Source organism: Pinus tabuliformis, chromosome 3_2 (assembly GCF_031772625.1).
Source record: "Pinus tabuliformis cultivar Carrire ecotype Pingquan chromosome 3_2, CPIR1, whole genome shotgun sequence".
NCBI lineage: Eukaryota > Viridiplantae > Streptophyta > Pinopsida > Pinales > Pinaceae > Pinus > Pinus tabuliformis.
The window spans coordinates 1,251,156,935-1,251,441,945 of NC_142302.1; the positions used below are offsets into that span (position 1 = coordinate 1,251,156,935).

General features: G+C 40.1%; 3 protein-coding genes across 3 annotated transcripts; 1 reads left to right on the forward strand and 2 right to left on the reverse strand.

The window, feature by feature from the left end:
- Positions 1-30,033: 30,033 nt before the first annotated feature.
- On the reverse strand, positions 30,034-216,213 carry LOC149185272 (Polynucleotidyl transferase, ribonuclease H-like superfamily protein). Its single transcript, XM_089419076.1, has 6 exons — positions 215,793-216,213; positions 215,581-215,640; positions 215,340-215,452; positions 164,644-164,712; positions 30,928-30,979; positions 30,034-30,789 (listed from the first exon to the last, which is right to left on the reverse strand). Exons 1-6 carry the CDS (start codon positions 216,099-216,101, stop codon positions 30,670-30,672), a joined length of 723 nt encoding a protein of 240 aa, XP_089275202.1. The 5' UTR covers positions 216,102-216,213; the 3' UTR covers positions 30,034-30,669.
- On the forward strand, positions 151,449-153,028 carry LOC149185273 (uncharacterized). Its single transcript, XM_089417999.1, has 3 exons — positions 151,449-151,953; positions 152,068-152,209; positions 152,334-153,028. The coding sequence occupies exons 1-3, from the start codon at positions 151,449-151,451 to the stop codon at positions 152,836-152,838; spliced, it is 1,152 nt and encodes a 383-aa protein (XP_089274125.1). The 3' UTR covers positions 152,839-153,028.
- Positions 216,214-270,625: 54,412 nt separating the features above from the next.
- LOC149185274 (uncharacterized) lies at positions 270,626-271,231 on the reverse strand. Its single transcript, XM_089415604.1, has one exon. The coding sequence runs from the start codon at positions 271,229-271,231 to the stop codon at positions 270,626-270,628; it is 606 nt and encodes a 201-aa protein (XP_089271730.1).
- Between the last annotated feature and the right edge of the window lie 13,780 nt (positions 271,232-285,011).

The window sequence follows — 285,011 nt, forward strand, 5'->3', positions numbered from 1 at the left end:
TGAAAGCAACCATATAATCCTTGAAATCCGCGTACATTGAGTTAAGCGGTTTTTATGCTAGTTCTGTGTATTGATATTATATGGTTGCATATGGCCATGAGGGGTTTTATGGTAATTCCATATATGTCTATAAGTGTGGCGGGTTGATTAAAGCGTTTGGTGATGGTTGATTAAAGGCTCGGTTGGTGGCTTCCGATGGTTGATTATAAAGCACCGATAAAAGGTGGCTTCGATTCCTAGTAAGTCCATGGTTATAAAAGGCTTTCGGCCTAAAGAACGCTTCCGATAAAAGCCTGTAAGACAGAAGAAGCAAAGGAATGGAAGCCGAAGTGTCAAGCGATCAAGTGAGGAGGAAGCCAAAGAGTCAGCATGTAAGAGGAAACGAATGGACAGGGGAATGGAGCATATAAAAGCAGCAAAAACAGAGAACTGAATGTGTTGTTGGTGGATGGCATAACTTGAGCATGAGATAATGCAAGCAGCAGAAGAAAAGGGGGCAGCAGAAGCAGTGGAAGCTGAAAAGAGCGCAGCAGCAGCACACCAGTGTATACCAAAGAGGTTGGAGCCTCAGAATTGAAAAGGATTGAAGTCCTTGGGAGTTGGTGAACCTAAGTCCAAGATTGGTGTCTTGGCAAAATAGAGTTGGTGCTCAGGAGGTTGGATCCTCACCAAAGTCGAAGTTGGAGCTTGGCAACCAATTGTGACATTCTCTTTATTGTATTTATTTTACTGCACAGTTATATTAATAAAAGGATTTATTCCTGTTGTTCATTTTGTGTTCTGAACATACATGTTTTAACTAGTAAAACAATAGTGAGAAAAAAAAATACTGATTCACCCCCCTCTCAGTGTTTCCAACAATTGGTATCAGAGCAGGCTTCTTCATTCTAGCCTAACAGCTTGAAGAAGGATCAGCAACCATGATGAGAAATCATGAAGCATCAGGAAAACCTCCTCTGCTCGATGGCACTAACTTTGGTTTTTGGAAGAAAAGAATGACTTACTATTTAATGTCCCTTGGACCTGAAGTCTAGCATTTTTGTCAAACTGAATACCAAGCGACTTCCTCTCTTCCAACAGACCAAGACGAGAGGAAAGCCTACATTGCAAATGCAAAGGCCATGAACTCCATCACTAGTGGAATCACTGATTCCGAGTTTACAAAAATCATGCACTGTAACTCTGCCAAAGAAATGTGGGAGAAGCTAGTTAGCTTGTACGATGGAGACTCAAAAGTCAAAAAGGCAAAGCTTCAAACTCACAGAAGACAATTTGAAAGTTTGAAGATGGAAGAGGAAGAAGATATTGCAGCATACCTCCTCCGAGTAGCTGAAGTGGTAAATTCCCTGAAAGGATTGGACGAAAAGGTTGAAGAAAGTACTATTGTACAAAAGGTATTAAGGTCCCTTCCAGACAGATTTGACTCCAAAATAAGTGCTATAGAAGAATCAAAGGATCTTGACACCCTCAAAATGGATGAACTCCATGGAATTCTCACTGCCTATGAAATGAGGAAAGGTGGACCTAGCTCCAAAGATGCAGCATTCAAGGTCTCAAAGTCAAAGAAAGGGAAAGAAAGGAATGACTATAGTGATGAGTCAGATGTGGAATCCGAATTGGCTCAATATGTACGAAAGCTGAAGAGAGGATCTAAGCTTAAAGGCAAGTATCCTCTTATCTGTTTTAAATGTGGTAAAATAGGTCATTATGCAGCAAAATGTCCTCATAAACATGACAGTGATGATGAAAGAAATTCTAAAAGAATGACATACAAAAAGAAAGGGTTCAATAAGAAAAACCTTCTCTCCAAGCAAGATGAGTCTGATGAGGATGAGTTTATGGTCATCAAAAAGAAATCAGATGAGGAAAGCGATCATGATGAAAGCCAAGAAGCATTATTCATGGCACTCACAAATGATGATGACTCAGGGCAAGAAGGAAATGTGGATGAACTGTTAATAAGTGCCATTGAAGAGAACAAGAAACTACGGAACAAAATTATCTCTCTCAAAGTGGAAAACGAGGAAATAAGAAGGAGAGAAGATCTCTTGGAAACAAAGCTTAAGGAAAAAGAAGAGACTTGTGAAGAACATGAGGCCGAAGTAGTATCTCTGAGAAAGGAGTTGGAGCAAATTCAAAAGGGCTGTAAAAGCTCTCAAATACTTGATACTATTCTGAAAAATCAAAAACCTCAACATGATAAGTCTGGAATAGGTTTCAAGGGAGAATCCTCAAGCACTAAGAATAGTGCGAAAAGCTATGCCGATGCACTTTCCTGCAACCCAAAAGATGAAAAAGTATCTTATCAAAAGTGCATCCCAGATTCCAAGAATCAAGAAAGAGTTATTCCAAAGAAGAATGTGGAGTCGAATCATGGACACTACAGCAAATACAAACCTGTACTCCACCAAGGGCCCATCAAAAATCCAAAGGACGAGGGAGGAGTAATTCTCAGAAAGGAAGGCGAATTAAACCGTGGTTGCTTCAAAACCATATTTCTTGGACATTGTTTTCACTGTAAAAACTTCGGTCACCAAGCTAGACATTGCATGGCTCGCATAAGTGAAAAGACAACACAAAAGGACCGAGTAATCAACTCATATGCTCCCAAAAGACAGGGACAAATCAAAACCTTCAATTCATTCGATCCCTTGACTAAATTTGATTTGGCTTGCTCTTTTTGCTACAATAATGGACACTATGAACAAAACTGCCCACTCAAAGGAAGAAAGATGAGTAGCAATATCTCTGCAATGGACAAATGTGGCCTGGCTTTATTTGCGCAAAATAATGGAAACCAATGGTTTGTGGATAGTGGATGCTCCAGAAACATGACAGGAGACAGAAGGAAATTTATCTCACTGAGCAAAAAGGAAGGGAATGTGTCCTTTGGAAGCGGAACTGGCAAAATTGCAGGAAGAGGAACAGTTACTCTGATCAATGGAAAAGGAAAAGCTCAAGATGCTCTGTTGGATGACGGACTCAAACACAACCTTCTGAGTGTCAGCCAAATTTGTGATCAAGGACATAAGGTTGTCTTCAGCACCAAAGACTGTGAAATAAGGAACTCTGTCTCTGGAAAACTTGTGGCAAAAGGAGTAAGAACACTAGACAATATTTACGTTCTGAACAAGATTCAGGAGAACAAATGCTACTTGAGTCAGGCAGATGAGAGTTGGTTGTGGCACAAGAGACTTGGACATACCAGCTTCGAAAATCTGGTCAATATCAGCAAAATCAAAGCTGTACAAGACATCCCAAGGTTGTCCAAACCAAAGCAAGCAGTGTGTGGTCCATGTCAACATGGAAAACAGACCAGAACCAGCCACAAGACAAAGGAACACTGTACATCAAAGCCCTTGGAGATCATCCATGCTGATGTGTGTGGGCCAACTAGAAATCAAGCACTCCAAGGAGAAAGGTACTTTGTGTTATTTGTTGATGATTATACTAGAATGATGTGGATATATTTCATAAAGTATAAATCTGAAACTTTTGAGTGTTTTAAGAATATAAAAGCCCTTATAGAAAACGAAAAAAATTCAAAAATTAAGTGTCTCAGAACAGACAAAGGAGGAGAATTCACATCAAACGAGTTCAGTGAGTTCTACAATATTCATGGAATTAAAAGGGAATTCTCGGCTGCCAGAACACCTCAGCAAAATGGGGTAGTTGAAAGACGAAACCGAACTGTCCAAGAAATGGCAAGAACCATGCTGTTAGCAGCAGACCTACAACCTAAATTCTGGAGGGAAGCAGTAGGGACAGCTGTCTATACATTGAATCGGACTCAATTAAGACCAAATTGTGACAAAACTCCTTATGAGCTATGGAAAGGAAGACCTGCTTCGGTGAAGTACTTCAAAATATTTGGAAGCAAGTGCTTCATAAAAATAAATGATGGTTCACCTGGAAAATTTGATTCTCGGGTTGATGAGGGGATATTTCTTGGATACTCTCCACGGAGCAAGGCTTACAAGTGCTACAATTTTCGACTGAAGAAAATAGTGGAAAGCATCGATGTTAAGGTTGACGAAGATCTTCCAGAAAAGGAAATTGAAGAACAGGAAGATGACTTTCTCATTGAAGAAGAAGAATCTAAAGAAGAAGAGATAGATGATGAAGAAGAAGAAGGGGAAAGAGAACAGTCTCATACTCCTTCAAAGATGAAGTATGTAGAAAGATACCATCCAGAAGAACAGATCATTGGCGATAAAGATGAAGGTCTGCAGACCAGAAGAAGGATAACAACCTCACCCAAGAGAAAAGCCATTGCCCTCCTATCTATGATAGAACCAGAAACATTCACAGAAGCAAGTAAGGATCCTCATTGGGTTAAAGCAATGGAAGAAGAAATGTCCCAAATTGAGAAGAACAAGACATGGGAGCTGGTACCTCGTCCGAAGGACAAAAACATAATAGGAACCAAATGGGTGTTCAAAAATAAAATGAATGAGGAAGGACAGGTTATCAGAAACAAGGCAAGACTTGTTTGCAAAGGCTATTCGCAAATTGAAGGAGTTGACTTTGAAGAGACGTTTGCACCAGTGGCACGTATGGAAGCTATCAGGATGTTTTTAGCATTTGCTTGCTCGAAAGGATTCAAAATCTATCAAATGGACGTGAAATCAGTGTTTCTAAATGGGGAACTCAAGGAAGAAGTCTACATGGAGCAGCCAGAAGGTTTTGATCTGACAGCAGGAAAGGACCTAGTCTGTAAGTTGAAAAAGGCTTTGTATGGGCTGAAACAAGCTCCTAGAGCTTGGTATGCAAGACTGGATAACTATCTCCAACAACAAGGCTTCAAAAAGGGAGTGGCTGGAAGCAATCTATACATAAAGACAGATCAAGGTAAGTTACTAGTTGCTCTTGTTTATGTCGATGATCTGATTTTTGCTAGTAATAATGATGAAATGAGCCATGAATTTTCTCAAAGCATGGCAAAAGAATTTGAGATGTCAATGATAGGTGAACTATCCCACTTCCTTGGACTTCAAGTATCTCAAACCAGAGCAGGATTGTATATATCTCAAGCCAAATATCTAAAAGACATGCTCAAAAAATATGGAATGGAGGACTGTGCACCCATGAGCACCCCCATGACCACAAACTGCAAACTGAGCAAAGATGATGACTCCCCTCTAGTAGATGCAACTCATTACAGGTCAATGATTAGAGCCCTCCTATACTTAACAGCTACACGACCTGACATAATGCAAGCAGTAGGAATGGTGGGAAGATTTCAATCGGCTCCCAAACAATCTCATTTATTAGCTGTAAAAAGAATTCTCAGATATTTGAAGGGAACTTCTGATTTTGGTATCTAGTACCCAAAGAGTTCAACATTGACTGTAACTGCATACACTGATGCTGATTGGGCTGGAAATATAGATGATCGGAAAAGTACTAGTGGAAATGCATTCTTCCTAGGACACTGTTTGGTATCCTGGCTCAGCAAAAAACAGTCATCCATATCATTATCCACAACCGAAGCCGAGTATATTGTTGCAGCAGACTGTTGTACTCAGATACTATGGATGAAGGAAGCGCTAAAGGGTGTAAACATATGTAAGATCAACCAATTAATGTTTATTGTGACAACACTAGTGCTATCAGTCTCAGTAAAAATCCAGTGATGCACTCAAGAACCAAACATATACCAATCAAGTATCATTTCCTCCGTGAGCAAGTAGCTGAACAAAACATCGCTCTGGAATATATAAGTACTAAGGAGCAGATAGTTGATATTTTCACTAAACCTCTTCCTCGGGAAGCATTCGAACACCTGCGACAAAAGATGGGGGTTATTTCTTTATCATTACTCAAGTCTATTCATAAAGATGCAGCAGGACAGGGGGAGCAACTTGACAAGGGGAGTTCGTATGCATTCCTTTGCCATTGATGTCAAAGGGGGAGAAAGTAGAAGAATATTGCCATCAATAACAAAGGGGGAGATTGTTGGACACAGATTGTCATTGATGTCAATATGGCAATATTCAAGAGGAGGAGACAGAGCATATCGGAGCCAAGAGGAGCAGACCATATCGGAGGAGCCACATATATCAGAGCAAGAGGAGCCATATCGGAGGAGTGCCAGAGCAAGAGGAGCCATCGGAGGAGCTATCGGAGCATATCAGAGCAAGAGGAGCCATCGGAGCAAGAGGAGCCATCGGAGGAGCAAATGAAGCAAACAGAGCCATATATGCCTCAGATAACATTATCGGGAGCTGTTCGGGCGATCAAAACCCATATATGCCTTCATTAATACTATCGGGAGTTGTTCGGGCAATGGAAACCCACATATGCATGTATTAATGCTATCGGGAGTGTTTGAGTGCCCAAAATCTACATATATGCATTTATAATAATCAAAGGCCTTTTCCTTTTTGGCGGAAACAACACAAGTTAAATGTGTTTCAGCACATATGGACCCGATGGCATATATATATATCTATATATATATATATATATATATATATATTTCGCCAAATCGGCGATCGGGGAATGGAGAATGGAGGATGTGAACCTGCCGAAAAGCCGGACCCGAAATCATTATAGAACGGGTCATTAAAGGTTATCGGGTCCGCAAGAGCTTAGGACTGTACGCCCATAAACGGAGCCGAAATAATATACAGAACAATTGAATGGGCCGTCGGGTCCGCAGAACTATCGCATCGCAAGAGGCCGCGATAACCCCGATATCCCGGACCCGAAGTCATTTTAGAAAGAAATGTAAGGAGGCATCGGGTCCGCGTTACATCGGAGGAATGGGTCTATTCTTTATAGCGATCGCCGAAATCATATTAGAGAGCAGCCTAAAGGGAGATCGGGTCCGCTAAACCTTCGCGTTAAAAATCCGCCGAAGCGAACCTGCCGATATCCCGGACCCGAATTCAATATAGAGACAGGAGTATAAGAAGGCGTCAGGTCTGCGTTCCGTCGGAGGATTGGGACTATTGTTTACAGCAAGTGCCAATATACATCGGACCCGAAACCAGTATAGAAGGGAGTCTAAAAGAGCATCGGGTCCGCTCCTCATCGGAGGTCAGGCCTTAAGAGTTTTGTTATGGTTGCGAAATCCGGACCCGCCGAATTTATTAAAGCAGCCATATAATCCTTGAGATCCGCGTACATTGAGTTAAGCGGTTTTTATGCTAGTTCTGTGTATTGATATTATATGGTTGCATATGGCCATGAGGGGTTTTATGGTAATTCCATATATGTCTATAAGTGTGGCGGGTTGATTAAAGCACTTGGTGATGGTTGATTAAAGGCTCGGTTGGTGGCTTCCGATGGTTGATTATAAAGCACCGATAAAAGGTGGCTTCGATTAATAGTAAGTCCATGGTTATAAAAGGCTTTCGGCCTAAAGAACGTTTCCGATAAAAGCCTATAAGACAGAAGAAGCAAAGGAATGGAAGCCGAAGTGTCAAGCGATCAAGTGAGGAGGAAGCCAAAGAGTCAGCATGTAAGAGGAAACGAATGGACAGGGGGATGGAGCATATAAAAGCAGCAAAAACAGAGAACTGAATGTGTTGTTGGTGGATGGCATAACTTGAGCATGAGATAGTGGAAGCAGCAGAAGAAAAGGGGGCAGCAGAAGCAGTGGAAGCTGAAAAGAGCGCAGCAGCACACCAGTGTATACCAAAGAGGTTGGAGCCTCAGAATTGAAAAGGATTGAAGTCCTTGGGAGTTGGTGCTCCTAAGTCCAAGATTGGTGTCTTGGCAAAATAGAGTTGGTGCTCAGGAGGTTGGAGCCTCACCAAAGTCCAAGTTGGAGCTTGGCAACCAATTGTGACATTCTATTTATTGTATTTATTTTACTGCACAGTTATATTAATAAAAGCATTTATTCCTGCTGTTCATTTTGTGTTCTGAACATACATGTTTTAACTAGTAAAACAATAGTGAGAAAAAGAAACACTGATTCACCCCCCTCTCAGTATTTCCAACATCTCTACTGACCCAAAGTCAATTTCATCTGAAGAGAGTGTGTCACATCACTCTTACTGACCCAAAGTCAGTTTTATTGATCCCAGATCAATATCACAAGAGAGTGTCTCAAACCACTCATACTTATCCCAGATCAGTTCATTGATCCCAGATCAATGGAGGTCATCCTAGCATAGGGAGTACGGTAGATACATCGATGCATCCATTGATAGTACTATGATGGTCCCTAACCCCATTTCCCTGCTCATTGATAAGATGCGAGGTACTTCCCATGAGTCCCAGACTACATGGATAGGATGCCTCGACAGGAGAACTAATCATCCTGTCCACAGGAGAACGAATCATCCTACCCCAAAGTCGCCATGGGAGAACTAATCATCCCGGCCCACAGGAGAACTAATCATCATATTTCATGGTTTCCACGAGAGAACTAATCATCCCGGCCCACAGGAGAACTAATCACCCTGTTTCACAGTTTCCACAGGAGAACTAATCATCCCGGCCCACAAGAGAACTAATCATCCTGTTTCACAGTGTCCACGGAAGAACTAATCATCCCGATCCACAGGAGAACTAATCATCCTATTACACAGTCGCTACGGGGTATCACAGGGGAAGGTCGAACCTGTCATCCTGTACATAGTGCACCACCAGGGGAGGGTGAGTCGCCCTGTGGTCGTATGTTGCTCCAGTAAGTACCCCAAGCCCCCCAGAGCTCCTAGAGCTCAATGCAAGCAAAAAGCAGGACCCTTATAAGAAGGTCTCTCAACAACTCCAATTCGTTCGGGAAAGTCACAGATTTGACCTTTCCTCGAGGCTTTGACAAAATGTCTGCAACCTGTACATCAGTCTCAATGCGATGGAGCCTCCTTGCTCATCAACTTACCATATCCCAGATAAGGTAGTATCTGATGTCTATTTGTTGGAGCAATCATCGAATATGGGATTCCTCAATAATCGAATGCCCCCTCTGGTTGTCACAGAGAATCACAGTGGTATTCATCATGTATACAAACAGCTCACTGAAGAGTTTCCACAACTACGCAGCTTCATACGAGATCATACTCGTAGTTATGTATTCAGTCTCGGCGGTGCTTATAGTAATCGACTTCTGCTTCCTGCTTATCCATGATATCGAAGCAGAACCCAAAGAGAACCAGTGCTGAGAAGTACTCTAGTGATCCTCCACACTGCCTGCTCAGTCAGCATTCGAATAATCATGCAGCTTCATATTTCCGGCATTGTATCTCAATCCATGAGATATTGTGCCCTGAAGATATCTCATAAGATTCTTGGCACCAATCCAGTGAGGCTCAACTAAATATGAGCTAACCATGCTAACTGCAAAACATATGTTCGGACAAAATTTCACCAAGAACATCAATGCAAATGAGTTTATGAAACTCAGAGGCATTTCCCAAATCTGGTCCGGCATCATCACCATATAACTTCTGAAAGTTAAGATCCTTGAGGTAGTCACGGGCTTGCAGTTTACCATTCCACATCCGGAATCCAACTCCCTCTTACTTCTGCAAGTGAGAGGGGGTCTGCACTTTTTTGAAATAGGTCGTCCTCATAAGGTGCTGGTATGAGAGGTCTATCATCCACAACCTTCAAACAATGGTTTGGATCGGCTTCACTCTTAGTGAATCTCAGCTTCATCTGACAGCTATCAATCCTCTCATACTACACCCGGGGAATTTTCTTCAAGCCATAGAGGGCTTTCTTCCACCTGCATACGTGAGATTCCTGATCATGAATCTCAAACCCCTCAGGTTGTACCAACCCTGTGGACTTGCTACATGAGGGGAATGATCCCCTTATAAGATTTTCCTTCGGTACATCTCAGACATGTACTTTCATGCTCTTTTTTAATTCAGGCATCCCTATCACCATCTGACTCACAAACCTCCGGTGCTATGTGTCAATGGACATCGTCCCCAGTGGACTTCCTACAACTTGATACAACCCTGAACTCAAAAACATCTTTGAAAATTATATTTTCAAACACGTACCTTTCCATCGATGAGTGCCACCCTGTAACCTTTGACTTCCATTGCCGAAATGGACACCAGGTTCTTCTTGCGATTAGGTACATAAAAGAGATTCTATAAATGAATCGAGTTACCCTCATTCAATTGAGGGGTAACATTCCCTACACCCTTTCTAGGATAGGTGGCATCGGCTCCAAGTATAATCCCACGATTGTTTCCAACTCTACCAAATTAGAGAGTGCACCCTACTATCCGATGAAGTGCCTTAAAGCACTACAATCAATAAGCCAGATTCCCAAAGAATCTGAAGGAGAGGGCCAATACAAGATAACGCTTCTTTATCTTATTAAAAACAACATTTGATTCTTCATACCTGGGGTTCCTTGCTTTCTTTAACGAGTAAGTCATTTCCTTGATGACCTGCATTACCTGTCATTCGTTTGATCATTGAAGATGTCCCTGAAATGATTGTTATCTTCATCAAGAGATGTGTCTCTACCATTCGGACACTCCTTCGCATAATGGCCGAACTTATTGAAACCAAGGCATTTGCCTTTCCTTCCACCCTTAGATCCGGACTTCCCAATGAAGTGATCTTTAGGTAGGCCATCAAAAACTTCCGCTACGCCATTCTAATAATATTCTCTACTTCGACTTCACCCTAGGTGAATTTGAAGAGGGATGAGGAATCCACAGATCCTTTTGTCCTTTCCCAACTGTCTTCGGTGATTGCTCTTTCACTCTTGCTTGGGCATTGTCTTCACCTCAGCTGTGATACCATGTTAATTTTAGGTATGTTCTATGCTTAGAGCAATTTATTTCAATTTTCACAGTTAGCTCAATATCTTTTCCAGATTAGCAATCACATCAGCATTAAAGTAAACTGCAGATAGAACATAAACATAAATAGCAGAAGACAAGCCAAGACAAGAGGACACAAGATGTGGCGCTAGCCAGGGACAAACCCCAATGTGGGGAAACCCTTGACCAATTCTTCTTATATGTTCTCCAATAGTTCAACAGAGAGAGAGAGATAGTACATTTACAACAAAATTCAACACTTCGACTTATCTAGATAAGAGCATAGATCATCTCTAAGAAGATGATACATGAGATCAGTTGAAGACATGCTACTTCCACTGATTCTCCAAGGTGACTCCTTCACCTATCGTTGTGCTGCATTTCCTCATCATGCAGCACCTCACCGTGCTGCACCATGTTTCACCCATCATCACTATGCTACATCTCATCATGCTTCATTAATCATGACTGTACTCATCACTATATTGCATTATGTGCCATTGCTGCACCATGTTGCCATATTGACCTATGTGATGGCTGCATCTTGCTTGCTCGTTGTCCTTTGCATGCTTGTTGTTTCATGCTAGCTGTCCCTTGCATGCTCGCTGTAACATTGCATACTTGGTGTATTTGGTGCTAAGTACCATACAATTGTCCCAATGTTAGTTAGTTGTCCCTTGCATGCTGCTCTCCTTCTGAAACAGATGCTCTTGTTGTTCCGGCAGTTCCGACAGTTCCGGTAATTCTGGTTGTCCCCGGCAGTTCCGGCTTCTGCCCTCTGCTTCAGCTTTCCCGCCTGTTTTGACGATTCCCAGCAGTTGCGACAATTTCGGCAATTCCGGTTGTTCCCCGTTGTTCCGGCAGTTTCGGCAATTCCAGCTATTCCAGGCAGTTCCAGCAGTTCCAGCTTTTCTCGGCAGTTCCGGCTTCTACCCTTTGTGTCAACTTTCCTTGTTGTTCCGGTAGTTCTGGTTGTTCCTGACAGTTCCGGCTATTCCCGACAATTCTGACAGTTTCGGCAGTTCCGGCTATTCCCGGCAATTCCGAAAGTTTCGGCAGTTCCAGCGATTCCCGACAATTCTGGCAGTTTCCGACAATTTCGGCAGTTCCAGCAATTCCGGCTATTCCCGGTAGTTTCGACTATTCCCGACAGTTCCAGCAATTCCGGCTATTCCTGATAGTTCTGGCAGTTCCGACTTTTCCCAGCAGTTCTGGCTATTCCCGACAGTTCCAGAATTTTGGCTATTCCCGATAGTTCCGGCAATTCCGACAATCCCGACTATTCCCGACAGTTCCGGCAGTTCTCGACAGTTCCAGCAATTTTGGCGATTCCCGACAGTTCTAGCAGTTCTAGCTTTTCCCGACAGTTTCGGCGGTTCCCGACAGTTCCAGCAGTTCCGGTAATTCCAGATGTTCCCGGGAGTTCCGACTTCTGCCCTCCATGTCAGCTTTCCTGCCAGTTCTGGCAGTTCCCGGTAGTTCCGACAGTTTCAGCAATTCTGGCTAGTCCCGGCAGTTCCGACAATTCCGACAATTCCGGCTATTCCCGGCAGTTTTAGCAGTTCCGGCTTCGGCCCTCTAGGTTAGGGCAGTGTTATCCCTTAGGATCTCTCCTCCTAATAAAACCCAAAGACAAGTAGAGAGGAAGAGATCCCAAGTGTGTTGAAAATGACTTGAAGGCCACCTCTATTTATACTAAAATGTTGAGCACAAGTGGGGTTTATTTGGTCGTTGGCCGACCTTGATGAATTGTCCCATAACACAAATAAATTCATATCTCCATGAATACTTATCGGAATCAGATGATCTTTAGATCAATCCTACACCTCTCGACGAGAGGGATCCAAGAAAAATATCAGCTTCCACTAATAAGATGACCCACCTGGAGTTTGGCCCTAGTTGCCAATTTTAACACTTATGGTAGTCTTGTTTCAACCTAACCAGATGCTTGCTTTCAAAATCAAAAGTGAATCATTAAATCAAAAATTACCTCTTTATGATGGCCCTTCATCATAACATCTGCTTCTACAACATCAATATAATGCATATCGTACAAATCCATCTCTAAGGCATTTACTATCAAGGTTCTCCTTCATTATACATATGAGGGTCTTCATACCTTTTCCATGGAGATGTCATAACTAATCCCTTTTTAACATCATATGTTTATTACTCATATTATCTCATCTTTACAAACTCTTCTTCCAATGTCATCATATTCTGGTTCCTTGGGATCTTAATACACAGTTCCTTCATCATAGGAACAATGGTTTCCAACCACCTCATATTTTTCATGAGGTCATGTAATGTTGATTCTATCTTGTCATCATGTAGAAGAGTTCAAGGAATATTATATTCATGTATCCATGTATCAATCATAAGGAAGAGTCCCTTCTTCAATCATGCTCATGAGATATATCATTCTAACTATTCTATCTGCAATCAAGTGATGACATGACTTTATCCATCTATCAATGTTAACAAATATATGCATACCTCTTCCTTCATGTGATCATCTAGGCTTCCTTTAGCAACTTATCTTTTCCTTGCTTGAAGATGAAAATGCTTCAACTAACTTGTCATGTTGCACTTTTTTTGTATCATACCTTCATCCTTCTACATTGTGGATTCCACACTATGTGGAATGTAGACCATCTATGTGACACTTGATTCTTCTAATTAGAGGTGAATCTTTTACCAAATACTCCAATGGAGGATCTTGATGATCTTTATTCTGCAAATTCTTCTTTCTAGTTATGATGATGTATGATGATCTATCTTTCTATCCTGCTAGATGACTTACTTCAACCATACAAACTACTACTTTGGTTATCCTTCTATGCTTCTAATGATGATGTCATGAGCTACTTCCTTTCTATCATGTAAGATGACTGCTTCAACCATATCCTTTTTATGCTTCTAGAATGTTGTCATCTCAATTCTACTATGTTGTATCTTATCATGACTATAATGCTTCCTTCCGTGACTTGCTAACTTTTATATAATAAAAAATAAATTAGATGTATGTGAGAGACATTTTAACAGTAGAGTTCTTTAACTTCTTCCTTCTTCGACTTCTTGTCTTCCGATTCTTCTACTTCTTTAGTCACATGGGCTTCACTTCTTTCCTTCCTTTTCTTGTTGCCCTTTTTGAGTTTAGGACAATTCCTCTTGAAGTGTATATACTCATTATATTTGTAGAACTAAATCTTAGACATGTCAATTTTCTTTTGAAATTTCTTTCGAGGTTCAAACTTTCCAAACATCCCTTTCTTCCTTGTCATATCTACATATACTTGTTTGCTCATTTGATCCAACATCATTCTTCGCCTTCAATCTAGTTTCTTCAATCTTACATAATGACCACAGATCACTAAATGGAGTGGCTTCCTTCTTTCCATAGATGCTTGATACAAAGTTGTCCCATTCATTTGGTAATGCATTGAATACGAGAGTGGTCATTTATGGATTTGACATAGTTTCTCCTATCTCTTGTAGTTGATTTCTTATTTGAGATACCTTCATCAGATATGAAGATACCCCTTCTTCTCTTAATACTTTCATCTTGTATAATTCGGTTCTTAAAGATATTATTTCTCCTACAATACTCACAGAGAACAATTCCACCAGCTTGTCATAGATTTCTTTTGACATCTTCAACTTTGCTAAATAGGGGATGAGAGAATCCTTGATCGATTCAATGAGGATTATTTGAGCCATTATTTCTCTTTCATATACTTTGATAGTTCTTGAGATTTCTCTTGCAATGGTTTGGAGATTGAGCCCTTCACATATTCAATAACTTCATTTTCCATGAGAATTAAATCTATTCTCTTCTTCCATGCAAGATAGTTCAATTTCCCAACAAGTTTATTGTTCTCCTTGCATAAAGAAGTCATTTGGTTTGTAGATTGAGACATAAAATATAAAGTACTTACTTGTCAAATGAAGATACCTCCTTGATGGTGTCTTCCACTAGATGCTTCTTTGATAATGATGTCTTTCTTGATGATGATCTTCCTTCTTCAAGAATGACAATTCTTCTTCTTCAATCTATGGAGAGATGTTTGAGTTGTGATCCTTTCTTCAATGAGATGGAGATCACTTTGATTTATTTGATGATGAAGTGCCATTCTTGCTTCCTTTGGATGATGATTGTAGAGTGTGGACACTTCCAAGAATACTTCAAGTGTAGAGTCCTTCTTTCTTTAAATGGAGGTATGGTCCTTGAGGTCTTCTTCTTCTTTCAAGAGTTGTTTTTTTAAGATGATATGATCCTTGTGATGGGTAGTCCTCCTTGATGCTCTTTTTCTTGTATTTTGGTCCTTATGTATATTTCTTCAATTGAATGATCTTCAAGTTGCCTTTCCTTGCCATCTTAGCTTTGATACCATGTTCAGAAATCAAGGGCAACGAGATAAGGGGTATTTCTCTTACTTTGATAATTGCTTGTGATGTTCTTTTAATTAACTTGATGTACTTGTAATTAACCTTTTCTTCACTTGAATATTATTGTGTTCTTATCAGTGTTGCGAAAATCACGATAAAACTAGAAATCAAGATTTTTCAAATCAACAACTTTTTTCACCTTGAAAAAATTGCGATTTTTTCCAAGAAATCACGATCCGACCTCAAAAAACTGTCAGGTTGCGCCACAACAAGTTTCTAAAGGCTTTTTTGTTTTTTTTTTTTTTTAATTCATTTTGCAAGCAAAGGGAATGGGTGAGAGCTATGGAGGAGGAGAACTCATCTACAAGGGCAAGAGAGGAGAAAAGTGAAGTAATTTAACATCTCAAGCAAAAAAAAAAAGAGTTTGAACCAAGTTTCTTCAACAGAGCATGGTTTTCAAGTATGGAATCAAATTTGGCCCTATTTTTTTGTTTTTTTCTTGTTTTTTCCTTGGGTTTCAGTCACCCATTTATTTCCATGATTTTTGCTTGGATTTGAGTGTATTTTTTTTGTCATTTTGTTGCATTTAGTGTAGAGAGATTTTTTTGTCAAAAATGCAAAATCTTTAATGTTAGTTTTACTTGTTTAAATTTTTCTTATGCCGTAGTTTTTTTCCATGATTTTTGCTTGGGATTGAATGTGTTTTTCTGGTCATTATTGTTGCATTGAGTTGGAAAAAAATTATGTCAAAAATTCAAAATGTTGTATGTTAAATTTAATTTCATTTGTTTAACTTGCAATTTTTCTTGTGCCCTAGGTTCAAAATTCAATCTTACATTAAAACTCAAGAGTTCAACAAAGTTATAAACATGCCAAAGAAATTGGACCCTATGTGGGAATTTAGTGAATCTCATGGGGGGTTTGACACATCAAATTTGACTTGCAAGTTATGTGGGCACCATATGACAGGGGGAGTATACCAATTGAAATACCACCTTAGATAAATTCTTGGACATGAAGTAGGGCTTTGCACAAAAACAAATCCAAAAATCATTTGTAAAGCCCCCGAATCATTAGAAAAAATAGAGACAACCAAAGTGACCAAGGCAGCTCTGAAGAGTCAAATGACAGGGGGTGCAGTGGTGGGATTAGGAGGTGACCGTGAGAGTGGTATTAGTTCTTCTTTAGCATCAATCTCTGCATTCATCCCCACAGCTGCCTCATCATTTTTTGTTTATAGAACCACACCTATTACACAACCATCTTTCATGTCATCTCTTAAAAAAAGGAAGAAGGAAGATGCTAACAAGCTATTGGGCAGGTGTCTTCTTTGGAGTTACGTTCCTTTCAACATTGCCAGGAACAATCCATTTTTCTAGCCCACGATTGATGTTATTGCTATTGATGTCCCGGGGTACAAATCCCCTTCCAATGATGACTTTAGAGGGCATATTCTTTACAATGAAAAGGCCAAATGCACTAAGAGATTGGAGGAGTTTAGGGGTTCATGGGAACACACAAGATGCCCTGTGATGTCAGAGGGTTGAACCGGTCAAAAGGGTAGAACCCTTATTATCTTCTTGGTTAATTGTCCCAAGGGGATAATGTTTATGAAATCTGTTGATGCATCTACACATATCAAAGATACATGGTTATTATGTGATTTGTTAGACATGTTCATTCAGGAGGTGGGTCCACAACATGTTGTCCAAGTCATAACGGACAATGCTGCAAATTATGTTGTTGCTGGCAGGATGCTTATGGAGAGGCATCCTAACTTACTCTGGATACCTTGTGTTGCACACTGCATTGACTTGATGTTGGAAAACATAGGAAAAATTCCTTTTGTCAATGTTGAACCATCAAAAAGCATTACAAAAGTTATATATAATCATGCATCAGTACTTCATTTGATGAAAACATTCACCAACAACCAGGAGTTGGTGCGCCTTGTGATTAAATGGTTTGCCACTAGCTTCATATCTCTTCAATCCCTCTTGAATTATGTGGGATGTGAAGAGAATGATTCTTTCATAGGAATGGCGTGCTTTGTCATATAGCCGCAAACCAAAGGGAGAGGCTATATGCAGGCTAGTTTCATACCAAGAAAGCTTCTGGGTGGGAGTGCAGGAGGTGTGTAGCATTACTGAGCCTTTGGTAAAGGTTCTTCGATTAGTTGATGGAAACAAGTCTGCAATGGGCTACTTGTATGAGGGCATGGATAGGGCCAAAGAATCCATTCACTGGTATTATGATGATAAGGGGGATGAAGGCTTTGAGAAACAACAATTGATATGGGAAGTGATTGATGAGTGATGGAACAATACACTCCATCGTCCCATTCATGCTACAAGGATCTACTTGAATCTTGCATTTTCTTACTCTTGTTGTTTTATATTTGATGCTAAGGTCATAGATGGTTTCTTCACTCGTGTTCAAAAGATGATGTCCTCTCTAGAGGAACGTGCAAAAATTTCCAAAAAAATGGAGATACACAGGATGGCAAGTGACACATTTAGCTCTGACATGGCTATTGTGGATAGGAAGACAAAAATGCCAGATAAGATTTAGTTTGTTTCAAATTTCATTGTCTCTTCATAGTTTGCTTCAACTTTCAAATTTCATTTTTTTTCTTATGTTTATCTTATTTGTTATAGATGCATGGTGGAGAAGTTATGTTAGTAGAGTACCTAATCTCCAAAGCCTTGCCATTTGAGTGCTCATTCAAACATGTAATTCATCCGGATGCGAGTGCAACTAGAGTGTATTTGAAAAAATACACACCAAGAAGCACAACTGGTTAAAAAATTTCTAATTAATTTTTTGAATTCATTAAATAATAAACAATATATTTTTTATTTTTTTTTATTTTTTAATTATTAATTTTGTATTTATAATTTATTAATTTTTGACCCTTGCACAAGTTGGAGTCCCAACGCCTTAATGACATGTTTTGCATCTACTACAATCTATGATTATGGGTGAGGCAACTTGAGAGGACACATGATGTGCAGGCCATCTCATTAGATGGGATAGACACCACTGTTGCATGGAGGGTTGAGGTCGAGCGACCTATCATGGAGTCGACCCTTGATTGGTTAGAGGAGGAGGTAGTGGAGAGGGTAGCAGTTGTAGAGGAGGAGGATGAGATACAAGAGGAGGTGAAACCACCTACCATGGTCACCAATAGAGGATACGATATACCTCCTATAGCTCTTAGTTCTTCAACTTCTAGAGCACAACAGAGTCCACTGCCAGCCCCAGAGCCTTCTTCACCTAGAGGGAAAGTTGTTATATTTTCTCGCAAGAGGGGCAGAGGAAATAAGTAGTACTAGTTACTTGGTTCATTTCATTGTATATGATATTATGGCTCATGATAAGAGATACATTATTATATTTTTGTTAATATTTTGAGGTTGAGTCAGGACTCAAGACTCTATATTCAAGGCATGATGCACTGTTATGTGTGATGTAGCACTAGACATATTACATGTCTTATATATTAGTTCTCTTTTCATATTTATGTGTCAATTCATTTATTTTATGTTATGGATGCTTTAGATATTAAAAGGATTGAAAACAATTTTATTTAGTTTTTTGGTATTTTCCGAATTTTACAATTTTTTTGTGATTTCAAACCTTCGTCGATTTAATCCCGTGCGCGATATCACAACACTGGTTTTTATCATTAAACAACTACCAAACTATGAAGATCAATAGAACAAGAGGACATAAGATATAGGCTGCTAGACATGGCCAAAAACTCTCCTTTCAAAGGAAAACCCACAAGAATTCTTCTCTTCTTATAGAATCTTCAAATGACGAATTTCAAGACCTAGGACCTAAGACAAAGGCCCCTCCAAGACCAAGTCAGCTTCTCCTTTGGATGAGCTTGTCCTTCACAAAGTCAACACAAGTCACACTGTTACAACTTCACAAGTTAAGAACTGCAACTTCTTGACTGTAATTTTCGACCGTACTGCAGAAACCCTAGCTTACATGTGTAAGGAAAAGATGGTGAAATAGGCCTTCTCTCTCCTTCACATGAATTACTTCTTCTTCCTTAAATATTTGGCTTCCAAAGTTGATCTTTTTGACACCTAAATTCAGCTCCTTGTGATGACTGTAATTCAGTCTTGCTGCAACACAAAGATGCCCTAATTCCTTCGTACGTGTGAGAGAATTTGACCCAAAATTCAGATTTTCAAACTTCGATTTTTTTCTTCTTTAGATCTCCTTCTTCGCTCTTTTTAGGTCTCTTTTTTATCCTTGATCAAACGTGTTGGATTCTCCTCAAATGAGGTCGAGTGCCATCTTATATATAGGCTTCTAGGTAGCCCTAATGAGGTTGACTTCATCATTGTAGGCTAATTTCTTCTCTTGCAGGCTGACTTGGTCTTGGAGGGAGACTTTTAACCCTTTTGACTTATAATAAATTATTTTTACATCATACAAAATGCCCAATAGGGTGTTTTACATATGACAGTGATTCTTTGACTTATTTGACTCTATGAGAAATCACTAGAAGCACACAATGGGTGCTTGACCTATAATAAAATGACCTTGAGCATGAAACCCGTGCTATAAAAATAACAATAATAATTTTCTTCTCTTTTACATCAAATACATAAAATCAATAGTACATAAGACATTATGAAGACCAAACCTAGTTACATATTTCCACATTGGACAGGTATCCAAGACAAGAGTGGTCGAAGAGGACTGATATTTTTTTAGGATTGGGGGTCGAAGATAAGAAGAGCCCTAAAAGGACATACCTAGTGAACATTCGGATGGGGTATGTAACTTGAAGAGGTTGTGTGGTATCTCATGTAAAGTCTCCCAGCAATATGCTCTTGTATAAGAACGAGCTTGTCAAGTTAAGGCATTACTATGTTGACAATGTTGGTCATAATGTTGATGCTTAAAGATGGCTTACCAATCCGACTCTTCTTATGAGAACTCTTCAGTTTGAGAATAACCTTGTACCAAGAGTACAAATATGAATATCTCCCCAGTTAAGAGGGAGTACAAGAAATGTAACTAGTTTCGGTCATCATAATCGTCAATGTTCTCAAGTCATTATGTATATCTTATGTTACAAGAAAAAAAGAAAGAAAAATATTAATTTTAAGCATGGGTTTCATGCTTAATTTTAATAGTCATCTAGGTCAAGCATGTTCTTCATGCTTCTAGGGTTTTTCATATCAAAAGAATATTTTTCTCAAGTCAAAGACACTATTGGGCAAGATGTAACATGTAAAAGATATGATTTCGAGTCTAGAAAGTCCTTATGAACCTCCAAGCGCAAGTCGGCCCTAGCAGTGACAAGTCGGCCTAGAGAGAGGTTATCAACCTCGTGGAAAAGTTATATATACAAGCATCTTCGACCTACTTCATCACCAATTCGATCACACAATAATACAAGTTCGATATGAAGCTAGAAGGAAGAAGAAAGGAAGGGTGAAGGTTTGATGAAAGGAGATCTTGGGGGTATAACCAATCTCCCCTTTCATATTAATTTTCTATCCTCAGGCCTGTGGGTTATGGCCCACAAACCTATCGGGAGCGTATTTGAGGTCTGAAGCCTTTAAAACCCGACCACAACACTTTATCGGGTTTTTTTTTTAAACCCGGGACCGTTCATTATATCGGAACACACATGAAATGCAGTAAAAAACCCAACCCCAACACTTTAGTCGGATCTCAAAAATTATACATCCGGGTTCATAATTATCGGCGGGTCTGCACCTTCCAACCCTTCCACAGCGCTACGTCATTCCTTTGCCGATCACCGATCAAACTGATCTCGGTCGTCCATAAAACTTTATTAAAGCCTTTCATTAGGTCCTTCCTATCGGGACTTTAAAACCCCTCATAACCTTCATTATCGTTAATATCGGGACTTATTCCCCTTCTAAACCTTCGTTACCCCTTAACCACATATATATAACCTTTTCCCTCTTTAACATTGGTTATATAATACTTATCGCATAAAACCTTCCATCGCCGCTATTTTTCTTGATAAACCATTTACAAAGGAAAAACCCGCAAAACATACCTTTTTGCCTTTTCCCTAGGTCCTTGTCAGACTTCAAATATTTATATACCCGTGTTCATATGTCGTCGAGTCCGCACTCCCGGTCCATCGCTTTCCCACTGAACTTTCCATTCACCGATCACCGATCAAACCGATCTCCACCGTCCATTTCTTTCTCCGATCCAGTGTCTATCGGCGCATCGCTTCATCGCATGTTGGCCCTGTTAGTGTCGGTCTTGAAAGCCCTCCATCAGTGATCAAAGCTCTTTGCATTTGCATTAGTAGGTGTCTCATCAGTGTCAAAGTTTGCATCCCGTTAGGCATGCCATAACCCTGATGGAGGAGCTGGTCAATTCATACCCCTCTTGGCTTTGCTGGATCAGGTCATATCAGTCATTGAGTTTTTTAAGCTTGTCTTGATGTGTCTTAATGTCAAAATTCTAGGTCTAGGGTTTTGGTCATTTGTCTCTGCAAGGTCATGTCTCTGAAAATCCTTGAGTCCCCAGCAAGCCAGAGGGAGGATGGTAAACATGTTCCTTTGATATTTTCATCATATACAGTTCATTTCTAACCTTGGATTTAAAAACTCTGTTTTTAAAGCCAAGGTCATGATAATTTTTTGTAAAAAGAATAAATTTCCAAAAAGATTTCAAAAAGGCAGCAACAACCCTGGTCCCCTTGCCACAGTCCTTCAGATGATCTACCTGCAAAAAGAATCAGGTCAAAGCACTCAAAAAGTCAACTTCAGGATAAAGGAAACCAAAAAATCAGTGTTTTAAAAAAGTGTCAAAATAGACTTTATAAAGTGGGTTTATGGATGAAATTTTTTCAAATGAAGATTATAAAAGGTAATATTCCCTCCTTTCACTCTCATTGTGCATTTCAAAGCTTGCAAGAGAGATTGTGAGAGAGTGATAGGCGAAAGAGGCAAAAACACAGTGATTTCGGGCAGTTAGTAGGTGCGCGACCCGTTCAAGCCTGTGCGCGACCTGGACCTGTTGGGCGGTGCGCGACCCGTCCAGGGCACTCCGGCAGTGTAAATTTACTACGGGCGCGACCCGTTGGGCTGTGCGCGACCCGTTGGGGAGCCTGCGCGACCCATTCAGCTGTCTGCAATCAAACTTCAACCAAATTTCCTCAACCTCCCTTCAACTCATCTACATTGCTCGAGGTAGGATCTTACTCATTGTTTTGGAGGTTGATGATGAAAATAAGCTTGTATGCTATGATTATAACCTCATATCAAGCGAATGAAAAGACTTATATGGCTGCTTGTTAATGTTTGTAAAATGCTAGGGTTTAGTGACTGTTTCAAGTGATTTTGTCCCATTTGGTCCCTTCCCTCTTTTCTCCTTTCATTCACAGTCATGCTTTCATCTCTGTCCCATATTATTTGTACATAAAATGTAGACTTTTTCCCCATACCTAAACTATAAACCCTACCCCTCTCCCAAGCACACAAAAACCTAATTCCCTCTACCATACACATGCAAAAATAGAACAAAAAGAAAAGATACATTTGCAAATAAAGAAAAGAGTCATGTGAAAATAAATGTTGCTGTATATCTAGAGTCATGTACATAACCCCTACATACCCTTGACATCCCCTTGTACATGAAAACTTTCCCTCTATGTTAAAACAATGTACATGTACTCCTTAAAAAAAAAAAAAACAAAAATCTGCCTTATGACACACATGAACTCCTATAAGTAAATTTGGTGTATGGTTTCCCTATGTCCCTATTGATACATGTATGCCCCTTCCATGTTCACTATCATACATGTTTTTGTCCCATATGAGATGTTCTTTGCAAATGATTTCCCAATGTTAAAATGTGTTCCTATATGCATGACAATTTGTAAAGTTTCCCTTGAAATTCCCTGTTATTTTCATATATTCCCATTCCTCGTTAAGAAGTTCCCTCCCCTAACATTCCCCTCATGTTTTTTCCCCTTGAAACAGCATAGAGTTCAGCACTTTTGCAGGCAGAGGCAACAGTTCAATTTGTCCTTCAGTTTGTCCACTTTGCTCCAAAACCATGTCAGATACCGAAACTTATGAGCAAAGTGATGACCATTCATCATCTACAGAGGTTGAGGAATAGAGGTAAGGGAGGACATCTTAAGCGGGAAGAGCCCACTTCTTTAGCAGAATTACAGGCTTGTCCTTTGGCAGTGAATTGCTTTCGGTACATGTCTTGCTATCAGTTTTGTGAGAGGATCTCTCAGATTCAGCATCATAGAGAGTTGGCCCGCTTGTTTGTCTTACACCTCCATGATGGACATGTCACTCTTGCAGGGGTGAACTTCATATTGACACCTGAGGTGATTTCAGAGGCTACAGGGATACCGAATGTGGGTGAGGTGTGGCCTAAGCGCAGATTACTTGATTTTGTTCACTTTGAGCCCTATGTCCGGCCATCATTTGTGAGACTGTTAAAGGGTGTTTTCCCATTCAGATTTCTCCAGAGCGAGTATGCTCCCCTCATGAGACTTATCATGCATTACTTTACCTGTGAGGGCAGATTTTCACAGGTGTATTCATATCACATTCGCTTGTTGATGCATTTCACCCGGGTGAGGATGATGAACCTCCCGGTCTTCTTGTTTCATAACATTCAGAGGATGGTGCCCATGTTGCAGAGGAAAACCCCGGCTCTGCAGTTCAGGAGCCTTTGTCACTATGGTTTGATCCAGCTCATAGTCTCCCATCAGTTGACTCAGCAGGGCATCTCATGGGAGGAGTTCATCTCCCGTGAGTTTTTCACAGTGCCACCTCAGCCACATCAGGAGGCAATTCATGAGGAGGGAGGACCATCTCAGCAGCCTGATGCTCCCATCACCCGACATGTCAGCTCCACTCCTTTGGTCACCTATCAGAAAGGCCCAAGGGCCTTATTTGCAACAGCTAGGCGAGTACTATCTCCACAGCAGGTGGAAGGGGTCTCGCCTTCATCTTCGGATCAGCGAGTGTTATCTCCACAGCAGGTGGAAGGGGCCTCGCTTTCTTCACCAGCACAGGTATTGCAGAGGGGCAAAGAGCCCATGATTCATGAGGATCCAGTGATTGATCTCGAGGTCAGTTCTCCTAGCCAAGAGGCAAAGGAGATCATTCAGCAGCTCAGGGCCGAGAATGATGTTTTGCAGCGGAGACTTGAGGGTGCCCAATGGACCATCACTTATCTAGAGCAGCGGAACACACAGCTAGAGGAGGAGAAGGCACTTGATGAGCTTTGGAGGATTCGTAGTGACCGAGTCCTAAACCGTAGGAGGCCCGGTCATCCATTGCCTGCTGACCAGGAGTCATTTCTCATTCAGGAGAATGCCCACTTGGAGAGGCTGTTGGCTAAGGCCAACCAAGAGAAAAAGCTGCTAAGGAACATGAAAAATCACTATTGGGCGAGGATGCATGTTTGCAAGGCAAAAATGAAAATGTTCCAAAGGAGGTTGACCGAGGCACTAAAACGGAGAAAAAGGCCAAATCCACTCCTTATCTTCGCTGAGGCATCCCTTAAGGATCATGGCACTCACTAGCATCATCTACAGCACAAATCCCAAAAATTTTGGAGAATTTTGGGTAATTTTGGTATTTTTGGGAAATTTACAGGTTTTGGCTTCTCAACGGGTCTCACCCCCGGTGAGACCCTTTGTCATCATAGCTCCGTTTTGCGAAAACTCAACATTGCTAGATTTGTCATGCAAAGTTACACATGCCTATGGATGGACTTGAGTTTTCATGGAGTTTTGGGCCTCCAAAAGGTCAAAATACAGCCAAATTTTGACATTCTGCCCCCTTTTTGAGCTGCAGAAGTAGTCTTGGGAGAATTGACTTTTGACTGGGCAAATGACCTCCAAATCCAACGAGCTATCCTGCACCTCATTCTGACACCGGGAAGGCCTCCAAACAGGGCTCCAAAGTGCGCGACCCGTTGAGGAGGATGTGCACGACCCGTTGAGGGAACTTTGCCAGATTTGACCAGTTCAGCCCAGAATTTGCATTTTAGCTCCAGTTTGACTTTCTGAGGTCGATGGTGGTCCTCTTGACTGTACTTGTGGCACTTTTTGCATACTTTTACTCTTGTTTAACTCTTCTAGAAGATTCTTGCATGTAAAAGGGTAAAATTGACTGTATGAACTGGTTTCCAAGTTTATAGAGGCAAGTTGTTTTGACTGCCTATTTTGTAGTGCTTAGTTTAGAAGTTGTTCAAACAGCTCCTAGGATAGTGAGCTCGACCCATGGAGGCAGGGAAAGAGGTTAGATCATCTATATTATGTACTTTCTTGCTCATTTTCATGGTTGGACTCTTGAGGGAGAAGCTATCATTGTATATTTTCATTATATCTCTGCAATTTTTGGCTAAGGAAGACCAGGGTTTTGCAGTCATCTTTGGGATTCTTGTGGACTCATGTGTTGATGGTGTGTTTCTTCATGTTCTTGTAAGCTTTGTTATGTGATTCATTTCCTTTCTTTACTGCTGCACATTAAACAAATGAAGTGTTAAAGTATGAATTCATGCTAGCCATGCTCTGCTTTTAAATTTGTTTAATTTCAATGTTTTCTTCTGTCTAAAGAGAATTCAAAGTGATTGTTTGCTCTCTTTAGCTCCTCATCTTTCATTCCTCACCATTCATCTCAGTTAAAGGCATCAATACAGGCTCCTACCTCGCCCCAAAGACCCCCTGCAGAAACTGTGTCAAATCCCCGCACCCTAAATTGCAGCTCCTCAATTTGCCACCAAAAACCCAAAAAACCCCCAAATCAACCTTCAAATCAGTTTACTAGCCTAATATCAGTGTTACCTTGATTGGTCATCTCTTCCTATTGAAAATTTACCGAGATTGACCGGAGAGAGCCTTCTCCTGCCCCGTAGGGCTAGCTACGAGGCTGAATGGTTTGATGTAGCTTTGAGATTTGCCTTTTCAGCCTGAGGTGAAATTTCAAGTGCTAATAGGCCCATCAGCATATCGCTACTCCATTAACCGCTGGCGCTTGACCTTTGCGATATGCGATTAGCGACTAAATCACAACCGTCGATCCTACAGTTGATCCGACGGTTGATGCTAAATCGCATATTGGCCTATCCACTATCTGCCAGTCCTTCACCTCGGCCTAATGCGATAAGCGATCAAATTATGACCATCGATCTAGACTCGATCCGACGGTAGGACTTTCACCCAATTAACAAAACAGAACGACGAACCTCCGTCGTCGATCTTCCTCCTTCAAATCTAACGGTTGCTATTTATTTCAGGCAGACAATGAGCACGGGGAGTTTTCCCTCATTCCTCTGTTCCTACTTGTCCTCCGATTAGTGGAATCGGAGCCAAATGGAAGAATACCGCTTACGGTCCTTCTTCCACCCGAAATCCACTTTCCTATATAAAAATCGCTTCTTCGCGAGTTATCTTCTACACGCTCTTTCATGCGATGACCATTGATCTTTGAGATCTAACGGTTCCTATGCACTACCTCTTCACTTCTCCGCTCGTTCCTTTTCTTTAACTTTAATTCGTCATTCAGTGTTTTTCCTTGTGGTTTTGGGTTTTTCTTTAGTGTTTTGACTTCCGCTCTCCCACTGCTCAACCTTTTCTCTGAGCTTAACTTTTGCAAATTCTCCCTTCGCTACTTCTCCAGAGCTCCACTCTGATCTTCAACTGGATTCAAAGATCCCTTTATGATTCCTCTGAATCATTCTACTCCTCTGCGTGTCCTTCAGAATTCTGCCTGCAACCCTTGTTACAGAACCTACGAATTCACATATAATTCATTCATAAATACTCGTTTCACACAATTACACAGTTAGGGAATAAACCTCTGTATATATAAGTATAAACAAATGATTACATTCGAGACTCTTTGTCTCTCACAGGCCTGATCTTCAATATCAATGGCCTCCTTCTACTCTGCCCGTAGGCTTACATTTATACCAAAAAGGTTCTATTGAACTAATTCTGGTTCAAATCCTAGATCTATTGAACTGACTCCTAAATGTCCTCTATGTCCACTTCTAACTTCAATTAATTCCTAAGAACTCTCTCTAGTTCCTCGAATCATGAAACTACCTTTAGAGTTATAATTGACTTCTAACTCTCTTGTCATTATTAACCACTCATGTTCTCCTTTATTCGAGAGCATTTACAAACATCCTCACACATCTAATTAATTCCTATTCTAATCACTTAAAAGCCTAAATATTACATTAATTTGAGACTTAGGAAACCAACTTCCTTAAAACACATGACCCCCCTATGTCTACTAAAATACAATGATTTTCCTTGGGTTGAATGCTCCTGCATCAGACTCCCAAAGTAGAAAATATTCATGATCTCCTGATCATGTGTCTTCATGTGTTGATAGAAAACCTCCAGGGTCCCAAACTTTAGTTTGTAACTGTCTGAAAGCTCTGCACCTTTGTTGTTGTTGTATGTCTGCTATTTTTTGTTTCATCTTCCTCTCCTTGTCAATCAGGTTCAAATTCTGATTGATCATGTTTCCTGCTGCTATCATTTTCCTCCCTATGGCTTGTTTCATCATTAGCTGCCATAATTCTTCAATCTCCATCTCCAGTACATCCTTGGACTGGTCTATACTTTGCCACTTACTTCTGCCTCTTTCTCTTTGTTTCAGGTTGTCGATGTCCACCAACTCTTCAATCTGTTGTTCTTCTTGGAGTTTTTGAATGTTATCACTTACTCTTAGTCTTCCTCTCATTCTTACTTGTTCTGTTATTCTTGCTGCCTCCCTTTCATCCTTACCCTCTTTCATGATTATTTATGTCTGCACTGAATCATGACTTTCCAGCATTCTCTCTAGCAATTGAGCATCTCTGTTCCATGGATTGAATTCTTCCATAGAATCTTCTTCTTTCATCTTTATTTGGTTGCTCATCTGTGCCAAATTTCCTTTAGCATCTGCAACAAAACTTGCACTCACAAAACACTTGTTAAAATAAAAAAACATAAGGCTTCTGTGCCTTATCTTCCTTTGGCAACAATTCAGTTTGCTGCTATGTTCCTTTCTCCTCTGTCAACACATCAATATGTTGTTTTGAATTCTCAAAAGAATTCATGAGACTGTCAACTAGTCTCTCTTCCACACCATCTGCTCTAATGATGTCTTCCTACTCTTGTCCACTGTAGTGAACTCCTCCTTTAGCGATCACACTGTCATACTCTGAATTTTACAACAAATATTCCAGCAATGCAATTTCTCCGTGATACTTCATAAGTACTTCATCATCACATAGAATTCCTGCATTTATAAACAAATTATCAATTTGAAAATCACAAGGTACAACACTCTCAACTGTTGCTTCACATATCATCTCTTCAGACTGAATTTCATCTCCTTCTTTCACAAGAAATTCTTCCTGTGTTGTCATAATTTCAAATATCAATGCATTATTAAGTTCTTTCTGCTGCAATAAATCACTGCTTCTCTCATTTAAGAGACATTCTCCATCCTCCTTTACTTCAGAGTTTTTATCTTCTGAAAGATACTCTTCCATACTTCTGACAGTTTCAAAAGATTGCTCATCCTCTGCAAAACACTCCTTTGTTAGTGTTCCTTCTCCCAAGGTTAAATCCTTTGCATAGGGTTCTTCCTTCTTAACATCTTTCAGTAGATGTCCTTCTTTCTTACTGACTGTCTCAACAGTTTCCATGGCTATTTCCATTGTGCCTATCATCATAGTGAACTGATGATCCTTTACTATGTTTTCAGCTAACATAGTCTCTTCTTCAAGTTTGCCTTTAATCTCTTGTTGTTTACCTTCTCCAAGAGCTATCCTTGTCTCACCATCTGCATTAATATTCTCCTTCATTTGTTCTGCATCCACAGACAAACTATCAGTCTTAAAAACATAAGACCCTATGGTCCCACTTGATGTTTCAACCATCATATCTCCTTGTTGTTCTAAATCCTTCATATGATTCAGAAATTCTTTGATGGTCTCCTCTTCAATCTCCTCAAGCCCTTCACTTGGTTGCTTGATATCTTTCCCCAACTATATATGAGACCTATCTATCTCATCTTCTTCCAGAACAGAATTTAGATTATGCTTGTCTTCTTCCTCCTTTATGACAATATCAGCAAATTGTCTTTCTTTACATGTTTCACCTGCAAACATACACAAATTGTCAGATTTAAAACCATGTGACCCTTTGGCCTCACTTGAAGTTTCAGTCTTCAAGTCTTCATCTTCACTCAGATCTTCAAGGAAGACTTCTTGAAGAGTTGACACATGTCAAAATTAGGATTTCTATAGCTACTACAGGGCTGAACATTGCATGTCAAAGTTGCAGGGTCGAAGTTGAAGCTGGACGCTGGTTGAAGCAAAATTTATCTTTGTTAATTTGGTTGATCTCTAACCTAATTGGAAGGTTTTCTTGGAGGGTTGACTTGGTGTTTGGAGGAGGGCTTGGTCTAGGGTTTTGGGTCTTGGTTTTCTCATTTGAAGCAGATTATGTAAAAAGAGGAGATTCTTTCTGGGTTTTCCCCTTGGAAGGGTTTTTCCTTGGCTTGAAGCCTAATACTTGCGTCCATTGTCTTTATTGTTTTTGCTCTTGATAATTGTTTAATGAAAAGATCCAATAAAGAAACACAAGAAGATAAATGAAGTTCACAAACAATTATTAAGATTAAGGAGAGATTGAATTAATAGCTTCACTATTGTATTCTCCAACAGGAGGTTCTGTGGTGATTCGTGTGAGCTATAAATCCCAAATATATGGATTCCCCATAGAAACAGTTCACCTGAAATATCTTCTCCAATGTGTTAGCATATTTTAGTATGGAAATTAGGAACGCTATGTAAATTAGCTTTGTTATAAAAATATCAGACTCCATAACGAATCTTCTGCAGTGAAATGCTCTTTTATCTTATGAAAATCAATGTAATGTAATCACTACCCATAGAGTCAGTTACATGAAATATCTCTGATGTGATAGCATACTTCAGTATCGAAATAAGGGACGTACATAAATTACCCTTGCTATAAAATGTCAGATTCCATAATGAATCTTCTGCGGTGAAATGCTCTTTTATCTTATAAAATCTTACCTGTTGCAGTTCTGAGATTTCAATCACTGATTTCTTACCAGAAAAGACTCGGTTCGCTAAGTCCCAATCTATTAGAATGCCAATTGTACGGGACAGCAAAGACCAATTTCAGATCTTCAATGATTCACTGCTGCTTTGCGGGATTTTCTACAGTTGATATGGCATTGATGCTCGATGCTACCTTTTTCAGCCCAAAATGCAGCCATACTATATAGTTGCTCCATTTGATACTTTCTATGAAGGTGTATGTACAACCCTCTTGTTGCATAATTCTTGGAGAAAACAATACATTTATGAGCACTCAGGTTAATGATTCAATAAAATCCACATGAATTACCAGGCTGTTTTGTAGTGCCATTGCAACTAATAGCTTGCACCAAATGGAAGGTTCCATTAAACAAAATCAGAGAACAAATCGAGTTCTTGACTGTCAATCATCAAAGAATGATTCAGAAGTGCCTTTCCAAAGCCTTTCCTGGAGTGAAATGTCTTTTGGCCAGATTAGCTCCGTCTCACATCCAGCCATAGAGAAATATCGTTCCAACAACATCTGAAGGAAACATAACTTTATTGGTATCAGCTCAAGCTTTTGTTTAAATAATATACTAGAAAGAAACAAAAATGTTCAGAGAAAATTACAATCAGAATATATTTATGCAATGTTATAAATTAAAGAAAAAGAACGCACCACAGCAGCATATGCGTCACTCTGTTCTTGACGAGCATGCTTTTTCAAGCCTCTGAAAACCATGCAAAGGTTTCTGTTATTAGTAATTATATAATTACATGAATTCCGTGCATCTATAAGGGTACACCATTTGGACATAAAACAAGATAGACTACGCTTCCAATTTTATATATAAGAAAGAAACGTGACAATCCTCTTTTTATAAATTGCTGATATAACCGCATCACATTTTCAAGTTTTTCCTGTTTGCTAGTTTGTGTGAGACTTACGGCACTAGCCTTTGGCTAAGAAATTGCAACTCAAGGGCATCTAAGCCATCAAAATCACCCCGGATCACACTTGACCTGGGCCAAACCAACCCGTAACATGGCTGGATTTTTTGTACCCATGGGGTTTCCAACCAGCGACCTTTACTCCTAACAGAACACCATGTCACTGATGTTCTACATCTCATGGGTATCACATTTTTCAAGTTAAAAGGATATTCTCAACATGTATTTCCTTGGTAATTCTAATATTTGTCTTTGCTACATATTAACTCCATCCATCATTGGGACCGATCTGTATTAAGAAACTGTGATTCATTTCCTTGGTAAACAACCCATTGGTTTGAGTTGGAGAGCTACTTCAACGGCTCAGTGTGTTCTGAAAATACCTATGGAAGTTTATCTCTAGTGTCTATCATGAAGGGGGAGCTCTATCATTGCACCGTCCTCATTTATGGGAATATATATCAGATGATTATGCATATATCACCTTGACAGAGTACTTCGTAATCCTATATCATTCTCTAAGAACTGGGTGCAATACTGATTGGAATTGTATGGATGAAAATTTCTTTCCCTCGGATTTCAAACAGAACAGTTTTTCGCGAGTGTTTGAAATGGCAAAAACTTAAAGCTAAAACTCAGACTAAACCAGAGAACCTTGAATGTCTCATTAAAAAATTAAAATACTGCCATTTTCAGTCGTGGGTCCATATATTCTCTGCTTGGAAAACTACAGCCACCTAATTCAAGCATTGATTGAAATTCTTAAACAGGACATGCCACCTAATTCAAGCATTGATTGAAATTCTTAAACAGGACATGCCACATTCAGACTTTACAGGAGATCTTGTAGCATTAGTAGGCCAGTGGCCACCCTCAACTAGGACACTAACCAAGGACATATCCTTAGATCCATTTTCCTATTTCTGCCTGTGATGATCTTTCTAAATAAAACACTAGATCAAGGTGCAATTTGTTTCCAGGTTCTTCAAGCAAGACGAGGGCAAACAGTGACTCACACAAACACACCCAATATATGTTTTGAAGTGTAATAACATTGATAAGGACCTTTCCCTTTCGGTCAAGATGATCACAAATAGGATAGTATATTTCAAGTGCCAACGCTGATGAGAAACTTTCCTTATAGCTCAAGATGATCACAAAAAAAATAGGGATGCCCCTAATGGTATGGTGTCAGTTCAATCCTCAGACGAAATCTATGATGAAATTCCACAAGTAGCTAGAAAAATAGCAAGGCCAATAAGGTCTTTCAAGGTAACATATAGTGTACTAGTAAAGCTTCATATAGTCATGGCCAAGCAAAACCCAACCACCAGCACCTCTTCCCTATTTTTTGGCAAATGCATCTTGTATTTCATTACATCATGGTGTCAGAGGTCAAGTACACAGGCTACCTCTACATACATAGGTGAATAGAGCTAGCATATCCACCTTGTCTCCAATCTCAAGAGCATCTACATTTTTCCTGAAAAACGCACGCATCAAAGACATCTAATGAAGCATCTTGAGATTAATTACTTCAGAAGACTTCGAATATAAAGATATCCATGAGAATACAAATATTATATATTAGATGTGTGAATAAAAATGATGATACAATGAGAGTGAGAAGCTTGATAATATACCAAGCAGGTGTCTCTTCATGGAGAGTCGTGTCTCATTTAGACATGACTCTTCAACCTAATTACTAATTAACTAATCATTATTTATGGTTATTATCATTTATATTATTTTACATTATTTCCTATATATTTATTCATAACATTTCCTTTCTCCTCAAAAAGCTTTGTCCTCAAAGCTTGTCAATGAAAAAGGCTTGATCTCTTTTTCGGTTTCGAATGTCTTCTCATCTCGGAACAATCATCTTCATCAATACAAGTTGATATGATCTTCTAAGTGACAAACAAAATTGTCGCACTGAGAAGGGATCGGACCATCCTAGATTAATCTTTTGTGGAATATTTTGATTGCTGGAATTTTGTAACGACTTGTCATCATGAGACTGGATTGAGGTAGCATCACTATTCTCTGAAACATTAGTTTGTTGTTTCTGATCTGAATGGTCCCAATACATAGCATGGTTGAGTTGTCTACTCTTATGATTCGAATGTCGATAGGGAACTTTTTTGGTTTGACTTTCCCTTATTAAGTGTGGAAATTTTTTTATTTACTTCAGGTGACGACGTTGTTGAGTTGGTTACAGAACCTTCACTTGGGGTGTTTATCATCTGAACTGAAACATCTAAGTGTGTCCTTTTTTCAACTAGTTTGCATTCTTCTTGAGTTATGATATTCACTAGATCAGTATTCGTTTCCTTATCTTCAACTTGGACTGTTACGACGGGAGATTTCAATATTTCTTCTTGGGTAAATTGTTCTAACTTGTCTTTTAATGCTTTCTTATCATCCTTAAGTTTCTTAATTTGAGTGAGTATATTTTGATTATGGTTTCTCAGACGTAAAAGTTCTTTGGTTTCTGATTCATCAACCTTATTTTCAATGTTTTGACTTTTGAGTTTTTCATCTTTTAAATCTTTGATTTGTTCTAATAAATTTTTATTAAAGTTCCTTAAACACAAGGTTTCCTCTTTTTGTTCTGATAAGGCTTTTTGAGTTCTTTCTTTGTGACCTTAGTCTTCTTCACTTGTGCAAATAATTTTTCAACGTGGTCCTTGAGACAAGAGATTTCTTCATCCTTTTCCATTACTTCCTTGTAATGCATATCTACAAGATTTTTATGTTCGTGTTGTAGCGCTTTCTTGTTTTGCTGAAGTTTGGCTATCTTTCCATTCTCTTGATCTTCTAGCTACAATTTCTTGGTACACTGGCTTACATCGTTTTGTTAGAGTGATGATGGGTTTTCAACTTGTAATGTGGATTCTGTTTTCTTCATTTCCTTCTTAAAATCAGCGTTTCGTTGCTTATATATGCCATTAATTGTTTCATATCTCTTGCTAATGATTGTTTTTCTGTATCACTTAGACGTTCGACTAAGGTAAAAATTTTGTAACATTTTATGCAAACAACGTTTTGATTTTTGAATGACTCTTGACAATTAAGGTATCCTTCTGAACAAAAAGGACATCTTGAAAAGAAACCCATATTTTTTCTTCAAAACCTTCAAAACTTTATTATTCCTTCGGACTTTAGTATTAATCCTTAACGAATTCTCCTTTTATGTTTTTTGACTTGGAATTTCCCTTTGCTCTTCTTACTTCAACTTTCTTTTTGCTTCAAAACTTCTTCGTTCAATAATCCTCTTTACAATATATTTTTCCTTTTTATAATGTATCTTCTTACAAAAAACCCCTTTTTTTAGTTATTACTTCTTTTCAATTTCAAGAAATTCCCTTTATGAATCTTCTCCTTTACTTTTTAATAGCTTATACCTTTTAATAAAAAACTTCAATTTTTTTTTTTGGCTTCACTTAATTTAATTAACACTCACAAAAAAAAAACTCTCAATCCGATTTTTGACTCGTCTTGAAACTTAGTCTTAATAAAGGATTATACACTTAGAATAGTATTCCAAAGTTGCAAATCACTTGCAAATCACTTAATTATTTGTTAACTGTTATGTGCTTAAGCCAACCAACACGTACCGTACAGACGTAATTGTAACTATTATGTGCTTAAACCAAACAACGCGTATTGTACCGTACCACTGTTATGTGCTCTCAGTGGTCAAATGACTACTCGATTGTGCAGAGATTGATGGAAACAATTCCGTATAGCGATGGCAATCATGAGCGGAGTAGGCGATAAGGTGGCGAAGGCTTGATTTGAGCGGATGGAATGACAGCTAGCCAACAATGGCCGATAGTGATCGTTGTTGGGCATATTGTGCATGGATGCTGGCAAACGGATAATGTGGTGGTGGCGAATGTGGCTATGGCTTCCACTGCGAAGATGGTGGCTTCCTACTGCAGAATCGACCTAACACAGGATTTAGCCCCTGAAATTGGGTGTTCGAAGATGACACGACCTTGGCAAACCTCGACCTCCACCTGTACTTAATTCAGCGTCCCTGTATGGCTGCACTGGCAGCTATGGTGGTTCCAAAACTGGTGGCGACACGTTTTCGTGAAGTTTTGCAGAAGCCCGTCTATTGTGTTGTCTGATGTGTATGGTAGCGGCTGGAGGAGCGAGCCGCAACACGGTTTTTCGTGAAGTTTTGATCCAAATGGATCCAAGAACACTCTCTAAGTCTTAAAATCTCTCAAAAACATGCCAAAGATCAAAACCATTGCATGCCAAGAGCGCTTCGAATGGCTGAAAAACACTATCGGGAGGTAAAAACCAGAGAAAACCGTAAATAAAACAGAGTTTGGAGGCATGGAACAATGGATGCACAGCAGCCATCAGATCTGGGCGATCAACGGTCCATATCTGACCGGCAATTGCAATCGGCATAAGCAGACAGCGGGTATCGGCACGGACCACATGACACTTGCAACATCGATTGGCGGAGTTAATCGGGATCGTCGATCAAGTGCACAGATCGACGACCCATATTACATCGCAGGATCGCTATCGTGAAAGGCAAGAGCGCTTAGAACCGCCTGGGGGTTATTGCAATGAGCGATTGCAATATCGCAATCGGAGCAACCATGGTGTGCGATCTGATGAACCGGACCCGACGGGTTTATCAGTAATATTTCATAAGATTTGAGGTCCGCGGAAAAAGCCAATTTTAATGTATTTTCGCAGTTTGGGTTATTAAACGAAATGCGAAGGATGAGGGCTGATGCGATGAGTCGGACCCAAAAGGGTCCCTCAAGGCTATTATATATTGTTTCAAGTCCGGAGAAAAACCATTTCTAATGCATTTTCACGATTTTAACACATTTCAAAAATACAAAGGGGAACTTTGGAGCAGGGCCATTGCAACATGCGATGGCGACTTACAGGTGGACCCGATAGGAGAATAGGGTGGATTTAAGGACTTTTGAAGTCCGAAATGAATTATGTTTGGCGACATTTCATAGTTATGCATGCATTTTCCTGTGTTAAACAGAAAACGACTGCGTTTGGGATTTTGAAGAATCTCAATGGACCGAGGCACTCTTATGTTGCGAATAGGTGGCCACCTCCCCTTTTGGCGTTATGCCATGATTGTAAGAGGGATTCGAGTGGACAGAGGCCCGGGAGACAGAAATTCAGGAAGGAGAAACGCAACCCAGATTGGCTTTAAAGCCACAGACAGAGAGCAAACAGGGCAGGCAGTATTGAAGGCAGTGCCAAGACAGAGTTGAGACAAAGACAGAGAGTGACTTAGAGAATCTGTGTGCTCAGAGAAAGCTTGAGAGGTTAAGCAAACTCTTACTATTCCATCTGTTGTGTATTGAGTCTCAAACTGAACTCATACTATTGTAAAAACTCTGCTTGAAGACATAATAGAGAGGCCACCATTGAAGGCTGGACCAAGAGATGTAGCCCAGGAGTATTGGGTGAACTCCTTATTAAATTTGTTATGTTATGCGTTGTCTATTATGTTCTGTTTATTACTTCATTGTCTGTGTGTTTCGCAATCTTATCGATCCATTGCATAAAATAACATAGACAAATCCATGCACATGAGTCTGTAAAACCTTATTAGTTGTCTTAGATCTCATTACCAGATCAAATAGTATCAAAGCTTTAGGTTTACTAAGGTTAGACAAGCTTGCGCTGGATTGGTGAATGATAACTAGGTCAAAGCTCAAATTAGGAGAAGGAGAATTGGTTGAAACTAACCCAAAAATTGGTAGAGTCTATCCTAGGAGGGAAATGGTAAAAGAAAATCCCTTGGAATCAGACTCTCAGTTCATGGACAGTTTCATGACCATGAGAGCCATGGTAGAAGAAATGTATCGAGAATTTAAGAAAACTCTAAGTGAAGACTCTTCAACCTCCAAACATGACAAAGGAATAGAAGAATCTCTTATAGATAGCCATTCTGAAGGCAAAGGGAAAGGAAAAGAGGTTCCTCTGTCCACACCTCCTGACAACCCTAAAAATAAAAAGAAGAAAACATCTCTAATTAAATTAGATGTTAAATTTGATTTTCCAATATATGATGGAGAATTAAATGCAGAGAAGCTAGATAACTGGATTAGACAGATTGATGTGTATTGCAGGGTGCAGAGCATTGATTCAGATAGGAGTAAAATTCAGCAGGCTAGCCTACGCCTTGGAGGAGTTGCCTTGGTATGGTGGGAAGGCAAGACACAAGCTGACTTGAAGAAGCATGGTAAAATTCTTTGTCTGGAGTGAATTTATTTCTACAATTAAAAAGCAATTCTATCCACTAGCTTATATGCAGCAAGCTATGATGAGTTGGCAAACTCTTCGCCAATTAAAAGGGCAAAGTATACAAATCTACACCCAAGAATTTAGAAAAATAGCTTTGATTTTAGGCATTCTTTAGACTCACCTGAAACTTTGCTGAAGTATATAAGTGGTCTACACAGCTATTTGAGGCACACCATTCTCATGTTTAACCCTACTAGCATAGATGAGGTATCTGTTCAGACTACCCATCTAGAGGCTAGAGGCAAGAAAGTGAACCCAGAGATTGGGGGATCATCAAAATCTACTACAAGCAAGAACAAGGAGAAAAGGAAGCAGAAATGGAAAGAGAGGAAGGCAAATGTTGTACAGAAGGCCAAACCTTCATGCACTCACTACAAGAAGGATGGACATGATGATGAACATCATTGGTCTTTGCATCCGGAACTGAAACCCAAGAAGTTCGATGGCAAGAAGAAGAAGACTGTTGCTGCTATACAGAAAGATTTAGGGTCAGACTCAGGTGATGAAACAAAAATCATAGCCACAGGTATAAAAGGTAAAAATTCGGAAGCATCTACTAGTAATTCTGCACAAACTATTGATAGTGAAGAAAATGAGACGAAAAGACATGAGCTTTTTCATATTAGAGTTATTTCCAAGCATCAAAAGATTGATACTTCGTTTGATAGTGGCTCACAAGTAAACTTAATTTCTGAAGCAATTGTAAAGAAACTAGGATTACTAACCACACTTCACAAGAAGCCATATCCATTAGGTTGGGTATGTGATAAAGAAAAGCTACAAGTGACTAGACAATGTAAACTTAGGTTTTCTTTTGGGTCAGCATTTGTGGATGAGGTTGAGTTAGATATCGTTCCTTTTGATATATGTGGAATTGTTTTAGGAAGTCCTTACTTGTATGATAGAAAAGCCATTTTCTATAGAGCTGAAAACAAGTATCAATTCATTAAAGATGGAATCGAATATATTGTAAGAGCTCATAAACTCAAGAATAATTATACTCCCATAAACTCGGAGCAGATGAAAAGAATTGTAAATTCATGTAAGCAATTTTTATTGATGGTTGTAAAGGAAAAGGAACCTGATAAAACCAATGTATTTGAAAGCTGTAATGCTAAGCAGCAAGCTGATTTAGAAAAAGTTGTTTCAGAATATGATATCCTATTTCATGAACCTAAAGGTCTGCCACCCAAAAGGGAAACTGTACATGATATTAATTTGCAGCAAAATGCTCCATTGCCTAACATCGGAATGTACAGGTTATCTGCTTTAGAGAATGCAAAGATCAAGAAGCAAATAGAAGCGATGCTCGAGAAAGGGTTCATAAAACCAAGCACATCACCATGCGGATCTCCAATTGTGTTGGTGAGGAAGAAAGATGGTTCGTGGAGGATGTGCATTGATTACAGAGCACTGAATAAAATAACGATCAAGAATCGTTATCCCCTTCCTCGCATTGATGATCTATTGGATCAGCTGAAAGAAGCTGTTTACTTTTCCAAGTTGGACTTGCGTAGTGGTTACCACCAGGTCAGAGTAGCAGAGCAAGATGCATGGAAGACTGCTTTCAAAACAAAGCAAGGGCTGTATGAATGGCTAGTTATGCCTTTTGGCTTAACTAATGCTCCTGCCACTTTCATGAGAGTTATGAATGATGTACTCAGGCCTTTTATTGATGATTTTGTAATTGTATATTTGGATGACATTCTTGTTTTCAGTAAAACATGGGAAGAACATTTGAAGCATGTAAAGCAGACTCTAGATGTTTTGAAGAAAGAAAATCTCTATGTTAAATTATCAAAATGTGAATTTGGTAAAACATCTTTGAATTATTTGGGTCATATTGTAGGGGGTGGTGAATTGAAGATAGATCCCTCTAAGGTTGTAGTCATTGTAAACTGGCCTAAACCCAAATCTGCTACAGAAGTTAGAAGCTTCCTAGGAGCAGCATAGTATTGGAGAAATTTTATTGCTAACTTTTCCTTAATTGCAGCTCCCTTACATGCTTTAATAGGATTGAACAAGGTGTTTCAGTGGGGAGGCAAACAGCAGAAAGCCTTCGACACCTTGAAAGAAAAAATTAATACAGCAACAGTACTAGCATTGCCAAATCTTCAACAACCATTTGAGATTGAAACCGATGCCAATGACTATGCCATGGGAACAGTGTTGATGCAACATGGTAAACCCATATGCTACCATTCTGAGACTTTTAATTCTGCAGAAGTTAATTATCCTGCATATGATAAAGAATTGTATGCATTAGTCCAGAGTGTGAAAAAGTGGAAACATTACTTAATGGGCAAAGAAACAATTATACATACTGATCATCAGCCACTTCAGTATTTGCACTCACAAACTAAATTGCAACAATCAAGACACTATAGGTGGATGGGTTTCCTACAGCAGTTCCATTTAGTCATTAGATATAAAAAGGGCATACACAATAAAGTTGCAGATATGTTGTCTAGACCAATCATAAATGCATCTACTATACTTAAGCATAACTCAGTCATGCATGAAAGCTACATTGAACAATATGCTCAAGATATAGACTTTAAAGATGTATATGCAGCTTTAAGTAATGGCAAAAAGGTAGAAGAATTGGATTATTATGTTAAAGACCAACTCTTGTATCATTTGGGAAAGCTATGCATTCCACAAACTGAAAGAGTCAACATAATTAGGGAAGCACATACTTCTCTGATATCAGGTCATTTTGGTGTAAGTAAAACAGTTGCACAGCTGCAAAGATACTGCTATTGGCCAAGAATGCATGAAACAGTTTCTAGATATGTAAGAGGGTGTACCATGTGTGCTAAAAGTAAGCCCAACAATAGAAAACTAGGCTTGTACACTCCACTACTAGTTCCTTCCCGTCCTTGGGAAAATATCTCCATGGACTTTGTTGGGGGATTGCCAAAATCTAGAAAGGGACATGACTATTTATATGTTATTGTGGGCAGGTTCAGCAAAATGTGTATTTTAATACCTTGTAATAAGCAGATTACAGCTGAACAGGTAGTGAAGTTGTTCTTTCAGCATGTCTGGGTGCATTTTGGGTTACCCACTTCCATAGTATCTGATCGAGACTCTCGATTTGCTGGAAAGTTTTGGTCAAGTCTGTCGGAATTGATGGACACCAGACTGAAGAAAAGCACAGCCTTTCACCCACAAACCGATGGCCAAACAAAGGTAGTCAACAGGACAGTGATCCAGTTGCTCAGGGGTTATTGCAGCAAGCATCCCAAGCTTTGGGATGAACATTTATGTTATGTGCAACATGCTTACAACCGTGCTAAACATTCTTCTACACAGAGATCTCCTTTTGAGACCTGTTTTGGTTTTATACCATGGTTTCCCTTGGATTTTGTCTTTGGAAAAGATATAGCAGTTGTTGGACACAGTGATGTGGACAAAGCAACCAGATTCATTGAACAGATCCAAAAAATTCACCAGGCAGTGCAGGAATAGCTAGAAAAGAGCCAAGCCAAGTACAAGGCAAGGCATGATAAACATCGAGTGGAGCACAGCTTCCAAGTTGGTGATCAAGTCTAGCTGTATATCAGCAAGGATAGAATGCAAGGTGAAGGAAAGAAGCTGAAGCCAATAAGGTATGGGCCTTTTAAGGTACTTGAGAAAATTGGTGAGAACGCTTTCCGCCTTGATCTGCCAGCATACATGCACATCTATTCAGTGGTAAATGCAGAAAACTTAAGACTGTTTGAACCTTCTTTAATTGAAGATCCCGAAGAGCAAAGTCAATTGCCTTCCATTGATGATCTATTGCCTGAATACCTCAATGAGCTACAAGAAGATACAGTTCTGGACAGGAAGGTGAGGACTACGCGCAGAGGGGACGTGGAGTACCTTAGGATCGGGCTCAAAGGTTCAAAACCCAGCAGTGCCAAATGGATAGAGATTGGGCAAGTGAGGCAGCGGTATCCTCACTTAAGCGATGCTTGAAAACCAACTTTTGGTGGTCCAAAAGCCTTTTTCAGTGGGAAGGCGTGATCCAAATGGATCCAAGAACACTCTCTAAGTCTTGAAATCTCTCAAAAACATGCCAAAGATCAAAACCATCGCATGCCAAGAGCCCTTCGAATGGCTGAAAAACACTATCAGGAGGTAAAAACCAGAGAAAACTGTGAATAAAACAGAGTTTGGAGGCGTGGAACAATGGATGCACAACAGCTGTCAGATCTGGCCGATCAACGGTACAGATCTAACCGGCAATCGCAACCGGCATAAGCAGATAGCAGGTATCGGCGCAAACCACGTGACACTTGCAACGGTGATTCGCAGAGTTAATTGGGACTATCGATCAAGCGCACAGATCGACGACCCATATTACATCGCAGGATCGCTATCGCGGAAGGTAGGAGCGCTTACAACGGCCCAGGGGTTATTGCGATGAGCAATTGCAATATCGCAATTGGAGCAACCATGATGTGCGATCCAATGAACCGGACATGATGGGTTTATTGGTAATATTTCATAAGATTTGAGGTCCGCGGAAAAAGCCAATTTTAATGTATTTTCGCAGTTTCAGTTATTAAATGAAATGCGAAGGATGAGGGCCGATGCGATAAGCCGGACCCGAAAGGGTCCCTCAAGGCTATTATATATTGTTTCAAGTCTGGAGAAAAACCATTTCTAATGCATTTTCACGATTTTAACACATTTCAAACATACAAAGGGGAACTTTGGAGCAAGGCCGTTGCGACATGCGATGGCAACTTACAAGTGGACCTGATAGGAGAATAGGGCGGATTTAAGGACTTTTGAAGTCCGAAATGAATTATGTTTGGTGGCATTTCATAGTTATGCATGCATTTTCCTGTGTTAAACAGAAAACGACTACGTTTGGGATTCTGAAGGATCTCAAGGGACCGAGGCACTCTTACCTTGCGAATAGGTGGCCACCTCCCCTTTTGGCATTATGCCATGATTGTTTCGCAATCTTATCAATCCATTACATAAAATAACATAGACAAATCCATGCACATGAGTTTGTAAAACCTTATTAATTGTCTTAGATCTCATTACCAGATCAAGTTTTGTTTTGATATGTATATATTTTTTTTAATACATAACTTCTTTTTTATATAAATTGTGATTTATTTTATTCTACTTTTATTTTTATATAAACTTTTGTTTTTTATAACTTTTTTTATTTTATTTTTATTATATTTTTTTCTAATATATATAAAATATATATATATATATATATTATGGCCAAGGGCCTAGTAGCAAAACTAGCTAAATGGAGAACCTCCTACTTCGTAGTGAAATGCTTGATTCTTGACGCGAACAATGTTGACAGAGTTTGATGGCTAAAAGTCAAGATCAAACATGGCTCTGATACCAAATGAAGCGAACAAAGTTCCTTCTTTAGATTAATTACTCCAAAAGACTTGGAATATAAGATATCCATGAGGATACAAATATTATATATTAAATGTGTGAATAAGAATGATGATACAATAAGAGTGAGCGGCTTGCTTATATACCAAGCAGGTGTCTCTTCATGGAGAGTCATGTCTCATTTAGACATGACTCTTCAACCTAATTACTAATTAACTAATCATTATTTATGGTTATTATCATTTACATTATTTTACATTATTTCCTATATATTTATTCATAACATCTAACTACCTACAACTCAATTTTCCACCTAGTAAGAATTTGCTCCTACTATCTCTGACCCAGAAGAACAAGTTACTGATAGATGCATGCCTACTCTTTAAACGCCACTTAAAAGAAAATACTACACTGAATTCATATTGTTGACAACTCAGGTGTCAACTACCCTGTAGCAGAGTACATTTCAGAGCAGTCAACTTTTTTTTTCAGATTTCATCATCATCATGCAATTTCTGGTCTTCAATTGTAATCCAAATTCTGCAGCCCTATGGGCCATTATGTAAAAATGATTCTAGTATGCCTATGAAGTCATGTAACACACTTATGTAAGCTTATGATTTTTGCTAGAGTTTCACTCTAGGGAGTTTTTTTTCCTCAGCTAATTATTTGTGTTTTTCAACTGCAAATAATTGGTTGAGTTTTTCTCCCAAACATACCCCAAAGCTAGAGTGGGGCTCGATGGTGAAGTCTTAAGTGAGTCCTAGTGTATAGAGTCGATGTAAAATACCATACTAGATCATGTCTAAAGTCTCGCAGAATTTGGTTGTGTCTAGAGGTCAGTTTTTAATTGTCAAATTTCCCCTTCTAAATGAGATTTTTATGTAATATTTGATGTAAAAGATGTAAAATGTGTTGTCTATAGAAGTTATAGGTGGTATGAGTAATCATAATTAGACCTCATCGCCTAAACTTTCTATTTAGACACACTTTGAGGGTGGAAAAAGTGTTTAAACCCCTCTAGAATCATTAATTTTATTTTCCGGCAAAAATGGCAAAATAATTAGCCGGAAATTGGTCAAAAAATAAAAATGAGAGAAATATTAAGAAAGGTTGTGCATTTTGAAATTTTCCTAAGGAAGGAATCCCCCATAAAAATAAAAAATAAAAAATAAAAAAAAAATAAAAAAATCATTTTGGTCCAAAAGGCATTTATTCCCAAGAAAATTTGTGGACCAGAGTGGTTAAGTGAATGGGGAATTTTCTAAGAGAAAAATTCGAATAAAAATATATAAAAAAGATAAAAAATTGGACCGTGATCAAAGCCATCATCAAGGAATTCCAATTTTTCTTTCCAGGTCAAGGGATGAGATTATTTTGACATTTATCAACCTTTCAACTAGTCGTTTTTCTCTAGGATCAAGTCAACTTTGCGCACCAGGGCATTTTCACTCAGAGAGGGATCTAGATCTCTCATGTTTTCTATAAATTGAACTCAAGGCTCCTCATTGTAACACATTGTGATCAAGCTCTTGGCTTAGAAGCTCTGCTACATTTTGTAATATTTTCTTCAGTGATAAAAGAAAGTCTTTGGGGGCAAAGCTATGGTGTTATTCTTCAATCTATTATGGTAATATCATTCTGATCTATTGTGCTTATATATTCTACTGGTGTTTTTTTAATCGTTATTTCCATTGCTCTTGTAGATTTATTGATGTAGAGTTACCTTGCATCATTATTTGAATTGGAAAAACACTTTAGATTAGGCAGATCTAGTGGGTTCTTGTTTGAATCACTAAACTCCCTTCTCACTGTGTCATCCAATTCCTTTGGATCTAACAAAAACGAAATCTGAAGGGAACTTCTTGCCATTTGCTCCATATGATTAATTATTTTCAAAATCTCTCTTACTTTAAGGTGCTTAATTGAATAGATCTGCTAAATTTGAGCTATTATTTGCTAATCATGGAATCGAGTTGTACTCATATTCCATCGATTTAGCCTTTGTAGATTTGTAAATATTATTTTGGTGAATATTCTCAAAACCCTTGTATCTATAAATTTTTCTATATATTTGTGAGGTTTTTATTGAGCTTTCACTGCAAATCTGAACAGCATCTTGGAGTTTGGTTTGGATCTGTTATTCACATCTCTTTTGCAGGTTGATCCCATTGAATCTGAAGGAAAAATCATAAAATTTTGAAGACATTCTCCTCCTGCTTGGACGGCTAGGGTTTTGAAGCAAAATCAAAAAACTTTGAAGGTTTGTCCATCATTCTAAGTTCTTCCTTGAGGCAGCAAGGGTTTGGAATCCTCCAGATCGAATTCTTTCAAAGGGCTTACATTCATAAAAAAAATTACAAAAAAGTTCTAAAATTTCTCCAAAGTTTTATTTGCAAAATCTAACTGGTGGTTTCAATTTGCAGATTTCATCACAAATTTGTCAAGGATTATTTCTTGAGAGCATTGGATTAATTCTTGAAGAGAGACGCATACATTTAAAAGGCTCTTTTTCTCCTAGTCATAACCTCAAAGGACACTTTCCTATTCACTTATTTGAAGCCTCTTTAGGTCTTGGACGTTTTGGCATAATAATCAGAGATTTCAAGGATTTCGAGAATAAGAATTTGTGTTAATCAATCATAAACTTTTATGCCTATTTTCCTTGCAGAGCCGTGGGTAAATTGAGTCTTTTTCTCAAGGCCGAGAGGTCCACAGGAGCCTCCTTCCACTGGTGTGAAAGTCAGTCTGGAAGAGGTTTTTCAGTGAAATTTTGAAGAAGTTGCAGACCTTGAACTTTAAGAAATTCCCCCTAAAAATTTAATTGGATTTTTTTGATTAAATGCTTGGTTGGCTGAGTTTTGTAGCCTTCTTTTCATCTAAGGCTGTGAGCATTTTAGGACTGCTGTTCATTCTTGTTGAAGGCCGAGAGCCTTTTTCTTACCTAGTGTGAGCTTTCTTGAGGTTAACATTGTGATTTTGCAGGAGGGCAATCATCAAGTTTCAAGACTTTGTTTTGCAGGGATATTTCATACTATTTGGAAATTGAAAATCGAAGATTTTGTTTGAGGTCCTTTGTCCCTTAACCTGAGAGCAAGGAGGCTCTTTTCCTTCTTGAGAAAATCATATTTGGTTAAGGATCTGGAGCTAGTTTCTTGTATCATCTATTTGTTGCTCCTTATTTCTTTGTTGTAACTTGAAGAGGATCCTTCTTGTTGTCTAGAGATCCATCAATTGTAAGCCCTCTTCAAAGTTTAAAGAGCCCTTCTCTCTGTTAAAAGGGTCTCTCTTTGTAACTTTCATTAATAAAAATTTTGTTGTCTTGAGGGAGCTTGGGAATTCATCCCATGGTATCCCTCCTCCTTATTTAAAAGGGAGGACATTCTAACTCACTAACCTAGATTAGATCTAACTACTAACTTGTATCTAATCTTTTGCATCTCTTCATCTATTGCTATTGTGAGCTATTGCTACTTGGTTTAGTTGCACTTGGGTATTCTTGTCTAAACTCATTTGAATTCTAGACTAAAGTAATAATTTGCATTAGCAATCTCATCTGCCATTTTTCAATTATCTTGTGCTCTTAAAGTTGTCTATCATTTGTAATTGAGGCATTTGAGTTCTTTTTTTATTCTAACATTGTTATCTTGTCATCTCTTGTTTCATTGAGTAATCATTATATGCTTCATTGGTTATTTGTGTAAGCTGAGCTAATCTTGTTCTAAGTGTTTATCATTATCTTGTGGATTAGTATCTCTTTCTTTGAAGCATCTCTGGTTATAATTGCATCTCATTGAAGCATTTCATTAACATCTCATCTTGCATATTAGAGCTAGATTTGCATTCTTAAAATCTACCTCCAAGCATAAGCTTGGTTGAATAGAAAGTTAGGACAACCTTCTCCACCATTCAACTTAAGGAGCTTGACCCTTAAACAATGGTTAAAACTTGCAGTTTTCTTGCGGCCAAGAACCTTGTAGAAACAGAGGCATTTGGGTTGTTCGAAGTCCTGGGTAGGTATCGTTAATGAGCCCATAGCCTCCTTCCCCAACACTTTTTTCTACAACCTTGTTCTAAGACAAGCTTTGACAATTGAGGAGAAGGCATTCACCTTTAGTTTAGGCATTTAATTAAAATCAACCAAGATCCTTGCATCATACATAGATAGATCTTGCATTCATTCATTTAGCATTATCTCTCATTTGATTATTGTAACTAGAACTGTGGGCCAATTTATTCACTTGCAAGTTTTACTTTACATTCTTGTACTCATTATTTTCATGCTATATCATTGTTGAGCATATTTTACTTGAAGTACAAGTTTACATTTTCTTGCAAGTTTTATCTCAAATCTCATTGCTCATATTTTTAGTTGCTTATAATATCTTGGTTTCTTATACCAACATTTATCTTCAGTATTGCCTACTCTATAACTTGAAATATCTTTTGTTGTTGTGCAAGTATTTTAATCTATATTTGAGCACTGTAATTAAGGCACTGGTCTTTTACTTTTCATTTCATTGAGTGTCATTTTGAATTCGATTTGAATCTATCATTAACATTCACATTGCTCAATAATAATCTTACTTGCCAATTCATCTTAATTCAAGTTATCTAGAGAGGTAATTGTCTTTCCTTAGATCTCCTAGACTTGTTTCAACAAGTTTTCCAACCTCTATGGACTACCCCCTTAGTTTGCCTAGGAGAAAACTTAAACGGAGTGAGTAGGGAATAGGCGACAGCCCCTACTCTGAGCATTGCACCTTAAAGACTATACCTTGTGGGGTTGGAAACTTTTCCCACACTTAGGTGTACATCTTAGGCAACAACACATATAAAAGCAAAGCCACCATGATATATTTGTTAAAAATTTTAAAGACAAGCATAAGAGGATTGGTTGTCATTGTGATCCTTCCCTTTTACGGAGCCTAACTACATTCATGACTTTCACTCTCACCAATATCAAACTCCATTACAAAATAATAATAGAAAGAAACAAAGCAATGAACACGCTCTTAAAGATGAAAATGTTCAGCTCTTCAGAACACACATTTGCTTTCCATGGTCTTAAAGACCAAAAACAACAAAAGCAAAAGATATATTTTATTTTCTTGTGAATTTAGGCCTATGACACCTAAAACAAGGAAGCGGGTGTTAGTTTCATAAGGTCTAGGTTCCAATATGCACTTTTTAAAATTTCAACAGTACATTCGTCTTAGTACTTCCCGATGGACAATAGCAGCAGCTCCAACACCAAAGAAATATGGAATATGGCAAAGATGAGTTTTGACTATAGAACACTAAATATGATCATAATCCAGAATCGACACCTGATACCAAATATCAAACATTTTGGCCGACCATTTCTATGGAGGAAATATATCTTCACATTCAACCCAAAGTCAAGATATCACCAGATTTGAGGAAGCAAAAAAACACTTGGAAGACAACCTTTAAAACTCAGCAACAGTTGTAAAATTAGATAGTAATACTATTTGGATTCTTGATGGATCACTAGCATTCCAAAGGCTAATGAACGGAGTACTCAGACAACTTGTATAACTTTGTCACTTTCGGTTTCAAATGACATCCTCAATTACAACAAGGTGTGGACAGAGCATCAACAACTTGATGAAGTTGTATTGTCCATGCTGAGCAATGAAAAGCTTCAGGGGAATTCAAAGAAGAGTTCATTATGCACCAACTTGACAGGTTATTTGAGCTACATTGTTAACGCAGATGAATTTCATATCTCAGTTACCTACAGATGATTTACCACCTTGTTGACAATCCAAAATGTTCTGCAACAATAGGGGGTCTCCCTGGTGTGAAGTCCCAATTAGACCTCACACCGTTTGGGATAGGAGGCCCATCCGGTTTGTGGGCCTGACTGCCACCATATGTGTGTGTTACTCTTGGCTTTCAAATGCAAAGAAATAAATGTGAGACCAAGTGTAAAATGCCTAAAGAATGAGGATGAAATCAACCCTCAATTGATAGCTTGCAGAACATAATACAAGAAAGTAATAGCAAAATAATGAGAAAGAGTATGCCTTAAGAGAGAATCAGATAGTTAAGACTAACTAAGACATACACAAGCAGGAAAGTGTTAGAAACCAATTGCAAATTAGTTCACAATTAATTACTAACATTTGCATGGAATGAAATAGCAGAGATCCAAAGAAAACATACCAATTGCATGCAACAAATTAGTTCATTAACATGTAACCAATATGTAAACACATGCATAAACAACAAAAGCATTGGATAGCCATTACAAATGCCATTAACATGCATGGGAATCAATGAAGTGAGTGGAAAGTTTCTCATTAAATGTTGATAAATCCAAGCACATGCACTGCAAGCCTCTCAAAATCCAATAGTGGAATGAGAGCAGTTCATATCATCTCTAAAACACAAACCCTAGCCTCACAATCACTCAGCCTATAATCTACCAAGAGCAGAAGCGCTCAAAGCCTAGAATGCTATAGCTATGCTAAAGTATTCAAGTGCCAAAAGCCCCCTTCGAATGAGGCATGAGGGACCTTTTATGCAAAGGGGTGGGTGACCTTTCACCTCTCCCATGACCTTTTAGATTCTATCATTACCCATTCGACATACATAACTCTTTTCATTCCAAGTGACTCTTGGATGACTCCTATTATTTACTATTGACATAAACATTACAATATAATAAAAGAAATGAAAAAGGATTTGAGGCTCCAGCATGCAATTCATTATGATCAGCAACCCTCCCAATGGCTTTGACTTTCAAATGGTACAAAGTTCATCTTGCTGAAGATTTATAGCATCAATAAGCACAAGATCTTGATGATATTCCTCATTATTCTCTAAAAACTTTCAACAGAATGATAAGCTTCTAAAACCTCCTCATTATCTCTCTACACATTCCTATGACTATAGTTTTAAATCAGCTTCAGGATTAATGGCATTTCATACTTCAATTAGCTACTAGAAAACAATAATATTCTAATGGGACAACTTAAACAAAATGGATTAATGCTATAGTGTGTAAATTCATATGTTGTAGCGACCCTCAAAATGCTCCTTTCCTGCATGCATGCAACCAACAATTAGGGAAGCATGTGCAAACATTACAAATGTTACATATATTTCTTCAATTACTTATTTAAATGCAATGATACATAAAACTAATACCAAGGGTTCAAAGGAATTCATGACCCCGAAATATCAACTTTGTTCTGAGGCCGAAGTGACTTCAATCTTTTCATCAATTGGTAAGAAGAGTTGTGACGAAGAGTCTTCATCTTTCCCTTTCAATGGCATTCTTGAACCATTCACCTTTAGAAGAAATTGTCTTTGTCATACTTGCAGTGTCCATTGAAGAGCTAGGTCTCTCAATATATAGATTATAAATTGTTTATCTATGTTGTTGGTCCTTGTGGATAGGCACTCATACAAAAGAGGATGGATCTCTTTTCTTTTCTCTGGCTTGGCCTAGGCAAATTTCTGTGAGAATAGCGCTTTCAAAGCCATCACTACTTAGAAATGCTTTCTTCCCTTTATTATGAATAAAATGGTTGTTGGTGTTGTTTAGGCCACAGACCATTTCTTTTGCCTTCGAACTTGCAATTGGAGATTTAATAACTCCATTAAGCAATAACCTCAGTATCATCATCCTATGGCGATATGCTTTCTGTTTTAAACCTTCAATTTTGCAATGGTGCACTTTATATGCCTTCAGCATGACCATCAATTAATGGAGTCTCGATAGGAGTTTTATTAGTGGAACTCTGTTCAAATCCCAAAAGAACACTTTGAAGCTATTATTGAAGAATAATTGGTAACGCTGTGCTTCCATTCAAGTTTTCTCTATGAAAACAAAACCTTCACATCACTGGTACAGGTATTGAAATGCATTTTGGGTTACTGCATAGTTGATTAATGCTTGGATCGATGAATTGCATTGATGTAGAGTAGGTGAATCATTGTGAAGAGAAAGCAAGGGAAACGTTTTGAAGAATCCGAGGCACGCATATTAAGGTGATTCTTCTTTTAACATGATAACAATTTGTGAAGTGTTAATGCAGTTTTATCTTAGCTTGATTGTTTACTTCACTATTAGCATGTGTAAGTTAACTTCATCAAACTACTATCAAACAAAAGAGACAAGAACACAAATGGTTGGCTAGCTACCAAGACCAAAAGCTCTCCCTCTTGGAGAGGAAAACCCATGCGTAAATTCTTCTTATAGAGATTCCATTGACGAATACCAAGACCATGACCCTTGACACACTCTGCCTCTCCAAGACCAAGCCATCAATCCTCTTCATGTCAATGTTGAGATCATTATCTTCGCTACACCATAGAGATCATCACCATCATGTTCTGCAATACCATGACCTTCATCACTGCTACAACACCATGATCTTCATCACTGCTACAACATAGATGCCTTTACAATAGTATCACCAGGATCACTTGCTGCACTGAGATCCTCCGAGTCAATGAGATCACTGATATATATATATATATATATATATATATATATATGATCATGATCTATAATTACTGTGATTGCAATTAAGTCAGGATCAAGACTATGATCCTTGTCACTATTCCTCGAAGCATGTTGAGACTACCTTATTCTAGATCTGAATACTGTGATGACACGTATGCCAAGGATCTCTTCATCGAACCCTTATCTCATCATCAAGTCATGGCAAGACTGTAATATATATAGAGGAGATAACGTTTGACATAATATTCATTGATCCGAGAGAATAGATCTATCTCTGTTGTCCAATGACTAGTCTGCTACAGGAGTGCCACCGAGATCAAGACTGCTCCTTGTCATACCGAGATTGCCATGTCGAGAATGGATAGGCTTTAGTTCTGTTGTTCCTTAACCCATCTGAGGAGACAGTTGAACCCTTAGACCTCATCCTCCTTACTACAGCTCCATGACCTTGACTGCGTCTCCCTTGACTACGGCTACCTTGACTGCGGCTTCACTTGACTGTGGCTCCTCTTGATTGCGGCTCCTTTTCTTGACTGCGGCTCTCTGCGGCTTCATGCCTTGACTGCGGCTCCTCCTCTATGCGAGTTCTGTCCTACTCATTTGTGGATACCCCAACAGGGTATTTATAGTGGTTGTGCACATATAATTGAGCCGACATTACCTTATGAACCGACGTGACTTCTTGCTTCAAGCCGACATAACATAATTATATATTTTAAATCATTTATTTGGAGCTGACATTATCATTTCTTTATTGCTTTGCCTGCAAACTTCGAAAGGCTTGTTTTGAGGCATTGATCTTGGTCTTGGAGGGTTGTTAGACAACTTAGAAGACTTGTACATATTTACATAAACTCATGAAGAGTTTCTATATACATGACATGACTCTTTGACATATAAATAAATCCTAAATACATCAAGAAGAAGTCTTTTAACTAGAGACACTTCTTGCTCATGAAACCCATGTAGCAAGATTACAAAAATAATTTATTTCCTTTTATTACATCAAATACAAAGATCATGTCATTATGAAGACCGAATCTAGTTACACTTTCTTCAACACTCCCTCTTAACTAGGGAGGTATTCATAATGGTACTTGGTCATTCTCAATCTGAAGAATTTCTCATAAGAAGAACCAGATTTGCAATCCATTTGTTATAGCATCATTTCAACCAACATTGTTTCTATTTAGCAAGGCCTTGACTAACAGCTCTATCTCTCACTTAGATCAGAGCACACAATGTTAGTGAGACCAATGACTGATAGACACGCATCATCATTGTCGCTCTTAGGGTCATACCCACCCGGGTGTTCTCTAAGTATGCCCTACTAGGACTATTCTCATCTTGGGTTCCCAACCCTCAAGAATATCGGTCCTCTGGCCCACTCTTGTCTTGGATGCCCTACCACATCCTCAAAGAGTGTTGGATGCCAGACGATTACATAATCCTCCATTCTTTCTTCCAAACTGAAGACAAGAATGTCGTGTCTAACTCTCCCTATTAACCAAAGACAAGTTCCAAGTTTCTCTTTACTCAGAAACTTGCTCGAGTTCCTTTGCTCATAGGAACTTCCTAGAGCTCCCTCTTACCCAGGGATTCTATCATCAATACTTTATAGGGTATTCTATTTGACCGATGATTCAAGACTTTGATGTCATCAATTTCTTCACATGTAGGGTCAGCCATCCATCACTTTCCTCCGTCATGTCATTCCTTCTTTCCCGGAAAGTATCCTCCTTGGCTTCATATCTGGGGCTTCCTTCATAAGCTCATCTGTCTTCACTCTTCTTCAACAGTGATTGCTCTGGATCACAAGGTACATAGTTGTGACATCCTTCACAACTCTCCTTTCCTTGATCCTGCACACATACCCAGACTTTTCCAAGAGTCAGACACCAAAAACAAATTACATATTACCTTTTGGTGATGGCCTTCTTCTAGTGACATCTTCTTGTAGGCATCAATCATCTTGCATACATGTTGACACATCTCCCAATGATATCTGTTGTCAAGGGTCCTCATTGTTTCAGACTTCCATCAAAGTCTTCACATCATTCTGGGAGGTTTCCTGGTCAAGTCTTCCTGATCCTCTAGATGTTGACTGCCTTCATCATGGTTGCATGCTTCACAATCTCTTCCATCTTTCATTCCCAGGAGCTTTCATAGTTCTTCAATGGTCATCAATTTCCTCATACATATTATGTTGATTTCATCTAGTCTGACTTATGTCTTTCTGCATCCTTTCAGAGGAGGAGATCTATTTCTTTTGATCATGCTTGATCCATTTTATCTGCAACCACATATCATGACATTACAATGCAAATACAAATCATACATACCTTATTTTCCTTTAGGTATTTTCCAGCAACTTCCTTGATTGAACAGATCTTCAATCCCTGGATCTGCTTCATCATGTCATCAGTTCATGATTTCCATAAGTTGGAGATCCTGATGAAACATTTGTTGCCTTCCCGGACTAGAAGATCCTCCACTAAAGTTTCTATCAGAGATCCTTCAAGATCTAGTATGTCCCTATCTGGAAAATGCTTCCTTTGACCTGGATGACTTCTTCCCTTCCTTCAATGTACAACGAGATTCCCAAGAGCTATGTTCTTCATGATTCCATACGAGCTCTTGCTTCCATGATGCCATGATGCATCTTCTTACTATGTTCATATCTGCAGGGATTTCTGATAGGATCCTTTTGAGAGGGATACCATCTCATTCATAGTTGAGATCTATTACTCCCTCCTTCCCTTGATCCTTTCCTCAGCTTCCTCCATCTGTCAGGTAATCTTTCCATCTTTTCAACCTTTCCTTTGCTTATCTGAGTCTTTTGTCTTTCTCTATTTAACATAGAGACCACAAATTGTTGATCGAGGTAACCTTCTTATTCATGGTTATTTGTTACCTTGCTTATCACTATCAATGTCAATGATGATTTATTTTCTCATCATTTTTCTCAGATCTCGTGACTGAGATCTCATGAAGATATCTCTTCACTCTTCTTTACTGCTTTTCAGATAGTATATCCTCTAATATTTCATGCATTCTACTTATGTTTCCTTTCTTGCCTTATAGAACCTTACGAGTCCTTATGGCTTCAAAGGAAACCCTGATGTACTAACTTCTCTAAGGATAATGATAATCCTTCTTATTCCATGCAAGACCCTTGATGACCCATCCAATATGTAGGTCTTCTTGCAATCATGAAGTCATAAAACAAAATTTGATTATGAAAAAGGTACTTACTTGATTGTGAAGATGTAGTCTTCACCTTGATCATGTTGGCAGTAGTTGAAGTAGATATATTGGCTGAGATCCTTAGATTTCCCTCCAACAAATTGTTGATACATATTGAATTGAAGTTGCTTGCCACGATCCATAGAATAGTTTCTGATTTGAGTACTGTTCATATACATTCTCAGATCTAATATCTACAGAAGGATCCAAACTGAGTTGTGGATGATCTTGTCAAAACTGCTGTTGAGATCTGAAGACTGTTGATATCTGAAACCCTTGCTACTGCATACTGATCTCTGATCTAGGGTTTGATCATGACTAGGGTTTGATTCTGCCATGTAGATCTTCAGCTGCTTTGATGTCTTGATTCTTGAATGTCTCCTCTACCCTTATTTTGACTGTTGAAACCATCCCTCTGATACCATGTTGAAGAATCTGGGGCACGCATATTAAGGTGATTCTTCTTTTAACATGATAACAATTTGTGAAGTGTTAATGCAATTTTATCTTAGCTTGATTGTTTACTTCATTATTAGCATGTGTAAGTTAATTTCATCAAACTACTATCAAACAAAAGAGACAAGAACACAAATGGTTGGTTATCTGCCAGGGCCAAAACCAATCCCTCTTGGAGAGGAAAACCCATGCGTAAATTCTTCTTATAGAGATTCCATTGACGAATTCCAAGTGTTGAAGTTTCTAAGTTTACTTAGTTTAGAAACCCTTCCAGCACTTTTTCTAATTTATTCCTACCTACTTGTTATTTTTTCTTTAACAAGTTATTTACAAAGTAAATACTGAAAATAAACACCAATGCATGCTCAACATATTACAGATCAACAACTAAAAGAAACAAGAACAAACACACCACATGACACCATTATTTTTGGACCAATGTCCCCAGAAAAACCCAATGCGGGAAAACCGGTGCAGCTATCTGAGGGTTTTCTTATTAAGCAATATCAGAGTACAATCTGGGTGCCAAAACTGGCCTACCCAATAGAGAATTTCCTTAGCAGCTATACCTCACAATTTGAGAGAAATCTCCTGGCTGAAACCCCAGAAAATCCTTCCGGCAGCTCCTCAGCACAAAACTGCTCTGCAACCCCAGCGTCTGTCGAATCTGGACTGTGTCAGCCTTTCTTGGCCTGCATCAGCCCCAGGAGGCCCTATGTCAACTTTCTGGGCCTCTATGTCAAACACGTTGGCCTCTCTGGTACTCTGCGCAACACTTGGCTGCCTCTGCATGGCCCTACGTGAGCCCTTGTTGGCTCTGCGTCACTCTCCTTGGCTGTTGTGCTGCTCTCCCGGCACAATCTCTGCCTTCTCTGTTTCTCTGTACTCAATGCCCCTCAGCTACTCTCCCGATCGTTGATTCTATCTCTCTTAGCAAACCTCGCTCTAGACAATAGAATGACTGATCACTCTGGTGTCTTCTCCAAGTGACCCACAAGCCTCCTCTTATGCTTTTCATGTTGACATCTCAACGACAAAGATTAAGTCCCTAATCAACGGCTAAGATTAGATCTGGCTTGATTCATGTCTTTTAGACCATTCTAACACAAATTCATATTAATACACATTAATATTTATTTTCCCTAAGTTTATACTTAGGGACTCCATTAAAAATATTAATTATTTTAATATCTCCTTATCTGTTTAGAATCTGCCCAAACCCTTTCTAAGTATTGGAGATCTCATGTGCCCCAACCTCTCCACCAAATTTCGTGGCTAGAGCACATCCGATGCTACCCCAAATCAACACTCCCTCTTAGTGAGGATTGTGCTCTAGCAATACTCCTCACCGAGTATTACTTTTGATCATTCGGCATCGGCACCTGTGTTGATGCTAAGCCTTCCTGCCCAACATCCTCTGCACTGCTGCATCTTGTACTGCTGCCCACGGTTCTGCCACTGCCATTGTTGCATCTGTACAACAGCTCCCTCTGCATTCGTGTTGTTGCTGGTCCTTTCTCCCAGTACTGCATCTACACTGCACCTCCTCTCATCATGTTGCATCGTGCTGTCCACTGCTGCACTGCAACTCAGTTACTGAGAAGTAAGTAACTGATCCTCCAACTGACCTTCCTGTTGGGCTAGAAACACCCACTAATGCTGAAGCTCCCTCTGCCGCTGATAAGTGCTCCTTCTCTCTGACCTCTTCGTTGCTGCAACAACTCACTGCATCTTGCACCGTTGCACACCTCTTTGTGCCTTTCTGCATTGGTGCAAGACTCCTGTGCCTCTCGCACTGCTGCAGTCTGCTAGCTCTACGCTGTCTCGGAACTCTTGCACTATAGCTCTCTCTATCGCTCCATCCACATCCGTCTCTACCCACTCAACTAGTCCTGCTACTCCTCGTCGAGGCTCCCATATCAAGGTCTAATCCAAGAGGTTGGGTACCTCAAGGATCTTGCACCTCATCGCCTGTAGTCCATCTGACTACAGCTCAATGTCTCCCCACTTCCACTCAAGTGGTGTGTGTGCACTCATGGCACAGTCATCGTCTATCAAAACTTCCTTCTTTGCCCGTGCTGGTGCTGCCTTAGTCTCGGAAGACTCTCCCTTACTCTTCTTCCTTGGGCACTGGGTCGCATAATGACCCATCTCCCCACAGTGGAAGCACTTGATCTTGGAGAGATCTTTCTTCTTCCGCGTCTCCTGCTTTCCCTCGGATGCTAGGACCACATCCTCCTCTTCATACTTGACCTTGATCCCTTTGCTGCTACTACTTGTCTTCGGCTGTCGTCTAATCTCTTCCTAGCGAAGAGCTGCCCACATCTCGTCCCAAGGTGGGAGAGTCCCTTTGCCTAGGATACTCTGGACAAACACTTCCCAATCCTCTAAGACAGCATTCAGGGTTGTCCTCACCATAAGTTCCTGATCCGGTGTCACTCCTATAGCAGTCAACTGGTCTCGGATCTCATTCAGTCCTCCGAGGAAAGTGTCAATCGATTGACCCTTCTTCATCTGATACGACCTCATTTGGTTCACGAGTAGCATTCTTCTATGCACAGAAGTATGCTGGTACAGGTTCTTGAGAGCCTCCCACATCTCAACTACCGTTTCCTTCTTGGCTATATGTGGTACCACATGATCCTTGACCCCGTCAAGGATAATGCACTTGGCCCTCGTCGTCGCCTCTTCGTACTTGTCGTTATCATTGGGGTCGACTGGGATAGTTATAACCTTCAAGGTGAAGTTCTTGACACGATTCCTGTCAAGCACTGATAATATTTTGGCCTTCCAGATAGCGAAGTTTGATGCTCCATCCAGTCTATCCTGGTCTCTTACCCCGCGTAGTACCATGACGCTCCTCTACTTCCCTCCTGAAAGTTCTTTGTTCGACTCCTCTGAGTCTCTACTTCCTGTCTAGAAGTTCTCTTCTAGATTCCCTCTGAGTCCTAATTTCCCTCCTGTAAATCCTTCTACTGCTTGTCGAGATGCCCCCTATTCTGATCGTCTTGTGCAACTGCACTGTTGATCCAGGTTCCTCAGCTAGAAACCCTCGGTAACAACTCCTCTGCCCCTACTCTATCAGGTACTGTTCTGACTACAGTACCTCACCAGCTCCACTCTACAATATTTCTGCAGCCTTCTAGACTGCAACAACTGCCTCTTTGTGAACTGCGTCAGCCCCTCTCTGCCTCGCGTTGGCTTTGCGTCACCCCAGATGGGTCTGCATCAGCCCTCTGGCCCTTTGCATCAGCAACGTTGGCTTCTTTGAGGCTCTGCGCAACTCTCAGCTTCTTTTGCATGGCTCTCGCTGGCTCTGTGTCACACTTTTTGGCTTTTGTGCTGCTAGAAACAGCTTTTGTCATCTCAGGACAGTTATTTTCTGTTGCTATTGCTATGCTCGGCTGATGTCTCTTAGTCCTCCTGTGATCTGCAATCACGCTCTGATACCATGTTGAAGTTTCTAAGTTTACTTAGTTTAGAAACCCTTCATGCACTTTTTCTTATTTATTCCTACCTACTTGTTATTTTTTCTTTAACAAGTTATTTACAAAGTAAACACTGAAAATAAACCCCAGTGCATGCTCAACATATTACAGATCAGCAACTAAAAGAAACAAGAACAAACACACCACATGACACCATTATTTTTGGACCAATGTCCCCAGAAAAACCCAATGCAGGAAAATCGGTGCAGCGATCTGAGGGTTTTCTTATTAAGCAATATCAGAGTACAATCTGGGTGCCGTAACTGGCCTACCCAATAGAGAATTTCCTTAGCAGCTATACCTCACAGTTTGAGAGAAATCTCCTAGCCGAAACCCCAGAAAATCCTTCTGGCAACTCCTCAGCACAAAACTGCTCTACCTCAGACACGCTGGCCCTGCGTCAGACACGCTGGCCTCTCTGTCTCACGCCGGCCCTTCGTCAGACACGCTGGCCTCTCTGTCTCACGCTGGCCCTGCATCAGACACGCTGGCCTCTCTGGTGCTCTGCGCAACACTTGGCTGCCTCTGCCTGGCCCTATGTGAGCCCTTGCTGGCGCTGCATCACTCTCCTTGGTTGTTGCGCTGCTCTCTCAGCACAATCTCTGCCTTCTCTGTTTCTCTGTACTAAATGCCCCTCAACTGCTCTCCCGATCATTGATTCTATCTCTCTTAGCAAACCCCGCTCTAGAAAATAGAATGACTGATCACTCTGGTGTCTTCTCCAAGTGACCCTCAAGCCTCCTCTTATACTTTTCCTGTTGACATCTCAACGACCGAGATTAAGTTCCTAATCAACGACGAAGATTAGATCTGGATTGATCCATGTCTTTTGGACCATTCTAACACAGATTCATATTAATACACATTAATATTTTATTTTCCCTAAGTTTAGACTTAGGGACTCCATTAAAAATATTAATTATTTTAATATCTCCTTATCTGTTTAGAATCTGCCAAAACCCTTTCTGGGTATTGGAGATCTCATGTGCCCCAACCTCTCCACCAAATTTCGTGGCTAGATCACATCCGATGCTACCCCAAATCAACACCAAGACCATGACCCTTGACACACTCTGCCTCTCCAAGACCAAGCCATCAATCCTCTTCGTGTCAATGCTGAGATCATTATCTTCGTTGCACCACAGAGATCATCATCATCATGTTCTGCAATACCATGACCTTCATCACTGCTACAACACCATGATCTTCATCACTGCTATAACATAGATGCCTTTACAATAGTATCACCAGGATCACTTGTTGCACTGAGATCCTCCAAGTCAATGAGATCACTGATATATATATATGATCATGATCTATAATTACTGTGATTGCAATTAAGTCAAGATCAAAACTATGATCCTTGTCACTGTGTTGTCGCACAGATTGACACGACAACGCTCAGACTGGGGGCTGTCACTCTAATCCCCAATCTCTCCGTTTAAGCCTGTCTCCCGCGGCTAAGGGGGGTAGACCCTATGAGGTGATGAAGACCAACTGTCGACCAGTTGGGTTGGGAGACACGAAAAAGCACTTAAATGATTTAGGAGTTAATGGACCAGTGCCTTGTGGAGTTAATGTTTAATCGATTAAGTATCAGATACTGCAGCAATATAAACCATGAAGAGCAATCATTTATCATGAAAAGCTTAACTTTTGCCAGATACAAGATAACCATAAAGGCTCAATAGCTCAGCAACTTAAAAGAGTAAATGCTTTAAACAACCACCAGAGATCACATATATGCAGTCAATCTTTAAATGAACATTTAAACACGATAAACATTAACTCCCACGCCAAAATTTTCAGCCTCAGCATAAAAGATGAAACCTAAAAAAAATTCACGAGATAAGACTGAAATTGCAAAATATATTCTCCTTTTTTTTTTTTTTAAACTTTGAAATTTTTATGATTTTCTTTTTTAAAGTAAATTTAAAAGAAACTAAAAATCTAAACCTAAAGCTTAAAAATTTAAAAGAACTAAACTATCAAAATATTAAAATTTTAATCCTAAACTTTTTTATTTTTTATTTTTTATTTTTTTTATAAAAAATCTAAAAAAAAAAACTATTTAAAATAAACCTAAAATTAGACTAGAACTAAAAAAATATACCTAAGACGAATCCTAAGCTTAAACCCTAAAAAAAAAATAAAAAAAATACGAGAGCATGCTAAACTCAAAACTAATAAAACCTAACATATATCATGACATTAAAAAAAATCCAACGCTGATACTAATGTCTGCTTTAACGAAGAAAATAGCGACCCCGACTAAAACAAAAAGATTGAACACGCACGAAGAAAATTCGAGAGTACAGTTGACGGCGGCGGGAAAAATTAAATCGATTCGAAGCTCACCTGAGCATTTCTGAAGGGAAAATTTCTTGACTGAGATCGGATTTGGATCGAATTCTCTTACCTGGCATTCGATGGAGAGAAACGATTTACATTTTGGAAAGCCGCTACAGAGAGGAATTTTTACCCAGCCGACACACTGATATCTGAAGCGTTTTGCCCAGAAGACCACAGCACATGCGTTCAGCCTCAGACAGGAGCGATGAAGGTGATTTCGTTTGAAGGGATCGAGCTGCACACTGATAATCCAAATGCTTTGAATCCGATTTTCCTCTTCTACCTCGCCTTATATATGTGTTAGACTTTGCAGGTGACGGTGGAAGAACAATGATCTAACGCTTTCACACAGTATATCCGCCACTGTTTAAAGCGTACACATCCGAATTTATCTTACGCCATTGCTTGAAGCGTGCAGCCTCCAGCAATTGGACGGCAATGATTAAATAAAAGCGTGGGAATTTTCAGGTTTTTTAGATGACAGCTGGGTGAACATGCAGCTTTTCAACACAACACATATCACCTGGACAGTGTATATCCCCAAAAAACGTTTTATTCTCTGCAGTTTGGAGTTGTAACAAATGTGCAGTTTGAGACCAATGAAAGGCTGATGGGCAGATCAGCAAATTTTAAATGAATTTGCTGTGCGTAATCTATACAGGTTGGTGTAACGAATGCAGGGGTGCGTTGAAGCTGCCAGCAGAGAAAATGTCTTCATAAGGGTTTGGAAACGATTGAGAAAATTGCTACTGCGTGGGGTGGATGGAGCCCAGATGGAACTGAGATGACTATAGAGAGAGTTTGAATGGCAAATTTTGTAGCGAATGGAATTGATGTGAAATTTTTTCAGATCTGCAAAACCCTGACAGCAAAATGACAACCCTGCAGAACTTAATTTTTCCTCCAGATCTTATCTCAGGCCTGTAACCTGCAAAAACAGAAAACCCAGAAATAAAATATGCTAGAGACAAAACCCTAAAGCCAACTAAATAATTACAGTATTTACAGATCTAAGGCTCTTTAGTAGCCAGATTTATCAATAATCACAGTAATATTATCAGAATTTAATTTAAATGTAAAACGCTTCAGAAAACCCTGCATGCATTCATATAAAATATTTCGAATGATAAGCCCGGGATCAAGAACTAGCGGGGCTCTTTCAGAAAAAACAACCCGGGAGTTGGCTGGTTCAGCCGAGAACTTCCCCTAACGCCCGGTAAATCTGAAAAAAAAGGATTTCCTGCACAGCTTAAATTCAACCATCAACATAGAAGGAGAAAACAATAGTGAAACCCCGACCAAATGGAGATACCTGCCAATATATTTCAGAATCTGAACTATCATTCAAACCTCAAAGATCAGACAAGATACCTGTACCTAGATCAATCTTCATTAAGCTATCATTAATGGCTGAAAATAAAATTATGCAGAAAAAATAGAACAATCTTACAGCATTTTCAGAAGAGTAACACCAACAATATTTTTAACCCCAAAGTCTTCTTTATTGCACAAAAAATGAACTACAAGAGAGCTTCTTCAGCACAAGACTCACAGATCTTATGATCTAAAAATGACCCCTAGCACCCTATTTAAAGGAAAAGATTCCAACGGCTAGTTCGAGTGATCCATGTCGAAATGATCTCGACCGTCGATGAGGATCAAGACATCTCTTAATCTCATCCGTCGAACTTTTTAATTCATTAAAAAATGAAATTTTGCATGTATTTACTCAAAATATTATTAATTTATTATTTTTAAGGGTTTTTTATTATTATTTTTATTTTTTATTTATTATTTTATTTTTTAATTTTTAATTCATTTTTAAATGGATCCTCGAACTTAGCCTTTGGAAAAATCACCTAGGACCTAGGACTTAGGACTCATGAGGGGATTTAAAACATTTTCCAACCCTCAAGACACTTTACATCATGACTTTTACAATTTTACATCTCAAAAGGGGAAAACCCATTTGACATAGACCCTCATAAATCACCCAGTTCTGTGACACAACTATAATCTAGCAGATTAACATACTAGGATTCTCCTAAGATTCTAATGACAAAATGCATCCCGGCTTTGGGGTTAGGCTGAAGGAAAACTCTACCGATCATGGATCGGTGAGACGAAAAACCTTCTGGGACGTAGATTATCACTTAGAAAATTAGGTCCACCTAGGAAATTTACAGGCATGACTCATATCTGCTAAGATTATTTACAATTTATACATGCAGACTGGGTTTACAACATAAATTGATCATGCTGTCGATGACTGTCGAATGGCACGGACATGTCGATCAAGCGCTATCCCTTTTTGCAAAGAGAAAGGGGGGTACTGCTATGGGCAGTTGACCAGTAGTGGTCAACACACTGTTCCTCGAAGCATGTTGAGACTGCCTTATTCTAGATCTGAATACAGTGATGACACGTATGCCAAGGATCTCTTCATCGAGCCCTTATTATCTCATCATCAGGTCATGGTAAGACTATAAGATATATAAAGGAGATAACATTTGACATAATATTCATTGATCTAAGAGAATAGATCTATCTCTGTTGTCCAATGACTAGTTTGCTACAGGAGTGCCACCGAGATCAACATTGCTCCTTGTCATACCGAGATTGTCATGCCGAGAATGGAAAGGCTTTAGTTCTGTTGTTCCTTAACCCATTCGAGGAAACAGTTGAACCCTTAGACCTCATCCTCCTTACTGTGGCTCCATGACCTTGATTGCGGCTCCCTTGACTGCGGCTACCTTGACTGCGACTTCATTTTATTGTGGCTCCTCTTGACTGCAACTCCTTTTCTTGACTGCGGCTCTCTACGGTTTCATGCCTTGACTATGGCTCCTCCTCTATGCGAGTTCTGTCCTCATTTGCGGATACCCCAACAGGGTATTTATAGTGGTTGTGCACATATAATTGAGTTGACATTACCTTATGAACCGACATGACTTCTTGCTTCAAGCCGACATAACATAATTATATATTTTAAATCATTTATTTGGAGCCAACATGATCATTTCTTTATTGCTTTGCTTGCAGACTTCGGAAGGCTTGTTTTGAGGCATTGATCTTGGTCTTGGAGGGTTGTTAGACAACTTAGAAGACTTGTACATATTTACATAAACTCATGAAGAGTTTATATATACATGACATGACTCTTTGACATATAAATAAATCCTACAGACATCAAGAAGAAGTCTTTTAACTAGAGACACTTCTTGCTCATGAAACCCATGTAGCAAGATTACAAAAATAATTTATTTCCTTTTATTACATCAAATACAAAGATCATGTCATTATAAAGACCAAATCTAGTTACACTTTCTTCAACAAAACGTTGAGGTATGGAGTGTTACTCACAGACATGCATGATTATCCAAACCCTAATGTTGGTTGCATTGACCAACATTACTATTGCTCATTCTGGTCCATTATCGTAACGTTCTCCATGTCAAATTAGGTAGTGAATCAGTTTAGTGTTTTGACAACAACGATTTTATGGTAGCAGGTTGGCAGAAGAATAATTCAGGGCCATCATTGCCATTTCCCACACTTTAGCTTTAAAATTTATTATTTATTTCATCATTATCCATACCGCAGCATTTTAATATATATTATCCATTGCAGCAATTAAATAATGACATCGCATCTGTTGACCTAGGTTGTCATTAATGTCAATATGGCAATATTCTAGATACTAGATGATCCATGACGAGGAAGCAAAGCAAATCCATGAAGAGACAAGAACAAGGCCATCAGGAAAGCCAAGCCATGAGTAAGAGTCTATTAACGAAGGAGTTAACAAAGGAGGCATATCAAAGCTATCGCTTATGTTTAAGAGTATTGCAGAATATCAGAGCAAGAGAGGCATATCGGAAAAGACAGAAGCCATCAAAGTATGAAGGTATCAAAGAAGACATTGGAGCAAGAGGAGCCACATTGGAGGAGCATCGCATGTAATACATGCCCAAGAAGAACCAAGAGGAAGAAGTCATCAAAAGAGGAGTTAACATATCGAAGGAGCCAGAGCCATATATATATGTCATATATATGCCAAAGAAGAACATATCGGAGGAGCATATGCGGAAGAGTTAAAGGAGGCGGAAGAGTTAAAAGAGGCGGAGCAGTATATATATATATATGCAATATACACTATCGGAGGCGGAAAACATATATATATATCGGAATACACTATATATATATATATATTGAAATACACTATCGGAGGCAGAAAGTATATATATATATCAGAGAAGTTATAATCAGCAGGTTCTACTATGTGCCACTACTTGAAACCCCCGACTGCGATATACATGTGCGATATATATATATATATATAAGTGTTCTGAAGCATGCTTTTTAGTGTGTTTAATATATTTTGGCTCTAAGCCTTGCTGCATTAAAACTTGCGAATTGCAACATATATATATATATATATAACTGCGATACATTGCGGACCCGCTGCAACATTATGAAAGGCTCTATTGTTATATCACATCCGCCCATCGAAACTCGCATATCGCAATACACAAAGGGTTGTCACCCCTGAAAGCGCCGATTGCGATATATGTTGCGGACCCGATGCAACATTACAGTTTGACTTAATGCTATATCGTGTCCGCCATGTCGGAAGTGATCCATTGCAAGTTATAAAGGGATGGCACTATAAACTGCGATTGCGATTACACACGGACCCGAAGGGGTTATCAACTGCTGCTTAATATCATATCGCATCTGCAAGAGAATCGACAATGTCATGAACTCGACTTATAAAAGACTTCCAGAAGCCACGATTGCCGATTGCGATAATGTTGTGGAGGAGCAGACCCGATGCAATTATAGATGCGGGTGTAATGATTTTGAAGTCCGCCCTTAAGCGTTTCAGTCGGGTTTTTCCATATATTCCTGTGTATTTCAATATTTGTATTGCCCGGGGTTTTTTAGGCCAAAAGCTTATAATAACGGTTCCGATAGTTCAGTGGGCCTGAACAATGGCGATTGCGATTGCGATGGTGACATGGCAGGTGGGGCCTCTTGATTGGTACAGTCTCTTCGTAAACAGTAAAGTCCTGTGTATGAACGTTATTAAAGAAAAAAAGGGACCTCTCTGATATTGTTTAATAAGCATCATTTCCTGTGTAATTCGGCCTACTCTTCTGAATTAACGTGTCCGTGAAGCATTGGTTAATTCGAATAGGCAGAGGAAACTACAGTGACCGAGGAGGGAAGCCGAAGGATCAAGCGAGCGCAGAGGAAACTACAGCGACCGAGGAGGAAGCCGAAGAGCCAGCGGAAAGAGGAAACCGACGGTCAGAGGCATCAGGAAGATACAAAAACAGAGAACAAGGAAAGTTGAATTTTGTTGTTGAAAAAATGGAAGAAACAAAGGTAGCCGTAGGTCCAGCACGACAGAAAAGGGTCGAAGGTCCAACAGGACAAGAGGCATTCGAAGGAAGAGCATCTCTGCTAATCGTGTTACCCTGTGAAAGACTTAGACCTGTGATGAATTAATCAGGTACACAATGCAGTCTGTAGAACAATTCGGTGATGTAATAAATAAAGTTTTATCTGACATTGTTTGAAGGGAGAAGTAGCCAGCAGAGAAGCAGTCATGCTGAAGCATTTACTGTGACAGTGAGAACAAATGCTTGAACAGAAAGTTGGTTCTTGTGCAGAGCTTAGTGCAGCTAATAGTAGACTCACTAAAGCTGTGTGGAGACATTATCAGAGATCATGATGGCTATTGCAGACTCTGTGTGGACAGTATGAAGAGTTGTAAAGACTCCTTCATAAGAAGACTGGTTGCCATTGATGCTGTAGCATGGAGACTACAGTGAAGTTGTAAACAGACAGAACTCAGTAAAGAAGAGTTCTGAGAGCAGAACATTACTATCAAACATGCCTTGACAAGATTGGGTCAGAGCCCTTGGGGTTGGTGCCTCAAAAACTGGAAGGATTGGTGTCTTTGAGGTTGGTGCCTCAGAACTGGAAGGATTGATGTCTTGGGAGTTGGTGCTCCTAAGTCCAAGGTTGGTGCCTTGACAAAAATAGAGTTGGTGCTCTAGAGGTTGGAGCCTCACAAAAGTCCAAGTTGGTGCTTGGCAACTGATTGCAACCATTTATATATTGTATCTATTTTACTGCAAAGATTATATTAATAAAAGCATTTATTCTTGTTGTTCATCTTGTGTTCTGAATATAAATGTTTTAACTAGTAAAACAATAGTTGAAAAAAAAATATTGATTCACCCCCCCTCTCAGTGTTTCCAACAGCATAAATTAAATAATGACCTTTGCAACATTGATACATAGTGTTTTTTGCAGCGTTGATACATCGCATCGTTGGCATATCCTTTCAATGCATTGCATGTATTATCAACACATTGTAATATAATATCCCTGCAACGCAATGTATTTTATTCCTTCCAATGCATTGTTTGTGTTATCATTCATCACAATGTATTGTATTCTCCTTGCAATGCATTGTATTCTCACCTTTGTAACACACTATAATTGCAGTGTTTGTCAGATAGCCTTTTATTGCATGCATTGGTATATTATCTCTTGTGGCAGTGTTGCATTATGGTGTTTCATTATGCTTTGTCACATCCCTTCAATGCAATGCTTCCAAGTTTCCCACATAGCTGTGCTCTCCAACGCATTGTTTGTCTTATCATTGTGTATGTTAAAATATCATTTACATTGCATTTGATAACCATCCGACTGTTTGTATTATCTTCCCTTCAACATAATTTGATATTCATTCAACGCATTGCTTTTATATCTCTTCTCTTTGGTAGTAAATAATATGAACCATTGCAACATTTAAAACCTCCTATCGCCTAAGTCACTGTGTTCATGTTTGTGTTCGAGTTCGGTGACTTTGAAATTCAACTAAAATTCGACAGTTAAAATTTTGACCATAAAATTCGGCATCAAATTCGACATACTAGATATATATATAAAACAAAATTCAATATTGAGATCAACTCCTATATGTACTGTCAATAAAATTCAATATCATATGTAACCCAAACATAAACAATCAATAATATATATTATATTTTGAATACCTAACGGTGTTGAAGCCCCTTCAGAACACATAAGAGTCCTATTGTACAGTTTTTGTCAAAGTTCCAAGGAAGCGGAAGTACCAATTTTTTCAACAAGATCGAATCATCTATCAATAGTTTATATGTGTCATTGTAAACCTATTATGTCAGTTATGTAATGTAAATGATGCTTGTAGGACCATGAATGTATGTAACAACCTAGGTAAACCTATTATTTTGATGATAATTTCATCCTAGGAGGTTTTTCGTCTCACTAACTCATCCGTGTTTCTAAACACGGATGATCGGCATAGTTTTTCCCTCCAACCTCACCCCAAAGCTAGGGTGGAATTCTTCGTCAAAGTCTTAAGTGAGTCTTAGTGTTCTAGTCGAGTCTTATGTAAAAGTGATTTGGGAATAATTTACCGTGTTCCGCGGGGACGCGTCCCTCAGGGTGTGGTGCGCGCACCCCTCGCACCCCACACACCCGGGACGGGGGGACGTCTGGGGAAACGTTTCGGAGACGCAGGGGGGGACGTTTCCCCAGTGTGGGGGACGCGACTCCCCAAAAGGGGGACGCCCCCTCAATATGGGCTATGCGTCCCCCATTAAATTTGCTTGTAAACAATGATTTATGATAGGGAAAACCTAATATTTGACCATATTTCCCTACTAATGTTATGCAATTCATGGTAATGTTAAATTCTTAAAGTAAAAGTGACATTCTCATTTATCTTTCATTTTCATCCTTTTACTTAAATTTTTAACATTACCATGAAATGACTCAGGATGTTTGAGAGTGGTTCCGACCTCATTGGATTTCATATGGAGAAAGTAGAATTTTAGTTCTCACTCAAAATCCAGCAGACTTAACAGTTTTTGAGGAATTCAGGATTCGATGGATTGCAATGTTTCCATTGCATTTTGTCATTTACAAGGGTATGGAATTTGTATTTAATGAAGAGCACCAAACCCTCTTTGTATTTTAGAGTGACTTTTAGACCCATCACTCATTGTTTTTGAGTTTTAGTTATATCAATTTACTATTCTAGTATTCAGATTTCAGTGTCTATTATAGTCTATTTTGCTTAGTACTAATTAGATTCTAGAATGATGAATGATGAATTCTACTTTTAAATCAATTTAGAATCTAGAATTATGAATGATGAATTTAATTTTTAAAACAATGTAGATTCTGGAATGGTGAATAATGAATAATGAATATGGATTGGAGTATTTCATTATTGAATCTCGTGGTCTATGGATGAATCATGTATGTATTAGTAAGGATGATGAGTATGGATCAATGTATTTCATTATTTAATTCAATTATGTATGTATCATTGTATTTATGCTTTCATTATTGAATATGAATTTGAAATATATATATATATATATATATATATATATATATATATATATTAAAAAGGAAAAAAATATATACCCCGACGTCCCCCCGTCCCCCCTAAATTTCCCTAAAATTTGAGGGTACTCCCACACGTCCCCCTTGTGCGTCTCCCCACACCCGCGTCTCCCCGTCCCAGAGTCTTGGTGGAACATTGATAATTTAAGCTAATTTGCTAAATTCTTTTATTACAAATCACTTGGTCTACAAGATCATATTATGTCGCAAATTGGGTATGTAATTTGAAGGTCTAAGCCGAATAGGTATTCCCCCTTTGAGAGTTGAAATTGTATATCTTACGTAAAAAATATTTTAATGCATGGTCCCCCATACTTAGATACCATGGTTAAAATACTAGAGGGTGAAAAAAAATTAATCCCCTTGTGTCAATTTATTAAATTATCTGGCAAAATTAAATTAAAATCATAAGCCAAAAATTTAATTAATTAGAGTCAAAATTAAAATGTCTTAGGAAAATTAAATTCTCGAAGTGAAAAATTCGTCTTAAAAGAATTAATTTTTGGAGGTCCTCCACCAAGGGAATATTGGATATTTCAAGAAAAGTTGGATACCTAGATACCATGGTTAAAATACTAGAGGGTGAAAAAAAATTAATCCCCTTGTGTCAATTTATTAAATTATCTGGCAAAATTAAATTAAAATCATAAGCCAAAAATTTAATTAATTAGAGTCAAAATTAAAATGTCTTAGGAAAATTAAATTCTCGAAGTGAAAAATTCGGGTCTTAAAAGAATTAATTTTTGGAGGTCCTCCACCAAGGGAATATTGGATATTTCAAGAAAAGTTGGACCCTTGGGCCTTGGTGGTTAAGTCAAAGTCAATTTTTTGAATAATTTCGGTCAAAATAATTAATTTTGAGCTAATTAAAATGAAATTGAATGGTAAATTCGAAATTTCCTCAAAAATAAAAATTCAACGGCTAAGATTAAAAGATGATCAAATATTTATCGACGGCCAAGATTATTTTGACAAAGATCAAGGAAACTAGTCGTTATTTTTCACCTGGAGAATTTATCTATAAATTAGAGTCATTTGAGTCTTTAGCCATCTAATTTTTAGCTAAGAAATTGTTGTTGCAACATTTGTGTAAACTATTGTCCCATTGGGAGCTATTTTTTCTATCATAATAAAGACTTTGGGGTGCAACTCGAGGTGTCCATGTTCATTGATTTGTAGTATGTACTGACTATTGGCTTTCCTATGTTGTGCTAATATATGATTATTTTGAGATAAATACATAGTGTTTGCAAGTACTTCAATCTTTGATCTCCAAGTCCACAAACTGTGGGCAGGGATCAATTTCGCTTGGATCCTAAATATTTATGTGATGGATTAAATATTCACTAAGGCTATAGTGTGAATGGGGTTTTTGAATCGCTTTTAGCCATTTATCAAAAAAATAGCCACACAAATTTTATTTCTCAAAAAAAAAAAAAATCAAAACCCTTGTTTATTTGTATATTTGTAAAAAAATTTTTTTTTTTTAATTTGTAAATTACTTTTACTAATTGGTGTTTTGGGATTTTAAGAATTTTGTATATATTTGGGGTTTGGGTGTTTCATTTCCATTTTTGCAGGTGAGATAAATTGAAATCAAGAGAAGAAGCTGAAGTAGAGCTAGATCTAGGCCCTTGAGGGTAAGATCTAGTCTCTAAAAATTTTTTGCAAGACCAGCGATTAGGAAATTTGCAACAAAATTCAAATCCGCGATAATAAAAAAAAAAATTGAAGCAAAGATTTCAGTTTTAAACCTTCCCGGGCCCAGATCCAACCTTCCCTAGCCCAACGTTAGAGATTTAAGGCCTTAGAAGGCCTAGCCGTGCGCCCTAAGCCACATGACTACCCTTTCTTGACCCTAACGGCTGACCTTTGAGCTAGTCGTGGCCTTTTTAGGCCCTAAATTACCCTAAAAACCCCAGCGTCCAGCCTTTGTTGCCTCTCTCCTTCTAGTGTTGCCTCTTTTTGGTTTTTTCCTTCCTCTTTGGCCCCTGATTTGTCATCCTTGCCCCCTTAGCCCTCAACACTAGCCTTGGTAGGCCTAGCGTTGGCCTTCCTTGGCCTATTTTGCCCTAGTTCCATATCTGAAGTTTTCAAGATTGATTCCTTGGTGGTTTTGCAAAAGAAATTTGCTCAAAAAACTTGTGTTTTTTGGTGCAAGATCATTGGAGAAATTTTGGGCTACCTGGACAAGATGAGCTTCAAGGCCTTGGGCCTAAGGTTTGATCTCTAAACCCTCATTTTGCCTTTGTTTTATTACAGCAGTAATAACAGTGATATAATAGCCCTAAAATCACATTTGAATTGGTCAAAATTACTTAAAATTGCAAATTTTAAATTTTCCTAAATTTTGGCCACTTGGGCATTTTAGATCTAGCCTAGATCTAAAAATTTGCTTGCTGGAATTTACTGCGTAAATTACTGAATCAAGTCAGCAAATTTCTGAATCACACACCTAAATAGGGCTCAAAAAATTGACTTTTTTCAATTTTTGTGGACTTTTACTAATTTTTGGGCATATTGGGCATTGGTTGTGGCATCATTAGCTTGTTGATATGTTAGTTTATTTACTACTATAATAACTTACTTCAGATCTGATATATGGCTGAATATTGCATCTTAAAGTAGCTCAAATTCAATTTGGAAACTTGGAAATTTCAACACACCTTTAATATTTTCCTCCAACAATGTGGTCTTTGCATTTACCTTTGTCATCATCGTATTCTCCCTATGTAGGTTTCGGCCATCATCATTAAAAATTATCATTCCTAATGTAATATTTTCCAAGCTCATCCCCATAACCTCAGGCATCACAAAATCCAAAGAGCTTTTCTCAAGTTCACATAAGATATTCGTGTGTACGTGAGTGTACAAATCAAGGCTGCTTGAAAGTACGGATCGGAAGCGGAAGCGAGGAGTGACAATTTTCAAAAGCTTCCGGGTCAGGAGTGAATCAGGAGCGAATTTTATATAATATATATTTTTATATATTTTGATGCATATATGTCAACAAAAGCATGTAGAATGATGAATTAGTTATAAAAAGCATAAAAACATGGATTAAACCATATAACATCAATCATCTAGTAGACATGGGATCATCAACATGAGCTACATAAACATCATCTGGCTCAGAGTCTAAGGACACCTCTACAACCTCAATAGTAGTAGCAACAACAAAACTAGACATCAAAACTACAAATCACTGATCAACATGATCACTAATGAAACTCGCCATTGATTCAACACTACTAGAAATGGGATCATCAGCAAGAACTAAATAAACATCATCTAGCTCAAAGTCTTCAGCCTTGGATTGCTTAACCTTATAAATTGGTAGAAATTGAAAATTTTTAACATTCCTAACCAAGGATTTTGGTTTGGGTGAAGGGTTCATCTCCTCAACCTTATAATATGGTAGAAAAAGTTTAGCATGCCTAACCAATTATTTTCCTTTGAGTGAAGGGTTTATTTTAGTTAAGGCCATGGTAGAGAAGTTCAAAAAGCAATACCACCAACATCAATGAAGTTCAACAATCAATGACACCAACATCAAGGTACTTAAAGAGTTTCATGCTCTTGATCAAATGCCAATCTCATACCCTCACGCATGACAGAATCAATTGGAAACATTGCAATACCCTAAATCTTGAAACCCTGAAAACCATTAAGTCTATTGGATTTTGAGTGATATTTAAAAATCTAGTTTCTCCGTATGAAATCCAATGAGGTTGAAACCACTCTCAAACATCCGGAGTCATTTCATGGTAATATTAAGAATTTAAGTAAAAGGATGAAAATGAAAAATAAAGGAAATTGTTAGTGTCGGTCTTGAAGCCCTCCATCAGCGATCAAAGCTCTTTGCATTTGCATAGGTAGGTGTCTCATCAGTGTCAAGTTTTGCATCCCGTTAGGCATGCCATAACCCTGATGGAGGAGCTGGTGTCTTTGTCCCCCTCTTGGCATTGCTGGATCAAAGTCATTTCAGTCCTTAATCTCTTTCAAAGCTTGTCTTGTTTTTTCTTGAGGTCAAAGTCCTAGGTCTAGGGTTTTGGTCATTTATCTCTGCAAGGTCATGTCTCTGAAAGTCCATGAGTGCTCAACAAGCCAGAGGGAGGAATTGTAAACATGTTTCTTCGATATTTTTATCTTGTACAGTGAATTTTCACCTCGGATTTAAAAACTCTGTTTTTAAAGCCAAGGTCATTTTTTTCAAAAATTTTGTAAAAAGTGATGAAATTTCAAAAGACTGCAGCGGACATCATGAAAACCTTGGTCCCCTTGCCGAAATCCCTCAGATGATCTACCTGCAAAAAGAATCAAGAAAAAGCACTAAAAGAGTCGATTTCAGGGCAAAAGGAAGCCAAAAAGTCAGTTTTATAAAGTGTCAAAGATAAACTTTAGAAAGTGGGTTTGAGCATTAAATTTTTTCAAATGGAGTTTATAAAAGTTCAATTTCCCTCCTATTAGTCTCATTGTGCATCCAAAGCATGGTTGAGAGAGAGTGAGCAAACATCAAGAGCATTGGGCGAAAATTGGTCAAGGTTCGAGCTCAAGACAGGCGCGCGACCCGTCAGGCCAGGCGCGCGACCCGTCAGAGGCCATCCAGCAGTTCAGTTTTTGAACGGGCGCGACCCGTCAAGCGCGCGCAACCCGTCAACCTGTTCTCTGCAATCTCCTTTCAAATTTGCTCAATCTTCCTCCAAGTCATCGAATTTGTTCAAGGTAGGCTCTCTACACATCATTTTGGTGGTTGGTTATGAATGTAAGCCCTCATGCTTGTGTTTTAACCTCAAATCATGCAAGTGAAAAGACACTATATGGCTGCATTGTTAATGTTTAAATGTGCTAGGGTTTGTGTTGTTTCAAGGTATTTCCCTTGGTAAATTGTTTCCCTCCTTCCCTTTTTACTCATATTTGCATTCATATCTATTTTCCCATACTATTTTATAAATAAAATGCAAACCCTCCCTTCTCCCTAATCACTAAAAATGCAAACCCTACCCCTCTCCCAAAGCATCAAAAAACTCAAACCCTAATCTTGCTGCACCATATGCATGTGTGAACACAAGAATTTGTTGGTGAATATGTAAAGAATTTTGTAAATATGTTTCCCTATCTTTCCCTGTTAATGCATGTATTCATATTCCCATATGTTCACTGTTTATACATGTATTCCTATATGCAGTGATTTTGTAAATGATTCCCTATATCCTTGTTATGTACATGTATGCCTGTATATATGCAAATATTTGTTTGCAATGTATTCCCTAAATTCCCTGTTATTCATATATTCCCAATTCCTTGTGCAAGAGGTCCCTCCCCTAACATTTCCCTCATGTCATTGTCCCCTTGAAACAGCATAGAGTTCAGCACTTTTACAAGCAGAAACAGCAGTACATTTTGTCCACTCTGCTCCTCAAACATGTTAGAAACCGAAACATATGAGCAAAGTGATGACCAAGCATCAGTGTCAGAGGTTGAGGTACAGAGGAGGCCACATAGAGGTGGAAAAGGTGGCCATCACAGGAGAGAGGAGCCTACTTCTTTGGCAGGTCTACAAGCTTGTCCTTTGGCAGTTTCTTGCTTTCAGTACATGTCCTGTTATGAGTTTTGTGAGAGGATCTCTCGGATTCAACATCACCGAGAGTTGGCCCGCCTCTTTGTCTTGCACTTGCATGAGGGACATGTTAACCTTGCTGGGGTGGATTTCATTTTGACACTCGAGATCATTGCACAGGCTACAGGGATTCCAAATGTCGGGGAAATTTGGAATAAGCGTAAGGTATTGGATACAGTTCACTTTGAGCCTTTTGTCCGGCCACCATTCATGAGACATTTGGCCGGTGTGTTTCCTTTCAGGTTCCTCCGGAGTCAGTATGCCCCCATGTTGAGACTCATTATGCTTTATTTCACCTGTGAGGGCAGATTTTCCCAGGTATACTCATATCACATTCGCCTCTTGATGCACTTCACTCGAGTGCGGATGATGAACATCCCGGTCTTCTTTTATCAGAACATTGAGAGGATGGTCTCCGTCATGCAGAGGAAGAGCTCGGCCCAGCAGTACAGGAGCCTATGTCATTATGGTTTGATTCAGCTCGTAGTCTTGCATCAGTTGGCTCAGCAGGGCATCTCATGGGAGGAGTTCATTTCCCGTGAGTTTTTCACAGCACCACCCCAGCCACATCCTGAGGTCATTCAGAAGGAGGGAGGACCATCTCAGCAGCCTGATATTCCGGTCACTCGACATGTTAGTTCCTCACCTCAGCTCACTTATCAGAGAGGCCAGAGGGCCTTGTTTGCAGCAGCTCGGCGAGTACTATCTCCACAGCAGGTGGAAGGGGTCTCGCCTTCATCATCGGCTCAACGAGTGTTATCTCCACATCAGGTGGAAGGGGCCTCGCTTTCTTCACCAGCACAGGTACCAGAGAGGGGCAAACAGCCCATGATTGATGAGGGTCCATCAGGAGTTCCCGATATTGAGTTTGTTGACCTTGAGGCCAGTTCTCCTAGCCAAGAGGCAAAGGAGATCATTCAGCATCTCAGAGCTGAAAATGATGCCTTGCCGAGGAGATTAGAGGGGGCACAATGGACCATCACCTACCTTGAGCAGCGCAACAAACAGTTGGAAGATGAGCAGGCACTTGATGAGTTATGGAGGATTCGTAGTGACCGAGTCTTGAACCGAAGAAGACCCGGTGATCCATTGCCCGCTGACCGAGAGTCCATGCTCATCCAGGAGAACGCACACTTGGAGAGGTTGTTGGCTAAGGCCAACCAAGAGAAGAAATTGCTGAGGAACATGAAAAACCATTACTGGGCAAGAATGCATGTGTGCAAGGCCAAGATGAAAATGTTTCAAAGGCGGTTGTCCGAGGCCCTTAAACGGAAAAAGAGGACCAATCCACTCCGTATCTTGGCTGAGGCTTCCCTCAAAGATCAAGGCACTAATTAGCCCAGCCACAGCACAAAACCCAAAAAATTTTGAGAATTTTGGGTGAATTTTGACATTTTCAGGCAATTTGCAGGTTTTTCCCATTAACGGGTCTCACCCCGCGCGCGACCCTTCATCATGGCAACTCCTTTTGGCGAAAACTCAGCATTTCTAGATTTGTCATGCAAAGTTACATATGCCCATGGATGGACTTGAGATTTTGTGCAGTTTTGGTCCCCCAAAAGGTCAAAAAACTACCAAAAAATGACTTTCTGGCCCTTTTTTGAGTTGCAGAAACCAGTCTTGGGAGAATTAAGTTTTGACAGGGCAAATGACCTCCAAATTCAAAAATTCCAGTTGGGTTGGAAAGTAGACTCACAGACCTTTCCAACAAGCCCACTTTTGCTCAATTTGGACACCTGCAAGTGCCTCAAACATCGCTCCAAAGGCGCGCGACCCGTCAGGCAGGGGCGCGCGACCCGTCAGGCAGTTTTTGCCAGATTGCATTGTACAGCCCAGAAAACGCAGTTTTGACCCAGTTTGACTTTTTGGGGTGGAAGATGATTATCTTTGATGTAATTATTGTAACTCTAAGACACTTTTACTCTTGTTTAACACTTCTAGAAGATTCATTCATGTAAAGAGTAAATATTTAATGAATGGATTGGTTTCCTAGCTTATAGAGGCAAGTTGTTTTGACTGCCTAGATTGTAGTGCTTAGTTTAGAAGTGGTTGAAACAGCTCCTAGGATAGTGAGCTCGACCCATGGAGGCAGGGAAAGAGGTTAGATCATCTATATTATGTACTTTCTTGCTCATTTTCATGGTTGGACTCTTGAGGGAGAAGCTATCATTGTATTATTCACTGTATCTCTGCAATTTTTGGCTAAGGAAGACCAGGGTTTTGCAGTCCTTTTTGGGATTCTTGTGGTTTCATGTATTGATGGAGTGCTTCTTAATGTTCTTGTAAGTGTGTTATGTGATTCATCTCCTTTCTTTCCTTCTGCATATTAAACAAATGAAGTGTTAAAGTAAGAATTCATGCTTGCCATGCTCTGCTTTTAAATTTGTTTAATTTCTATGTTTTCTACTGTTTAAGGAGAATTCAAAGTATTATTTGCTCTCCTTAGCTCCTCACCGGTCTTTTCCATCCACTCACCTCAATCAAAGGCATCAATACGGTCTCCTACCTCGCCCCAAAGAACCCCCTGCAGAAACTGTGTCAAATCCCCGCACCCAAAATTGCCCTCTCCTCAATTTGCCACCAAAAACCCAAAAAACCCCAAATCAAACTCTTTGATCAGTTTACTAGCCTAATATCAGTGTTACCTTATTGGTCATCTCATCTATTGAAGATTTTACCGAGATAGACCGGAGAGAGCCTTCTCCTGCCCCGTAGGGCTAGCTACGAGGCTAAATGGTTTGATGTTGCCTTGAGGTTTACCTTTCTCAGCCTGAGGTGAAATTTCAAGCGCTAACAGAAATGTCACTTTTACTTTAAGAATTTAACATTACCATTGATTTACAACATTTCTAGGGTTGAAAATCTTAACCACCTATGAAAGCACTAGGGAGGGAGTGAATTTTTTTTGGCGGGAGCAACCAGGGAGAAATTTTTTTTGGCGGGAGCGCGCTCCTAAAAATCATTCCCTAAGCACTTTTGTTTGTAGCGCGCTCTTGAAAATCACTCCCTGGGCGCTTCCTTTCGAAGCACACTTTGGGAGTGGGTGCAAGGAGGAGGAGGGGGTGCTCCCCCACAGCCCTAGTACAATTGCAAAGAGCTAGTGTCGAGTAACAAGTCTCTTCCTCTTTGCAGCTAATTATCCCTTTTGGTATAATTATGAATCCCTGAAAAGGTAGTGCGCCTCTTTCCCTTGGGTCCAACTTAAATAAACCTTTAAACCTAATTTGAGTTGTTTTAGGTTTCTTTGGGGTTGACCTTGTAGGATAACTTCACCAATAAATAACCCTTTCTTCTTGCGCAGTATTAGGGTTCTTTAGTTGCCACTAGAATTTAACAAATATGGTCTTCTTTCCATGCTTCAAGAGGCTACTCCAATGACCTTCGACAACATATGGGTTTCATTCAGGATCCATTGCAGTATTTCTCTGAAAGGTTTCCCTGCATGCCCAAAATTATGTGACATAGGATAAGCTTTTATAATTTTAAGTGCTAAAGCTTTGGATGCATAATAAATAATTGAGATTGTAAGCATAAGATGGTTGATCAAGCCAATTTCAACAAAATAGACTTTGTAGAACTCCAACATATGATAAGGATGTTTCAAATGGCTTCCTTGAGGGAATGATTTGCAATGCAATCCCTAACATGTTGATGTAATAATGTGACTAAGAATGCCATGAAATGTTCATAAAAACTCAAGGTTGAAGATGCAAATCAAAGAGTTAAAACGAAGGTGAAGCATGGCCAACAACACTAGATGCAAGCCTGTAATTTGCAAAGCATATCATGGGGAGTATAAAGCTTAAAGGTGTATAAAAGAAGCAACAATTCCCAAAACCCTAAAGCATTTAGTAGATGTAAATCAGGATGAAGCAATGGAAAACTTGAAACTATTGTTAGCTCAAGGAAATCAAGGCATAGCTTTTACAAATATTAAATGTTGAGAGCTTGAATGAATGTGTAATAGATGAGAGAGGGTTTACGAGCACAATCTAGTTAAGATGTTTCACAGGTCTTTTGCTTGAGGGCAAGTTCAATGCATAAGGTGAAGATTTGAAGATCTATTCCAGGATTCATGACAATGCATATACAAACTTTATTTTCTACTCATAATCAAGGAGACCCATGAGAACTTAAATCTTGCATCGTCATTAAATCCCTTTAAGACAATATGATATTCAATAGCCAAGAATAAAGTACTGAAAATTGCATTAGTTTGGCAAAAGAAACTCAAGCTTGAAAACCAATTCAATACTCAAGCATAGCTTAATGACTAAGTGGCATTGATGTGGAATGCAATCTCCTAACATGACCATGCAATTAAAATGACTGAAAATGACATGAAATTCTCATGAAGATTCAAGACTTGAAGATGCACCTTCGAAGATGAGGATCAAGTCAAAAAATGGTTGGGAACTTCACTCATAATCTTGATAGTCTAGAGCTTTAAAGGTGCATGAGTAAAATAGCAGTTTGCGAAACCCTAATGCATTTAATAGGATGAGAACAAAGATGAAAGATGACGAGCCTATGCAATGTGCCTTGTAAAACATGAGCCATCATAGCCCTTAAAGACAGCTAGGTCAGTTAGGGATTTTCACTTATTCAAACCATAGGAATGCCATTCAACCTTGAAAAGCAAAGGGTGAACCAAAATTTAGGCATTCAAGCTAAAAAAATTGGGGGTTGTTGTAGTGGCTACAACACACCTCTAGAAATTTATGTTGCATTACAGTTGCATCACATTAACACATCAAAACCTTTGAAGCCTTTGATAAACAAAAATACGAAATTCAGTTATACTAACAGATAGTAGCATCACTTCAAAAAATTAAAGTGTGCAATATACAATGCACCAGTATTAACACTACCTGAACTTAGACTACCATTTGAAAGGGATGCTAACACACCAAGATATGCCATGGGAGCCATGCTCACCCAATAAGGGAAGGTGATAGCATACACTTAGACATATCCACTGATATATTGATCAGGTATCCAAGCCCACATTAAGGTGATGTGTGAACATGTAAGTAGATAAGCACCAACGACATTCTACCAAGTAAGGAGATGATTGTGCACACTAATCACAAACCATTATACTATTTGCAGACTCAATCAAGCCTACAGGAGAATTGACATTTCAAATGAGTCATATACTTTCAACAATTCAAATGTTAATTATAATCTTGAGCACCTTAATTGAATTCAAAGCACATAATACATCAACTAGAAGTGAAATCTAGTATCATAATGACTACCACAACTTCGACACACTCTTTGTACTTCAACATTAACAATACAGTTGAATCAAAAAGCACACCACCCCAAGATAGATGGCCACTTTGCAACACAAAAGTTATCAAATAATCTACAAAGGTACTTCTACTGGCTAGAGCTGGAACAAGAAGCAGAAGAGTACATTCAAGAGTGCACACCACACAGGCTACAGCGTATAGAAGCAAGTGAAGTGAGAGCTTGACCTCTACACACTTTCGCTCATGTAAACTAGGCCATGGGAGATAATTTTAATGGACATCCTAAGGGGCTTCCCAACCACATTGATACACAATGATTGCATTATGGTCATTGTCAACGAATTCATTAAGTTGGGAATTCTAATTCTATGTAAGAAAAGCATTACATGGCCATAGACCATAAACTTGTTCTTCCAACACGTATTAGTGAATTTTGGATTGCTTGGAGCCAGAATATATGAGCCTTCATAGGAGTTTGCAGGACAGGAATGGACCTCTCACAAGTTATAGGAGACACCTTTTGCAATTGGGTGAATTACATAATTTATTGATCCTAAATGGGCTACCTTGTTTTTGAAGCTTAGGAGCTTTTACTTGCTTCCCCCACATTTGGGGAGCCAGTGTAGTTGACTATGTCCTAGCCAACCAAGACCTTCTCCCTCATATTCAACACCTCTCAGTTTCTCACCTCCCCATGGAAGACCACACCCACCTCACCTTCTCCCTCTCTACCTCCCCTCCCCCTTTCCCCACTCTTCCAACTCCCCACCACCACCTTTTTTTATTGAGGTTATGTTGCATCTTACACCACCCACCATAAGGAGTTGCTCCTCCCAATTTCTAACTTTAGATAACTAGACACAACCATAACCAAGTATGAGTTACTTTCCTCGATCCTCCTAGAAGCAACCCTTGACTCCTACCCCCACTCTAATCATCGTCACACCCACAAACCTACCCCTAGCTCTTGCCCCATGAACCAATGATTTGATGATGAATGCAAATACCTCCACAAATAGCTTTGTCTCACTCTCACTCAAGACCCATCATCTCCCTCCCCTCACCTCTGAAAAATATATCGTAATCTCCTTTGTTGTGAAAAGACATTTCTCTCCCAAAGGCAATGAGAACTTTGCAATGCTATCCACCACTCCCAGAATGCCTTTTGGTGTACCCGTTTTCCTCGATTGCATACCACTTCACCTAACCTTGACCCCCACACCACCTCCCTTTACGATGTTCCTAGACAACCTCCCACCCGTGTCTCCTCTCCTCCTCTCCCCCCTGCCTTGGAACCTTTTCTCTAAGCGCAACATTAGGAGAAAAATTAGAGCTATGTGTACCAACAAAACCGTTGATGAGGAAGGTCTTCAAGCCAAATTCCATAAGTATTGCATCTATTGTACCTGTTACCACAAAATCTAACAAGCCTTGGAGAGGGAAACCCTACAAGATAAATAGCTAGATCAAGTGCTAACAATGGGGCAATAGCCCAATGTCACCACAGCCAAGGACCCCGGCTCTTTGCGGACTTTCACCAATGGGAGGAGTCTCAGTAGGATATAGTCACCTATGAAAGGTATTCTAAGGTTAAGGTAGAGGGTGATAGGCTAAAATATCCCAAGAAAGGCTCAATTTTATGGTACAAGACTTGAAGAAACAATTTGCTTTCAAAGAGAGACCTAGGAATAAAATGCACAAGACCTAGGGTTTCGTGAGTTTGCTTGGTTATAGGTACTCCCAAGATCAAGGCAAGTAAGGAGAAAAGGCTTCTTATGATATACTTCAATGAGTACTAAACTCATACAACCTTCAATGAAGTCCCCAAGTTGAGGAAGGATAGCTAGGATTTCCCTCTTAGGGCAACACCTAGGGCAAGAGATTTTATGAAGAAAATCTAAGTGGCTGCCCACCAAACTTAGAGGTCAAGTAGCCAAGGCCCTTAGCTCCACCAAAACTTCTCCCAAGGCAATTTTCTCTAAGCCCGAGTTAGAATTCCTACCTTGAGAGGACTGAAATTTTAAAGATAATATTTATGGATAAAAAGTAAGGTTAACCACCAAGGACTTGGGTTAGTACCTTGTCCTTTGCGCGTATGGAGTCTAGGAGGCTCGAGATGAGCTAAATTGTTTCTCAGGAGGCTAAAAATAGATGCCCCGGGTATCATATTTTAGTATTTACCCACTTAGGAGTCTTATGGAGAGATTAAAGATTTCCTCGACTAGGAACATTCATTACATGTTATACAAAAATAATATATGCAATTCTCAACCAAGCCTTTCAAAAAATTACTTTTCAATAATTAGGGCACAAATTAACATAATCTAGAAGCAGCAATTCCATACATAGACAATTTCAAGATAAAATTCATCAAAAGAGCACTTACAAGACAACATGTAGTATATCCATCTACAACCCAAAGAAATAGCTCCAAAGATATTCCAAGAAAGCTTCCATACATCGAAATGCATCTAAATATCTCCAATAGCCAAGAAGAAACAAATGTGAAATTCTAAAAAGAGGTTGAATTGTCCAAGTGATGATGATGAGAGAGTGAAATGACCTCTCTCTTATTTATACATGTCTAATGATCTTTGGCTTTAGCCTAAAGCCCCTCAAATTGTAAAATAATGGGCTTGATACTAGGTGAGGTTACAAGCTAACCTCATAGCCAATGTAACACATAAGAATTAACTCCCAAAAGAGGTCAAATTGTTGACAGCATACATGTGTAGGCCCTTCTAGGGCATGTGTTGGGCTCCTTCAGTTCCAAGTCGAGCGTAGAGGGCTCCAAAAATCCAGATCTAGGGGTTGGCCCCTAAATCTCCATGCAAATCATCCTGCAAACCCCAGTTTTCTGTTTGAGGCACAAAATGTTGAGAAATCTATAGGGAAATGATTAGAGTGATTTCTCTTTCCTTGATAACTACTTGTGATGTATTTTAACTTTTTCTTACTTATTAACTTCTTTACTTATTATTATGTTTGTATATCATCAAATAGCTACCAAAACAAGAAGAACAAGAACACAGAATATATGCTGCAAGCCAGAGCCAAAACCTTTCCAATTGAAAGGAAAACCCACAAATCTCTTCTCTTCCTTATAGATTCTTCAATTGACGAATTCCAAGACCTCTAGACCAAGACCAAGTCCAACCTTTCTAGATGATGTGCTTTCCTTGAACAAGTCAAACCCAGTCAAATCTCTTCTAGTAGCACAACTTCGACCCCCAGTTGCAAAATTTCGGCCTCCACTGCAGACCTGAAATTTTCAGCCCTCTTGCAGTTGTTGTTGCCACATATGTGAGCTTTGTTTAGCCTTTCAAGGCTTCCTCAGACCTTCGCTTGGCTTTCTCTTCCTTCTGGAGCTTGAGGATGGCTTCTTGTGACCTTCGCTTGACCTTCTTTCCTTCCCTTCTTCAAGATCAAACTTGTAGAAGAAAACCCTAGATCTGTTGCAGAAACCCTAACCTTCCTTTGCACGTGTGAGAGAGAAATAGCCCAAAACAAGTCTCCTTTGTCCTCTTCCTTCTTCGTTGCCTTCTTCTTGTTCCTCCTTCACTTGGATGAGTGAGTGATGAATGTGCTTCAAGGAGGTCGAGTTTCCTCCTTTATATAGGCTTCTCAAGGTGGACGTGGCTCCTCAAATTAAACCGACTTGCCCACTGCTTGACCGACTTGGTCTTGAAGGGTATTTTGACACTTTTAAGGACAAAAATATTTTCTTTACAAGTTATGATGTGCCCAATGGGGTCTTCAACTTATGACAATGACTCTTTTGACTTCTTGACCTAGGACTTGTTACCTCTTGCCGCCTACACCTACCCCTTATTGATAAAAGCCTTTAACCCCACAAGGTGTGGTTGGTGGCAAGGACTAAGAGAAGGGGTTATCACCTATTCCCAACTCTCTATGTTTAAGCTATCTCCTAAGTAGCTAAAGGGGGTGGCCCCTAAATGGAAAACTAAATTAAAAGATATGAGGTTTCTAGGACATGTTAGAGTGAAATGGATTACTTTTTTGAGATTACAAACAAATATAATATGAGCAATATGAGCTAAAATCAACTTCAATAACCATCAACACATGAGATAATAATAAGCATATGTAAAACCAATGCCTTCAAAATATTGCTCAAAAAATTAATGATACTTACTCAAATTAAAACAAGGTACTTCAAACTAAAACACAAGTAATCCTGAAAATGAAACAAAAAATGTTAGAAAAATAAAACATCAATGCAAGATATTAAAATGATTTCATAATATATGCTCACTTATTAATCCAAAGCATATATGGAAAGAATATCTTGCAAAGGAAACCAATTAGAATTCTACTTGCAAAATGAGATGGTACTTGTCCAAAATATCCAATTCAACACATACTCATAAATGATTATTTGCAAGTAAAACAAGATGTGTTAATATGAAATGCACATAAACTATAATTTGATGCAATTATCTTAGTTACTTTTAATCTAAATGCCTAATCTAGGTGAGAGATCTTCCTCTTCAGCTCTTGCCAAAGGGTAAAAATTGGGGTGACTGTAAGAAAGAGGGGTTGAAGACACAATGGTGTCTCTTAACAATACCCTTCCCCTGAATCTTATTAATCAGCGTATGTCTTCGTTCCTACAAGGGGACAAGCCACCTTCATAATTGCAGGGTCACACACCTTTACCTTACTTCGTACCAATTGAAAGAATTTTCCAAGAAAGTATTTTTCCTATGATTTCTATCAACCAAGCTTATGCTTGGAGGTTAATATGTTTAAACTGCAACTAAATAAGAATGTCTAATATGATATGCAAGTGATTTTGCAAGTGCTATGTAGAAGATAGAATTGCTTAAAGTAAATATGATCCACAAGATCACTTGTACAGTTGCTCAAGTAAACACAAAATGCATAAGCTTTATGAAAAATTTAAAATTGTGAGTTGCTAAAGATAAATGATGAACAAACTAAAGCAAATGAAGCTTGAGATGTATGTCCTTACTAAATGAGCCAATAAAACGCATGTAAAATTTCTCAATGTAAATTGCAATGCTTTGAAAATGAATTGAGATAAGATTGATGCCCACAGTAGCTTTTCAAAAAAAAACTTTGAACGAAAAAAGAAGATTAGCTTGACGTAAAGGTTAGTTGCTTTGGAAAATAAACTTGTCCAATACACAATGTTTCACTATACTCAAAATCGAAAGGTGGCATAACAATAAAGCATGAATTATTTAGACAAGTGTCACGCTAAATGTATCCAAGTTTGCCAAAATGATAGAGATGCTTGCACAAAGTAAGAGTAAATTGCTTTGCAAATGGAAATGTAAACTTGAAACTTGTAGCAACAATGATAAGTGGTGCAAGCTTAAAGCATGTAGCAAACTTGAAGAAAAGGAAATGTGATTTGTGTTACTTCCCAATTAGAGCATGCATGTTGTATGAAAATGAAAGAAATGGAAATGTTAGCAAATCAATCCACCCACAAGCCTTTCTCCCTAAATGGAGAAATAGGATGTCATGGGTAAAATCACATGCTCCCACAACAAAAACAGAAATTTTTATTATTATGGTTTACAATGATGGTTAGAGCCTCTTAGAGGGTTGCCCAAGGAATTGAAGGGAAAATACAATGTGAGATCTTGAAACAACAAGGAAATCCCTTCAAGTATGGGAGCCTCGAAAGAGATGAAGAGGTTCTACAATTAGAGAATACAAGCTCCAAAATGATACACGGCCTAGCCTCTTTCACAAACTCTCCTAATGCCCACGGCCTCCTTGGAATGAGACTTGAAGCTTGAGAGGACCTACAAGAAAGAATGTTAGGGCTGCAAAACTAAAACAAAAGTTAGTGTGAAAAAGAGAGCATGTAAGTGGGTGATAATGCTACAAAATAATATACAAAAAATAAATCAAATGATGGGAAAAGACCCCATCACTTGTCACTTGTGAAAAACTCTTGATTAGCTAGATAAGGAAATGAAAGCACAAGATCAAAAGATATAATTTTTTTGATATTTTGACTTATGCATAAACTATGTAAAAGAGAACCCTGCAAGAACAAGTACTTCTAAAGATTAGACTTATGAAATTCAAATAACGATGAGAGCTCCTTGAAAACAATGCCAAGAGTGGGTTGGTCTCTTGAAGACTTCCCCTCATGCTTGCTAGTTGATTCAACAATGATCCTCTACAAAACTTCCAACACACATTAGCTCATATGGATTAAATCAATTAACAATGGTGAGATAATTCTAAAAATTATATGAAAACAACTAGAGGTAGTCTACACCTAGAGCATATTCATAAACCAATTGTAAATGTAAGATAGCTATACATCTACAATTCTATAAAATCATATGAGCACATGAAATATAATTCAAAGGCATAAGTAGAGAGGATTATACCATCAATGAACCAAACACATGCTCCAATGGAATAACAATCATGAATGAACCCCAAAGTCTTTTTATTCAAATGAAGAACAAGAGTACATAGACGTAGAGCTTCGCCAAACACAATAGCTCGTTGCAAAGATACAGATTGAGAGCCTAAAGCTCAGTTATATAGGAGAACGGGAGAAAATCTCAATGTAGCATCCATATGACAAATGGATATGCAGGAATGTGAAAATCCTATCACTGCAACATCTGATTTATTTTTCCTACTTATTCTTCAATAAGTTATTTATGAAATTCCTTCAATATTTATTAAAATAAATTCTGCTACAGATATCACACCGTAATACAGAAACAAACACATGTACGAAAATCAACACATTGACACAAATATTTTGGACAACAGTCTCGAGAAAAACCCAATGTGGGAAAACCGGTGCAGCAAGGGAGGATTTTATTATTCAGCAATTCTTTAGTACAACAGGGTGCCAAACTGGCTTACCCACAGAGGGAAAAATTCTCCATCACTTCTCCCAGTCCCAGCGTCAGCTTGGCTAACCTCTACGTGGCTCCCAAACACTTTGCGTCAGCCCCTGCTTGGCTGTGTCATCCCTAGGCCTCTCTGCGTCACCCATGCAGGCCCTCTAGTGACTGTGCAGACTCCTGTTGCCTCTGTGTTTGCCTCTCCTGCGTCAGCGCTGGTCTCCAGTAGTTGATCTTGTCTCTCTATTCCGTACTTGCTGCCTCCTGACTGCTCACTAGACCACTAGTTCGAATTTCTCAGCTAACCCCGCTCCAGAAATTAAATTGATTGGTCTCCCTCAGTGTATTCTCCAAGTGACCCTCAAGCCTCCTCTTATACTTTTCTCATTGACAAATCAACGGCTGAGATTAAGTCCCTAATCAATGGCTAAGATTAAGTTTGGCTTGATCCATGGCTTTTGGACTCTTCTAACACAGTTTTATATTAATTCACATTAATATTTTATTTTCCCTGAGTTTAATCTTAGGGACTCCATTTTAAATATTAATTAGTTTATATCTCCCAAACTGTTTAGAATCTGCCCAAACCATTTTTGGGTATTGGAGATCTCATGTGCTTTAGCCTCTCCACCAATTTTCGTAGCTAGAGCACATCTGATGCTACCCCAAATCAACACTCCCTCTTAGCGAGGACTATGCTCTAGTAATACTCCTCACTGAGTATCACCCTAATCATCCGGCATCGGTCCCTGTGCTGATACTAAGCCTCCCTACCCAACATCCTCTGCACTGTTGCATCCTGTACTGCTGCCCATGGCTCTGCTACTGCCACTGTTGCATCTGTACGACAACTCCCTTTGCATCTGTGTTGTTGTTGGTCCTTTCTCCCAACACTGCATCCGCACTGCAACTCCCTCTACATCCGTGTTGTTATCACTCCCATTTCTGCTACTGAAACGGGTTCTTTACCATCCCCATCTTTTCCCTGAAGTAGTCAAACTTTGTCCTTCCAAGGGCCTTGGTGAGGATGTCCGCCACCTATTCTCCTGTAGGAGTGTAGCTCAACTGTATAGCTCCTCGTTGGACACAGTCCCTAACAAAGTGACACCGGATATCAATATGCTTCGACCTATCATGAAACATTGGATTCTCAAAGAGCTTGATACAACTCTGGTTATCGCACATGATCCCGGTCACCTCCATATTCCTTCTAAATAGGCTCACAAGCAATTTTCTAAGCCATATGGCCTCACACTAACCTGTGCTCGCCGCCATATATTCTACCTCAAATGAGCTCAGAGCCACGGACTTTTGTTTCCTACTGCACCAGGAGTTCATTACTGATCCAATGTTGAAACAGTACCCAGAGGTACTTTTCCGACCCACTGAACTTCCTTCCCAATCTGCATTAGTAAATCCACTCAAACTGATATCCTTACCTTTGGTGTACAAGAGTCCATAATCGACTGTTCCCTGTAAATACCGGAGAACGTGTTTGGCTGCTACCCAGTGTGCCCTCTTTGGTTCCACCATGAACTGACTGAGGATGTTGACAGCGTAGCAAATGTTTGGCCTTGTATTGACCAGATACATTAGGGACCCTATGAGCTTCCTATATAGGGTGGGATCAACATCCTTGTCTTCTGATGCATCAATCTTCTTCCAATTAGCGATCATTGGAGTAGCCATGGGTCTACAATCCTCCATCCCGAATATTTTCAGGATTTCTATAACATGCCTCCCTTGCCCAAGGAAGATTTCTCCCTTCTGCTGCCAAACTTCCAACCCTAGGAAGTAATGCATTCGTCCCAAAGCCTTCATATCGAATTCTGTGGCTAGATTCTTCTTGCAGTCCCCAATGAGCCTGGATGATCCCATTAGAAAGAGATCATCCACATAAAATACTAAGGTTAGCGACTCGTTCTCTACAACCAGATAGTAGAGATTCAGATCCGCGTCACTTTTGAAAAATCCCATCTTCTGCAAGTAGCAATCTATTCGACCATACCATGCTCTAGGTCCCTGTTTCAACCCATACAAGGCTTTCTTCAACTTGCATACATGAGACTTCTTCTCATGTGTCTCAAAGCCCTCTGGTTGTTCAATGTATACCTCTTCTTCTATTACCCCGTTCAGAAAAGTCATTTTGACATCCATCTGATGAATCTCCAATCCCATCTGAGCTGCAAGAGATATCATGGTCCTAATATATGTATACCTGGCTACTGGGGCGAAGGTCTCCTCGTAGTCAATTCCTTCCTTTTGAGCATACCCCTTAGCCACAAACCTGGCCTTGTATTTCTCAACACTGTCATCTGCAGCGTATTTGATCTTGTAGATCCATCTCGAACCTACCACTGATCTGTCTTGAGGCCTTGGCACTACCTCCCAGACATCGTTCACCATTATGGAGTTGTACTCCTCTACCATCGCATCTAGCCAAACCTGATGTTGAGCTGCCTCCTTGAAACTGGCAGGCTCCCCATCCTGAGCTACTAATGCCTAATATCTATCTGGCTATTTTCGCTCCCTCTTATTGTTTCTTGGCACACCGATGAAGTCCTCTGCATCTCGCAGAATCTGACGAAGTTCCCTGCTAGTTCTTCCTCTGCCAGCAGGTGCTTCTGTTAGCTCCTCCTCCTCATCCTGAGAATCTTCCTGACCCGAGGAAGAATTTTTTACTTCCATTGGTTGAAGAGGCTTAACCAGCGGCTCCTCTTTTGACTACTCCTCGAAAGGCATTTCACAAGATTTTCTAAAAGCCATGTCCTCCATGAACTTTACATCTCGTCGAACTACTACCTTCCTACTCCCTCGAAGGTAAATTCTTTATGCCTTAACGTTCTCGCTATATCCCACCAGATATCCCTTTTCCGCAGTTTGATCCAGCTTCTTCCTCTTTTCCTCTGGTATGCGACAATATGCTAAACTCCCAAATATCCTAAAATGACTGACTTCAGGTGTCTTCCCTGTGAAAACTTTCTCTAGAGTAATCTTGCCCAAAGCCCGATGAAGAGTCCTGTTCTGAACATAGACTGTTGTGTTGCATGCTTCCGCCCATAGGAATTTTGGCATATCATGATCATACATCATGGCCCTAGCTGCTTCTACAATCTTCTTGTTCTTTCTTTCTACTACTCCATTCTGCTCCGGATTGTAGGGAGCTGTCCACTCTCTTCTGATGCCCTCCTTAGCTCAAAAATCAGTGAAGTCCTTATTGACATACTCTCCACCATTATCTGAGCGCAAAACTCTTATTTTCTTCCCAGTCAAATTCTCCAGGAGAGCCTTGAACACTTTGAATCGACAGAAAACCTCATCCTTGGTTTTCAGAAAATAAACCCAAGTTTTCCTTGAGTGGTCATCAATGAAGGTAAGGATATACTAGGCACCACTGAGAGTTTTGACGGACATAGGTCCGTAGATATCTGAGTGTGCCAATCCTAGTACACTCTTGGCCCTGTGTTTGCTCATGGAAATGTTGCCTGGCATACTTTCCAAGAACGCATCCTCTGCATACATCATCTCGTTCCGTACTCAGATCTGGAACTCTTGTTACAGTGCTCCTAAGAATTCTCAGAGCTCCATGGTGAAAATGACCCATTCTTCTATGCCATAGTTCATTCAAGTCCTTGTCTCCATGACTGCCTATTAGTGCCATTGGTGATTCTAGTTGTAATCTATACAACCTGTTACTTTTGATCTTGATCTGCACTTTCTTTTTCCAGCTTGAGTGTTTGACGTATACCTTCTCCTTGATGAAGTAGACGTCATAGCCCTTGCCTTGAAGTTGCGACACGGAAAGTAAGTTCATCCCCAATCCTAGTACATGCAGCACATTTGTAGCACGGAACCATTCTCCCGATTCTGTTTGAAAAACTATGGTACCCTTCCCTACTGGAGTACACTTTGCCTTGTTCCCCATGGTGATCTGAAAGTTCATCTTCTCTTCTCGATATTCTGAGAAACATTCCCTGATTCCCGTCATATGCCATGAGGCTCCACTGTCTATATACCACACTTCTGATGATGCAGAACTAGTCATACAAGCCACTTCTTCTTCCAGCCTGGAAGCCAACATAGAGAAATCAAAGTCTCTTTCTCTTGTGCAATCTTCTGAAAATCTGTGTGAGTCCCCTGACGTGGATGCCTCTGCATCATGGTCTCGACCCATAACTGATTTTCCCTTCCTGTCTTTGATTACTCGCTCTGATACCATGTGAAAATTCTATCACTACAACATCTGATTTACTTTTCCTACTTATTCTTCAATAAGTTATTTATGAAATTCCTTCAATAAACATTAAAATAAATTCTGCTGCAGATATCACACTGTAATACAGAAACAAACACGTACAAGAATCAACACATTGACAGATATTTTGGACAACAGTCCCCAGGAAAACCCAATGTGGGAAAATCGGTGCAGCAAGGGAGGATTTTATTATTCAGCAATTCTTCAGTACAACAGGGTGCCAAACTGGCACACCCACAGAGAGAAAAATTCTCCAGCACTTTTCCCAGTCCCAGCGTCATCTTGGTTGACCTCTACGTGGCTCCCAGACACTTTGCGCCAGCCCCTGCTTGACGCGTTAGCTCTAGGCCTCTCTGTGTCACCCATGCAGCCCTCTAGTGACTGCGCAGTCTCCTGCTGCCTCTGTGTCTACTTGAAATGCCCTACGTCTGCCTCTCCTACCTCAGCGTAGGTCTCCAATGGTTGATCCCGTCTCTCTGTTCCATACTTGCTGCCTCCTGACTGCTCACCAGACCACTAGTTCGAATTTCTCAACCAACCCCGCTCCAGAAATTGAACTGACTGGTCTTCCTCATTGTATTCTCCAAGTGACCCTCAAGCCTCCTCTTATATTTTTCTCATTGACAAATCAACGGTCGAGATTAAGTCCCTAATCAACGACTAAGATTAACTCTAGCTTGATCCATGACTTTTGGACCCTTCTAACACAGTTTTATATTAATTCACATTAGTATTTTATTTTCCCTAGGTTTATACTTAGGGACTCCATTAAAACTATTAATTATTTTAATATCTCCCAAACTGTCTAGAATCTGCCCAAACCATTTTCGAGTATTGGAGATCTCATGTGCTTTAGCCTCTCCACCAATTTTCGTGGCTAGAGCACATCCGATGCTACCCTAAATCAACAAGGAAATCCCAAGAAGAGCAAGTCGAGTTACAAGTGTGGATGAAAGAGAACAAGTGTAGAGCCTCCACCAAATCGAACTCCATATGTGGCATGAGCAATCCCCATCAAGAAATCGAATTCTACAAGTGTGCAATGAGAGGGAGTTAACTCCCCATCCAACTAGCCATGAAGTGCCACTTCAAACGATGATCCCAATGTGCCCAACGAAGATCCTCATCATGAACTGTGTGGGCCTCCAAGTGCAACTCAAAATCTCCAAGTGGATATGCCAAGTGTAGAAGAAGTGGAGCTAAGGTGAGACAAGATTCCACAAAATTCTTCCTCAAAATATCCATCAAATATTCCTTTGTGTGCATTAAATCCTTCAAAAATTCGATTTTCCAAGTAAGTAGCTTCATAATTAAGCGCAAGAAATTCGATTTCTTTGTGGGAGTGGTGCATTTATGATGTAAGGTGCTCAATCATCCTCCACATGTCTCTTGACTCAACTCATTGACTTGGGATAATTTCCAAGTCATTTCCAATGTTATCAGAACCAGATCGACACTGGTAAAACCGGTCGGTCCTCCCGTTTCTGGTCTAAAACAAGTCCGAACTAGGCCTCCGAAGGAATACGTCGGTTTGGTACCGAACCGGAATAGGTCGCCTTGGCACAGTTTGTCCCTTCCCATGCAGCTTAAAAAAATTGTCTTTTTTTTATTTTTTGGTTTTTTTATTTGGTTGGCCCACTTCTAATTTTCCCCTAGGTCAGCCTAATAGTCAAACCTACGGCCCTCCACCTAATATTCAAGCCTATGTTCCTAGTATTTCTATGCATTTCATGGTAATTTTAAATTCTTAAGGTAAAAGGATGGAAATAAAAGGTTAAGGAGAATGTCACTTTCACTTTTACTTAAATTTTTAACATTATCATGAAATGACTCGAGATGTTTGAGAGTGGTTCCAACCTTGTTGGATTTCATATGGAGAAAGTAGAATTTAGATTTCACTCAAAGTCCAACAGACTTAACAATTTTTCAGGATTGCGGGGATTACAACATTTCCATTGGATTTTGTCATGTACAAGGGTAAGGGAATAGTATTTAATAAAGATCACCAATCCCTCTATGTACTTCGATGTTGGTGGCATTGGTTGTCGAACCCCTCTAATCATGACTCTATTAAAAATGTGCCAATCACTCAAACAAAATCTTGACTTTACATGCTATGTTTTTCCTATCTTATTTTACTTGTTAGAAAGTTATATTGATGACAAAGATCCCAATATAGACAATGATTTTGATAATATGTAGGCATTTGTTGTAGCATAATTTTTTTTGGATGCTAGAGACCATCTAGAGCCTATTTGTTGACATATTTTTGGTTTAGTGATGGACTACACTCAATGTTATTTTGGTTATGTGCACCCTTATATGCTATAAAAATGAGAACTTTTGCATTTGTGTATAAATGGTTTGGATTCATATGAATGTGCATGAATATATATGTTTTTCTTTAAAATATGAGTATTTTATGTGTTTCTGGTAAACTGGTTTTTTTCTAGTTTTTTACAAGTTCCGGTCTGGTTCCCGATCCACAAGGTTTTTCGGTTCGATCACCGGTTCGGTTTTGATGACATTGGTCATTTCCATGTCATTTTCTCACATGAAGCATTTAATTTCCTCTATTTTAATTTATTTTTGGCTTAATTAATTGAGTTTTGAGGGTATAGAACAGATTTTTAACCCCTCAAAGTGTGTCATAGTAAAAAGTTGAGGGTGATTTATTACTCACACCCCATACAACTTCTCTAGACATTGCTTATTGTAGGAATTTATAGGGTAAGTTCCTCACATAGAACACCAAAGGACACTGCTCACAAACAGATCACAGATCAATACACCAATATTCTTGACGTGGTTAAAACCCTCAAAGAGGGAAACAGCCCACGGCCTAAGCCAATGCGGCCACTTCAGACAATTTATTAATAAAAGAAAGAAAATTTACATAAGCTTCTCTCATGAACGGTCACCTTACAAATAACCCTCCATGCTCTTTAAATAGAGATCATGAACCAATCGGGTGTTAAGCCACAGATCAAGTGCGGTAATACCGAGGAGAGAATGAACCGTCAGATCACTTCATGTCTAGAACATATCGTGACCGTCGGATTGTAAGTTTCAAAATTACATAGTAAAGAAACACACTTTACCTAACTCTACACTAGACCAAGTTATACTTAACTATTTCCTATGTTCGAAATATCCTAACATCCCCCCTTAAGAACAACTTGGGATAGGATTGAAGGATGTACAAATATGACACAATAGGAGAAGGAAGGAGGCATTAGAGCCTATCCCCCCTTAGTGACAACTTCCTAACTCCAACCATAAATCGAAGTTTAGTAAACTTCGCCTTTGTGAGAGCCTTTGTAAAGATATTTGCAACTTGATCATTGGTTGAACAATATTGCACTTCAAGAACATGGTCATGAATGAGCTTTCTAATGAAGTGCATGTGTAGTTCAATGTGTTTGTTGCGCTGATGTTGTATTGGATCTTTGCATAGTTGAATGGCACTTTGATTATCACACCAAAGTGTAGTCGGATGCTGCTGCTAAAAGCCAAACTCTGACAGGATCTAACAAAGCCACAGGGATTCCTTACTAGCTTCTACGGCGACACGATACTCTGCTTCTGCTGAAGAAAGAAAAATGGCACTTTGTTTCTTACAAGCCCATGTAATAGGTCCAGAACCAAGAGTGAACACATAACCTACAATAGACTTCCGATCATCAGGGTCACCAGCACAATCGAAATCAGTGAAACCAACTAATAGAGGAGATGTCTTTGCATTGTATTGAATCCCACACTGAATTGTACCTAGAACATAACGAAGTATTCTTTTAGCTGCTTTCCAATGACTTTCATGTGGGTTTTGCATAAACCAAGCAATAAGGCCAACAGCAAAGGAAAGGTCAGGACGGGTATGGGTCAAATACAAAATTTTTCCTACAAATTGACAGTATAAGGTAGCATCAGCTTCAGGGGAAGTACAAGTGACTGAAAGTCTGAATCCAGACTGAAAGGGAGAAGGGGTTGGCTTACAGTGTTCCATGTCAAAGTGGCGTAGAAGATCACAGGCATACTTGGACTGGGAAAGGGAAATACCTTCCTTGGATTGCAAGACTTGAAGACCAAGAAAATAATGCAAGTGTCCTAAGTCTGTCATTTCAAACTGCTTTTTCAGGTTGGACTTCACATGGTTTATAAGGTTGGGATCACTACTAGTGAGAATAAGATCATCAACATAAAGAACAAAAATGATAAGAGACTTACCCACTTTCTTGGTGTAGACAGTATTGTCAAAATGACACCTAGAAAATCCAGTATCTAAAAGAAAGCTATCCATTTTGGCATACCAAGCCCGAGGGGCTTGCTTGAGACCATAAAGGGATTTCTTAAGCCGACATACAAGGCTGGAGTCTGTTTGTATAAAGCCAGGAGGTTGTTCCATATAGATTTCTTCATGCAAGTCCCCATGCAAGAAGGCAGATTTAACATCCATCTAATGGACTTCCCATTTGAAAGAGGCAGCAAGGGAAAGAACAAGGCGGATAGAGTTCATTTTGGCAACAGAGGAGAAGGTTTCAGTATAGTCAATGCCTCCAACTTGTGAAAAACCCTTAGCAGCAAGACGAGCTTTATGTTTATAAACTTTTTCATCTGGTCCAAACTTGTTTCTGTAAACCCATTTGCATCTAACAAGTTTTCATCCCTTTGGAAGAGGAACAAAATCCCATGTATCATTTGCCAATAATGAACAATATTCTTCATTCATAGCTGCGTCCCAATATGGATGGCCTGAAGCTTCTGCAATGGTGTCAGGATCATAATTCATTGAAGCTTGAGCCAGTAAAGAAGAGGATCTATCAAACTGAGAACGTGTATGTCATTGATATGTAGGATCACCTGCAAGAACACCTGCTGCATCCCGAGTAGCACAGACCCATTTTGGAAGCTGAGGAGCTGAAGGAGGATCCTGAGAAGGTGGAGGAGAATTGTCATCCTCGCTGTCATCATCTGAAGAAGAAATATTTTCAAAAGTAGAAGGGATAGAGAGAGGTCACACAACCGCCGAACTAGGCTCATAGGTCGATATATTTTCAGCATACTTTACATCTCTTCTAATGATAACATTTTTGGACTTAAGTGGAATAAGTCTATATCCTTTGACATCCTCAGAATATCCAACAAAAATACATTTTTCACTCTTAGGTTCTAAGGATTTGTGTTTCTCATCTGGAATATGGGCCCATGCTTCACTTTCAAAAACACGAAAGTGACTGACATCTGGTTTAATTGAGTTCCATGCTTCTTCTGGAGTGATATTCTTTAAAACCTTGGTAGGAGTGTGATTTACTATGTAATTTTCACAGTTAATTGCTTTTGCCCAAAAATTAAGATTAAGTCCTTTAGATTGAAGCATACAATCAGCCATTTCCTCTAAGGTGTGATTCTCCTTTCAGCTACACCATTTTGTTGTGGAGTATATGGAACAGTATGTTTCATTTGAATTCCATGCTCAGTGAAAAAGTTGATGAATTTGTTGTTAACATATTCTCCGCCATTATCAGATCTTAACTTGAGAATTTGATGTCCAGATTGTTTTTCAACAAAGGCCTTAAAGGCCAAGAACATGTTAAATACTTCACTCTTGAGTTTTAAGAAGTATACCCAAGTGCGTCTGGAGAAATCATCAATGAAAGTTAAGAAATACTTGTAGCCAAAGAATGAAACAACTGGAAGTGGACCACATAAATCAATATGCACAAGCTGTAAAGCGCTGAGGCGTGCCAAGAGGCACGTTTTTCAAAACTATCTCGATGATGTTTTCTGAGTACACATCCAGAACAAACACCATCTCTACAAGATATCATAGGAAGACTTGTCACTATATTTTCTTTGCATAGATTTTGAAGGGAGCGATAGTTTAAGTGACCAAATCGCTCATGCCAAAATTTGCTCACTTCATCATTATGAGCAACAAATGCAGAGGGAAGAGTTGATGACCCAAAGTTGTTAAACTTATACAACCTTGTATAATCATCAACAATGCCAGTAGCTAAAATCTGTTTAGGATCTCTTAGGTCCTTAATTACAACATCGTGAGGTGAAAATTCAACAGTTTTACATTCACCTAAATGAGTTATCTGATATACAGATAGAAGGTTGCAGGATAAGGTTGGAACACATAATACATCATTAAATTGACCATTGTCTAGATGAACAGTTCCAGTCCCTACAACACTAAGAGATCTATCATCACCAACATATATATTTCTGGTGTTACAAGCATTTAAAGAAGAAAACATGGCTTTGTTTTTGGCCATGTGATAAGAAGCTCCAGAATCAATCAGCCACTCATAAGAATGAGAAGAAGATACATTTAGTGCATAACCAGACCGAGATGCTTGACAACCACATGCAAAAAGTGTTATTCCTGAAGATGAAGTTGAAGTTGAAGAGTGCTCCAAATGGATGTTATGCTTCTTCATTGCTGCTTCCAAGGCTTCCATCTTCTTAAAGCATTTGGATTCTAAGTGGCCATCTCAATTACAAAAGTTGTGATGTCTATCAGTCTTCTTCCCTTTTTTTTTTGCCTTATCATTTTGTTGAATTGATTTTTCATTTTGAGACTGAAATTGCTTAGGACCCTTGTTTGGTTTAAGACCATTCTTTTTAGGATACTGCTTCTTAGGATTCTTTGAATTTGGTTGTCACTGAACGGCTAAGGCTTTCTTAGAAGAATTTTCAAGATTAAGAAGACCAAGATGTAAGAGTTTTTCTTGTTCTCTTATTAAAAAATCACAAAAGGCATCAAAAGAGGGGGACTTGTAGTTTTGTCCTTGAGAAATAAAGGCTTCTCTAGTAGAATGGAAGGTGGAAACAAACACAGAGTAGGTTGGTCCCAACTTAGTAAGAATGGAATAGATAAGGCTACCATCTTCTTTCTTAACCTTAACACCTTCCAAGAGAAGTCTAAGAGTCTTGTACTTGGACAAAAAATCTTCAATGGAAGAAAAATTATCGGGGTCCAACATAAGCAACTCATTTTCGAGTTCGTGGTCTCTAATTTCATTTTTAATTCCAAAAACTTTAGTGAACTGTTTCATTGCTTCATTAGGGGTATCAATTTCTGCGATATGGAATCTAAGGTCTAGAGAAATAGACATCCCTATCAACCCACGTGCTTAATCTTGCCTATATTCCCATTTGGCTGCCTTATCTTCATCTTTTGGTTTAGTTTCTTGGCCTAAGGCTATTCTGTAAAGACCTTTACTTCTAAGTAAATCCACAATATAGGACCACCACTGGAAGTAGTTGGTGTTGTCAAGAATAACTTGGCATGGACTTTCCATTTTAACAAAAACTAAAGTTGTAGATGCTGAAATTGAGTATTCCAATGGAAAGATCTTGAAAAATTAGGCTCATTCAAAAAAAACGGCCCTGAAAAAGGGTTCCAGATGAAGAAGTTATGGCTTTTCGAAGAAAAGTTGTTGAAGATGCCAACAAAATGTGTGAATGTGCAGAAGTGAATGATAATGTTATATTTTTTAAACCCCCCCTTTTCCAATATTAATATAATTAGCTCACTTCAAAAAAAAAAAAAAAAATATGTGACCCACTTTTATAGATAAGTGAAAGTCACTTTTACAATGGTACTTTATGAGCTACCCACTAAATTGTAACTTAAATAAAAGATAAAGAGACTTTAGAATTATAAGTGACTCACTTTTTATAATGGGTGAAAACACTTTTACATAAAGTAACTTTAGAACATAAGTTACATGTGCTTTTTGAAAAACTAACTCAACAAAAAGAAAGACTTGAACTCAAGACCTTTATGCTCACAAAGTAACTTTGAACAAAGTGAGCTAGTTTAAAAGGTTAGTAATTTTTGGAAAAGAGGAAGGGTTTCTTTCTTTTTTTTAGTCACTAAAGCTTTGGGGTGCGTGCTTACTTGAAAAAATTCTTTTTGCCTACTAAACAAAAAAAACCACACAACCCAACACGGAAATACAAAAAAACCAAACCTTATGGCTTGAAGTTAGCTTTCGCCAAAAACTAAATATTTTCTTCAATGTTTCTGATTTTCCAAGATCACACTAAGGCGGGGCGAAAAAGATCATATGCATGAGAAAAATCCTTCCTTTCTGTTTCTGATTTTCCCAGATCGCACAGAGTCGCAGGGCAAAGAGCATACGCAGAAATGAAAGGTATAGATCCGGTAATAAAAAAAACAAAGAGATAAATAAATAGAAATAAACAAAGAGATGAATAACCAAAACTGCAAATAAAGACTGTATACCTCCAGATCTTAAAAATGACGTAGCTAGGGCTACCGGAAACCTTTTCACGTGAAACTAAAGGGGTTCCTCACTAGAACAGATGCTCCTAACATAATAGAGCAATCCTCTCAGCCCGAAAGCAGTCAGAAACAATAGATCTAGGAAACGACAGTCGCATACACTTGTACCAGCTTCAGATTTGGATCACCAACGGATGCGGCCGTCAAATAGCTTCGATACCATGTAGGAATTTACAGGGTAAGTTCCTCAGATAGAACACCAAAGGACACCGCTCACAAACAAATCACAGATCAATACACCAGTATTCTTAACGTGGTTAAAACACTCAAAGAGGAAAACAGTCCACGGCCTCGGCCAACGTGGCCACTTCAGGCAATTTATTAATAAGAGAAAGAAAATTTACATAAGCTTCTCTCGTGAACAGTCACCTTACAAATGACTCTCCATGCTCTTTAAATAGAGATCATGGACCAATTGGGTGTAAGACATGGATCAAGTGTCGGTAATACCGAAGAGAGAATGAACGGTCGGATCACTTCATGTCTAAAACATATCATGACTGTCGGATTGTAAGTTACAAAAGTACATAGTAAAGAAACACACTTTACCTAACTCTACACTAGACCAAGTTATACTTAACTACTTCCTATGTGTCGAAATATCCTAATAGTTATTACATTTCAGATACAACTTTTATTCAAATTTCCGCCCTGCGGGAAATTTAAAAAATTACCCCCTAGACCTAACCAAATTCCACGAATTCTTTTGTGTGATCTAGTATGGTAATATACAATGACCCTCAACACTAGGACTCGCCCAAGGCCTCACCACCAAGCCTTACTCTGGCTTTGGGGTTATACTTGGAGGAGAAAACTCAATTAATTATTAAGTCCAAGATGATAATTAACCAAGTGAAAGAAACCTCTCAGAGTAGTACTCACTTTATGATAAGATCCCAGGCTACACAGGCCTGTTACATGACTCGACTCCTCATACTAGCATCACTTTTACATTGTCCCCACAAGGATTGTGGAATTTGAGAACAACAGAAAATGATAAGAAGAAGAAGTAGAGTTGAAAAACTTTGGTAGAATGATGATCTATGATGGTACAAGAAACCTTTGGTACATCTTTGGGCATGGAGTCTTTAAATAATCTTCAGGTGCCACTCCAATGGTCAACAAGACCAACCCTAGAAGCACTCAATGGGTGTTTGACCTATAAAATAAAAGACCTTGAGCATGAAAGACATGCTCCAAAAACAATAATAATAATTTTCTTTCATTTTACAATTTACAAGAATCAAAAGTACATTTCATATTTATGAAGACCGAACCTAGTTACACATTTTTCAACACAAAATGGGTCTCATGGTTCTCCTGGTAATAGAATAGGCTAGTTCTGCTCCAACGTTGAGGGCTCAAAGAACGATGTTAGCCCTCCCACATCTCAAGGGGTCAGAAAAACCTCATTTGGGCCTCAGATCAGTTGCCAAACCGTGTATAAACTACTAAGCCAGTTGGGGGCATGCTAGTCCAAGTGCATCATCTTATGAATAATGTGGGGCAAAGACAAATAATGTGGAGCAAAGTGCAGACTACTAGGGTGTTGTAGGTGTCCATGGAATGGAATGATGTTCTGCAAGTGATAGGAGTCCCATGGCTCTCAAAGCTTCACCTGTAGGGTGTCATAATGGTCCTCTAGTGGACTTGGGCCCCAATTAAGTTGCCCAACCCATGATGGAAGCCACCTGCCAATCACACATAGTATCCAATGTTGCATCCTCACCATTACGTACAATTAATCATTAATGCATCTAAGTGAACCAAGCTTGATAATCAAGGGCAAATTGACACTTCATATGAGGCTTCTCTTCCAAATTCGGGGCTTTGATCACGTAATTGTGTTACATCCCCAGGTAAGAGTGGCTAATAGACGACCGTATTAGATGTTCCCATCCCCTAAGGGGAAAAATAGGTCCCTGGTACATCCTTTAATCAATAGCTAGCATGCGAATAATGATGGAACAGAATGAGGCCAAATGCCACAGACAAAGGGGTAGCAATAATGGGGAAGTCCACATATTGGGTGTACAGATGTGAGGAGGGACAAATCGTGATTGCATGAGTTACCCCAAGGGTCTTTATTTGCCTTTTGCTTTTTCTTGATTTTTCTTTGTATTACTACTCAAAGTTTTTCTTCATTTTTCTTTGTATCACTGCTCGAAGCTCTAGGCAATGAGCGCATGTTGTGAATGATGTATAGCAATTGTTACCTCCTTAAAAGTGGGGCAGTTCATCGCCCACTAGGGGTTGGGATGTGCTTGGGTTCCTTTAATGATGTGTTGGGGCATCTAGTTGCCCTAAGAACTAGGGTGATGGCCATAATGATAAGGGGTAGAGCTCATGCTTGGCTTTTGCCCACACGCTATTATTAATGTCCCAGCAATCTTTTTCACTATATGATTTTCTTTTTCTTTTGTTTCTTTCTTATGGCCATGATATGCTTTTAACTTTCTTTTAGCTGCATCAACCTCCAGGGCAACATTTCCAGGCCCTGTTGGAGAATCTAACTAGTTTCAGTCTTCATAATTGTCATTTGACTTGTAATAATGTAATGATGTAAAGATCAAAAGAAAAATTATTTATGTACAGCATGGGTTTCATGCTCAAGTCATTTATCATTAGGTCAAGCATCCATTGAATGCTCCTAGGGTTTACATGAGTGAAAGAGTCATTGTTACATTGTAAAAGACCCATTTGGGCAATTGTATCAAGAAAGAAAAATTTATTTTTGTATGTAGAAGAGTCTAGAGGACTCCCAAGACCAAGAATTTAAGTTGGTTCTTGGTGTTAGTCTTGGGTCTTGGTTTTGGTCTTGGAAGTATCCTTTGAATTGATTCTATAAGAAGAGAAGTTATTTTGGGTTTTCCCCTTGGAGGGGTTTTGCCTTGGCTTGGAGCCTATATCTTGTGTTCATCTTTGTATGGTTGTGATCTTCATTGTTTTGGCATTTATTTGATGATAAGAACATAAGCATAATCAAGAAGAAGAACATAATGTCACAAATAATTGTCAAGTAAGGAAAAAGTCAAATCAAAATGTTGCCCTAATCAATTTTCCAACATGGTATCAGAGCTAAGGTCAAGGTCATAGGCAGTTGGAAGATCACTATTGTTTGAAGTCAAAAGGGTTTCCAAGACAAGAAGTAGGGATTGTTTGTAATCTCCTTGAGGACCGAATAGGACTACAAGCAGGCCAAATCTGATTCAAAGTATAATGCCTCAAGTAAAGATAAGGAGCAGGCCGAGTCTCTAGGAGGCAACCGAAATACTCTAGAAGAAGCAGCCAAAAAGGTTAGATTTCTCTGAGATAAGGTCACCAAAATTTTGGGTTGGTTAAGGCCTTGAACATGCCTGTTTTCATCACCCTTTCTGCTCAAGATCATATCCGAACTTGGCAACAGTAGCTACAGGCCCGAAGCCTTGAGACAAGGCTACAGGAGGGTCGTTTGGAACCAATTGAGTGCGGATTGGAGAGAGGTATATCCTTGTGGTAGAGTGAAGGCCTAGAGGAAGAATATGATGCAGTTTAGGCCTAAGAATTAGGTCGAGTTTCAAAGAGACCATATCTGCGATTGAGCTCAAAGAGAGACCTATTCTAGGCCGAGGGTCCTATGCATATGTACAAGGAAGAATGAAACCTGAAATTACAATGTTTTGTGGACTAGTAGCAACCATTCTAGCCAGCAAAAGAAGACACTTTAAAGACAATGCTAGAGCGCAGGTTGTAGGGACATTTCAAGACTAGTCTCAAGGTCTTTGTAATGACTATGATAAGCCCTAATCAAAGGGTCGAGGATGCAGATTGATAACGTAAACTTAATTCCAGAGCTATCATCAAGGACATCAAAGTAAGGAAGGACTATTGAATCCCATTCAAGGCTTGTTTGAGGCAAAGAGCTATAATGGAAGTATGGTTTGACGATCTGTAGCAACATCTACAGTGTACCCTATCTGGAAGTACAACTTCAACTATGAGATCAAGACTTTATCCTTGGAAAGTTGTCTCTCTCAATTGAAGTCAACTAAAGACTAGCCCATTCCAAGAAAGGATAAGGTAAGGTTGCAGGAAGGTATGTATGATCTCTAGGTATTATATGTTCATTTGTAAGGCTTTGCTAAAGGGCTTGCATAATGTAATGGAATGCATTGGGTCTTTGCTAGGGTTTGTAGATTTCACTTTATTGAAGGTTGTTGGTATCTAGGGATTGTAAACCCTAGATGGGACTTGGATTAGAAAACCCTAGTTAAGTGAAAAACCATAACCCTAATTTGTTTGTTCCCTCATAGAAACCTTAACTCTTGAATTCTAGGGTTTACAAATAATCTAGGGTATATGGTAAACCCTAACGAGGTTGGAATTGGACAATCCCTAGTGTATGACATCAAAACCCTAGGGTTGATGTTTCCAAGGGAAATATCAAAGAATTTAGGGTTTGTATTTAAGAACCCTAGGAAAATATCTTTTAAGAAAAACCATGGAAACCATAGATTGTCAAAATTGACATCATGCTCTTGTATTTGTATATTTTGCTTGGTTGTACTTGTCAGTGAATATTGCAGGTACATAATGAAGGAAGCAAAATGAGAAGGATGGTTATGCAAAGCAGTTCTTGTGCTTGTTAATGATGAGCATGATGGAAGAAGGGAACTGTAATGATCTTGAAGGAATTGATGCTAACAAGTTCATTGTTGATTAAAGGAGTAAGCATGCATCATTGTATTTTCTAGAAGAATCTTGATTTAGTATGGCATCATAGATAGAAGCATGTGATAGTAGCATATTTAGAGTCTACTTGATTGAATTGCTTTGTAAGAATCATCTAGTTTTTCAAGAATGAGAAGTTTGGGACCATTTTGCATAATGTTCATCCATACATTGTCTAACATTATGTTAGAGGTAGTCATTTTGCTAAGGTGGATCCTCAAGATCCTATAAGAACCATCATTTTGGGAGGTTCTTGGAAAAAGCATTATGACAAGGATTAGTATATATTCCATATTGTATGGAAACAATACTCTTAAAAGGATGAAGGAATGCAGTTGGTCAAGTTGTAGGCTCATTGTGGAATACATATAGCTAGATGATTGTGTGAAAGATTAAGAATGCATGTTTAAAGTAACTTTTGGGTAGGATTCATATAATCCTGTAAGAAAAGTTGGTCATAAATTATGCATAGTGAATCTTTCATTTGGTTGTATGATGCCTAAGAAGATGAATTTGACTTACTCTAGAATGGATAGAATATTAAGACTTTCTTTACAGAATATATATATATATATATATATATATATATATATATATATATTAATAATCAACATCTAGTATAATCTCCGAAAGAAAAATGGTAACTTGGTAATCAAGTTCGATCCTTGGGCACTCTGATGCATGAAGGAAGATTCTAGTGGAGATGGACCATAAGGATGTTGATGCTTTGTTGAGAAGGTCGTCATGATGAGGTAAGTCTGATGTTAATAATTATTATTGGTTATCTGGTTAACATATTGTTTTTGCTACCTGGAAAGATATTGCAAAAATACATGATGATAGTTGAGGCAAGTTCAATTGTATGAAGAATGTTGAGGCAAGCTCAACATCTGATACCTGGCAATTATGAAGTCAAGATGTACTCATCTTGGGATTGAAAGGTAGCAGTGCGAGAAGATAACCTAAAGGTCAAGTTCATACAACAAGAAGAAGATCACTTTCATGAGGAAGCTATGATCAGTTTGAAGTTTGAAAAGGCTCAATAGAATTCCTTCATGGATGATGACAAGACGAAAGTGATGTGCAAAATTGGCGACCAGAACCCTGTCACAAAGAATATGGCTCCATGATACCAAGTAAGGAAGCAGGCTCGATATGATGAGATGCGGAGGAAAGAGGGAGCCATGCAACTGTAAAGAACTGGTAGCTGATAATATTATAGAGACAAAGCTATAAGGCTTGTGGTGTTGACTTCCCAAATTGAAAGGAAGTATGGAATCTCCTCTAGATTTGAGAGGGAGTTGTTGCTGCACAAACTAGCAAGGCCTAGTTTGTAGGTTAAAACTAGAGGGCACAACAACACTTCAAGACTAAGGCCCACTGTCACCATAGCCTAAGTCCCCTTCTCTTCTCAGACTTTCACCGATGGGAGGAGGCCCAGTATGGAAGAAACCACTTGGGGTGATACGGTCAATGATGAAGTACACAATGATTTCCAAGGCCCATTCAAAGGAGAGGCTCAATATAAGGCTTACTCGCTCTTATGAAGCTTAATGGCTCCCTAAGAAAGGCCTTGGGATGGGAAACAAGATCTAGGGATTAATGATGATATAATGAAATTGGTTATACCTAGAGTCAAGATCTCCAAGATGAACTAGGACCACTCAACAAGCTCTTTAAGACAAGCAATTGCTTCTATGATAAGTGTTGCTTAACCTGAGAGACCTAAAATTGGTCCACACGAGACCTAGGTTTTTAGAATTGATCATGAATAGGGAAACCTCCCAGGAGGATCCTAGGCCAAGGTAGGACTAAGAAAGGGTTGCAAAAGATAAAGCTTTGATGATATATAACCAGTGTTTCACGGGGTCGCGTCCCCCCACCTAGGGGTTGAGTTTCCTAGCTCCCTCGCGCTCCGAGGACTTGGGGACGAGAGGGGGACGTTTCCCCATGCTCCCAAAAAACAGGGTACGCGAGGAAACTTGAAAGGGCTCGTTTCCTCCATTTTTGGGGCTGTTTCTTCCAATTGGGGCCGTTTCCTAGGCGAAAGGGGTGTTGAGGGGTTGTTTCCCTAGAAAAAATTCGTAATTTTATCTTATGAAACAAAAAAATTGTAATTTTTAATATTTGTTGACCCACTGGGAAGGGTTTACGTTATGTTCATTTCACATTTCATTTTCAATTTGCTCCTTCGTTGAACTAAACACTGCGGCCATCGCCAAGTGGCCTTCTGTCTACTCCTTCGTTGAATGGAACACTGTCGCTGATGTATCAGACTTGACTTTTATATTATTCAATATTCAATGTTCATAGTTGTAAGTGGAACATCAATATGGTTTACAGTTTAAAGTTTAAAACTTTAACATTTACAATTTTATAATTTATTTTCATTGTGCATTGTTAGTAAGTTAGTAGACTAGTAGTTACTCTGTACAGTTACAAACTTACATGTATGATGTATGATTATAATTTATATAATAATGATATCAATGATCATGCTTTTCGTTTTAAATTTGTTTCAATTATATGATTTATTGATTTATATTTTATATTTATAATTTTTTAAAACCCCGATGTCCCCCCACGTTTCCTAAAAATTGGTGGGGAGCTTTTTCCTAGGCCGCTCCTGCGTATCCTCGCTCCCTCGCCTCCTCGTCCCGGAAACTTGGTGGAACATTGAATATAACCCTCAAGGAAAACTCTTACTATGATGTCAAAGATAGCGCTTCAAAATGTTGAAGAAAGTGTAACTAGGTTCGGTCTTCATAAATGTAATTTTGACATTTGTATTTATTCAAGAAAATAGAAATTATTTTTATATTATTTGTCAATGAGTTTCTTGCTCATTGAAGTAGGTCAAGCACATGTTTAAGTACTTGTAGGAAGTCAAAAGGTCAATGTATTTATGTAAGACCCTTAGAGGGCATGGTACACTATGTATAGAAATCGTATAAGGTCAAAGGAATACCTCCAGGCCAAGTGCAAGTCCTCTACATGCAGTAACGTCCTCCAAAAGAATCTAAATGATCAAAATAATGAAGAAACAGTCAAGCCGGCCTAAAGACATCATGTCGGCCTAAAGGAGGGACAGTCCTCTATATATAGAGGTTGTCCACTCCCTCTCAACGTCCAACAAGCAAGCTCTGAAATTAGTGAAGGTAGAAGCCGAGGAAAGTGAAGGAAAAGGCAAGTCTAAGGGTCTCCAAGACAAGTGAAGAAAGGAGGAAGAAGACTGAAGTGAAGAGGATTGTTTCTAGGGCAGAATACAGTCACACGTGCGAGATAAAAGAGGTCAAGTCTACGGGTATGATAGCAGTGACAAAACAGTCCATGAACTAGTGTTGTTTGGGCTAGAAACTAGGCCTACAAGGCCTCCCAAGTCAAGCGAAGAAGCCTATCTCTCTAGCGAAGGAAAAAGGACCCTAATTCTCTAGGGTTCCTACTACACATGGCAAAACTAGGGCTGTTGTTTAGTTACATCAGTTTGCAGACCTATCTCAAGAAGAATCTCGTTGGATCAAGGGAAGGGTGTCTCCTTAAGCAGAGAACATCTCTAAGAGAAGAAGAAGCATATCTCATCAAGAAGCTCACATAAGCAAGGTCTATCTCTAGACAAGCAGCAGAGAAGGAGGACGAAGTGTTGGGGAGCAAAGTGTCGAAAGGAGGAAGTCTATGTGTCGGGGATTAAAGTGCAAAATAGAGGAAGGACTTGACTTGTGCTTGGAGGACATCCTAGTCAAGGGTCTAGGGTTTGGCATTGATCAATAAGAAGCTTCAATAAGAGAAACTTACCGAAGGGTTTTCCTCTCTAAGAGAGAGAGGTTTTGGCCCTGGCAGAGAGCCAACATCTGTGTTCTTGTCCTTATGGTTTTGGTAGCAGTTTGATGAAAGACACACACTAATAATAAGAAGATGAAGCTAAGATAACTGTAAAAGTGCTTCACAAATTGTTATCAAGTAGAGAAGAATCCTAATATACATACTAGCCCTTGATTCTTCAACACAAAATCCTAGCTAGGGCTTAATTTTTCTCATAAATGAACCGTTGAAATGACGTGAAATTTTGAGGATCCCTGGGACAGACAATAGTGTAGAAGATGATCCAAATAGGTTTGCCAAATCAACTCTCTAAGGGATTTCGCATGATGCACTAGCAAGGTCGTCCAAGTGAGAGACCGAAAATTAAAGGAGGAAGGAAAAATGGTTAAAAGGAAGGGTGACCACCAAGGAACTTGACTAGTGCTTAGACCATTGGAAGCATGGAGTCATGGATGCTAATAGTAGGCTAAATTTACCCTCAAGGAAGCTAAAAGAGGAAGCCCTAACTACCCCTTTCAACAATTACCTTCTATACATTAATTAATGGAGTTTCATGCATAAATTATGCCAATTTTCCACTAGGAACGTTCATTTCATATCATCAATGAGTAACACATGCAAAACTTCTCAAGATCACAATTTTGCAAAATATAGATTAAATTAGGGCATACATCTTCATTGTGAGAAAGAATTCCATGCATTAGACATTTACATAAAGATATTCAACAAGAAAAGGCACTTAATAGACAATACGAAGTATATCCATCCATCAAAAACGCATTTAGAAGCTCCAATAAGATAGCAATATATCCATACATAAAAGTGCATCCCAAAAACATCCAAATTCTCTCCAAAAATTGCAGGCCAAAATCCTCTAAAGAGGCTAGCAAAAAGTGTGATGGTTTGAGAGAATGAATCTCTCTCTTATTTATACAAGTCCTAAAAGGTTTGATTTACCCTAATTTGGCTTAATTAAGCCCCTAGAGATATTTTAATCATAGTTTTAAAAACCGGCCACAAAAACCGGTAACCGGTCTAACCGGCGGGTTGGAGGCCTGGCCGGTCCGAACCGGCCTATCTAACCCGGTTTATACCCTTGTGTGCCCAAAAAACGGCCCTAACCGGTAAAAACCGACCGGTTTAGGGCGGAACCGGCCGGTTTATAGCAAACCGGCCGGTTCCGTCCTAAACCGGCCGGTTTATGGACAGCCCGCCGGTTAAAACAAAAAGCGCAGCGGTTTTTGGTTTTAGGGGTGGTTTAGGGGTTTTGGGGGGCAGGGAAAGGTATTTTCCCTCCAAAAACACCCTCACACTTGCTATAAGAGACCCCTCTCACTCTCATTTGTCTCACACAACTGATTTGGAGTGTTTGTGAGTGTTTGTGAGCTTGGAGAGTGTGGAGTTTTTGCTGAAGTAGTCATCTTGGAGTTGGAGTTGGAGCTATTTTGGAGATAGTGTGTAGCTGTCAGTGGAGTTGCCATCTTCAAGAGGAGGCTAAGGGAGCTAGTTTGCATTTCCAGGTAAGGATTTGCACTTGATAATTCCTCATTTGAGTCTGTTGTCCATGAATTTTTTTTTAATGTGTTATACTTATAAACTTCTCACTTCTATGATCTATCATGTATGCTATAAACTCTCTAGCTCTATGCTATCAAATTTTGTAGCTTGAGCCTTGCATGTGCATTTGTTTTCCTACATTTATCTTTGGTTTTCCATTTTGCTTAGCTGCAAATTTTTTTTAAATGGCAGATTTCTTTGCAAATTGTTATTATTTCAAGCAAACATGGCTCCAAAAGGAAAGGACAGTGCAAGGGTTCATTGTGATGTAATTGAGGGAAAAATGATATGCAAATTATGCCATAAATCTATTGGAGGTGGGGGTATTCTTAGGTTGAAACAACACTTGGCTGGGGTAAGAGGCCAAGTAAAGCCATGTGATGCACCAAAAGAACTGTTAGTGTTAGGATATTCCGACACATAGGATATAGTTAAGTTCAACTTGGTCTAGTATAGAGTTAGGTTAGAGTTAGGTAAAGTGTGTTTCTTTACCGTTGTACATTTTGTAACTTACAATCCGACGGTCACGATATGTAGTGATCCGACGGTTCACTCTCACCTCGGTATTACCGACACTTGATCCGTGGCTTGACACCCGATTGGTCCATGAGTTCTATTTAAAGCGCATGGAGGGTCATTGTTCGGGTAATCCGTGCATGAGAGAAGCTTATGTAAATTTTCATTCTTTGATTAATAAATTGTCTGTACCCACGTTGGGACAGGCCGTGGACTGTTTCCCTCCTTGCACTCTGAGGGTTTTAACCACGTCAAAAATACTGGTGTATTGATTTGAGATCTGGTTGTGAGCGGTGTCCTTTTGGTATTCTTTCTGAGGAACTTACCCTGTAAATTCCTACATGGTATCAGAGCTATTTGAGGGCCGCGTCCGTTGGTGATCCAAATCTGAAGCCGGTAGAACTGCATGCGGCTGTCGTTTCCTAGATCTGCTGTTTCTGACTGCTTTCGGGCCGAGAGGACTGCTCTGTTGCGTTCGGAGCATCTGTTTCAGTGAGGAACCCCTTTCGTTTCACGCGAAAAGGTTTCCGGTAGCCCTAGCTGCGTCATTTTTCAGATCGGGAGGTATACAGTGTTTTTTTTTTGCAGTTTACTGTCATTTTCTCTCTGCTTATTTCGGTTTCGGTTTATTTAGCCTTTTTTTTTCCCGGATCTATACCTTTCATTTCTGCGTATGCTCTTTGCCCTGCGACTCTGTGCGATCTGGGCAAATCAGAAACAGAAAGAAAGGATTTTTCTCATGCGTATGCTCTTTTCCCTGCACCTTAGTGTGATCTTGGAAAATCAGAAACATTGAGAAAAATATTTAGTTTTTCGGTTAAAAGCTAACTTTGAGATTTTTTTAAAAAAAAAAAAAATTCTAGTTTTTTGGCTAAAGCTAACTTTGAGCCGTAAGGTTCGTTTTTCTTTGCATATTCGTGTTGGGTTTTGTGTTTTGTGTTTTGTAGGGGAAAAGAGCCTTCCCAAGGCAAGCACGCAAATCGAGGCCCCCCCCCCCCCCCCCTCTCTCTCTCTCTCTCTCTCTCTCTCTCTCTCAAATATTTTGTATAGATCAATTGGTTCAAAGACTTTTTAAGAGAGTAGAGGTCTTGGGTTCAAGTCTCCATTTTGTGGGGGCGGATTTTTTCATTCCCGCACATTCGCGCACTTTGCCGGCAACGTCAACATTTTTTTTCAAAAAGCCATAACTTCTTCATCCGGAAGCCTTTTTCAGAGCCGTTTTTTTTAAAACCGCCTATTTTTTCGAGATCTATCCATTGGACCACTTACTTTCAGCATCTTCAGCTTCAGTTGTTTTTCAAAAAATGGAAAGTCCATGCCAAGTCATTCTTGACAGCACTAACTACTTCCAATGGGTAGCCTACATGGGAGATTTACTTAGAAGTAAAGGTCTCTTCAGAATAGCCACAGACCAAGAAAAGAAACCCAAAGATGAAGACAAGGCCGAAAAATGGGAAAATCGACAAGATCAAGCACGTGGTTTGATAGGAATGTCTGTTTCTCCTGATCTTAAATTCCACATTGCAGAAATTGAAACTCCTCATGAAGCATTAGAAAAACTCGCTAAAGTTTTTGGGATTAAAAATGAAATTAGAGCCCATCAACTTGAGAATGAGTTGCTTACTTTGGATCCTAATAATTTTTCTTGCATTGAAGATTTCTTGTCCAAATTCAAGACCCTTAGATATCTCTTGGAAGGTGTTAAAGTTAAGAAAGAAGATGGTAACCTTATTTATTCCATCCTTACTAAGTTGGGACCAGCCTACTCTGTATTTGTTTCCACTTTCCATTCTACCAGGGAAGCTTTCATTTGTCAAGGCAAAGACTACAAGCCCCCTTCCTTTGACTCCTTTTGTGATTCCTTAATAAGAGAACAAGAAAAACTCTTACACCTTGGTCTTCTTAATCTTGGAAACTCTTCCTCGAAAGCGTTAGCCGCCCAGCAGCAACCAAATTCAAAGAATCCTAAGAAGTCTTATCCTCAAAGGAATGGTCCTAAACCAACTCAGCCTCAAGATGAAAGATCATTTCAGCAATATGACAAGACCAATAAAAACAAATGGAAGAAGACTGACAGACATTGTAACTTTTGTAATCGAGATGGCCACTTAGAATCTAAATGCTTTAAGAAGATGGAAGCCTTGGAAGCCGCAATGAAGAAACATAACATCCATCTGGAGCCTACTTCAACTTCAACTTCCGGAACGGCATTTTCTGCATGTCATCGTCAATCATCTCAGTCTGGTTATGCATTAAATGTATCTTCTTCTTCTTCTCATTCTCATGAGTGGCTCATTGATTCTGGAGCCTCTTGTCACATGGCCAAAAACCAAGCCATGTTTTCTTCTTTAAATGATTGTAACACCAAAAATATATATGTTGGTGATGATAGATCTCTTAATGTTGTAGGGACTGGAACTGTTCATCTAGACAATGGTCAGTTCAATGATGTATTATGTGTTCCAAACTTATCCTGCAACCTTCTATCTGTCTATCAGATAACTCATTCAGGTGAAGGTAAAATTGTTGAATTTTCACCTCATGATGTTGTAATCAAGGATCTAAAAGATCCTAAACAGATTCTAGCTACTGGTCTTGCTGATGATTCCAAAAGGTTGTATAAGTTTCACAACTTTGGGTCATCCCATCTTCCCTCAGTATTTGTTGCTCATAATGATGAAGTGAGCAAACTTTGGCATGAGCGGTATGGTCACTTAAACTATCGCTCCCTTCAGCATCTATGTAAAGAAAACATGGTGACAGGTCTTCCTATGGTATCTTGCAAAGATGGTGTTTGTTCCGGATGTGTACTCGGAAAACATCATCGGGACAGTTTTGACAAACGTGCCTCTTGGCACGCCTCAGCCCCTTTACAGCTTGTGCACAGTGATTTATGTGGTCCTCTTCCTGTTGCTTCATTCTCTGGCTGCAAGTACTTCTTAACTTTCATTGATGATTTCTCCAGACGCACTTGGGTATACTTCTTCAAACTCAAGAGCGAAGTATTTACCACCTTTTTGGCCTTCAAAGCATTCGTTGAAAAACAATCTGGACATCAAATTCTTAAGCTAAGAACTGATAATGGTGGAGAATATGTTAAAAATGCATTCATCAACTTTTGCACCGAAAATGGAATTCAAATGCAACATACTGTTCCATACACTCCACAACAAAATGGTGTAGCTGAAAGGAAAAATCGCACCTTAAAGGAAATGGCTAATTGTATGCTGCAATCTAAAGGACTCAGTCTTAGTTTTTGGGCCGAAGCAATTAATTGTGCAAATTATATAATCAATCGCACTCCTACTAAGGTTCTAGAGAATATCACTCCAGAAGAAGCCTGGAGTTCCATTAAACCAGATGTAAGTCACTTTCGTGTGTTTGGAAGTGAAGCATGGGCCCATATTCCAGATGAAAAGCATAAAGCCTTAGAACCTAAGAGTGAGAAATGTACTTTTGTTGGATATTCTGAAGATGTAAAAGGCTATAGACTTATTCCATTTAAGTCCAAAAATGTTATCATTAGAAGAGATGTAAAATTTGATGAAAATAAATCGGCCTGCGAGCCTAGTCCGGCGGATGTGCCACCTCTTCCTATCTCTTCTATCTTTGAAAACATTTCTTCTTCTGATGATGAAAGCGAGGATGATAATCCTTCCCCACCTTCTCAGGATCCTCAACTTCCAAGATGGGTCCGTGCTACTCGGGATGCAGCAGGTGATCTTGCCGGTGATCCTACAGATCAGCGACGTACACGTTCTCAGTTTGAAAGAGCCTCTTCTTTACTGGCTCAAGCTCCAGTCAATCATGATCCTGACACTTTTGCAGAAGCTTCAGGCCATCCACATTGGGAAACAGCTATGAATGAAGAATATCATTCATTGATGACAAATGATACATGGGATCTTGTTCCTCTACCAAAGGGACGCAAACTTGTTAGATGCAAATGGGTTTACAGAACCAAGTATGGACCAGATGGGAAAGTTGATAAACATAAAGCTCGTCTAGTTGCTAAGGGCTTTTCACAGGTTGAAGGCATTGACTACACTGAAACCTTCTCTCCAGTTGCCAAAATGAACTCTATCCGCCTTGTTCTTTCCCTTGCTGCCTCTTTAAAATGGGAAGTCCATCAAATGGATGTTAAATCTGCCTTCTTGCATGGTGACTTGCAGGAAGAAATCTATATGGAACAACCCATTGGCTTCATACAAACAGACTCCAGCCTCGTTTGTCGACTTAAGAAATCCCTTTATGGCCTCAAGCAAGCTCCTCGAGCTTGGTATGCCAAAATGGATAGCTTTCTTTTAGAATCTGGCTTTTCTAGGTGTCATTCTGACAATACTGTCTACACCAAGAAAGTGGGCAACTCTCTCATCATCCTTGTTCTTTATGTTGATGATCTTATTCTTACTGGTAGTGATCCCAACCTTATAAACCATGTGAAGTCCAGCCTTAAAAAAGAAATTTGAAATGACAGACTTAGGACACTTACACTATTTTCTCGGTCTTCAAGTCTTGCAATCCCAAGAGGGTATTTTCCTTTCCCAGTCCAAGTATGCTTGTGATATTCTTCGTCATTTTCACATGGAAGACTGTAAGCCAGCCACTTCTCCCTTTCAGTCTGGAGTCAAACTTTCAGTCTCTTGTACTTCTCCTGAAGTTGATGCTACCTTATACCGTCAACTTGTCGGAAAACTCTTGTATTTAACCCATACTCGTCCTGATCTTTCCTTTGCTGTTGGCCTTGTTGCTCGTTTTATGCAAAACCCCCGTGAAAGTCATTGGAAAGCAGCTAAAAGAATACTTCGTTATGTTCGAGGTACAGTACAGTTTGGGATTCATTACAGTGCCAAAGCAGCTCCTCTGTTAGTTGGTTTCACTGATTCTGATTGGGCTGGTGACCTTGATGATCGGAAGTCTACTGCCGGTTATGTCTTCACTCTTGGTTCAGGACCTATTACATGGGCTTGTAAGAAACAGGCTGCCATTTCTCTTTCATCAGCAGAAGCAGAGTATCGTGGTGCTGTGGAAGCTAGTAAGGAAGCCTTGTGGCTTCGTCAGATCCTATCAGAGTTTGGCTTTGAGCAGCAGCATCCAACCACACTTTGGTGTGATAATCAAAGTGCCATTCAGCTATGCAAAGATCCAGTCCAGCATCAGCGCAGCAAACACATTGAACTACACATGCACTTCATCAGAAAGCTCATTCATGACCATGTTCTTGAAGTGCAATATTGTCCAACAGATGATCAGGTTGCAGACATCTTCACAAAGGCTCTCACAGAGGCGAAGTTCACTAAACTTCGATATATGCTTGGAGTTCAGGAAGTTGTCACTAAGGGGGGATAGGCTCTAGTGCCTCCTTCCTTCTCCTATTGTGTCATATTTGTAAATCCTTCAATCCTATCCCAAGTTGTTCTTAAGGGGGGATGTTAGGATATTCCGACACATAGGATATAGTTAAGTTCAACTTGGTCTAGTATAGAGTTAGGTTAGAGTTAGGTAAAGTGTGTTTCTTTACCGTTGTACATTTTGTAACTTACAATCCGACGGTCACGATATGTAGTGATCCGACGCTTCACTCTCACCTCGGTATTACCGACACTTGATCCGTGGCTTGACACCCGATTGGTCCATGAGTTCTATTTAAAGCGCATGGAGGGTCATTGTTCGGGTAATCCGTGCATGAGAGAAGCTTATGTAAATTTTCATTCTTTGATTAATAAATTGTCTGTACCCACGTTGGGACAGGCCGTGGACTGTTTCCCTCCTTGCACTCTGAGGGTTTTAACCACGTCAAAAATACTGGTGTATTGATTTGAGATCTGGTTGTGAGCGGTGTCCTTTTGGTATTCTTTCTGAGGAACTTACCCTGTAAATTCCTACAGTTAGGTCCTATTAGGGCAGAATACATTGCCAAGCTTGAAAAATTTTATGAGGATAAGGCTAGGGAGAAGGCCATCCAAGATGAAATTGCAAGGAAGAGGGAATTAATGGAAGCCATGAATCTTATGAAAGATAGTGGGTATGATGATTATGAGATTCAAGACTCCACTTCTATCCCTTCCACCAATGACCCTTTTCACTATGTTCATCCTTCTGTTGGAGTTGGCCAACCATCAAAAGGAACAAAGAGACCAAACATCCAAAGTTATTTCTCATCTTCTGCCAACATTGCCTCTTCTAAATCTAATCCCACTTCCTCCCAGCCAAGTTCTCAACCCACTTTGGATCAACATTGGAAAAAACAATGCAAAGAAACTTCTCACCAATACATTGCTAGATGGTGGTATGATTCAGATATCCCATTTAATGCTGCTCGCTCACCTTATTACCAAGCTATGTGGGACTCTGTTATAGCTGCAGGAAAGGGCTTCAAAGGCCCTAGTATGCATGACTTGAGGGGAGCTCTTTTGCAAAAAGAGATATCTTCCATTGATGAGTATTTGGTTGAGTTTAAAGAGTCATGGCTCAAAACAGGTTGTTCCATTATGTCAGATGGATGGACCGATGGAAAGAACCGCACTATCATTAATTTCCTTGTCTCTTGCCCTCAAGGAACCATGTTTTTGAAATTAGTTGATGCATCTGATAGGGTAAAGGATGCAAGCCTTCTATTTGAGCTTTTGGATAACATTATTCAGGAAGTTGGGGAGCATCATGTTGTGCAGGTCATCACTGATAATGCCTCAAACTATGTTCTTGCTGGAAAGATGCTTGAGGCCAAATATAAGACCATATTTTGGACTCCATGTGCTGCACATTGCATAGACCTCATGCTTGAGAATATAGGCAAGGTGGAGTGGGTAAAAAACACTGTAGAGCATGCCAAGTGCATTACAAAATACATTTACAACCACTCATGGGTATTGAGCCTAATGAGGAAACACACTGGAGGCAAAGAGCTTGTTAGGCCTGCAATTACGAGATTTGCAACTCACTTCCTCACGTTGCAATGTCTCAATGGTCAACATAGAAACTTGCAGAAAATGTTTTCCTCTGAAGAATGGTCTGAATCTCGGTGGGCTCGTAGACCAGAGGGAAAAGACACCAAAAAGAAAGTGTTAGACACTTATTTTTGGAAAAGGTCTGTAGAGCTTGTGAAAATTACCAAGCCCCTCGTTAAGGTGCTAAGGTTGGTGGATGGGGAAAGATTGGCCATGGGCTACATTTATGAAGCTATGGATCAGGCAAAGGAGCAGATACGGGCAGCTTACAATGACAGGTTAGCTAAATATGGCCGTATATGGGAGATCATTGATAACAGATGGAACAATCAACTCCATCGTCCTATACATGCAGCCGGGTATTTTTTGAACCCAAGGTATCACTATAAAAATCGGCTAGGAGATCAGCATGATGGGGAGGTCAGAGCTGGATTGATTGATTGCTTGGAGCGCATGGTCCCTAACCATGTAGACCGGTTGGAAATACATAGACAGCTTACTATTTTCAATCAAGCAAGTGGTACTTTTGGCAAAAACTTGGCAAAGATGGCAAGAGATGTGGACCAACCAGGTAAGCAATTCCAATTTCCATTTTGTTTTTCATTTCAAGTTAAAATTGTTTACGTTCTTTACAATTCAAATTATAAACTAAGTTACTAATTATTGTCTTTTTCTTTGCAGCACATTGGTGGGAGTCATTTGGTGGCCAATGTCCTCAATTGCAAAGGTTTGCAATTAGAGTCCTCAGTCAAACTTGCAGTGCTTCAGGTTGTGAGCGCAATTGGTCTGTTTTTGAGCGCATACACACGAAGAAGAGAAACCGTTTGGAACAAAAACGGTTAAATGATCTTGTTTTTGTGCAATACAACCTTCGACTGAGGAGGAACCAAATGATGAGCAAATCACCTGATCTAGATCCCATTGTGTTGGACGATATTGATCCAACATCAGAATGGGTGGAGGAGACTGAAGATCCTGTGTTTGAGGCTGATTTTGATATCGACATGGCTTTAGCGGAGGATGAGGCAGATTATGTGGCGGCATCAGAACCAGGATCAGTAGCGGCATCAAGGAAAGGCAAGGAACCAATGGAAGGCACTAGTCGTGCAGGTCGACAAACTCGTGCTTCCATTAGGTCCACTTCTATTGTCATTGGTGGCATTGATACTGATGTTGCAGATGAGGCAGAGGCATCCTCAGACTCTGAACCAGATGATGTCTATGTAGCTCCTGATGATGATCCTGTGTCTAGTAGTGGTGATGGACTTGATGATTGATCATGTGTACATTGTAGACTTGTAGTAGGCCAATGGCCTCATAGCTTGCAGCATTGTTTTTGGACTTTATAGGCCATTTAGAGCCTCATTTCTTATGTATTTTGCTATTTTGTCGATGATATGTATTGCACTCGGTGCCATTTTGATATATTCACCTTTGCATGGTATATAAATGAGCAAACTTTGCATATTTTGTCTCTATTGGCTTGGAATCATGGTTTTACATCTTAAAAATAGTTTTGTTTCATTAAAAATTAATTATTTAATGTATTTTTTAAAAACTGGTTCGTTTAGACCAAACCAGTCCCGGTTAGACCGGTTCCGGTCGGTAAACCGGTTCATTAGGTGGACCGGTCCGGTCACTGGTTCCGGTTTTAAAAACACTGATTTTAATATGCAAATAACACTATTTTTTGTGACAAGCCCACCAAATAGCTCCAAAGTGAATGATAAGCCATCCAAGCAGGTCGAAAATGATAGAATTATAGTCAAAAGGGTCGTTGGAGGGCCAAAATGAGTCCTCTAAGTGACATGAAGAAAAGGAGGGCTCTCAAAATGATGACCAAGGGGTTGGCCCCTTGATTTCCAAGAAAAACATCTGTGGTGCTCCCAAGTGACTGTGGGGCACAGTGAATGGCCTCATGGGCCTTCAACTGGATCAAACAAGTCGATGCTCCATTAAGAAGGGCTAGAATGATGATACAAGCCCGTCCATGTCTCCCCGGGTGAGACAAAACCCCATTTGGGCCCTGGATCAACTACCAAGTGTCTGGTGCAAGCATGTGGTCGGCTGGGCAACGTGGTCCAAGTGCATCATCATCTTTGTATAGCTGGGGCATGAGCAAGTAATATGCAGTGTTGAAGAGGCCCATGGCATGGCGATCAATGCTCTACTGTGGAGGAGGCCCATGGCTCTCAACGCTCACCCTATAAGTGCCATCATGACATTAGAGAAAGACCCACCTGCGATCATGTATAAGATCCAATGCGTCTCCTCACCTTCCAGTACAAATTTTCATTAGAGAAATTGAGTAAATAAACTTGCAAATCAAGGGCCCAAGTGGGCACTTCATAGTGGCATGCCCTTCCAAGTGGGCTTTTAAATGTACAAGTGTCCCCAAGCTCAAGAGGGAGGTTAATAAAGGACCCTATTAGGTGGTTTCAACCTCTAAGGGAGTGATAGGTCCATGGTAGATCCGTTAAATGGTAGGTATCATGTGAAATAATGGTGGAACAAAGTGGGGTAGTAGGGAAGGCTCCAAGTCACATGCCATGGTACAAGGGTAGCTATAATGAGGGAAGCTCAAACATGGGTGTATAGATGTAAGAAAGAGCAAACGTGGTACATGAGTTACCCTGGCCTTTGTTTTTCCACCCTTCTTCATATGCCTTTTGCCTTTTATTGATTTTTATTACTGCTCGGGGCTCCAAAGAATGAGAGCATGATGCATGTGATAAAGCAATGAATACCCCCTTTAAGGTTGGGCAATCCATCGCCCACCAGGGGTTGGGACAATAATGGGTTCCTTAATGATGCAGGGGGCACACATAGGGGCCCTAGGAACCAGGGTGATGGCCAAAATGATAAGGGGTAGAGCTCATGTTTGGCTTTTTCCCACGCGCTAAATTTTTATGTCTCGGCCATCTTTTGCATTTTATGGTACATTTCCTATTGTAAGTGGCCAAATTATGCTTTTAACTTTATTTTTAGCTACATCAAACTCTAGGGCATCGTTCTAGGGTCGAACCCAATGGACAAATGTGGACCCAAATTGGGAAATATTTGAAAAGGGGTTATAATGAGCAGAGGGGGTGATATATATGGTGTCGGGAAGCGGGACCACACAACCAAAATCAGGGTTTCTCATGTAGTGCCACTCCTAAAACTAGTAGCCAATAAAGGAGATTCCACGAGATTAGGATACTATACTAACCACCAAGTTGGGACAAGGGAACAAGTGTACAAACCAAGCCCATTCTTTCCATCGACTCCCCCCACTAATCCATGCCCAAATCTGTCTAGGATAAGCAAGCAAAAAATACCCAATTGCATAATGAAAAGCCATACCTTTAGGGTTGGAAGGCCCACCTTCAAACATACGACCATAACAGATGGGCGAGGGCACATAATGGCTAGCTCAGGTGGCAGAGAATGGCGTCACATCGAGCTATCTGGTGGCTACAAGGGGTTGTTGGTTGTCTGCGAAGTCAAATCTAGGAGAAAATTTATCCTGGTGGGTGTCACCCACTAGTAGTGGGTAACATGAGTAAAGGAGTCTCCTTGAATAGGAGCAAGGATCTATTCCCTAATCAAAAGGAATAGGGATATCCTCTCTGGTTGAAAGGGAGTGATGTTGGACATCACGTGTATTCTCTTCTTCATGTGTCAAGCACTTAACTAGGACTAACAGTGGTAAGTCTAAGTGAAGGCCTTGGAAAGAGAATGGTGGAGGATTGGATAAGCATCTGTGGTTTCCTTAAGGATAAAGCATCCAAGAAAGGAAAGGATCGACACTCTTTGAGGATAAGACAAGTGTCCAAGATAAGAGTGGTCAAAGAGGATCGATATATTAACTTTTGGCAGCATTGGATATGCTCTGGCCATGAAAATTGGTGGAGAGGCTAAGGCACATGAGTTCTAAAGAACCTAGAAACCGTTTGGTGAAATTCCACCCGGATTGTATTTTATTAAAATAATTAATGTTTTTAATGGGGTTCCTAACTCTAAACTTAGGAAAATTAAAGTATTAATGGGTATTAATCAAAATATGGGTGAGAATGTTCTAGAAAGCGGATCAAGTCAAGTTTTTAATCTTAGCCGTTGATTAGAGACTTAATCTTGGCCATTGAAGTCTCAACGAGAAAAGTATAAGGAGGCTTGGGGTTCATTCATAAATACACAGAAAGTTGATCAGTCAGTTCGATATTCCTAGGGGCAGGGTTAGCTAAGGAATTCGAACAAGTAATCAAGCAATGAGGATCAGAGGAAGTACTGGAACGAAGTGATTTCTAGTTCTAGTGAATAATACTTCAGAGAAGACAATGAAGGATCTGAGAGGCAGCGCAGTGCCAAGGAGGGACAGCGCAGCAATGGGAGAAGGTTGACGCAGAACTGCTAGGGGATAGCAGAGATCAGCGTCAAGAATCATTGTGGGTGATTGATACATGAAATCTCGAATTCTCAGCAACAGATGCAGCAGCAACAAGGGTGACGCAGTCAGAGGGAGTCTCAACGCGAACGCCACACAGTGATTGCGTAGGCTCACGCAGAGACTACACAATGAGCCATCCAAGAGCTGGGGTCAGTGCAAAATCTCTAGATTCAGTGTGAGAAAATTCTCACTATTTTTCCTATCAATTATCTTCTCTGAGTGGATTGCCATTTCTCTGGGGCATCCATATTGTATTCAAAAATTTACTGCCAATAATAGAAACCCTCAGCTCTGCCGCACTGGTCTTCCCACATTGGGTTTTTCCGGGGACTATTGTCCAAAAACAAGTGTGTCAATGTGATTGTTCATGTGCTAGTGTTTCTTTTGCTTTTCTCAGTTCATAGTTTGTGAAGTCTGCAGCTGAATTTATTTTGATATTTACTGAAGCATTGGTGAATAACTTATTATTGTAAATAAGTAGGAGAAATAAATCAATCACTGCAACATAATTTTTCACATGGTATCAGAGCAAAGATCAAGAAAGATGGCAGTAATTTCTGCAATATAGGGTGGTGGTGCCACATTGGCAGCAAATCGATCTCCAAAAGAGTCACGCAGTCCCTTACAGAAATTACCAGCAGAGAAGAAAAGCATGGAGAACAGTAGGGATCATAATATTTCTAAATAAGCTTCCAAGCTGGAAGAGGAATTTGCTTGCTTATCGAGTTCTGCATCAGCCGAGGACTGGTACATTGATAGCAGGGCTTCAGCTCATATGGCTAGAGAACGAGAATATTTCTCGAGCTGTCAGGGGAACAGATGAACTTCCAAATCACAATGGGTAACAGGATGAAATGCACCCCAGTAGGAAAGGGAACCATTACATTCTAGACAATAGTAGGAGATAGTCTTCAGGCCACTAACATATTGCATGTGTCGGGTATGGGAGTGAATTTGATCTCGGTATCTCAATTACAAGATAAAGGATATGATGTATACTTCATCGGTAACAAAGTATATGCCAAGCATCCTAAGTGGAAAAAGAGGGCCTAGATTGGAACTCGAAGCAACAGGTTATATAAGTTGCACCTTGAGTCTCCTATGGCACTGATAAGCAATAATGTCATTGGAGAGAAAGACTTGAATGAACTGTGGCATATAAGGATGGGAACCTTACATCATGGGGCGTTAAGGATTCTCAAGGAAACTGTTACGGGGGTTCCAATGCTTACTACCAAGCATGATGATACATGCAGAGGCTGCGTACTAGGCAAGTACATCAAAGCGACTTATTCCAGAAGCAACAATAGAGCTCAGAGTGTATTGGGTTTAATACACTCAGACATCTGCGGTCCAATGTCCACAAGAGCTATCAGTGGTGTTGAGTATTTTGTCACCTTCATAGATGACCATTCCAGGAAAACTTGGATTTATTTCTTAAAAACCAAGGATGAGGTCTTTGATCGGTTTAAGGAGTTTAAGGCTCTAGTGGAAAACCTGACAGGAAGGAAGATCAAAATATTATGCTCAGATAATGGTGGAGAATACACGGATAAAAACTTCACAGATTTCTACGCAAGAGAAGGCATCAGAAGAGAATGGACAGCACCTTATAATTCAGAACAGAAAGGAGTCGTAGAAAGGAAGAACAAAACTATTGTTGGAGCGACAAAGGCGATGTTATATGATCAGAATCTACCCAAGTTTTTATGGGTAGAAGCATGCAGCGCAACTGTATACATTCAGAATAGGACCGCTCACAGGGCTTTAGGAAAGAAGACGTTGGAGGGTGTTTTCACAGAAAAGAACGCAAAAGTGAGTCATCTCAGGTTATTTGGAAGTGTGGCTTATTGTCATATTCTAGATGAGAAGTGGAGCAAGTTAGAGCAGATTGTTAAAGTTGGATATCAAATGGGTTACAGCGAGACTTCAAAGGCATACCAAATCTACATTCCAAGCAGTAGGAAGATTGTAGTAAGGCGAGATGTAAAGTTCATGGAAGATAGAGCCTTCAGGAAATCTCGAGAGATGCCTTTTGCTCTGAGGATGTTCCTCTGGTCCAGCAACAGGGAGCAGATCTAGCAGGAAGACAGGTATCTGGTTCAAGCACTGTAACCAGTATTAGCATCTCCTCAAGAGAAGAGGAGCCATGAGTGTCTCAGCAGGTACAATAACAGGAAGAAGAACAGTTGGAACCTCCCACTACCAGTGGAAGAACTAGCCGAGAGGTATGACAGACTCTCAGGGACGTAGAGGAATTTATTGGAGCTCCTAGAGCCGAGAAAAGACAGCGTAGACAACCTGACAAGTACCAAGCATTGGTAGTTCAGGTCAAAGAACCCTCTAGTTTTTGTGAAGCCGTACAGCACCAGGTATGGGTGGATGCCATGGTAGAAGAGTATAGTTCCATTATGACAAATGATGTCTGGGAAATTGTACCAAGACCAAAGAACAGATTAGTTGTCGGTTCGAGATGGATCTACAAGATCAAGTATGTTGCAGATGGTAGCGTAGACAAGTATAAGGCTAGGTTCATCGCAAAAGGGTATGCTCAAAAGGAAGGAATAGACTATGAAGAGACCTTTGCCCCAGTAGCACGGTATACCTCTATCAAATCTATTATATCCCTTGCACCATAGATGGGATGGGAGATTCACAAAATGGATGTCAAGACAGCGTTCTTGGATGGGGTGATAGAAGAAGAGGTATATATCGAACAACCAGAAGGTTTCGAAACACATGTAAAGAGAACTTGTGTGTAGATTGAAGAAAGCCTTATATGGGCTGAAACAAGCACCCAGAGCTTAGTATGCTCGAATTGACAGCTAATTACAGCAATTGGGATTCATCAAGAGCGATGTCAATCCCAATCTTTATTATCTGTTAGTAGAAGATGAGCTGTTAATTCTGGTATTATATGTGGATGATCTATTTTTGACGGGATCATCCAGACTCGTAGAGGATTGTAAGAAGAACCTGGAAACAGAATTTGACATGAAGGATTTGGGGCTAATGCACTACTTTATGGGATTGGAAGTTTGGCAGCAGGATGGTGAGATCTTCCTTGGCCAAGGTAGATATGCGTCAGAAATTCTGAAAAGATTCAGAATGTAGGATTGTCGACCTATGGCTATGCCTATGATTACCAATTGGAAGAAAATAGATGCATCCGAAGACAAGGAAGTGGACCCCACCTTATACAGACAGCTCATTGGGTCGCTTATGTATCTGGTCAACACTAGGCCAGACATATGTTATGTTGTCAACACCCTTAGTCAATTCATGGTGGAACCAAAAAGGGCACACTGGGCAATAGCAAAGCACATTCTTAGGTATGTGCGGGGAACAGTCAATTTTGGATTAAGATACACCAAGGGCGATGATATCAAATTGAGTGGATTCACTGATGCAGATTGGGCAGGAAGTTCAGTAGACAAGAAAAGTACCACTGGGTATTGCTTCGGTATTGGATCTAGGATGACCTCCTGGTGCAGTAAGAAGTAGAAGTCTGTAGCACTAAGCTCGGCTGAAGCTGAGTATATGGCAGCTAGCACAGCAACATGTGAAGCTATATGGCTCAGGAAACTACTTGTAAATCTATTCAGGAAGAGGATGGAAGCGACAAAAATCTTTTGTGATAATCAGAGTTGTATCAAGCTCTCTGAAAACCCAGCGTTTCGTTATCATTCCAAACACATTGATATTCGGTGTCACTTTATCAGGCACTGTGTTCAACGTGGGGCAGTACAGTTGGAGTATACTCCCATAGGAAATCAAGTAGCAGATGTACTCATGAAGGCTCTAGGAAGAACAAAGTTTGTTCAATTCCGAGAATAAATGGGTATGTTGGAAAATTCCTTTCAATAGCATGATGTAGCATTTGAGAGGGAGTTGTAGCACAGATGCAGCGATGGCAGTGGCAGTATCATGGGCAACAGTTCAGTAGCGACTGTAGCACAGTATTGATGGCAGCAACAGTGCAGAAAGGAGATGCTTCAGAGACAGAGCAGCATGTAGTTGGACACTATTGCTAGAGCACATTCCTCGCTAAGAGGGAGTGTTAATTTTTGGTAGCATCGGATGTACTCTAGCCATGAAAATTGGTGGAGAGGCTAAGGCACATGAGTTCTAAAGAACCCAGAAACCGTTTGGTGAAATTCCACCCGGATTGTATTTTATTAAAATAATTAATGTTTTTAATGGAGTTCCAAAGTCTAAACTTAAGAAAATTAAAGTATTAATAGGTATTAATCAAAATATGGGTGAGAATGTTCTAGAAAGCGGATCAAGTCAAGTTTTTATTCTTAGCCGTTGATTAGAGACTTAATCTCGGCCGTTGAAGTCTCAACGAGAAAAGTTTAAGAAGGAGGCTTAGGGTTCATTCAAAAATACACAGAGAGTTGATCAATCAATTCGATATTCCTAGGGCAGGGTTGGCTAAGGAATTCAAACAAGTGATCAAGCAGTGAGGATTAGAGGTAGCACTGGAAGGAAGTGATTTCCAGTTCCAGTGAATATACTTCAGAGAAAACAGTGGACGATTAGAGAGGCAGCACAGTGCCAAGGAGGGACAGCCCAACAACTAGAGGAGGTTGACACAGAACTGCTAGGAGATAGCATAGATCAATATCAGGAATCACTGTGGGTGATTGACAGATGAAATCTCGAATTCTCATCAACAAACGCAACAGTAGCAAGGGTGACGCAGTCAGAGGAAGTGTCCACGCAGTGACTACGTAGGCTCACGTAGAGACTGAGCAGTGGGTCATCCAGGAGCTGAGGTCAGTGCAAAATCTCCAGATCCAGTGTGAGAATGTTCTAGAAAGTAGATCAAGTCAAGTTTTTAATCTTAGCCATTGATTAGAGACTTAAACTTGGTTGTTGAAGTCTCAACGAGAAAAGTATAAGAAGGAGGCTTGGGGTTCATTCAAAAATACACAGAGTTGATGAGTCATTTCGATATTCCTAGGGCAAGGTTAGCTAAGGAATTCGAACAAGTGATCCAACAATGAGGATCAGAGGCAATACTAGAAGGAAGTGATTTCCAGTTCCAGTGAATATAATTCAGAGAAAACAGTGAAGGATCAGACAGGCAGCGCAGTGCCAAGGAGGGACAACGCAACAACTAGAGGAGGTTGACGCAGAACTGCTAGGGGATAGCAGAGATCAGTGTCAGGAATCACTGTGGGTGATTGACAAATGAAATCTTGAATTCTCAGCAACAAACGTAGCAGTAGCAAGGGTGACGCAGTCAGAGGAAGTCTCCACGCAAAAGCCACGCAGTGACTATGTAGGCTCACGCAGAGGCTACGCAGTGGGTCATCCAAGAGATGGGGTCAATGCAAAATCTCCCGATTCAGTGTGAGAAAATTCTCACTATTTTTCCTATCAATTGTCTTCTTTGAGTGGATTGCCATTTCTCTGGGGCATCCTTATTGTATTCAGAAATTTACTACCAATAATAGAAACCCTTAGATCTGTTGCACCGGTTTTACCGCATTGGGTTTTTCTGGGGACTATTGTCCAAAAACAAGTGTGTCAATGTGATTGTTCATGTGTTGGTGTTTCTCTTGTTTTTCTTAGTTCATAGTTTGTGAAGTCTGTAGCTGAATTTATTTTGATATTTACTGAAGCATTGTTGAAAAGCTTATTATTGTAAATAAGTAGGAGAAATAAATCAATCACTGCAGCATAATGTTTCACACGATATTCTTTGAGGATTCAGGCTTGGAAGTCCAAAATAAGAATAGTCCTAAAAGAACATACCTTGTAAATATTCAGATGGGGTATGTGCCTTGTAGAGGTAGTGCAGTATCACACGTAAAGCTTCCCAACATAATGCTCTTGAATGAAGATGAGCTTGTCTAGTTAGGCATCAAAGACAATGTTGGTTGATCATAATGTTGATGCTTATAGATGGGCTTACCAATTCGACTCTTCTTATGAGAACTTTTCAAAGTGAGTATTGTCCTTGTACCGGTTGGACAATTATGAATACCTCCCTAGTTAAGAGGGAGTGTTGGAGAATGTAACTAGTTTTGGTCTTCATAATTGTCATTTGACTCATGTAATGATGTAATCGTGTAAAGATCAAAAGAAAATTTATTTATGTAAAGCATGGGTTTCATGCTCAAGTCATTGATCATTAGGTCAAGCATCCATTGAATGCTCCTAGGTTTACATGAGTCAAAGAGTCATTGTTACATTGTAAAAGACCCATTTGGGCAATTGTATCAAGAAAGGAAAATTTATTTTTGTATGTAGAAGAGTCTAGAAGACTCCAAAGACCAAGTCAGCGAGCCAACCTTAAGTCGGCCTAAAGAGGACTAATGGAGCCTCTTGGAAGGCTATATAAAGATGGATCTTCGACCTATTGACACACACATAAAGCATACACATCTTTGGATTCGATCTGCAGTTGGAAAAGAGAGCAAAAGTCTTGAGAAAAGCAAGGAGAAGGCTAGTGAAGAAAGGAGGAAGCCCTAGAAAGTTCGGAGGTCTGAAATATGTCTGCTACAGTTCACATGTGCGAGAAACCTAGGGTTTCTGGGAATACCTCAATTTTGAAGGTTGCAATGATAGCTGCAGATTCTTTTTGGGGAACCTAAAGGCTAAAAGAGCCTTGCTTTTGGAAGAATATTGTTATGTTGCTCTTGTCTTGTTTTGAAGAAGGATGATTGGTGGCTGGCTTGGTTCTTGGTGTTAGTCTTGAGTCTTGGTTTTTGGTCTTGGAAGTCTCCTTTGAATTGATTCTATAAGAAGAGAAGTTATTTTTGGGTTTTCCCCTTGGAGGGGTTTTGCCCTGGCTTAGAGCCTATATCTTGTGTTCATCTTTGTATAGTTGTGATCTTCATTGTTTTGGCATTTATTTGATGATAAGAACATAAGCATAATCAAGAAGAAGAACATAATTTCACAAATAACTATAAAGTAAGGAAAAAGTCAAATCAAAAAATTGCCCTAGTTAATTTTCCAGCAGGTATGACCCAAATATGTGGACAAGGGGAGGGGGTGTGCGAGCACCTTGTGGACCTGAAGAAGGGAAATAGTGAATATGGCGTGTGTTGTGCGGAGAGAAGTGATAAATATGGAATCGGAAAACAGGACCACACTACCAAAATCAGGATTTCCCAAGTAGTGCCCCTCCTAAAGCCATAGACCAATAGGGGAGATCCCACGGGACTAGGGTTGAATATTAACCCCCATTTAAGGTGAGGGAACAAAACCACGGTCAAAATTCTTCCTTCTTCCAAGTCACCCAATAATTCATGCTAAAATGCCCAAATGAAAAACAAGCATAAGCACTCGATTGCACAAGGAAAAACATACCTTTTGGGTCGGATTGCCCACCTTCTAACATGTGTTCTTGACAAATGGGCAAGAAAACATACAACTGATGCAAGTGGCAGAGATAAAGTGGCACATCACATCGGCTACAAGGCGGTTGTCAAGGGTTGCTAACAGTGGGTTGGAAGAAGATGAACAAGAGAAAAGTTCTCCTAGGGGTACTCACTTTTGGTGGGCAACAAGACAACAACTCTCACAATCTCATAGTTAATCCATTCAGTTGGAGGAATTTCACAAATAAATTGCTTTTAGTTGGATTTGGACAACCATAAAAATCTTAGACAAGAGTGGAAGTAACTAGTCTAAGTCTCCAAACTCGCTTCTTCTCCAAAATACATAAGGTAGATTTACAGGGGGTTGTGATCACATTCTGACATTGAAAGAAGTAATTAGAAGGGCATAAGGTAAGCCTCACTTCACCTCCATTTATTTGATAAATACAAAATATTTTTTTTAATTTATGTTTATTAGTACTAAAAGAAAAAATATTTCACTAGCTTGCACCTAAATTTATACTTTTCAACTAGTTCTCTCACTTGGATTTACTTTTAAAGCTTATCTAATTGGCCCAAGGAAGGTATAGTTTCCTTTGTTGTACAGGAACATTGATTATAAGCAAATTAAGTGGTTGTACAGGGGTTTTGCAGGTTGGTAATTTCGATTTAAAGCGGCTAATTCACAAGGTATATTACATCAACCATTTTAATTTTCATCACTTCCAGATTTTATTTGAACATTTTTAGAAGTGGAAAATCAATTTCCAGCTTCCTAGAAATAAAAAGTTGAAATGATAAAAATATGGGTTTTAACTTCTGAACCCCTTTTATGACTAATGCATTCCAGATTTGAATATCTCAGCTATTACTCATTATTTTGAAGTGTACTAGGAGGTTCAATTGATTCATATTTCAGTACTCTATCACTTCCACCCCATAGCCATACTTTCTTTATCATCTTAGGGCTTGAGGGCGGCCCCTGTTGCCTCAAAATCTAGTAGGTCTTGTGAGGGGAACTCACAAGGCCAAAACAAGACCAAGGCACAACAATATGAAGTGTGGCCCACTGTCACCACAACCACTACCTCCTACTCTTTTGTGGACTTTCACCACTAATGAGGCTTTCCTTTAGTAGGTCACCTAGTAATATATGCTAAGTACAAGTGAAAAGGTGACAAGACGGGCTTATAGAGGACAACACTACTTAAGAACATGGCTTAGCAAGGATGATAAGGCAATTCACATCCTCTAATATGCCTAATTGGGGCACACCCTGATCTAGGGCTTAAGGAAAAGCAAACCAAAAGGATTCTCCTAGAATCACAAGGCCGAGAAAAGGCTTCCAAACAATGTATACCTTCAACCTATGGAGCAAGAAGCCTTCAATAAGCCTCAAGTTGAAGCGTAGGGCTAACTAGGGCTTTTCTAGGGCAAAATTTACCTAGGGCGAGAGACTTTAGCCCTAATATGGATGAATTAGCCAATAAAAGGATTTGATTTTGAGGTAATCACTTCTCCTTCAAGTGTTGAAACCTTCTAAGGGCTAACAACTTCAACCCTAGTTGAAATTCATGCCCTAGCCCTAGCTAGCGGCTTATCCTTGAGGGACCGAAAATCATATTTAAGGAGAGAAAATGAGATTTAGGTGAAATTGTATGGGTGAACAACAAAGTGACCAAGGTTAGTGCCTAGTCCTTAGGTGATGGAGTCTATGGGAGTGAAAGATTTGCTAAATCTTGGCAAGGAGTAAGGGAATAATGAAACCCTAGATTTCAAAACCCTAACTATCACCTTTGTGAGGGAGCAAAGTCAATTGGGGGAGCTACTTGAAAGATTCACCAATGGGGATTACAATTCACATTCTATAAGTGAGTAATGCATGCAATACTATGATCTAGATTCCATAAAATGATTTTTCAACAATAACTAGCACAATAGAAACCCTAGATAATTAACCATTCTATACATTAGACACAAGAAGCAAAATTTATCAAATCCAATGTACACTTACAAGATAGAATGCATGAACAAGCCTTTATTGCTCCAAAATGACATCCCCAAGACCAAAGAAATAGCTCCAAATAGCAAAATACAGTATAGAGTCCGATCTCCACAAGATACAAGAAGGATAAAATTCTCCATAAGGGACGAAAATGTCACAAGTGATGATGATCAAATGAAGATGTGCCTATAATCTATTTATATGGAGATTAGGACAAGTAATATGTCTATAAAGCCACTAAAAACAAGTTAAATCACTAAATGCCTTTGGATCACAAGCCAGCCCACTAGCTAACATGAAAATAAGCCTCATTTGTGCACACGTGTGAGTCGTAGCCTCTAAAATGTTGACGTCTTCCATCATAAGTTCTTCAAATGCCATGTCCAAGGGTGATGAGGTATTCAAGAAGGTACGAAAATCTGGTAGATCAAAAATTTGAGGGTTGGCCCTCAAATTTACCTCAATATCCCCTATGGGGTCCCAAGATCTAATTGGGGTGCCACAAAGTGGTCTCCATGGTTCTCCAACTACTAAATGAGGCTTCCTTCTCTCTGATGTTAAGGCTTCCTCTCATGCAATAAGCCCTCCCTAGTCTTAGTGTGAGACATCCTCATCTAGGATGTGAATCAACCCCTGCCCATCAAGTTGTGCCAAGGCCAGCGTGGGGGCATGCTAGGTCCAGTGGTGTCATCCTGAAGAATCCTCAAATCCGAGTCAAAGTCAACCAACATCCTAGGTCCTAGAGATGCTTTGGAACATGTGTCATCTACTAAAGCTACTAAGAGGCTCTAGACTCTCAACGTTGCACTTGTTTGACCAATGTACTCCTCTGAGGGGCCCAGGTACCTGTGGAGTGGGTGCCTAAAACCTGGGCTGTTGAACCACCTGGCACGAACAACATGGATTCTAGTGAAAGCAACCAATCATTAGGGACTAAGATTAGTAATGCATTTAAGTGAACTAAACTTAAATGTTAAAGGAAACCTAATACTTCAAACAAGGATTCCTCTCTGAAATGAGGACCAAGATCTCACAAAGGTGATTTCTCTCTAGGTAGGGGTGGCTAAAGATCAACCCTATTAGGTGCTTCCAGCCCCTATGGGGAAGTAACAGTTTCCAGGTCCACCTTTCAACTGATAGGTGTTAGTGAATAATAATGTGGTAATGGAGGGGAGTATGTTTCATGGCCAAGTGCCATGGTCAAAGGGGCCAACTGATGGGGCTGTCAACATCCTAGGTGTATGGATGTGAGGAGGGAGCATTCGTGGATGCGTAAGTTACCCGCTCAACCTTGGTTTTTCCACCCCTCTTGTGCACCTTTTACTTATTCTTGATTATTCCTTGTATTACTGCGTATAGCTCACGGGTTAGAGCTTGCTTTGTATGATGTAGAAATTTTATTACCCCTTCAAGATAAGTCAATTTATTGTTCATCAGGGTTGGGACATGCAAGGGTTCCTTCTTTGATTTAATGGAGCATCATGTGCTCAGGAACTAGGTGATAGTCATATGAGGTAGGTAAAGCTCATGCTAGGCTTTTGCCCACGTGCTAATCTTTATGTCCCAACCATCTTTTGCATTTTTATTTTTCTTTCCTTTTTTTTTACTATGGCCATGATATGCTCTTTCCTTTTCTTTTAGTTGCATCAATCTCTTAGAGCAAAGTTTCCAGGCCCTACTCAAGGTATGTGAACATGTGAGTGCCAAATCCCCAAGAACCAATTACAAGTTGTACCTGAAGAATGGAGATGAGTTATAGGGCTTGTAATATGGGAAAGAAGGTGTTAAGTATGATATAGGGAAGAGGGAACATGTTATCTCAATCATGGTTTCCCAAGTAGTGCTCCTCTTATAACCAACAAGGCCTTAAGGGAGGTCCCACAGGACTAGGGTCAAAGATTAACTCCCCTTCTAAGGTGAGAGAACAAGATTATGGTCAAGGTCTGTCAATCTTCTAGATCACCCCATTATCCATACTAAATGCCCAAAACAAACAAGTATAACCACCACACTGCAAAATTATCGAAGTACATTTTGAATAGCAACCCACCTTCATCCAAGTGATGCAAGTGGCAGAGTCACATGGCATATCATCATCTAATGGTGGCTAGCAAGGGTTTTTGGCCATCAAAAGTAGGAGAAAATTATCCTCCTATGGGGTTCTCCATTTTGTGTTAGTTTTTGTAGCATTGGACAAGTGTTCTAGTCTCGACTTTGGTCAGAGAGGCTAAGAAACACAGGATATCCATAACCTAGAAAAACGTTTCAGGAGAAAACACCTAGAGATGGTTCAATTAAGTTAATTGTTCAATAATTAAATATTTCCTAAGTCTAACTTAGGAAAAGTGATTAATTAACAGCAATTAATTGAGAAAGGTGAGATTTCCCTAGAAACTCACATGGATCGAGTAGGAGATGATCTTAGTCGTTGATCGAGATCTAATCGTGGTCGTTGGTTAGCCAATGAGAGATTATAAAAGCAACTTGATGGGTACATGGAGAGCACACTAGAGAGGTCGAGTTCCTTGGCAGATCAAGCTATCCAGCAGCAAAAGCTGAGAGGGGAAGAAGAGTTTGAGCCAGAAGGGACGCAAATATAGAGAGAGAGCGAAGACAATGATTCCAAAGGAGTTTCCAGCTCCGGAGAGGCAACAACAAAGAGGTCGAGTTATTCCACTAGAGGCTACGCAGGCAGCGTCAGTGTAGAAGTTCAATTGGGTTGAGTAGGGGGTCGATTCAGTAGCAAAAGGCCGGAATAATTTTCCAGAGGGCCGAAGGACCACTTTGCGTAGTAGCAACAGGAAAAACGATTTGATCAGTGGCAGATTCAGGCTATGCATGTGATGGTTTGTGCAAGCACTGCGCAGGGGCATGCACAAGGGTTCTTGAGGGCCAGTTTTTCTTAAGCAAGTTGTACCGGGATTGCTAGTGGATTGATAGAAATTTCTCTCTAATAATTTTGGTCAGATTATTTGTTGAGGATTGCCAGTTTTGGGCATCCAAATTGTACTCAGATTTTCACTACTGCATAATAATAATAAAACCCTCACCTGCTACATCGGTTTTCCCCAATGTTTTAAAACTCCGACCCCGGTTCGGAAACAGCCAAGGGTCGGCTCCGACTCTGACTCTGACTCGATATCGACTCAATGGGTTTGATTTCAATGACTCGGTCATTGAAAAAATACATTAAATAATTTTTTTTATAAAAAAAAAAAAAACATAATTTTAAAGATTTTCATTCATGTTTCCAAACACAAAGCTTTAGAATATAGAGAGAAGACAACATATGATCAAAGTAGGCTCATGAATATATCCATTATATCAAAATGGCACCCAGTGCACTATCCAATACATACATGAATGATGATATAGAGATCAAAACAAAAACACATAACCAAGGAGGCTAGAAATGGCCTCTACGATAAAAGTATACTGCGAAATATCACTAATCACCAGTACTACTGCCTACTGTTAGAGGAGCCAACATCATCTAGCTCAGACTCTAAATCAGAGTCAAACAAGGAAACCCATGTCTCCTCCTCATCATCATCTCCAACTGCAACTGTAGAAGTGGTAGCACTAGCAGGCTACGCAGTAGCTGCACACTGAGATAGACGAGATATGCGCTTCCGTCGTGGCTGAGTAGAGGAAGCGCCTGCAACTAGAGGACTTGGGGCTGGGCCTTAGGTTGTTACAAGTGGATCTGCATTCAACTGAACATTTTGTTCAACTAATGCCTCCATCTGTAAATCCAAATCAAAACCAATATCCTCATCAGAATCAAACTCTGCTGGATGGATCTCCACTACCCAATCTAATGTTGGATCAATATCTTCCAACACAATGGGATCTGAATCAGGTCTTTGTTCAACAATTTGTTGTGTCTGAGCCGGAGGTTGTATTGGACATAGACTAGATCATTTAACCGTTTTTTATCCAAATGATTTCTCTTCTTCGTGCGAATCCTCTCAAAGACAGACCAATTGCACTCACACCCAATAGCACTGCAAGTTTGACTCAAAATACGAACTGCAAACTTCTGCGATTGAGGACAATGGCTACCAAATGCCTCCCACCATTGTGTTGCAAAAAACATAGTTGTGTAATGAGTTAGCTCAACAAATTATATCCAACTTTGAAATTATAAGCAATTTAACAAAATAAGAATTTGAAAATTGAAATTTTTTGTTTACCTGGCTCATCTGCTTCCCTTGCAATCCTTGCTAGGTTCTTGCCAAAGGTAGTTGTGGCTCTGCTGAAAGAAGTGATCAATCGGCGTAACTCCAGCTGATCACTCTCCATAGGGACCATGCGATCAATGCATTCAATCAATCCATCTCTAACCTCCCCAGTCAAAGCTCTTGCCTCTAGAGCTTTATAATGATACCTTGGGTTCAGAAAAAACCCAGCAGCATGTATAGGGCGATGGAGTTGATTGTTCCATCTTTCACAATGATTGCCCAAATGGGCCCATACTTAGCCACTCTATCTTTATATGTTGCCTTTATTTGCTCCTTTGCTTGATCCATAGCCTCATAAATGAAGCCCATAGCCTTCGCTCTACCGCGACACCTTAACCAATGGCTCAACAACCTTCACCATCTCTGTTGCCCTTTTCCAAAATATTTCTTCATTAACTTTCTTTTTCAAATCTTTGCCATCATGTTTGTAAGACCAATGGCTTTCATTCCATTCATCACTAACTTTTGCAAGTTTCTATGTTGGGAAAGCATAGATTGCAATGTCAAAAAAATGAGTTGCAAATCTAATGATGGCAAGCCTAATAATATCCCTGCCCCCTGTGTGTTTCCTCATCAAGCTCAAAATCCATGAATGATTGTAGATACATTTTGTTATGCTTTTGGCATGCTCTACAATGTTCTTGACCCAATCTAATTTGCCAATATCCTCAAGCATGAGGCCTATGCGATGTACAGGACATGGGATCCAAAATATGGTTTTGTTTTTTTCCTCTAATAGTTTACCAGCAAGAACATAGTTAGAGGCATTATCTGTGATGATTTGAACAACATTAGCCACCCCCACCTCCTCAACAACCTCATCCAACAGCTGAAACAACAATTGTGCATCTTTCACCCTATCAGATGCATCAACTGATTTTAGAAACATGGTTCCCTGTGGGAAAAAGATAAGAAAGTTTATGATGGTACAGTTCCTTTGATCAGTCCATCCATCTTACATGATGGTACATTCTGTTTTTTCCCATGAGCTTTTGAAATCTTTCAAATACTCATCAATGGAGGAAATTTCTTTCTGCAAAAGAGACCCCCTTAACTCATGCATAGTAGGGCCTTTGAAGCCCTTTCCAGCAGCAAATATGGCATCAAACATAGGTTGATTATATGGTGAATGGGAAGCATTGAAGAGGATATCAGAATCATACCACCATCTAGCTATGTAATCACAGGTAGTCTCTCTCAATTCTCTCTTCCAATGGTCATCGAAAGTGGGTTGCTTATGACATCTACTAGCTTGAGGACCATGTGCATCTGATGGAGAGGAGGGTGTGAAATAAATTTTGATATCACCCCTCTTTTTCATTTTACCCTTACCCTTTTCTTGCACAGACTCCAAAGAAGGAGGAACATAACGAAAGGGGTCGGATGCATTAGTACAAGGGATAGATGAAGAGTCCTCAAAATGGGGGTTGGCAGCCATCATTTGTTGTATACTCCTCTTCCTCCCAATTTCAGCCTCTATTTCTTTTTGCCTAGTTTTTTCTTGCTCAAACTTCTCAAAGTTATTTAGCAACTCCTTCCTAATCTCCCCAATTTGTTCTGATGGTGCTTCACATGGAGTAATTTGGCCTCTAATACCAGCCAAGTGTTGTTTCAGCCTATGAATGCCCCCTCCACCCTCCTTAATTTTTCTATGACAAAATTTGCAATGCATTTGATTATCAATCATTTCAGCATATGCCCAAGCAGCATCTTTCACTCTAGGAGCCATTTTTTGACTTGGAAATGAAAGGAAAAAATCTGAAAATGAAAACAAAAAAAATAACATTGCTTCAATGTTCATTTCTTTTACAAAAAAAAATCTTTTCAATTTCAAGATTTGCACAAAGAAAAAAACAAGCAAAAACAGATTTTAGAAATGAAAGAAAATGCCTCTAAGCACAAACCGCCTCGTCAATGCTACTCCAACATACCAACTCCTCAATGTTGCTCCAATGGGTGCCCAAGAAGCTCTTCACTGTTGCTCCAATGCTTGCCCAAGACTCCTCACTATTGCTCCAAAAACAAACTCCACAAATCTTCACAAACTCCTCACAAATTCTCACACAAATGCAATGAGATAGTTGTGAGGAAATGAGAGGGGGTTGGGTAGCTTTTATAGGGTTGGGAGAGGTAAATGGACCTCAAAAACACCCTAAAGCAAATTAGAATTGACTGTGGGGTCCAATTTTTCCCCAAAATAACTCACCAGTCGTGCATGTGTGTGGCTCGCCGAGCCGGCCGAGTTAGCTCGGGCTCGGCCGAGTAGGTCGGTTTGTTACCAAGTCGGCCGAGTCGGTGACCGGCTCGTCCAACTTGGTAACAAACCAGCCAGCCAGGCCATTTCCTCCACCGAGCTAACCCGGCCAGGCCTTGGCTCGGTCTGGCTTGGCAGAGTCAAAGCTGGCTCGGTCGTTTTTTAAAACATTGGTTTTCCCACATTGGGTTTTCCCGAGAACTTTTATCCAAAAATAATTGTGTCAATTTTATTGTATGTGTGCTCTATATTTCTCAGTTCCAGCATTTTATTTTCCGCAACGTTTTTATGGTGAAAATCGCAGTTGTGATTTTATTTGTTGTTTACCGTAGCAAATAAATTGCATTTAATTTTAATCAGTTAGAAGAATAATTTCCATTTGTTGCAATAGACTTGAAAATTTCACATGGTATTAGAGCAGTGTTGAAGACAAATCAATGGCTTAGTGACGAAGGAGAAATTTTGCGACTTCAGAGGGAGTCTCTGGGCAAACTTTTTGGGTCTGTGCACAAGGCCAGCCAAACAGATTGAATTGTTGGGCAGAGGGTTCGATTTCCAGTTGCAAGTGCAGGAAAAATTCAAACAAGCCAGCAGCAGTTCCAGCATGCAATGCTATTGTCGAGAAGCAGTTTCGGGAGCAGATTTGGGTGCAGTTGATTTTGCAGTATTTTTACAGTAGTAGATCAGCGTTGGGTGGAAGAGAAATAGCACACATAGAGGGATTTTTCTCAAAGGGTTTCCAAATTCAAGTTTCTGGAGGAAATTCGTGATTTCCAGTTGCAGGTGGCAGTAGCAGCTAGCAGAACAACACATTCCAGGAGGGAGTGTGAATAGCAGAGCAACAACCAAGTAGGAAAGGGAGGAGATTCTTGTTTATTTCCCAGTTGTGAGTTTTGCAGAAAATGGCCTCAGCAAGATTTCAAGATCAAGATAGGCTAGATGGAGCCTCAAATTATTGTATCTCAAAATCCTAAATGTCTTTCCTGCTAGATGAGCACGGTCTGAAGACATATGTAGAGAGATTTGTAGCTGTATCGACAGACCAGTGGCAGCTAGAGAACTACAGCAGTTGATCCTTGATGGCGTTCAGGATCATATAGTCTCACACTTAGCGGCCAAAAATACGGCCAAAGAAATGTGGGATGCAGTTGCCACACTTTTCCACAATCCTTCCGAAAACAGGAAGATGTTCTTGAAGGAGAAGTTGAGGACCACCAAGTTGTATAAGGGTGAAGGAGTCACTCCTTATCTCACCCAGTGTTTTTAAAACCGGAACCGGTGACCGGACCGGTCCACCTAATGAACCGGTTTATCGATCGGAACCGGTCTAACCGGGACTGGTTTGGTCTAAACGAACCGGTTTTAGAAAAATACATTAAATAATTATTTTTTAATGAAAAAAACTATTTTTAAGATTTAAAACCATGATTCCAAGCCAATAGAGACAAAATATGGAAAGATTGCTCATTGATATACCATGCAAAGCCTTAAAGGTGAATATATCAAAATGGCACCGAGTGCAATACATATCATCGACAAAATACATAAGCAATGAGGCTCTAAATGGCCACTAGAGTGCAAAAATAAAGCCTACAAACTATGGGGCCAGTGGCCTACTACAAGACTTCAGTCTAGACTCTACATATATGATAATATCATAATAGTAATACTATAATAGTGATCAACATTATCACTTGAAGTTGAAACTTCTCATGAGTCTCAGTCATCATGATCAAACTCAGTTGGTTGAGTCTCGACTCCCAAACTGTGTAGCCACAAACTTCTCTATTGGTTCAGTGACTTGAGTCTCAAACTTCTGAAGGTATTCTGCCCTAATATGCCCTATTATTTCATGTGGTGCTCCACATGGCTTTACATGGCCTCCTATCCCAGCCAAGTGTTGCTTGAACCTGTTAATACCCCCTCCTTGAATGGATTTTTGGCAATATTTGCAGATCATTTTGCCATCAATCATATCACAATGAGCCCATGCAGTGTCTTCGGCTTTTGGAGGCATGATGACTCCCTGGATGGTAGATCATAGAAGTGAGAAGTTTATAACACAAAAAAAAAATTCATGGACAGCAGACTCAAATGAGGAATTATCAAGTGCAAATCCTTACCTGGAAATGCAAACTAGCTCCCTTAGCCTCCTCTTGAAGATGGCAACTCCACTGACAGCTACACACTATCTCCAAAATAGCTCCAACTCCAACTCCAAGATGACTACTTCAGCAAAAACTCCACACTCTCCAAGCTCACAAACAAACTCACAAACACTCCAAATCAGTTGTGTGAGACAAATGAGAGTGAGAGGGGTCTCTTATAGCAAGTGTGAGGGTGTTTTTGGAGGGCAAATACCTTTCCCTCACCCCCAAAACCCCTAAACCACAAAACCGCTGCGCTTTTTGTCATAATTCGGTGGGCTGTCCATAAATCGGCCGGTTTAGGACGGAACCGGCCGGTTTGCTACAAACCGGCCGGTTCCGCCCTAAACCGGCCGGTTTTGACCGGTTAGGGCCAGTTTTCGGGCACATGAGGTTTCTAACCGGGTTTTTTAGGCCGGTTTGGACCGGCCAGGCCTCTAACCGGCCGGTTAGACCGGTTACCGGTTTTTAAAACTATGATCTCACCAGGATTCAAAATGTCTGAGACAAGCTTGCCGCAGTTGGAGAAGCACCTCAAGAGAGTGAGCTAGTGCGTACAACTCTCAATGGTTTCACCCCGGAGTGGGCAACCTTTGTCCAAGGTATCACTAGATGAGATAATCTACCGGGATGGGATCAATTGGGGGCAAGTTTTACGCCGGAGGAGATGAGGCTAGCAAACCGGCCGGTTCCGCCCTAAACCGGCCGGTTTTGACCGGTTAGGGCCAGTTTTCGGGCACATGAGGTTTCTAACTGGGTTTTTTAGGCCAGTTTGGACCGGCCAGGCCTCTAACCGGCCGGTTAGACCGGTTACCGGTTTTTAAAACTATGATCTCACCAGGATTCAAAATGTCTGAGACAAGCTTGCCGCAGTTGGAGAAGCACCTCAAGAGAGTGAGCTAGTGCGTACAACTCTCAATGGTTTCACCCCGGAGTGGGCAACCTTTGTCCAAGGTATCACTAGATGAGATAATCTACCGGGATGGGATCAATTGGGGGCAAGTTTTACGCCGGAGGAGATGAGGCTTGTTATAGTTGAGAATAATATCAGTGGCAGTAGTAGCAAAGGACCGAAAGGTGTGAAGGAGGAGGAGAATGTAGCCCTTGCATCAAAGGGGAAGGGAAAGAAATGTCCCAGTCAGGGACAAGGCTCACATGGAGGAGAAAAGAGGGAGAAGGATTTGTCGAGGATCAAGTGTTTCAGATGTGGTGAGTTTGGTCACTACTTGTTAAATTTGGCAACTAGGGCCAAACTCCACCTTGGACAGCTGATATTTTTATTGGATTACTCTTTCTGAGAGGTGTAGGATTGATCTAAAGATCATTTCATTTTGACATGTACAAATGGAATTATGAATTTATTTCATTTATGGACAAATTGTCAAGGTCAGCCAGCAGACTGTTGATTTGGGGTAGCATTGGATGTGCTCTAGCCACGAAATTTGGTGGAGAGGTTAGGGCACATGAGATCTCCAATACCCAAAAAGGGTTGGGGCAGATTCTAAACAGTTCAGAAAATATTAAAATAATTAATATCTTTAATGGAGTCCCTAAATCTAAACTTAGGGAAATTAAAATATTAATGTGGATTAATATAAAATTGTGTTAGAACGGTCCAAAAGACATGGATCAAGCCAGATCTAATCTTAGTCGTTGATTAGAGACTTAATCTCGGTCGTTGATATGTCAACGAGAAAAGTATAAGAGGAAGCTTGAGGGTCACTTGGAGTGTACATCAGATGATCAGTCATTCTAGTCTCTAGAGCGGGGTTTGCTAAGAGAGATAGAATCAGTGATCGGAGTTGCAGCTGAAGGATAGTGAGTACAGAGAGACAGAGAGGCAGAGATAGTGCCAGGAGATTAGCGCAAGAGCTAGAGAGATTGACACAATAGCAGCCAGGGCTCACGTAGGGCCACGCAGAGGCAGCCAGGGCTCACGTAGGGCTGCGCAGAGGCAGCCAAGAGCTGCGCAGTGCTTCGGAGAGGCCAGCATAGCTGACACAGCGGGCCAGAAGGCTGACGCAAGCCCATTCAGGGTGACGCGGGGCCAGCGCTGGGCAGAGAGAGGCTGACACAGTCCAAAAAGGCAGACGTTGGGGTTTCTGAGGCAGATTGGAGCTGAGGAACTGTCAGAGGGTTTATCTGAGGTTTCAGCCGGGAGATTTGTCTCAGACTAAGAGGTACTACTGCCAAGGGCATTCTCTGTTGGGTAAGCCGTATTTGGCACCCTGATTATACTCTGAATTGTTTAATAAGAAAACCCTCGGATAGTTGCACCGGTTTTCCCGCATTGGGTTTTTCCGGGGACATTGGTCCAAAAATAACGGTGTCATTTTGTGTGCTTGTATCTGTTTCCTTCAGTTGATGATCTGTAATATGTTGAACATGCACTAGTGTTTATTTTCAGTATTTACATTGTAAATAACTTGTTAAGTAACGGAACAAGTAGGTAGGAATAAATTAGTAAAGTGCATGGAGGGTTTCTAACTGGTAGACTTAGAAACTTCAACATGGTATCAGAGTGTGGTTGCAGATCACAGAAGAACTGAGGACATCAGCCGAGCGGAGCAATAGCAGCAAAAAACAGTTGTCCCAAGTGACAGAAGTTGTTTCTAGCAGAGCAGCAACAAGGGAAGGGTGACGTAGTGCCTACGTCATCAAGGGTGAGCCAGGAAGAGGCAGCGCAGAGGCTAAGGGAGGCAAAGGGAGACTCACGCAGAGCCACGCAGAAGCTAGGAGGGCTGACGCAGTTGGCTGAGGAGGCCGAGTTGCTGGTGTCGGGATTGCACAGAGCTTAGGAGCTCTCACCTTTAGGTTGTTAGGGTTTAGGAGTGTGGGAAAGTTGCAGAGTGGAGCTGGTGGGATACTGTAATCAGAACAGTACCTAACAAGGCAAGCCCAAGGAGGAGGGAGTTGCTACCGAGGGTTTCTAGCCGAGAAATCCGGATCAGTGGTGAGGTTGCACAGACGATCAAAGTAGGGAGCATCTCAACATCGGCAGAAGGATTTCCAGGAGGGAAATCGAGACTCAAAGGGAGTCACATCGAGAACTTCCAGTACGGAAGTAGAATAGCAGCATGGCACTACACGGAATAAAAGACCAGGACAGACTAGACGAAGCCTCAAACTTCGCAGTCTGGAAGGCCAGAATCTTATCCGTACTTGACAGAAATCGTGTCAAGCACTTCGCCTTGAGGACGATAACTATCCCAGTCGACCCAGCTAAGAACGACAAGTATGAGGCAATGGCAAGGGCCAAGAGCATCATCCTTGACGAGGTCAAGGACCATGTAGTACCACACATTGCCGAGAAGGAAACGGCAAATGAGATGTGTGCCCTAAAGAAATTGTAGCAGCATACTTCTGTGTAGAGAAGGGTGTTACTAGAAAATCAAATGAGGTCATATCAGATGAAGAAGGGAGAACCGATTGACACCTTCCTCGGAGGACTAAATGAGATCCGAGATCAATTGACTTCCATAGAAGCCACGCCGGATCAGGAATTGATGGTGAGGACAGCCTTGAATGTAGTCTCAAAAGACTGGGAGGTATTTGTCCAGAGTATACTGGGCAAAGGGGCACTTCCACCTTGGGATGAGATGTGGGCGGCTCTTCGCCAAGAAGAGATCAGGCGGCAGACAAAGGCGGGAAGCAGCAGTAAGGGGATCAGAGTAAAAAAGGAGAAAGAAGATGTTGCCCTAGCATCTGAGGGAAAGCAAGAAAAGCGGAAGAAGAAGGATCTCTCCAAGATCAAGTGCTTCCATTGTGGGGAGCTGGGTCATTATGCGACCCAGTGTCCCAGGAAGAAGAGTAAGGGAGAGTCTTCTGAGACTAAGACAGCTCCAGCAAGGGGAGAGAAGGAAGTGGAGACAGACGATGATTGTGCCATGAGTGCACACACACCACTTGAGCAGAAGTGGGGAGATATCGCGCTGTAGTCAGGCAAACTATAGGCGATGAGGGGCAGGATTCTCGAGGTACCCAGCCTCTTGGATTAGACCTTGCTACAGGAGCCCCGAAGAGGAGTAGCAAGACTGGCTAATGTGGGTAGAGATGGATGCGGATGAAGCAGCAGAGAGAGCTACAGTGCAGGAGTCCCAAGACAGAGCGAGGCTAGCAGGCTGCAACATTGCGAGAGGCACGAGAGTGCTGCACCAGTGCAGGATGGCACAAAGAGGTGTGCAATGGTGCGAGATGCAAGGAGTTGTTGCAACAGCGCAGAGGTCAGAGAGGGAGCACTTCTCAGCGGCAAAGGGAGCTTCAGCATCAAGAGTACTCTAGCCCAACAGAGAGGTTAGAGTTGGGAGATCAGTTACTTACTTCTCAGTAACTAAGTTGCAGTGCAGCAGTGGGCAGCACGATGCAGCATGATGAGAGGAGATGCAGTGCAGAAGCAGTAGTGGCAGTGGCAGTGGCCGAGCCATGGGCAGCAGCACGGATGTAGAGGGATTTGTCGTACAAATGCAGCAATGGCAGTGGCAAAACCATGAGCAGCAGTATAGGATACAGCAGTGCAGAGGATGGTGGACAGCAGGCCTAGCATCAGCACAAGGATCGATGTCGGATGATCAAAGTAATACTCAGTGAGGAGATTTGCTAGAGCACAGTCCTCGCTAAGAGGGAGTGTTGATTTAGGGTAGCATCGGATGTGCTCTAGCCACGAAATTTGGTGGAGAGGTTAGGGCACATGAGATCTCCAATACCCAGAAAGGGTTTGGGCAAATTCTAAGCAGTTCAGGAGATATTAAAATAATTAATACTTTTAATGGAGTCCCTAAGTCTAAACTTAGGGAAATTAAAATATTAATGTGGATTAATATAAAACTGTGTTAGAATGGTCCAAAAGACATGGATCAAGCCAGATCTAATCTTAGCCATTGATTAGGGACTTAATCTCGACCGTTGATATGTCAACAAGAAAAGTATAAGAAAGGGCTTGAGTGTCACTTGGAGTGTACACCAGATGATCAGTCATTCTATTCTCTAGAGCGGGGTTTGCTAAGAGAGATAGAATCAATGATCAGAGTTGCAGCTGAGGGGCAGTGAGTACAGAGAGACAGAGAGGCAAAGATAGTGTCGAGAGATCAGTGCAGGAGCCAAAGAGAGTGACGCAATAGCAGCCAGGGCTCACGCAGGGCCACGTGGAGGCAACCAGGAGTTGCGTAGTGCTTCGGAGAGGCCAGTAGCTGACGCAAAGGGCCAGAAGGCTTATGCAGGCCCATTCAGGGTGACGTAGGGCCAACGATGGGCAGAGAGAGGCTGACACAGTCCAGAAAGGCAGACGTTGGGGTTTCTGGGGCAGATTCGCGCTGAGGAACTGTCGAAGGGTTTATCCGAGGTTTCAGCCGGGACATTTGTCTCAGACTAAGAGGTAGTTCTGCCAAGGGCATTCTCTGTTGGGTAAGCCAGATTTGGCACCCAAATTGTACTCTGAAATTGCTTAATAAGAAAACCCTCAGATAGTTGCACCAGTTTTCCCGCATTGGGTTTTTCTGGGGATATTGGTCCAAAAATATTGATGTCATTTTGTGTGCTTGTTCAGTTGATGATCTGTAATATGTTGAGCATGCACTAGTGTTTATTTTCAGTATTTACATTGTAAATAACTTGTTAAGTAACGGAACAAGTAGGTAGGAATAAATCAGTAAAGTACATGGAGGGTTTCTAACTGATAGATTTAGAAACTTCAACACAAACTAATGTAGGCTCAGAAGCCCAAAAGACATGTCTTTTCATCCTCAACGTTGCATATAAATAGAAGATGCATCCTCATTTGGACATCATTCATTCTCATACATATCTCTCTCTCCTCACCTGATTGGGTCGTACAACTTCAGGACAGCCTTCTTCTCCTCCACACATGCGAAGGGTTGATTGCGATTCTCTGTTTCCAGCGTTGACCAAGCAGTAGTTGACCTTGTTTGACTACGATTTTTGTTGGAGAAATTTTGTTTGGGAAGGCAACATTTCTGGGCACAGAAATCGAGGCATTCTGAGTTGTTTGACCAACATTGACCGCAGGGAAGTTGACTGCGAGTTTGACCCTGCATAGACTGAGTTTGACTGATATTTTCAGGTCTATTTTGGGCTGATTCAGACTACATCCTTGGAGGCTGAGTTGACTGGGTTTGACCGAGCTGATTTGGAGGAAGATTTCTGCTAAGTTGACCAGCGTTGACTTTTTGGTTAGGGCATCCTATTGACTGCAGCTTGACTGGACAAATTTGACTGTAATTGGGCAAGTGAATTTTGTATATTGTACTCTCTCTGTTGAACTTTTGAAGAATAATAAGAAGACTTGATCAAAGGGTTTCCCCACATTAGGGTTTTTCCCTAGCATCCACCAAATATTATGTCCTCTTGTCTTGGTTTGACTTCTGCTTTTTATTTATGTTCTATCTGCATTGACTGTCATGTTGATGTGACTACTAATCTAGAAATTGATATTGGGCTAATATGGAAAATTGAAGTAAATTGCTCTTAAACATAGAACATACCATTGTTATCTAAAATTAACATGGTATCGGCGTTGAGGTGAAGACAAAGCCCAAGCAAGAGTGAAAAGAGCAATCACTGAGAAGAGCAATCACTGAGATTTGTTGGACAAGGACAAGAGTCAATGGCCTCCGCATCTTACTTCAAGCCTGATGACAAGCTCAATGATAAGTCTGATTATCATGCATGGAAGATGTCTCTTGATTTGACTTTGGAAGAGCAGGATGTTATGGACTATGTGCAGGGAAAGATCACTGAACCTCCTTCAAATGCACTGGCTACCGCTAAGACAAAGTACAAGAAAAGTGAATTCAAAGCAAAGAAGATCATCAGGGAATCTATTAACAAGCATTTGGTTGCATACATCTCTGATTTGTACACATCCAAGGAGATGTATGACAAGTTGGTTGGCATGTTCAAGGTTAGCAATGCAAACCAAGTCCTCTTTCTCAAAAACAATTTGAAGGACATAAAGAAGGGAAGAGGTGAAGATATCCAATCCTACTTCATGAGGATTACCGAGATAAAAAATAATCTTCTTTCAATTGGAGAAGTTATTGTTGATAGGGAGCTCAACCTCATTGCCCTTGGAGGACTCCCTCGTGAATGGCATGTGTTCAACACTACTATCCTCAACAATGACAGGATTCCAGGTTTTGATGAATTGTTGACTAGATGCACTCAAGAAGAAACAAGGATGATGGAGAGAGACATGCCTTCAAATAGGAATGAACCTACTGCATTCTCCACTCATGCTAAAAAGAAGAACAATGCAAGTTCAAAGAAGCAATGTCAAGGAAGACTGAGATTCAAAGATGGAAGGAAGGGAAGATGCTTCATTTGTAACAAGTTTGGCCACTATGCTAGGGAGTGTCCTAATAGAAGGGATACACCTCATGATGATGACAACCACAACCACAACAATTTCAGGGGCAACAACAATCAAAGGAATGGCAAATTCAACAACAAAGGAAAAAGGAATGCTCCCGTTGCTCAACATGGCAATGGTCGACCCCCCAAAATATCAAGAAACTCCAGGTATGATGAATCTAATGTTGTAGATAACAAGCAAAAAGAATTTTGTCTTATATCTGCCCTCTCTACGGCCTCTCCACTAGATACCTTGGGAAATTGGTTGATTGATAGTGGTGTCTCAAGGCAATTCGCTAAGTATAAGGAAGCTCTTTCAAATCTGATAGAAAAGGATACAAATTTGGAGATCATTCTTGGGGACAATGCCACCTATCCCGTGAAGGGAGTTGGGAATGATACTCTTCAATTGAATCAAGGCAACACCATTCATCTACAAGAAGTACTATATGTACCTGATCTAACGAAGAACTTGGTATCTATCTCAGCGATGGAGGACAAAGTATTCAAGGTGGCATTCATTGATGGAAAGGTACGTGTTTGGAATAGAAATTTCAAAGAGACATTTAATCTTGGATTCAGGGTTGATAGCCTATATCAAGTTGGAGGAAGCCCATTGGGAGCTATGTCTTGCGACACATCTCTTCAATCCGAATTATGGCACCGGAGCTTTGCTCATCTACGTTATAAGGTTGTACTCGATGTGAGGAAGATGGTGACAAGGATGCCCGAATTCAAAGTCGAACATGAAGGTGTTTGTCAAGGATGTGCCGAAGGAAAACATACAAGGGGACCATTCCCCTCAAGTTATAGCAAGACTACTGACATTTTGCAATTGGTTCATTCTGATTTATCTGGTATGATGCCCGTGACATCTTTGGGAGGATATTTATATTATGCTATCTTTGTGGATAATTTCTCTCGCAAAAATTGGATATATTGCTTGAAGAAGAAGGACGACATATTCTCATGGTTCCGTTCTTTTAAAGCCTTGGTCGAAAATCAAACAGGGAAGAAGATCAAAATATTGAGGACCGATAATGGAACTGAATATGAATCAAATGAGTTCAATCACTATTGTAGAGAAGTTGGCATTAAGAGGGAGACTACTACCGCATATACTCTTGAGAAAAATGGTGTTGCTGAAAGGAAGAACCGTTCTATTATAGAAGCCACTCATGCCATGCTTCATGATCAAAGCCTTCTGAAGTTCTTATGGGCGGAAGCTGCCAACACTGTTGTGTACGTTCAAAATAGATGCCCTCATCAAGCGTTGGACTCCAAAACTCCCGAAGAAGTTTTCACCAGTAAGAAACCTGATGTTTCTCACTTTAGAATTTTTGGTAGCCCTGTATATTTTCATGTGCCAAAAGAAAAGAGAAGCAAATTGGATGCATTTGGGAAGAAAGGAACATTTGTGGGCTACAGTGAAACTTCTAAGGCATATAGAATCTATGTGCCTGGTCAAAGAGAAGTGGAGATAAGTCATGATGTCACCTTTGATGAAGATGTTGCCCTTGGGAAGATTAGTAACCTTCCTATTCCAAGGAAGGACAAAGAAGAAGATACAGGAAAGCAGGGAGAACCGCAGGATGAGCCAATGCCCAATGTTGAAGGACTAATGGATCCCATTGATCCACCTCCTCATGAGCCCTCCTCCTCAAAAAGGAGACCCTCATGGCTTAGGGAAACTCTCGAAGATGTCGAGAGACATATTGCACCAAGGGGGACATTTCGTGAAAGTAAGAAGTCGAATAGGTACCAAGGGTACTTAACTGCCATGAGCACCATTGTTCAATCTGAGCCTTGCACATTCGAAGAAGTTGTGAAGCACCAAGTTTGGAAGGATGCTATGAACGAAGAGTATGAGTCGATTATGAAGAATGATGTCTGGGATGTGGTCCCTAGACCCAAGGACAAATCCGTTGTCACCTCGAAATGGCTCTACAAGATCAAGCATGGAGCTGATGGAAGTGTTGAAAAGTTCAAGGCCAGGTTTGTTGCTTGAGGCTTCTCTCAAAAGGAAGGTGTGGACTACGATGAGATATTTGCACCAGTTGCCCGATATACCACCATTCGTTCGATTATAGCCCTTGTTGCCTCGCAAGGATGGAACCTACACCAGATGGATGTCAAAACCGCCTTCTTGCATGGTTCAATTAAGGAGGAAGTCTATGTAGAACAACTCGAGGGGTTCGAAGTTCAAGATCGTCAGACACATGTATGCAGGTTGAAGAAAGCCCTCTATGGGTTGAAGCAAGCTCCCCGAGCTTGGTATGAGAGGATCGACAGCTATCTGATGAAGTTGGATTTTACAAGAAGTGAAGTTGATCCGAACCCTTACTTTAAAGTTGAGAATGACAGACCTCTCATCTTGGTACTTTATGTGGATGATCTCTTTCTAACAGGTCCAGAACCTCTTATTCATCAATGTAAGTGGGAGTTAGCTTCCAAGTTTGAAATGAAGGACCTAGGACCAGTGTTGCACACATCGCGATTTAATCGCGATAAAATCGGAAAATCGCGATTTTTTCAAAATGCCGATTCAAATCGCGATTTTTAGCCAAAAAATCGGCGGAAAATTTTTTTAACGATTTTTATCGAAAAAATCGCGATTTTTTAAAAAATCGCGATTTTTTCGAAAAAATCGCGATTTTTAAGGAAAAAATCGCGGGAGGCGCGGGCAGCGGGGGTTTTATATGTAAAATCGATTTTTTGTTTATTCATTCAGCAGTCCGCCGCGGAGGAGAAGGAGGAGAAGGAGAAGAAGGGAGGGAGAGGGTTGCCGTCGCTTGTGGGAGCCGATTTTAGGAGGAATCCAAGCCAAGATCGCGAATTTGTCCATAAACCAGGTATGTAGATTAATTTTTTTTTGTTTTGGTTCTCTAAAAACTTTGTTTTTCATTGTTTTTAAAGAATTTTTAGAAATTTTTCATTGATTTGGGATGGGTTATTTGTTATGACTATGAGAACCAATTTTTGATTTTTATTTTCTCATTTTCTTTAAACATTGTTTATTTTTTTTGATTTTTCATTGTTTTTTGGGTTTAGAAATTCAAATTGGGATTTTGGAAATAATTAGCTTGTAATTTTGCAAATGCTAAATTGTAATTTGTATTTACTATTTACTATTATCATTTATGTAATCCTAAATTCCTATTTCCTAATCCTTATTTTTCCATAGGTTTGCAAATTCAAAATTCAAAAACAAACATGCCAAGGAAATTGGATCCTTTCTGGGAATATGGTGACCCTAAAACTCCGAATGATAGACAAAACTTGATTTGCAAGTTGTGTGGAAAGGAAATATTCGGGGGGGTGTACAGGTTGAAGTTCCACCTTGCACAAATCCCTGGACGTGATGTGGGGCCCTGTCTAAAGACAAATGCTGAAATTATCCAAAAAGCCATGAGAGCATTGGGAGAATTAGAGCACACTAGAGACGCCAAAGAAGAACTCAAAAGGCAACTAAGAAGGTCAGTTGAAGGAAGTGGGCCAAGTGGCACAGGTTCTACTGCAGCGTCAGTCAATCCGTTTGCTGCATCATCATATTTTGTTCCTCGAACCACACCTGGTTCACAACCAACTATCGGTTCAATGATGAAAAGAACTGAAAAAGAAAAAGCTGACAAGTTGATGACAAAATTTCTCCTCTGGAGTGATATTCCTTTCAGCATTATAAGGAATAATCCATTTTTCCAACCTACTCTTGATGCTGTTGCCAGTGTTGGCCCGGGGTACAAACTCCCTTCTCTTCATGATTTCAGAGGCCGGCTTCTTCAAGATGAAAAGCGTGACTGCACCCAAAGATTGGAGGATTTTAGGGCATCATGGGCACAAACAGGATGCACTGTTATGTCAGATGGTTGGACTGACCAAAAGGGGAGAACCCTTATAAACTTCTTGGTTAGTTGTCCCTTGGGGACTATGTTTATCAAATCTGTTGATGCAACTCATCAAATCAAAGATGCAAAAAATTTATGTGATTTGCTGGATGTGTTTATTTTGGAGGTGGGTGCAGAAAATGTTGTCCAAGTCATAACGGACAACGCTGCAAATTATGTTGCTGCTGGTAGATTGCTTATGGACAGGCATCCTACTTTATTTTGGACACCTTGTGCTGCCCATTGTATTGATTTGATGTTAGAGGACATAGGGAAAATTCCCTTTGTCAAAGAGGTTGTTGACTCATCAAAAACCATCACAAAATTTATTTACAATCACACATCTGTGCTTAGCTTGATGAGAAAATGCACCAACAACAAAGAGTTGGTGCGCCCCGCCATTACACGGTTTGCGACGAGTTTCATATCTCTTCAATCCCTCTTGAATTCTATGTGGGATTTGAAGAGAATGTTTGTTTCAGAGGAGTGGCGTTCTTCGCCAATGAGCCGCAAACCAGAAGGAGAGGCCGTCTGCAGACTTGTTTCATACCAAGAAGACTTTTGGGCGGGAGTGCAGGAGGTGTGCGCTGTCACAGAACCTTTGGTAAAGGTTCTTCGGTTGGTAGATGGTGAGAAGCCCGCAATGGGCTATTTGTATGAAGCCATGGATAGGGCCAAAGAAGCCATTCGGTCCTACTATGATGACAAGGGAGATGATGGGTTCCAGAGACAACTCCTTCTATGGAAGGTCATTGATGAGCGATGGAACAACACACTCCATCGTCCCATTCATGCTGCTGGCCTTTTCCTGAACCCTGCATTTTCTTATGCATGTGGGTTTAATTTTGATGTTGAGGTCGTGGAAGGATTATTAACCTGTGTCCAGAAGATGGTGAAAACTCCAGAAGAACGTATGGAGGTCTCTAGACAAATTGAGCAATATAAGTTGTCAGGTGGCACATTTGGCTTTGAGATGGCTATCAATGATAGGACGGTTAAAATCCCAGGTATTTTTTAGTTTGTAGTATGTACTTTGTAACTTTGTTTCAAATTTCATTGTTTCTTCAAATTCCATTTTTTTCTTATGTTTATTTAAAATTTTCTTTGTAATTTTGTTGTAGACGCATGGTGGAAGATGTATGGTGGCAGAGTACCCCTTTTGCAAAATCTTGCCGTGCGCATCCTCAGCCAAACATGCAGCTCCTCGGGATGTGAGCGCAATTGGAGTGTATTTGAAAAAATACACAACAAGAAGCGCAATAGGTTAACACTTAAACATTTAAAATATTGCAAATTTCCAAATAAATTTTTGAATTCATTAAAGTTTTAAACAATATTTTTTTTATAATATTAATTATTAATTTATTATTTCATGAACTTTGTACAGGTTGGAGTCCCATAGACTTAATGACATGGTCTATGTCTACTACAATCTTCGATTGTGGGTGAAACAACTAGAGAAGACACCTGATACGGAAGCCATCTCATTGGATGGGATTGACACCACTGCTGAATGGAGGGTTGAGACCGAGAGGCCTCTCATGGATCCCACTGAGGATTGGTTAGTGCAGGATGAGGGGGAGGAGGAGGGGGAGGAGGAGGAGGAGGAGGAGGAGCAGGAGCAGGAGCAGGAGCAGGAGGAGGAGGAGTTGGAGGAGCAGGAGGAGGAGGTGACACCGCCTACCCGGGCTACCCGGGCTACCACTACCACCAGTAGAGGACGTGGTCTCCGTCCACCTCAGCCTCTTGTAGCTGCTACTACTAGTTCTTCAGCTTCTAGAGCACGTCAGACTCCACTGCCATTTCCACCACCACAGGCACCAGCTTCTACATCTAGAGGGAAAGAGAAAGCTGTGCCATATTCTCGCAAGAGGGGCAGAGGAAATCAATAGGATTAGACTTTCATTTTATTGTATATGACATTATGACATGATGAGATACATTATCATATTTTTTGTTGATATTTTGAGGCTGAGTTGGACTTGGGACTCAGGACTTACTATTCAGGACATGATTCAATGTTATGTGTGATTTTAGCGCTAGAAATGATATTGAACATCTTATATATTAGTTTTTTTATCATATTTATGTGTCAATGTATTTATTTTATGTTGTAGATGGTTTAGATATTAAAAAAATTGAAAAAAAATGAAAAAAAATGAATATTTTTGTGCCAAACGATTTTTTCCGATTTTTTCCCGATTTTTTCCCGATTTTAACGATTTTTCCGATTTTTTCCCGGCGCCGATTAAATCCCGATCGCGATGTGTGCAACATTGCCTAGGACTCGTATATTATTTCCTAAGGTTGGAGGTCTGGCAAAAGCCAGGTGAGATTTTCCTTTCTCAAGGAAAATACATTGTGAAGCTACTTGAAATATTTGGGATGGTGGACTGCAAGTCCGTGACTACTCCAATGGAACTTAACTTCAAGAAATTATGCGAAAGTGTTGCTGGGCCCAATTTGGAAAAATTTTCTGAGTATCGTCAACTCGTGGGGGCTCTGATGTTTTTAGTGAACTCCCATCCGGACATATGTTTTGCAATGAATACATTGAGTCATTTTATAGTCAAGCCTCATCACATACATTGGATTGCTGCCAAGAATCTCTTGAGATATCTTTGGGGCACAATCACCTATGGACTGAGATACACTGTCGGGAATGTGAGGCTCCATGGTTATTTTGATGCTGATTGGGCTGGCAGTGTGGTGGATCGTAAAAGCACATCGAGATGTTGCTTCTCTCTAGGTTCTGCTTCGATATCCTGGATGAGAAGGAAGCATAATTCGATTGCTTTGAGCACAGTTGAGGCTAAATATATTGCTGCTAGTATGGCCTCCTGTGAAGTTGTTTGGTTGAGGAAGCTCTTTAGTGAGTTGTTTGGACATGTGCTGGATACCACCGTGATCTTCTACAACAACCAAAGTGGAATTCGTCTTTCTGAGAATCTCGTGTTTCATGACCACTCCAAGCATATTGATATCATGTACCACTTTATCTGAGATATGGCACAACGGGGAGCAATAACGCTCCATCACATTGGGACTGATGATCAGGTCGCAGATATTCTTATGAAGACCCTGGGGAAGGTCAAATTCTTAACCTTCCGTGAACGACTTGAAGTTGTGGAGAGACCCTCTTATGAGGGTCCCGTTTGATTTAGATATTGAGCTCTGGGAGCTCCGAGGGGCTTTGGGTACTTCTTGGAGCAATAAGCGACCATAGGGTGAGTGGTTCACCTTCCCCTAGTGGTGCACGATGTACAGGGTGAATGGTTCACCTTCCCCTGTGATACCCCATGATGGTTGAGATATGGGTAGGATGAGTAGTTCACCTTCTCCTATCATATATGAGCAGGATGAATGGTTCACCTTCTCCTGCTGGTACATCCTACCCATGCAATCCGGGACTCATGGGAAGTACCTCTCATCTAGCCAATGAGTAGGGAAATGAGGATAGGGACCATAGTACTACCGATGGACGCATCGTGTACTACCGTACTCCCTATGCTAGGATGTTTGATATTGATCTGGGATCAATGGAGACTAACTTCGGGTCAGTGGAGAGTGGTATGATACACTCTCGATTATTGGAGACTGACTTCGGGTCAGTGGAGAATGGTATGACACATTCTCGATCATTTCTTCTTCATTATTTCTTCATGGTTCAGAAGAGCAAAGCAGAGCAGAGTATAACAGGGGTGTCAAAGATGGTACATATTGACAAATGATTTGGCAAGTGGAGTTCTTCCTAGTTGAGAGGGAGTGTTAAATTTGGCAACTAGGGCCAAACTCCACCTTGGATAGCTCATATGATGAAGCTGATATTTTTATTGGATTCCTCTTTCCGAGAGGTGTAGGATTGATCTAAAGATCATCTCATTCTAACATGTATAAATGGAATTATTAATTTATTTTGTTTATGGACAAATTGCCAAGCTCAACCAGCAAACTAATGTAGGCTCAGAAGCCCAAAAGACATGTATCTTCATCCTCAAAGTTGCATATAAATAGAAGGTGCATCTACCTCATTTGGACATCATTCATTCTCACACATATCTCTCTCTCATCATCTGATTGGGTCGTACAACTTCAGGACAGCGTTCTTCTCCTCCACATGTGTGAAGGGTTGACTGTGATTTTCAGTTTCCAACGTTGACCAAGTTGCAGGAAGTTTGACTAGCGTTGATCGAGCAGCAGTTGAACTCGTTTGACTACGATTTTTCTTGGGGAAATTCTGTTTGGGCAGGCCACATTTCTGGGCACAGAAATCGAGGCATTATGAGATGTTTAACCAACGTTGACCACAGGGAAGTTGGTCGCAAGTTTGACCCTGCGTTGACCGAGTTTGACTGATATTTTCGAGATTGTTTTGGGCTGATTCGGACTATCCTTGGAGGTTGAGTTGATTGGATTTGACCGAGCTGATTTGGAGGAAGATTTCTGCTAAGTTGACCAGCATTGACTTTCTGGTTAGGGCATCCTATTGACTATAGCTTGATTGGACAAATTTCACTGTAATTGGGCAAGTGAATTTTGTATATTGTACTCTCTCTATTGAAATTTTGAAGAGTAATAAGAAGACTTGATCAAAGGGTTTCCCCGCATTGGGGTTTTTCCCTGGCATCCGCCAAATATTGTGTCCTCTTGTTTTGGCTTGTCTTCTACTTTTTATTTATGTTCTATCTGCATTTACGATCATGTTGATGTGATTGCTAATTTGGAAATTGATATTGGGCTAATATGGAAAATTGAAGTAAATTACTCTTAAGCATAGAACATACCATTGTTATCTAAAATTAACACTACAGCGACTAATGTCCCACGAGGAAGAAGGAGAAGCAGGAGCAGACAGCAACTTCGACGGAGATAGATAATTTGTCTTGCAAGTTGGAGGATGAATTCGCACTATATGAGGCTATACCTCTAGGAGAGAGGTGGGGAGACATTGAGCTCTAGTCCCAGAGTTGCAAAGATTCGAGTGTTGATTTGGGGTAGCATTGGATGTGCTTTAGCCATGAAAATTGGTGGAGAGGCTAAAGCACATGAGATCTCAAAACCCAGAAATGGTTTGGGCAGATTCTAACCGATTTGGGAGATATTAACATAATTAATATTTTAATGGAGTTCCTAAGTCTAAACTTAGGAAAAATAAAATATTAATGGATATTAATATAAAACTGGGTTAGAAGGTTCCAAAAGTCATGGATCAAGCCAAATCTAATCTTAGCCGTTGATTAGAGATTTAATCTCGGTCATTGAGGACCAACGAGAAAAGTATAAGAGGAGGCTTGAGGGTCAATTGGAAAACACACCAGAGTGATCAATCATTCATTTTGCTAGAGTGGGGTTGCTAAACAAAGTTGAATCAGTGATCAGCAGCGACACAGACAGGCAGACAGGCAGGGACATTACTAGGAGACCAAAACAGAAGCGGAGAGAGCAAGAGCAGCAACCAGTCCAGGCTACGTAGAGCCCAGCAGATGCAGCGCAGAGCCCAACGAGACTGCGTCATCCACGCAAAGGGCAGAGGGAGTGACGCAGAGGCTCCCAGAGGTTGCGCAGTGCCTCAGAAGGCTGACACAGAGGGTCCTAGGGCTGACGCAGGTCAGTAGGAGGCTGACATAGTGACTAGAAGGGCCAGCGTTGTGCTTACGTTGTGCCGGAGAGGGTTTCGTGGGACAGGTTTTTTGAATACCTGTTTTCGAATATAGAGGTATTGTTGTCGTATATTTTTCTCTGTCGGGTGAATAGATTTAGGCACCCAGTTGTACTCAGATAAACTGCATAATAATATAACCCTCAGAATAGCTGCACAGGTTTTCCCGCATTGGGTTTTTCGGGGGACATTGATCCAAAAAATAACGGTGTCACTTGTGTGTTTGTTTTCTTTCAGTTGATGATATGTAGATGTTGATACTTTACTTGTGTTTATTTTCAATATTTACATGGGAAATAACTTGTTAAGTAATTAAACAAGTAGGAGAAATAAACCAGAGAGTACAAGAAGAATTTCTAACGTGTTAAACTTAGAAATTCCAACATGGTATCAGAGGGTGGTTGCAGATCACAGGAAAACTGAATGCATCAACCGAGCAAAGCATTTGTAGTAGATTCAGTTGTCCCGAGAGACAGATTTGATCCTTGTAGAAGGCAACAGAGGAAGGAGTGACGCAGAGGGACTGTGTCATTATTCGAGGCCAGAGAGAGGCCAGTGCAGAGGCTGAGGGAGGCAGAATCAGGCTCACGCAGAGCCCAGGATGGCTGATGCGGTTGACTGAGGGAGCTGATTTGCAGGTGTTGGGATTGCGCAGAGCCAAGTGTCTCAATCCTTCAGTTGTTGGGGCATAGGATGTTGTGGGTAATTTGGGGAGCGAAGCTGGTGGGGTACTATGATTAGAACAGTACCTAACAAGGCAAGACCAAGGAGGAGAGAGTTGCTGCCAAGGCGGATTTCTAGCCAAGGAATCCGGATCAATGTTGTAGTTGCACAGACGATTGGAGTGGGGCAACTTGACATTGGCAGAAGGATTTCCAGGAGGGAAATCGGGACTCAGAGGGAGTCCAGAGGAGAACTTCTAGATGGGAAGTAGAGAGACTCAGCAGGAGTCGAACAGAGGACTTCCAAGAGGGAAGTAGAGAGACTCGGAGGAGTCGAAAGAAGAGCAGCGAGATGGTCGTGAATGGGCTGAGAGATCAGGATAGGCTGGACGGAGCATCCAACTTTGTGGTCTGGAAGGCCAAGATCTTGTCCATTCTAGACAGACATCGCCTCAAGGGCTTCGTCTCGAGAGTGATAGCTATTCCAGTTAATCCGGTAGCTAATGAAAGGTACGAGGAGGCAATAGCTAAGGCTAAATGCATCATCCTTGATGGGGTCAAGGATCATGTGGTACCACACATTGCCGAGAAGGAAGCAGTAAAGGAGATGTTGGATGCCTTGAAGACATTGTACCAGCACTTCCGTGCAGAGGAAGATGCTCTTGGAGAATCAGCTAAGGCCATACCAGATGCAGAAGGGAGAGCAGATAGATGTCTTCCTCGGTCGATTGAAGGAGATCCGTGACCAGCTAACTTCCATAGGGGCCACACTGGATGAGAAATTGATGGTGAGGACCGCACTAAATGCAGTTTCCGAGGATTGGGAGGTATTTGTCTAGAGCATACTGGGCAGGACGAGTCTTCCAAATTGAGAAGAATTGTGGGCGACTCTTCATCAAGAAGAAATCAGACGGTTGACCAAGGCGGCGAGTAGCAGAAAAGGGGTCAGGATCAAGAAGGACGAAGAAGAGGATGCGGCTCTAGCATCTGCGAGAAAGCAGGAGAAGAGGAAGAAGAAGGACCTCTCCATGGTCAAGTGCTTCCATTGTGGGGAACTGGGTCATTTTGCAAACCAGTGTCCTAGGAAGAAGAGTAAGGGAGAGGCTTCGGACTCGAAGGCAACGCTAGTGAACGCAAAGAAAGAAGTCAAGGAGGAGGACGATTGTGCCATGAGTGCTCATGTGCCACTTGAGAAGAAGTGGGGAGACATCGAGCTATGGTCAGATGGACTATAGGTGATGAGGGGCAGGATCTTTGAAGTACCCAATCTCTTGGATTATCCTGGCTACAGGAGCCTCGAAGAGGAGTAGCAGGACTGGCGGATGTGGATAGAGACGGATGCGGATGAAGCAACAGAGAGTGCTACAGTGTAGGAGTTTCAGGGCAGCGCGAGGCTAGTAAGCTGCAACAGTGCGAGAGGCAGAGGAGTGTTGCACCAGTGCAGGACAGCACAGAGAGGTGTGCAACAGTGCGAGATGCAGGGAGTTGTTGCAGCAGTGCAATGGTCAGTAGAGGGAGCACTTGTTAGTGACAGAGAGAGCTTCAGCATCGGGAGTGTTTCTAGCCTAACAAGGATGTCAGAAGTTGGGTGGATCAATTACTTTCTTCTCAGTAACTGAGTTGCAGTGCAGTAGCACGATGCAGCATGATGAGAGGGGATGCAGTGCAATTGCAATGCTGGGAGGATGGACCAGCAGCAGCACGGATGCAGAGGGAGTTGCCATATGGATGCAACAGTGGCAGTGGCAGGGCCATGGGCAGCAATACAGGATGCAGCAGTGCACACTGCAGAGGCCGTTGGGCGAGGAAGCATAGCATCAGCACAGGGACCGATGCCGATAACCAGGGTGATGCTCAGTGTGGAGTATTACTAGAGCACAGTCCTCGCTAAGAGGGAGTGTTGATTTGGGGTAGCATAAGATGTGCTCTAGCCATGAAAATTGGTGGAGAGGCTAAAGCACATGAGATTTCTAAGACCTAGAAATGGTTTGGACAGATTCTAACTGGTTTGGGAGATATTAAAATATTTAATATTTTAATGGAGTTTCTAAGTCTAAACTTAAGAAAAATAAAATATTAATGGATATTAATATAAAACTGGGTTAGAAGGTTCCAAAAGTCATGGATCGAGCCAAATCTAATCTTAGCCGTTGATTAGAGATTTAATCTCGGTCGTTGATAGACCAACGAGAAAAGTATAAGAGGAGGCTTGAGGGTCAGTTGGAAAACACACCAGAGTGATCAGTGATTCATTTTGCTAGAGCGGGGTTGCTAAGTAAAGTTGAATTAATGATCAGCAGTGAGGGGTAGTGAGTATGAGGCAGAAAGGCAGGGACAATATTGGGAGACCAGCACAGAAGCAGAGAGAGCGAGAGCAGCAATCAATCCAGGCTACGCAGAGCCCAGAGAGACTGCGTCATCCACGCAGAGGGCAGAGGGAGTGACACAGAGTCTCCCAGAGGTTGCGCAGTGCCTTAGAAGGTTGACGCAGAGGGTCCTGGGGCTGACATAGGTCAATAGGAGGCTGACGCCGTGGCCAGAAGGGCCATCACTGAGCTTCAGTTGTGATGGAGAGGGTTTCGTGGGACAGGTTTTTTGAATACCTGTTTCTGCATATAGAGGTATTGTTGTCATATATTTTTCTCTGTCGGGTGAACAGATTTAGGCACCCAGTTGTACTCAGATAAACTGCATAATAATATAACCCTCAGAATAGTTGCACCAGTTTTCCCGCATTGGGTTTTTCTGGGGACATTGGTCCAAAAATAACGTTGTCACTTGTGTGTTTGTTTTCTTTCAGTTGATGACCTGTAGATGTTGATATTGTACTTGTGTTTATTTTCAGTATTTACATGGTAAATAACTTGTTAAGTAATTAAACAAGTAGGAGAAATAAACCAAATAGTACAGGAAGAATTTCTAACGGGTTAGACTTAGAAATTCCAACATCGGGCAAGGTCCAAGGAGGACTGCATCAGACAAGTGTTTTCCTCTTACATCAGTACCCTTGCTACATGGGCCCACAGTTTTCAGTAGCAGATGGATCAGTGTTCAAGATGGCACAGTCAGATCTTGAGGGACAGTTGCAGTACTAGTCGCAGTCAAATATTGAGGGGCACAAAGCAGTTGCAGCGCAGACAGATACTCAGTGGATAGTGCAGAGTCTAGTTGCAGTCAAAGACTCAGGAGACAGTTGCAGAGCCAATCTAGAGACACGGTTGATTCAAAGTTTTTATCCTCAGTTGCAGTATTTGCAGCATGAGATGAGTGGCAACGCAAAGCAGAGTTGGCAACAGTACAGGTTGTACAATGCAATGTCAGCAACAACACAAATGCAAGGTGGTTCAGCTCAAAGTGGCAGATGAATCAAAGTTACGCAATGGCTTGGTGGACAGTGGCAAATCATCGTCGTTGTCAAACATCAGCAACGTGTATAGTGGATATCATGAAGATAAAGTGAGAGAACACCTTCCTCACTACAAGGGAGTGTTACTTTTTGTAGCATCGGACAAGTGTTCTAGTCTCGACTTTGGTCACAGAGACTAAGAAACACAAGATCTCCATAACCCAGAAAAAGTTTCAAGAGAAAACACCTAGAGATGGCTCAATTAAGTTAATTGATCAATAATTAAATATTTGGTAAGTCTAACTTAGGAAAAGTGATTAATTAACATCAATTAATTAATAAAGGTGAGATTTCTCTAGAAACTCACATGGATCAAGTTGGAGATGATCTTAGTCATTTATGGGGATCTAATCATGGTCGTTGCTCAGCAAGTGAGAGATTATAAGATCAACTTGATGGGTAGATGGAGAACACACTAGAGAGGTCAAGTTTCTTGGCAGATCGAGCTATCCAGCAGCAGCAACTGAGCAGGGAAGAAGAGTTTGAGCTAGAAGGGATGCAGAGACAGAGAGGGAGCAGAGACAGTGATTCCGGAGTAGTTTCCAGTTCTAGAGAGGTAGCAGCAAAGAGGCTGAGTTATTCCACTAGAGGCTGCATGGGCAGCTTCAGTGTAGCAGTTCGATTGGGCTAAGCAGGGGGTCGATTTAGTAGCTAGAGGTCGGGATAATTTTCCAAAGGGTCAGAGAATCACTTCCCGCAGCAGCGGCAGGCAGAATGACTTGATCAAAGGCAGATTTAGGTTGTGCGTGTGAGGGCATGTGCAAGGGTTTTTGAGGACCAATTTTTCTGAAGCAGGTTGTGTTAGGATTGCTCATGGAGAGAGAAAATTCTCTCTAATAATTTTAGCCAGTTATACTTAGATTTTCACTGTTGCATAATAATAATAAAACCCTCATCTACTGCAACGGTTTTCCCACATTAGGTTTTTCTGAGGACTTTTGTCAAAAAATAACTATATCAGTTTTATTATGTGTGTGCTCTATATTTCTCAATTCCAGCATTTTATTTTCCGCAGTGTTTTTATGGTGAAAATTGTAGTTGTGATTTTATTTGTTGTTTGTCATAGCAAAAAAACTGCACTTAATTTTGATTAGTTAGAAGAATAATTTACAGCTGCTACAATAGACTTGAAAATTTCACATTTTGTTGGGTAACAACCCCAAAATGGGTTATTGTTCTTGCTAGTTCCAGTGTTTCTTGCAAATTTACAAGTCCAAAGTTGTATGTCAGCAAGCAACTTCTTCATTCCCATCCATATACCAAAGTATTCTTTCTCAGGATTGGTTAGGGATCTTCACACACAACCTTTGTGACATTTCAAGGTATATTTGATTTTGGTTTGAAAGTGTTTCTTCACTAATCTGCATTTCTCTGAAGTAAGAAATCATTTTCTGATTAGCAAGTTTCCTAAACTAACTCCTAGACTCCATCACCCAATAGGAATTACAAGGCACTAGTCTATTAACCTTCTGGTGGAGAATTTTATGATTTTAAGGAAACCTCCTGTAACTTTGTAGGAGATGGCCTAGAGAGTGGGGGCAAGTATCAATGTGACAGTGGGCACTTGTATTTGTGGTGCCGCCCTAGCATCTTGTCAGACCTTAACAAGACTACTAATTTGGTTGGTAACAAGCTCATATATTAAGGACATGTTTGGAAATTAAATTTCCTGCAGCACGATTTAGGATAAACAACCAAAGTCATTTAATCTTGGTAAGTAAAATAGCATTAGGAATCCCATGAATCAGTAAACCCATTTACATAGTGGCATTTTCGCCGAACAAATCTATGTTGGGCCAATCAGGCTGTTAACCCATTTTTAAAATTCATTAAACTAAGGCTTGCTTGTTATCCACATTTGCCATAGTGACTATTAGCACGAAGTTTGCACCTTTCCTAAAGGTCCAAAGGTTATGATTATTAGTTCATTATACAAGGGGTTATGTAATGGCCTATGAAATTTTTTTATGGAAGGGTGACATAAAGCTTATAAATATTTCAAAAGAGTTTAGTTAAGTTATATCTAAGCTTTCCCTAAGTTTTGCAGCAAATCGGAGCCTATCAAATGCCTATAGCTAGCACTATGAAAATATTTCGTAGCGCACTATGAAATTTTGAAAATATGAGTTTCCAAACTGCTTTTCAAATGCCCAAACCAGTTTTCAAGAAGCTTTACCCTTATAGAACCTTGATATGACATTTGGCAGAGTTTTCAAGCCTAAGAGAGGGATTTTAAATTAAACTCTAAAATGGCAGTTTGCCCTAAATGGCAGTTTCCAACATTTTTCTTGTTTTCGTCACTATGTTCAAACACAGATTTCAAACAGATGGTAATGAAGTTCAAAAAACCAAAAGAGGTTTTTGTTGGGAACAAACTGATTTCAAAAAACCTCTTTCAAATTTTACCCAGACATCATGGTTTGGAAATTACAGAGGAATCTGAGGCCTATTTTTCTAGATTTTGTAATTTTGTTATTTTCCTATTCTAGTCACTATTTTCAAATGCAGTTTCCGAACATATGGAAATGAATTTGTAAAAATCAAAAGAGGTTTTTGTTGGTAACATACCAATTTAAAGAAGCCTCTCAGTTTTAACTTTTTACCCAGCTAGCATGGTTTGAAGGATATGAAGAAATATTTGTAGCCTATTTTTCAAGATTTAAATATTTAATTATTTCATGTTTTATTCATCCACTTTGGGCACGGTTTTTGAGAAGATGAAGATTAACTAACTTTCCAAATCTGGAAGAGGTTTTTGTGGGGAATGAGCTGATTTAAAAAAACCTCTTTCAGTTTTTACACAGCTATCACAGTTTGGGAGATCTGAATGTCTCTTTAAAGCCTATTTTTCAGAAATTTGCCAGATTTTTCGAAATTTTGTTTCCTATAAAAATGCGAAGTCAACAGCTGAAGGCCACCTCATCAAATTCGACTTGGGGATCAGACTGAAGATGGGTGAAGAGGTTTTTCAGATCCATTTCTTTTGGATCTTGATAGTTATTGTAATTAATACTTTCTCAAACATTGTGATCTCAGATTTATATATTTTTCCTATATAATGAATGAAAAAAAAGGAGGTTGGATTTTCAAGTTTTGGAGAAGAAAAAAAAACTATTGCTCTCTTTTGTAATCTTTTCTGAGTATTAATTATATCGAGTGCAGAAGTACAGAATGTTTTCATACCAGAGATTCATGACTGATGTTTTGAATAGTGTCTCATTTCTCATGTGTATGTGACTCCCTTCTCAGTTGTTCATTTATGTGTAAATCTTCTAAATATTTAAACTGAAAGTAAATGTTGCGGAACTCATCCTTTGTTAGATGCTCCATTTCATAAAGTTAAATGCTCATAATTTTCCTCTAAAGTTACATTTGAAATTCATCCATTGTTAGATGCTTCAAATGAACTGTTAATCTTTTTTTCCACTTTCATACTGCAACGATGATATTCACAGATAGACATCATTTACCTTGCCTCTGTTTCCTGAAACATTTTATTAGTCATTGATAATCTTTATAAACACTCAGATTTGACTCCATTGCCCATTAGTTGATATTTCTTTAACCCTACCCAACCAGCACACTCAAAATCCAAAAACCCTACTGAAGATCTAGCCACTATTTGGAGACAGCTAGTTGCTAAACATTTAGTGATTAAACTGTCAGAGAGAGCCCTCTCTGGATTGAAGGGGCTAGCCTTCAATCTCCAAGCCTGGTTTGAAAAGGTTACCTTAGATCTTCCTCTTTCACAGCCAAGAGGACATTTCTGAGTGATAACAGTGACTAGGCTTCAACACTAAGCTTTGAAACAGAACAAACTGACACAAAAGGAATATGAAATAACAGATAATTATTCTTCAGTGATCATATAAATTTTAATGCATATAAATCTCAGTAGTTTTCAAATTTCAATCTTTTGCAGAGGCAATTTAGAAAACTTAGTCAAATAGCTCTTCTTAACATATATTACATCTCTATCATGAAGTCAAGTGCATCTGCTGATGTCCCATGTTCATTCTGCAAATAAACTCTCCAGCCCCTGCACCATATGTAACATATAAAAAAAAGTCAACATTCATATGCATCTGTCAGGATATGACAGATCTGTTAGTAAAATATGTTTCCAACTGCTAAATGAATATAAGGAAAACAAAGAAAAATGCAACCTTTAGGAGTACTCCGATTACATTTGCTTAATATCAGTTGACAAATGATGTGAAAGCTTAAATGCTTGTGGAAAGGCTGATCTCAGCAAAGCTCAAGTATAAACAACAGTTTATAGTTGTTTATATGGCAATTAAGAAGCAAATATCCTAATTTGGGCAACATCGAGGATGGATATGCACAAAATATTTGTTAACATAATGATATGAAAGTCTTAACCTTTCAGGGACTAGAAGGCACACTTCTTCATGTAAAATGCATCTGCCAAAGTTGGGGTAACATCTCAAAGGTTTTCTCAGAATTGATACTGGCAAACAGTCTTACCAAATAAACCATTAACCTGTAGTCAGACTTGCGTTTCTAGACACCTGGAACAAAAGCAGAAGCAGCAGTGTAGATTGTTCCTTCCCAGAAAAATCCTAAGAGCCAAGCAGTCCTGGGAGCATTCCATACACATATATATTCCTATATATTTTTTTCATATTATAATGTATACACAAGGACATTATAATCACCTTTCTCTTATTATGGTAGCATCTACCTTCCTCAAACCCTCATCTAAAATCAATTTCAACCCAATCTCCAAATGTTTTTATGATGCGTTTCAATCAGCCATATCAAACTTTTGAATCAATTGCCTAGAATAATGTGCTTGAGAAATAAATATGTTGCCTTCATTCTACCACACCTCCAAGCCAAGGCAGTAGTGCAAAGTCCATAGATCTATCATCTCAAATGTTCACTTTAAGTCTTGATTTACTTCATTAACTTCATCATCTCCGATAATAATGAGATCATCTATGTACACCTCTAGAATGGCAATATCTTTGCTTAGATCCATAAAGATGGGTAGGACTTTTTGATAAGTGACGTGTGCAGAAATGGTCTCTGCAAATCTCAATTCATGAATAAACTTTAATCCCTCGGTTGAAAATTATTAAATTAACCTTGATCAATGGCATGAAACATTGATTGAGGTAAAACCTCAGTCAAGAATTTTAAACCATGATCGAGGGTTTAAGTCAAAATAAACCTTGATCAAGGGCTTCTATGATCCAAGTCTCAACCTAGATTGAGAGTTAAAAAAGGCAAGAGTCCTTGCTCATTTTTACAAGTTTTTAGGCAGCTACAACTTCTAGGAGGTCAAATCCGTTCATCTCTTTTATGTAAGGTGACAGACTCGGTGCTTGTAGATTCACCATTGAATCTTTTATCCAATGGCATATAATTTTCTTTTCTAAAACTTATACAAATTTATTTGCCCTCCTGAGTAGTGATGGCCCCCAAAGAAATACAAGTATCTTAAAAACTACACAACAAAAAAAAATAAGAAAAAAATATTTAGTTCCCCTTGGATTTTTATTCTTCAAAATGGTATTTTTGTGTTTTGGTTTCATGTTAACAAGAGAAAAAGAATTGTTGGGAACAGCTAGCCCCTAGATTTTCCCTCTTACAAATCTAGATGTTTAATGACCAGCATATTTCATTAGGCTGAAGGTTTAGAGACAGTCAGATAGAGCTTTGCTTGAGCCAAGGGTTGGTTCCCATGGAGATTAATTGTGATATGGACTCAGTGATGTTATGGTTATTCAAATACAATTTTGACACAAAGTTTCATTAGATGGGAGATAAGATAAAGATAAGATAATTATATTAAAGTCCAAAAATGACCACAAAAGCAAGTCAATGGGACTATTGAGTACAATGATGTCAATACAAAGCAAGAGTACTGAAAAATCTCCTATATAAAGAACAAGAGAAGTAAAGTAGAAAGTAGAAACATGAAGTCTATATGTGAAAACTAGAGAAAACCCTCAGATCCAAGTGTGGGCAACCACAATCGGAGGGATATGTGTAGAGGGAAAGGATCTAGTGACTGGGTCATGATCCACTAGATCTACCTCCCCTAACATCCAAGGCCAAATGACAAAAAACTCAAGATTGAATGGTGCCCTGAAGAAGAGCTAGGAGAAGATCTAGACCCTCTATTGCATTGCTGCCAAGCCCCTATAACTCATTGCTGATGTTTAGGCGAGTTGATCTACCTGCCGGTAAGGGATCTGGTTTGGCAATGTCTTTGAGGTCTTTTTTTGTGGGGAGGGATAGTCCCTTTGGTATGTATTGATCTAGAGATAGAAGCAATGTTGTTATCATCCTATCTCTTAGTGCCCCTAATTGATGGAAAAAACCTAAAGAAGGAGGTAATCTACTGAACAAGATGTGGCCTAGGAGGCCAGAGAGTGTGGGTACAAAGTCTGAGGTCCTCCTACATATAAAGGGCTAGACATCTTTGGTCTGAGTACTAGAAGAAACTAGAAAGGGTTTAGATCCCCTTGAACAGGTAATGACATCTCCCATGAATCTCATAATAAATGAGTCAACAGAAGATGAAGTGCTCCTTTGACTCAATCTCTCAGAGATGACATAGCTGGAAAATCTTGTCTAAGGGTCTATCTAGTGGTCCATCTCAATCCGCAGTCAATGAGAGCCAACTTTGAATTGTTCTAATGGAATCTGAAGGACATGCATTTAATGGCAAAGCGTGTAATGGGGACAAAAGATGAGTCCATCCCTCATCATCATCAAGTGCCTGGCATAGAAGGCCATCTTTGAACATAACCCACCGTGAGACTTTATCCAAGTGACCTATACATATTGCCTATAGATATCCTCACAAATGATTGTATCCATCTCTTGATTGGTTGGTAAGAGGTGGATAAGGACTATCTAAAAGAAGGAAGCCAGTCCAATGTAATACCAATTGAAGTAAGGAGATCTAAGACTCTCAAGGACTATCTAAAAGGAGGACGCCAGTCCAATGTAATACCAATTGAAGTAAGGAGATCTAAGACTCTCAAGTACCAGCATCAGGACCAAGTTGAAGGGCTAGCAACAGCAATGGACTCTAATGAATGGTAGGCGAAGTATGGATATTTGGCATGCCCCTGCACTATATCAGCAAAACTCTGAACAGGGTGTAGAAGTCCAACAAGACTGAACACTACCTCAACTCAGAAGGAGTGAGCGCCAAACACTACAAGGATGATGGGCTGAGGAACTATTTGTTTGCATCAAATGAAGAGGCGAAGGAGGATGATTTGCACTCTCTCTATTGACAACCAATCAGACTCTACTAAACTAGATCCCAAAACCTCAAACCCATGTGATTTGCTATTTTTAGCAGTTCTCCAACTTTGTAGGAGGCAAAGTTCGAAAGCTTGCATGGCAATATTGATTACATATTAAGAGTCCTTACGAGCTTAGGATTCCAGTGAGCCCTGTTGAATTTTGGTAGTTGCAGTCGGTATTCATAAATTGTTTTAACCCTCAAAACAAAATAAAAAATGATAAATATAAATATAAATTTCAAGTCGACTTCAAAAGAGGGAAATTCAATTTTTTGTCTCCACAAGCTCAGGTTAGCGAACCTACATGTCACACCAGTTCGAGCTCATGAGATGTCTATATATATGCTACTCGTCCTCCTCCTCAAGCCACCAATTTGGATCGCACAAATACAATATCTTTTGTTCATATATGCAAAGGAAGGAAAAGAGGAGCAATCTGAAGTTTGACCACATAGTCGAAGCGTTGACCAAGCCATCTTATCTCTGTTTGACCTCGCACGTGTGGAAAGAGGATGAATTCTTTTTGGGCATTTTGTTGAGCAACAGACCAAGTTTCTAAGGAATTCTCAGTTTGACCAAGTTTGACCTAGGTTTTGTTGATGGTCAATTTGACTTTATTTTGACTGGAAAGATCAAATTATATCTCTTGTTGAAATGAATAATTTCTATACAAAAAGGTTGTTGGGTTTTTCCCTATTTAGGGTTTTCCCAGGGTAAAAATTTGTGTCTCTTGTGTTTGGTTGTCTCTTCATGATCCTACTACCATTGTTGTTTAGAGATTTTCTTGTATAAATACTTAATGATGAGCGTGTTATAAGATGAATTGATGGAAAGTAATTATTGGATTATAAATTATTGAAAAATCAACATGGTATCAAAGCATTGGTTAAAGCGCAGCCAAGAGAAGCACTAAAATGAATCTTGTAACCTTAGTTAAGGACAGAAAACCTCAGAATAGCTAAAGACAAATTATGGTTCATGTATCCACAGCTAAAGAAGAAGAGGGTCGAAAGCCCTAAACTAAGGCTGAATGCCCTCAAGCCTAATCACAGATGGACCAAATGACCTCAAGAGGGCCAAAGAGCCTCAGTCCCAAAACAGGAAGGCCAAAGGTCCATTTTGTATTGAGAATAATACACCTTTCTTATGGACGTCGTGATCCATTTCCTTGAAGGTCAATAGCATTAATGTGGTTATTTGGAGATCGTGATAATATTCTGTAACGTACTCTGTGAACATCGAAATCCTCTTGGAAAGAACAAGTTATCTCAGAGCTAGTAAGCCTGAACTATTCCTACTGCTACTGTGGTTTTAAGCAAGGCCGAGATGCCTTAAAAGGCCAAATCGAAGTTGTTGATGATGATTTTTGCAAAGGAAAGTTTGTTTGAAGAAGGCTGGCTAAACTCAAGTTCAAAATGCAAAATCAAGGTGTTGATTTCTACCTACAAGTCAAGGGAAGTATAGCAGAGCCTGGCTTAAATATGGGTTCTCTTTTGGGTTTGTTTGGGCGGACTTAAAAATTTGTGTTAAAATTTTGTTCAAGAAACTATTTAGAGGTAGATGGAGCATTCCTTGATGTTGTGAAATCTAGGGAATCAGTGGTTAGGTGATTTCTCTACTTATGGTAACTGCTTTGAGATAGACTTTTACTTATGATCTTCTCTTCCTTATACTTATTATTGTGTTATTTTTATCAAGACAATTACCATATCATGAACAAATAAAGAGACAAGAGACACAGTATATAGGCTTGACACTAGAGTCCTCCCAAGACCAAGACACTAGCCTCTTTTCTGACACTAGCCTCTTTTTCTTCCTCTTCTCAGCTTACTTGAGAATCTCGGTCTTCTTCTTCTTGGCTTCCTGGAGAACCTCGGTCTTCTTGAAGTCTCAAGAGAGAGACCTAATGCACTTTTATTTGGCCCCTTCTAGCGAGGTCCTCTTCCCAAATATGATCACTTTGATGTAGCTGCAAGACTTCAACCAACTTCTTGAACCTTCCTATCTTCTGCCTTCGCACGTGGGAGGATATATTACCCAAGAACAGTCTATAATCTAACTTCGCTCTCCTTCCCTCTTGCTTCGCTAAGATAGTGGCTTTCTCTGGTATAATTCTCGCTTTTCTTTGTAGACTTGCTTGATCGAATTGCTTTTTTTCCAGATGAGACTGAGTACTAGTATATATAGGCATTTGTCCATGGAAGTTAGGCCGACATGATCTCTTGGAGGAGGGTCGACATCATCTCTTGATTTTCTCCCTTCGTTGTAGGCCGACTTGAAGAGGGCTAGTGACAAGGTCTTGGAGGATGACTTTACATAGACAAGTGTGACTCTTTACAATGTGTAACATGTCTTCATTACATGACAATGACTCTTTATACTTTTATGACTAGATGACAAAATTCCTAAGGGCTCTCAATGGGAGCCTATACTAAAATAAAATCTCTTGCTCATGAAACCCATGATGCAAGCATTACAATAATTTTATTTTTCTTCTTTACATCTCTTACATAAAATCACAATTACATGTCATTATGAAGACCGAACCTAGTTACACTTTACAACACTTGATTGACTAATAACATTGTTGGGTTGTGTTATATTCTTTCCACGGCTAGCCCACATAGTTAACCGGGGGTTAGAGGGGGGGGTCACAGGGGGTTTGAGGGGTACTCGTAACCCCACTTGAAAATTTTGGTTTTGGACCCAATGTTAGGATGGGCGGACCCACCTATGGTTTTGTGCATGATTTTCGCACATGTTTTTGGACGCGATGGTTTTCGCTCCATGGTATTGGACGCGATGGTTTTCAGTCCATGGTATTGGATGCTTCGGCATGTATAAATATGTATTATAACATTGAAAAGAACATAATGAAAAATCAAGCTAGTAGTCCCGGTTTTGTGATCCATGGGAAAATCTCTATGTATATGCGTTTTATGTGTTATGCTCTCGCATTGTTTATTTTATGTGTTTTAGAATTCGTATGCAGGTAATTTCTGTACAGGATTTAAACCTACATTTGGTATCAAAGCAGTTTTGGCTTCAAGGGGATGCCTTTGTTGCTGAGGGGTTTCACTCGAGACTGTGGAAGACCCTGCTCAGTGGGAGATCTGCGAGATCGATTCTGGTGGTGAAAGAAGATGGCGAGCAGTGGAAAGATAGAGATCGAGAAATTTAATGGTCAGAGTTTTGAGTTGTGGAAGCTCAAGATGGAGGATCTGTTGGTGGATAAAGATCAGTGGATCGCGGTAGATCCGGGTACTAAACCAACGGGAGTGTCTGATGGAGAATGGAAGAAGTTGGATCGGAAGGCAAAGAGCACAATACGGTTGTGTGTCTCAGATTCAGTATTGCTGAATGTATCAGGGGAAGCTACGGTGAAGGCTTTGTGGGACAAGTTAGGGACTTTGTACCAATCTAAGCCTCTAGTGAATTAACTGTTCCTATAGAAAAAGTTGTATAACCTGAGGATGAAAGATGGATACTCGGTGACAGAGCATCTAAACACATTTAATATTGTGGTAAGTCAGTTAGCATCTGTTGATATTAAAATTTCAGATGAAGATAAGTGCATCAATTTGTTGTGTTCTCTACGAGATTCGTGGGATAGTTTGGTTATTGCAATAGGTAGCAATGCAATAGCCTTGCAATTTGATGAAATAGTCTCATCCTTGTTGATGGAGGAGATGAGACAGAAAAATATGGAGAGCCAGAATGGTGATGCCTTGTCTGTACGAGGACGGTCCCAAAACAAAAACAAAAATAAGTCATCGAGTGGGAGATCTAAATCTAGAGGGAGATCTAAATCTCCAGGAAAACCTGTAAAGGTGGTGTGTTGGAAATGCAAAAAGAAAGGGCACTACAAAAGGGACTGTAAATCTAAAGCTCCTGATAAAGGAAAGGGATCTGATGATGCTCCTTCTGCAGAGGCGAAAACCACCTCAGATGAAGGTGGAGATGTGTACTTCGCTTCTTCAAGTACACATGTAAATCATGACGCATGGTTGATTGACTCAGGTGCATCTTTTCACTTCACTCCCTATAGAGAGTGGTTCTGCGAGTATGAGAAATACAATGGTGGTGATGTCTTCTTAGGGGATGATAGGAAGGCTAGAATCATTGGTCACAGAAAATTAAAGTTGAAGTTGCAAGGTGGAAGGGTTAGAACACTTCCAGATGCTCTGCATATTCCTGCATTGGCTAGAAATATGATTTCTGTAAGCACGCTGGATAATGCAGGTGTAAAAACAATGTTCGAGAAGGATACCTGCAAAATGGTTCGGGGAGCACTAGCATTGATGCGGGGAGTTCGAATTGGAACTCTGTACAAGCTGCAAGGTAGCACTGTTATTGATGGGTGCAACAATTCTGTGGTTCCTGAAAGTGAAGCAGAAAATCTAGTGGTCTCTGGAGAGAAGACCATGTTGTGGCATCAAAGGCTTGGACATATTGGAGAGAAGGGCCTTCGAATACTTCATGGTAAAGGTATGGTAGAAGGTATGAGTAATAGCTCTCTGGATTTTGATTTCTGTGAAAATTGTGTATATGGGAAGCAGAATCGGGTGAGTTTTCCCTCTGGTAGTAAGAGGGCGAAACAGATATTAGAACTTGTGCACAGTGATGTGTTTGGACCTGTGAAGGTTCCATCACTGGGTAAGTTTGTGTACTATGTATCATTTATAGATGATTCTCAAGGAATACATGGATATATTTCCTTAAGAATAAATCTGAAACCTTTGACAGGTTTAAAGAATTTAAGGCTCTCGTGGAAAATCAAACAGAGAATAAGATAAAGGTGTTGAGGACAGATAATGGTGGATAGTTTTGCAGCAAGGAATTTGAAGAATTCTGGAAGAAGTGTGGTATAGCACGACAGAAGACTACTCCATATACACCTCAGCAAAATGGAGTTGCAGAAAGAATGAATAAGACGTTGATGGAAAGGGCATGAAGCATGCTCAGTAGTGCCGGGTTAGGACAGGAATTCTGGGCAGAGGCGGTGGATACTGCATGTTACCTGGTTAACAGGTCACCTTCATCAGTGTTGGAGGATAAGACTCCACAAGAGGTATGGACTAGTAAGAAACCCTCTCTTTCACATCTGAGGGTATTTGGATGTAATGCATATGTACATGTTCCAAAGGAGAAATGAACCAAGTTGAATAGTAAATCTGAAAAGTGCATCTTTATTGGGTATAAGAATGGTTTAAAAGATTATAAATTTTGGAACCCAGTCACACGAAAGGTTGTGTACAACCGAGATGTGGTGTTCAGAGAAGTAAAAGATGTTATGAAACATGAAGTCCAACCAAAGGAACCTGAGAAGATAGAGTTTGAGCTTAAGGAGGAAGAATCAGACTCTACAACAGAGGAGGAATCAGAAGATGAAGAGCCACAAACTCCGGGTGTGAGAAGATCAGTTCGAGAAAGAAAGCAGCCAGGAAGGTATAGTCCATCTACTTTCTGTTCAAATTTTGCTTTATCTATTACTGACGATGATCCTAGAACTGTGAAGGAGGAAGAATCAGACTCTACAGCAGAGGAGGAATCAGAAGATGAAGAGCTACAAACTCCGGGTGTAAGAAGATCAGTTCAAGAAAGAAGGCAGCCAGGAAGGTATAGTCCATCTACTTTCTGTTCAAATTTTGCTTTATCTATTACTGACGATGATCTCAGAACTGTGAAGAAAGTAGTAGATTCAGAGGATGGCAAACTCTGGAAAGAGGCCATCGTTGATGAAATGGCATCTTTGCACAAAAATGAGGCTTGGGATCTGATGGAGTTGTCAGCTGGAAGGAAACCCATTGGCAGCAAATGGGTGTTCAAAAAGAAGACAAATGCAAAAGGAAAAGTGGAGAAATACAAAGCTCAGTTGGTAGCAAAAGGTTATTCCCAGGTGTCAAGAATTGATTTTGGTGATATTTTTTCTCCTGTTGCCAAGGTAACTTCTATTAGATTACTTTTATCTATTGTTGCTACTTTTGATTTTGAGGTAGAACAAATGGACGTGAAGACAGCATTTCTTCATGGGGATATGGAAGAGGAAATCTACATGAAGCAACCTGAAGGCTTTGCGGTGAAGGGTAAGAAAGCACTGGTATGCAAGTTAAAGAATTCTCCGTATGGGTTAAAACAGTCACCAAGGATGTGGTATCAGAAATTTGATACATTTATATGGGGACTCGGATCTAATTTGCAGGAAACGCAGGGGGAGGGTCCGTTTCCGTACGGAAACGCGTTTCCACGCCGTACGGGCCCCGTTTCCCACAAAAAAATACTTGTTTTTTAAATTTTTTTTTTTTCTAATTAGTTTTTAATTTATTTTAGGGTTTCTAATCACTTCTAGAAACCATTTCTAAAGTTATAAAAGAGCAGTGCCTCTCATTCTCTCATCACACTATTCAGCAAGGAGTTTCTGTTGGAGATTGGCAGTTGTTTCAGTAGCTGGTGTTTTGAGCATTGAGCAAAGTAGATTTCAGCAGCGGGAGAAAGAGATTTCAGCAGCAAGAGAAGGAGATTTCAGCAAGAGATTTCTGTAGCAGCAGATTTGGCTCAGCTACAGCCATATTTCTCTTCTCTTTTCTGGCATTTCCGGGTAGTTTCAACCACAGAAAATTAATTTGGGTAAGCCACATTCATTTTGTTAGTTTTTTCTTACTATTTCTTCAATTTTTCTAGGGTTTATGCAACTAAATTGCTGAAAAACGTTTTTTATTTATAGATTTGTTTTTTAAATTTATTTTTGCAGCAGATTTGGCTCAGCTACAGCCATATTTCTCCTCTTTTCTGGCATTTTAGGGTAGATTCAGCCACAGATAATTAATTTGGGTAAGCCACATTCATTTCTTAGTTTTTTTTCTTACTATTTCTTTAATTTTTCTAGGGTTTATACAGCCAAAAATATGAAAAACGTTTTTATAAATTTATTATTTACAGATTTGTTTTTTTAATTTATTTTTGCAGCAATGGCTTCCAGCCAAAGTGCAGCTGCAACTTTAAACCCTAGGGCCAACCCAAGCGCTGAATATTATCCTCTTTGGAGGCATGTGACGAAGCTTCAAAAATGTGGAGGTGGTGGCTCATGGGAATGGCGATGCACTCTTTGCAATAATACGTACAAGGGCTCCTACCCAAGAGTGAAGGCGCATCTGTTGCATGGAGGAGGACAGGGGATTCTGGGTTGCACAAAAACAACAGATCCGTTGGTAAGGAGGGCATATCAAAGAGAGCAAGATGAGGCGGATGGTACTAAGAGGAGGCATGATGAGCATACTCAGGCTACATCTAACATTGAGCCAAGGATTGTAGTTGAAGCAAGAAAGAGGAGAGGTGGTCACAGTCAAGAACATGAACAAGCAGCACCCAAACATACCAGAGGCTCAGGGGCATCCCAATCAGTTCAGGATAGCAGAATTGCTAGATTGGTGAATGTGCAAGCAAGAGAAGAAGATGATTCCAGAGTTGCCAGGTGCATTTATGCATGTGGTATCCCATTCAATGTTGTTCGCTCTCCTTACTGGCAAGATATGATAAGGGCAGTTAACAAAGCTCCTCAAGGGTACAAGGGGCCCAACTATGAGAAAGTCAGAACCCAACTTCTCAAAAATGAGAAGGAACTTGTGGAGGACGTTTTAGCTCCAATTCGTTCTTCCTGGAGTAGCTCTGGGGTTACCATAGTCTCAGATGGCTGGACAGATATGAGGCGCAGACCATTGATAAATATCATTGCCACTTCCCCCAAAGGAGCAATGTTTATCAAGGCAGAAGACTGCTCAAGAGAGGTGAAAGATGCACAGTTCATTGATGATGTTATTATAAAAGCTATTGAACAAATAGGGGCTAACAGGGTGGTGCAAGTTATCACGGATAATGCACCAGTTTGCAAAGCTGCAGGTTTGATTATTGAGGGGAGGTATGACCACATATTTTGGACACCATGCATTGTCCATAATCTGAATCTGATCTTAGAGGAGATCGACAACAAAGTTTCCTGGATAAAGGAAGTCACAGGGGATGCAAGGGAGATTATCAAATTCATCACCAACAACCACCAGTCTCAGGCCATATTTCGAGAGTACTCCAAATTGGAGTTGTTAAAAGTTGCTGAGACAAGATATGCCTCAAACTTCGTGATGTTGCGCCGCTTTGTTGAGGTTAAGCATGCATTAGTTTCTATGGTGGTGAGTCAACTGTGGATTGAGTGGAGACAAGCAGATTCAGAGCGGGGATCTATGGTGCGTAGATTGTGCCTTGATGAGGATTGGTGGAGCAAGGTAGATTTCTTGCTAAAGTTCACAACCCCTGCATTTGAGCTTCTCCGGAGTGCTGACACTGACCAACCTTTCTTGGGAGAGGTATATGATGGCATGGATTCCATGGTTGAGAAAACTATGGAAATCATTTCGCAGGAGTCTCCACAACTTCTATTTGTTGATGATCATTTTGCTGGTTTGATCAAGAAAATCATTGTTGACAGGTGGAACAATTTCAATACACCATTGCACACTTTAGCACATGCTTTGAACCCCAAATTTTATGATGAGGAGCTTATTGCTAAAAGCAATGGGAAGAGGAAGGACCCCCATAAGGATAGAGAGGTGGCTACTGGGGTGAAAAAAGCACTAATGAGAATGTTTCCTTCTCACCTACATAGGGAGGTAAAGGAGGAATTTGCCAGTTTTGCTGTAGGAATAGATGATTATGCAGATATATCAGCTTTGGAGGAGAGAAGCACCATGAATCCAGTTAGGTGGTGGATTTGTCATGGAGCAAATGGTGTACATTTGCAAAGCCTTGCCATTCGTATTCTTTCACAAGTGGCAAGCTCTTCATCAGCAGAAAGGAATTGGAGCACTTATGGTTTTATTCATTCTGTGAAGCGCAATAGGTTGGGCTCACAGAAAGCAGAGGATCTTGTTTATGTGCACTCCAACCTTCGCCTTGCATCTCGTAGGGGTCCAGAATACAACAGTGGTCCTTCTAAAGAATGGGATGTGGATGCAGAAAATCCTGATTTGGATCTCTCTCTTGCTGCCCTGAATATTGAGGAGGATTCTGGAAGTGGAATTGGTGCATCATCTTCTTCAGCACCACCATCCACTGTTGAGCATTCTGCTGCTTCTATTTTTGATGAGGATTGTTATGATGAGGATTAGTCTTTTGTGACTTGTCTCTATAGTTCTTGCAGCCTTATAGTCTTTATTGTACTTGCAGCCTCATTTACTAATATAAATAAAGGCTGATTTTGGATTTTCCAGTTCCTATATTTTTATTTTCATTATGTGATGACTCATGAGTAAATGTGATCATTGTGATGTAAATTTAATCTTAATGTTAAAATGTTTAAGTAAATGTATCATTAATGCTTTATGATTGCACATATATATATTAATAATTTTTAAATGTTTTTAATATATATATATATATATTCGCGTTTCCCCATTTCCAAAATTTGGGGAGGTCGCGTTTCGTTTCGCTTCCGCGTTTCGTTTCACTTCCCCGTTTCCCCGTTTCGTGCAACTTAGACTCGGATTCACCAGAAACAAAGCATATCACTGTGTGTATTTTAAATTAATTGGTGATCGTGTTATTTATCTGGTCTTGTATGTGGATAATATGTTGTTAGTTGGAAATGACAAATAAATTATCCAGGATTTGAAGACCTAATTGTCCTCCAAATTCGACATGAAAGATCTTGGTGCTACAAACTACATTTTGGGCATGGAAATTAAAAGAGACCAGGAAAAGAAGAAGCTTTGGTTAAACTAGAGGAAGTATGTCGAAACAATACTGCAAAAGTTTAATATGCAGGATAGTAAACCGGTGAAGGTTCATATTCCTGTAGGTGTAAGGTTATCTGCTGAACAATGTCCCGAGACACAAGAAGAGGAAGAGGACATGTCCCGTGTTCCATATGCAAGTGCAGTTGGTAGCCTGATGTATGCAATGGTCTGTACTAGACCAAACATTGTAGATGCAATGGGAGTATTGAGCAGATTTATGTCAAAACCAGGAAAGGAGCATTGGACAACAGTGAAGCGAGTTTTCAGGTATTTGCGTGGCACTAGTGATTATGGTTTGTGCTACCAACGAAGACCAGGATTGGACAGAGTGTTGGATATTTGTGGCTTTGCTTATGCAGACTGGGTTGGAGATCTGGATCAAAGAAGATCTACAAGTGGGTATGTGTTTAACCTATTTGGAGGTGCAGTAAGTTGAATGAGTAAAAAACAATCTGTAGTGGCACTATCAACTATAGAGGCAGAATACATGGCAGCCACTTATGCAAGCAAGGAAATAGTTTGGTTGCAGAGATTGTGTTCAAGTATGGGGTTAGTACAGGAAGCTATAAGGGTAGACTGTGACAGCCAATGTGCAATTTTCTTGGCAAAGAACCCCGCATATCATTCAAAGACAAAGCACATTGATGTTCAGTATCACTTTGTGAGGGATATGATAAAAGACAAAAAGATGTTGCTGGTAAAGGTAGACACTTTAAAGAATACTGCAGATGCATTAACAAAATTTGTGAGCTCTGAGAAGTTCTCTTGGTGAAGAGAAACAATGGGCGTTGCAGAGCTGGATAAATGACTAAGCTCTCTTGTGGCCCCCTGTGGAAAGAAAACAAGTGGGAGAATGTTGGGTTGTGTTATATTCTTTCCACAACTAGCCCACGTAGTTAACCGGGGTTAGAGGGGGGGAGGTCACATGGGGTTTGAGGGGTACCCGTAACCCCACTTTATGGGGTCCAAGGCAGCGCCCCGAAAAAATTTGATTTTGGACCCTATGTTAGGATGGGCAGACCCACCTATGGTTTTGTGCATGATTTTTGCACATGTTTTTGGACGCGATGGTTTTCAGTCCATGGTATTGGATGCTTCGGCATGTATAAATATGTATTATAACATTGAAAGGAACATAATGAAAAATCAAGCTGGTAGTCTCGGTTTTGGGATCTAGGGGAAAATTTTTGTGTATATGTGTTTTATGTGTTATGCTCTCGCATTGTTTATTTTCTGTGTTTTAGAATTCGTATGTAGGTAATTTCTGTACGGGGTTAAAACCTACAAACATCACTTTGAGGCATGAGATTCCATGGCACATTCTTATGGTTTAGATTAACTGTCACCATCTATATTGACTACAGCAAGAAAAGTTGCACATGACAAATTTGATGATCTTATTTGTCAACCTTAGAAAACCTAAGAGGTATGTCTTGAATAAGGATTTTGCATACTGTTATCCCGGTATTCATGTACTATAGGTAGATGATGTAAGGTCACTGCCTCACAACCAATGAATGTACGCCCATTGTTCTGTAGCATATAAGCCATCTTGATATTTCAAGAAGTAATGACATCATTATAGTTTTGAAGTTGGATTATGGCCTAAAGACAAGATAAGGCATGTTGAGATGGATAGACCAAGTGTGTTCCAACCACTTGTGCCGAGAATGTTTGAAGAATGATGTGTTCGTTTGAAGAGTAAGGATATTTCCTTTAGTTGCACTATACTGAGGATACGTGTTCGGAAGCAGAGTGGTGCTTTTGAAGTTGTAAATATCTAAGTCTCTAGAATACTAACACCATATGGTATGAACCTTGAGTAAGGGCTCCTGTCAAGTATGCAAAAGATGCCTTGCATTGTACTGTTGTGGTTATAATTGTATTGGTTAAGATATGTTGCTAGTGTTGGGGTGTCATTGCTTGATTTTTGTTGTTGCTAGAACAAATTAAGCCAAAGGAGAAAAGGTTTCTTCACCTATAAAGAAGCAAGTGATCAATTAGAACATAACAAAGTTTGTTGCAAAGGGTGTTGGAGAAATTAATTGTTATTGATGTCAAAGGAATTCCAGTTGAGGAAGAGATTAACATAGGCTTCAAGAGGACTTTAAGCCCTTTCCAACGAGTATTTGCATGCCTCCTAACTCCTCCTCGTTGAAGAGAAATTGAATTTTCAAGTCGAAGTATACCTATTTCTAGCCTCTGTCCAAGTCGGCCCTATCCTACTCAAGTCTACCCCCTCCAATATACGTGACGGTTCAGTTTTGTGACTGAACGAGTATAAATAGGAGTAACCTCTCCTTCATTCGCTCACCCAACTCGACCAAGGAACATACAAGAAGAACTCAGACATGTGGAGGAGCAAAGAGGGTTCATGTCTAAGTTGCACGAAACGGGGAAACGGGGAAGCGAAACGAAACGCGGAAGCGAAACGAAACGCGACCTCCCCAAATTTTGGAAACGGGGAAACGCGAATATATATAATAATATATATATATATATATATATATATATATATATATTAAAAACATTTAAAAATTATTAATATATATATGTGCAATCATAAAGCATTAATGATACATTTACTTAAACATTTTAACATTAAGATTAAATTTACATCACAATGATCACATTTACTCATGAGTCATCACATAATGAAAATAAAAATATAGGAACTGGAAAATCCAAAATCAGTTTTTATTTATATTAGTAAATGAGGCTGCAAGTACAATAAAGACTATAAGGCTGCAAGAACTATAGAGACAAGTCACAAAAGACTAATCCTCATCATAACAATCCTCATCAAAAATAGAAGCAGCAGAATGCTCAACAGTGGATGGTGGTGCTGAAGAAGATGATGCACCAATTCCACTTCCAGAATCCTCCTCAATATTCAGGGCAGCAAGAGAGAGATCCAAATCAGGATTTTCTGCATCCACATCCCATTCTTTAGAAGGACCACTGTTGTATTCTGGACCCCTACGAGATGCAAGGCGAAGGTTGGAGTGCACATAAACAAGATCCTCTGCTTTCTGTGAGCCCAACCTATTGCGCTTCACAGAATGAATAAAACCATAAGTGCTCCAATTCCTTTCTGCTGATGAAGAGCTTGCCACTTGTGAAAGAATACGAATGGCAAGGCTTTGCAAATGTACACCATTTGCTCCATGACAAATCCACCACCTAACTGGATTCATGGTGCTTCTCTCCTCCAAAGCTGATATATCTGCATAATCATCTATTCCTGCAGCAAAACTGGCAAATTCCTCCTTTACCTCCCTATGTAGGTGAGAAGGAAACATTCTCATTAGTGCTTTTTTCACCCCAGTAGCCACCTCTCTATCCTTATGGGGTGCCTTCCTCTTCCCATTGCTTTTAGCAATAAGCTCCTCATCATAAAATTTGGGGTTCAAAGCATGTGCTAAAGTGTGCAATGGTGTATTGAAATTGTTCCACCTGTCAACAATGATTTTCTTGATCAAACCAGCAAAATGATCATCAACAAACAGAAGTTGTGGAGACTCCTGCGAAATGATTTCCATAGTTTTCTCAACCATGGAATCCATGCCATCATATACCTCTCCCAAGAAAGGTTGGTCAGTGTCAGCACTCCGGAGAAGCTCAAATGCAGGGGTTGTGAACTTTAGCAAGAAATCTACCTTGCTCCACCAATCCTCATCAAGGCACAATCTACGCACCATAGATCCCCGCTCTGAATCTGCTTGTCTCCACTCAATCCACAGTTGACTCACCACCATAGAAACTAATGCATGCTTAACCTCAACAAGGCGGCGCAACATCACGAAGTTTGAGGCATATCTTGTCTCAGCAACTTTTAACAACTCCAATTTGGAGTACTCTCGAAATATGGCCTGAGACTGGTGGTGGTTGGTGATGAATTTGATAATCTCCCTTGCATCCCCTGTGACTTCCTTTATCCAGGAAACTTTGTTGTCGATCTCCTCTAAGATCAGATTCAGATTATGGACAATGCATGGTGTCCAAAATATGTGGTCATACCTCCCCTCAATAATCAAACCTGCAGCTTTGCAAACTGGTGCATTATCCGTGATAACTTGCACCACCCTGTTAGCCCCTATTTGTTCAATAGCTTTTATAATAACATCAGCAATGAACTGTGCATCTTTCACCTCTCCTGAGCAGTCTTCTGCCTTGATAAACATTGCTCCTTTGGGGGAAGTGGCAATGATATTTATCAATGGTCTGCGCCTCATATCTGTCCAACCATCTGAGACTATGGTAACCCCAGAGCTACTCCAGGAAGAACGAATTGGAGCTAAAACGTCCTCCACAAGTTCCTTCTCATTTTTGAGAAGCTGGGTTCTGACTTTCTCATAGTTGGGCCCCTTGTACCCTTGAGGAGCTTTGTTAACTGCCCTTATCATATCTTGCCAGTAAGGAGAGCGAACAACATTGAATGGGATACCACATGCATAAATGCACCTGGCAACTCTGGAATCATCTTCTTCTCTTGCTTGCACATTCACCAATCTAGCAATTCTGCTATCCTGAACTGATTGGGATGCCCCTGAGCCTCTGGTATGTTTGGGTGCTGCTTGTTCATGTTCTTGACTGTGACCACCTCTCCTCTTTCTTGCTTCAACTACAATCCTTGGCTCAATGTTAAATGTAGCCTGAGTATGCTCATCATGCCTCCTCTTAGTACCATCCGCCTCATCTTGCTCTCTTTGATATGCCCTCCTTACCAACGGATCTGCTGTTTTTGTGCAACCCAGAATCCCCTGTCCTCCTCCATGCAACAGATGCGCCTTCACTCTTGGGTAGGAGCCCTTGTACGTATTATTGCAAAGAGTGCATCGCCATTCCCATGAGCCACCACCTCCACATTTTTGAAGCTTCGTCACATGCCTCCAAAGAGGATAATATTCAGCCCTTGGGTTGGCCCTAGGGTTTGAAGTTGCAGCTGCACTTTGGCTGGAAGCCATTGCTGCAAAAATAAATTAAAAAAACAAATCTGTAAATAATAAATTTATAAAAACGTTTTTCATATTTTTGGCTGTATAAACCCTAGAAAAATTAAAGAAATAGTAAGAAAAAAACTAAGAAATGAATGTGGCTTACCCAAATTAATTATCTGTGGCTGAATCTACCCTAAAATGCCAGAAAAGAGGAGAAATATGGCTGTAGCTGAGCCAAATCTGCTACAAAAATAAATTTAAAAAACAAATCTATAAATAAAAAACGTTTTTCAGCAATTTAGCTGCATAAACCCTAGAAAAATTGAAGAAATAGTAAGAAAAAACTAACAAAATGAATGTGGCTTACCCAAATTAATTTTCTGTGGTTGAAACTACCCGGAAATGCCAGAAAAGAGAAGAGAAATATGGCTGTAGCTGAGCCACATCTGCTGCTACAGAAATCTCTTGCTGAAATCTCCTTCTCTTGCTGCTGAAATCTCTTTCTCCCGCTGCTGAAATCTACTTTGCTCAATGCTCAAAACACCAGCTACTGAAACAACTGCCAATCTCCAAGAGAAACTCCTTGCTGAATAGTGTGATGAGAGAATGAGAGGCACTGCTCTTTTATAACTTTAGAAATGGTTTCTAGAAGTGATTAGAAACCCTAAAATAAATTAAAAACTAATTAGAAAAAAAAAAAAAAAATTAAAAAACAAGTATTTTTTTGTGGGAAACGGGGCCCGTACGGCGTGGAAACGCGTTTCCGTCCGTACGGGCGCGTTTCCATTTCGGGAAACGCGCCCGTACGGACGGAAACGCGTTTCCACGCCGTACGGTACGCGGAAACGCGTTTCCGTTTCGTTTTCGTACGGAAACGGACCCTCCCCCTGCGTTTCCTGCAACTTAGGTTCATGTCTATTGAAGTTTCTAAGTTTACTTAGTTAGAAACCCTCCATGCACTTTATCTAATTTATTCCTACCTACTTGTTATTTTACTTAACAAGTAATTTAAAATGTAAATACTGAAAATAAACACTAGTGCATGTTCATCATATTACAAATCAACAATTAAAAGAAACAGAAACAAACACACCACATGACACCATTATTTTTTGGACTAATGTCCCCAAAAAAACCCAATGTGGGAAAACCAGTGCAACTATCTGAGGGTTTTCTTATTAAGCAATATCAGAGTACAATATAGGTGTCGAACTGGCCTACCCAACAAAGAATTTCCTTGGCAGTAATACCTCTCAGTTTCGGACAAATCTACTGGCTAAAACCCCGGATAAACCTTCTAGCAACTACTCAACACAAATCTGCCCCAGAAACCCCAGCATCAGCCTCTGTCTAGACTGCGTCAGCCCCACTCAGCCTCACGCTGACCCTGCGTCACCCCGAATGGGTCTACGTCAGCCTTGGGAGGCCCTGTGTCAGCCCACTGGCCCTCTGCGTCAGTAACGTTGGCCTCTCTGAGGCTCTGCGCAGCTCCTGGCTGCCTCTGCGTGGCCCTGCGTGAGCCCTGGCTGGCTCCACGTCACTCTCCCCGGCTATTGCGCTGCTCTCCCGACACTATCTCTGCCTCTCTGTCTCTCTGTACTCAAATGCTCCTCAACTGCATCTCCCGATCACTAATTCTCTCTTTTAGCAAACCCCACTCTAGAGAATAGAATCACTGATCACTCTGGTGTCTTCTCCAAGGGACCCTCAAGCCTCCTCTTATACTTTTCATGTTGACATATCAACGGCTAAGATCAGATTTAGCTTGATACATGTCTTTTGGACCATTCTAACACAGATTCATATTAATACACATTAATATTTATTTTCTCTAAGTTTAGACTTAGGGACTCCATTAAAAATATTGATTATTTTAATATCTCCTGATCTGTTTAGAATCTGCCCAAACCCTATCTGGGGTATTGGAGATCTCATGTGCCCCAACCTCTCCACCAAATTTCGTGGCTAGAGCACATTCGATGCTACCCCAAATCAACACTCCCTCTTAGCGAGGATTGTTCTCTAGCAATACTCCTCACCGAGTATTACTCTGATCATCCTGTGTCGGTACCTGTGCTGATGCTAAGCCTTCCTGCCCAACATCCTCTGCACTGCTGCATCCTGTACTGCTGCCCATGGTTCTGCCACTGCCACTGTTGCATCTATACGACAACTCCCTCTGCATCCGTGCTATTGCTGGTCCTTTCTCCCAGCACTACATCTGCACTGCACCTCCTCTCATTATGCTGCATCATGCTGCCCACTGCTGCACTGCAACTCTGTTACTAAGAAGTAACTGATCTCCCAATCTGACCTCCCTGTTGGGCTAGAGACACCCACTGATGCTGAAGCTCCCTCTATCGCTCACAAGTGCTCCCTCTCTGACCTCTGTGTTGTTGCAACAACTCCCTGCATCTCGCACAGTTGCACACCTCTCTGTGCCATCTTGCACTGGTGCAACACTCCTGTGCCTCTCGCACTGCTGCAGCCTGCTAGCCTCACGCTGTCTCGGGACTCCTGCATTGTAGCTCTCTCTGTCACTCCATCTACATCCGTCTCTACCCGACTCAGCAGTCCTACTACTCTTCGGGGCTCCCGTAGCAAGGTCTGATCCAAGAGGCTAGGTACCTCGAGGATCCTGCCCCTCATCGCCTGTAGTCCACCTGACTATAGCTCGATGTCTCCCCACTTCCGCTCAACTGGCGCGTGTGCACTCATGGCACAGTCATCATCCGTCAAAACTTCCTTCTCTACCTGTGCTGGCGCTGCCTTAGTCTCGGAAGACTCTCCCTTACTCTTCTTCCTCAGACACTGGGTCGCATAATGACCCAGCTCCCCACAGTGGAAGCACTTGATCTTGGAGAGATCTTTCTTCTTTCGCTTCTCCAGCTTTCCCTCAAATGTTAGGGCCACATCTTCCTCCTCCTGCTTGACTTTGATCCCTTTGTTGCTGCTACCCATCTTCGGCTGTCATCTAATCTCTTCCTGGCGAAGAGTTGCCCACATCTTGTCCCAAGGTGGGAGAGTCCCTCTGCCCAGTATACTTTGGACAAATACTTCCCAGTCTTCTGAGACAGCATTCAGGGTTGTCCTCACCATCAGCTCCTGATCTGGTGTCGCCTCTATAGCAATCAACTAATCTCGGATCTCATTCAGTCCTCCAAGGAAGATGTCAATCGGCTCTCCCTTCTTCATCTGATACGACCTCAACTGATTCTCAAGTAGCATTCTTCTCTGCACTGAAGTATGCTGGTACAACTTCTTGAGAACCTAACACATCTCAAATGTCATTTCCTTCTCGGCCATGTGTGGTACTACATGATCCTTGACCCCGTCAAGGATGATGCTCTTGGCCCTCGCCATTGCCTCCTCGTACTTGTCATTATCATTGGGGTCGACTGGGATAGCTATTACCTTCAAGGCGAAGTTCTTGACACGATTCCTGTCAAGTACGGATAAGATTCTGGCCTTCCAGACTCCAAATTTCAACGCTCTGTCCAATCTATCCTGGTCTCTTACTCTGTTTAGTGCAATGATGCTCCTCTACTTCCATCCTGGAAGTTCTCTGTTCGACTCCTCTGAGTCTCTACTTCCAGTCTGGAACTTCTCTTCTGGACTCCCTCTGAGTCCTGATTTCCCTACTGGAAATCCTTCTGTCGTTGTCGATATGCCCCCCTACTCTGATCGTCTTGTGCAACCGCACCACTGATCCGGGTTCCTTAGCTAGAAACCCTCGGTAGCAACTCCTCTAGCCTTGCTCTATCAGGTACTGTTCTGACTACAGTACCTCACCAGCTCCACTCTGCAATATTCCCACAGCCTTCTAAACCCCAGCAACCTGAAGGTGAGAGCTCCTAGGCTCTACGCAATCCCGGCACCAGCAACCCGGCCTCCTCAGCCAACTGCGTCAACCTTCCCAGCTACTGCGTGGCTCTGCGTGAGGCTCCCTTTGCCTCCTTAGCTTCTGCGCTGCCTCTTCTCGGCTCACCCTTGATGACGCAGGCACTGCGTCACCCTTCCCTTGTTGTTGCTCTGCTAGAAACAGCATTTGTCACCTCGGAACAGCTGTTTTCTGTTGCTATTGCTCCGCTCAGCTGATGTCCTTAGTCCTCCTGGGATCTGCAATCACGCTCAGATACCATGTTGAAATTTCTAAGTTTACTTAGTTAGAAATTCTCCATGCACTTTATCTGATTTATTCCTACCTACTTGTTATTTTACTTAACAAGTTATTTATAATGTAAATACTGAAAATAAACACTAGTGCATGCTCAACATATTACAGATCAGCAACAAAAAGAAATAGAAACAAACACACCATATGACACCATTATTTTTTAGACTAATGTCCCCGGAAAAACCCAATGTGGGAAAATCGGTGCAGCGATCTGAGGGTTTTCTTATTAAGCAATATCAAAGTACAATCTTGGTGTCGAAACTGGCCTACCCAACAGAGAATTTCCTTGGCAGTAATACCTCTCAGTTTCTAACAAATCTTTTGGCTGAAACCCTGGATAATTCTTCCGGCAGCTACTCAGCACAAATCTGCCCCAAAAACCCCAGCGTCAACCTCTCTCTGGACTACATTAGCCCCTCTTCCTCACGTTAGCCCTGCGTCACCTCGGATGGGTCTGCGTCAACCCTGGGAGGCCCTGCGTCAGCCCTCTGGCCCTCTGCGTCAGCAAAGCTGGCCTCTCTGAGGCTCTGCGCAGCGCCCGGCTGCCTCTTGGTGGCCCTGCGTGAGCCCTGGCTGGCTCTGCATCACTCTCCCTGGCTACTGCGCTGTTCTCTCAGCACTATCTCTGGACAGATCTCAGAAGTCAAATCAGCTGGGTGAAGTTTCACTGGACAGATCTGCATATGACATTGGGCAGATCTGCTACATAGAGTTTTATTATCAACATATTGATAAATGAAGAAGCCAGTTCTGGTAAGGTATGGTGTGGATCTACCGTTGAGAGAGAGCCTGGTTGGGGCTTCCATGCAACTGTGCCGAAGCAGATCTGGATCAGCAATGGTGGTCAGAAAATATTGGTGAAACATGGACATGGCGGGAGCACATGTTGAAGTCCTCGGATGATGATTGGAGCAATCGAGATTCAGATTTCTGCATACTTAATCAGTTCTATATAGATCGCTTGAATATGGGCACTGTTGGGATTCTTGAAACCGTTAGTTTCATCCCATGTGAAGAAGAGGTTGAGTGAAATTTATTTTCACAGGAGACTGCATATCATTGCTTCGGCAGAAGTATGAGGGTCGAATTGCAAGGCTCAAAAAAAAAATATTCATTTTGGTTCTGCGTCAAATTTGGCTTGATTATTGATTAGTGGAGATTTGCAGTAGATCAACATAAATCTCTAGCGACTGAAGAGCGTCTCTTGTTTTTTCCACAATGCAGCAATCATTGTGAGCCGAGGGTGAGATCTCTATTTACCTGCGCAACAGTGAGACAAGGCGAGACCATGTGACAGGTAGAACCGCAGCAGTGTTTCCACCAGTGCGTTCAACCATTTAGCAGAAGCGATAGGAGCATCATCGGATTGTGTTCAATGTCTGGAGCAATCCAAGTAGAGTTGGGTCGTGCAACACTGTAAGATCGAGCCCGGAAGGATAGTCGACCAAGCAAGATTCCTTTTGTGTAGAACGACGAATCTGTCACCTCAGGTCTTGTATTTGTGCAAGGGTCGAATTATGTTATAGTTTTGGCAGTGCCATTGTTCAACAACTGTGTTTGGACGTGGTATTTGGAAAAATCTGAAACCTGAATCGTTCTCAATAGAGTTGAGTAGGTTTCTTCATGCAAATTAAAAGGAGGTTTGAGCTGCTAAAAACGCAAGATGAGGTTTGCTGAAGTAGCTCAGTGAGTGAGAATGCAGGTTTATGAATCTTGGTGGAATCATGTCATTGATTCCAACTATACCTTTCAGTTGAATTCTAGCTGAAGGGGTTCAATTAATCAATCTGGAAACTCTGTAGAAGTGTACAGGTGGTCTCCCTGCCATTCTCAAGTATGCAGCCACTGCTATAGTTGGTACCTTTCCCAAGACACGTGCAATCTGCTTGTCTCGAGTGGACTTTCAATTGTAAAGATCTTGTCCCCTTAATGCTGGATTGGCATCTGGATGAAATGTAGAAAGTGCACTTATGAGGCATTGCTTGTATGATATCCAATACTCCCTCGGGCACTGCTGAATGTTGGGAAACATTGAATTCCCAATCTGCTAATTGGGACTGAGAAGGAAGATTTCCATACATTAAGAGGTAAGCCACCTCAAGGTAAGTGCTCTTCTCAGCTAACTTCTCAATTGGATAACCTCTATATCGCAGGATTGTTCCTAGTTCCTGATACCAAATCGAGTTAAAATAAATGAATGAAGGGTTTCAAATGATTCAGAGAGGTATTTACTGTAACCCGAATGACAGTAAAACAATAAGGTAAATTTATTTTTATATTTGGAGTTATAAGGGTGAAAGGGTAAATTGTTGGAAGAGATAAGGTTTGCTACCATTTTGTATGAGAAGAAAATAGTAATTTTTTTATGGAGTGATAAGTTTCTTGTGGAGTGAGAAGTAACAAGTGATTTTTGTAATTTTTTAGAGAGATGAGAGTATTTAAAAATAAAAAATAAAAACTTATTGTTGTAACCCAAAGTAATGTTTTACTTTGAGAGATTTAGTCCATGAACATCCATATTTTGAAGACAAGTTGCTTCAAAGGGTTGAGAGCTTGGCATTATCATTATTTTAGAGTCAGTTTTTGAAGATAATTTGACGCCAAGGAGTTCTCAGTTTGTGCTTGAGACGCCTCACTGAAGACATTGTCATGATGATGTATCTTGAAGGCTAATAAAAACATATCTTTTTGTGGTGATTGTGTCCTAGATCCAATGTTGCACGAAGCGGGGACGTTTTTTGGACGCAGGGACGCGGAAGCGTCATTTTCCAAAAATCTAGGAAGCGAAGTGTCTGCGGAAGCATCTACTATATATATATATATATTTTCTGTGTGGTTCACGGGACACCAGAGGTGGGCCGCTACGTCCAAGTAGATAATCGGGGCAGCTCCACCCGAAGGGAACTGCCGTTCGGCCAGATCGGGCCTAACCCCGAGGGCGTCGAGGAGATTTGACCCCGTGACCTCCCAAACCGGGAGAGTACTATCAACGGGAACTCGACCATTTGAGCTATCCCTCGAGGCTATATATATATATATATATTATATATTTTTTTGCATTTATACTCAAAACAAACATCCCAAATACCAAATTAGTTGTAGAAGACATGAAAACATGCATATTTTTGCATAAATCAAGATAGATATAACATCCATTGTACATTAATGATTAATTATTCGAGCATCAACCATTTAGATGCATCAACCATCTAGAATCTAGATTCTTCTCCTCTTGTCTAGCCTTTGCCTCTACCTCGATTGTCTAGGGATATTAGTCAACATTGCCCAATTTTGATCAAACTACCTAATTCAAGACTTAAAATATGGTAGAAAAAGCTTAACATGCTTGATCGATGATTTTGACTTGATTGAAAGGTAATTTTTTGCTAAGGGCGTGCCGCGTGACAAAGGAGTTCAACAATTAACACCACCAACACTAGGGTACATATAGGGCTTGGTGCTCTTGATTAAATGCTAATCGCATACCTTCATACTTGATATAATCTAATGAAATGCCACAATCCCATTGATCCTGAATTCCGAAAACTGTTAAGTCTATTGAATTTTGAATAGGATATGAAATTCTATTTTCTCCATATGAAGTCCAATGAGGCTGGGACCACTCTCAAACATCCTGAGTCATTTCATGGTAATGTTAAAAATTTAAGTAAAAGGATGAAAATGAAAAATAAAAGAGAATGTCACTTTTACTTTAAGAATTTAACATTACCATGAGGGAGCATCTGCTACATTTATATTTTTTTTGCCTTCATTCCTCACCCTAACCCAAGGTGGACCCACCCCCAACACGCAAACTCACCTAAAATTTAAAAAAAAAATTGAAAAAAAAACGATTATATAAACAGCGCAATGCTTTTCCAGAATCGTACAGAAGCGCCACGCTTCATACTGCCAAAGCGTCGTACGAAGCGCACTTCCGAGCCACGCTTCCGAAAAGTCCAGGAAGCAGCAAAAAAATTCGGAAGCGCACTTCCGAATTTGGCGAAGCTTCCTAGGCGCTTCCGCACAGGACGCGCTTCCAGGCTTGGAACCGGGGGGGGCGCTTCGTGCAACATTGCCTAGATCCGCCCGAAATTGAATAAGGGGATCATAGGTACACTCTGTGTCGTGAATGTGCTTGCATGACTTGTGTCGAATTTGTAAAACGCTTTCTTTATTATGCTTAAACAAAACAACTACATGCACATAAGCAAGCTTAAGTATAAGCATGCTTGATCAAGCTCCTGAAATCAACACTCTTGTAATCACTTAAGTTCATAAACACAAAGCATCACATCATCGACTTGATAAAAGCAATCCTCTGCTACAACATTTCACAACAGCTAATTCACGCCATCAAGTTAAGGACGCTACACACTCAAGCATTTCAAGTCCAAACAACATCAACATTATGAATTGTTCACTTCATCTCTCGATGACTGTTCATATTACTTATTTATTTATTTACATTATATTCACCCAATCCTGATGATTAGGTGTCAACATTCCCCCCCTTAATCTGAAGGGATGTTGGTGAGTCCAAGCATCATTCTGAATCGTTCAAGCTTTTCTCTTCCAAGCGCTTTGGTGAAGATGTCTGCAATTTGCTCATTAGTGGAACAACAACGGAGATGGATTGTTTTGGCCTCAACATGCTGTCGAATCAGATGATATTTAGTATTGATGTGCTTCGTTCGATCATGGAACTTTAGGTTCTTGGCCAACTTTATTGCAGAGGTATTGTCAATCATGAGTGGAGTTGATTGTACTTGTTTTACCTGCAAATCTTCAAGAATTTCCCTGAGCCACACAATTTCTTTTGTTGCTTTAGCTGCTGCCACGTATTCTGCTTCTGTTGTGGAATCTGCTGGAACTGATTGTTTGCATGATCTCCAGGAGACAGCTCCTGATCCAAGATTCATAGCATATCCTGAAGTAGATACCCCAGTTTCTTTGTCTCCATCGAAGTCTGAATCAGAGTATCCAATCAAGCTGAAGTCGTCCACCTGTGTATACTTGATTCCAAAGTCTTGAGTTCCCTTCAAGTACCTGTAATATTCCTAATTAGCCATGGCTAATTGGAATATTCGATTTTTGTTCAATTTTGCCTTCTATAGTTATTTATAAATAAAAAGGTGAGAAAAAGGTGTCATAACTCACTCTTGGAATAAAGTCACTCTCTAGTAGCACAACGTTGTAACTTAAAGGGGGAGCCAAGGGGGCCAAAGGACCACGTAGAGGAGAGGCCCACGTAGACACTAGGAGGGACTGCGCAAATGGAGAGAAACACGTGGCAAAAGAAAGGCTATGTTGGCAGATGTGGGCCTTGGGATTGAGAGAGGCGAACGCTATAAAGGAGAGAGGAGCCTCCTCATTTTGTTATTCGATTATGTGCTTTTGAGCTAGTCACTTCGACTTAGAGCACGCTCGTTGTCTAGCCTGTCTGCAACACTGTTTAGTGCATCGAGTGTCTCCGTTCGGAGATCTCACCCTTAGCCCCGGGGGACTTCGAGTGCCTGCTCGGGCAAGGTAGTTTCCAGTAGTCTTTTGCAGTAGGATTGATCTTCCACGTAGAGGAGGAGCTGAGCATTTGAGGACTGCGCAGTCTTGAGAGAGAGGGACGCAGTTCCTGTTGGTGGGAGTTCCGGATTGGGGTTTTGAGGAGGATTTGAGCTGGGAGATTGAGCAAGGGATCAGCTCTTGCATATTGGAGGATTTTGGCAGAGTTTCGGGCTGAGTTTTGGAGGATTCTATTTAGTGGCAGCGCAGAGGCCTTGAGGGATCACGTAGATCCCCAAGGGGGCGATTTTCGGGGGTCAGCTATTTCAGAAAAGCTTTCTGGGTTTTCCTGGGTTTCTTGTGTAGACTCTGATTCCAGAGTTTTAGCATTTTCTGAGGAGGGTAACAACCCCAAATCCTCATTTGATTTCCAGTAGTAGCAGCAGCACGGCAGTTCTCCAGCAGCTTGGACGCAGTTCAGAGAGAGGCCATTCCTTTACTGTTCTTAGTGTATTTCTTCACTTGCCTTGTGCAAGTCGAGGTGCCATCTTTTTGATCACCTCTTGTACTCATTCCATTACTCAGTATAATAAAATGGCTTAGCATTTCTCTCTGCATTTCTTGAGTATCTGCTTATATTTCATGTTTACATTATTATATGTTGCACCAATATTATTTTTATCACATTGAGCTTCCCAGTTACTATATCATTTGTACCTATTTGGTTAGAGTTTGCTTGGGTTTGAGGGATATCCCGGAATTGGGATATTACAATACCTTAGAACTCTTTTTGCAGTAGACCAATGTCCCTCACAAGGCTTTTGCATAACCCTGGAGAGGATTCCAACAGCAAACGAAATGTTTGGTCTGGTAGTAGTTAGGTAGTTGAGACTTCCTACAAGTTGTCTATACTTTGTTGCATCCTCAAATTATTTTCCTTCAATAGATGTGAGCTTTAGGTTTTGTTCCATTGGAGTAGTAAGAGGATTGCATTTTGTCATGCCAAACCTGTTCAACAGATCTCTAATGTATTTCTTTTGAGAAAGAAATATGGACTTCGGATGTTGGGTTACTTCAATACCAAGACAGTAATGAACATAGCCCAAATCAGTGATTTCAAAACTTTTCCCCAATTCCTTTTTTATGGATGCAATGTAGCTTTCATTGTTCCTTGTCATCAAAAGATCATCTACATATACCACAAGATATACAGTTGTTTTGCCAACTTTCTTGACAAATAAAGTTGCATCATCAAGATCATAATGTTTGAAATTGAGTTTCAGAAGATGCTCAGTTAGTTTTTCATACCAGGCTCGCGGTGCTTGTTTGAGGCCATACAAGGACTTCACAAGTTTGCATACTTTATGTTCATGTCCTTTCACAGCAAATCCTTCAGGCTGGGACATAAAAACATTCTCTTTTAGATCTCCATTCAAGAAAGCAGTTTTTACATCCATTTGATGGAATTTCCAACCGTTCTGAGCTGCTAGGGCAAAGAGTGTCCGGATGGTAGCCCATTTCGCTGTGGGGGCAAAAGTCTCCTCATAATCAACCCCTTCCTTCTGTGCAAAACCTTTTGCCACAAGCCTAGCTTTGTGCTTGTCAAGTGAGCCATCAGCTTTATACTTGTTCTTGTAGACCCACTTGCAGCCAATTGGTTTGGTTCCTAATGGAGGATCAACCAGCTTCCAAGTGCCATTCTTTATGAGGGCATCATACTCCTTTTGCATTGCTTCTTTCCATTCATCATGAGAAGCAGCTTCTTTGAAGGAAGTTGGTTCAAAATTTGTAGACAAGCTCAATTCACAATCATAAGAAACATCCATATCAACAGGTGAATTAGATTCATCTACATCACCTCCATTTTGCCGGTTTGAATTTCTAGTTCCTATCTTTCCAACCTCATCAGGATGAACACTTTCAAGTGTCTTTGTCAGCCACTTTGGGGGACCTTTCTCAGATGGTCTAGGCTGCTCCGCTGATTGAGTTGGGACTGAATCAAGGTTGAGTCTCCCAATTCTGTCAATCACATCACTTAAAGCATCATCCGTTGTTGGAGTTTCATGCAGGGGAGAGTGTTCTTCAGAAGAAGATTCCACATGTTGATCTAGTATAGGAATCCCCCCTTCAAGATGTGGAATCTGATTATCAAATTCTTGAAATGATTTTGCTTTTGCAAATCTATCCAAGCGATCAAGTTGCCGCTCAACAACATTGTCAGTTTTGGATGATTCAAGAAAAATTACATCTCTAGATACAACAAACTTTTTATTTACTTCATCATAAAGACGATATGTTTTGGAGGTTTTTGAATACCCCAGGAAGATACATTTACGACTTCTAGCACCAAGTTTGTTTCTATGTACCTTTGGTATCAAGGCATAACAGGTGGAACCAAAGACCCTAGATGCTTTACCGAAGGAACATGTACATACCACATTTCATATGGAGTCTTGTTTCTAATAGCATTAGATGGACATCTATTCTTTATATATGCAGCACATAGAACAGCATCAACCCAAAACATTATCTTTACATTTTTGAAGAGCATGGATCGTACCATATTTAAGATTGTCCTATTCATTCTTTCAGCTACACCATTCTGTTGGGGATTATAAGGCACAGTTGTTTGATGTTTGATCCCATGTTGGCGAAGATAGTTTTCAAATTCATTTGATGTGTATTCTTTTCCATTATCAGTGCGAACAGACCCAATATGAGATTGTGCATCATTTTCACTCCATTTATGAAAGTTCTTGAATGTTTGAAAAGCATCAGATTTGTTCTTCAATAAATAAACCCAACACATTCTGGTGTAGTCATCAATAAATGTCATCATATATTTGTTTCCATTTGCAGAAGGAACAGGCATAGGACCACATAAATCTGAATGAATGAGTTCAAGTTTTCTATGTGCTCTTGAATGTGAATCATGAAAACACTGTTTGCTATGCTTTCCTAGAATGCAAGCATCACATTGCTTAAATTTCTTAGGAATTGTAGGCAAACCAGCAACACCATTTTTCTTCAACAAGCGGAGGCTGTCATAGTTCAAATGTCCAAGTCTAGCATGCCATAATAAACTTGATGGAAGTGTACCTTCTTCATGATGAGAATTGTATGAGAAATGTTGTGCACGAGCAGAGGTACCTTGCAGCTTGAGAAGCCTTTCTTCTTCTATTCCCTTCATGACAAGTGAGTGGTCAGATGCTTTTCTTACCTCAAGCTTGCCATCAAACATATGAATGGAGTGACCTTGCTGGCGGATGTGAACCAAGGACAGCAAGTTTCTCTTGAGCTGTGGGAGATATGGAACATGATGCAGAAGAAAGTCTGGAAGACCAAGCAATTTAAGCCTGATTGTGCCAAGCCCTAATGGCTTGATTTTTATTGATCTGCAAAGTATACTGCTCCATCAACATTGTCAGTGAATTTTTCAAAAAAATCTTTTCTATGAGTCATGTGGCAAGTTGCTCCTGAATCAAGCAACCAATAATTTTTCCATGAAGCAAGTGAAGCATTAAATAAATCTTCATTTACTCCAATATTACATTGTGCCACAACATAGTGAGCGGATTCAGGTGCTTTACCTTTGTCTGTATCATCAGTTTTACCTTTCTGTTGGTTTCTTTGCTGCTCAATTTTGTCCCATGGTAACTTGCATATAGAGGCATCATGTGATCCATTTCTTTTGCAGCGTATGCAGTGCAAATCTGCCTTTTCTCCTTGAGAGTGTCTGCCCCCCCACCTCTGAAATATCTTCCTCTTCCTCTTCGACCACCTCTTCCTCTTGAAGAATCTTGAGCAGGATGTTTTTCTTTATGAGCAAGACACACAGCGTCTTCAGAAGATTCAGGGGTTGTCTTCTTTCCAAAAGCTTTCTCTCTTTCAGCAAACTTTTTCACAAGAGAGTCAAAGGTGATATCTTTGAAATTTCCATTTGCTTGCAATGACTCAAGATAATTGGAGTAAGTAGGATAAATTGCCTTGAGAAAAGCGATAAGAGGAATATCCAATTCAACCGTAGTGGATTTGAGATCATGCATTATAGACTTTACTTAGATGCAACAGCAAGGGGATCATTATTTTGCAGTTCAAGAGTGAAGAGTTTAATCATGATTTGAACAACTTCAAGTGCCGAATGTGAGTCATAGAGTTCTTTCAACTTTTGTAAGGCTTCAAAAGCAGTTGAAAATGGCAAAATATGGCGACTCACCTCTTCATTTACAGATCCTATGATTAATGCATAAGCTTTGTTGTTTTTGTTTTCCCAAATGACGAGCTCTTTGTTTGAGGTACGCTGTTCTGGTTCATTGTCTCCGTCTTCAACACACACTCCTTTCCACAACTCATTGAAAATGAGCGTGTGTTTTATCATCTAGGACCACTCAGGATAGTTCTCTTTGCCAGTGAGAACTATTCCCACGATGGATATTATTGAATGCATACAGTAATATGACGGGGCAGCAAATTCAAATGTCAATTGGCATTCATCTGCACAGCGTTAAAGTATAGAATATATATGGGTGAGGCAGCCTAAATATATGGTGAATGACTATGTATATATATGGCAGCCTAAATATATACAAAAAAAAATTGTACAGCGCTGGACACAAACTTTACTACGCATACAACAGAGGTATATATCAGCGTTCCAACCATACAGCGTTCCAACAGCGTTGTAATACCAAGCGTTTTAAAAACTCTATGGCATTCAACGATTTTTATATGCCAAAAAAACTTCAACCCACCATGAAAATCCAGAGAGTTACAGCTCATCCATCGATCATAGTAGACAGAATGATCTGATACTAAATAAGCATTGCCTTCAATATGCTTGATTCAATCCTGAGCTACCTCGATTGGTAAGGAGTAAAGTATTTTGCATGTGCATTTGCTGCAGACAATAGCTCCGCATGCGCATTCATCTTTGCTACATTCAGATTCTCACCCTCACAGTCAAGCATCAACGCATATGCCAACACCAATCTGCAGCACCAATTTTCTTCAACGGATATGCCAACTCAATAACCGAAGCAGCGTTCAAGATGCAAGACCAACGTAGTTCACTCCTGCGTGGAGGCACCAATGCAGCCCTTCAAAAAATTTGACACACAGCAGCGTTAATACACAGCGTTGATACCAGCGTGAAAATACACAGCGTTAATATGAGACCAACGTGAAAATACACAGCTGATTCACGCACACAAATCCCAGCAATGGAACCTGATTCACGCACACAGATCCCAGCAATGGTTCAAGTTTTGTTCAACGGAGCAGCTATGAAGCGAAATGGCGGAATGGTTATGCATTAAACAGTGGCAGCGACTGTGAAGGGGTCAGAGAGTGCAGTAGACAGTGGACAGAGAGCGCAGTAGGCAGACTCCATAGGGGCAGAGGACAGAGAGCATAGTAGGCAGAAGGGAGTTACAACTAATTTGGAAGCTGGCTCTGATACCATGTCAGTCCAGGCAGTAACTCCTCAAAGCAAAATTGATTCGTATGTTTTATTCCTTTAGGTTGGTCTTCATTATATACATAAGGGAGAGACTGTTCATTTCATCTCCTGATGACTGTTCATATTACTTATTTATTTATTTACATTATATTCACCCAATCCTGATGATTAGGTGTCAACATGAACACTTTTTGTATCACTTGCAATGTTTTAACTAAATTGTCCAAGTGCATTTTCGGTTGTAACCGACACCCTCATTTTATTTGTTAAAGTGCATCATTAAGTCAAGTCAGTGGTTACTTGAACATTGAATTTATCATTTGTCATTTGGGTGCATTTTCGATAGTGTTTGACACCCTTTCTTTTTTAAAATCAACACATTCAGTGAGTACATTCAAGAAATCACAAAGTGTCAGTGATCAATCAAGTAAGTGCAAGCAAGCGTGTCATTCAAACAACAAAGCAAGCGCGTGTGTCATTCAAACAACAAAGCAAGCGAGCGTGTCAATCAAACAACCAAGCAAGCGAGTGTGTCAAAATCAAGTGTGAAAGTTCAAAGCACGGCATCTACAACAAACGAGCCAGCGTGAAATTGATTGAAGCATTCACAAAGTGTTAGTGAAGCATTCAAGCAAAGCAATCGTCATCAAGTGAGCGTGACATCAAGAGTTCAAACAACCAAGTCATAAAACTCTAGCAAGTGTTTAAAGCATCAGCAATCAGCGATAGTACAAGCGAGCTTGAATTCAAAGTGAGCAAGGCAACATGGCGACACACATTCAGTTGTCCCAAATTCTTCACAATTTAATGTTATCATCAGCGGACGACATGGTACAAATCAACAAAACCACTCTTGCTGACATTCAAGTGCATATTCAACATGCACATGAAACGATTGAGTTCCTTCAACTGGAGTCGCAACTACAGCGAAATGAGTTGCAAGAGAAGCGTGTTGCTTCCAAGTGTTTTCCAAATATAGCTGATCATTCGACTTCATTCATCCAACCAACTTCAAGTGTTGAAGTTGTTCCAGTTCAACTTTCTTCCAAACCCATCATCAAGTCATGGGAAGAAATTCAAAGTAACAAAAATTGATGACGATTAAGATATGACAAAGATGAAAACAACTTGCATATCCCCAATTATTCTAAGCCGATCAAGTTCATCAGTGCCAGATTTCTTGATCAAATAACATCAACAAGCCATGAGAAAGTTGCAGACAAACACACATGTGCGCAAACTGAAGTTGTAGTCAAACCGACATGCTCTCATTGTCAAAGAACCGGTCATCTGTAAAATCAGTGTTTTGATCTCCATCCTTGTCACCATTGTGGCAAGCAGAATCAAACAAGACCAACCTGCCAAATTGAAGATAAATTATTCATGGATTGATCCCTGGGAATGGTCATCCACAGCCAGAAGATTGTACAAGTTTTACAATCGGATTCACTCACACATATTGCAGCCAACAGTCAAATGAAGATGGTACTCTCGTGCAGTTGAACGAGGGAGTACAATAGTGAAACACTCCTACACCTACATGGGGGGAGTTCAGATTTTGGAGAAGATTGCCTCTCCTTTCAGCTGACAAAGGGGGGGAAATGTCAATGAAATTGACAAGTGGTTGTCAGAATGAAAGTCTCGACAACATCAGCGAAGCAGCCAGTGGTTGATCATCATCAGCAGATACGCCAGTGGGCGTTCATCACATTTTGTCAGTGGACACATGATGCTGATTTCAAGCAAAGGACAGTTGGATCCTTTTGCAGCTTGGCACATGATGGAGTTGTCAAGCGACATTCAGAGATGAACCAGTCATGCAGCGAATTCATGTTCTCTTCAGATTTGAGTTGTTTCAGCATCCAGCTTTGGCGATTTTTCAAGCAAGTGTTTTTTGGAGGATCAACTTGAGAACTTGGAAGATGGTTCCTTGTTCGTTTTGGATTTATCATTGAGGGGGGGAATGTTAACCTCACTCTCTTAATAATCAATTAATAAATCCAAATATTAAATTAAATTAATAAATCATGAGAACTCCTCAAACTAAGGAGTCTAGTTTTGGATGAGAGATTCTCTCCAACTAGCTCTCCTAAATTAGTGTGTAAGTTGAGAAATTGTCTCAACCAAGTGAATCTAAGATAGACGCACTATCTTAAGACCACTTGCTCATGTATTTAAATGTACTATTAAATTATTTGAATAAGAGAGAATTACATGAGCATGAGAGACCACATGATGACTCTCTACCTTTTTCCGCAAGTTTATTGTTCTATGAGTTAATTTGTTGTGCATATGGTTTTACGATTGTGTGATTCTTCTTCATGTAATTTGGCCTCCCTTCATGTGGAACTTCAGTCTGGTAATAGGGCACAAGACTCGACCCTAAACTCAGCCTTCTAGGTCTATATTTCGGCCCTTTTTGTTGATTTTATGAGTCTTCTATACTGATAATTATTTCTATTACTGTGGGTTCTCCGATCAGAAATTCAAATAACACAAACCACAAATCTCTGAAATCCTATTTCTAATGATTTTAAATCTTTTCACATTCTTATTCATTATTCCATAATTCAATAATTACACAGAAGACATCAACAGTATAATTCTTAAAACAATAGGATCATAAAGCGATAACCACACAAAAGAATTCAAGAATTTACCCTGGGAAAAACACAACAACCTATTCAATAGAGAAGTCTTCAATTCAATAGAGATACATCTTAGACAATAACTAGGTCAAACCTAGTCCATCCTCCTAATCAAGTCAACTGCGCACAGAATGGATTAGGCCTTCTACCTTCTCAGAATTCGATTCCCTATTTTTTTTTCATCTCAGAACTTCGACCTTCTCATGAAATCTTTGCCTCAGACTTTGTTGCCTCAGGTAGCCCTTCACTAGCCTCAGAATTAACCATTTGCTTGCCTCAAAAATAGGCCCTCGCTTGCCTCAGAAATAGGCTGAACCACAGAAGAAGGGAGACCTGAATTGCTCTTTCACAGAAGCTATGTGAAATGTTCTTGAGGAGGTTGAGTCACTCTTTATTTATAGTGTTTCAATAGGCCGAATAGGTGTGTCCTTCAACTGAGCCAATTTAAGCATTTGAGGGGTCAACTTGACTAAGAGGAGGCCAACATGGCTAATTTGGAGCCACAAATTTTATTTTTTTAAAAAATCAAATTCTTTCTTTTTAAAAGTCCAAAAGGGTCATGACTTATGAAGAAATTTCAACCCCCACGCTGGTTATCAGTTTTCCTTATCACTCCATGCATTTAGTTTTAAATCCAAGCATGATAAAAATTCTGAAATCTGGAAATGATAATATTTTTTGAAAACACAGATTTAGAGAATTCTCAACTGTTGAAATTGCAGAAATAAAACACAGCAAAATTATAACAGCCACACACAGAAAATAACATAGTGATTTTTGGTCAATGTGACCCTAGAAAAACCCCCTACAACTCTTGGGGAAAACCAGTTTGAGAGCTCTTCTTTATTTCTAAAACTGATTTTATAGAGAAATTGAAATACACAGTAAAAATTCCAGCAACCACAAATTACAACTTATCTTGATTTCCATGCTTGCACTCTGCCTCGAAAATCGTGCCAATAAGCAAACAGCCAAAACAAAAATTTTCCAGCAATAAAACAACATTAAATGTTGTACAGACGGCCTCGAAAAACGTACCAAGAACTTGTTGTACAGACCATACGGATTTCAACAATACGCCTATCTCAAAATTCGTGCCCAAATATGCCTCAAAATTCGCACCCTTGCTGTTGTCCCTCTTCCTCGATTTTTGTGCTATCCCTCTTCCTCGATATCTGTGCCTTTCTCTTGCTGTACGATTTTGCCTTGGGATGCATGCCAATAAATGTTGCTGCCCAGATTTGCTGAAATGTTTTCTTGCTGCTCTCCTTCACTTCCTCACTACTCAGAAATTTTCTCATTGCTCTCTCTTCTCTTTCTCTTAAATGCTCATGAAAGAATGAATGATCTTTTCCTCTTCTCTTCTCCTTTTACTTTCTAAATGACCTTTTGGGTTACCCTAAGATCTAATGGCTGAGATTCATTTAGATCTAGGAATGAGAATAAATGTGCATTTAATTCTCATTTTCTATTTTTTAACTCACCCACTTAAATAAAGACCCACTTAGCCTTTTATTTCCATAGTCACTTATTCACTTTCTAATTCTTCATTGACTTTAATAAAGTCACCTTTAAATTAGAATGTAACTTTACCACTTATAAAGTCACTTTTAAAATAGAATGTAACTTTACCACTTATAAAGTCACTTTTAAATTAAATTGACTTTACCACTTATAAAGTCACTTTAGGAGAAAAGTACAAATAAATTTGGACACATTTCCCGAGGCCAAAGATCAAAGCCTTAGGGAACCACTTGTCCTCTGGTACCCAAATTTTAACACCCCCTCTTACCGAGGAAAGTGTTCCTCACCACTCCCATCTTGTCTCTGAAGTAGACATGCATGCCCCGTGGTAAGGCTTTGGTGAAAATGTCTGCTACTTGCTCATTTGTGGAAATGTACTCAAGCTTGACAGCTCCCTTTTGGACATAGTCTCTAATGAAGTGATACTTGATCTCAATATGCTTTGACCTGTCATGAAAAACTGGATTCTCCGTGAGTTTTATGCAACTCTGATTATCACAGTAAATTATTGAAGGTCTCAATCCCTGACCAAATAGACCAAACAACATCTTGCGAAGCCATATGGCCTCACAACTAGCCAAACTAGCAACCATATACTCTGCCTCAGCTGAGCTCAATGCAACTGAATGTTGTTTCCAGCTGATCCACGACACAACTACCGAACCCAACCCAAAATAGCACCCGGAAGTACTCTTCCTATCTGAAGCACAACCTACCCAATCTGAATCCATGTACCCTGCCAGTCTCACTCCATCACCCTATCTATAATCCAGACCAAAATCCACAGTCCCCTGCAAGTAACGAAGAATGTGTTTTGCAGCCACATAGTGCACTCTCCTGGGCTCACACATGAACTGACTCAGTGTTAACTGCAAAACATATATCTGGTCGAGTGTTGACCAAATACATCAAACAACCAATCAGTTGTCTGTATAGAGTAGGATCCACCAACTCGGAATCAGAAGCGTGAAGCTTCTTCCAGTTAGTGATCATAGGTGTAGACATGGGTTTGCAGTCCTCCATGTGAAATCTGCTAAGAATATCCACAATGTACTTCCCTTGTCCCACGAAGAAATGCCCCTCCTGCTGCCACACCTCCAATCCTAGAAAATAATGCATCAAGCTGATATCCTTCATCTCAAACTCTGAAGCAAGATCTCTCTTGCAGCCCTCAATGAGTCTCTCTGCACCAGTGATGATCAAGTCATCAACATACAACACCAGAATGAAAGGCTCCTCACCCACCACAATGATGTATAGGTTCGGATCAGCCTCACTCTTTGTCAAACCCAACTGCTGCAAGTATGTATCAATCCTAGAGTACCAAGCTCTAGGAGTTTGCTTCAGGTCATAGAGTGTCTTTTTCAATCTGCATACATGGGACTCCTTCCCATGCACCTCAAAGCCTTGCGGCTGCTCAATATAAACCTCCTCCTGAATGAAGCCATTGAGAAATGTGCTCTTCACATCCATCTGGTGGATCTTCTAACCCATCTCTGCTACAATCGATATAATGGAGCGAATAGATGTATACCGAGCTACAAGAGTGAAGGTCTCCCCGTAGTAAACTCCCTCTACCTGTGAGAACCCTCTCGCCACAAATCGAGCCTTGAACTTCTCGATGCTGCCATCTGCAGCATGCTTTATTTTGTAGAGCCATCTGGAAGTAACAACTGATTTACCTTCAGGCCTAAGCACTACCTCCCAAACATCGTTCTTCATAATAAAAGAATACTCCTCCATCATGGCCTCTCTCCAGACCTGCTGGCTGGCTGCCTCCTCATAACTAGAAGGCTCGGAGTCAACAATGCTTGTTACCAATGCCATGTAACTACAGAACCGCTCAGGTGGTTTACTCTCTCTAACTTGTCTCTTTAGCCCAGCAACTGATGTGGCCTCGCGCAAAGTATCTTGAAGCCACTTGGGCTTCCTCTTCCTTGAGCATACTTCTCCTACGGAGTGAAAGAATCTTCATCATCATCAAAAGCCTGAACTCCTGAAGGCCTGCCAAATGACCTCATGCATGAATCTGTGCCTGTAGATGCTGAAGTACCGTGTGAACTGTCCATTAGTGGACTACTCTGTGAACTGCTTTGCACACTACCCTGCATGCTGCCCAAAGAACCACCCACCTGACTCTGAGAGCCACTGCTCACTGATGGACCTGACACTGTAATCGATGTACCTCCTGATCCCTGACCACTAGATCCCTGTGACTAACTCAGCTGCTCCTGAGGGTCTAGTGACTTTGGATACTCTAACTCCCGTGACCTCCTAAAAGCTCTCTCCTCCTCGAACTTCACATCCCGCCTGACAACCACTTTCCTCTGCGCAGGAATATAAATCCGATAAGCTTTCAAGGTCTCGCTATAACCCACAAAGATGCCCTTGTCTGCAGTGGGCTCTAGCTTGGTCCTGTTCTCCTTGGGGACATAGGAATATGTAAGGCACCCAAAGATACGAAAGTGCCCAACATCAAGCTTCTTCCCAGAAAAAGCCTCCTCCGGAGTCACATTCCCCAAGGCACGATGTGGACTCCTATTCTACAAGTACACAGCAGTGTTGTAGGTCTCTGCCCACAAAAATAAAGGAAACCCTTGATCATGAAGCATGGCTTTGGCAGCCCCTGCAATGGATCTGTTCTTCCTCTCCGCAACCCCATTCTACTAGGGGTGGTAAGGAACTGTGAACTCCCTTCTAATGCCTGCCTTAGCACAAAAATCAACAAACTCACCAAGGGTATACTCCCCTCCATTGTCCGACCTGAGGACCTTGATCTTCCTACCTGTTTGGGTCTCCACAAGAGCTTTGAACTCTTGAAACCGCTTGAAGACCTCACTCTTGGTCTTCAAGAAATAAATCCAGGTCATCCTGGAGTGGTCATCAATGAATAAAACATAGTACTCATAGCCACTCCAAGATACATGAGACATCTAACCACTCACATCAGTATGAATCAAGTCAAGGATCCCGGTCGCTCTACTGTCATTTTTGGGAAAAGGGGATCTGGCAAACTTCCCCATCACACATCCTCTACATACATCAAGGTGATTAGAACTAAAATTTGGCACACCAGTGGTGATCTCCCACAATGTACTCAAGGCCCCATGATACATGTGCCCCATCCTGCGGTGCCAAATCTCACACAACTCTGAACTGTTAGATCTGTTGTCAGTCCTATCTCGGGTGCTGCTACTTAATGCCATCAGGGGCTGGAATGAGAACTTGTACACCTTGGCATGGCGCACACCAATCTCTCTAGCTGAAGAAGTTGGAGTTCCCCTAGGATATATAAGCACCTGCCCTCTCCTGAACAACACATCATACCCTCTGTCCTCAAGTGTTGACACAGATATCAGGTTCTTCTTCATTCCAGGCACATATAGAACATCTGACACTTTCAAGGGAGGTTTGGGTCCCCTATCAAATGTCATTGTCCCCACACCCACTGCTCTAACAATGTTGTCATCACCAAGTACTACCTCCATATCAGTATCACCCTCTAAAAGCTCTGAGAAGTACTCTCTGACTCCTGTCATGAGGCAAGGAGCGCCACTGTCAAAATACCAAATCCTAGAAGATGCTCTGCTAGTAGCGGGGAATGCACATTCCCTCTGAACCTGTATGGCAGGTGATCCTGCACTAGTGGCGTCACAAGCTATGAACCCAAACTCCCGACCAAAGCTCCTTGAGAAGCTCTCTATCTCTGCAGAAGTTGCCATGGGTTTGTCTTTCTCTTTCCTATTCTTCTTCTCCAGACACACAACAACATAGTGTCCCAACTTTTGACAATTCCAACATTTGACTTTGGAATAATCCTTCTCCTTGTTCTACAGCTTGCCTTTACCTTTGCCTTTGCCTCCACTGTTGGAAGCTTGCTTCTTTGCTCTGCCCTTCCTGCCTCTTGCTAACAATGCCGCATTGTCATCCTCCTCCACCTGTTTGGCTGCCCCAAGATGGTTCTTTTTTATCTCATTCTGAATGCAATCGTCCCACAACCTCTCCCAGCCGGGAAGGTTTTTCGTGCAACGATGCCATCCACAAAATTCTCCCAAGTCTTGGGAAGACCATTCAAAGCAATCCTCGCCAACTCAGTGGGTGCAATGATCTCACCTACGGCTGCCAACTCATCTCTCACTAAAGTGATCTTTGTGAGGTATGTTGTAGCACTATCAATCTTAGCCATTTTAATGGCATTCAGTTTCTCCTTTAGGACCATTTTTCTGTTTTCATCTGAGCTCTGGTAAAGACTGGTCAAGGCTGTCCACATCTCATATGCATAAGTCTTTCCTCTCACATGAGGAATGACATGGTCTTTGATTCCTTCCAGAATCAATCTTTTTCCCTTAGCATTCTTTTTGTTAAACTTTGTCAACTGTACAGGGTCAACAAGTACTACTACTGAGTTCTGTGTGGTATTTACCATAATGCCCCAGACTTCTGCTTCCTCAAAGATGCTCTGGATTCTCTCCTTCCATGCACTGTATTTGTTCTGCCCATCCAGCCTGTCTTCAACTCTCAAACCCAAAGACATGTTTCACAGTCCTACCAAACTGAAATTTTCAAATCTGTGGTAAAGGTTTCTGTTTTCAGTGTAAAAATCAGTTTGCTGTAATTTTCACTTTGTTGTCCCAAACTGCACTTTTTAGCCAACCAAGCTTCGATACCATGAAGAAATTTCAACCCCACTCCAGTTATCAGTTTTCCTTATCACTCCATGCATTTAGTTTTAAATCCAAGCATGATAAAAAATTTAAAATCTGGAAATAACAATATTTTCTGAAAACACAAATTTAGAGATTTCAGAACTGCTGAAATTGCAGAAATAAAACACAGCGAAATTATGACAGCCACACACAGAAAATAACACAGTGATTTTTTGTAGTGATTTTTTGTCAATGTGACCCTGGAAAAACCCCCTACAACTCTTGGGGAAAACTAGTTTGAGAGCTCTTCTTTATTTCTGAAAATGCTTTTACAGAGAAACTGAAATACATAGTAAAAATTCCAGCAACCACAAATTACAACTTATCTCGATTTTCGTGCTTGCACTCTGCCTAGAAAATCGTGCCAATCAGCAAACAGCCAAAATAGAAATTTTCCAGCAATAAAACAACATTAAATGTCGTACGGCTAGGCTCGAAAATGTGCCCATAACTTGTACGGACCGTTCGGATTTCAGCAGTACGTCTGTCTCGAAATTCGTGCCCAAATCTGCCTCAAAATTCGTGCCCTTGCTGCTGTCCCTCTTCCTTGATATCAGTGTCTTTCTCTTGTTGTACAATTTTGCCTTAGGATGTGTGCCAATAAATGTTGTTGCCCAAATTTGCTGAAATGTTTTCTCGCTGCTCTCATTCACTTCCTCACTACTCAGAAATTTTCTCATTGCTCTCTCTTCTCTTTCTCTCAAATGCTCATGAAAGAATGAATGATCTTTTCCTCCTCTTCTCCATTTACTTTCTAAATGACCTTTTGGATTACCCTAAGATCTAAGGTTGAGATTCATTTAGATCTAGGGATGAGAATAAATGTGCATTTAATTCTCACTTTCTATTTTTTAACTCACCCACTTAAATAAAGACCCACTTAGCCTTTTATTTCCATAGTCACTTTTTCACTTTCTAATTCTTCATTGACTTTAATAAAGTCACCTTTAAATTAGAATGTAACTTTACCACTTATAAAGTCACTTTTAAATTAGAATGTAACTTTACCACTTATAAAGTCACTTTTAAATTAGAATGTAACTTTACCACTTATAAAGTCACTTTTAAATTAAATTGACTTTACCACTTATAAAGTCACTTTTAAATTAAATTGACTTTACCACTTATAAAGTCACTTTAGGAAAAAAGTACAAATAAATTTGGACACTTTTCCCTAGGCCAAAGATTAAAGCCTTAGGGAACCACTTGTCCTCTGGTACCCAAATTTTAACAACTTAAAAATAGTTTTCCCTTTGTTCTAGAATGAAGAACATGCTTACAAATACATAAATGACTCAAACATACATTATGAAAAATGACCATAGTTACAAAAATCAACACTCCCTCTTAACTAGGGAGGTATTCATAATGACTATCTAGATGTTCTCATGTTGACAGAATTTCTCTATGAAAGGGTCAAATCATCATTAATCTTGTCAACATCTCTAACATCATCATCATCATCGTCATTAGCATCATCATCTAACCATCAACATCTGCTAGCAGCCATATCTTGGTCGGTACCTAACCCATGGCATATCATCAGCATCTCAGGACATACTCTCTCAGAGTAATCTAGTCCTCAAATCCAAAGGCCACTCACTAGGCCAAGATTCTATGATACTAACTCAACCCTCTTGGGGAGTATTCACTCAAACCTCTTGGGGAGTACTACCAAGCACTCACTTAACCCTCCTAGGGAGCACTCTCGACCTTGATGTTGAAATATCTCACTTAACCCTTCCTTGGGGAGTGATCGGGTCTTGATGCTGAAAGACCTCACTCAACCCTTCCTTGGGGAGTGATCGGGTCTTGATGCTGAAAGACCTCACTCAACCCTCCATGGGGAGTGATCAGGGCTCTTTAATGAGAGGCACTCACTCATCCCTATTGGGAAGCACTCTAGGACTCACAAACCATTCTCCCTAGAGGGAGAATCTCCATCCATGTTGTTGTCCTCATCAGCACTCCCTCTCAACGAGAGGGGTAATCTCCACAGGCCCTAGTTTGTATCCAAAGTACACGAACTTCTCTCTAGACAATGGCTTCGTCAAAATATCAATTGTTTGTTCATCAGTGGAGACGTACTTGAGCCTTACTGCTCTCTTCCTGTACTATGTATTAGTACTAGATCTCAAGGTGCCCTGAACTGTCATCATTTTGTCACCTGCACCTGATCAACTGCTTCATAACTCGCCTTTCAAGCTGCAACATACTCGGCCACTAAGTGCAACAGATGCCTGCTCCTTGCTAATCTACAAGATCGGAGCCCAATCAGAAGCAATATACAAACTCATTGTCTTCACCACTCCTTGCCCAATTTTGAATTTGGGAATCCTTGCAACTTCCGAAAAACTGACTATGCCATGACCAACTGTACCATGTTGGTACTTCAACATATGTTGAGCTATATGCCTTGGCTCAACCATAGGCGCTTCGCTTGATTCATTATCTTGGTTGCTTTCAAGCTACCCTAATTCGATGTTCTTTAACAAATCTTGTCATGGCAGTCTTGATTTACTCCCTCTGCCACTAATATTATCAGTTATCTAGTCAAGATCATTCATCTTGAATTTAGATGTCAACTTCCTCTGAGGCTAAAACAAGGGTTAGAGAAGCCTTGACTTCTCCCTCTAGAGCAAATCTTTCGATCAATGAGCTCTTCTGCTTCCGTCAACAAATTATGTAGGATAAACCTTGATTTATCAATCTAGGAGGAGTATGTACAAAGCCTTCTTTCTACTTACAGGTATAAGACTTCTTCATGTAGCTCACCGATTTGAGGTAGCTCTTATGCACACTTCTTCTTTCATCGAGGAAGATGATCTCTACATCCATTTGATGTAGTTTTCAATAAATATCATAAATAAATATCAACAGTAGTGTACCTGACAAGATCAAGGAGTTCTTTTGCTTCCGTCAACAAATTATGTAGCATAAACCTTGATTTATCAATCTAGGAGGAGTATGTACAAAGCCTTCTTTCTGCTTACAGGTATAAGACTTCTTCATGTAGCTCACTAGTTTGAGGTAGCTCTTATGCACACTTCTTCTTTCATCAAGGAAGACGATCTCTACATCCATTTGATGTAGTTTTCAACAGAAATCATAAATAAATATCAACTGTAGTGTACCTGACAAGATGTCCCTTCATAGTTTTTCTCCCTCTTACTATGATAAGCTTTGTACTTCTTGCCATCAAGCATACCACTAACTTCTTTCTAGTATAATAGATTCTGTTTCTATCCTATTACCCCTTATACTAGTAGATGTACCTAAACATTGATGCAGCATTCTTTCGCACCATTGTAAGCCCAGTGTCACAGGTTCAAGCCATGTGAGGCCCTATATCAGGTATCCTAGACTTTGTTGGGTCAGACCATGGTCGATCCTTTTGAGTTCATCTCAGTTCCTTTTGTCTTGGATAGGATTGGAGGAACTTTGATGGGCTTATATGAGGACTCATGGTTTTAGAGGAGCATTTATATTGTAGGGGTGATCACCAGTGTAGGAACCCATCCAACCCATGTCAGATGCACCTATGTTTTCCACCCAGTTACAAGTATATTGAGTCTATCGGTGGCCTTGGCTTTGGTTTAATATCCCTCAAATGCTAAGTCACCTGACACGGGGACACAAGACATGAGGATTCGAGTGTCTGACATAGGCACGTTGACCCGCCAAAACAAAACGCATTAGGACACGTTATATTTCATTTTTTAAAATATATATATCAAAAATTAGATATTTCTTACACAAATTCTCATTCATGATAAAAATTCATAGATCTTCATCTAGATGTAAGTTTTACAAAGTAACATTATGCATAAAAATACCATTGTGAGTCATGACATATTCATCAATGATCCAATAGGAGAAAGACAAGATACTGCAGTTTTCTCATTAAGTCATCAAAATCAAAATGTGTTACATAGGTAGTGGCAATGTCAATGGCAAATAAAAATAGCAAATACAAAACAGCTACAAGCCCCAAGGCAGTAGGTAGCTCATGAGTCATCAATTCTCATCATCAAAATCAACATCACTATCATCATCATGGTCACCACTGCTCTCCTATGATGCATCCTCATCAAAAATTAAATATTTCTTACACAAATTCTCATTCATGATACAAATTCATTGATTCAAACATAGATCTTCATCTAGACATAAGTTTTACAAAGTAACATTATGCATAAAAATACCAATGTGAGTCATGATATATTCATCAATGATGCAATAGGAGAAAGACAAGATACTGCAGTTTTCTCATTAAGTCATCAAAATCAAAATGTGTTACATAGGTAGTGCCAAGTGGCAATGCCAATGGAAAATAGAAATAGAAAATACAAAACAACTACAGGCCTCAAGGTAGTAGGTAGCTCATGAATCATCAATCCTCATCATCAAAATCAACATCATTGTCATCATCATGGTCACCACTACTCTCCTCTAATGCCTCCTCCTCCTCTATATCCAATGTCATCTCTGCATCTATTGGTGTGGAGGATGGCCCCTCTACAGTATCACCATCATCAAAAGTGACAGACTCTAGCACTGGCTCATTAAGATCCAAGTAGGCCAATTCCAACTCAACACTACTATCCAAACCCATATCATCAGGAAAGACATCCCACATCTTTGTCTTTCCCTTCAACCACTCATCCCTCTACCTGTAAATAAGACAAAGGTTGGTGCGCACATACACCATTGTCTCTGCCCTAGACTGCTCAAGCCTGCTCTTCTTGACACTATACAAATTCCCATATGTGCTCCAATTCCTCTCGCAACAAGAGGATGAAGTCATCTGAGAGAGGAGCCTCGTGGCTAACTACTGTAGAAGAGGGCTTGTTGCCCCATGAGTTGCCCACCAAGAATACGGCTTCTTAGCTCACCTGTCTCTAATCACATCATATCCTGCGAATCAACCAGTGCCAATGGAAAACTCTGCAAAGGCATCCTCCACCTTATCAAGGGATGCTCTATCCTGAAAAATCTGCCTCAATGCATCTTTCCTCCCCTGTGAAATTTCACCATCCATGTGAGGAGGGAATCTGCGGGAAGTTCCACCATTCAGACACTCATGGTTGTAGTATTTTAGGTTCAATGAGTGAGCCAAACAATGCAAAGGTGTGGAATTCTTGTCCCATCCGCTGACAAGAATATCCTATATGGTGGTGAAGAAGGCCTCTGATGATGTCTCATACTCGAGGAACTCCCTCTATAATATAATGCTCCTCACATACTCAATTATGGAATTCCATCCCTCATAAACCTCTCCTAGGATGGCTTGGTCTGTATCTGCAAATCGTAGCAAAGAAATGATAGGGTCCATGATCTTAATAAGTAGATCTACCCTCTCCCACCAAGCATCATCTAACATTGTGTTCTTCACTCTTTTTGAGGCTGCTTGATCTGTCTTTCTGCAAAAAGACCAAAACTCTAAAATAACCATGGCCCCGAGAGCGGCCTTGACCTCCCTCAACCTTTTTAACATGATGAATGAAGAGGCAAACCGTGTATCTGCAATCTTTGACAATGATAAATTGGTGTACTCCTTGTAGATAATGAGGGCATTTGTATGATTTTGTACAAAGTTGCGGATATGTCGTGCATCTTCAATAATACTTCCAATCCAAAGCACATCAGAAGCAATAGATTTAAGTGCTAAGTTCAAAGAATGGACAATGCAAGGTGTCCAAAATACTTGTGGATATTTAGCTTCCATAATCATGCTAGCAGCCTTGCAAACAGGTGCATTATCTGTAATAATTTGCACACAAGAATCAACGCCTACATCTTCAATAACTTTAATGAACAACTCACCCATATATTGTGCATCCTTATATTGTCCAAGTGCATCCATTGATTTCAAGAAAACTGGACCATTCAAGGAAGACACCATGAAATTGATGAGTGGATGGTGTGCTGGATTTGTCCATCCATCAGAAACAATACTAAACCCAGATGTTGGCCATGTTGATTTAATAGGCTCAAGCATTTTGTCCACCTATTTCTTTACCTTTGTCAACAATGTGGTTCTAAGCTTCTCTGACCCAGGGGGCACATACCCTGATGGAACCCCTTGAGTTAGAGCTCGACACATCTCAATAAATAAAGGTGAGCGTGCAACATTAAATGATATGAAGTTCTAATAGAAAAAATAATGCAATGGTGAGATCAAGCTCTTCCCGTTTCTCTTTCTAAAAAATCATGTCCAATGGACCAAGTGCTACTGCCTTTCTTTTTGTTGCTTGTCCCCCATCAAAACTCTCAAATGGAAATTTGTTGCTGCTTTTACTCAAGAATGGAAGGGGATCGTCATTCTTGTTTTTTTAAATGTTGCAACCACCTTTGTCATACCAACATTGGTCTCTTTTTTCGTTTCTTTCCTCTTAGCTAAAGACACATGTCTACATGTTGCAATTCCAGAACTTGGTAAAGCCAACAAATGAGATTTCACACGATAGTATGTGCTCATGAAATGATTGTTGCAATAGTTGCATTTCCAAGCAACATTGCCTCCTCCCTTCAACTTGTTGCCTGGCCCTTGCTCTCTTGTGACATATTTCCACAAGGGATATTTGTTATCTTGAGGCTGTTGTCTTCCCCCAACATTTGAAGTTGTTGTTGCAGCCCCACTTCCAATAGAGGGAACACTTGCAAACCTTGATGAAATTGGAATTGGAGAGGCATATCCAATGGGGACATTCTTCCCCTTCCTTTGCCCCTTCCCTGCTACCCTTGATTGAGCCATGAATGCTATAAAAAATAAAGAAAAAATGCACAAATTTGTAAAAAAAAATGCACATGCAAACTGTTGTAATAAAAATGCAAAAAAAAGAGACAAAATGCACTTACTTGTTGCGTGAATCGCCTCCAAAATGCCCACACCCTTTGCTATTCGCTCCCACACACCTGCAGCAAGAGAGACAGTCAAATGTGAAGTTGAAATGGGCCAAAACCGCCCTTGGTGGGCCGTGCGACTCTCAAAAAAGCGGACACATGTCCCAAATCGTGTCCCGACGAGACATGATCCGGAGGACACATGTCCCACCGAATCATGTCTGATTTGACCGATTCAGGACACAAGGGGGCTGAGGAACGAATCAGGTTTCATAGCTCAAATGTTCCTGGACATTGCAATCTCACAGACAGCACCATTTCTTGCTCCCCAAGGAAGTTCATCTTCCCAAACGCAAAGTGGTGTCGAAAGTCAACAAGATCTTCGATTGTAGAGCTTGATGAGAGGGTTACATGCCATGAGGAATTTTTCCATTTGGTGAAAGCATTGTCAAGACATGACTGGTAAAAGTTGGTAAACAAGTACTTCAAGGTTGTAGATGGCAAAACAAGTGGGCATTCAAGCACCACAAGTATGTGACTTTGGCAGACAAGGAGAAAGTTGGAACTGTGATTTACCAAGGAATTGATAGCCTTCAAGCATGTGGGACCAAGCATAGTTGGATGAAGCATCTATGGCTTGGTTGGCTTTAGAATGGTTGCACTACAGTCAAAGTTGCTCCCCGATCTAGACACTAGCAAGTGACTGCCAAAGAGAGGATACAAATAAAACCTCTAAAGTTGGAGGGCGAGAAAAACAAAAATTGGAACTTTCAGAAAGAAATTTTCTGTATTAGATTTCGAACGAAAAACAGCCTACAAGGCAAGAACTGCACTCCCACGGACTAAAAATCACGCCAGCGTCGAAAATTTACAAAGATTTGGAAGGTGGTGAAATACTACACAGGAACTTTATACACAAAGGAATGTTTGTGACTCTAGCGTGAGATTTGACCACGTGTTGAAGTACATCAGGGCAACCATGGACAGGTGTGGGCAACTATGGAGAGTTGTGCCCATGGAGGGGGATTTGAATGCCCACGACAGAAATCCTGGGAAAGAATGAATAGAATATTTTAATCACATTCATGATGCAAATCAGCTTATGGGACCCATGGGTAGCCAACAAAGAAAATCCTGCATAGCCCAAAATGCAGTACCTAAATTTCCTTTTCCTTTTGCATTTGTATCGTGACCAGGAAACCTGTCACTTTTATAATCTTCTCTTCTTCAAACAAATTATTCAAATTGTTCACTTTTAGTGTCTCAGTATAATTAATCAGGTCACCCTTGTAAGCTGAACATTCCAATTCCATGATGTGGAAATTATATATCTGTCGCCATTATTGGAAAAGGGACCTTGTAGTAATTCTTAACAAGAAAAGACTTTTGTTATCCTGAAAAGCCAACTGGCAACAACCCAAAATTTGACCAAAGTGTCGTTTTGGGAAAGCAGCTCTCGCGAAATTGGATCTCGTAGGATCTGACACTCAAAATCTCTGGCCTAAGCATTGCAATATGGCAAAAATATCACGAGGGAAATTAGTCCTTCAAAAAATATTGAAATCTCAAAGAACAAACTTCCAATAGAATAAAGAATTTCTTCGCATCCTAACCAAATGACGTCACCAGGTATGTTACCAAGTGGCATCTGAGCTAAAGAAATACATGAATTTGGTAACCCAGACTGAGTGAAGATGAGAAAACATGTTACATAACAAACATGAAGTAGGATCATTTTTTTTGTTAAACAGAGCGTCAGCAAATTTTTGTAAAATGGTCTAGGGACTTCACCTTTCAGCTGCGCGTACTGCAATTCTTCCAGCAATACTTCTGACCTTGTTGGATTGTGGAGTCTCTTTCCCGTCGGATGACTTCGGAAGTCCAACAATGAACTCATCTACCTCCTGCATTTATGGATTGCGGAGGCATAATTGAAACCATTGTTATGTATATGCATAATGAAGTCGTTGGAATCAACCTAGTGACCACTGGTTTGCAGGTTGAACATTAAAGCCTTCTGCAATTGGCTTACCTCCTTTTCAGCCAGTTCAATGAGCCGACACTCCAGTTTCTGTCCGCGCAGCTGCAAAACCTTAAGTGGCCAAGCACTGATAATGAATGACTTATTTATCTTGATTTTGGAAGGTTTAATTTGAGAGAGGGGATTTAGGAAGGTTTAATTTTAGAAAGAGGATCTGAGACAGTTTAAATTCAGAGAATGGATTTTGGAAGGTTTAAAGTTACCGAAAGGGCACGGGGCTGCGCATAACCTTTGCCCAGAGCAACTCCTGTTCTGGCATCGCCCAAGTCTACGCCCAGACTAAATCCTCCGCTCCATAGACTATTTTGCTTCGCTCTGTGTGCGTTACAATGAAGTTTTCGTTTCTCTATTTTCCCTGGTTGCGCTAATTTCTTCTGGGGATTGTGATTCCTCTCATCTTTTGAAGCGCTGCATTTAATACCAACATCAGTACCCGTGCGATAAATGTTGTTACGATCATTCCATGGGAATCTAGGAATAACGCATTTTGAAAATACAGGACAGGTTGCCATGACTTGACAATGCGATAATTGGACTCATCTTAGGGGAGTCCAGCGTTTATACTCTAGAGCTCTGTGCTGCTGTCGCGATAAGTCCGTTTCAGGTACGGTGAGTGGGAGTACTACTTTTATGAATTATAATAGGCCATTTAAAGGTGGATGGTTCTCTTGAGAGGAGTAATGGCTCTAAGTAGAATTGTTTAAATATCTATTTTATAGATGAATCACATAATTGTTATTTAAAACGGAAAGAAGTAAATTATTTTAACCTTTACGAGATTAAAACGAGATTAAAGATAGTTTGTGGGACAAATTGATTCTTCATCTGTTTGATGTATTTGGCTTTTTTCTGTGAAGCTTCAAAATAAGTGCTTCTACCTTTTCGACAACCCCTCGCTAAATAGATTATCCCAAGAGATAGTTTCCAACATATCTGCATAACTTTCCATGTTGTCTTTGAAGGCCTCACATTCTAAAATGAAATGTTTTCTGTTTCCACTTTTCCGGAAGAACAAAAAATGCATACTCTTTCCTCCCACACTTCTTTTGACATTTTCCAGCACCCTGTTTCACAACGGAGTTTATGAGAATTAGTCCTTAACTGAGCAATAAGAATTTTGGCTCTCCAAGAGATATTGGCCTCTATGTATGCTTTTGGTTGATGACTATGAGTGGGATTAAACACTTCAATATAGTACTTTTTCTTTCTTCCTAGCTCCTTATCCCAAGTACGCTTGTGGAACTTTTCCATAACAAAAGTTTTTATCTCTTTGTTGTTTATGGGACACGCGTTCAAGCAAATACCCCATTTACTAAACCATTTGTTATTTTGTTGCATCCAAGTTTTTTTTCTCTTGCACAATCTGTCATTAAAGACAACTTTAGGCCATCTACCCTCTTCCATTTGCTCAATTTTTTTAAATACCTTATGACTCGCACCATAGCAATTGCTTCAATAGGAGCAGTCCATGTTTCACTTAACAAGATAGCATAAGGAACTGCACTTTTAATCTTGAATTTGTTTGTAATCAAACGCTTCTGAATTTTCTCAATTTGTCTCCACTGCATGTCGAATGTACTGCTGGCCCATAGTTCACAACTATAGAGAATCACCGAAATCACTAGAAGCCCAAACAGAGTTTGAGTGGATTTCCAGTCCCATAACTCTGCCTCTCTACGCCTATTTTGAAAAGCATAAAATGCTTTCCAACCCCCCAAAGTTCTTTTCTTTCTACAACCATTCCTGCTTAGATTTTTGTTGAAGTCAATTCTGAGGTATTTGTAATCCGCAACTTCTTCCAAAATGTTGCCTTCAAAGTAGAACTTATGCTGGATATGTTTTTTTTTCTTAGAGAAAACCACTGCTTTCTTTTTGTTGATATTGACGTGCATCCCCACACTTCTACAAAAATGCTTAAGGGATAGTAAGTGCTCTTGCAAACCAAGAGCCAATTTAGCAATCAGAATAAGGAGGAAAGAGTCAAAGAATGGTTGTAATTGTATATTTCCAAGTTTTATTTGGTATGGTTAGAATTAAGGGATTTGTTAGAATCACAAATTCTACACATTCCAACTGCCTTAGAGATTTTTCAGGGTGTTGAATCCATATATGTAGTTAAAAACAGATTTTAAATGATAAAAGATAAGAATTTGACCCAAAAAAAATCACCATATTTCAACCCGATACTCCAAAACATCTAATAGTTAGATAATGCCATAATAATGAGCTAATCCACATTCACATATAGCAATTAGTTATAGTTACTTTCATTTTTTTGTAGACCATTAAGTTATGATAGCTTTTGTAACATTTCACTAATGAAAAAAAATTGTGTTATTCTTTTATATAACAATTTATTTATAGACATGTGATAGCTTAATCGATTAGAAGGTAGGTGTTTCACTCTCCCTAACCAAATTCAAATCCTTATGTTGAACACTTCATGAACTAATAGTTGGTGAGTCAATTCTTAAATTGTTTATGCATTGTATGTTGAGCTATAGGTAGTGTCGAGCCCAATGTGTACCACCACCTATCAGTAAGTGTAGTGACCACATGGTAGCATAGGTAGCACGAGACAAACAACCTACGCAAGAGGAGGAAGGCATATGGCTTATCACCTCGTCATTTCATGTAATCATTAGATGAATGGCAATCAAGTCCAAGTTGCCTCTAAATCTTTTGAAATAGGATGGGATACTACCATGCCCATGCTTGATTATGAAGTCACTAAAACATGGGAGAAGGTGGTTATATATACAATGAGTGGTGGAAGAAAGGTTGGTCCTAATGTTGTTTCCTCTCATGATAGCCCACACTAGCCATATAATGGCCTCTTTGGTTGCATCTAGGCTCCACAATAGGTAGAGAAAGTCACAAGAAGAAAAATGGGAGATAGTGGGGTGTCCATAGGAATTAAGAACCATGTAGAATTCAGTTTCCAATCTTTATTTATGAGGCAAAATAGATCCTAGGAGAGGAAGGAAGTCAAGATCGTTGTCAAGAAGGTACAATAGACATGGAAGAGGATAAAAAGTAGGTTCCATTGGCTCAAAGAGGTCATCCACCAACTTGTAGACTATAACAAAAGACAAGTAGTTGTTCATCTAAGCTAACTAGGAAGCACATTAAGGCACATTAAGACAAGAAGTTTAATGGTAGGCACAAAGTTGCCATAATACAATGACTTTACAAACTAGAGGGAAAAGATGGAGAAAAGAGAGGAGCTACTGAAAATTCTACTTGATGAGGAGTTGACCAACATTCTCCCGTATACATGTTCTCTAGAAGTACGAATACATTGTACATAACACTGCAAACAATTAGGGAGGAGTTATAGCAGTTGAATGGTGAATACCACTTTGCATGCTTCTCAAGGCTTCAACATGGTTTTGAAGCAAGGTGGTGAAGAAGAGGGAGATAAGTAACCTTGGGGTGGAACCACACCACCCCATCTCACTAGATGATGACATCAAATAGCGAACAACATTCCTAAGTCTTGTCTCCCTTATGCATTTATGTTTCCATGTTTTTCAATGGATTTCCTGTAAGCCACTATCAAGTTCCCTATCAACAATTATTTTTCTATATGTGTTAGATGTTAAGAGCCATACATCAGACCATAATATCCTCAATCTTCATAGCTTCTGGTTTCATTTTAAGCCCAAAGGTATGATATCATGCAAACAATTTTAAATATTGTTCTAAGAAAAATACAAGCATGGAGCTATTATGGTCAAAGCAAGGGTTTCAAGTTGAGATAACTCACCTAGAACCATATTCCCTCTATGTAAGTATTTTTTTCACTTGTAATATAAAGGAACTCCCAAGTTTATTTACAACCAGAAAATTCGATATCAAATATTGAAATGCTATGAATTGCATTTTATATATGGTCCATAATTGAAATTTGTTGGCTTGAGCAATCTTATGGAATTAGCGATGGGTTTGTGATTAAAAGTAAATTATAGGGTTCTCGCATCTCTAAGTTCCACAAAGGCCTAAGTCCTTTTCAAATAGATAGAATTGATGAAGCTCTAGACTACTCTGATGGCAACATGGAGAAGGATGTAACCTTTCTTAATGTCCGTGACTCCACTGCCTTGTTAGACTATGATTGGGGTCCATACCTCATTAAGGACTAGTGGAAGAAAAACCAAACTTTAGGAAGATGGATAAGTAGATGGAAGAAAGTTCAAAATTAAATAATCATATAGTTGGTCAATGTAGAACTGATAAGGCATCAATCGATAAAGTACAAAGTGCAATCTCCAATGGGCCTAAATTAAAGGTGACAAACAGATTATTGCCATCCATTTATTCTCTCATATTGGAGATGAGACAATGCCTACAAACCAGAGCTCAGCTTTGCAATTGACCTAACTTTTTGCAATTTGATTCACAGGTTCAATTAATAGAAAGGTGGCAATCAAGATATAGATATTTTTGGTCTTGAGAACCAAGCAAATATGATACTCATTTTAGCCTTAAATAAGAACCATGTCTAGGTGTCAATGAGAAAGGAAATCAATATGTATATCAAGGAAGTCGTTGGACTAAGTTTGTTAAAAGGGAGAACAAGGTCAATCTAGTGCTATGGAGAGACACATGTATGAATCAAGTCCTTAAAACTGTCAGCAAAGCTCTTTGGGAGATTCTTTGATCAACAAATATCATGAGGCGAGTTGAGGGACTAAATGAAGGAAACATGGGAGGAGCTAGGATATCTCTTCTAATTCCATCTATTAGCAAAATGATGGATGGCCTTCATATTTTTCTCCAATGAAGAATCAAACAAGATTCATCCCAAACATAATGGTTAGGAATTGTCTTATTATTATGTAGATAGATTCTAGGGTTTGATCTGAGAGTGGAGAATCCTACATTCAACTAGTACAAGTCAAATTATTGGTACTTCCCGTATAATATTTTTGGAAAATGTATTTAAAGAAATAATAAATTCCCTTGGTTGTTTTTAGTAGTTGATATTATTTATAAGTCCATCTCAAAGTGCATGATAGCAAGAATTTTAGTCGAGGTCGATCTTCAAGAAGGATTAGTGGAGGATATAATGTTGGACTTTCAAGGAATAAGCCATTATTTTACCACTAACTATATTGGAATCCCTTTTCACTCTACTCAATTACAGTCATATGGACATCTAGCAAATGGGTGTTAGCTTAGATTCACCAAGAAATCATGGGCAAGGAAGGAAGCAACCCTAGATTCTCCACCATATGAGAGTTTGACACCTACCATGGAAGCAAGGCAAAGCTCAAAGTCTGAAGTTCAAATGGAGAGTGTCAAAATGACAAAGGTTCAAGTGTTGCATATCCCTAAAGGGTCGAGCCATCCACAAGCGAAAATCACTTAGGAAGCAACCTCAATCAAGCCTAAGAACATCCTTATGAAGACTCTAGCCTTCAAAAAATTGGCATGTCAAAATCATCATTATCTCCCTCAATGAATATTACATTTAAAAACGATATTAAAAAGGACTTATAGAGATCAATGAAGGGACAATACAAAATTCTTAAAGGCTTATCCTCTATAAGTGGAAGATATTCATATATCTTATGATCAAAGAGAAGGAATTCAATTAAATCTACCTTGAGGGAGGCTTGTAAACTTGCCAAGTATCCCATTCCTTACAAAGAGGAAAAAGTAAATTGAAGTAAAGACATAAGAATGTCACCCCTAGTCCAAGAAGGGAAATAATCTTCCTTAGATCACTCGAGATATCCTCTTAGCACTAGACAACCTACTACATTCCTTGGTGGAATTGAAGTAAAGGGTTGCATAGGTCCATTCAAGCTTAATGAGATTCATCCTACATCTAGAAGCATGAAATCACACATGAATATTGCTTAATATAAACCAAGAAAGGAGATTTTGCAAAAAAAGCAAAGAACCTTAGAGAGGGTCGTTGGAGAAAAATGAGCCCTTAAGAAAGGTGATCCTTGATTAGTATGATCTATAATATTAGGGGCCTAAGTAGCCCTGAAGAGGTTCTTAGAGATTCATTGGATAGGAGTGATATTCATCTAAGAAATGGTGGGAGAAGCCAAACAAAATTATCAAAGCTTGGGAAAAAACCATGAAGAACCATGACTTTATAAGGTTGCACTATGAAGAAAGATTTGGGGGATTGTTAACTAGTTGGTGAAAAGCATGTTTGAAGTTAAGTAACTCTAATATTTTTTCCTTGAGTGTTGGAGCATAGCTCCAATTTTAGGAATCAAGGGAATCCTTACATTTCATCAACATTTTTGTACCGTGTGGAAACATGGCAAAATACTAGGAAGGGTTGCTACGACAATATTAGTTTAAAAAGATATATATAATATTAGGAGGGGTTGTAAATTTCACTGCAAACTTAAGAGAAATATGAGGTAATGTTACCAAATATGGTCCTCTAACAAATTTTTTTTTTATCTGCATATTTCTTATGATCTAAATACATAAAATTTAGAAGTACATACCATGTACAACAATGTGAGTGTGGAGCAAACGTCCAATACAAATAATAATAGGAGAAACTCATCAAATACCCAAATATATCAATATATCTCGATCACATCCATGTCCTCCATAATGAATACATGAGCTCTATATATACCTATTGATCCATGAGGATCCTAAAAAGCCAAATTTTCATAGTCTTCTAAATGCATCGAAACCAGTCTTAAATAAAAAATCTCATCGTTCTGAATCTAACAGTGCAAATGGAACCTCAATCCGACATCGTATGAGAAATTTATAGCCCACTGAAGTTTTTTGGAAACACCTAAATTTTTTGCAGACAGGACCCACAGGTTACACTTGGCATGCTAAAGTTAGTAGTACGAACATTGACGTTAGTTGTATGGATTAGTAGGGTGACGTGGCCATATAGACAGAGGAGAGTTGATCGAGTGATGACACGTGGCATGTGATGTCAGTAGCCCAATCAGTTGTACAAACCAATAAGAGCACGCCACGTGGTGCCCAGTCAACATTGATGGTTTTTCTTAAGGAGGCGCCATTTTTGACCTTTGCGGCGGTTGGCGACGATGAATTTGTCGCCTAGTTATTTTTTCCAGTGACCCCTAAAAAATCGGTAGGAAACTAGGCTGGGTGGTCTATATTATATTAAATTTTTAAAAAATATGGTCGGCAGTAAAGTCCCACCTGCCGACCTGGCCAACGACCACCCCATATATATATATATATATATATATATATATATATATATATATATAGATAGATAGATATTGATTAACCGAAATCGGGTGTTGAACCTTCCCGGCGGGTCTGTCGACGCCAGTCCCCAATTCAAATAAAACGACGACCAAACAACTCCAAATTGTGCACAAGTGGGGTTCGACCTGGGGTCGCCAGGACCCTAATCTGGGCTCTTACCATTGGTCCATGGGTGCCAACCTTTGATAGGTCCACCCACCCAATCCTATTTAAATGTCATTTAACCCAACGCCGAGGGGGAGAGGCCGCGTGGAGACACGAGAACCAAAACCTAGCGTGGAACCCTATGTGCACAAGGAACGAGGCGAGGAGAATATTCTTGGCATATTCCAAGAATATCCCTATAGGGGAATCTTATAGGGAATCTAAAGATTCCCTAGAGCTCCAGAGGTCACCAACACAAAACAAGGCCAACTTTATAGTCATTTTTCACGATTTTTCACCAGGAATCCAACCATGCAGTTTGTTTCTTCAACAAAGGTCTACATTTTCAGGCCATCCCCGGAAGTGGAGGTATAAGGTGTCATTTTGTAATTGCATGTAATTTGATTTCGCTGCCAATTAATGAAAGAGGCCTCCCCACATTGAGCAGGGCCCGAAGACGTAGCCCACATTGGGTGAACTTCGTTATCAACTTGTTTGTGTGCCTTTGTTCTCATGGTTGATTTTGATTTATGCTTCTTTTATGTGTATGTTTCACTTGGTTACATGCTCTTTTAAATGCAATTTTGTATGCATCCTTGAAGTAAAAGATCTAGATCAAGTTTGGTATCAGAGCAAGTCTTCTTGATGCGAGTTGCATGAGTGAATGCTAACTAGGAACAAGCTCCAAAGAGGAAAACTCAAATCCTTTGATCCTGAAGCGGGGCGTGAAATACGAAGATGGAAAATGGTAGATGAGGAAGCTCGGATGGAGGAAGAGCGAAATAATCACAAGATCTTCTACACCGTGGCAACGAAAGTGGACAGATTGTTTGCAGAATATGAGAAGACAATGAAGCCTGAGAAGAAAGAGCCAGATGATCATGCCTCGGTAAATCGAGGAGAAGGAGGAGAGCCTCCTGAACCTCCCTCTCCATCTTCTAGTGAAATTTCTTCATCTTCCTCTTCTCATCATTCTAACAGGAATCATAGGAATGCATCTAAAAAGCCATTTTTTAAGCTAGATGTAAAGTTTGATTTTCCCACATATAATGGAGAATGTAATGTAGAAAAATTAAACAATTGGATTAGACAGATTGAGGTCTATTGTTGGATTCAACATATCAATGAAGATGAGGCCAAGATCCAATTAGCATCTCTTCGGCTGAGTGGCACCGCTCTCGTCTGGTGGGAGAGCAAGCTGCAGAAAGGTAGAAAAAACTTGGGTAATCTCCTTTCTTCTTGGTCCAATTTTGTTTATGCATTAAAAGATCAATTCTATCCTTTGGGTTATTGAAAAAATGCTTTAATGGAATGACAATACTTAAGACAAGGCAAGGGTCAAAATGTGCAAAGCTTCATAGAAGAGTTTAGAAAACAAGCTTTAAATTTAGGCATTTCACTTGATTCCCCAGAAACCATAACAAAGTATATTGGTGCTTTAAATAGCTACATCAGACATTCTTTGTTGTTATTTGAGCCTACTACTATTGATGCGGCCAATGTGAAGGCCATTCACCTTGAAAGCAGGGGAAAGAATGACAAAGAAGATCATCCCAAGAAATCATCTTTCAAACCTCATAATGGAAAGTTCAAGGGAAAAGGCAAGGGAAAGGACAAGAAGGAAGCTACAACCAAGAAAGAAGAAGGAGAAAAGCCATATTGCACACATTGCAAGAAGGAAGGCCATGATGATGAACATTGTTGGAAGTTGCATCCAGAGTTGAATCCAAAGAGATTTGGTGGAAAGAGCAAGCAAAAGATGGTGGAAACCATGCAACAAGACCTTGGATCTGACTCTGGTGACGAGACACAGATCACAACAGTGGGCATACAAGGTAACCTTTCTCTTCATGCTAATGAAAATTCTGAAATGCATGAAAGTACAAGTTCTTCGAATGAGTCTCTTGTTAATGAACAAACAAGGATTAAATTATTCCATATTAGAGTTGTGTTGAAACATACTAAAGTGGAAACCTTTTTTGATCTGAGCTCTCAAGTAAACTTTATTTCAGAATCCTTGGTTAAGAAGTTAGAGTTGGAGACCAAGCCTCATCTGAAACCCTACCCTCTTGGTTGGGTGTGTGACAAAGTCAAATTACATGTAACCAAAAATGTAGGGCTCGATTTGTGATTGCATCCAAACTAGTAGATGAGGTTGACCTTGATGTTGCACCTTTGGATATTTGTGGCATTGTATTGGGTAGTCCATATTTGTATGACAGGAAAGAAATTTTCTTTCACTATGAAAACAAGTATCATCTCACGAAAGATGAGGTGGAATACATTGTTAGGGCTCATCATGCCAAGATCAATGCAAGTCTTGTAAGTGCAAGTCAAATGAAGAGATTGATCAATTCTAGCAAAGGGTGCATGCTCATGGTTGTGAGAGCAAAAGACGCAGAGACATTTGAAGCTTTCCAAGGTTGTGATCTCACTCATAAAAAGGAATTGTATGAAATTGTTTCTAACTATAATGGGGATTTTCAGGAACGAAGTGGGTTACCTCCCAAGCGTGAGATCCAACATGAAATTCACTTGCAGTACGATGCTCCTTTATCAAATATGGGTATGTACATGTTTTCAGCCATTGAGATGGGGAGATAAGAAACACGTGCAGGAATTGTCGAACCAAGGGGTCATAAGGCCAAGTTCTTCTCCATGTGAATCACCCATCATGTTGGTGCCAAAGAAGGATGGCACATGGAGGATGTGCATGGACTACAGGGCACTCAACAACATAATGGTGAATAATTGGTACCCTCTCCCTTGCATTGATGATTTATTAGACCAATTGAAAAAAAAATCTATTTCACAAAACTGGACTTGCGTAGTGGCTGTCATTAGGTTAGGATTGCAGAACAGGGTGTATGGAAGACTGCATTCAAGACAAAACATGGGTTGTTTGAATGGCTGGTGATTCCATTAGGACTGTGCAATTCTTCGACCACATTCATGAGGGTGATGAATGACATTTCCAGACCTTTTCTTGATGATTTTGTACTTATGTATCTTGATGACATTCTTGTTTTCAGTAGAACTTGGGAAGATCATGTGATTCATGTTAAAAAAGTGCTTGAAGTTTGCAAAAAGAAAAATTGTATGTCAAAATGTCTAAGTGTGAATTTGGTAAGACCTCTTTGGTTTACTTGGGTCACATTGTTGGAGGTGGACAGTTAAAAATAGATCCTTCTAAAGTTGATGTGATTATAAAGTGGCCTAAACCCACCAATGTTACAAAGGTTCGTAGCTTTTTGGGTGCAGTACAATATTGGAGAAGATTCATTGGGTTTCATGCTTGGGTCATCATGTTTATAGGTCAAAGCCTCCATTGTAAGCTTCTAGGTTTTATACTAAGTCAATAGAGTCATTGTAAATTTTATTGGACCCTTCTTCGGCTTTTGTATCATGTAAGAATAATTATTTTTGAGTCAAATAGGTCATTTGGCTCCTCCACACCAAGTTGGCCCTATGATGATGAATTTGGCCTACATTACAATTATTCAATCCCTAGAAGAGGCCATATATAGACAAGTAGTTCGATCCATTTGCTTACTCACTGTTAGCCTCTTGCTGCAGCAGGTATTCATTTTTCATGATTGACATTTTCACATGCCAAATATGTCATACTTTGCAGGCTGCAGTGTTCCATATTTCCAGAACAGGCCAATGAAGATGCCATGAAAGTATCCTGGTCCAAATGCCACTGCTGTATTCCATTTTTTATCACAGTTGTCAGACAGTTTTGCATTCAAAGGAGGTACTCAAGCTGGAATTCACTAACCTCCCCTTCTTCTCATTTCCCCCAAGTCACTTACTAACATCCCCCAAGAGGTCAAGATCTGCTTGAGCCTCTCAGTTTCATCATTTCCATGACATTAACCTTGGTAAGGATTTGCTTTACTCAAGGACTGCTCACTCGTTATCTGTGAGCCTTCTTTTCCCCAACAAAGCCTAAGGTCTCATACCTTAGCACCCTCTTTTCATCTCCATATTAACTATTAACTTTATTATATAACTCCCTATCAGTTTTTCCCTTTCCCTATTAAAATCATGTATATAAAACTCCCCTATGCAAATACCCCCTCCCTGGCAAAATAGCCATATTTCCTATAAGTCCGGGGAATCACAGTCCATCTGGGGCTGTCTTTAGCCCATCCGAGTCATAACAGGGATTAATCTGACACCTGGCCAGATTAATAACCTCTCCCCTAGCCCTAAAACCCTCAAAAAGCCACTTTTGCCCATATCCTAAGATTTTGGGCGTAAATTGCTAAAAACCCGCGCTCAAAACCCATACTTTACCCCTTACCCTAAGCCCTGAGCGCAAAAAACATACTCCGCCTGTTTATAATCCCATAACCCACTAAACCTATAGTTTTTAGCCCGTCGCGCTATATTAAAAACGGAATATATTGTGTATATTCCCATCCTAACCTCCCGCCGCCTCGCACCTACCGCCAACCGTTGGATCGCCCGCCCCGTAGATCAACGGTGGGCGGGCCGCCCCACCCCCGAACCGCCCGAGCTTTAGTGTCCAGGAGATGGGCGGTATTGCCGCCGTACTCCCGCCATGCGTCAAGCTCCGGGCTGTGGCGGAGCGCCCCCTCACGAAACCACCATCCTCAAAAAGCGGTGCGCCACAAAACTGCTTACCGCCCGTGACGTCACATCCCACGTCACCCTCTGCCCAGTCACCGCTTGCATCACCCCCTTTGCCCAGTCACCATGTCGAGTCACCTGCCTGCGTGGCCTCCTACCACGTCACTGCCACATCACTGCCACGTGTCCTTGCCACGTCATCGTCCGTACAGGATGACGTCATGTTGATGTCATCTCGCCACGTCGTCCTGCTGACGTCACCCGCCGTACAGCGTCACGTCATGCTGACGTCATCATCAACTTTTTTGCGCGCAGAGGCGAAAATCGCACTTCGGAGCCCCGGAATCTGATTCTGAGACAGTTTTTGATGAGCGATTTGCGCTAGGCGCAAATCGCTCATCGCTAGATTTTTTGGGCCTGAATTGGGAATCTTTTTATTCTGCGGCCCCCAGCAAGCCCGAAAGGCGCCGAATGACCCATTTTTCTTCACGAAGCTTGCCGGAAGGAGCAAAAAGCAGTTTTAAAGGAAACAGAGGCCGAGCAGCGGCCATTAAATTGTGAATAAGACCCACAACACCGCAGAACAGCATCAATTTATTGCCAAAGAGTATCAGAGGAGGAAGGAGAGCCAAAGAGTATCCGCCAAAGATTTTTAGGGGCTCGAAGCACTTGAACCTTGATGAGCCCCCCAGAAAGTCAAATCAAGAGGAGTAAGCCCATCCTAGCTCTCAAATCACAGTCAAAAGCATTCAATACCACCGAACAGCAATGGTGCAAAGACCAATGCACAGTTATGACAGATGAAAAGCACAGAGCCACCTGGACAGATATTAACTCATTTTGATACAGCTGCCCCCAACATAGCTCAAAGATATTTTCTGGCATTTATTTCTGGATAAGATTAGGTTAAAGTAATCAATTTTCTGTCAGACCTGTTAGGTCGGCTGTAATAGATAATTTCGGATAAATCTTCCCTATATATACCACCCTCTGTATTGTTTTAAGGGTTGGTTAGTGGATAGTTTTTCAGTAGAGACTCGCACTGTATACTTGACATGTTCTCTGTAATCAAAGACTGTTGAAAAGCTTGGAGGAAAGACTGTCTGCTCTGTGTCTAATGGTTTGAAGAAGTGAATTTGGAATTCTTGTGCTGCAACATGACTCAATAAGTTTTCCTATCTCTGTTTTTTCATTGATATACCGTCTAAATAGTAGAAAGAAAGAATAGTCTAGAATTGGTTAACTGCCCTCTATGCTCATTTTCTGTTGTTTCTTTATGTTTTCCTCTGGATCAGTCATGAATATGAATTCCCTTCGGCTCATATTTCCCCTAATCCATTCATCTTTGACAGTTGTCTAGGAATTCTTAATTGCTCCTAGATAGAGTTCATTCACTTTCCCCCTTTTAAGCTTAATGAGAGATTCTTTGTTGCCTCTCATTCCTTATCCCTCATCCCATCCTTATAAGCTTTCAGTGTTGTTTCATGAGCAGCTACCTTGCTCCTTATTTCTCTTGTGACCAAGAAAATGCACCAGCCGTCCCACTCCTTGACTCCACGCCCAATGGTTTGAAAACTTACCAGACTATGTCTTGCCTCTCTACTTGAAACGTCTTCCTTCCCACCAAAAACAATACAAAACCCCTATGCATCATATCTAGCCTAAAATCATCCATTAAACAAAGCTAAACCTAAAAGAGAGAGCCCTCTCTGACTGCAGGCAGGCTAGAACTTGCAGTCCAAAGTTGGTTTGTGGTTACCTCAGCCGTATCCTTTTCTGGAGCTTTAAGGACAACCTGAGTGATAACACTCACTCAACAAGTTCAATACACAAGAAAGAGAGGCAGAAGAAGGTGTGAAATTCCAAGAGAAAGAAGAAGATTGAAGAAGAAGACAAAGTCAAAGTTTTGGAACATATTTCTCTCACATGTGCGAAGTTATTGGGCTATTGTTGGGGCTAAAATTATGAATTCCATTGTAGGTCAAGGTTTTGTCGCTAGGTCAAAGTTCTGTTGTTGGGGTCGAAGTTCTACTGTTGGGGAGGTCGAAATTCTGTTGTTTCCAGGTCGAAGTTCTAGGTCAAAGTTACTACTAGGAGAACATCACTTGAAGAAGAAGGAAGGGTTGACTTGGTGATTTGGGGAAGTTTGTACCTAGGTCAAAAGAGTCTAAGACTATCTCATCTTGTCTTTGAATCTACTGAAGGAAGAGTTCTTACTGAGTTTTCCCCTTATAGGTTTTTTTCCCTGGCTATCTGCCTATGTCTTGTGTCTCTTGTTCTTGTGATCTTCATATACACATATATTGGTAATTGCTTGATGAAACATAATATAATAAAAAAGTAAAATAAGTCAACATAATTCATAAGTAATTATCAAAGAAGAGGAATCAAACCCTAATTACTACTAGCATTGATTTTTCAACATGGTTTCAAAGCTAAGGTCGAAGAAGGTTGGAGATCACTTTGTTGGCTTAAAAGGAAAGGATACTCCCTCAATGGCAAGTTACTCGAATATGGGATTCAATATCTAAGAAGGTCAAAATCGAAGGATTCTTGGCTGTGCTTACTGGTACTCTAGATGATGACAATGCATGGATCATTGATAGTGGAGCATCAAGACATATGACAAGAGAAAGTAGACAAATTCATACTCTATCAAAGGAAAAATCATCTCATGCAGTGGAGCTAGGAGACAATAACAATTATGCAGTCAAGGACCTTGGATCTACATCTTTGAATCTGGAGAATGGAGAAAAACTACACCTCAACAATATACTCTATGTTCTAGGTTTGAAAAGGAATTTACTTTCAATTTCTTGTTTAGAAGACAAAGGAGACATTGTTTCTTTTGTAGATGGTAAAGTTTTGGTTTGGGGAAATGATTCCAACATTGAAAAAGAAAAAGTTATTGGAGTTCGTGAAGGAAGACTATATAGATTTATAACACCATCTCCTCAAGCCCTAGTTCACATGGAAATCAATCCCATCGAACTATGGCATGGAAGATATGGGCACATACACTACAAGATCATTCCCTCTCTCAAGAAATTGGTAAATGGAATCCCTAACATCAAGGAAGATCGTTAATTAGTATGTAAGGGATGTGCTTTGGGAAAGAATACAAGGAAGCCTTTCACAAGCAGCGATTCAAGGTCTAAAGAAATATTAGATCTCATTCATTCCGATATGTGTGGGCCTATGTCTAAAACAACATTTGGAGGCCATATTTATTATGTGACCTTCATTGATGATCACTCTAGAAAGACATGGCTCTACCTTCTCAAGTCAAAGAATGAAGTATTTGAAAATTTCAAGGAGATTAGATCTGAAGTGGAAACCTTAACCAAAATAAAAATAAAGACCTTGAGATTTGAAAATGGTGGGGAATGCACTTCAAAAGAATTTGTTGCATATTGGTATGGGAATCAATGCAGAAGATAAAACACTTCTTATTAAAGTTGCTGCAAACATAAGTACATATTCTGCAAACCATCATAGCCCAATAATGGAGCATGTGTTGCTCCTTCCATTATCTAATACAAAACCCTAGCCTCACTACAACTCACCCTACTAGCTACCAAGAGTCAAGTGCCTCTAACTCTTGAGCACAAATATACTATCTAATCCTTGCCCCAACTCAAGTGCTAAAATTCCTTTTCAATGAGGCATGAGGGCGCATTTATAGAGGTGAGGTGATTGTTCACCTACCGTGACCTCTGACCTACCATCATGACTCTTGAACTTCCTCATTGTTCTCTCATGCCTACTGCCTAGTATATGCTCAATTGATCTCAACATAGTTGCTAACACCATGATGAGAACATTTACATATTGATAGAAGAGAAAATGTAAGGAGAATAAAATAAGGTTCCAAGAAACCCTAGGGTTCTTGTTGCCAATACTATTGTGAAACCATGGAGACTTGAATGAATTGTTGAACTGTTTGATTTTGTGCCTTGCTTGCATCCAACCATCATTTGTTGTTGCGTTCTTGATATTGCGACCAGGTTCTAGGAACCTAAGTGGATCCGGTTTCGGCCTTGTCAAAACCTTAGTTGCAGCTTTTGCGGGAAACCCTAATTCTTTCGTCTAGATCGACATTCTCACTCCCTTCCTTTCACCTGCAAACAAATCACATTGGTCATACATACTTTTGAGCAAAGAATGGAATTAAAAGCGTAATAATTTGGTTGAAAGAAAGACACTAATTGGGACCCCAGTGGAGTCCCTTTTAACAACATAATGTCATTATGGTATGTATAGCTTGCGCATGAGCAAGGGTATAACTCAAGAGGTAGCTCTATCATCTGATGTCTCATGGAAAATGACCCTGGGTTTTGTTATCATCCAAAGATATGAATAGAACTTCCTAAATGATGTAATTTTGGTTACAACTCTGAATCTTTTATGATGGCCACAACAATGTGTACCAATAAGTGAGTTGTGACAGAATGATTTGGGTGGCATATACTTGAAGAGCCCTTCCTTTGTCAAGTCTCAAACCCCATTTTTTCTTGTGCACTGTTCCAATTGATCTTGGACATCTTCTTCTACCTAGGTAATTTAAGTCACATTTGGTCCATCATTGCATTTAAATCCCATATGATCCATCATTGCTTTATGCTAGAGTTTGGGTGTTGTGGTGCCTCCAAGCATTTCCAATCTTATTCATGCATGCCAAGATCTGATTACCTCGAACCCTTCTACTTTCTCTTAGTCCACCTCTTGCTTCATTATGTTATATGCGACATCATGTGTTGAAATTTGACAACGAATTATGTAAACATGTGTAAAGAAAATGTATTAGTTACTGCCAAGTTAGTTTTATACCGAAACTGCAGTTATGTAACGGAGGAGGCTCTTATAAAACTGATGAATGCCAAAACTATTGTAATTATGGAGAATCATTCTTGATAAAATAAAGAATCCAATCCCTTGCCCCGTGGATGTTTCCTTGACACCTTGTCAAGGTTTTACCACGTAAAATCTTGTGTTTTTACTTGTGTCATTGTGTTTGGTTTCCATTCAGTTTCATTTTATATCTTTCTTGTTTAATTAACCGCCTAAACCAACAAGTGGTATCAGAGCACGTTGAGTTTAGGAAGAGAAAGACGTTGCGTCCTGAGAAAGTTGATTAAAATATTTGAGCCCGCGGAGCCGTTGGTGGAACGCTGTCTAGAGTAGTTGTGTTTGCAAGGATTCAACCCACCAGTGCTATAGGAGAAAGAAGTACGCACAGCACAACACATTTTTTATTGAGTTGAGTTGGTTGCGTTTTTTCTTTTTGAAGCGGTAAAGCCTGAAGAAGTACGCACATAAGCGATGTTTTCTGAAGCGGTAAAGCCTGAAGAAAGATGCCCAGAATTACTGTAAAGCCTGTTGGCCTGTCCAGAGTTGCAAAGCATTCATAGTTGGTGCTGGTTGGTGGGACGCATAGTGCCACAAAGCAGTCCAGTGGGCAAATACTGCGTGAAGAAGGTTTTTTTTTAAAGAAAAAAAACAGCAGCATTGTTTCTCACTGTGGAGGCTGGGTATTTTTTTTTTCCCAGCAAAAATTTGTTGAATAAATTCATTGCATTGAAGAAAATAATTTTTTCTTTTAGGAAACTGAAGTAGGGTTGGTTAAAAGGGTTTCTTTAAATTGAAGAACAAAGTTTTTTCCAGCAAAAGTGAAATTAAATAAAAGAGATTTTTTCATAAAATTGTTGTAAGTTTTTTTTTCAGTAAATTGAAAAAAAAGGGGGGACAATATTTTTTTTGGAAAGGAACAAAATTCTGGAATTTTCTTTGGTAACAGAAATTGGAGAAGAAAAACAGAGTTCTCGAATTTTCTTTGGTAACAAAAATTGGAGTAGAAAATATTAGAAACCCTAGTTGGAAGACAGAAACCCTAGGAGGAAAGAAATGGCCAAAATGACAAATGCAAAGTTCGAGGTGGAGAAATTCACCGGCAAGAACAACTTTGCTTTATGGAAACTGAAAGTTAGGGATTTGCTGGTGCAACAAGGGTTGCACAAAGAATTAGACGGGACAAATAAGAAACCTGCTAGCATGACAGGTTCGGATTAGGAGGACTTGGATGCCCGAGCTCTTAGTACCATCAGGTTATGCCTGGCAGATGAAGTTCTCTTCAACATTGTTGAAGAGAGTACAACTACAGGTTTATGGGAAAAATTGGAAAAACTATATATGACAAAATCGTTAACCAATAGAATTTATTTGAAACGACAATTGTACACTGTTCGAATGAAGGAGGGTACAAAAGTTGCAGAACATTTAAATGTTTTTAATACACTTATATGCCAATTATCAGATATGGAAGTTAAAATCTAGGAAGAAGACAAAGTTATTTCCTTGTTGTGTTCTCTGCCCGAGTCGTGGGACCACTTCGTAACTTCAATCAGTTTGAGCACGACTGATTCTTTGAAATTTGAATCAATTGTGGGAGCGCTCTTATCTGAAGAAGTACGGAGGAAATCCAGTACTGAAACAGCTGCACCAGAAGCCATGATAGCCAGAGGACGGTCAAAGGAAAGAGGAGAAAAAACAAGGGGATCTTCCAAATCAAAATCAAAGGGAAAGAAGTGTAAGGCGAAATGTTGGTACTACAATAAAATTGGACACCTCAAGAAAGACTGTTGGAAACAGCAAGAGTCTGATAACCCAAATAAGGAAGCAAATCAGGTTGATTCAGGTATGATAGATGAAGTTTTATTTTCTGAAGAATTATGTATGATAGATGAAGTTTTATTTGCTGAAGAATTATGTATGATAGATGAAACTTTACCTGTATGTAATGTCTCTCAAGATTTTGAAAGTTGGTTGTTAGACTCTGGTGCTTCTCATCACATGTGTCCACACAGAAATTGGTTTACTTCATATGAAGCTGTAAATGGTAGTTCTGTGTTTATGGGTAATAATGTATCATGTCAGACTGTTGGGATGGGAAATATCAGGATTAAAATGTATGATAACACAGTTAGAACATTAACTAGTGTTAGACATGTACCTGAATTGAAGAAAAAAATTGATTTCTTTTGGAGTGTTGGATTCGGATGGTTATAATATTACATTTCAGAATGGAGTGTTGAAAGTATCAAAAGGCGCCCTAGTTGTTATGAAAGCAGAAAAGGTTGGAAATCTTTACAGACTCAAAGGAAGTACTCAATGGAGTGTTGAAAGTATCAAAAGGCACCCTAGTTGTTATGAAAGCAGAAAAGGTTGGAAATCTTTACAGACTCAAAGGAAGTACTCAGGTTAGTGAAGCAGCGATTGTGTCAGAGAAATAAGAAGAAGGTACTCGCCTATGGCATCAACGATTGGGTCATATGAGTGAGAAAGGTCTTCAGGTACTGATGAACCATAAATTACTTCCTGATTTGAAATCCTTGAAGTTGGATTTCTGTAAACATTGTGTGTATGGAAAACAGTGTAAACAGAGGTTTAAAACTGGAAGTCATAATAGTAAAGAAATTTTGGACTATATTCATTCTGATCTGTGGGGACCATCTCCTGTTGTATCATATGGAGGTGCTTTATATTTTTTAATGTTTATTGATGATTTCTCCCATAAAGTTTGGGTCTTTATGTTGAAAAAGAAAGCTGATGTATTCAATGTCTTTAAACAATTTAAAGAAATGGTAGAAAAAAGAACAGGCAAATCAATTAAATGTTTAAGAACTGAAAATGGTGGTGAATTTACTTCTCTAGAATTTGAACAATATTGTAAGGATGAAGGAATTGTTAGACACAAAACTATTGTTTATACTCCTCAGCAAAATGGTGTTGCTGAACGTATGAATCAAACTCTTATGGAAAGAGCGAGAAGCATGATCAATAATGCTAACCTGCAAAAGGAGTTGTGGGCAGAAGCAGTATCCACTGCTTGTTATTTAGTTAACAGATCACCTTCAATAGCAATAAATTGTAAAATTCTTGAAGAAGTTTGGTCAGGTCAGTCTTGTGATTATTCACATTTAAGGATATTTGGTTGTGATGCTTATGCTCTTATTCCTAAAAATCAACTTTCAAAATTAGATCCAAAATCGAAATGTTATGTCTTTGTTGGGTATGACTATGTGGTGAAAGGATACAGGTTGTGGGATCCTATGTCACGGAAGATAGTCATTAGCAGAGATGTAACATTTGATGAATATTCTCTTTTAAAATCAGATGTTGAAAGAATTGAACAGGAACAGGTATCGCCAAATCAACAAATTCAGTTGGAGGCAAGACCTTTGCCAAATCAACAAATTCAGTTGGAGGCTAGACCTTTCTTTGAAAGTCGAAAGGAAGGAGAGACTTCTGGAGGAAAAGGTGATGAAGATACAAAGGAAGTTGTTGAAGTTTCTGAACCAGTTCAGCAACCAGTCACTCTAAGAAGGTCTACTAGGGAAAGAAAAACTCCCAAAAGGTATGAAGATTCAGCTTCATATTTTGCTTTGATTACTGAAGACGGGGAACCTTCTTGTTATTAGGAAGCAGTAGATGATATAGATAGCGAAAAATGGAAAACGACTATGGAAGAAGAAATGGATTCCTTAGCCAAGAACAATACTTGGGATCTTGTAGAACTTCCTGAAGGGAGAAGTGTTGTTGGATGCAAATGGGTCTTCAAATTGAAACAGAAAGTTGATGGAAGTATTGAAAGGTATAAGGCGAGGCTGGTAGCAAAAGGGTATTCTCAGGTTGAAGGTATTGACTTTCATGAGATTTTTTCACCAGTTGTAAAACTTGTTTCTATTCATACTGTGTTGGCACTAACTGCATTACTTAACCTTGAGTTAGAACAGTTAGATGTTAAAACAACTTTTCTACATGGTGATTTGGATGAAGAGATATATATGGAACAACCAAAAGGTTTTGTACAAGATCGCAATAGAAGATTAGTTTGCAAGCTCAGGAAATCATTGTATGGCCTAAGGCAGTCTCCTAGGCAATGGTACAAGAAGTTTGACTCCTTCATGGTGAGCCAGAACTTTATTAGAAGTGAGTATGATCATTGTGTATACTTCAAGAGTTTCAATGGCATATTCATTATCCTAGTTTTGTATGTTGATGATATGCTTATTGCAAGCAAAAGCATGGATGAGATCAATAGGTTAAAGGCTTAGCTCTCTAGGACGTTTGATATGAAGGATCTTGGAGCAGCAAAACATATCTTGGGCATGGAGATACACAAAGACAGGAAAAATGGTAAGCTTTGGTTATCACAACAAAAGTATGTGGAAAGAGTACTTGAAAAGTTCGGTGTGAACAATGTGAAACCTGTTAATGTTCCATTAGCTTCCCATTTTAAGCTTTCTTCGGTTTTATATGTCTCGTGTACTATATGCAAATGCTATAGGCAACTTAATGTATGCGATGGTATCTACAAGACCTAACATTTCACATGCAGTTGGAGTTGTCAGCAGATTCATGGCAAATCCAGGTGAAGAACATTGGCGAGCAGTGAAATGGGTGCTTCGGTATTTAAGAGGCACAAGTGATCATTGCATCATCTTTAATGGTAGTGAAGGATTAGTTTGCAGATATGTGGATGCTAATGATTTGGACAAAAGGAGATTTACTACAGGTTATGTCTTTACTCTTGCAGGTGGAGCAATTAGTTGGATGTCAAAGCTTCAAGAAACAGTTGTGTTGTTCACTATCGAAGCAGAATATATCGCTGCTTCAGATGCCAGTAAAGAAGCAATCTGGTTAAAGGGTCTACTTGATGAGATTGAAAGGATGCATGAGAGAGTGAATGTACTCTGTGACAGTCAGAGTGCTAGTCACTTGGCTACGAATCTAGCTTATCACAACAAGACCAAGCACATTGATGTAACGTATCATTTTCTGAGACATGTGATCAATGACGGAAAAATAGCTCTCAAGAAGGTCCATACACGGGAGAATTGTGTAGACATATTCACCAAGCCAGTTACAATAGAGAAGCTGTGATGGTGTTCAACGTCTCTTGGCTTGTAGAAGAGATGATGAATGGGCATGGGCAAGGGATTAGGAAAATTGTTGTCAAGGTGGAGTTTGTTGAAATTTGACAACGAATTAAGTAAACATGTGTAAAGAAAATGTATTAGTTACTACCAAGTTAATTTTATACCGAGTTATGTAACGGAGGAGGCTCTTATAAAACTGATGAATGGCCGGACTATTGTAATTATGGAGAATCATTCTTGATAAAATAAAGAATCCAATCCCTTGCCCCGTGGATGTTTTCTTGACACCCTGTCAAAGTTTTACCACATAAAATCTTGTTTTTTTACTTGTGTCATTGTGTTTGGTTTCCATTCAATTTCATTTTATATCTTTCTTGTTTAATTAACCGCCTAAACCAACATCATGCGAGTGTATTATTTCCCAGCTCAATATATATTGGAAGGATGCTCATAATTGGGCCATGGCAAGTTTCACATATAATTTTTATATTTATTAAAAGGAAGCCAAAGGTGTGTTAAAGTGTCTATTAAATGTATTCACGAGGGTGTAAAATTTCCAAGTGCGTGCATCCCTAGAGTAAAAATGGTGACCATGTTTTGGTTTACAGTAAACTATTGCATTTGCTTGAAGGACACCAAGGCTTTATTAAAATAATCATTCGCTGCGTCCCTAGAAATCATGGCATTCCACGATTCGTTCCCGGCAACTTCAACCAATATCAAAACTTCCCTTGCTAAACTACATGATCCTTGAATTCTCGTATGCGTACCAAGTGACTTAAGAGTACACAAGTTGGTCACATTGTTCAGCAATGACCCAATACAACATATGAAGAGCCTTATTCTCATAAAGTATGTCATAAATATATGCAGTCAACGATGGTTCGTTTGGGCAATGGCCTGAAATTTGTGTTGTGTCATAAGAAGAAGCTAATCACATTATGAGAATGCGATTCTACTTGTGGAAGTCGTAGAATCACATTCTAACACAAGTTGCATCTGCTGGTTGCTTGTCCTAGAACATGCAGTGGTCGCTCTTCTTAGATCATGCAGTGCGATTTCGCGAGTTTTGGGGGTTGCATGGTGACAGTTGAGGGGCAGATCGCACTTCTGGTAGCTTGCTTGAGGCTGACAATCGCGATTATGCGACCTACTGCGTCAATCGGATAATCTGAGGGAAAGATAGGTCGCGAGGTCGCATTACAATGGAGGTCGTATTCTTTTGTTGCCTTGCTGGGCACATCAACGCGCGACCTTGCGACTTGAAGAGCGGTCACATAGTCGCAATTAGGCCAGCTCACATTTTCTGGTTATGTGATGAAGCTGTGGGATGCAATCTGGCGATCTTAGGTCAGTAGCAATCATGTCCTATGACCAAGCTTTATCTGCAAGTTTGTTAGGTGTTGCCCCTACTTTTCTAAATCAAGTTATGAAAAAAGCCATCCTTTACTGATCTTGAATTCTACCAAACTTAGCTTCGTATCCAGATGGCACCTACTCTTTATCTGAAGGAAATCTTATGATGGGTATGACATGAGCTCATCGTCCCCATTCACACAAAGGATCCTGTTTTCTTGTACTTTGATCTTATCACTGACAGTTTCTTCAAGCAGCAATGCACGTTGCTGGATAAACATAAGTGTGCCACCCATTCCCTCCCTCACTACCCAGGCATCAATTGGAATGGGACCTTCTACACTGAGTGATAAAATTATGGCATCCTTCTCTGACTTTAACCTTCCGCTATTGTCGACAAGGACATGTACGAGGGCAACAAATGTTGATAGGTTCCAAATAAAAAAATTGTGGGTTTGAACCTTTTGTGACTGACATAAAATAAATTGACTACAAAATAAGAATATGTCTCTAGGTTCCAAAATGTGATAAGATCTCGAGCAATGCAAAACGCCCACCACGCTGTATGTGTTGCCCAACGTATCTACCAACATATGTTGTCCACTGCACTGATGAATAAAAGATGCCCAACGAATTATATTTAACTTCCATTGATTGTTCTTACAATGCAACCCTGTGTTATCGTATATCCTTTACACAATTTTCATAGCGCTGGGGAATCACCTTTCTGAGTTATTTGCACATATTCGACAAATATTATAGTCACGCCAATGTAGAGTTTCTAGTGGATGCTATCATCATACTATGGGCGCATATCGCACTCCTAAAGCACAAAAACCAAATTTTACAAATGGGAACTGTGATTTGCAACTCTGCATAATGGGAATGGCGCAACCCCGATAGCACCTAATCACCCACCAATGCATAAAATGGTCAATGCTCTGACTGTTCAGAGTTTCCAACGCAACATATGCACATACACGTGTTCGAACTAGGTGGAGAAGTTGTTCTGTTATATTTAGAGAAAATGTGTCAGGATTTTTTTAAATCTAAGTTATAGTTGTTAAATTTCAAAAATTATAATTGTTAAATTTCAAAATTTTAGGTGTTTTAGACATTTTTGATGATGTTGAATCCATTTTCACCATCAAAAATACTATCCAAACATTACCTCTACAATTTTTTTTTTTTATCCCTCTGCCGAAAAATTCCTCCTCGGAGGACTGCACATGTATTTCGTAACACAACACACCAGCTGGGCTTTAATGCCATCATCGTGTGGTCTTACTACATTTGGCGCATTACCACGCTACATGCGTTTCAAATGGCATTTCATTGTCTCCTTCAGAGCGTTCTTTGCATAAGCTCTTGAAACAATATGTGTCATCGTGTCGTTACCGTGTTTCTTCCATCTAAGAGAGCGCTTATCTGGTGTGCACTTGGATATAGGCTGCTTTAACGCTTAATGTTGGTTCTTGGTCCCCCATGTATCTTGACAACGTATTGGCAAGCGAGTCCCTTTGTCATATGTGTTCATTCATATGCTTGTTGTGTGTTGCATTGCTTTTGTGTTGTGAATAGCGCCATTCTTTACAGAACCTCATGGAATGGACATTTATATTGAATAGGCCTTCCTCCCAAGTGGTATCCACCACGTTCTCTTGCCATATGCGTACCTCCTGCAACGAGTGTGCCATCATTTATGTGTTTTAACATCTTTTATGTAACGTGAGCTGGGAATTCTTGGCACGATGTTGTCTCTTTAACACTCCCTTATGCTACCTCCTTTTGCTTTAATGCACAAATACATCCAATAGTTTTCAATTCATGATGAAAATACTTTAAATATCCTTTAGCTAATTCATGATGAAAATACTTTAAATATCCTTCAGCTACATGTTCAATAGATTAGCCCCCACCGTAAGCTCGTATTGTTCGTTAATACGCTTGTGGTATGATGCTTTCACCATTAATGTTGCCATATCACATGTTTTTTTAGCAACAAGGTCCAAACCCTCCTTCATGTAGCGTATATGTGTCAAGGGAAACCACCATTTGAATTGGGGCATTGGGGCACGACTATGGTATCGATGCATTGGCCTAAGCAAATAAAAATTAATGGGAATGGGTCTTAAACTTTGGTTGGGCACTTATGGTGTGCTCCTTTCGCTTGTTTTATATGTTTAATGGGATCATTAACATGTATTTCAACCATGAAACCTTAATAATAAATAAGAGAATTAAAGAACGTTCTAAGTGAGTTTTACAACGTCCAAGAGAGTTTAAGTCCATTAATGTGGATATTTAAAATACACAAGCAACAATATAAAACTTATGGAAATTAGCTTACAACATACAAGGGCGATGTAGGCATTTATGATGGCATATGGTTTCGAAAGAGATAACAGTTATCTCAAACCCTAATGCACATACTGAGATGGGGAACCAATGATGAGCCTAGGGGAGTATTAAATGCAATGATTCTTACCATGATGTCACACAATGCCGATGAGAATGTGCCCCTAGAGGCATACGAATTAGGTTGAAACATGAAGGAAACATTTCTTTTAACAATTTATGGTTTCTCCCAAACTCTAATATGGTCAACATAATGAAAGCCAGATTGAAGTCTTGTCTACCCACACACAGTGCCTCCACTAATTTGTGATTAATACTATAGAAAGATATGTTTTGAAGTCATGAGGGACTTTTAATGCATCGTTGAAGCAAGAAACCTCCAAAAACTTAATGCAATCATGAGATAACAAGACAAATGAGTGCAATATACATCACATGGGTAGGAACATTGACAGGGTTTGATAAGAACAAGCCATAGGGAGGTTGGCCAATTTAAAATCCAATCATGTCGCTAGTGGTCTGAGGCGCTTAGAAGGGGACCCAAAAAATTTGAATATGCCCAAAATTTTGGGTGTTGTTGTAGTGTCTACAACAATACCATATTAGAAAGATCGAGAGTGTAAAATAACATGGTTTAGATTTAATGAAAATGGATTTGGTGTTAATGCCTCATGTAGCCAAGATATGTTTTTCCCAAACTTGATAGGTCATGTCCTCCTCTTTCCATCTTTAAACATATTCTCTCATTTTCCCCCCATATCATTCCATAAATCTCCCATTCCTCTCCACTGGTTTTTAAATGCTCACAAGGTATATTCCTTTCAAATCATCTAATGGGGGGATAATAGAAGCAAAAAAAATTTCATATTAATAAAAGACATTGAGTTGTTTTTTTATGAGATATCATTTTTGAGATTATCTATATAGCATAAGTCATTGGTATATGACCCATATACATGAGGATTAGTTGTAACTGACAAATTTCTCATGATTTTAAATTGTTTATTTTACCCAATAAAAAACAGTATTCTTTGAATGATAATATTCAAAAGGTAATCAATGGAAACATGTAGAAGTGTCATTGCCTAATAAGACTCCTCTTTTCAGAATCTCATTACTCATGTTATCTTATATGGATATGTTAGTTTGGGGTCACAATGCGTCCATAAAATCATTGAGGAAGATTGAGCAAATATTGAAGCATTTTATTATTTATAATTTCAAAATTAAAAGCAATATTCCCTATCATATCCTCCTCATAGAAGTTAGTTTCCCCCCATTAAGAGTATGGCTACGACTAGCTAGCTAATGCACAAGCACAACACAACTAACATGAAAGATAAGAGGCTTCCTAAGATTGTTTTGGACACTAGTGAAAATCACCCTATGGCTTAAGAGAGATGGTCTAATGATGCTATGTGTGAATTAAAATCATTGGAAAATAAAGGAGGAGGTCATTCTGTAATACCACTAAAAATACTATCGCGTCTAAATTTAGGGAGAAATAACACTGTGATATATAAAATGAGGAAGATGGAAAATTAAGATATTGTAGGAGGTCATTAACCCCACTTTAGAAGATCAAAATTATGTTTTATTTTAATTAGTTTCAAAATTTAGGGAGAAATCACAGCGTGATATATAAAATGAGGAAGATGGAAAATTAAGATATTGAAAGAGGTCATTAACCCCACTCTATAAGAAGACAATTATGTTTTTATTTAAATTAGTTCCAAAAAGAAAATCAATATTATTAAAACAAGAATAAACTCTCACAATGAAATAAAGTGTTAAATAATTTTTAAAACACATCAAGATGAACAAATTTGTCATCTTTATAACATTAAAAAAATAATATTACTTTATAACTTAAATATTTTAGTTTAAATAAATATTCAAAAAATTAAATAATATTTATTTTAAACATTAAATTTAAAAACATTAGATATATTATTATTTTTAAAATATTAAAATTGATTGAAATTATAATTTCAAAACTATCCAATTTTGTACCTGAGTCCTATTAAATTCATAAATGATCCAGATTTAAACAGGAACGCAACAAATTACAGAGATAACCATATACACAAATATGCAGCGGAAATAATACTTCGTTTCATTAATGGAAAATACTGAAATATGCTTACAAACAGAAATGGAAATGAACTAGCTAGGGCGATGGTAGCTTATCTCTGAGAAGAGATGTGATGGCTACATGCCTCTGAACTGTGTTACAATGAGGCTCGAAGGCCTATTTATTGTTGAGAAACAATGGAAAAACCCTTAACATTCCAAAACCTAACCCTCGGAGATGAAACGCCAAACTGTGGGCCCCGTTTGGGGGTAAGTTGGTACATCAACTTCCCGGGGTCGTAACTTTGGCATATGATCTCCGTTTGACGCGTACAATAGCTCATCAGAAAGATCTATCCGAGCACTATCATTGTTGGAACGAGCAACATAAGTCCATTCCACCCGGATTCCCCAAAAAACGTCGTTTAGGGCCTCAAAACGGCTCCGGAAGTTCAGGACCCGAAAAACTGCTAAAAATAGTAAATTGTGCTACAATTAAGGAAACTGAAAATGCTGAGAAAGACAATGGTGGGGGTCCAGGTGGATTTGGCAGGTGGCCACCAATATCCACCTGGATCATTCCTCCCCCCTTAGGAAGCAATGGTCCCCATTGCGTTGAGCTCCTCCATGAGATGAGGAAACTTCTGCTGAACTTGTTCCCTGGTGAGCCACTTGCCCTGCTGAAGGAGTTGGCCCGCTTTGACAACTCGATACAGTTGGATATTCTGTTGGCGAGTGTTCTTGATCTGTGTGTCCATGATCCGATCAGTTGCAGCTTGTTCCATGCAATCTGGATTTAATTTTGTGGGTTTGAGCTGTTCTGCAATGTCGGATGTGTCTAGCAATGGTGGAAAGTATGGCCGAAGGCGGTCCACATTGAATACTGGGTGCAGGCCAAGGAATGGGGGAATGCTGAGCTCAAATGCATTGTCTCCCATAGCCTTAGTAATGGTGTAAGGACCATATCGGAGTGGTCTCAATTTCTGATAGGCTCCAGTAAGGCGTTCCTTTTGCAAATGCAACCAGACTTTGTCGCCCACCTGAAACTTGTGTGGCACCCGATGTTGATCATGTCGCTGCTTGTACTTGGCATTTGATTTCTCAAGAATGTCATGGACCTGCTGGCGAATATGTTGGATGCGCTCAATGAAGCTGGTGGCCTTATCTGTTTCGGACTGGACATGAGCTGAATTCATGTGAGTAGCTGCAAGTGGCATGGCCACATCAATGGGGCATAGTGGCTGGAATCCCAAACCCACCTGAAAAGGGCTATGGCCAGTGGAGCTGTGAAGAGCTCGGTTGTAGCTGTGCTGAACATAGGGGAGGCTCTCGTCCCATGTGCGTGGATGCTTTGAGTTATACATGCGCAGAATGTGCACAATCATCCTATTGACAACCTCTGTCTGGCCATCAGTTTGAGGATGGAAGGCTGTGGACTTCGTGAGTTTGGTGTCCAGCATTGACCAGAGACTGGACCAAAAGGTGCTGAGAAACCGACTGTCCCGATCTGAGATGATAGACTGTGGGATCCCAAAGTGCACCCACACTCGTTCAAAGAAAAGTTTAGCAGTGGCTTCTGCTGTGATATTCTTCTTGCAGGCCATCATAATGGCCATCTTTGAGAACCTGTCGACGACCACAAAAACACAGTCATTTCCATGCTTAGTGGAAGGAAGGCCTGACATGTAATCCATGGAGATGGATTCCCAAGGTCGACTAGGGGTAGGCAACGGGGTATAGAGGCCTTGCTTCTTAATGGTCGGTTTGGCAATGGCACAGGAAGTACATGATCGGATGTACTTCCCAACATCCTGTCGAAGATTCGGCCAATAGAAATAGTTTTGCAGTACTGCCACTGTTTTCTCGACCCCGAAATGCCCAGCAGCCCGACTGTAGTGTGCTTCCCAAATCATCTTGGCACGCTCGCTTGAAGGAACACAAAGGTGACCGAGGTGGCATAATAGGGCATCCTGGAGGTGAAAATCTGCAACTTGCCGACCCTCCAAGAGTGTCTGGTATGTGTGGCCGAATTCTGGGTCGCTTTTGTAGAGAAGTGGCCAATCAGAAGTCTCGTGCCCGCAAGAGTTGAGCACGGTGGTTAGCGCCATGATCGGTGGTCGACTGAGGCAATCTGCAACATTATTGGTGCTTCCCTTTTTATACTTGATATTCAAGTGAAACTGTTGCAGGTATGTAGACCACTTCTGATGGCGATCATTCTGCAATTTCCCTTGGGTCTGTATGAACTGCAGAGGTCGGTGGTCTGTGTGGATGACCGTTTCCTTCCCCAAAATGTAATGCTTCCATTGTCGGCAGGCCTGTACAATGGAATACATCTCTTTATCATAAGTGGGGTACTTCCGGACTGTGTCTGAAAGTGTTTCATTGTGATATGCCACTGGATGTCCATGTTGAGTAAGGACTGCCCCAATAGCATAGTCAGAGGCATCTGTCTCGACCTCAAATGGTTGTTGTAAATCTGGTAACGCGAGCACTGGTGCCGTGCAGAGGCGATCCTTCAACTCCATGAATGCCTTTTGTTGAGATTCAGACCAAAAGAATTTTGCTTTCGCCTCGCCCTTGGTGACTTGACTCAAGGGCCAAGAAATATGAGAAAATCCCAACACAAACCTGCGGTAGAAGTTGGCAAGACCTAGAAAGCTGCGGAGCTCTGTTAGAGTGGTTGGAGAGGGCCAATCCCGAATGACTTGGACCTTGGCTGGATCGACATGCACCCCTTGTTCATCAATGATGTATCCCAGATACTGAACCTCGGTCATGCCAAAAGTGCATTTCTCCAAATTGGCACATAGCTTGTGTTGCCGCAGTGTTTGGAGAACCTGTCGGATGTGGTGGAGGTGCTCTTCCCAACTCTGGCTGAAGATCAGAATGTCATCCAAGTATACTACTACAAAGGAGTTGGTGAATGGCCGCAAGATGTCATCCATTAGCCTCATAAAGGTTGCAGGAGCATTCGTCAATCCGAAAGGCATGACCAACCATTCGAAGAGGCCCTCCTTGGATTTGAAGGCAGTCTTCCACACATCTGAGGGTTCAATTGGTACCTGGTGATATCCTGACTTCAGATCGATCTTGCTGAAATATTTCGCCCCCTTTAGTTGGTCTAGGAGGTCATCAATCCGCGGGATCGGGTACCTATTACGGACAGTGATCTTGTTTAGTGCCCGATAGTCAATACAGAGTCTCCACGTCCCATCCTTCTTCTGTACCAACACTATCGGGCTCCCACAGGGCGAAGAACTCGGACGGATGTGACCTTTCTGCAGGAGCTCCTGAATCTGCCTCTTGATTTCATCGTTCTCCAGAACGGAGCGCCGATAAATTGGTCCATTGGGTAGCGACGCACCTGGGGTCAGATCGATGGAGTGCTTGACTTGACAGTGCAGAGGAACCCCTGCCGGGGAGGTGAAGATGTCTTCGTACTCCTCCACAATCTTGTCCATCTGTAGCTGCCGTGCAGAGGGACCCCGTTTGGAGGCCGCGGCCACTGTCTTCTTCTTCCCTTGAGGGCGTATCATCAGGAAAACAAATTTCCTGGTTTTGGAAATGATCTTACTGCATTGTTTTGCAGTAATCAAAGAGATGGCGGCAGGTGGTGCTACCTCTGGTATCCTGAACAACTTATTTCCTAATGTAATAATAACAGCACGGGGCCTTGATTCATACACAACATGTCGCTTCCACAAGTATGGTTGTCCTAGTAATACATCACAAACTTCAAGGGGAGCAATGTCACACAATACCTCATCCGTGAAGGGCTTGATGTTGTATGGAAGGCGACACTGCTGGCTCACGCGGAGATCTCGCCCTTGGTGAAGCCACCCAATGGTGTATGGTTGTGGATGTGCTGTGGTCGGTAAGCCCAACCGCTTCACGACCTCTGCCGAAATGAGGTTCTTTTGACTCCCGCTATCAACAATGAACTGTATCGGGGAGCCCTTTACCCACATCTGGGAGTGGAAGAGACGCTCCTCCTCCTCTGGATCTTCGGGTTCATTTTTCTGGATCTTTGCGGTAGCAACAGTGGCGCTGGGATCCACATCAATGATCTGCTTCCCTTTTTCATACCCCTTATCGGGTTCTGACTCAGAGTCGGAACATGCATCTGATTCTGAAACCTTTAGCTCAGCCACCAGTGACTGCTTGGCCCGACACTCACTTGTGTTGTGAGTGGAGCTCTTATGGAACTCGCACCATTTTCCAGTGTCCTTTCTCGGCTTCGCGGCGTTGCTCTTTGCTTGCAGCTTCGGCTGGTTGTCTTGGGCTGTCCCGCCTTGACTTTGTCCTTTGTTTTGTGGTTTAGGGGCACCTTTCCCCTGCTTTGGATTCGCAGATCCAAAGTCTCGCTTCTTTTGTTTAAACTTCTGCTCGACCTTGACGGCATACCGGTATGCTGCGCCGAGCGAGGGGATGTTTAGGAACTGTATTTCTTCCTGGATGTACTTGTGCAGGCAGCCACGGTATTTGAGTATCAAATGTTGCTCCGAATCCTTGATACCCAACTTTGTGCGAAGGGTATGGAAAAGATTGGTGAACTCCGGCACGTCTTGGTCCCTTCCCTGCCGCAGCGTGGTCCACTTTATGTATTCATCCTCATAGCTTCCGACAGGGTAGTACTGCTCCTTGATGGCATCCCGGAACGAATCCCAGGTGGGTGCGGCTGAAAATAGCGAGCCAGTACTTTCATCCTTCTGCTCGCAGTAGGTTTCCCACCAGTCCTTGACGTGGGGGGCTGCTTTGAGAAGAGCAAAAACAATCTTTTCCTGACTCGAAAATTCATGAACAGAAAAATAACCCTCTAGTAGATTTAACCATTTATCCACGGCATCGGCGTCTATCTGACCCTCGAATATGGGGATTTCAAAATTAACGTGTACCTTAAAGGGTGTGGCGTTTCCAGAGGAGCTGCTGGAAGCCGATGCGCCGCTTCTGGGTAGCCGCTGAAGGATCTGCGCAAAGCTGTCCATCATCGCGTTCCGTTGTCGCTCGAGCGCTTCTTCGAGCAAGATTTTGAAGGGATCTCCTGCCCCCTCGTCTTTCTTCTCGTCCGCCATGGGAGGCCGTCGGGATTTGCGAGGCTGGTCTTGCAAAGGTTCAACCAGTTCAAGCCCTAACTCCTTATATCCTGACCTTGTTGGGGCATGCAAAGAAAAACAGAGAAAAAGCAGACCGCTCTGATACCACTGATCCAGATTTAAACAGGAACGCAACAAATTACAGAGATAACCATATACACAAATATGCAGTGGAAATAATACTTCGTTTCATTAATGGAAAATACTGAAATATGCTTACAAACATAAATGGAAATGAACTAGCTAGGGCGATGGTAGCTTATCTCTGAGAAGAGATGTGATGGCTACATGCCTCTGAACTGTGTTACAATGAGACTCGAAGGCCTATTTATTGTTGAGAAACAATGTAAAAACCCTTAACATTCCAAAACCTAACCCTCGGAGATGAAACGCCAAACTGTGGGCCCCGTTTGGGGGTAAGTTGGTACATCAACTTCCCGGGGTCATAACTTTGGCATATGATCTCCGTTTGACGCGTACAATAGCTCATTAGAAAGATCTATCCGAGCACTATCATTGTTGGAACGAGCAACAGGAGGAATGGACTCGTGTTGCCCCCGGATTCCCCAAAAAACGTCGTTTAGGGCCTCAAAACGGCTCCGGAAGTTCAGGACCCGAAAAACTGCTAAAAATAGTAAATTGTGCTACAATTAAGGAAACTGAAAATGCTGAGAAAGACAATGGTGGGGGTCCAGGTGGATTTGGCAGGTGGCCACCAATATCCACCTGGATCAATAAACATATTATGAGTTAATTATGTGTCAACTAAGCACATTTACATTTATAGTAATCCATAATAATTGTACGTTGAAAGCAATTAAAATTCATGAATACTAACAAGTTGAAAGCCATTAAAATTTATGAATATGAGCCTTTGTATTATTAATTTTATAATATTCAAAAAGTTAAAAGATATAAATATGGTTACTATAAAGTAAAATGAGAATTTAGCAACAATAATGATAAATAAATATTATTTAATTAATTATATGTGAATTTAAGAATGATATGATCAAGGCTAAGAGTTAATTATGTGTCAACTAAGCATAGCATTTACATTTATAGTAATCCATAATAATTGGAAGTTGAAAGCAATTAGAAGTCATGAATATTAATGAGTTGAAAGCCATTAAAATTTATGAATATTAGTCTTTGTTTTATTAATTCTATAATATTCAGAAAGTTAAAATATATAAATTTTGTTACTATAAAATAAAATGGAATGGACATTTAGCAATAATAACGATAAATAAATATTATTTAACTAATTATATGTGAATTTAAGAATGATATGAACAAGGCTGCATAGCGTTCCCTGTTGCTTAGTTTAATTACTGAATGAAAGGTATGAACTAATTGCCATGAATAGTGATTGAGTAATCCTTCTACTTTAATGAATTTTTTTTAATATTTTTGGAAAAATATTAAGAATGATTTGGGCTTATATTTTTAGAAGTTATAGTTGAACCTTTTAATCTTTGAAAACTGAAGAAATTATTTATATAAAAATTAATATCCCTTTTATGGGTGATGATTTGTAGATTTTTTTAGATAAACTGACGTGATATAATATAATTTTATGAATTGTTGCCAAAAGCATTTCCCTTTGTAAATTGATTTTAGTTGACTAGAGCACAATTTTTTTATAATATATCAAAGACTAACCATGACAAACTAGAAATAATACAACTATAGTTACATCAATGACAAACTAGAAATAACACAACTATAACTTTTATAAAGTAGACTTTACAAATTGCTCGAGTAATTTTTGGTCAAAATTAAGGATAATAATACAACTATAGCTATATCAATGAATCATTTGATTAGTTTAGAGGACTTTACTAATGTATAATGTTTATGGTTGTCTCTTAGATAAATAGACAATCAACTATTCAGCAAACACTACAATCCCTTCACTTCCAAAGAAAAAGACTAATAATGAATTCTCACATTACTACATATTCTACATTATGTAAGTGGGTCATAGAAGTGAATCCATATCAAATAAGTTTTCCAACATAATTACACATTTCATGTTTTAGTGTGTATTGCTTTTGCATTTCAGATTATTATTTTTTCCTCAACATATATTTAGTTAAAATGTGTTATAATTAAAATTAATTAATTAGTATAGATTAATATATTATTAAAACATATTATAACTAAAAATAATTAAATTGGTATAGATTAATATGTTATTTTTTTGAAATAATAAAATTTATTACAATTGAATTGTTAATTAATAATAAAATAAATTTATTATTAAATATTATGGATAAATAAATTTAAATTTATTATTATTATTCATAAAAAAAATACATTATTTCAAATAATATATTTTAAATTTATATAAAAAGTCACCACTTTTTAGTTAATTTAGTTTTACAAATACAACTTTATTATAACAACAACATTTATTACGCAAGTTCATGGCTTTGTCATTATTACCCTTTCATGAGCATATATTCTCCCGAAAAAATATCACGTAGAATACCTCTATAAGCAGCCAATACACGCTACACTGCATGTAAAATAGTCAAGTTATAAATACGAATAAATCAACGCAAAGACGCTGGATGTAAAATATTCAAGTTATAAATACTAATAAATTCATCGCAAATAACATATTTCGTGGAGCATTACCTTTAAACATATGGACCCAAATACATAAGAGGTTTGCACAAAGTTTAGGGAGTGAAATAGATTAGAGGTTGGTTCAAAATTCATCACATGTGACATGCCAACTATATTGAACTAGATCTATATGGTTCTGGTCACATCATGCACTAGATCCATCTTGTTATGGTCACATCATGATTTTGTGTCTGTGAATAGGTTATCTTTAGGGTTTGATGTTTTTTTGGGATGGTAAGTGGAATATTGAAGTTTTGAGGAAATTTTAATATTGTGATTATATATGATAAGTTAAAATAGTTAATTGAAAAATGTATTTATAAAAGATAATTAATTGACAAAAATTTACTCAAAAATATGATTATTGATGGGTTGGTTTTTCTTTATGAACTGTACGTCATGGGAGAATGATGATCTTTGCCATGCTGTTTAATGGCAGCTTGGCGAGCAGAGAACATGGAACGATTGGGAGTGAAATAACCTTTGCAGTTTAGAGAGTTTTGCTTGCCAGCTCTGTTGTAGATGTCTTCGAGCCAAAAGTCAACGTACAGGTTTAAGGGAAGCTATACAACAACTTTCGATGAGTCAAATCCAGTTGCAGTTGATTTATGAAATCAGTGTTGTACAGGGTCACACACAACCGTGGATGCCAACAACATAATGAATTGAAGATGGTTGTACTTAAGCTATGATGGCACAATAAGACTCAAGCTTGGTGAGCCAATCAGGCTCTAAATAAATAGAATTAAAAATTTTAAAAAAATAAATTAATTTTTTTTATAAAGTAGACTTTGCAAATAGCTAGTTTAATTTTTGGTCAAAATTAAATTAATTCATAGTTAATGTGATATCGATTACAATATTACTTGACCTGCGACAGGGTATAATGCATTCAATAATGTTTTGACCATGAATTAGTTTGATGGTTGACAAAAAATTAAAATATATTTTGCAATGTGTACATTATAAAAAAAAATGTTTTTTGAAACCAACCTAGATCTATCTTAACTCTGGATCTATCAAGCGCCAAGAGGGATCAAATCTCTAGAGGTGCAAACCTCTTTTTTGAGTGCAAAACTTGAGGAAAGGTTTGCACCTCAAGAGATTTGATCCCTCTCGGCGCTTGATAGATCTGGAGTTAAGATGGATCTAGGCTGGTTTTAGTCATGTGCGGCCAAGGAAAATACATCCAACATATGATTAATTTTATCAATAATATGTAAATTCATCTAATATTAATATAATCATTTTAAATATGCTTGCGATTAATCTGGTCATTTTAATTTTAAATTTGCTTAGTTACCTCAGTTGGTTGAAATGATAAATATTTTTAATAACTTTAATGATGAAAAATGATGAAATAATTTTTTTGATTGTAAAGTGACAATGTAATGGTGTTGAACAATAGAAAATGTGAATAATAAGAATATAGCCAATTACAAATAGTCTTCATTGTGATTAATATCAAACTATTTTCTTCTACTATTCTAATTGTCACCTTTGTTGCTTTTGTCATCTTTTCATATCGATTATATGAAAAGCACAGGTAAAATCATAAACCATTTAAATATTGAGCTCGAGATATTGGAGTGAACATCATACCTTGTCTCTCTTTCTCTCCAATATTAATAGGTTGAATTACTATAACACAAAAGTCAACGTACATTGTCAATAACTTTTTTTTTTCTTACACTGAAATCAATGCACAATGCTAATCCAATCACTTTAAAATTAATGTACTATCATTCATCCAATTACATCAAATCAGAAATCAAAAACTACACTGAAATCAATGCATCTAATGCAAGCAATCAAATAAGATTAGAAATCAACATTTACACTCAAATCAATGCATCTAGTGCAAGTAAGCAAATAGGGCCTATAAACCAACATCTACACTGAAATCAATGCATCTAGTGCAAGTAATCAAATAGGATTAGAAATCACCATATACACCGAAATCAATGCATTTAGCGCAAGTAATCAAATAGGATTAGAAATCATCTACAATGAAATCAATGCATCTAGGGCAAGCAATCAAATATTATTAGAAATCAACATCTACATTGAAATCAATGCATCTAGTGAAAGCAATCAAATAGGATTAGAAATCACCATCTACACTGAAATCAATGCATTTAGTGAGCAATCAAATAGTATTAGAAATCATCTACATCGAAATAAATGCATCTAGCGCAAGCAATCAAATATATTAGAGATCAACATCTACACTAAAATCAATGCATCTAGTGCAAGCAATCAAATATGATTAGAAATTAGTATCTACACTGATATCAATGCGTCTAGTGCAAGAATTGTTCTTCCCTCTCTCCCCCCTCCATCTATATCTATATATCCCTCCATCTCTCCTTCTTTGTCTCTCTATCTCACCCCCCAAACACACATGCTCTCTCACTCCATATCTATCAATCTCTCTGTCCCTCCCTTCCTCCTTCCATATCTCTCTTCTTTCCTCTCTTCACTTTACATCTATATCTCTATCTCCCTTTGTCTCTCTATATCACCCCCAAAATATACACTCTCTTTCTCCAATCTATCTATCTATCCCTCTCTCCTCCTCTCCCTCTCCCTCTCTCTCTCTATCTTCCCTTTCTCTCCCTCTCCCCTGCCTCTATCTCTCTTCCCTCTAGTTGTCCTCTCTCCTCTCTCTCCATCTTCCTTATAGCTCTCTCTCTCTCTCTCTCTCTCCACCTTTCTCTCTCTATTTCTTTCTTCTTATCACCCTTCCTCTCCCCCTCCAACTCCTTCTCTCTTTCCCTCCTCTCTCCACTCTCTCACATACTCTCTCTCTTCCTTCCTCTCTCTCTTTCTCTCTCTTTCTCCTCACCCTCCAACTCTGTTACTATATCCTTCCCTCTCTCCTCTCTCCTTATCTTCCCCATTCTCTCCATCCCCCCTTCTTTGTCTCTTTATCTTACCCCAAAACATACACACTCTCTCTCCATCTCTCCCTTGTCACCCCCCCTCTCTCTCCACTTCTCACTCTCTATGTATTTCTTCTTCCCCCCCTCTCTCCACCTCCAACTCCATCTACCTATACCTCCCTCTCTCCTCCTCTCTCTCAAGTCCCCTCTCTCGTACTTCCTCTCTCTCCTACCTCCCTCTCTCTTCCCCCATCACTCTCTCTCTCTCTCTCTCTCTCTCTCTCTTTGCCCTCCAATCCTCTTTCTTCCCCCATCACTCTCCTCCACTCTCTCAAATCTTGTCTCTCGTTCTTCCTCTCTCCCCCTTTCTCTCCTACCTCCCTCTCTTCTCCCCCATCTCTCTCTCTCTCTCTCTCTTTTCCCTCCAATCCTTTGTCTCTCTCACTTTTCCCTCCAATCCTCTCTCTTCCCCATCACTCTCACTCTCTCTCTCTCTCCCCCCCTCCACGTATGTTACTATATCCCTCCATCTCTCCTTCTCTCTCCTTCTTCATCTCTTTATCTCACCCCTAAACATACACACCCTCTCTCCATCTCTCCCTTGTCACTCACGCTCTCTCTCCACTTCTCACTCTCTATGTCTTTCTTCTTCCCTCCCACTCCCCCTCCAACTCCATCTCTCTATCCCTCCCTCTCTCCTCCTCTCTCCCATCCTTCATCTCTCTCCCTTTCTATCCTACCTCCCTCTCTCTTCCCCCATCTCTCTCTCTGCTCTCCAATCTTCCCACTATCTCCCTCCCAATACTTAATTCAAAAGAGTGAAGGGAACTCTACTTGAATGGTGCATGAGGCACACTACCTGCTAAGGTTTTGCAAATGGGGTAGCAAGTTAAGTGGGCTTGATTTGGGGAAAACTCCATAGTTAAGCGCACTTGAACTAGAGGCAATCTGGGATGGGTGACCTCCCGGGAAGTCCTGGTTGCTAGGTGGAAGCCCTAGAAGTGATGATTGACGCTATGTGATTTATTTCACTAGTTTCAATCCCACTTCTTCACCCCTGTGAGCATCACCCAATGCAATGAGTGCTAAGTGGACTATTCAAAAAATAATGAGAAATTAGTCAGTTACGACTACCTCTCATGGAAATGGTCATAGATGAATGACTTACTTAACGCAGTTGAATCCCAAAAAATGATATCTAATATATCATGATATATTAATATATATTATAATATAACAAATTTAATATTGTATTAATCCAAAGTTATTAAATTTAATAATATTAATATTTTAATACTAATATTAGGGCTAATAATATTTTTTTGTATGGTATTAATAGTAATTTGGCCCATATGCTTCACCTAAATAAAACTTCTTCTTGAGTGTTAGTAAGTATAAAAAGGTTTTATTTTTTTACCATACACCTGGTTTATTTATATTTATATTTATTTATCATATCCCTTTTATTTACCATTAGGGTTGACATTAGTTTAGATTAGATTAAATTTTTAGTAAATGTTAAATATGGTAAATGTTAAACATTACATGTTTACATTTACATTTTTACGTGAGATCTACCCCATAAACATTAGTTCATGTTTATGTTTAGATTTACGTTTACATTTTTACGTGAGATCTACCCTCATACATGTTTATGTTTACGTTTATATTCATGTTTATTTTTACATTTACATTCATGTTTATTTATTTTTATGTTTATTTACAAGTGTTAGCGCTTGAATTTGGCCTTAGGCTGAAAAAGACAAAATCCAAGGCAACATCAAACCACTTAGCCTCGTAGCTAGCCCTACGGGGCAGGAGAGGGCTCTCTCCGGGTCTATCTCAACGAAAGGTCTTCAAAGGGCGGAGATGACAAATTTAGAACACTGATTTTAGGCTAGTAAACTGATAGGGAAAGTTTGATTTTAAATTTTTAGAGTTTTGGTGGAAAACTGAGCACAACAATTTTGGGTGCGGGGATGAGACATAGTTTTTGCAGAGGTCTTTTTGGGGCAAGGTAGGAGATTGTCTTGATGCCTTTGAATTAAGTGAATGAATAGAAATGACCGGTGAGGAGCTAAAGAGAGCAAGAAAATTTCGAGAGTTATCTTTAGACAGAGGAAAACATAGATATTAAGCAAACTTAAAGGCAGAGCATATAAATTATGAATTCTACCTTAACACTTCATTTACTTAATGTGCAGAAAAGAAAAGTTGGAAAATGATACACATAACACACTTACAAGTACAAGAGAAAAGCACATCATCAACACAAATAACCACAGGAATCCCAAATAGTGCTGCAAAACCCTGGTCTTTCCTTTGCCAAAATTGCAGAGATACAAAGAGTAATACAGTCTAAGCTTATCCCTCAAGAGTCCAACCATGAAAATGACTAAGAAAATACATAATATAGGCAAGCTAACACCTTTCCTTGCCTCTAGGGGTCGAGCTCATCCTTCTAGGAGCTGTTTCAACCAATTCTAAACTGAGCACTAAAATCTAGGCAGTCAAAACCACTTGCTTCAATAAGCTAGGAAACCAATTCATTCATTAAATTTTTAACTTTTTATGAATGAATCTTCTAGAAGAGATAAATAAGTGCCATGACATCATAAAATTACATCAATTACATCAAGGAGGATGAAAAATCACTCCAAAAAGTCAAAACTAGTCGAATCTGCGTTTTGCTAAGCTGTAGGTGAAAATCTGGCAAATTTCCCTGATGCGTAGCGCCCCAATTCTCAACGCATAGCGCGCATTTGAGCCAACTTTTGAGGAACTTTCCGGCATCCAAATGAGGCAAAAGTAGGCTTGTTGGAAAGGTCTGAATGTCTACTTTCCAGCCCAAGTGGAATTTCTCAATTTGGTTGTCATTTGCCCCTCCAAAATTGCAATCTCCCAAGACTGATCCCTGTGTGTCCAAAAAGTGGCAGAAAGTCATTTTTTGCATGTTTTTTGACCTTCTGAGGGCTCAAAACCTGATGAAATGTCTTGGCAATTGCTGAGCAAGTGTAATTTGTCATGACAAATCCAAAAATGCTGAGTTTTTGAGGAATGGACTTGCCCATCTTCAGGGTAGCGCGCGGCGCGCTACGCATTGAGAGCAAAAACCTGTGTGTGGCACAAAAAAGTCAAAATTGACCAAAATTGCTCAAAATTTCCTGAAATTTGAGCTGGAAGTGCATCATTGAGCACCATGCTCCTTCAAGGTAGCTTCAGCCAAAATTTGAAGCGGATCGGACCGTTTCCTCCGTTTTAGTGCCTTGGCCAAGCGTGCTTTAAGTACCTTCATTTTTGCTTTGCATACATGCATGCGGGCCCAATAATGGTTCTTCATGTGGCGGAGCATGTCTTTGTCCCTGTTTGCCTTTGCTATCAACCTCTCTAGATGTGTGTTCACCTGAATGAGCATAGAGCTTTGCTCCTTAGGTGTCAAATCACCAGGTCTCTTGCGAGCCAAGTTCCGGTCTTCTCGGATCCTCCGCAACTCATCAAGAGAGTGTTCATCCTCTAATTGCTTGTTGCGCTGCTCTAAATAAGTAATTGTCCAATTTTCCATCTCGAATTTTTGCTGCAACAAGTCATTTTCAGCCCTGAGCTGCTGGATGATCTCCTTTGACTCTAGGCTAGGAGAAATGATATCAAGGTTAACAACATCTATGCCTGGAACACCTGATGGCCCCTCATCAATCTTGGGCTGCTTGCCTCTCTCTGGTACCTGTGCTGCTGTTGAAAGCAAGGCCCCTTCCACCCGATGTGGAGATAACACTCGCTGTGCTGATGAAGAAGGCGAGACCCCTTCCACCTGATGTGGAGATAATACTTGTCGTGCAGATGCAAATAAGGCCCTGTGGCCTCTCTGATATGTGACAAATGGAGGGGAGCTGACATGCTCGGGCTCTGGAATGTCAAACTGATGTGAAGGCCCTCCCTCATCACGGACAACCTCAGGAGGTGGCTATGGCACTGTGAACAAGTCACGAGAAATGAAATCCTCCCATGGAATACCCTGTTGTGCCAACTGATGCATGACCACAATCTTGATCAGTGCATAATGATATATGCTCTTGTGTTTCTGTGCTGGGCTCTTTCTTTGCACCAAGGGCACCATCCTCTATATATTTCGGCACATGAAGAATGGAATGTTCATCATTCGTACCCGTGTGAAATGCATCAACAAACGAATATGGTACGAATATAAACGTGAAAATCTGCCCTCGCAAGTGAAATAGCAAATGATGATCCTCATCAAAGGTGCATACTCGTTTCTTAAAAATCTGAAGGGAAAAACACCAGTTAGGTGCCTCATATATATAGGTTTGATATATGGCTCATAATGAAATATGTCCAACTGTTGGCGCTTGTTCCACTCTTCTCCAATATTGGGTATCCCTGTTGCTTGAGCAAAAATCTCGGGTGACAATGTGAAGTCCACTCCTGCAAGATTCACATGCCCATTGTGTAAATGTAGGACAAACAAGCGGGCCAATTCCCTGTGGTGTTGAATTTGGGAGATTCTCTCGCAATATTCATAACATGATTGGTATCGGAAACATGACACTGCAAGTGGACAAGCTTGTAGATAAGCCAAAGAGGTGGGCTCTTCCCTGACATGCTAACCACCTTTACCACCCCTGTGATGCCTCCTTGGCACCTCTACCTTTGGTGTTGTTTCACGGTCATCACTTTGCTCATAATCGGTTTCGGTTTCTGACATGGTTTTGGAGGCAAGTGACTGAAAAATAATGTTGACTGTGCACCCAATGAACTGCTGTTTTGACTTGTTTAGATGCTGAAAAGATTTTGAGAAAGAAGTAGTTTTGGTGGCTTGCTGGCGATTTCCTGAGCAAGAAACCCAACGCGTAGTGCGCCCAGCCTGATGCGTAGCGCGCCTCCAACGCGTTGCGCTTGAGTTAAATTGAACTGGAAAATGCACGCTGATGCGTAGCGCGCCTCCTCTGATGCGTAGCGCGCCGCTGCAATTGCCCAATTCGCCCAATGAACCTTGAAATCGACTTGACAAGTATTCTCTTGAAGTGTTGAGAGGCAAATGAGTTACCAATGAGGAATGGCATGCTTTTATAGGCTTCCTTTTAATTTTTACTTGCCCAAAACCCACTTTGTAATGACACTTTTTGCTTTAATTGGCTCTGACCTTTAATTTCATTTCTTTGAAAAATTGGTTGAAATGCTGATTTCTTCTGAAAATTTTTGCAGGGATAGCTTCTGGGATGCTTTGGCAAAGGAGAACAAGGCTGCACTTCGACATTTGAAGAATTTGAAATTTTGAGAATTTTTACAAAAATGAGATAATGACCTTGTTTTCAAAAACAGAGTTTTTGAGAACAAGGTAAAAATTTAGCTGTACAATGATGAGAAATGTTTAATGAAGGACATCCCTCTGGCCTGCTGGTCCTTGATGACCTCTCAAGATAAAATTAGACTCAACTCTAGATCTAAGACCTAAAACTTAAAGCAAGATGAATGACCCTTTGAGGACTTTATTTATTTGAACAAACCTGAACTAGCAGTGCCAAACAAGAGGGGAATAATGACATAAACTCCTTCCACCAAGATTATGGCATGCCTAACGGAATGCAACATGATCACACTGATGGGATACCTAATCATGAAATGCAAAGAGCTTTGATCTCTGGTGGAGGGCTACTAGACCGACTCTAACAACAAGTATAACAATTCATTTAATACGTTACTATTACAGTCTCCAGCTGCTGCCCCATTATTAAGCCCATGAGTCGTGATTTGCGATGTGCGACGAGTTGGGTGAGCGCTCCCGGTTATGTGCGACGAGCCAGGTGAGCGACAAGTCGATGGTGTGACAAGTTGGCGTACGGGCGCGTTGGTTGCTATGTTTTGTGCGACGTTGGGACGAGTTGGAAAGGTGCGACGAGCCAACAGAGGTGTCGAAAAACCAAGATTCAGAATTTCGACTAAGTATGGCGAACTTCGTGAGAGGGTGACTTATACCATGCGAGTTGGGCATGTGGACCCGACGGGGCGATGGTATGGGTGAGTCGACGGGCGAAGTGGGCTGGCCGACATGACAGTGTGGGCGAGCTAACCGAACGGGTTGGTCGGCCCGGGCAGGCCGACCCATGATTCATCCACGGCTCAGCATATATATTGGTGAGCATTGGATGGAGAAGGATCATCGAAAAATATTCAAGTCTAAAAGGGCGAGCTAAGAGAGAGATAGCAAGTTGTAGTTGGACGCATAGAAGAAAGGCAAAGTGCAGGCGGGTGGCCAAGACCAAAGCATGGAGCCGAGGTAGACGAGCCGCAATGAAGCGTTGGCGAGTTGAACCGCAGGTTGGGCAAGTGGATAGAACTACAGGTAGATCGGGCGGGCGAGTTGAACTGCAGGTCGTGCGGGCAGACAGAATCGCAGGCAGCCGGGTGAGTGGACAGAACTGCAAATGAGTGGACGAGCGAGCAACACGAGTTGGCGGACATGCGAGTTAGACGAGCGCCGCGACGAGTTGGCTGGGTGACCCCCGGTTGGGCGGTGCGCCCACAACACGGTGAGTGCGGGTCGGGTAGGACGACCCGGTGGGCAGGAGCGCCCACGGTTGGTGTAAGCGAGCGGAGGTACGGGTGAGAACGAGACGGTTGACATGACAGAATGGTGTGCGGGTAGGTCGCGGGTGTGCACTGGGTGGGCAACATGCGGGGCAGAGTTGCACGTGAATTCGGTGGCATGTTGAACGGGTGAACGTATGGACAAACCCACGAGTTGGGTTGAATGGTGGAGGGCGACCCGGTGGGCACCTCTACCCAGTGAACGAAGAGTTGGGCTGAACGGTGGAGGTCGACCCAGTGGGCGCCTCTGCCCGGTGTGTTGGGTGACTCGACCCGGTGAAGGGCGGGCGCACCGAATGACAGTTCGGGCAGGCTGCATGGTGGTGCAGGCTGATTGTGAAAGTTGACCAATTTTGTGAGTAGGAAGTTTAGGTTCCTCTCCAAGTGTTAATTTTGTATAAACTAAATATTGTCATTATTATTGTGGGCAGACTCATCTTCAGGGAGTTTCCCCTCCCGTTATTTATCCACTATGCATATGTGTTAAAATAATAATGATGATGAAAGAGTTGTAAATGTATGTTTTCCGCTGTGCTTATGAATGTTATACTTAGAAAGTGAAAAATAAACTAAGTATGGAATGTTAGGTGTAGTCCACACTTGAAAGTATTGGTGAAAAGAAATCGGGTGGTGGTGCCGCACCCCCCTTCGTGCAATTGAAAGATTACTGCCAGGGTAGGGGCGTGACACCCACAATTCCTTTGAAACCCCACAGTTCCTTTGAAATATACATGCTCAATATAATACGGGCCCCGCCGTTCCTTTGAAATATACATGCTCAATATAATACGGGCGCTAGTAAATTATCTATGTACTCATAAATTATATTTTTTTTTCTAAGTAGTATTGATCTATTAATATATTACAAAAAAGTTACAGAGAAACCTGATCTCAGAGAAGTTAAGCATCAGTCATCATCTCAAAATGCAACTGTTGGTGTTGGACTGCCCCAACAGAGGGGAAACCAGTCCAAGAAGCGTTAAAGACTGCCCCTGTTATTGGGGAAACCAGCCATTGAACCATAACAACTAAACCTTGGTTTTTCAAAATGAACCAGAAAGACAGGAACAATGCAAATCCTGAACCAAAAAGACAGGAACAGAGCCAAGGAACAATATGACATTTCCACTTGGCAGAGAAACACCAGAGAAAACAAGACATTTGGCGTGGAGACAGAACACAAACAGACCACAAAACCACGTAATGTAGAAACATATCCACCTGGAAGCCGGAGTCCTGTGCTTGAGACCAAGAGACCACAAAACAGTGCGATAAATCCATCTGGGAGCCAAAGGCCTTAGCATGAGGCCACGTGTTAGGCTGGAGGATCCTCCAGAGCTGGCTCTTCCTCAATCCGGCAGGCAAACCGATACCAATCATCTTCCTCTTCAGACGCGCCTCGACCTTGAACGTTTGGAGCCTCCACAGTGCCCTCTGCATCCATCTGTCGCTTACCAGTATCCCCACCTTTGCCTTTGCCATGTGGAGCCTGACTGCTTTCACCTTGCTGCATGTTACTCATCCCATGACTTCCTGGCTCTACCCTGTTCTGCTTGTTCCCACGACCGGACAGAGTATCTTGCGCTGCAGATTCCTCCTTGAAAGAAATTGTGATGGTAGCAATAATTGTAGGCCTGTTTAGGGAACTACAGAAACGAAATTGGGTGCTGTGAGGGCCAGAAAGAGGAACGAGTGGGAGCTCCACGGTGTGGACAGCATTGTCCCACCAACCTCTCCCACTTCTGGTATTCGGGTAGCTGGGCAATTCAGTGGTTGAGTCTGGGGAGTCAGAGGAGGAGCTGGTAGAAACTCGCGAGCGGTTAAAGCCTCCACGCGAGCCTCCGCGTCTACTACGCATGCGGTGCCTGAGGCGAGGCATTGCTGAATTGATAGCAGAAGTATTGGGCTGAAGGCGACGTTGAGCGAGAGCAGGGGAGGGTGAGCCGCAATCAAGATGACAATGACGAGAATGCGAGAAATGAAAACCATTACCAAAATCCTGACAAGGGAGAATCAGGCAGCGACTACCTGTAGCAGTTCTGAGACAAGGTTCGGCCGCTTGCAGAGAACAAACGCCATGGAGAAGGGGAGGAGAAACTATACGATTTGTAGAGGCCATGGTGCGGAAGGAAATAAGCTCGTCACAGCTTTCGGAGACAATAAATGTCGCCTGCAAGGTGTGTTTACTCCAACTGCGGTGGGCTCTCAGGACGATGCGCTTAGCCAGATGGCCTCCCAACCCGCCGACGGACCGTCTTATCAGTTAAATGCTGTTGATGACACCCGCATCTGGGTGCGTTTCCTCTGCATTTGCACTTTCCTTTTGCACTAGATCATTGAAATCCTGCAAATGATGAGTATTGGCTATAGTGCTAAGAGTTCCCACATGAAGAGTCTTACCACTTTCAACGCCAATATTTGCAAGGAGGTCTGCAACTTTGTTACCATTCCGACGAATGTGCCTGATGGTAACTGCTCTATGAATGAGTAGCCACTGTTCAATCTATTCCAGCCTTTCCGCCAATCTCCAACTGCTACCCACTTTATGTGCTGGAGTTCCCTGTAAGATCTGGTTGATCATGTTGATTAAGATCTGAGAGTCCCCTTCAATTATGAGTGGGAAAAATCTATTGTTCTGAGCCAGGAGAAGTCCTTGCCACATTCCTTCTAATTCGGCTGAGTTGTTTGTATCCCATCCGATTGACCCCATGAAAGTTTGGAGAACATTGCCCTTGTGATTTCTGAATATTCCTCCAAATCCCGCTTTACCTGGATTTCCCTTTGACGCTCCATCAAAGTTGAGCAGCACCATATGTGGTGGGGGTGGAGTCCATTTATCAGGTGTATCTCCAGGGGGAGGGATTTTCCTTTGGTGTACCTGCTCATGGTTCCACTGGAGGTTCCAGTTCATCCATATATTTTGTTCCTGTTGGTTTGAGGGGAAATCATCATCAAACCAAGTTTGGAGCATCAAGGTTTCTCGTATGTTTTGACTTATATTGTTCCATAGAACCTCTATGGGAGAGGAATGGTCTTTGAAGATTCAACTATTTCTCTCTTTCCAGATAGTCCACATGAGGAAACCTGGTATAAGCTTCCATAAGGCGTTTAAAATTTTTCTTTTATAAGGGTGAGGTGCCCATGAGTGTATGGTGCTGGTTGAATTCTCCTTATTTCGACCATCTCTTTGACATCTGAAGCTGACTTTCTCCCAAAGTCGGGTTGCTAACAGACATGAGTTTAGGAGATGTTCCTTAGTTTCTTCTGCCTGTTTACAGTTTGGGCAGATGGAAGGTCCATGGAAACTTCGTTTCCTTAGATTATCCCAAGTAAGGATTTTATTGTGGCACAGCAACCAGAGAAAGGTGGAGATTTTTGGCCAAATTGGTGGTTCCCAAACTTTGTGCCAAAGGCTATCCTTGACAGTGTGGTCCCTTAATATTATATGATAAGCTTCCTGGGATGTGAAGATACCTCTCGTTTCATAACCCCATCTAATGATGTCTTTCTTATCTGACTGGCGTATTTTCCTGTTTGAGAGTTCCGTATCCAGGCTATCTTTGATGGATTGCGTGGCTTGCCCGAGGATGAGGTTCGAGCTTAACCATTGTCTATAACCCTGAATGTGAACTTCCTCCCATAGTTGATTTACTTTGATTGTCGGTTGCTCTACCCAATCCTGAAGCTGGTGGGGCGTGAGTAGGTCCTTCAGTTTTGGTCTTTGCTGCTAGGAGTCCTCCCAAAAGCTTGCATTGTCTCCATGCCTGATTTCCCAAAAACTATGTTGTTGGATTAGATCTTTATGTTGTTTGGCAACATTCCAAATTAGAGAGCCTGTGCCAACTAGGGAAAATTTTAAGAACCCCCCCTAAATTTATGTGTATAATAAATGGGCGAATCTCCATGGTATATAGGAAAAATGGAAGGCGATTTTATCAATAATATAATATGTATATATAATTTTTTGGCGAATCTCTCACCAGGCATGGCGAATATTTTAATCAATTATAAAATCTTGTAAGATCTTGGTGAGTCTTTCACTAAATAATAAAACTTTGTAAGGTCCTAGTGAATCTTAGCATTGTGAACTCTTAGAGAATTTTTTGAAAAAGTATAAAACCATATATGACAAGAGCCACATGGTGGCAATATCACTATTTTTTTCACATTTCCACGAAATGGAACTTGTTTATAAAATTATAAAAAAGCCAACCAAGTCCCTTATAATATGTAGGTAAGCTTATAACAGAGTCTGATACATCTACTATGCTTGTCTTCATTCAAGTGTCATAGCTGCTATACTTAACACTGTGAATCACAACTCTCTTAGAACTCAACTCTATAGTGTAATTAAAACCTTTGGAAATTGAAACTGACAACTCTATAAAAAGGATTAGTGAAATAGAAGCTTTTGTGAATGAGCCCACTAATTATCACAGCTAAACAACCAATCCAGACTATGAAGTCTTCCATCTTGATCACAATCATGCTCAAGATCAAGGGAGTGCGACCACCTAGCCTAACATAATGGCCATCATAGCTTCCAATAATCAACAACCACCTTGCAAGGACATCCTAGCTCATGTCTCATGAATTTTACTCATCAATCTTAACTAATATAAATCTTATAAAGATAATATTAGAATCCTCTCCGGATTCACTGTTAATACAAGGGTAAAGGAAATTTTCTAGCTCAAGGCACTAGCCAATACCAACTTTGGTATTTGTGACCCCTTTGTGGGGATGCACCTACCCTGCCCCGTTGGGTTTTTGCCTTGTAACATAGTTCAAGGATCACAAGACTTTCCAATCTTCCTACTCCATTAGACACACTTTATATGCTATACATAGTGAATGGAAAATAAGCATTATAGAACACACAATTTCACAAAAGGAAGAAAAATCTTAGCCAGTTCAATATCAAAATCTTAACCACTGATTAATAAAGAATAACAAGTAGTGTAATGAATTGTTCGAGTTATTTATTTACAAGCTATAAAGAATGTAGTGGAATGGAAAATATTACTTAGGCAACCCTTCAATATTTTCTACTAATATGTCTGTGCATGTACATATGAAATTAAGAGCATTGTTGAATACAAAGTTTCTTTTTCTCTTGCCTCCATTTTGACAAATCAGTGTGAAATTAGTGTCACTTTGAATCTCCTTTCTTGTGTGGATGTTTTGAAAAATCAATGTGAAATCAAAGTCACTTTGAATTTCCTTTCCTATGAGGGATCACATCCACAATTGATTAGTAAAATATAATCTACTATATATTATGTTCAAGAAACTGACTGCAATCTACAGTGGAAACGAGACCTCAATTCTTATTCTGAATTTGAATATCTCAGTACAACATAAGAGATAAAAATGCATATGGCCTTAGTAGCTAGAAAACAATCACTCCATCATTACAAGACCACCTAGATTTCGGCACTTAATCTAAATAATGGCACTAGTTGTAGTGCTTATTTGCATTAACACCATGGAAAAGCAACAACAATGTTTCAAAGTACACTTATTAGAAAAGTTGTAACGTTCTGACAATATTTAATGATAGCATCTGAACCTCATAGCTATGGTGGGGAAACTAGGGAACCCAAATATTGGAAGATATCTCATACCAAATCTGAGAAAAAAATAAAAAAGGGAAAAAATCAAAATCTATAAATCAAGCAATGAATTGTTTACAAATCAAATACAATTCCTTTAACTAACAGTTAAATTGTGGTGATATATTTAAATATTTAGTAAGAGGGTAACTTCAAACCATGGAATATTACCTTTGTCATTACTGTCATCCCTCAGTGACTAAGATTACAAATCAATACTTATGGAAAGATTGTAAGAAATTCTGTGAAATAGTAAAGCGTAACCTCTATTTTCAAGCAACAAAATCAAGACATTGTTACATCAAGAACCATAATTGATACATAATCAATGAATCAAGTCCTTGTATGGAACAAGCTTGTTTCACAACCTCTATTTTCTCAATAACAAAATCAAGACATTGTATGTGGCTATTGCCAAAAGGAAACTGCATTCTAATTTGGAAGAGGATCTTATCAAAAGACATGGATTTATTCAAAGCTACAAAGCCTAATGGGTTACTGAAAAATAAGTTGGAATATGGGATCATGATACTTAAATTGAAAAAATATGCTTTCCTCTTAGAAACATTACAGTTATACAACGTTTTTTGAAAGCATTAGAATTTGAAATTGGGCCTTTCTATCAAGGCAAATTTTCATTAACAGAATGTACTTTCCTACCTGAAACATTGTAGATATCCAAGAAAAAGTTGAAAAGCATAAGAGAACTTAGCATAATGTACTTTCTTTCCTTCCTTAACATTCTTAAAGAGTTGAGGCTCCCCAATTCATCAAGTAACTTTCGAAGGAAATGACAGTTAGTAATAGTCCAATTCACAACTAAAGATGTGTCACAAATACGAGGGGGCATCTCCTCCAAATCACAAAAGTGCTCCAGGTTAAAATCTAGCATTATTGGAAGCTTAATGCTCGACTGGTTGTTATTGAACCTAGACATTTTTCCATTCTTCACTAAAAGCTTAAAGATAGCTTCTCTAAGTTCTACATGACTTTACTATGCTCTTGAAGTGGGGGCACATGCAGGCTCTCCAAGTGAATAGTCTTAAACTAAGTGAAGATAAGGCCGATAGATCATTCAATGTGGATCTCTTTAACCCATAATTGAATACTATGTCTCTCTTGAACCCATAATTGAATACTATTAGGACTTTCAAATTTTTCATGGAACTCAAAAATGTTGGAAGAAAGTATTTGCTTCCAAAAAGAGTAAAACTAAAGCCTCTGCTTGAGGACAATTGATGTCACACCACTAACACTTCTCCATGGAATCTATATAGGTAAACCAAAAATGTAGAATTCCATTAAAATATTGTGTTTATTGAATACACAAATGAAATCATTGCATTTCTTTAAAATTTCTTTTGAAATCAAAATTACTGAAATTACATATCGATAACCTAGTGGGTGTAGGATAAAATTCACCCGTGTCATTCACAGAAAGCATGAGAAAAAACCTAATACTATATATAAAGCCAAGAAAAATTCAAATTCATCACTTCTACGGACCTCGTAACCACCCTACCAATACACAAGTATGTTCCTGTTTGCAGTTAGAAAAATTACCCAAATTACAATCTGTTTACTCCAGCATATGTTGGAAAGTTATAGAAGGATGACTAGTGCAATCAATCCATTCCTTTTAGCCGTGGATTTGTTTTAGTTTAAAACAGAAGTATACAAACATACTTGTCCAATGTCTATGCTTTAACCATTCACCTTAACATGTTTTTACAATATAATTTCCTAAGTCTATTTAATATCTTCATTATCATAAAAACCAACCTATATCCATCTTAACTCCACATCTACCACTCTTAGGGGGATGAAATCTATTTATCCCTCTGAGCACTTGGTAGACCCAAAATTAAGATGGATCTAAGATGATAGAATTTCCCCTTTAAATAGTCTATGCTCACATGAATACCATGGTATTACCATGGGTTATCATAAACCTGGAGCTTAAAAATTACTCTTAGTAATTTATAAAAATTAATAAAATTAATATTTGAATTTTAGTTTATTTTTTATTTTAACCAAGCTAAAATGTTTAACATACATTAAATTACAACATCCATTTTTACTCTTGATCCACCAAGCCCCGAGAGGGATCAAATATTTTTTCACTCTATGCTAGTTTGCATATCACGATATTTGATACCTCTCAGGGGTTAGTAGATCCAGAGTAAAGATGGATCTATGCTGGTTTAATTCCCCCATTTAAATAGGCTACATTCCAGGTGAATACCATGGGTCAATACCATGTGCCATTTTGGTGAATACCATGGGTCAATACCATGTGCCATTTTTATTTTTATTAATACTAATATTAGGGTTAATAATGTTTTTTTGCATGGTATTAATAACAATCTAGTCCATGGTATTTGTCCCATAGTATTTTTCCCATAGGTTTCACCTAAATATAACGCATTTTTTGAGTGTTCGTAAATATAAGGTGACTTATGGAGTAAATATAAAAAAAATGTTTTATTTGTTTACCATACCTCTCGTTTATTTATATTTTTATTAATTTACCATACCTCTTTTACAAATATGGTATTTGGCCCATATGATTCACTTAAATAAAACCTCTTTCTTGAGCCTTCATAAATAGAACGAGGGTTATGGACTAAATATAAAAAGAAGTTTTATTTATTTACCATACGTCTAGTTTATTTATATTTTTATTTATTTACCATACCTTTTGAGTAAGTATAAAAAGACGTTTTATTTATTTACCATACCTCCACTTTACTTATATTTTTATTTGTTTACACCCTTGCATGTATATAAGGTGACTTATGGAGAAAATGTAAAAAATGTTTTATTTATTTACCATACCTCTCATTTATTTATATTTTTATTAATTTACCATATCTCTTTTATAAATATGGTATTTGGCCCATAGGATTCACTAAAATAAAACCTATGCTTGAAAATGGGCGAATAGATTCACTTAAATAAAACCTATTCTTGAAAATGGGCGAATGGAAGGTTGTAACTCCTAGTTTCAAGGGCTAAATTTACCTTTTTTACCCTCTCCCTTAAAATAAGGTGGGCTATTTGAGGTGATTTGTAAAAATGTGCTATGATACAAAATATTCGCCCACTAAAAATTTAAAACCCCTTAATTTCGCCAAAGGGCGAACATTCGCCCCTAAAATTTTCTATGGTGCCAACTTCTTTAAGCCAAATTAAATCATCAACTGGTCTATTATAAGCATACTTAGCTGTCCAAAGGATTGCCCAAGGAGTATATGGGTTCAAGAGCCATCTCCACCATATGCGCGCTCCCATAACCTCGTTACTGTGCTGAGGTTCCCTTAAACTAGTGCCTCCAGAGGATTTTGGGTGACAAACAGTTTCCCACTTTACCAGAGCCCATTTTCTCTTTTGTTTCGTATTCCCCCATAAAAAATCCCTTTGGAGATTTTTGATTGCTTTGAGAACCCATTTGGGTGCTGCCAGGACCGAGAAGAGGTATAGCGGCATAGATTGTAGCACTGCTTTGATTAACACTAGGCGACTCGCCATATTGAGAGCTCTGAAGGTCCATGAAGAGATACGGGCTTCCAGTTTTTCTAGGAGAATTTTCTAGGATGAGTGCTTTAAGGTAGAGGCTGTCATGGGAGCTCCCAGGTATTTGGAGGCAGAGACGCAATCGAGAATCCCAGAATTCTGGCTATGGAGGATTGAGTGATGGGAGGTGTGTGAAAGAAGAAGACTTGAGACTTTGATTTGTTAATGCATGTGCCAGAGGCATCCGAAAAGTCAGATAAAATTGATTTCAGTTTACGGGCTTCTTGGACCGAAGGATGACCAAATAACATATTGTCATCCACAAATTGCTGGTGGGTGAAAGCAGGGGTGTTCTGGAAAGAAAGGCCACGTAATTGCTGGTTTTGAAGGGCATCTTTTATGTAACGTCCTAGACCTTCCGCCATAATAACGAATAGAAAGGGTGAGAGAGGGTCCCCTTGTCGGATACCTCTGGACGGGTGAAAGGGGGTGGAGGGGGTCCCATTGACAAGAATTGAGAAGAAGGTAGAAGTGATGAGACTCATAATCCATCTTACCCAAGGGGGGGCAAAGCCAAAGGCAAGCAACATTTTTTGAATATATTTCCAGCTTAAAGTATCGAAAGCTTTTGAGAGGTCGATTTTAAGAAGCATACCTGCCTTTTTGGTTTGCTTTAGGGAATGAATGATTTCATGAGTGAGAATTATTCCATCGGTGATCTGCCTTCCTTCCACGTATCCTGATTGCTCCGGTGATATAAGCAGGGGAAGCAGGGGCTTGAGGCGTGTGGCGATCACTTTGGAGACAATTTTGTACATAACATTACAAAGTGCAATAGGTCGGAATTTGTCCGGAGTTTGGCTGTTCTCCTCCTTAGGGATGAGGGCAATGAAGGTGGCATTCAAGGATGGAAGCATCCATCTGTTAATTCTGGACTCCTCGACTACTTGCCAGACTTCCTCCTTGATTAGATCCTAGAAGTTGTGAAAGAAGTCCGAAGTGAAGCTGTCTGGTCCAGGCGCTTTCCCAACCTTGAGCTGTCGCATAGCTGTCTCCACTTCCTGTAGAGATATAGGCCTGAGGAGTATTTGATTGTGTTCCTCAGTTACGATCTTGGGAATAATCTTGATGATCTTCTCTATAGCTGGCCACCGATCAGCCTCCGTTTCCTGATGCACCCCCCGAAAGTGGGTGAGGAGTTCCTCTTCTATATCTTCATGCTTCTCTAGATGATCCCCTTGTCGATTTTGGAGGAAAGTAATGCTGTTATGCATTCTTCGCTGGATCGTGGTATGGTGGAAGAACTTTGTATTGCGCTCGCCCTCCTTGAGCCAACGGATCCTTGATTTTTGTCTCCAAAGAATCTCTGCCTGTCTTGCTCTTTCTGAGATCTGCGTTTGTAGTTGACGTTCCTGTTCTGCTATGGTTTCAGATCTGCCTTCATCTATGATTCTTTGCTGTAATTTTTGCATTGCTTGTTCAAGAGAGTGTTGCGCCTGAAAGATGTTACCAAAGGTAGAGTGATTCCATTGTTTTATTTTTTCCTTGAGATTTTTTAGCTTTTGTTGGAACTTGTACATTTTTGCGCCTTCTGGTGGTGTGAAATTTTTCCATGTCTCTGTTATCAGGTTATTAAAATCTGGGTGATTCAACCAAAAGGCTTCAAAGTGAAAGGGCCTGCGAACATTGTCTCCCGGTCTTTGCCAGTGGAGCCTAATAGGCCAGTGGTCCGAGCCAGAGAGTGGCAGTATAGAGGCTAAGAGATCCCCGCCAAGATGAATTGCGTTATCAGAGAGCAGAAATCTGTCTAACCGAGATGCAATTTGATGGGCATCTGTACGCCTGTTGTTCCAAGTATAAACTCCATTGTTGAATTCCATATCTATAAGCCTGTTATTATGAATGTAGTTTTTGAAGTGAGTGCTTTCGCAGTCCAGCTTGATCCTTCCTCCTCTTTTTTCCTCCAATCTTGTAATCATGTTGAAGTCCCCTCCTGTGATCCAAAGTGGGTGGGATCTTTCCGAGTTGATCTGAGTTAAGGTGTCCAGTGTGTCTACTTTGTTTGTTGCCTCCTGGGGAAAATAGACATTGGTTAAATGTCCATGAACATTTGTCCCTATTATATGAAACATGGCTTGAATAAAGTGCTTGCTGGCATGTATGTTGGTAAGTGTTATAGCTCTATCATCCCAAATGATGGCTAGCCCTCCTGAGGCTCCTATGGCATCCACCGCCACTTCTTTACTTCCTGGCCACGCTTTGGCTAGGATCCGATCCAACGTTGTGGAATTACACTTGGTCTCCTGCAAGAAGAGAATTTGAGGCTTTTCCTGTTGTAGCATGTTCTTTATTAGTCGACCCTTTCCCGGGCTGTTGAGCCCTCTAATGTTCCATGAGATGAGCTTCATGGTTCACGATTGGAAAGGGGATTATAATATTTGGTAAGCTTGGAGTATCTTTCAGATTCCACCAGCATTTCCCCTATGCGAATGGTTCTCTGAAGATCTATTTTCCTTCCTCGTTTCTTGTTGTCTTTGAAGATGTTTCTTCCATCCCACTGACTACCAGTTTGGACACCTAATGATCTTTGTTTTTGTGCTCTTGAGAGAATTATTTCTAAGTTCTCTAGCTGTCGCTCAGGAATTTTGTCATATTCCTTTTTCTTACACGCCTGTTCAAGTCCCAGTATATCTAGATCTCCGATGTCGAAGCTCTCCGGTTCCTCTTCCATGTGCTTTACTGTTTCCTGCTCTGTCTCTATATCATCTACTATCATGAGCTGCATCTGAGTGCTATCTATCTGCATTCCCTGAGCAGTCTTTTTCTGTGGATTGTAGGGAAAGGGCGGTTTGGTATTCGCGGGTTGCTTAGGAGAGGGGGCTTTCTTTGAGTTGGATGGAGAAAAAAGGGTGGAAGTGATGGGGCCAGCCCACGTGGTCCCGCCGCCAATGTGCTGATGATGTTATGTACCAGCAATGAATATAATAATAACAGGGATTTCGGATATATGTGTTGGTTGATTTTTAATCTGTGCTGTATTGATTAGAGTTACGGTGATTGTACCCTGGTTGCTTGCCTGATGGACATCTGTCCCTCCTCGGGATTCTACGAACCCGCCTTGGTTTGGGGTTTTACACCTTCGCGCTCATTTGGTTCTCATTGTTTCTCCCGGTCATTTGCTCTGCGAGCTCTCGGCGATCCCTTGCAGCTTCTGTGGTTTTCTTTGGATTTTTCCTGAGGCTTGTCTGCCTGGTTTATTGGTTATGTGCTCCTGGTTGTCTTCTCGGCCTCGGTCGTTTAAGTCTCGGCCTGGAATGCTTCTGTTCTTCCGGCGATTTATTAAAACTCTGGTAAGTTTTGCATAACTCTATTCTTCGGCTTGCATGTTGGCTGTTACTGTGAATTGGGGTTTTACTTTAATGGTTCCCCGCCTCTGTGCATTACTGTCTGTGTCTCGTGAGCGGTTACAGTTGCTCTGCTTCAATGGGCCTCCGCCTCCATGCGTCGCTGTCTGTGTTTTATGAGGGTTTAAGTTATGTGATAGCTGTGTAATTCTTGGTGGTATTTCTTTCAGTACTGGTTCAGCTTCTCCACAGACTTCGGCAGTTCTGTAGCAGCGTTCTCCGTTGGGTTCTTTGCCAACTCGTCCGGTAAGTCTCTGTTCTATGCCGGATATTTGCAATTCTCTTTTACCTATATCTTATGTCTCGGCTCCTTCGTAAGCAAGAGGGTCACTTCGTGGTAGAATCGTGGCTATGGTTCGCTGGACAGGTACTGTGACACTGTGGTTCGTTTCTCATTCTTTTCCATTCCTTTTCGCTTTGTTGGTATTGTTTCTTGGAGCCTAACCACTTTTGGTCGTTCTCTTGCAGGTGAAACCGCTCGAGGGTTTCGGTGTTTGAGCTCTCAGCTATTCGAGCAAACACGGGTAGCTTCTCTGTTCGTCTGGTAGCTTGCTTGTATAGATGTTTCGATTTTATTGGGCTGAACTTTCTTTGCTGGCCTTAGGCTGCTCTCTGTCTGTACTTAACTCTCTGGTCGTTGGGCACGACGTTGGCTATGAATTGGGTCCTACGGGAATTGGCTTCTGTTTGCTTTTAGTGTTGATTACCCACGACTGTGAACTGAGTTCAGTCTTCTACTTTGGACAATATGTAAATGTATGATGAATTTGGGCGGCTGTATTTTTGTAACCTTATGAATTTAATAATGGAATAGATTGGTCTTGCGTTCGTAATTTCACATACCTGTTACGAGGTCTTTTAATTGTCTGGTTATATTGATTCATGCTGTTACTTTTCGTCCAACTTGTCTATCTTCTTCTCCTGGTCCAGAACCTGTAGCAGTACATTGACAGTATTCACATAATAAAATATTAACAAAAGTTACACAACATTGAGGACGCTGTAGGATTGTGTGTGCACAGAATAATAATTATATTTCTCTCTCTGTTTCTTTTCTTACACAGTCGAACCCTGTAATGTGCCTGTTTCCCTCCTTTAATAGCACTGTTTTCAAACGGTTTTAACTGCTGTTGGTTTGTTTGGTTGGTTACATCAGTTGTTCCTTATGTGGAACTTTTCATAGTTGGCTAGTACATTTTCTTTTCATGCTTTTACAACAGTAATATAACTGTCTGGAAACAACGACTCTAACTAATTACTACTGCTCCTAATTAAAAGTCATTACATTAATCTTAGGCAACTTTAATTTAAAAAAAAAAAGTAAAATAAAAAAAAAAACAGATATACTATCCATCCAACGAACTGTTTTCTCCGTCCTCTTCAGAAACCATGTCAACCTTGCTTCTGTCTTTGCCTTGTCAGCCAGATGCTCCTGCATCAGGCTCCCGGGGTAAAAGAAAATCATGGCTCCATTCCATGAGTTCCTCCACCGAATAGCCAGCCTTCTGTATCTGCGCCGCGTCGAGCCACGAGCTGTCCTCCATTGGACGGTCTCTCCACTTGACGAGATATCGTAGATATTCTTTCCTACGTGTCTTCTTGGCTACCTGGGTACTGAGGATCCCTTCAATCTCATGGGACTGAGCCGAAGGCAAATGCTTCTTCCAAGAACTGTCTCCAATTTGGGTGTCCCGTTCTGGCCGTACCACACTGTCGTCCTCTGCTTGGGCATTATATGGGAACAGATCCGCCACATTGAAAATAGGTGATATGCCTATATCAGGTGGCAGCTGAATCTCGTAAGCGTTGGCTGAAAATTTACGTAAGATCTTGCATGGACCAATTTTCTTATATTTTAGTTTATTATACGTGCCCTTAGGAAACCGTTCCTTGCGCAGGTGCGCGAGAACCTCATCTCCAACATTAAATTGCACTTCTCTTCGCTTTGAATCTGCTTGTTGCTTATACTTCTGTACGTTGTCCTGCAATTTTAATTTGACCCTTTCATGAAGTTCGCTCATTGCTTCGGCAAAGTCTTCCCCATCCGCGCTTCTCCGTTCCAACTTTCCCAAATCTCGCAGTTCATGTATTCCCCGAGGATGCATGCCGTACAAAATCTGGAATGGGCTGTGTCCGGTGCTACGATTGGGCGAATCGTTATAAGCGAATTCTGCCTGAGCGAGAGCTCGATCCCATAACCGTGAATTTTCTCCAGTTAGACTCCGTAATAAATTCCCCAAGCTCCTGTTCACCACCTCCATTTGTCCATCAGTCTGCGGATGATACGCAGAGCTGAAATTCAATTGCGTGCCCAACTTTTTCCACAGGGTGCGCCAAAAGTGTCCTGTGAATTTTACATCCCTGTCTGAAATGATAAATCTGGGTAGGCCATGTAGTCTAACAACCTCCGTGAAAAACAGGTGAGCCACGTACGTGGCATCACTAGTTTTCCGGCAAGGAATAAAATGAGCCATTTTCGAAAATCTATCTACCACCACCATTACTGAATCATATCCCCGCTGCGTTCTAGGCAGTCCTAAGACAAAGTCAATGCTGACTGAGTCCCATGGCCTGCTTGGAACAGGTAGTGGTGTGTAAAGTCCAGTATTCTGACTGTGTCCTTTCGCCAGTTGGCAGACTTTACACCTGTTCACATATCTTTGTACATCCCTGCTCATTTTGGGCCAATAATAAAAATGTCCGAGTTGCTCCAAAGTTTTGTTGATGCCAAAATGTCCCGCTAGTCCACCACTATGCTTCTCCCGTACAATATTTTCCCTCATCGAACAGTCCGAGATACATAATTGTCCACCTCTGAACAATAATCCTTCCTGCAAATTATAGTCTAACCATGGGCTTGCATTCCTCAACACGAGATTTTGGCAGGCTTCAAAAGCTTCTTTGAAATCTGTGTCGGTTTGGTACAAATCCTTCAGATGTTCGAATCCCATCACCTGTATGCTACTTTCCTGTAAGAGCAAAGCTCTTCTGCTCAAGGCATCTGCCACTTTATTGGCTTGCCCACTTATGTGTTTTAACACGAAAGTGAAACTCTGCAAGTATTCTACCCATTTGGCGTGCTTATGGTTTAACTTGTGCTGCTGCATTACATATTGTAATGCCGAATTATCAGAAAATAATACGAACTCATTGCCCAGCAGGTAGTGCCTCCAATGTTTTAAAGCTTGGACCACGACATAAAATTCCTTGTCATACGAGGAGTATTTCTGCCGGCTCTCATTTAATTTTTCACTAAAGAATGCCACTGGTCTGTCTTCCTGACTGAGCACAACACCAATAGTTGTTCCACTTGCGTCACACTGAACCTGAAAGAGTTTATTAAAATCGGGTAGCCTCAAGATTGGCCTCTCCGTAATCTTCCGCTTCAAAAGCTGAAAACTGTCTTCTGCCGCCCTGGTCCAACAAAAAGGCTGACTGGCCTTTTTGATGGTCTCTAGCATCGGCGCGCAGATTTCACTGAAATTCCTAATAAATTTCTGATAAAAACTTGCCAGTCCGTGAAAACTACGTACCTCAAATAAGCTCTTCGGTGACGGCCAATTTATGATTGCTGCAATCTTTTCTGGGTCCATTTTCAATTCATTTTCTGCAACTACAAACCCCAGATAGACCAGCTCCTTCTGCAGGAAAGTGCATTTCTTTAAGTTTATCAGCAGTTTGTTCTGCTGTAACTTCTCTAACACCCTTCAAACATGTTGAAGATGTTCTCCTTTCGTTCTACTGAAAATCAAGATATCATCAAGGTAAACTATCACAAACTTGCCAATAAATTCCTTTAACATCTCATTCATCAATCTCATAAAAGTACTAGGAGTGTTGCTTAATCCAAATGGCATGACTAGCCATTCGTACAACCCTTCATTGGTCTTGAAAGCTGTCTTCCACTCATCTCCTTCTCTAATCCTGATCTGATGATAACCACTCTTCAGATCAATCTTCGTGAAATAAGTTGCCCCGCTAAGACGATCCATCATGTCATCCATTCTGGGTAAAGGAAATCTATAGCGAATAGTGATTTTATTAATAGCTCGCGAATCTATACACATTCGCCATTCTCCACCCTTCTTGGGTGTAAGCACTGTTGGTACCGCACAAGGGCTCAAACTTTCTCTGATTAGTCCCTTATCCAGCAACTCCTGCACTTGTTTACGAATCTCTTCGTTGTCTTTCGGACTCATTCTATACGCTGCCTTGTTCGGTAAGCTTGCTCCAGGTATAAAATCGATATGATGGCTGATGCTCCTCTTGGGAGGCAATTTATCTGGTAGATCGTCAACTACAATGTCTTTAAATTCTTTCAACAGCTCCTGAATCTCTGCAGGCAATTCCGACTTTTCTGTGTTCAGCAACATCGTTTTTGTCCTCCTTACAATCGCATAATTGACCTCATTTTCCTCAATCTGCTTCTCAAACTGTTTTCCTCCCATTAACAATGCTTTTGTTCCACTTGGTTCTGCTGCATCCTCCTCTTTGATGGGTACAAGCATATGTTTGATCCCATCTTTCACAAATTTATAACAATTCGTCTTCCCATCGTGCGTCACCTTCCGATCATACTGCCACGGTCTTCCTAGCAGTATATGGCATACGTCCATTGGCATAATATCGCAGACCACCGTGTCTTGGTATTTGCCAATGTGAAATTCAACCTCGCACTGTTCATCAACTAATAGTTGGTGGCCTTTCTGTAGCCACGACACCTTGTAAGGTGTGGGATGCTTAAGCCGCTTCAATCCCAGCTTTTCCACCATTTCGGTGGCAACTAAATTGTCTGTACTTCCGCTGTCTATGATCAATTTACAGCACTTTCCATGTGATTTGCAAACTGTTCGAAACAGCGCCTTTCGCTGGGTCTGTTCAGCCATCTCCTTGGTTGGCTTCAACAACACTTTGTTCAAAACTAAAGCCTCTCCTATTTCTGCCACGTTTTCTATCTCCCGGGGCTGTGCTTCAACTTCCTCAGGCTGCGCAACAAATGCTCCCCTCTGGCCAGCGTGCTCAGCTTCCGGGCATTCGAAGGATCTGTGCCCCCACTTATGGCACCTGTAGCACTGGACATTAGTCCCCCTTCCGCGACCATTTCCTCTTCCCCGCTGATATGGCCGACCTCCTCTGGTGCTATCTCCCTTCTCTGCTGTCCCTGAAGCTCTAGAACTGTTGCCTTCTTCGCTGTTAGTGGCAGTTCTCCCTCTGCCGTAGGACTGTCCTCGTCCTCTGCCATTTCCTCGCCCTCTCCTATTATTCTGTTTCCTGTTAATTTTTTCTTCAGCCTTTACAACACTCTGAAAGGCCTCTTCTATATTTCGTGGAGAGAGAATATTGATCTCTTCTAGTATTTCCAGTCTCAAGCCATTCACGTACCTCGCTGTTTTTTCTGGAGTATCATCCGTATAACCAGCCCGCAAATTTACACGATAAAACTCCTCTGTGTACTCCTTCACAGTCATACCTTTCTGCCTTAAATTTTGCACTCGTCGATAAAGTTCGACCTGGTAGTCTTTAGGCAAAAATCTGCCCTTCAGTTTTGCCACCATCCTTGGCCACTTTCTTATAGGTAACTTGTTCATTCGTCTCCTGTCCGCTTGGACACTATCCCACCATAAGGCGGCGTGTCCTTTTAACTTAGTCGCAGCAAATCTAACTCTTTTGTCCTCACTGATCTCTTCATTTTCAAAATACTTATCTAACTCACTTACCCAATCCAGCAAAACATCTGCGGACAGACTGCCATCATAGTTAGGGATCTCAGGTTTGGGTTTGCTGCTAGCTAACAGTACCGATCTCAACAGTCTTAACTCTGGGGCTTCTTCCTCTGACCCATCTGTAGCAGTTGCTGCCTCTTCTTCACTATCATCCCCAAGTTCTGGGTCTCTTCGCCTACCTGCCTCTACTGCTTCCAAGCGAGCAGTAAGGATTCTCAACTGTTCTCTCAAGCCCTCGTCTGCTACTCTGCGTGCACCTCTTCCACGTCCTCGTCTTTGTACTTCCATCTTCCTCTGTTTCCTTAAAATTCTGCTCTGATACCACTTGATGGGGCCAGCCCACGTGGTCCCGCCGTCAATGCGCTGATGATGTTATGTACCAGCAATGAATATAATAATAAAAGGGATTTCGGATATATGTGTTGGTTGATTTTTAATCTGTGCTGTATTGATTAGAGTTACGGTGATTGTACCCTGGTTGCTTGCCTGATGGACATCTGTCCCTCCTCGGGATTCTACGAACCCGCCTTGGTTTGGGGTTTTACACCTTCGCGCTCATTTGGTTCTCATTGTTTCTCCTGGTCATTTGCTTTGCGAGCTCTCGGCGATCCCTTGCAGCTTCTGTGGTTTTCTTTGGATTTTTCCTGAGGCTTGTCTGCCTGGTTTACTGGTTATGTGCTCCTGGTTGCCTTCTCGGCCTCGGTCGTTTAGGTCTCGGCCTGGAATGCTTCTGTTCTTCCGACGATTTATTAAAACTCTGGTAAGTTTTGCATAACTCTATTCTTCGGCTTGCATGTTGGCTGTTACTGTGAATTGGGGTTTTACTTTAATGGGTCCCCGCCTCTGTGCGTTGCTGTCTGTGTCTCGTGAGCGGTTACAGTTGCTCTGCTTCAGTGGGCCTCCGCCTCCATGCGTCGCTGTCTGTGTTTTATGAGGGTTTAAGTTATGTGATAGCTGTGTAATTCTTGGTGGTATTTCTTTCAGTACTGGTTCAGCTTCTCCACAGACTTCGGCAGTTCTGTAGCGGCGTTCTCCGTTGGGTTCTCTGCCAACTCGTCCGGTAAGTCTCTGTTCTATGCCGGATATTTGCAATTCTCTTTTACCTGTATCTTATGTCTCGGCTCCTTCGTGAGCAGGAGGGTCACTTCGTGGTAGAATCGTGGCTATGGTTCGCCGGACAGGTACTGTGACACTGTGGTTCGTTTCTCGTTCTTTTCCGTTCCTTTTCACTTTGTTGGTATTGTTTCTTGGAGCCTAACCACTTTTGGTCGTTCTCTTGCAGGTGAAACCGCTCGAGGGTTTCGGTGTTTGAGCTCTCAGCTATTCGAGCAAACACAGGTAGCTTCTCTGTTTGTCTGGTAGCTTTCTTGTATAGATGTCTCAATTTTATTGGGCTGAACTTTCTTTACTGGCCTTAGGCTGCTCTCTGTCTGTACTTAACTCTCTGGTCGTTGGGCACGACATTGGCTATGAATTGGGTCCTACGGGAATTGGCTTCTGTTTGCTTTTAGTGTTGATTACCCACGACTGTGAACTGAGTTCAGTCTTCTACTTTGGACAGTATGTAAATGTATGATGAATTTGGGCGGCTGTATTTTTGTAACCTTATGAATTTAATAATGGAATAGATTGGTCTTGCGTTCGTAATTTCACATACCTGTTACGAGATCTTTTAATTGTCTGGTTATATTGATTCGTGCTGTTACTTTTCGTCCAACTTGTCTATCTTCTTCTCCTGGTCCAGAACCTGTAGCAGTACATTGATAGTATTCACATAATAAAATATTAACAAAAGTTACACAACCATTGAGGACGTTGTAGGATTGTGTGTGCACAGAATAATAATGATATTTCTCTCTCTGTTTCTTTTCTTACACAGTCGAACCCTGTAATGTGCCTGTTTCCCTCCTTTAATAGCACTGTTTTCAAACGGTTTTTTTAACTGCTGTTGGTTTGTTTTGTTGGTTACATCAGTTGTTCCTTATGTGGAACTTTTCATAGTTGGCTAGTACATTTTCTTTTCATGCTTTTACAACAGTAATGTAACTGTCTGGAAACAACGACTCTAACTAATTACTACTGCTCCTAATTAAAAGTCATTACATTAATCTTAGGCAACTTTAATTTAAAAAAAAAAGTAAAAAAAAAAAAAAAAACAGATATACTATCCATCCAGCGAACTGTTTTCTCCGTCCTCTTCAGAAACCATGTCAACCTTGCTTCTGTCTTTGCCCTGTCAGCCAGATGCTCCTGCATCAGGAAGTCTTAGGAATGTCTACAGGTTGTTCCTGATTATCTAGAATAAGAACCTCCGGCTGGAGCAAGGTTTCAAAGCTGTTGCTTGTTGAAGGCAAGGAGGTGCTGGTGACAGGTTTTTTCGCTGAGGTAGAGGGCTTTTTATGGGTCTTTTTGCGAGTGGGGACTTTTGTGAACCCGTCTGAGTCGGATTTGTCCATTGAAGGGGTGGTCGTGGATTTTATATTGGAGGGACAGTCTCAGAATAAATGGCCCAGGGCGTGGCATTTTCAACAGCGGAATGGTACATGCTCGTAATCTATTGTTTGTAACCATTCATAATCATCATGGTAGAGGCTTACCGCATCCGGGAGAGCTTTGTTGAGGTGCATGTATACACAGATCCGTGCATAGGAGGTGTATCGCTTCAGCTTTGTCTCCTTTGCCACTTTGATGAATTCGCCTAAACCATTCTCAATGTCTCGCAAAGGGTCTTCGTACCAATACTCTAGGGGGAGAGAGTAAAGGTGCAACCACACTGGGGCCCAGCTCAGATCTTCTTTGTCCGGGTTAAAGTGCTCGATCCATCCTCTTAGGTATAACCCTGCGGCGTTGAAGAAATAAGGTCCTCCATCCAATACCCTGTTTTGGTCCTCCAGACAGTTGAAAATGGCAGTAAAGAAGCCCTTGGGCCCTAACTGCAAAGTTATATGCCCCTTTGGCTTCCATTTGGCTGCAATCCAGCCGTGCAGCGCTTTCTCCGTTGGCCAAAGGCCTATGAACTTTCCTATCAAAGCATGATCCCTCATAAACTGGATCTGAGTGTTGATTCTCTGACTTGGGAGCTCGATTTTGGGTCTGTCAGCTGCTACCGGCTTGCAGGTGGTTGACGTCACTCGTGGTTCTTCATTTGTGTTGTTATTCGTCGGCACATTTTCATTCTCTGTTGCTGTGTCTTCTGGAGGGTCCTTCCTGACATTTTCAGTCTGTCGCAGGGCGTTTTCCGTATCAGCGGGGGGAGGCACCATGTCCTCCCCTTGAGGGGGTTCCATTGTGTGGAAGCTGTGCCTAAGTGTGCTGTAGATGCCTTATAGCTGGAGGTAAAATGCTGAACGGCGCAGTCTGTGAAGGCTTGCCAGTTGCAGAGCCGCGTCAAACCCTAGGCGCTCTCAGAACTCGCCGACCATTTTTTCTACTCATAAATTATATTATCAATCACTATATTATTTATTAAAATATAGAGTAATTATCATTTAATGTGAAATGAAATTGGAAAATAAAATTATGCACGACAATTGTGGGTCACTTCCTTCATTTCTATATTTCATTTCTTTGTTTTGTCCAACTATGTAGAGTGGAGTGGGTGCCACATTAACTTCAGCTAGATGTGCTAAATATTATAAAGGATTTTCTTATCACTATTCTATTTTGAATGAAATCCTTATTCCCCTGTAATTTCATCTCTTCAAAACTATAATTTAAAACGAAATTATTAATAAACAATATTTAAAAAAATAAAAATATTAATTAAATTTTAGATTTGAAATGATTTTTGGGTTAGAATATGACTATATGGATTTGCCATAGTCTACCCAGACTGCTTTTTTGCCCTGAAAGTCATGGAAATTCTGGCCATGGTGCTGAATCCATTTCCACCATCAAAAACATGATTCCAAAACTGCTATTGCATGATTTTTTGAAAAAAAATTGCCAAGATTCTGGCCACTTTTGGCCATCCAAGCACCTATGAATTTTGTTAAAATTATAAGATTTTGTATTATGAAATGTAAACATAAATTTAATATTTTAAAAAAATCCTAAAACATTTAAATTAAATTATATATATTAAATAACTTAAATTAAAACTATCCTATTTTTAACCAAATCTTTAAACAAATCAATCAAAATTTCTATTAAAATAAAAAATAAAAAATCACACCATAACTTATATTCTCAAATAAAAATAAAAAGTCAATTTTCTATTATCGTTTTCAAAATTAAATAAATTTAATTATTAAAATAATAAAACATATTATAATTACAAATTTACTTGTTAATTTAATTTTCAAATTTCATTATATATCAAAATTATGATTTGCTTTATTAAATCTCCAATTTTCTTTTTTTCATATTTTTTAAAGATAAAATCTGTAATTTCTTTTTTTAAATATAACAATTTGTCAAAAAAAATAAAATTTAGATTTTTTGAATATATATATATTACTTTAATTGAGTTGCTAATGGAATTTTAAAAATTATCGTATTTGATTTTCAAAGAGTTCGAAACTAATTCAAATTTGACAACACACTAGCTACCATATTAAATACTATACAATATCGATATGATAGTTCCCATCCAGTTTTGTAACATTGATTTTTTTTTCTAAATATTCTAGGTATGACGTGCAACTATATATTTATATACATAAAACAAAGTGTATTTTGTTAGCCATTATCTTGGTGTCCATTTCCAACAACAATAATCATGCAATCCAATATGTCACCCCACAACACATATTTCTTTAATATATATATATATATATATATATATATATATATATATATATATAATGTATATTGATTTTTATTAAAATTAATAGTGTTAATATATGAAATAACTTATGTAATAGAATATTTTTAAAATAGAGTATTATGGAATAAAATAATTTGTTATTTTTGTGATAGTGAAAAGTTAAATAATAAAAATACTTTCTTTTAAAATTTCAAGTATATGTCTATATTAAAATTTTAAAATATTTGTAATAATATTGATATTCTTAATTTATTAATTCATTAAGATTAATTTTGTTTTTTTTTAAACAAAATTATAAAACAAACCATTCATTTCCTTATGATTTTTCTTAAAAGTCTAATACACCAAAGTTGATCTTAGTAAATAGTATAATAATCATGGTTGTTGTCATCAATATTCATATAATTAGTATAATCTTGAAATAGGTAAATACAACATTGAAGTGAATTGAGGATGCATATATAAGTTGAGTTGAGAAATAGTTTTTGTTATTTTCACTTGTATAGGATTGCAAATTAATGACTAAATATATTATTTGTAGTTATTGGAGCAATTGATGAGTTATCATTGAAGATCCCATCCTTAGTTGCCTTCAAATAAACTAAGACTTGAATTATGTAGAGTAAAGTGCAACCTTTTTCTCTACCATCATCATCTACTTAAAGAAACAATAACATGACATTGATGCCTTTGCTCCTAGAAAAGATGTGATGAAGAGAAATTTTTATAGTCAATTATGACATATATCACAATATGGAGAGTAAGGGTGGCAAGGGGCTATGTGGTCTTACTTTTTCTTAATTTGGTTCATTGATCAAAACATATGCATTTTCCACTTGTGACATGTTCAAATGGTAGTAAAGTAAAACATGACTTACTCACAAATATCATCTACCATGATCTTTCAATACATTATTATATATCATTATATACATATAATGCATTAAAAAAAACACTTTTAACATGAAGTTTTAACATATATCACATGATAAGAATTTAATACTATTTTTCTTATTACTCTTAATCTATGTTAATTATATGACATAATAAACTTGTTTTATATATACGTAAAATATATTTAATATATCTATATATATATATATATATATTTTTGTAACATAAATTATATTATAAAAATGTAATAATTTTTTTCTCATTTTTATTTTTTAAAAGATTTAAGAGAATTAATAACACGATAGAAACTTAAAATTATCTTTCTTATTCTTAACCTATATTATAATTAACATAATAATTGTGTTATATATACATAAAATGAATTTAGGAAAAAATATTTATGAGATAAATCATATTACAAAAATTTAATAATATATATATCTTTTTTCATTTTCATTTTTTAAAATCTAAAAGAATTGATAACTTGATAATACTTGGCAGATTCATGTTTGGATTGAGACATCTATGACTCCTAACCTGTATTAATTATATGACATAATAATTATATTAT

Coding starts and splice junctions, on each gene's coding strand:
- LOC149185273 (XM_089417999.1), top strand. CDS start 151,449: ATGAGCCGCAAACCAGAAGGAGAGGCCGTCTGCAGACTTGTTTCATAC. Junction 151,954..152,067: donor TAGGACGGTTAAAATCCCAG/GTATTTTTTAGT, acceptor ATTTTGTTGTAG/ACGCATGGTGGAAGATGTAT. Junction 152,210..152,333: donor CACAACAAGAAGCGCAATAG/GTTAACACTTAA, acceptor AACTTTGTACAG/GTTGGAGTCCCATAGACTTA.
- LOC149185272 (XM_089419076.1), bottom strand. CDS start 216,101: ATGGCAACCTGTCCTGTATTTTCAAAATGCGTTATTCCTAGATTCCCA. Junction 215,453..215,580: donor TTGAACTGGCTGAAAAGGAG/GTAAGCCAATTG, acceptor CCATAAATGCAG/GAGGTAGATGAGTTCATTGT. Junction 164,713..215,339: donor GCAGTACGCGCAGCTGAAAG/GTGAAGTCCCTA, acceptor CATATGGTGCAG/GGGCTGGAGAGTTTATTTGC.
- LOC149185274 (XM_089415604.1), bottom strand. CDS start 271,231: ATGTACAAGTTCCAACAAAAGCTAAAAAATCTCAAGGAAAAAATAAAA.